This window comes from Salmo salar, chromosome 05, assembly GCF_965601325.2.
Source record: "Salmo salar chromosome 05, fSalSal1, whole genome shotgun sequence".
Classification (NCBI taxonomy): Eukaryota; Metazoa; Chordata; class Actinopteri; order Salmoniformes; family Salmonidae; genus Salmo; species Salmo salar.
Window position 1 is genome coordinate 48,303,603 of NC_138295.1, and position 260,251 is coordinate 48,563,853.

The 260,251-nt window shown below is 42.7% G+C and overlaps 1 protein-coding gene across 5 annotated transcripts; it reads left to right on the forward strand.

Moving 5' to 3' along the window:
- Positions 1–1,395: 1,395 nt before the first annotated feature.
- Positions 1,396–243,399, forward strand: LOC106604982 (receptor-type tyrosine-protein phosphatase U). 5 transcript variants are annotated; one of them, XM_082975231.1, is made up of 23 exons: positions 1,396–1,829; positions 74,879–75,010; positions 96,982–97,253; positions 114,025–114,106; positions 128,772–128,887; positions 145,577–145,630; positions 146,779–146,953; positions 162,325–162,618; positions 166,238–166,555; positions 172,750–172,859; positions 174,714–174,915; positions 180,161–180,263; positions 180,948–181,221; positions 199,040–199,076; positions 210,737–210,872; positions 214,202–214,359; positions 222,919–223,106; positions 225,234–225,351; positions 236,590–236,666; positions 240,569–240,586; positions 241,302–241,338; positions 242,104–242,201; positions 242,840–243,399. In XM_082975231.1, exons 1-23 carry the CDS (start codon positions 1,760–1,762, stop codon positions 243,029–243,031), a joined length of 3,261 nt encoding a protein of 1,086 aa, XP_082831357.1. In that variant the 5' UTR covers positions 1,396–1,759; the 3' UTR covers positions 243,032–243,399. The 5 variants fall into 5 exon arrangements, with proteins under 5 accessions (XP_082831357.1, XP_082831355.1, XP_082831358.1 ...); XM_082975229.1 differs by having other exon boundaries at positions 1,397–1,829; positions 210,734–210,872; positions 242,840–243,397; XM_082975230.1 differs by having other exon boundaries at positions 1,398–1,829; positions 74,882–75,010; positions 210,734–210,872; positions 242,840–243,394.
- The last annotated feature ends 16,852 nt before the right edge of the window (positions 243,400–260,251 follow it).

The window sequence follows — 260,251 nt, forward strand, 5'->3', positions numbered from 1 at the left end:
TCCAACACTTTGTTTTTGCATTATTTAAATCAAATTGAACATGTTTCATTATTTATTTGAGGCGAAATAGATTTTATTGATGTATTACATTAAGTTAAAATAAGTGTTCATTCAGTATTGTTGTAATTGTCATTATTACAAATAAATAAACAAAAAAAATCTGCCGATTAATCGGAATCGTCGTTTTTGGGGCCCCAATAATCGGTATCGGCGTTGAAAAATCATAATTGGTCGACCTCTAGTAAATGACCAGTAAGAGTGACAGACCAAGCGTCCTAATTTAAGTGTCCTTAACCTGTGTTGAAGGATTAGCTAAGGACTAAAATGCCTGATGGAACATGTAACAATGATTTTCAGTAAACAGACCAGACAAGAGAAAATACTTAAATTAGAGACTTTAACAGATCAGTAACATGCAGGAATCTTCTTCTTCAGAACAACACATTGGGAGAATCTCAATTGCATACTTCTCGCTCTCCTCTTTCCTCGCCTCTCCTTCTCAAAACATATTGGAAGAGAAAGCCCCTCCCCTCTGACCTTCTTCTCCAATGGATTTTGAGAAGGAGGCAAGGACAGAGGACGTGAGGAGTATGCAATTGAGATTCTCCCATAAACTAATGTATTTGTATTTATTATGGATCCCCATTAGCTGATCTGTTAGTCTCTAATTTGTATTTTCTCGTCTCTTCCTGGGGTCCAGCAAAATGAAGGCGGTTATATTCAAATAAAAACGTTACATTACATTTCACAATACAGTGTGCCCTCTAATACCATATATCTACAACAAAAAAATCCATGTGTACGTGTGTGTATGTGCGTCTATCTGTGCCTGTGTCTCTTCACAGTCCCCACTGTTCCATAAGGTGTATTTTTACTTGTGTGCATCCTTTATGGAGTAGAGATATGCACCTCTGAACAAGTCACACATACCCATAGCCTACACAGTACAATGTCATAGAGACTGAGCTATACAGAGTACATTTACATTGATAGATGGATTAACATTTGGATATCTATGTCCCTTCCACTACCCCAGTTATGACATAGCAGCCAGCCAAAGTGGTCGGCTCCGCACAAGGTACTCCTATTCATGTCTCAAAAGGTAGCTGGTCTTTTGTCGTCACTCAACCTGTGAAGCTGTCAGAATAATTAATCTGTTTCCCATTCTGCAGATAGACTGACAGACTGTGTCCATTGCTGCAGATCTGCTCATCTCACCTTTGATCATAAAGCCACCAGTGAATCCATTGTTGAAGCTACTTTGAGTCACTGGTCACAGTGGATCTGGTGTGACATCTTTTGGGAGATCATCAGGTGGATGACCTCAGCACCCAGAACCAATCAGTTACTCCATTTTGATGGAGACTAGGCTGTTGCAAGATACTAGGTGGATGTATGTGAATGCTTGGCGAGGCACACACACGGAGAGTGAGAGACATGTAGCGAGTTCAGTCTTAACTCAGAAAAACCTTTAGACGCCAGAATAGTTGCAAGATGGTGCCACTTGGAGGCGTCCGTCGCATATTTTTAATCACACACATATCGAGACAGAACGTGTGCTTGGCGGAAGAGTGAAAATGTTCTGTACTGTTTATCCTGGCGTCAGTTAGCACGTCTTCCACTACTGCTGCTGTCTCGCAACTACGTTTCAGAAAGAATTAGGGAATCGATAGGCTGGAGTCCACAATTAGCACATCGGTCCTCGCGGAGTCACTGAAATTATTTCTGCATCTATTCCAAACTGGACTAAAACAGCACAATGAACAACTGCGCATTTCTACTGATCCTGGCCGTTCAAATCTACGCCGAAGGCATAGAGGGACCAACAGGTAAAGAGCCCATTTCTTCCTGTTTTCAAGTCACTGCGCACTTGGGAAGCGATGCATCCAGTGTGGAGAGTTTTAAATCGATGTATTGATCCTGAAAAGGGTCCTGTGAAAGGTGTCGCAGTATGTTTTCCGCAGTTAACTTTATTCATAGGCGACTGAAGGCTATTCAATGGAAGGCTCGATTTATTGGATAATGAAGAGGGTTTACTGATAATCGTCAAGATGCGAGATGAGGGGCTTTTCATAAGAAGAACTTTTATGAAAATGTGTTTCATTAGATTGCTTCGAATCTGAGAATAGTGCTTGTTTTGTGGCTTACTGTTTTAAGACTTGACCCTCAGCTTAACAGATCAGAATCCACCTCACATTCCCGCTTTTTGTTATAGCTTTACCATATTTAAAGAAACGGGTAGTCTAGGGTATGTTATTAGTATATTCGCCTAATCCTTTATAGCCAATATTTCCCCCTTGGAAGTAGGCTATTCAAACAGTGCGTCGGCTACCCTGTCATGATAACCTATTCGTATTTTTTGCTACTCTAATTCTAGATGAACATTTCTGGACATTAAATTCCCGAAATTGCATTCCAACCTGTAAATGTGGATACAGATTCACCGATGTTTTGTGTTGAGTTCCATTTTAAAGCCTCATATCTAATTGAAATATGCAGACTGCTGAGGGAAATCACGCTTTGATTGAGAACATGTGCTGACCAGCTGGCAAGTGTCTACACTGTCATTTTCAACCTCTCCCTGACCCAGTCTGTAATACCTACATGTTTCAAGCAGACCACCATAGGCTATGTGCCCAAGAACGCCAAGATAACTGTCTAAATGACTATCACCTCATAGCATCAAATCTGTAGCCATGAAAGGCTAGTAATGGCTCACATAAACACCATCATCCCAAACACCCTGGACCCATTCCAATTTGCATACAGCCTCCACAGATGACGCAATCTCTATTACACTGCCCTCTCCCACCTGGAGAAACACCTACGCTATATATACAAAAGTATGTGGACATCCAATCAAATGAGTGGATTCGGCTATTGCTGACGTGTATAAAATCGAGCACACAGCCATGCAATCTCCATAGTCGACATCCAAGATGCCGTGTCAGACGTCTTTGTCTTGTCCCGTGTATATATCTTTTTTCTTTGCATATATTTTTCTTAACCTCAACTTCAACATACTCTCCTGAAATCCGCCTCACCCAATGTAGTATGGATCTGCTATTTTCTTTACTTTAGAACCAGAACCCCCCCAACAGTAGCTAGCCAGCTAACTAGCTACTAGCTAGTAGTCAGCTATCCACTGCTAGTGGTCATCAGTTAACCTTTAGCCCGGACAGCTCTTGCCAGTCTGCACAGCGCAATTCAAACCAGAGCAAATCGGACTTATTTTTCTCCATATCTCCGGATTCCTACAGCAAGCTCTGAACCGTTTCACCTGGATCATCGCAGCTAGCTATCTGCTATCCGAGTGGCCACTCCTGGCTAACATCTCTGTCACGAAGCAAGCACCAGTTAACCTGGAGCTAGCCTATGCTAGGCCCATCTCCCTGCTAGCTGAAGAGGTCCATCAGCCACTCCTCGGGCTACAATACCTATTTTGCCAATTGGCCTATACCCCTTTTACTGCCGATTATGGAGCCCCGCCGATCCATCACGACTGGACTACCAACGTAATCTGCCCAAGGGTCTTTTTCAACAGGCTCCTCCATCGCGACATCCCCTGAATGCCCATCTGCTAGCCTGCTTGCCGCAGCCCGCTAGCTGTCTAGAGCATATCGGACTGTTAACTGAAGAGGCCCGTCAATATAGCTATTTTGCCAATTGGCCTGGACTAGAGGTCGACCGATTAATCGGAATGGCCAATTAATTAGGGCCAATTTCAAGTTTTCATAACAATCAATCTTAATAACATAATCACTAGTTAACTACACATGGTTGATGATATTCCTAGTTTATCTAGGGTGTCCTGCATTGCATATAATCGATGCGGTGCCTGTTAATTTCTCATTGAATCACAGCCTACTTCGACAAACGGGTGATAATTTAACAAGTGCATTTGCGAAAAAAGCACTGTCGTTGCACCAATGTACCTAACCATAAACATCAATGCCTTCTCTTTAAAATCAATACACAAGTATATATTTTTAAACCTGCATATTTAGTTAATATCGCCTGCTAACATGAATTCCTTATAACCAGGGAAATTGTGTCACTTCTCTTGCATTCCGTGCAAGCAGTCAGGGTATATGCAGCAGTTTGGGCCGCCTGGCTCATTGCGCACTGTGTGAAGTCCATTTATTCCTAACAGGCCGTAATTAATTATGACATAACATTGAAGGTTGTATAATGTAACAGCAATATTTAGACTTAGGGATGCCATCCGTTAGATAAAATACGGAACGGTTCCGTATTTCACTGAAAGAATAAACGTTTTGTTTTCGAAATGATAATTTCCGGATTCGACCATTTTAATGACCAAAGGCTCGTATTTCTGTGTGTTATTATGTTATAATTAAGTTTATGATTTGATAGAGCAGTCTGACTGAGCGATGGTAGGCACCAGCAGGCTCGTAAGCATTCATTCAAACAGCACTTTCGTGCATTTGCCAGCAGCTCTCCGTAATGCTTCAAGCATTGTGCTGTTTATGACTTCAAGCCTATCAACTCCCGAGATTAGGCTGGTGTAACCGATGTGAAATGGCTAGCTAGTTAGCGGGATGCGCGCTAATAGCGTTTCAAACGTCACTCGCTCTGAGACTTGGAGTAGTTGTTCCCCTTGCTCTGCATGGGTAACGCTGCTTCGAGGGTGGCTGTTGTCGATGTGTTCCTGGTTCAAGCCCAGGTAGGAGCGATGAGAGGGACGGAAGCTATACTGTTACTGGCAATACTAAAGTGCCTATAAGAACATCCAATAGTCAAAGGTATATGAAATACAAATTTGTATAGAGAGAAATAGTCCTATAATTCCTATAATAACTACAACCTAAAACTTCTTACCTGGGAATATTGAAGACTCATGTTAAAAGGAACCACCAGCTTTCATATGTTCTGAGCAAGGAACTTAAATGTTAGCTTTTTTACATGGCACATATTGCAGTTTTACTTTCTTCTCCAACACTTTGTTTTTGCATTATTTAAACCAAATGGAACATGTTTCATTATTTATTTGAGGCGAAATTGATTTTATTGATGTATTATTATATTAAGTTCAAATAAGTGTTCATTCAGTATTGTTGTAATTGTCATTATTACAAAAAAGAAAGAAAAAGAAATCGTCCGATTAATCGCTATCGGCTTTTTGTTGTTCCTCCAATAATCGGTATCTGAAAAATCATAATCGGTCGACCTCTAGCCTGGAGCCTTTTACTACACAGAGCCCTGCTGATCCATCACGACTGGTCTGCCGACGTAACTGCACGAGGGGGCTACAACAGATTTCTTCCATCGCAACGTCCCTCTAAGGCCCTTTTGCTAGCCTCGGCCCGCTAGCTGTCTGAATGGCCGTGTCTTCAGCCCGCCTAGCTACTCATTGGACCTCTATGATCACTCGGCTACGCATGCCTCTCCCTAATGTCAATACGCCTTGTCCATTGCTGTTTTGGTTAGTGCCTTATTTCACTGTAGAGCCTTTAGCCCTGCTCAATATTCCTTAGCTAACCTTTTAGTTCCACCTCCCACACATGCGGTGACCTCACCTGGTTTAAATGATGTTTCTTGAGACATTATCTCTCATTGTCACTCAATGCATAGGTTTACCGCCACTGTATTCATATCCTACCATACCTTTCTTTGTCTGTCCATTATGCCTTGAATCTATTCTACCGTGCCCAGAAACCTGCTCTTTTTACTCTCTGTTCCAAACGTACTAGACGACCAGTTCTTATAGCCTTTAGCTCCACTCCCATTACCCAGGCACTCTGGAAAAGCCTTAGCTTCATGCATGTTAACATTAGAAGCCTCCTCCCTAAGTCTTTTTTTAATTCACTGCTTTAGCACACTACGCCAACCCAGATGTCCTAGCCGTGTCGGAATCCTGGCTTAGGAAGACCACGAAAAACCCTGAAATTTCCATCCATAACTATAACATTTTCCGACAAGATAGAACTGCCAAAGGGGGCAGAGTTAGCCTGCAGAGTTCTGTCTTACTATCCAGGTCTGTGCCCAAACAATTTGAGCTTCTACTTATAAAAATCCACCTTTCCAGAAACAAGTCTCTCACCATTGCCACTTGCTATAGACCACCTTCTGTCTCTAGCTGTGCCCTGGACACCATATGTGAATTGACTACCCCCCCCCCCCCCCCCGTCTATCTTCAGAGCTCGTGCTGTTAGGTGACCTAAATGCTTAACCTGTTAGGGCTAGGGGGCAGCATTTGCACGTCTGGATAAAAAAAATGTACCCGATTTAATCTGGTTACTAATCCTACCCAGTAACTAGAATATGCATATACTTATTATATATGGATAGAAAACACTCTAAAGTTTCTAAAACTGTTTGAATGGTGTCTGTGAGTATAACAGAACTCATTTGGCAGGCAAAACCCTGAGACATTTTCTGACAGGAAGTGGATACCTGATGTGTTGTATTGACTTTAAACCTATCCCGTTGAAAAACACAGGGGCTGAGGAATATTTTGGCACTTCCTATTGCTTCCACTAGATGTCACCAGCCTTTACAAAGTGTTTTGAGTCTTCTGGAGGGAGATCTGACCGAACAAGAGCCATGGAACGATGATGTCCCATTAGACACCTGGCGCGCGAGTTCATGTTGGGTACCCTCGTTCCAATACGTTATAAAAGAGTATGCATTCGTCCACCTTGAATATTATTCATGTTCTGGTTAAAAAAGGCCCTAATGATTTATGCTATACAACGTTTGACATGTTTGAACGAACGGAAATATATTTTTTCCCCTCGTTCATGACGAGAAGTCCGGCTGGCTTAGATCATGTGCTAACAAGACGGAGATTTTTGGACATAAATGATGAGCTTTTTTGAACAAAACTACATTCGTTATGGACCTGTGATACCTGGAAGTGACATCTGATGAAGAGAATCAAAGGTAATGGATTATTTACATAGTATTTTCGATTTTAGATCTCCCCAACATGACGTCTAGTCTGTATCGCAACGCGTATTTTTCTGGGCGCAGTGCTCAGATTATTGCAAAGTGTGATTTCCCAGTAAGGTTATTTTTAAATCTGGCAAGTTGATTGCGTTCAAGAGATGTAAATCTATAATTCTTTAAATGACAATATATTATTTTACCAATGTTTTCTAATTTTAATTATTTAATTTGTGACGCTGACTTGACTGCCGGTTATTGGAGGGAAACGATTTCCTCAACATCAATGCCATAGTAAAACGCTGTTTTTGGATATAAATATGAACTTGATAGAACTAAAAATGCATGCATTGTCTAACATAATGTCCTAGGAGTGTCATCTGATGGAGATTGTAAAAGGTTAGTGCATCATTTTAGCTGGTTTTATGGTTTTGGTGACCCTGTCTTTGACTTGACAAAACATTACACACAACTCTTGTAAATGTACTGTCCTAACATACTCTAAATTTATGCTTTCGCCGTAAAACCTTTTTGAAATCGTAAAACGTGGTTAGATTAAGGAGATGTTTATCTTTCAAATGGTGTAAAATAGTTGTATTTTTGAAAAATTTGAATTTTGACATTTATTTGGATTCCAATTTGACGCTCTTGAAATGCACCTGCTGTTGATGGAGTGCACCACGGGTGGCACGCTAGCGTCCCACCTAGCCCATAGAGGTTAAGACCTTGAGCGCGGCTGAGGTGCACCCATGACCAGCTCGGAAACCAGATTGCATAGCGGAGAAGGTACGGTGGGATTCGAAATGGTCAGTGATCTGTTTGCCAACTTGGCTTTCGAAGACCTTAAAGGTAGGATAGATATAGGTCTGTAGCAGTTTGGGTCTAGAGTGTCTCCCCCTTTAAAGAGGGGGATGATCGCGGCAGCTTTCCAATCTTTGGAGATCTCAGATGATACGAAAGAGAGGTTGAACAGGCTAGTAATAGGGGTTGCAACAATTTCGGTGGATCATTTTAGAAAGAGAGGGTCCAGATTGTCTAGCCCGGCTGATTTGTAAGGGTCCAGATTTTGCAGCTCTTTCAGAACATCTGCTACCTGGATTTGGGTGAAGGAGAAATGGGGGAGGCTTGGGCAAGTTGCCGGGGGGGCGGGGTGCAGGGCTGTTGACCGTGGTAGGGGTAGCCAGGTGGAAAGCATGGCCAGCTGTATAAAAATGCTTATTGAAATTTATCGGTGGTGACAATGCTTCCTAGCCTCAGTGCAGTGGGCAGCTGGGAGGAGGTGCTCTTATTCTCCATGGACTTTACAGTGTCCCAGAACTTCTTGGAGTTTGTGTTACAGGATGCAATTTTCTGTTTGAAAAAGCTAGCCTTTGCTTTCCTAACTTCCCTGAAAAGTTGCATATCGCGAGGGCTATTCGATGCTAATGCAGTACGCCACAGGATGTTTTTGTGCTGGTCAAGGGCAGTCAGGTCTGGAGTGAACCAAGGGCTATATCTTTTCCTGGTTCTATTTTTTTTTAATGGGGCATGCTTATTTAAGATGGTAAGGAAAGCACTTTTAAAGAATAACCAGGCATCCTCTACTGACGGAATGAGTTTAATATCCTTCCAGGATAACCAGGCCAGGTCAATTAGAAAGGCTTGCTCGCTGAAGTGTTTTAGGGAGCACTTGCCAGTGATGAGGGGTGGTCGTTTGACCGCAGACCCATTACGGACGCAGGCAATGAGGCAGTGATCGCTGAGATCCTGGTTGAAGACAGCAAAGGTATTTGGAGGGCAGGTTGGTTAGGATGATATCTATGAGGTTGCCCGTGTTAACGGATTTGGGGTTGTACCTGGTAGGTTCATTGATAATTTGTGTGAGATTGAGGGCATCAAGCTTAGATTGTAGGATGGCCAGGGTGTTAAACGATATCATAACCGCCATCGAGAAAAGACACTACTGTGCAGCTGTATTCATCGACCTGGCCAAGGCTTGCGACTCTGTCAATCACCACATTCTTATCGGCAGACTCAACAGCCTTGGTTTCTCAAATGACTGCCTCGCCTGGTTCACTAACTACTTCTCTGATAGAGTTCAGTGTGTCAAATCGGAGGGCCTGTTGTCCGGACCTCTGGCAGTCTCTATGGGGGTGCCACAGGGTTCAATTCTTGGGCCGACTCTCTTCTCTGTATACATCAATGATGTCGATCTTGCTGCTGGTGATTCTCATATCCACCTCCTTCACTCATGCTGCCAAACATACCCTCGTAAAACTGACCATCCTACCGATCCTTGACTTCGGCGATGTCATTTACAAAATAGCCTCCAACGCTCTCTACTGAGCAAATTGGATGCAGTCTATCACCAAAGCCCCATATACTACTGGCCCTCGCTTAATTTTTGTTGCCAAACCCACTGTCTCCAGGTCATCTATAAGTCTATGCTAGGTAAAGCTCTGCTTTATCTCAGCTCACTGATCACCATAGCAGAACCCACCTGTAGCACGCGCTCCAGCAGGTATATTTCACTGGTCACCCCCAAAGCCAATTCCTCCTTTGGCTGCCTTTCCTTCCAGTTCTCTGCTGCCAATGACTGGAACTAACTGCAAAAATCATTGAAGCTGGAGACTCATATCTATCTCCCTCACTAACTTTAAGCACCAGCTGTCAGAGCAGCCCACAGATCACTGCACCTGTACATATCCCATCTGTAAATTAGCCCATCCAACTACCTCATCCCCATACTGTTATTTTATTTATTTTGCTCCTTTGCACCCCAGTATGTCTACTTGCACATTCATCTTCTGCACATCTATCACTCCAGTGTTTAAATGCTATATTGTAATTACGATGCCACTATGGCCTATTTATTGCCTTACCTCCCTTAATCTACCTAATTTGCACACACTGTATATAGACTTTTTCTATTGTGTTATTGACTGTAAGTTTTATTCAATGTGTAACTCTGTGTTGTTGTTTATGTCTCACTGCTTTGCTTTGTCATTGCCAGGTCGCAGTTGTAAATGAGAACTTGCTCTCAACTAGCCTACCTGGTTAAATAAAGGTGTGAAAAAAAATCAAACATTGGCAGTAGATGGCCTTACTGACTAGCTCAGTGACTTTCAATGTGGCACCGTCATAGGATTCCACCTTTCCAACAAGTCAGTTAGTACAATTTTTGCATTACTAGAACTGCCCCGGTCAACTGTAAGTGCTGTTATTGTGAAGTGGAAACATCTAGAAGCTTCAACAGCTCAGCCGTGAAGTGGTAGGCCACACAAGCTCACAGAACGGGACCGCTTACGTGCATAGTGGGTAAAAACTGTCTATCCTCGGTTGCAACACTCACTACCAAGTTCCAAATTGCCTCTGGAAGCTGTTGGGGTTCGTTTCCTTGTTCCTTGTCAATCATTGTCTCATTGGTGAAATTAGCATTATGACAATATCTTTAACTAAATCATTCAAAAACCTTTTATCTCCTACACTCCCCTGCAAAGTTCTGTCTCAGTCACACATTTCTCAGAGGGGTCTCTTTATAAGAGACAGAATTTAGAAAACAACTGTGGAACAATACTAAACCTCTATAATGAATATATATATATATATTGTTAATCTGTAGTCTAGGACCCTATAAATGTAAGGAGGGAGGGGTCTTATAACCCCTCCCCTTCTATTAATACAACATAAGCATAATCAATTATTATAATACATCAAACATTTGGTACAGCCCCGATCATGACCCCTAGGTGAAACCCTTTCAAAGCAATGTCAGCACAAGAAACAAACCTTATCAAAATATATAGGCCTATGGGCTAGGCTGCATGAGGTGTGCGACTATGATTAGAAAAGGTCAGAAAAAAAGGCATTGTTTCTTGCCTTACACTGGACATCATTCACAAGTGATAATATACACTGCTCAAAAAAATAAAGGGAACACTTAAACAACACAATGTAACTCCAAGTCAATCACACTTCTGTGAAATCAAACTGTCCACTTAGGAAGCAACACTGATTGACAATACATTTCACATGCTGTTGTGCAAATGGAATAGACAACAGTTGGAGATTATAGGCAATTAGCAAGACACCCCCAATAAAGGAGTGGTTCTGCAGGTGGTGACCACAGACCACTTCTCAGTTCCTATGCTTCCTGGCTGATGTTTTGGTCACTTTTGAATGCTGGCGGTGCTTTCACTCTAGTGGTAGCATGAGACGGAGTCTACAACCCACACAAGTGGCTCAGGTAGTGCAGCTCATCCAGGATGGCACATCAATGCGAGCTGTGGCAAGAAGGTTTGCTGTGTCTGTCAGCGTAGTGTCCAGAGCATGGAGGCGCTACCAGGAGACAGGCCAGTACATCAGGAGACGTGGAGGAGGCCGTAGGAGGGCAACAACCCAGCAGCAGGACCGCTACCTCCACCTTTGTGCAAGGAGGAGCAGGAGGAGCACTGCCAGAGCCCTGCAAAATGACCTCCAGCAGGCCACAAATGTGCATGTGTCTGTTTCTGACAGTTTGAGCAGACTCCATGAGGGTGGTATGAGGGCCCGACGTCCACAGGTGGGGGTTGTGCTTACAGCATTTTAAAGACAAGACTCTCGTTAATCTAACCACACTGTCCGATTTCAAAAAGGCTTTACAGCGAAAGCAAAACATTACATTATGTCAGCAGAGTACCCAGCCAGAAATAATCAGACACCCATTTTTCAAGCTAGCATATAATGTCACAAAAAAACAAAACCACAGCTAAATGCAGCACTAACCTTTGATGATCTTCGTCAGATGACAACCCTAGGACATTATGTTATACAATGCATGCATGTTTTGTTCAATCAAGTTCATATTTATATCAAAAACCAGCTTTTTTACATTAGCATGTGACGTTCAGAACTAGCATACCCCCCGCAAACATCCGGTGAATTGACTAAATTACTCACGATAAACGTTCACAAAAAACATAACAATTATTTTAAGAATTATAGATACAGAACTCCTCTATGCACTCGATATGTCCGATTTTAAAATAGCTTTTCGGTGAAAGCACATTTTGCAATATTCTCAGTAGATAGCCCAGCCATCACGGCTAGCCATTTAGACACCGACCAAGTTTAGCCCTGACCAAACTCCGATTTACTATTACAAAAGTTTGATTACCTTTGTTGTCTTCGTCAGAATGCACTCCCAGGACTGCTACTTCAATAACAAATGTTGGTTTGGTCCAAAATAATCCATCGTTATATCCAAATAGCGGCGTTTTGTTCGTGCGTTCAAGACACTATCCGAAGTGTAAATAAGGGTGACGAGCATGGCGCAATTCGTGACAAAAGATTTCTAAATATTCCATTACCGTACTTCAAAGCATGTCAACCGCTGTTTAAAATCAATTTTTATGCCATTTTTCTCGTAAAAAAGCGATAATATTCCGACCGGGAATCTGCGTTTAGGTAAACAGAGGAAAGAAAACAAAGCATTCTGTCGACGCGGGCACGCGCCTGAGTCTCACAGTACTGTAACCAGCCACTACCCAAACGCGCTACTTTGTTTCAACCAGAGCCTGCAAAGCCACGATTCAGCTTTTTGCCGCCTTCTGAGAACCCATGGGAGCCGTTGGAAGTGTCACGTCACAGCAGAGATCCTCTGTAATGGATAGAGATGGCAAAGAAGGCCAAGAAATGGTCAGACAGGGTACTTCCTGTACAGCATCTTCTCAGGTTTTGGCCTGCCAAATGAGTTCTGTTATACTCACAGACACCATTCAAACAGTTTTAGAAACTTCGGAGTGTTTTCTATCCAAAGGAAATAATTATATGCATATTCTAGTTTCTGAGCAGGAGTAATAATCAGATTAAATTGGGTATGTTTTTTTATCCGGCTGTGAAAATACTGCCCCCTATCCATAACAGGTTAACCTGTTGGGGATAGGGGGCAGTATTTGCACGGCCGGATAAAAAAACGTACCCGATTTAAACTGGTTACTACTCTTGCCCAGTAACTAGAATATGCATATAATTGTTTGATTTGGATAGAAAACACCCTAAAGTTTCTAAAACTGTTTGAATGGTGTCTGTGAGTATAACAGAACTCATATGGCAGTCAAAACCCTGAGACAAATCCTGACAGGAAACTGAAATCTGATGTGTGGATATCACTTCAAACATTTGCCATTGAAACACACAGGGGCTTGTGAATCATTTAGCTTCCACTAGAAGTATGTTTAGCTTCCACTTCCTATGGCTTCCACTAGATGTCCCCAGTCTTTACAAAGTGGTTTGATTCTCCTACTATCAAAATTGACTGAAAGAGAGGATGTTTATCTTGGTCACAGGGGATGGGCCATTACCATTGTGACGTCGGCGCCCATGGGTACTCTCCCTTTTCGAAACGTTTTGAAAGACAATGCAACCGTCCCAATGGAATATTATTGAAGCCCTGGTTGAAAAAGCCCCTAAAGATTTATGTTATACAACGTTTGACATGTTTGAACGAACTTAAATATATATTTTTTGCTCATTCCTGACGACAAGTCAGACGCACACGGTACATTTTCACTAGCCTTCGGAGCGCGCTAACACTATTGGGACATAAATTATTAACTTTTTTGAACAAAACTACCTTTGTTATGGACCTGGGATTCCTAGAAGTGCCTTCTGATAAAGATAATCAAAGGTAAGGGATTATTTACAATAGTATTTTTGATGGTTGATCGTTCCAAGATGGCTCCAACATTTATAGCCTAGACTTTTTTTCTGGGCATACCACGTCGTTTATTGTAAAGTGTGATTTCCCAGTAAAGTTATTTTTAAATCTGGCAAAGAGATGGCATTCAAGACATGTTAATCTATAAGTCTTTGAATGACAATATTACATTTTAACAATGTTTTCGAATAGTAATTTTGTAAATTGTAGCGCTGATTCATCGGAAGCATTTGAGGGAAAAGATTTTCTGAACGTCATGCGCCGATGTAAAATGCTGTTTTTATATATAAATATGAACTTTATCGAACAAAAAATGCATGTGTTGTGTAACATGATGTCCTAGGAGTGTCATCTGATGAAGGTTGTCAAAGGTTAGTGCTGCATTTAGCTGTGTTTTGGGTATTTGTGATGCATGCTAGTTGCTTTGAAAATGGCAGTGTGATTATTTCTGGCTGGGTACTCTGCTGACATAATCTAATGTTTTGCTTTTGCTGTAAAGCCTTTTTGAAATCGGACAACGTGGTTCGATTCAGGAGAGGTGTATCTATAAAACGGTGTAAAATAATCATATGTTTGAGAAATTGAAGTTATAGCATTTGAGGTTTTGCATTTAGCGCGATGCGATTCCACTGGCTGTTGCAAGCGAAAGTCTATATACAGTGTGTGCAAATGGCGTGAGGAGGTAAGGCAATAAATAGGCCATAGTAGCGAAGTAATTACAATTTAGCAAATTAACACTGGAGTGATAGATGAGGAGATGGTGATGTGCAAGTAGATATACTGGTGTTCAAAAGAGCAGAAAAGTAAATAAAAACAATATGGGGATGAGGTAGGTAGATTGGGTGGGCTATTTACAGATGGGCTATGTACAGCTGCAGCGATTGGTTAGCTGCTCAGATAGCTGATGTTTAAAGTTAGTGAGGGAAATATAAGTCTTTTTTTGCAATTCGTTCCAGTCATTGGCAGCAGAGAACTGGAAGGAAAGGCAGCCAAAGTAGGTGTTGGCTTTGGGGACGACCAGTGAGATATACCTGCTGGAGCGCCTGCTCCGGGTGGATGTTGTTATCATGGCCAGTGAGCTGAGATAAGGAGGAGCTTTACCTAGCATAGACTTATAGATGACCTGGAGCCAGTGGGTCTGGCGACGAATATGTAGCGAGGGCCAGCCGACTAGAGCATACAGGTTGCAGTGGTGGGTGGTATAAGGGGCTTTGGGGACAAAACGGATGGCACTGTGATAGACTGCGGAAGGAGTGTTTTATGACATTGAAGCTCGTCTCGAGGTTAGTTAACCTGTTGGGGCTAGGGGGCAGTATTTGCACGGCCGGATAAAAAACGTACCCGATTTAAACTGGTTACTACTCTTGCCCAGAAACGAGAATATGCATATAATTAGTAGATGTTGATAGTAAACACTCAACGTTTCTAAAACTGTTTGAATGGTGTCTGTGAGTATAACAGAACTCATATGGCAGGCCAAAACCTGAGAAGATTCCATACAGAAAGTGCCCAGTCTGACAATTTGTTGTCCTTCAGTTGCATCTCTATCGAAAATACAGCATCTGTGCTGTAACGTGACATTTTCTAAGGCTTCCATTGGCTCTCAGAAGGCGCCAGAAAGTGTAATGGGGTGTCTGCTGTCTCTGGGCGAAGAACAGCAGGATAATTTGTGAGTGGTCAGCCTGGGAACAGTGACACTGGAGATGCGCGTTCATGAGAATTCTCAATATTTTTCTTTCAGCCTTTGAATGAATACAACGTCGCCCGGTTGGAATATTATCGCTATTTTACGAGAAAAATTGCATAGAAATTGATTTTAAACAGCGTTTGACATGCTTCGAAGTATGGTAATGGAATATTTTGATTTTTTTTGTCACGAAATGCGCTCGGATAGTGACCTGAACGCACAAACAAAATGGAGGTATTTGGATATAACTATGGATTATTTGGAACCAAAACAACATTTCTTGTTGAAGTAGAAGTCCTGGGAGTGCATTCTGATGAAGAACAGCAAAGGTAATCCACTTTTTCTAATAGTAATTCTGAGTTTGGTGAGGGCCAAACTTGGTGGGTGTCAAATTAGCTAGCCGTGATGGCCGGGCTATGTACTCAGAATATTGCAAAATGTGCTTTCGCCGAAAAGCTATTTCAAAATCTGACACCGCGATTGCATAAAGGAGTTCTGTAGCAATAATTCTTAAAATAATTGTTATGTATTTTGTGAACGTTAATCGTGAGTAATTTAGTAAATTCACCGGAAGTTCGCGGTGGGTATGCTAGTTCTGAACATCACATGCTAATGTCAAAAAGCTGGTTTTTGATATAAATATGAACTTGATTGAACAAAACATGCATGTATTGTATAACATAATGTCCTAGGAGTGTCATCTGATGAAGATCATCAAAGGTTAGTGCTGCATTTAGCTGTGGTTTTGGTTTTTGTGACATTATATGCTAGCTTGAAAAATGGGTGTCTGATTATTTCTGGCTGGGTACTCTGCTGACATAATGTTTTCCTTTCGCTGTAAAGCCTTTTTGAAATTGGACAGTGTGGTTAGATAAAGGAGAGTCTTGTCTTTAAAATGGTGTAAAATAGTCATATGTTTGAAAAATTGACTTTTTCGGATTTTCGAGGACTTTGTATTTCGCGCCACGCCCATCATTGGATATTGGAGCAGGTGTTCTGCTAGCGAAACGTCTAGATGTAAGAGGTTATTAAGGAGAGGCATGCTTAGCCGAGTGATCATAAGGGTCCCGTGAGATTCAGACAGCTAGCAGGGCCATAGGCAGCAAGCTGGCAGAAGTTGGAGGGAGGTCTGTTTTTAGCCACCTCGTGCGTTTCCGTCTGTAGATTAGTGGGGTTCCGTGTGGTAGGAGGGACCAGTCCAATTGGCAAAATAGTTATAGTTATAGTGGCCCAAGAATATTGTCCGATAGACCTATTCAGATAGCAGCCGATAAGACGGCTAACGATTCGCAGGCCACAGATGGGCGTTCAGGTTACGTCGCGATGGAGGGGCCAGTTGGATAACTCCCTCGGGCAGATAACGTCGGTAGTCCAGTCGTGAAGGCCCGATGGGGCTCCGCATCGGCAGTAAAACAGGTCTGGATAGGTGATTGTAGCCCAGGAGTGGCTGATGGAACTCTTCAGCTGGCTAGTTCCGGAATAATTGATGTTAGCTCCGGGAACGACGTTAGCAAATAGTCACTCGGGTAGCAGCTAGCTAGCTGCAAGATCCAGGTGTAAATGTCCAGAGCCTTCGGTAGAAATCCGGGGATATGGAGAGAAAATAGGTCCGGTATGCTAAGGTCTGAGTCGCGCTGTACAAAACTGGCGATACCTTTTCGAGTTAAGGGATAGCTGATGACCGCCAACCGTGGCTAGCTGAACTCCAACGTTAGCCAGTGAACTGGCCACCTCTGGCTAGCTTCTGTTGAGGATTTCAGATTTTAGGTAAATAATACATTTTTTATTTTTTATTGGTGAGGCGGGTTGCAGGAGAGTGTTTTCAGGTTGAGTTTTTAGAAGAAAAAGATATGCGAAGAAAAGCTATATATATATATATATATATGGGACAAGACGAAGGACATAGACGTCTGACTGCTACGCCATCTTGGTATGATATGTGGCAGGGATTGCAGACTATAAAGGGAAGCACAGACACGAGCTGCCCAGTGATACGAGCCTACCAGACGAGCTAAGTTACTTCTATGGTTGTTTCTGGGCAAGTAACACTGAAACATATATGATCACGCTCTCCGCAGCCGATGTGTGTAAGACCTTTAAATAGGTCAACATTCACAAGGCTGCAGGGCCAGACGGATTACCAGGACGTGTACTCCGAGCATGCGTTGACCAACTGGCAAGTGTCTTCACTGACATTTTCAACCTGTCCCTGACTGAGTCTGTAATACCTACGTTTCCAGCTGACCACCATAGTCACTGTGCCCAACACTAAGGTAACCTGCCTAAATCACAACCGAGCCGTAGCACTCACGTCTGTAGCCATGAAGTGCTGTGAAAGTCTGGTCATGGCTCACATCAACACCATTATCCCAGAAACCCTAGACCCACTCCGATTTGCATACCGCCCCAACAGATCCACATATGATGCAATCTCTATTGCACTCCACACTGCCCTTTCCCACCTGAACAAAAGGAACACCTACCTGAGAATGCTATTCATTGACTTCAGCTCAGCGTTCAACACCATAGTGGCCTCAGTAAGCTAAGGACCCAGGGACTAAACACCTCCCTCTGCAACTGGATCCTGGACTTCCTAACGGGCTGCCCCCAGGTGGTAAGGGTAGGTAACAACACATCTGCCACGCAGATCTTCAACACGGGGGCCCTCAGGGGTGCGTGCTCAGTCCCATTGTGTACTCCCTGTTCACTCATGACTGCATGGCCAGGCACGACTCCACCACTATCATTAAATTTGCCAATGACACAACAATGGTAGGCCTGATCACCGACAACGATAAGCCAGCCTATAGCAACGGTCCCCAACCATATTCGCTACCAGGCCGCACGGAAAGGATAAATGTATTTTTCTTTTTAAATAATCGGTAAAATAAAATAATTATATCCAATTATAGTCTATTTGTGCAGTAATTACACAACTTGGTGGGGTCTGTTGGTCTTTTGTTCACCACTCTAATATCTCTGTCACGCCCACAACAGTTTACAGATTTTGAACTTGAGTAATGCTATCAGCTGATCTAAGAAGGGCTATAGAAATACATTTGATTTGATTAATGCGCGTGCCGCGAGTTCATCACGTCTGCGTGAGCTGAGTTGCCAACCAACTTTGTACTAGCTAGCTACGTTAGCTGACATGAATAAAAACAAACAAACATCGCTGGCGAGCTTCTTCGGGAAGGGATAAGGGAGATGAAAGGCCCAACGACGATGTTGATAATGGAGAGCCCGAGACTGCAAAAAAAAGTACACTTTTTTCAATAGATAGTCCTACCTAAAATATTGCTTCATTGCGACAAGTGACTCGCACGCTCAAAGCCCCCTGTGCGTATTATGTGGAGATCGCTTGCCACAGTGTTTGAGTTACGACAGCTGCTGCAGAGATTTCGTTCAGAAAAAAGTCACCACTGACAGCACATTTCAATGATGAGGAATGGGTCGCAAAACTCGCTTTCCTGTGCGACATATTGAACCAGCTCAACGAACTCAATCTGTCACTTCAGGGGAGAATGATAACTGCCTTTAATTTGGCAGATAAAGTGGCTGCATTGAAATCCAAACTGGAACTGTGGGGACGGCGAGTGGACAAGGGCATATTTGACATGTTCCAAACATTAGCAGGGATTTTGGGAGAGACTGAGACTGGGCCGTCTTTCTCCCAGCTGGTGCGTGATCACCTAGCTCCGAGTGTTACTTCCCTACCGCCAAAGACCCACGAAGTGGGAAGGAATGGGTCCGCGACCCATTTGTGAATGTCTCAGGTGAATTGTCCATGTCCGTGCAGGAAGAAGATCAACTCCTTGAGGTTGCAAATGACGGTGGCCTTAAAAGTATGTTTGAGAACTTAATCTCTGCCAACCTTCGCTATTAAAATCAAGGCTGAATATCCTGAGATAGCCACACAAGCACTGAAAACGTATGACATCTACCTTTGACATCTACCTTTGTCATACCCAACTGCATTCATGTTAGCAAAAGCCTAACCTGGTAGGGACCTGGTTAGCCCTTTGCTAACATGAATGCAGTTGGGTATGACAAAGGTAGAAGTCTTTCTGTGTAGTATGATGCCTTAGAAAAGCATGTTTTAGGGATTAAATGAATACTCTGAAATAATCACAGACAAGGCACTCTGATGTCTATGAAAAGTACTACTTTAGGCAACTCATTAAAATAGGGTTAGTTGTAGATCGTGGAGAACTCAATAAAATTATGGGACTATATGCATACATATTGAAAGTGTGCTGCTTATTATACTACAATTATTGACAAGAAAATCAACAAACTCAGCAAAAAAAGAAACGTCCTCACTGTCAACTGCGTTTATTTTCAGCAAACTTAACATGTGTAAATATTTGTATGAACATAAGATTCAACAACTGAGAACAGAAATGGAATAATGTGTACCTGAACAAAGTGGGGGTCAAATTCCAAAGTAACAGTCAGTATCTGGTGTGGCCACCAGCTGCATTAAGTACTGCAGTGCATCTCCTCCTCAATGACTGCACCAGATTTTCCAGTTATTGCTGTGAGATGTTACCCCACTCTTCCACCAATGCACCTGCAAGTTCCCGGACATTTCTGGGGGGAATGGCCCTAGCCCTCACCCTCCGATCCAACAGGTCCCAGACGTACTCAGTAAGATTGAGATCCGGGCTCTTCCCTGGCCATGGCAGAACACTGACATTCCTGTCTTGCAGGAAATCACGCACAGAACGAGCAGTATGGCTGGTGGCACTGTCATGCTGGAGGGTCATGTCAGGATGAGCCTGCAGGAAGGGTACCACATGAGGGAAGAGGATGTCTTCCCTGTAACGCACAGCGTTGAGATTGCCTGCAATGACAACAAGCTCAGTCCGATGATGCTGTGACACACCGCCCCAGACCGTGACGGACCCTCCACTTCCAAATTAATCCCGCTCCAGACTACAGGCCTCGGTGTAACGCTCATTCCTTCGACGATAAGCGCGAATCCGACAATCACCCCTGGTGAGACAAAACCGCGACTCGTCAGTGAAGAGCACTTTTTGCCAGTCCTGTCTGGTCCAGCGACGGTGGGTTTGTGCCCATAGGCGACGTTGTTGCCGGTGATGTCTGGTGAGGACCTGCCTTACAACAGGCCTACAAGCCCTCAGTCCAGCCTCTCTCAGCCTATTGCGTACAGTCTGAGCACTGATGGAGGGAATGTGCGTTCCTAGTGTAACTCGGGCAGTTGTACGGACATTGTGTCTCACAGTACGGACATTGCAATTTATTGCCCTGGCCACATCTGCAGTCCTCATGCCTCCTTGCAGCATGCATAAGGCACGTTCACACAGATGAGCAGGGACCCTGGGCATCTTTCTTTTGGTGTTTTTCAGAGTCAGTAGAAAGGCCTCTTTAGTGTACTAAGTTTTCATAACTGTGACCTTAATTGCCTACTGTCTGTAAGCTGTTAGTGTCTTAACCTCTCTAGGGGGTGTGGGACGCTACCGTCCCACCTGGCCAACCTCCAGTGAAATTGCAGAGCGCCAAATTCAAAAACAGAAATACTCAATATAAAAATTCATAAAACATACAGCTGTTATACATGGGTTTAAAGATTACCTTCTTGTTAATCCAACCACGGTGTCAGATTTCAAAAAGGCTTCACGGCGAAAGCATACCATGCGATTATCTGAGAACAGCGCCCAGCAGACAAATCATTACAAACAGTTACCAGCCAAGTAGAGGAGTTACACAAGTCAGAAAAAGCAATTAAATTAATCACTTACCTTTGATCTTCATATGGTTGCACTCACAAGACTCCCATTTACAAAAACCTCTGTTTTGTTCGCGCGTTTTGTTAATCCACAGGCTCAAAGGCCGTCACAACAGGCAGACGAAAAATCCGAAAAGTATCAGTAAAGTTCGTAGAAACATGTCAAACTATGTTTATAATCAATCCTCATGTTGTTTCTAGTCATAATAATCAATACTTCAACCGGACAAATGCTTTGTCAATATAAAAGGAAAACAAGAAAGGTGCACTCTCGGTCTTGCGCATGAAAAACCTCTGGGATACTGCAGTGTCCACTCATTCAGAGTGGTCTTACTCCCTTATTTTTCAGAATACAAGCCTGAAACAATTTCTAAAGACTGTTGACATCTAGTGGAAGCCATAGGAAGTGCAATTTGAGTCCTAAGTCAATGGAATCTGTATAGGCAGTCTATGGAAAACTACAAACATTAGAAAATCCCACTTCCTGGATGGATTTTTCTCAGGTTTCCGCATGCCATATCAGTTCTGTTATACTCACAGACATTATTCATATGCATATCCTAGCTTCTGGGCCTGAGTAACAGGCAGTTTACTTTGGGCACGCTTTTCATCTGGAGGTGAAAATAGTGCCCCCTACCCTAATGAAGTTAACGACCGTTCCACAGGTGCATGTTCATTAATTGTTTATTGTTCATTGAACAAGCATGTGAAACAGTGTTTAAACCCTTTATAATGAAGATCTGTGTAGTTATTTGGATTTTTACGAATTATCTTTGAAAGACAGGGTTCTGAAAAAGGGACGTTTAGTTTTTTGCTGAGTTTAGTTATTTGATACATTCCACCATCTGCTTCACATCCAAAATAATACCAGTGGTGGAAAAACTAAATTGTCATACTTCAGTAAAAATAAAGATACCATAATAGAAAATGACTCAAGTAAAAGTGAAAGTCAACCAGTAAAATACTACTTCAGTAAAAGTATCTGGTTTTAAATATACTTAAGTATCAAAAGTAAATGTAATTGCTAAAATGTACTTAAGTATCAGAAGTAAAAGAATAAATAGTTTCAAATTCCTTACACTTAGCGAGCCAGACGGCCCAATCTCCTTTTTTATTTATTTATGGATAGCCAGGGACACACTCCAACACCCAGACATAATTTACAAATAAAGCATTTGTGTTTGGTGAGTCCGACAGATCAGAGGCAGTAGGTATGATAAGGGATGTTGTCTTGATAAAATATAACTAGTACTTTTGGTGTCAGGGAAAATGTATTGAGTAAAAAGTACATTATTTTCTTTAGGAATGTAGTGAAGTAAAATTAGTAAAAATGTGTTAAGTACAGGTATTAAAAAAAAACTACTTACTTAGTACTATACACCAATGAGGAAAGATCCCTCATCTGAAATACACAAGATCTGTGTTTCTCTCCCTGAAGCAGCAAAAAGAGATGGATGCTTCTAGTGCTACTACTTCTCACCCCTACCTAGAGGGAAGGGACTCTCTCGCATGTGTTTATTTTTAGCTTATTGGCTTATTTTGTAAAACTTTTATACTGCAGTTTTTTTCCTTTATAAGTCATCGAATATATTCTGATTCTTGACCGTGATCAGCGCAGTGGCTCACCCTCATGTATGTACAGCTCAGTAAAGTCATAGAAAGGTCAAAGACCAGTTTTGCAAGATCATGCTATGACATTGTCTAGGCTATAGAGCTGCCCTTTAACATTCTGTACTGAGATACCACCACAGTGAAATATGAAATCGACACACTCATGAGACAAAACAGCTACTTCAGGCCTTTCTGTGTGATGGATGCAGGCTTCACATGGATCCCTGGTCTCTCTGGGGGCTGGTTAGGTCAGGCCCTGTGGGCAGTGCTAAACACATACAGTGTCCTCTATGAGATCCCATCTCCACATTTTAAGGCATTGGGTGCAATGGCAAGATTTGAGATGTGTGGAGTGAGCTTGGCCCAAGATCTGTTAATACTGTATAGCCAACTCATATGGTTATTTGGCATGACAATGACCATAGGAATCGGCAAGACCGCACAAACCGATCTGGGACCAGGCTAGTGTAGAGTGGCTCTTGTATTGCTTTGTGTAGTGGCTCACAGGTATTGTCTGTGAGTCCCTGGTAGTTCATTACATTTGAAGCTGCACTACTAAGTGGACAACTCCTTAGAATACTGTCTTTCATGTCAGCCCTCCTGAGATTCAGCCTGTACCTCAGTCATCACCCCCTCATTTCCCCTTCACATGCCCTGTCACAGCTGTTAGCATGTATTCTTCTGTAAATCCCACTAACTCTCACTCCCTCTACATCTCTCACTATCCCTCTCACTCCCTCTCCTTTATATGAGGTGGTGAGGACTGGGGACTGTGCAGGGGATGGAGGGGTGTCGCCCAGTGTGACAGCCGGCGGTGGCAGGTGATGGGTAATTCATGGCTGGTTCAGTGGCTCCAGGTGCCAGCTGGGAGTAACCTCTCTCAACCTCCTACTGGTTGAGGACGGGGAATGGGAAAGTGGCGAATTCAAGGCAATGTGTAACTTGTAGTGTGCTAGATTTGCCAACATATGACTGAGAAAACATGCTAGAAACTTTAGAAATGGATCTGTTTCAATGGCTTTTTTTTAAATGGAGCATCTCATGATATTGGGTTGCAACCCCCAACCTCAGCACATACCTTATTGTGGCTGGTTATATACACTATACTGTAAGTACAAATGGACCACGTATGGGTTGAATTGAGATGCTTAATATAAATAAAGAGTGGAAAAGGGCATTAAATAAGTAAAGGGAGTGTGAGAACAGAGAGAGCACGAGCAGCTTTATTCACATCCAGTTGTTGAAGGGAGACGGAATAAAGGAAGGTCTGTCGATTTCACTAATGCAGGCTGTCAGATGCAGCTTATTGGCTTCATCTTGAGCCCCTCTCTCCTGCCAAAATCCTCCTAACTTCGGCATCACTCTATCATTCAGAGTAGCCTAGCGGCAGGTAACCTAGTGGTTAAGAGTGTTGGGCCAGTAACTGAAAGGTCGCTGATTTCAAACCCCGAGCCGGCAAGGTGAAAAAATCTGCTCTTAAGCAAGGCAGTTAACACCCAACAACAACTGTTACCCAGGTGCTGATGACCTTGATTAAGGCAGCCCCCTACACCTCTCTGATTCAGAGGGGTTGGGTTAAATGCGGAAGACACATTTTGGTTGAATGAATTCAGTTGTGCAATTGACCAGGTGTCCTTTCTGCCCTTGGCTGACACATGTAACAACCTGCTTTTTAGTTTGGTTTTCGAATTGGGTATAGGTAGTGTGAAAATATTGGTCCTTGGTGTGTTCATAAATGTTCATATGACACATTACGAAGTGTCGATTTCTTTTCACAATGTCGTAGTCTTGCCTGAAGCACAGGAGGATTTCAGACCATATCTCTGTCCGAACTTTAACTTTGTGATCCGCTCATTAGTGACACCAGTCAAGAAGGAAAGGGTCTAACTGGGAGCATCTGGTGTCCTGTATCTATCCATCAGCAGTAATGTACAGATGTAGGCAGCAATAACGCACACACTTAATGATGGCCTTTCATAAGACACTATGCCATTCATGCCTCCAGCAAGCTCATGATCAATAGCAGAAGGTGCCCACATGGCATGCCCCAATGGCCCACTCTCTCTATATTTCTCTCATGTCTCTGTCTGGACAGAAGCCAGGTCCTTGATGTAGGCTGGTGGAACTGAGGCAGTATAGTGTTAGTGTCTCACATTAGCACAAAGCACCTAAGAATGCAGGAACACCGCTGTCCTGCGGCCCACAGGGTGCTGTTGACAAAGGGATGGATCCACAAGGACAAACGGAAGATTGTGTGTTTGATATTATTTTAATTATTTTAATTTTCAGTCATTTGTAGGCAGAATCATTCCTACCTGAGTGTATGGAAATATTTGGGGAACTCCGTGGGACAATGTGAGCATGTGAATCATTATGAGAAATGTTTGGGTTAGCCTTTGGTTGGCTTATTTGAATAATATGTGACTAATTTGCACACAAACAAAATTGCATACCACATTTGCCTACAGAAACACTAGGCCCAAAGTAAGCAGCACAGGAGGCTGCTGAGGGGATAATTGCTGGAATGGAGCAAATGGAATGGCATGTAACACATGGACACCATCTATTTGATACCATTCCACTTATTCCGCTCCATATTCCATTACCACGAGCCCCTCCTCCTCAATTAAGGTTCCACCAACCTCCTGTGGTAACTAATTTGTAAGTCGCTCTGGATAAGAGCGTCTGCTAAATGACGTAAATGTAAATGTAGTCTCTGTAGTCTGTCTGAAAGGGTGGTTATTTGTCTCAGATCACAGTGTGACAATAGCCTGCCTTTTTCCTTTAAGGAAAAAGTAGAGAAAAGCCCTGTGTCTTTCCCTTTGCCTTTTTGGTCAGAGGGCACAATTAACAATCAGATTAGGTAGGCGGATCACAGGGGAGAGGTGAGAAAGCATTAGAGGGAGAATGGTGGTTAATATGGGTCTTTGTGTGCTTTGGTACAGTATCATGTGACACTGACACAGCTGACAATGGAAGCCTGTTGATGCTGCTGAGTTCTGCATGGAGGCTTTCTTATAATAGGCTTTAGGCTTTACCTCAAAGCTGTTCACACACAGTCAGAGAGTACCTCTCTCTCACTCAGTCTCTCATTTTCTCAAATTGTCATTCGTTTTCACCTAAATTAAGTATGGTAATATTTTTGCTGTATTCCTCCTTGAGGTATTTTAGCAGTGCCCAAAAGTGTTTGGCACACACAGACGCGCGTACCTACCCACCCACCCACCCACGCACGTACGTACACACACACACCACCCATAGCGCACACACAGTTTTTGAGATATTTTGGGGGAATGTAATGTTCTCATTTGTTAACTTCTCTAGGGCCGGCGGGACGAAATCGTCCCACCTACGTAACAGCCAGTGGAATCCTGTGGCGCGTTATTCAAATACCTTAGAAATGCTATTACTTCAATTTCTCAAACATATGACTATTTTACACCATTTTAAAGACAAGACTCTCGTTAATCTAACCACACTGTCCGATTTCAAAAAGGCTTTACAACGAAAGCAAAACATTAGATTATGTCAGCAGAGTACCCAGCCAGAAATAATCAGACACCCATTTTTCAAGCTAGCATATAATGTCACAAAAACCCAGAAGACAGCTAAATGCAGCACTAACCTTTGATGATCTTCATCAGATGACACACCTAGGACATTATGTTATACAATACATGCATGTTTTGTTCAATCAAGTTCATATTTATATCAAAAAACAGCTTTTTACATTAGCATGTGACGTTCAGAACTAGCAGCATCTAACTTCCGGTGAATTTACTAAATTACTCACGATAAACGTTCACAAAAAGCATAAATTATTTTAAGAATTATAGATACAGAACTCCTCTATGCACTCGATATGTCCGATTTTTAAAATAGCTTTTCGGTGAAAGCACATTTTGCAATATTCTAAGTAGATAGCCCGGCATCACAGGGCTAGCTATTTAGACACCCAGCAAGTTTAGCACTCACCAAAGTCAGATTTACTATAAGAAAAATGTTATTACCTTTGGTGTTCTTCGTCATAATGCACTCCCAGGACTTCTACTTCAATAACAAATGTTGGTTTGGTCCCAAATAATCCATTGTTATATCCAAATAGCGGCGTTTTGTTCGTGCGTTCAAGACACTATCCGAAAGGGTAAAGAAGGGTGACGAGCATGGCGCATTTCATGACAAAACATTTCTAAATATTCCATTACCGTACTTCGAAGCATGTCAACCGCTGTTTAAAATCCATTTTTATGCTATTTTTCTCGTAAAAAAGCGATAATATTCCGACCGGGAATCTGCATTTAGGTAAACAGACGAAAGAAAATAAAGCATGGGGTCGACTCGGGCACGCGCCTAAGCCCATTGTCCTCTGATTGGCCACTTGCCAAAAGCGATAATGTGTTTCAGCCAGAGGCTGCCTCGATATCATTCAGCTTTTTCCCGGGCTCTGAGAGCCTATGGGAGCCGTAGGAAGTGTCACGTTACAGCAAAGATCCTCAGTCTTCAATAAAAAGAGCCAAGATGAACAACAACTTGTCAGACAGGCCACTTCCTGTTCAGAATCCTCTCAGGTTTTTGCCTGCCATATGAGTTCTGTTATACTCACAGACACCATTCAAACAGTTTTAGAAACTTTAGGGTGTTTTCTATCCAAAGCCAATAATTATATGCATATTCTAGTAACTGGGCAGGAGTAGTAACCAGATTAAATCGGGTACGTTTTTTTATCCGGCCGTGTAAATACTGCCCCCTACCCCCAACAGGTTAAAGTGAATGAGCTGAAGGCTCATGAATTTAACCTCTATGGGCTAGGTGGGACGCAAGCGTCCCACCCGTGGTGCACTCCATCAACAGCAGGTGCATTTCAAGAGCGGCAAATTTGAATCCAAATATATGTCAAAATTCAAATTTTTCAAACATACAACTATTTTACACCCTTTGAAAGATAAACATCTCTTTAATCTAACCACGTTTTACGATTTCAAAAGGTTTTACGGCGAAAGCATAAATTTAGAGTATGTTAGGACAGTACATTTACAAGAGTTGTGTGTAATGTTTTGTCAATTCAAAGACAGGGTCACCAAAACCATAAAACCAGCTAAAATGATGCACTAACCTTTTACAATCTCCATCAGATGACACTCCTAGGACATTATGTTAGACAATGCATGCATTTTTAGTTCTATCAAGTTCATATTTATATCCAAAAACAGCGTTTTACTATGGCATTGATGTTGAGGAAATCGTTTCCCTCCAATAACCGGCAGTCAAGTCAGCACCACAAATTAAATAATAAAAATTAGAAAACATTGGTAAAATATTATATTGTCATTTAAAGAATTATAGATTTACATCTCTTGAACGCAATCAACTTGCCAGATTTAAAAATAACCTTACTGGGAAATCACACTTTGCAATAATCTGAGCACTGCGCCCAGAAAAATACGCGTTGCGATACAGACTAGCCGTCATGTTGGGGAGATCTAAAATCGAAAATACTATGTAAATAATCCATTACCTTTGATTCTCTTCATCAGATGTCACTTCCAGGTATCACAGGTCCATAACGAATGTAGTTTTGTTCAAAAAAGCTTATCATTTATGTCCAAAAATCTCTGTCTTGTTAGCACATGATCTAAGCCCGCCGGACTTCACTTCATGAACGAGGGGAAAAAATATATTTACGTTCGTTCAAACATGTCAAACGTTGTATAGCATAAATCATTAGGGCCTTTTTTAACCAGAACATGAATAATATTCAAGGTGGACGAATGCATTCTCTTTTATAACGTATTGGAACGAGGGTACCCAACATGAACTCGCGCGCCAGGTGTCTAATGGGCCATCATCGTTCCATGGCTCTTGTTCGGTCAGATCTCCCTCCAGAAGACTCAAAACACTTTGTAAAGGCTGGTGACATCTAGTGGAAGCAATAGGAAGTGCCAAAATATTCCTCAGCCCCTGTGTTTTTCAATGGCATAGGTTTAAAGGTAATACAACACATCAGGTATCCACTTCCTGTCAGAAAATGTCTCAGGGTTTTGCCTGCCAAATGAGTTCTGTTATACTCACAGACACCATTCAAACAGTTTTAGAAACTTTAGGCTGTTTTCTATCCATATATAATAAGTATATGCATATTCTAGTTACTGGGTAGGATTAGTAACCAGATTAAATCGGGTACATTTTTTATCCAGCCGTGCAAATACTGCCCCCTAGCCCTAACAGGTTAAAGCATGATACCCATGGGGCTTCCTCTGGGGAAAGGAAAATCTCTCTCTGTGTGTGTGTGTGTGTGTGTGTGTGTGTGTGTGTGTGTGTGTGTGTGTGTTCTTAACTGACTTGCCTGTGTCATGGAAATATTGAATCAAATATTTCTCAGATATAAAGTATTCAAAAGTAACAGAAGCCGAGCAATTCCGGTGAACAACTGCCTTCTCTTGTTATAGACCTCAGGCTGTATAGGTTTTCACTTTCAAATAACATACATGGTCGTTCCCCTCTATGTACATTTTAGTAATTTATCAGATGCTCTTATCCAGAGCAACTTACAGTAGTGAATGCGTACATTTCATTTTTTTTTTTTTTTTTCTGTGCTGGCCCCCCGTGGGAATCGAACCCACAACCCTGGCGTTGCAAACACCATGCTCTACCAACTGAGCTACAGGGAAGGCCGTAGATCATTAAGGATGTAGATCATTAACACCCCTTGGCCTCTTGCCACCATTATCTTTCTGTATCAATTCTTGGTTGTTTACAGATTCTATTGGTGGCGTATCCATAGCAATGATACAAAAAAGAAGACACACACATAATGCAGTTGTCTGTCCAATGATACTCATTGGACTACACAATGGCTCTCCCCAAGCCTGTAATGGCACAGACATACATATACAATACAATCACATGCCTTAAAGCTAGTCACAGGACCAGGCAATGACTTCCCTCAGGCCTACAACAGCACAGGCATACATTTTCTGCTTACGTTCTGTTTTTACATGTCTAGTGATTAACTCCATGTTGACCCAGCTCTATTCATTCACCTATGCTCAGCCCCCATTCTGCTTACACATGTCTATTAATTAACCCTATGTTGATTCTGCTCACTACTTCTGGGAGAACAGTCCAGATACTGGAAAATCTCCATGATGTCATGAATCTTCTCCTACACCTAATTAAATTATAAAATAAAAAAATTACTGAATCACAGCATTGTGTAACATTGACCTTAGAGGAGGAAGGATAGAGAGAGAATGAAAGAACAAAACAACTTTCAGAGAGAGAGAGGTGGCGCTTGTTTTCCATGACTGATCTGTTAAATCCCCTAACTAACCATGTTCCTTCAGAGGACCTGTACAGTGTGGTGCCCTGACAGTCACCTCTAAGGTAATTGTGCCATAACAGAACACAACACCATTCAGACAGGAATGTGTTTTTGTGGCTGTCTGGCTAACTTTGCTTTATTCACTGTACAGGAAAAAGGAAAATGTCCTTCCAGACGATTTAATTCCTTCCCCCTGAGCCGAAACGGAATAGGGAGTCTGACTCTGAGTTGATGAGAAGGTGGGTTTGGAGGGTGGTGGTAGTGGGTGGGGGAAGGAAGGGGAGGGGAAGCATGAATGGTCGGCTTAGGCTGTCATTACACTGCAGGGGCAGGATTAACTGGGGCAAGTTTTTCCTCAATGACGGGCGCTCCCTGGCCTCACTCCATTGTCTACACTATCAGTGTGGTATTTAGAGTGGTGATTTCCTGTGGGGCTAGCTAGTTCCTGTGGGGCTAGCTAGGCCCATTCAGTAGTGAGTCCTCGGGATTTAGCCCAGTCCAGTGAGCCCCAATTGCGCCAGAGGTTCTGCTGCTGAAGGATTTAAGATGGGTTCTGTCTGGGGGCTTTGGACCTGACACACAAACTGGAGGGATATTCTGAAGCCATTCTTTTCAGTTATTTTGTGATACATGTCTGGGTCTGACTCTGTCTCTGTGCATGGATGTCTGAGTATGTGTCGGTAAAGAATGAGTTAGTGTGAAGAAGTGTGTGTGTGTGAGGAAGATTCTCACACACACTGATAGTCGCGTGCTGTCTAGGGATTTGTCATGGGGTTGCGCGGCAGGAAGCCTGTCTTAGTTCCTACAGTGCTGTTGAACTGATGAAATACAGGAGCCCAGCGATACATTATTTCTCTTGGTCCTTTATCCCCACATTTTGTCTATCCCCCTCCATCTCTCTCGCTCTTTCTCTCTATTTCTTTCTCTGCCTCTTGCGCTCTCTCTCCTGTCTGTCTGTGGGTCATATGCCCCAGTGTTTCGGGGAAGGGGTAGAAGGTGTATTTTCCCTAAGGCTACAGGGTAAAAACACACGATGAGTTTGAAAGGCCCACGACAAAGTCATAACTCCACTCCCTTAGGCTATGGGAGATGGTGACTTCATTAGCCAGCTCTAGCATCACATTAACTTGATTACACTAACTGAGTTTAGATGGCGACATTAGTACTGAGGATGCAGCTCACACCTGGAGCTATTGTTTTGTGTGTGTATACTGTGTGTGTGTTCGTCTAGCAGTGCTTGAGGGAGGTCTGACACCTGGGACTTTGGCGTCTCTGTACTCCGTTAGGTTTTATGATCTACAACATAATGAGCAGGTATCAGTCTGGGAACACTCTATAATTACATTGAGGCTGATGGGAGTAATACTCCTGACGCACGCACGCACGCACACACACTCTTACTTGCTTATGGTTTTCCATCAATGTTGACTTTGCCCCCTATTTGTGTTTGTTGTGGGGGGGGGGTTTGTTTGTGCCATTGCATGTGGCTGTGCAGGCCAATTTGAGACCCACAGGTTTGCCACATGAGGGACAGGCGAGTTCTATACCACAGAGGGGTGCCCCTGTTGCACACTGATGCCGTTGCGCTCACAGTTCAATTCTCCTCTCTGAGATTGTGTCCTTGAGGTGTGTAACACCCAGGTGGCAGGTGGAATGGCGGTTGTTGTTGCCAGGCACTCCATGTTTACAGGCTGGATCTCACACCGCTTCAGCAGGGTCATGCTGTGGTCCTTTTAAGCATTTATTTTGTGTGTGAATTGCCACCACTGGGATGCAGGATGGATAACCGCGGCATCTGCCAGCTCCTCATAAAGCCGGGATGGGAGTGGGGAGTAGGATGGGAAGTGGTACGACGACCAGGCTGAGGAGTAGAAAAGGTCTTATTGTGACATGTGCAGGATACACTGCAATGTCTCAATTTGCTTACTCTTTCTCCAGCTGGGACATATATATATATATATATATATATATATATATATATTCCTCAATAAGCTGACAGTTTCCAAATTGAAAATTTGCCCGGTCAATAGTATCCCGGAACTGTGCAAAATAGATGCAGCTCCTAGATGGGATGATATGTTCACTGTGGGCTCTGAAGGTGGTAGCCGCCAAACTGGAAAAAGTCAGTTTCCCTGTATGGTGGAAAGTGGTAGATGCAATTTTGGAAAAAGTCTTAAAATCAACACATATAAAATAGGTTGGTGAGGAATCAGCTAAAAGTCTATCACTCCACACAGTTTGAATCACACAGGTTGTAGGACCACAACAGTTATAGGCAGCAAGCCAGAACCCAACCACAGACTAGAAACCAGCCAGCACTAGGACCCACAATAAACTCTACCGAGGCACAAAACTTGTCACCATAAAAACAGCAAGGAGCGGTGACCTACGCAATGCAATTAAATGCTGGGGCCCATTAAAACAGAAATGTAACAAAGGTTGTGTTACCAGTATGATAGCCAGGAGAGAAGCACCTTGGAGGGGATGGAAGGAGGGAGGCAAGCGCTACACTGGGCAGCGGGAGAGTAAAAAATAGTAAATCAAATTTTATTTGTCACATGTGCCGAATACAGCACCTGTAGACCTTACTGTGAAAATCTTACTTGCAAGCCCTTAATTAACCAACAATGCAGTTAAAGAAATAGAGTTAAATATTTTCTTACTAAATAAACTAAAGTACAAAATTAAATGTAAAAGTAACACAATAAAATGACAATAATGAGGCTATATACAGGGGGTACTGGTTCCCGAGTCAATGTGTGGGGGTACAGGTTAGTCGAGGTAATTTGTACATGTAGGTAGGGGTAAAGTGACTGTGCATGAATAATAAACAGCGAGTAGCAGCAGTGTACAAAAAGGAGGGCCATTTGATTGATTAGTTGTTCAGCAGTCTTATGGCTTGGGGGTAGAAGCTGTTAAGGAGCCTTTTGGACCGAGACTTGGCGTACCGGTACAGCTTGCTGAGAGGTAGCAGAGAGAACAGTCTATGACTTTGGTGACTGGATTCTTTAACAATTTTTTGGGCCTTCTTCTGACACCGCCTAGTATATAGGTCCTGGATGGCAGGAAGCTTGGCCCCAGTGATGTACTGGGCTGTACGCACTACCCTCTGTAGCACCATATGGTCGGATGCCGAGCAGTTGCCATACCAGGCGGTGATGCAACCGATCAGGATGCTTTCAATGGTGCAGCTGTATAACTTTTTGAGGATCTGGGGACCCATGCCAAATTCTCCTGAGGGTCCTCTTCACGACTTTTTTGGTGTGTTTGGACCATGATAGTTTGTTGATGATGTGGACACCAAGGAACTTGAAACTCTCGACCCGCTCCGCTATTGCCCCGTCGATCTGAATGGGGTGTGTTCAGCCATCCTTTTCCTGTAGTCCACGATCATCTCCTTTTGTCTTGCTCATTTTGAGGGAGAGGTTGTTGTCCTGGCACCACACGGCCAGGTCTCAGCCTATAGGGAGGTCAGTCTCATCGTTGTCTGTGATCAGGCCTATCACCGTTGTGTCGTCAGCAAAATTAATGATGGTTTTGGAGTTGTGCTTGGCCACGTAGTCGTGGGTGAACTATGAGTACAGGAGGGGACCAAGCACACACCCCTGATGGGCCCCCGTGTTGAGGATCAGCATAGCAGATGTGTTGTTGCCTACCCTTACCACCTGGGGGCGGTCCGTCAGGACCTTAGCTTAGTGATGAGCTTTGTGGGCACTATGGTGTTGAACGCTGAGCTGTAGTCAATGAACAGCATTATCACATAGGTGTTCCTTTTGTTCAGGTGGTGTGGAGTATGGAGAAGTTTGGAGTACGATTGAGATTGTGTCATCTGTTGGGGCGGTATGCAGATTGGAGTGGGTCTAGTTTCCGGGATGATAGTGTTGATGTGAGCTATGACCAGCCTTTCACAGCACTTCATGGCTACCGACGTGAGTGCTACGGGGCGGTAGTCATTTAGGCAGGTTACCTTCGCTTTCTTGGACACAGGGACTATGGTGGTCTGCTTGAAACATGTAGGTATTACAGACTAAGTCGGGAGAGGTTGAAAATGTCAGTGAAGGCAAACATCCAAGGTACAATGTCAGATAATACCCCGTGCAGGCCCCAGTGCAGAGTAGGGTGCCCAGGTGTATCCAAGTAGGCCTCAAAAGTTTCAGCAGACCTGTCTTCTTAAAAAAACTATATGTAATATTGTATTGCCCAATGTTTTCACAGCCAGATGAAACACAGCTAAATGTAGACAAAAATCCACGAAAAGCTGTTCAGCTTCTAACACTGATCAGAGAAAAAAAAACATGCTTGCCGCCATCTTAAAAAATGGATGTGACCTGAAACTAGCTAGTGGAATGTTTTCTTGGGGTGCTCTAAGTTACTATTATATGCATTTCTGGCATTGAGAAATACACTACATGACCAAACCCTTGCTGGCCAAGGTGCCCTGCTCGAGCAACATGACCAAGCCCTGAAAACCCTTCGGGAGCACGTCAAGGAGTTTTCACGGAGCCTTTCTGACCTGTAGGACCGAACCTTCACCCAGAGCTCGCAACCAGACCCTAGTCCTTCTCCTCCGCCCGTGAGCCATTTGTTCCGGCCCCCGAGCTTTACGATGGAAACCTCAGAGCTTGCAGGAGAGCATTTTCAGTACAATGTTCACTAGTATTTGAGCAACAGCCCTACTCTTATGCTAACGAACGTGCCAAAATTTCCAGCCCTTTCCTGGGCCACAGCGGTGTGGGAGAGACAGTCTCCCATCTGCTCCTCCTACTCCATCTTTACGGAGGAGATGAAGAGTGTCTTCGACCACCCTGTCAGCGGTAAGGATGCCGCTAAACATCTCTTGTCCCTCCATCAAGGCTCCCTTAGTGTCGCTGAAATGGCGATCGAGTTTTGCACCCTCGCTGCCGAGAGCGGTTGGAATGGGTTCACCTGCTCCACCCCGCGTAACACCTAGCCCGAACCATGAAAAACATCCCCCAGACTCTTATTCCTCTTCCACCAAACTTTACAGTTGGTACTATGCATTCAGGCAGGTAGCGTTCTCCTGGCATCCGCCAGATTCATCTGTCGGACTGCCAGATGGTGAAGCGTGATTTGTCACTCCAGAGAACGTGTTTCCAATGCTCCAGAGTCCAATGGCGGTGAGCTTTACACCACTCTAGCTGACGCTTGGCATTGTGCATGGTGAACTTACGCTTCGATCACACCGTCAGCGTCATTGTTTGTTGGTACACCATAATTGCATTCATTTCCAGTGAAATGCTGTGTTTGCCTTGCTGCATTGTGTTGCAGAGGCAGTTGCAGTGCGTTCGGTGTGGTGCATACGTTGTATTTATCGAACGTATGCGTCAACCTGTATGCGTAGGTGGCTTGACAGAAATGGTAGCAGAAAGTGAATGTTGAACTTTTGTTGCATACATATCCAGATGATGCTGCATACTATTTTGCTCAAGGATGCTCTTGGTGTGATCGAAGCGTTAGGCTTGTGTGCGGCTACCTGGCCATGGAAACCCATTTCATGAAGCTCCCGACGAACAGTTCTTGTGCTGACTTTGCTCCCAGAGGCAGTTTGGAACTCTGTAGTGAATATTGCAACCGAGGATAGATGATTTTTACGCGCTTCAGCACTTGGCGGTCCCGTTCTGTGAGCTTTTGTGGCGTACCACTTTGTGGTTGAGCCGTTGTTGCTCCTAGACATTTCCACTTCACAATAACAGCACTTACAGTTGACCGGGGCAGCTCTAGCAGGGCAGAAATTTCATAAACTGACTTGTTGGAAAGGTGGCATCCTATGACGGTGCCACATTGGCCTTATTGAAGAGTTAAGTGACTTTCAATCTTCTGCAAATGTTTGACTATGGAATTACATGGCTGTGTGCTCAATTTTATACACCTGTCAGAAACGTGTGGCTGAAATACCCGAATCCACTAGGGAAGGGGTGTCCACATACTTTTGGATATATAGAGTATGTTCTACACTGCCTTTTAAATGAATCACTGTTGAAGCTTTTCTGAATAGCCAGGCCTCTTATCCTGAAATGCATGATAATGGGGACAGTCTCCTCTTACCTTTTGAAAGCCAATGTGTGTGCATGTGCTTTTTCCTATTGTATGTGTATATAATCAGACCCTGGTAGCAGGATACTTTGATCCAGCCTTTTCACAACCAGACTGAGACGAGTGCTGGAAGCCGCCGTCGGTCTGCCAATGAAGAAATATCTCTGAACTATAAATGTTCCACACACACAGGTGCACACACACATCCACCTGCCCGTCAGCCCACTCATGCAGCCCAGTCAAAGTGGGACAAGGGAGGTGAGAGGAAAGGAGGAGATATATGGACATGAGAGGAGAGAAACAAGGGAAGAACACATTGGATATTCTTTCTGTCCTTCAGAGTGCAGCGGTGGTGTTGTCATCAAACCTCCAGCTGACAGGCTTGATTTAAAGGAGTCCTGGGGAGACTAACTGGGATGAAGGACCTACAGGAAATGAAAAAGACCTGGGCTCCAACTCTTATCTCTGGCTTTTAATGAGAAACAACATGATACTGTCCTAATGAAAACTACAGTAAGTTGCCCCGGCAACGTTCGTTTGAAGAGTTATTGTGGCGTGCGTATGTTATTCACCCTCTCCCTGGGTGGAGTGGAGCTCGTATTACTATTGTAATTCCTCTCAGGCTATGGCCAAGGAAAGATGGGTATTTATTTTTTGTTTTTCAGACTGTTCTTTAACATTCTTTCATGGCCCTGCATAGTAAAGTCTCAGAAATATATTGTTGTATCTATTATTTTTTGTTTAGGGTTTTCATAAAGCACAATATCACTTGTGTAATAAAGACAGTGCCAGACAGATTGATATCATCTCAAAGACCGATCATTCCTGGCAGTGTGTGTCCGTTTATGTATATTAAGCCTGAAATAAACTACAGAAGTAAGACTGGGCAGAGCTGGGCTAGTCCCCAAGCAAGGCCACACAGTGGTAGTGTGTGATTGAAGAGCTTTGTGACAGTGTATTGTTTATGCCTCAGTGCACTGTATGTGGGGGTGAAAGAGTGTGTGCGTGTGGGAGAGAGACAGAGAGTAAATCGAGCCTGCCTATGCACAATAACCAGATGTATTTTTGTTGAGTTTGCATAATTCATGTTTTGTTTAAACAGTACTGTTTCCACACACACAGCAACAGTGCTGTTCACAAACAAATAATAATGTCCAGGGAATACGTGTTGAAATCTTCCCAATTGTATTCATCATTGCCAAAATTAAGCTCTCAGACACATTCATTACTCTTGTGGATATGTTTTTAAACTAAACATAATGTAAAGCCCAAAGCACAAATTACTTTCTCTTACAGATGTGTTGTGTCTTTGGCATCATTAAAGTGAAGACTGTTATTTTATCAAATCAATTCTCTGTAATTATTATTACGTGATTAAACTAATCATGTAAATGTAATTAACTAGGAAGTCGAGCCACCAAGGAAAATCTTCAGATTACAAAGTTATAATTTTCCTAATATAACACTTCAGATATTTTAATACCTGATCAATTAGTCTTCTAATTAATGAATTATTCTTTACCTCACGTTAGTCTCATTCCAAACATCGTACATTGTTGGTTATCTGCACAAACCCAGCCTTTACTATGAATCATCAATTGTCTTAATCATTTATTTACTAACTAACTAAATAATCACAGAAATGCATAAACTAACAAACAGTAGAAATGGTTACAAGGAAATGATAGGGGAGGTTCCCTAGTGGGCTAAGCCGATATGACGGCTTGGCGGACAAAGGGAAGTGGGTGTGGACTGAGAAGGGTGGGAAAGACAAAAATGAGTCACTACACAGTTGATAATTATATTAATTGAAATGCTATTCCTTTGCACATGAACGCTCACTCATTCGGGAATAATTGCAATCAATATATATTTACGCTCAGTGTGTCATCGTGATCTCTATTGGAATCGTCTGTCTTTCTGTTGGAAAGTTCATCCAAGCGTCTCTCTGCTTCCTTGGAGTCTTTCGTGGTTAGAATAGATACTTCAGAGTACCATTCAGAACTGTTCTTATATAGAATAGATGTTTTGGCGGTTGTCGGTCTTCGCATGTCAGGTTGACATAATTTCTAGCTGCAGACTAGTAATTAGTATGGAAGATTTGCTCATATTCTGTCGGGATCTATAGTTTAACCTGTGTAGCCAATGCTCCACGTGGTGTGGTTAGGAATTCAAAAACCACTACAACCTTAGCTTATACTGAGGTTTTTGTTGTCTCTACTCAACTTTGCCCCCTCAGCTGACCGAGGTACGCGTGGTCTAAAGAGGATTTCTTCAGGTGGGGGTTTTATTCGGAACAGTAGAAAAGGGCTGTCCCATGAGCCAGATCATGTCTGTGCTCATGGGGGCGGGCCAATGACTTAGTTATACTTTAAAGGGAATACAATTCTCTCACATTAACGGTTTAAAAATCACGTTACATAATTTCACAAATAGTTTAATCTTTACTCATTCATTTTATACAATAATTAGATGCAAACCTCATAACGGAGGCTCCTGTATAAACAGATTTAAGGTAATATGGCTATATTGTCTTTCATGAGGTCACAAACATGAAACAAAACGGACCGACCGTTTACACATTCTCCAAATCATGGATATTGTTCTGTGATAGAGAGAACAAAGGAACTTCTTCTACATGTCTCTTTCTGCATGGCCAGGAGGAGAGAGTCTCCTCCAGGAATTTACGACCTGAGATAACAGAACCTGGGTGTAGGAGGGAGAGAGGGGGAAGCCACTCGCTATACCCAAAGAGGGCCACGTCATGACAGACGCTAACAAACATTTATGCAACTTACCATTTACTCTTGGGAAGAGTTTAAAACCTCTTACATCTAGACGTTCTGCTAGTGGAACACCGCTCCAATATCCAATGATAGGGCGTGGCGCGAAATACAAACTCCTCGAAAATCCGAAAACTTCAATTTTTCAAACATATGACTATTTTACACCATTTTAAAGACAAGACTCTCCTTTATCTAACCACACTGTCCGATTTCAAAAAGGCTTTACAACGAAAACAAAACATTAGATTATGTCAGGAGAGTACCCAGCCAGAAATAATCAGACACCCATTTTTCAAGCTAGCATATAATGTCACAAAAACCAAAACCACAGCTAAATGCAGCACTAACCTTTGATGATCTTCATCAGATGACACTCCTAGGACATTGTTATACAATACATGCATGTTTTGTTCAATCAAGTTCATGTTTATATCAAAAACCAGCTTTTTACATTAGCATGTGACGTTCAGAACTAGCATTCCCACCGAACACTTCAGGTGAATTTACTAAATTACTCACGATAAACATTCACAAAAAACATAACAATTATTTTAAGAATTATAGATACAGAACATATGAAAGCTGGTGGTTCAATATTCCCAGTTAAGACATTTTAGGTTTTAGTTATTATAGGAATTATGATGCGTTGACTATTTCTCTCATTTGTATTTCATATACCTTTGAATATTGAATGTTCTAGTAGGCACTTTAGTATTGCCAGCCTAATCTCAGGAGTTGATAGGCTTGAAGTCATGAACAGCGCTGTGAAGCAAGCATTGCTAAGATCTGCTGGCAAACGCAGTAAAGTTTGAATGAATGCTTACGAGCCTGCTGCCTCCTACCACTGCCCAGTCAGACTGCTCTATCAAATCATAGACTTAATTATAATATAATAAACACAGAAATACGAGCCATTGGTCATTAATATGGTCAAATCCGGAAACTATAATTTCGAAAAGAAAACGTTTATTATTTCAGTGAAATACGGAACCATTCCGTATTTTATCGAACGGGCGGCAACCCTAAGTCTAAATATTGTTGTTATATTACACAACCTTCAATGTTATGTCATAATTCTGTAAAATTATTTTAAATTAGTTTGCAACGAGCCAAGCGGCCCAAACTGTTGCATATACCCTGACTCTGCGGACAATGAATGCAAGAGAAGTTACACAATTTCCCTAGTTAATATTGCAATATCAGATCTCTCATCTCCAGCTCTACTACTCTGTCTCCTCCTGCCCTTGACCTTCTACCAAATCCACCACAGCCTCTCTCCTACTTTCTTGAAGTCACCCAGGAAGCTCCTGAGTGGTGCAGTGGTCTAAGGCACTGCATCTCAGTGTTAGAGGTATCACTACAGACCCTGGTTCGATTCCAGACTGTATCACAACCGGCCGTGATTGGGAGTCCCATAGGGCAGGGGCGAAAATCTGATATCAACTTTGGAGGGGACAATTACATTACATTTTCTCAAGAGCAATTCCTGAGGGGGACACCAAAAGTAGTGCTGTAACACATAGCCTACGTTTAATATGGTAAATGTATATTGAGGAACCAAAGAAATAAGGTGTTTGCCGTACTCCTAACTACCGGTACCCAAAACTACACAACTAATCACAACAGCAAAACCATTGCCTTTAACCTCTTACATCTAGACGTTCCGCTAGCGGAACACCTGCTCCAATATCCAATGATAGGCGTGGCGCGAATGACAAATTCCTCAAAAATACAAAAACGTCCATTTTTCAAACATATGACTATTTCACAGCATTTTAAAGACAAGACTCTCCTTTATCTAACAACACTGTCCGATTTCAAAAAGGCTTTACAGCGAAAGCAAAACATTAGATTATGTCAGCAGAGTACCAAGCCAGAAATAATCAGACACCCATTTTTCAAGCCAGCATATAATGTCACCAAAACCCAGAAGACAGCTAAATGCAGCACTCACCTTTGATGATCTTCATCAGATGACAACCCTAGGACATTATGTTATACAATACATGCATGTTTTGTTCAATCAAGTTCATATTTATATCAAAAACCAGCTTTTTACATTAGCATGTGACGTTCAGAACTAGCAAACTTCCGGGGAATTCGCTAACATTTTACTAAATTACTCACGATAAACGTTCACAAAAAGCATAACAATTATTTTAAGAATTATAGATACAGAACTCCTCTATGCACTCGATATGTCCGATTTTAAAATAGCTTTTCGGTGAAAGCACATTTTGCAATATTCTAAGTACATAGCCCAGCCATCACGGGCTAGCTATTTAGACACCCGGCAAGTTTAGCACTCACCAATATCAGATTTACTATTATAAAAGTTTGATTACCTTTTGTTGTCTTCATCAGAATGCACTCCCAGGACTGCCACTTCAAAAACAAATGTTGGTTTGGTCCAAAATAATCCATCGTTATATCCGAATAGCGGCGTTTTGTTCGTGCGTCCCAGACACTATCCGAAATGGTAAATAAGGGTCACACGCATGGCGCAATTCGTGACAAAAAAATTCTAAATATTCCATTACCGTACTTCGAAGCATGTCAACCGCTGTTTAAAATCAATTTTTATGCCATTTTTCTCGTGGAAAAGCGATAATATTCCGACCGCGAATCTCCTTTTCGGCAAACAGAGGAAAAAATCACAAAGACGGGGGCGGCCAGGTCACGCGCCTAAGCCCACAGTCCCTTGATCGGCCACTTGAGAAAGGCGATAATGTGTTTCAGCCTGGGGCTGGGATGACGACATTCAGGTTTTTCCCGGGCTCTGAGCGCCCATGGACGACGTAGGAAGTGTCACGTTAGAGCAGAGATCCTTTGTAAAAGATAGAGATGGCAAAGAAGTTCCAGAAATGGTCAGACAGGCCACTTCCTGTAAAGGAATCTCTCAGGTTTTGACCTGCCATTTGAGTTCTGTTATACTCACAGACACCATTCAAACAGTTTTAGAAACTTTAGGGTGTTTTCTATCCATATATAATAAGTATATGCATATTCTAGTTACTGGGTAGGATTAGTAACCAGATTAAATCGGGTACGTTTTTTATCCAGCCGTGAAAATACTGCCCCCTAGCCATAAGAGGTTAACAAATCTTAGTTCAGTCACCAGTTTAAGTTGAGAGTGGGGGTATCCATGGCATTTTCCAATTATGTTCCTATTTTACAAGTAAAAAAAATTGAGAACCTTTCATAATGTTGCCAAACAAAGACTCAACAAACTTACCTGAGACTCCCTGTCTCTGCCAGTCTGTCCCTGCATATCTGTCCCCAACTCTGCTGTCTGTGTGCCATCTTTTGCCTGCTCTGCCTAATGACATCATTGTGAAACATTTCCATTAGAATTTCATTTCTTTCTTATGAACATTTTATCAACTAGTCTTTGAGATATTAGGCTACTAGGGTTCTTACTTTGCGTTTTGGTGTACTGAGAAATACTCTGATGTCCGTCTTTTTTCTGCCATTTTTCTGCCATTTTTCTACCTGGTTGGCTACACACACACAGTATGTAGGTTATTTACAGTAGGAGATGGGCTTCTATCATCTTATCTTCTATCATTCTATATGGGCTTCGATCTAAAAGGTGGCTAGCAAATGTGAAACGGATTGCAGTGACAAGAGTTGACAGCTGTATGAGTTCACCATTTACACAACATATGCTGCAACCTTTTGTAATTTTAATCGTTTGTTTCATATTGGCTGGCTTCTAACAATAGCTGAATTTGCAAAGCTAGCAAGCACCAATTCAGTGGTGTTTGCTATAATCTTTGCTACCCGGGTTAAATAAAGATGAAATCAAATATATAAATAAAAGTTCCCTTGCGACAATTTAGCTTTTGCAACGAGACCATTAAATATATTGTACCCTGGTGTGGCCGGGGTAGGCCGTCATTACATTGAATTTGTTCTTAACTTCTTACATCTAGACGTTCCGCTAGCGGAACACTGCTCCAATATCCAAAGGGCGTGGTGCGAAATACAAACTCCTCGAAAATCCGAAAACTTCAATTTTTCAAACACATGACTATTTTACACAATTTTAAAGACAAGACTCTCCTTTATCTAACCACACTGTCCGATTTCAAAAAGGCTTTACAACGAAAGCAAAACATTAGATTATGTCAGCAGAGTACCCAGCCAGAAATAATCAGACACCCATTTTTCAAGCTAGCATATAATGTCACAAAAACCAAAACCACAGCTAAATGCAGCACTAACCTTTGATGATCTTCATCAGATGACACATTAGACGTGCTTTTTTTTCTATCAACCCATAAGGGCCTGCTGCTGCACCGCTCTTCCCTCCTCCTCTTCTCCCTCTCCCTCGTTTTCTACTGAATCTCTCTCTGTTCTGTTCTGCCAGCAACCTGCTCTTTCTAAATATGTGTGGAGCACCAAGTCTATTGGGGTTTGCTTAGTAAGGGGATGCCACAGGCTGAAGGTGTGAAGTACCTGTAGTTGTGATGTGAATGGGGTTAAGACACAAGTGAGGAATGGAATCGGAGCTGGTATGAGCTTGTAGGTTTAAAGACATTCCAATTGGAATTGGGGTATTGGACATGCTCAAGTTTATACTACTTGTGGCAGACCAGGGGGTTTGGTCAAAACGTTTACACAGATCAGACACGGACTGAGTAGGATTATCTCAGTTTCAAAGGTGTTTATTTGAATAACAAACCAAAAGAAAAGGTCTCCTCCATGAGACCTACTCTGGGATACCGTCTTTTGGGCTCAGGGTCTTGCTGTATCCTGTGGGGAACAAAAACTGAGCTCCCTCCTTTTATCTCCTGAACTGTCCCCAACTATACGGGAGTAACCTTTCTTCCCCCAGTCCCTTCTCCCGTGTGCTGCCCTTCTGGCAGCTTTATGGGACTCGTCCAGCTGGTGAGCAATCAGCCCTTGATTACTCACCAACCACAATCAGCCCCAATTAGTACTGGCCGGAGAGACCGTCGAGACCTGGCATGTCCCGCAGAGGGAGCCATCGCCTCGTGATGTGGACTCCGTCTGTCACCAGGCCTCAACGAGTCTTCCCCTTGTGGCTGACCTGCTGTACACCACATACTGTATTCATCAATAATGATTTTGTACACACAGTCGTTTAGGTAGGAATTTAAGACTACTACCTAGTCACACTTCAGCGTCAGTCCAAGTCTGTGTGGTATGATGCCAGTACTACCACAGAGGACTGTGAGCCATACCACCAGTCCTAGTCACACACACCCATCCACCTGTCACAACAGGCCTGTCTGGTGCCCAGTCAAACCCGTCTGGGACTGGGGGACGTGACTGACTCTGACAGGGGGACCCATCACTGTGAGGGCACGCTGTGGCCCCGAACCTGACATTTGATTGACAGGCTGGAAACGCTTGAAGACGGTGTGAGCGCTGTAAAAAGGCAGTAAAAGACAATGCCACACCAGAGGGGTGTATGTGACCACCATGCTTTATTTATGGATCTCTCAACCTCGGTGGAGTTTTGCTTTAAGCCTTCTTTACTGCTGAAGATCCATCCCTGCCAATGGGACTTGGTTGTGATTCATCACGTCTTCTCTTTCATGCTGAGAGGAATGGCCCGACCGACCATTCACTCTACATTTACAAAGAAAAAGGGAAAAGTCTCATGATTCGTATTGTTGCCCAGGTGAGCAAGTAAACGGTGCATCTTGCTCTCGAAAGGAACAACATCACCTGTATTATTGGTTGTGAAAAAATGACCTCACCTCATGGTCCCATTCTCATTTTAATCCTTTTCCCTTGGACTTGTATTCATGTTTATAGGCAATGCCATCCCTAGAATAACCTGGATAACTGAAGTACATTCTCCCCCTCACGATCTACCTGTATCTTCCTAGCTAATTAGCCTTTAGAGATGACTCATCTCTTGTTTACCCAATTAGGAGACTGGTTTTAGACTATTACCTTTCCAGACTCCTATTTGGCTGTCTCAGATGACTGACGTGGACTCTACTTTGTGGGGAGCGGTGGGGAGTGGTGACTCTGGGAGCAGGTGGGCGGGTTTGTTTACCCCTCTATCACAGGCAGGGTTTATGTAATTGCAGGGGCCTGATCCCCCTGTTAAGTCCCCTGCTCGGTGCTTCTCTGCACAGCTGGGCCCAGACACAGCGCTAATTACCAACCATAATGGGTAGGAAGAGAAAGAGTTACACAAACCAACCTTGAGTAGAGCGTGTGAAATGGGTGTACAGTCATGGCCAAAAGTTGAGAATGACACAAATATTAATTTACACAGTTTTCTGCTTCAGTGTCTTTAGATATTTTTCTCAGATGTTACTATGGAATACTGAAGTATAATTACAAGCATTTCATAAGTGTCAAAGGCTTTTATTGACAATTACATGAAGTTGAGCAAGAGTCAATATTTGCAGTGTTGACCCTTCTTTTTCAAGACCTCTGCAATCCGCCCTGGCATGCTGTCAATTAACTTCTGGGCCACATCCTGACTGATGGCAGCCCATTCTTGCATAATCAATGCTTGGAGTTTGTCAGAATTTATGGGTTTTTGTTTGTCCACCTGCCTCTTGAGGATTAACCACAAGTTCTCACTGGGATTAAGGTCTGGGGAGTTTCCTGGCCATGGACCCAAAATATCGATGTTTTGTTCCCCGAGCCACTTAGTTATCACTTTTGCCTTATGGCAAGGTGCTCCGTCATGCTGGAAAAGGCATTGTTCATCACCAAACGGTTCCTGGATGGTTGGGAGAAGTTGCTCTCGGTGGATGTGTTGGTACCATTCTTTATTCATGGCTGTGTTCTTAGACAAAATTGTGATTGAGCCCACTCCCTTGGCTGAGAAGCAACACCACACATGAATGGGCTCAGGATGCTTTACTGTTGGCATGACACAGGACTGATGGTAGTGCTCACCCTGTCTTCTCCGGACAAGCTTTTTTCCGGATGCCCCAAACAATAGGAAAGAGATTCATCAGAGAACATGACTTTACCCCAGTCCTCAGCAGTCCAATCCCTGTACCTTTTGCAGAATATCAGTCTGTCACTGATGTTTTTCCTGAAGAGAAGTGGCTTCTTTGCTGCCCTTCTTGATACCAGGCCATCCTCCAAAAGTCTTCACCTCACTGTGGAATCACACTAAAAATTAAAGTGGAAAACCACACTACAGGCTGATCCAACTTTGATGTAATGTCCTTAAAACAAGTCAAAATGAGGCTCAGTAGTGTGTGTGGCCTCCACGTGCCTGTATGACCTCCCTACAACGCCTGGGCATGCTCCTGATGAGGTGGCGGATGGTCTCCTGAGGGATCTCCTCCCAGACCTGGACTAAAGCATCTGCCAACTCCTGGACAGTCTGTGGTGCAACGTGGCGTTGGTGGATGGAGCGAGACATGATGTCCCAGATGTGCTCAATTGGATTCAGGTCTGGGGAACGGGCGGGCCAGTCCATAGCATCAATGCCTTCCTCTTGCAGGAACTGCTGACACACTCCAGCCACATGAGGTCTAGCATTGTCTTGCATTAGGAGGAACCCAGGGCCAACCGCACCAGCATATGGTCTCACAAGGTGTCTGAGGATCTCATCTCGGTACCTAATGGCAGTCAGGCTACCTCTGGCGAGCACATGGAGGGCTGTGCGGCCCCCCAAAGAAATGCCACCGACAAACCGGTCATGCTGGAGGATGTTGCAGGCAGCAGAACGTTCTCCACGGCGTCTCCAGACTCTGTCACGTCTGTCACGTGCTCAGTGTGAACCTGCTTTCATCTGTGAAGAGCACAGGGCGCCAGTGGCGAATTTGCCAATCTTGGTGTTCTCTGGCAAATGCCAAACGTCCTGCACGGTGTTGGGCTGTAAGCACAACCCCCACCTGTGGACGTCGGGCCCTCATACCACCCTCATGGAGTCTGTTTCTGACCTTTTGAGCAGACACATGCACATTTGTGGCCTGCTGGAGGTCATTTTGCAGGGCTCTGGCAGTGCTCCTCCTTGCACAAAGGCGGAGGTAGCGGTCCTGCTGCTGGGTTGTTGCCCTCCTACGGCCTCCTCCACATCTCCTGATGTACTGGCCTGTCTCCTGGTAGCGCCTCCATGCTCTGGACACTACGCTGACAGACACAGCAAACCTTCTTGCCACAGCTCGCATTGATGTGCCATCCTGGATGAGCTGCACTACCTGAGCCACTTGTGTGGGTTGTAAACTCCGTCTCATGCTACCTCTAAAGTGAAAGCACCGCCAGCATTCAAAAGTGACCAAAACATCAGCCAGGGAACATAGGAACTGAGAAGTGGTCTGTGGTTACCACCTGCAGAACCACTCCTTTATTGGGGGTGTCTTGCTAATTGCCTATAATTTCCACCTGTTGTCTATTCCATTTGCACAACAGCATGTGAAATTTATTGTCAATCAGTGTTGCTTCCTAAGTGGACAGTTTGATTTCACAGAAGTGTGATTGACTTGGAGTTACATTGTGTTGTTTAAGTGTTCCCTTTATTTTTTTGAGCAGTGTGTATATATATATATATATATATATATATATAAATTAGCCGATTTAATCGGCATCAGCTTTTTTTGGTCCTCTACTCATCATAATCTACTGACCTCTACTGTATACACATGGCTCATTTTTCCAGAGCACCTCCTGATGAATAATGCAATGCAGGAAAATAATTTTCTGATCTGGGTTCAGCTCAGCTACTTGATCTTGTATCCTTTTTGAAAAGGCCAATGTATTTTCCTGTCAAGTTTGGGCACCTACTAGTGGTCAAACTGAATAACTTCTCAAAACTCAGTCCCAGCTTTGCCACACACTCATTAACCTGTTAGGGCTAGGGGGCAGTATTGACACGGCCGGATAAAAAACGTACCCGATTTAATCTGGTTACTACTCCTGCCCAGTAACTAGAATATGCATATAATTATTGGCTTTGGATAGAAAACACCCTAAAGTTTCTAAAACTGTTTGAATGGTGTCTGTGAGTATAACAGAACTCATATGGCAGGCCAAAACCTGAGAAGATTCCATGCAGGAAGTGGCCTGTCTGACAAGTTGTGTTTCATCTTGGCTCTTTTTATTGAAGACTGAGGATCTTTGCTATAACGTGACACTTCCTACGGCTCCCATAGGCTCTCAGAGCCCGGGAAAAAGCTGAACGATATCGAGGCAGCCACTGGCTGAAACACACTATCGCGTTTGGCAAGTGGCCGATCAGAGTACTATGGGCTTAGGCGCGTGCCCGAGTCGACCCCATGCTTTATTTTCTTTCGTCTGTTTACCTAAACGCAGATTCCTGGTCGGAATATTATCGCTTTTTTATGAGAAAAATGGCATAAATTGATTTTAAACAGCGGTTGACATGCTTCGGAGTACGGTAATGGAATATTTAGATTTTTTTTGTCACGAATTGCGCCATGCTCGTCACCCTTATTTACCCTTTCGGATAGTGTCTTGAACGCACAAACAAAACGCCGCTATTTGGATATAACAATGGATTATTTGGGACCAAACCAACATTTGTTATTGAAGTAGAAGTCCTGGGAGTGCATTCTGACGAAGACAGCAAAGGTAATAACATTTTTCTTATAGTAAATCTGACTTTGGTGAGTCCTAAACTTGCTGGGTGTCTAAATAGCTAGCCCTGTGATGCCGGGCTATCTACTGAGAATATTGCAAAATGTCCTTTCACCGAAAAGCTATTTTAAAATCGGACATATCGAGTGCATAGAGGAGTTCTGTATCTATAATTCTTTAAATAATTGTTAGGCTTTTTGTGAATGTTTATCGTGAGTAATTTAGTAAATTCACCGGCAGTGTTCGGTGGGAATGCTAGTCACATGCTAGTCACATACTAATGTAAAAAGCTGGTTTTTGATATAAATATGAACTTGATTGAACAAAACATGCATGTATTGTATAACATAATGTCCTAGGGTTGTCATCTGATGAAGATCATCAAAGGTTAGTGCTGCATTTAGCTGTGGTTTGGGTTTATGTGACATTATATGCTAGCTTGAAAAATGGGTGTCTGATTATTTCTGGCTGGGTACTCTCCTGACATAATCTAATGTTTTGCTTTCGTTGTAAAGCCTTTTTGAAATCGGACAGTGTGGTTAGATTAACGAGAGTCTTGTCTTTAAAATGGTGTAAAATAGTCATATGTTTGAGAAATTGAAGTAATAGCATTTCTAAGGTATTTGAATAACGCGCCACGGGATTCAACTGGCTGTTACGTAGGTGGGACGAAATCGTCCCACTGGCCCTAGAGAAGTTAATGCTTTCGCCGTAAAGCCTTTTTGAAATCGGACATCAGTGCTCTAACTCCCCCTTGTACTGGTCTGGAGCAATGAAGTGGTGCAGGGTACCATTCTAAACCACAAATGACCTCTAAGTACCACAGCATAATAGCTAAACTTTTACTGGTGCAGCTACGGAAAATACAGATGATCTCTCTCGGTAGATAGTGTGGTCTACAGCTTATCATGAGATACTCTACCTCAAGCGAGCGAAACCTCGAGACTTCCGTAGATATCGTGCACCAGCTGTTGTTTACATGAATGCATAGGCCCCCGCCCCGTGTCTTACAAGAGGCTGCTGTTCTGTCCTGCCGATGGAGTGTATAACCCGCCAGCTGTATGTTCTTAATATCGTTGTTCAGCAACGACTCGGTGAATCATAAGATATTACAGTTTTTAATGTCCCGTTGGTAGGATAAACGTGCTTTCAGTTCATCCCATTTATTTTCCAGCGATTGAACGTTAGCTAGCAGGACGGAAGGCAAGGGCAGATTAGCAACTCATCCCCTGATCCTCACAAGGCACCATGATCTCTTTCTGTGAAATCTGCATTTCTTTCTCCAGCGAGTAATGGAGATCTGGGCCTGGTCGGGTGTCTGTATTATATCCCTCCCGTCCGACTCATTGATGAAGAACTCTTCGTCCAGTTTGAAGTGAGCAATCGCAGTTCTGATGTCCAGAGGTTACGAACAACGCGAACAAAATACCATGGTTGGTTAAGAGCCGATAAGAAGGCAGCCCTCCCCTCCGGCTCCATTTTTCCAATCTCTACTGAGTGGAGCTCAATGAATACAGATTATGATTTTTCTGTGTATTTCTGTTCAAGGTACTTTCGACCTAAACTACACAGCCTTCCTAAACTAAATCTATTAGTTTTAAGTAGCGTCACTATAAAAAGGTCAGACTGGAACAAACGACTACGTTGATTTTGCAGTACAAAATCGAAAACGGTTGCAGCTAGAGTGAAAACTTTCACAAGGTTATTTATTTGCATTTGATAGTACTTACATTTCAGTTATATTTGTGGGAGCAGTTTGAATAGTCAAACTTTAAATGATAGGCCTATATGCTTGTATTATTGATGCACGATATATCGGTAAACATATCGGAATCGGCCAATTTTAGCTAAAAATGCCAACATCGGTATCGGGCCGATGTCTAGTTTAACGCCCCGATGTGCAAAACCGATGATAAAGCTGACGTGCATTCCTTATAACTTAATGACGCCACGTAAACTTTTGCGCTTACATGCAACACAGCATTCCTGAACTAGCCCACAATGTTTGCTGTGTGAATCGAGCAGTCATTTGAAAGAATAACACGTTTTCAGCAAGACAACTCAAAGGTGAAATCCATTAAAGCCAAGATAATGGAATTCATTGCCCTTGACAATCAACCATTCTCTGTCGCGGGTGATGTTGGCTTTCGCCGGCTGGTCGAGCACCGGTACAAAGTGCGCTGTTTTTTTAGATGTTGCCCTACTGGAGTCGCCTATTGAAATTGAACTTCAGTTCATGAAAATAAATAGATAGTCAGCAACTAACCCTGTTGCCCAAAGCTAACGTTATAAGCAGCCAGCTAGCTTCATCTGGCTAGTGAAAACCTGGTGTGCCGGGTTATAATAAGCATTTTCCTACGGCTGGCCATGCTTTCAACCTGGCTAACTCTACCTTGGCCAACTGCCCGGCACCCCCCACAGCAACTTGCCCAAGCCTCCCCCATTTCTCCTTCACCCAAATCCAGATAGCTGATGTTCTGAAAGAGCTGCAAAATCTGGACCCCTACAAATCAGCCGGGCTAGACAATCTGGACCCTCTCTTTCTAAAATTATCTGCTGAAATTGTTGCAACCCCTATTACTAGCCTGTTCAACCTCTCTTTTGTATCATCTGAGATTCCCAAAGATTGGAAAGCTGCCATGATCATCCCCCTCTTCAAAGGGGGAGACACTCGACCCAAACTGCTACTGTCACGATCGTCGTTGTAATGAGTAGACCAAGGCGCAGCGTGCGTAGAGTTCCACATGTTTTAATAAATGAAACTCACCAAAACAAATACAGAAGCAATGGTGTGCTCACAGGCACAACACAAAAACAAGATCCCACAACTCAAGGAGGGAAAAAGGGCTGCCTAAGTATGGTTCCCAATCAGAGACAACGATGGACAGCTGCCTCTGATTGGAAACCACACTCAGCCAAAACAAAGAAATAGAAAAACTAGATTGCCCACCCCACATCACACCCGACCTAACCAAAATAGAGGAAAATAAACATCTCTAAGGTCAGGGCGTGACAGCTACAGACCTATATCTATCCTACCCTGCCTTTCTAAGGTCTTCGAAAGCCAAGTTAACAAACAGATCACCGAACATTTTGAATCCCACCGTACCTTCTCCGCTTTGCAATCTGGTTTCAGAGTTGGTCATGGGTGCACCTCAGCCATGCTCAAGGTCCTAAACGATAGCATAACCTCCATCGATAAGAGACATTACTGTGCAGCCGTATTCATCGACCTGTCCAAGGCTTTCGACTCTGTCAATCACCACATTCTTATCGGCAGACTCAACAGCCTTGGTTTCTCAAATTACTGCCTCGCCTGGTTCACCAACTACTGTGTCAAATCGGAGGGCCTGTTGTCTGGACCTCTGGCAGTCTCTATGGGGTGCAACAGGGTTCAATTCTCGGGCCGACTCTCTTCTGTGTATACATCAATGATGTCGCTCTTGCTGCTGGTGATTCTCTGATCCACCTGTACGCAGACGACACCATTCTGTATTCTTCTGGCCCTTCTTTGGACACTGTGTTAACTAACCTCCAGACGAGCTTCAATGCCATACAACTTTCCTGCCATTGCCTCCAACTGCTCTTAAATGCAAGTAAATCTAAATGCATGCTCTTCAACCGATCGCTGCCTGCACCTGCACGCCTGTCCAGCATCACTACTCTGGATGGTTCTGACTTAGAATATGTGGACAACTACAAATACCTAGGTGTCTGGTTAGACTGAAAACTCTCCTTCCAGACTCACATTAAGCATCTCCAATCCAAAATTAAATCTAGAATCGGCTTCCTGTATCGCAACAAAGCCTCCTTCACTCATGCTGCCAAACATACCTTCATAAAACTGACCATCCTACCGATCCTTGACTTCGGCGATGTCATTTACAAAATAGCCTTCAACACTCTACTCAACAAATTGTATGCAGTCTATCACAGTGCCATCTGTTTTGTCACCAAAGCCCCATATACTACCCACCATTGCGACCTGTACGCTCTCGTTGGCTGGCCCTCGCTTCATACTCGTCGCCAAACCCACTGGCTCCAGGTCATCTACAAGTCTGCTAGGTAAAGCCCCGCCTTATCTCAGCTCACTGGTCACCATAGCAGCACCCACCCGCAGCACGTGCTCCAGCAGTTATATCTCACTAGACACCCCCAAAGCCAATTCCTCCTTTGGCCACCTTTCCTTCCAGTTCTCTGCTGCCAATGACTGGAACGAACTGCAAAAATCACTGAAGCTGGAGACTCATAGCTCCCTCACTAGCTTTAAGCACCAGCTGTCAGAGCAGCTCACAGATCACCACCTGTACATATCCCATCTGTACTCATCCCAATACTGTATTTATTTGTTTTTCTTGCTCCTTTGCACCCCAGTATCTCTACTTGCACATTCATCTTCTGCACTTCAATCACTTCAGTGTTTAATTGGTATATTGTAATTACTTCACCACCATGGCCTATTTATTGCCTTACCTCCCTTATCTTACCTCATTTGCACATACTGTATATAGACTTTTTCTACTGTATTTTTGACTGTATGTTTATTTATTCCATGTGTAACTCTGTGTTGTATGTGTCGCACTACTTTGCTTTATTCTTGGCCAGGTCACAGTTGTAAATGAGAACTTTGTTCTCAGCTGCCTACCTGGTTAAATAAAGCTGAAATAAAAAAATATAAAAAGAAATATGTTGTGAAGCTAGCCACAATAAGGATTAGGCACAATAGTGGAATTTGCGGTTTGCCTTTGAAATAAAAGTATGTAATTGACCGTAATTCAAATAGAAGATTTATGCCATACTTTTATTTTGAAGGCAAACCGCAAATTCCACTATTGTGCCTAATCCTTATTGTGGCTAGTTTCACATAGATGGGTCCGACCACCATTTAATCAAATAAGAACTGTCTTATAAATTAGGGTTATTTTAGATGACACCTAGCTCTATTGTTAGCTAGCTAGCTATAGCTACTGAATCAGATGTTTTATTTGACACGTCAGTGCATATTTCTTGACACGCAAAGACCCAAACAGCGTTCCATAGAAATCCTGGTTGAGAATGAAACGACTGAACAAATGAACAATAAAACAGCACAGCAAGGAAGTGAAGAAATAGATTTTGATTATGTTTTAATGGTAATGGTAATGGGGACATCCCTAAATGCCAACAAAATAACTTTTGGTGGTGTGTGTGTGTGTGTGTGTGTGTGTGTGTGTGTGTGTGTGTGTGTGTAACCTTTATTTAGCTAGGCAAGTCAGTTAAGAACAAATTCTTATTTACAATGACAACCCGGATGACGCTGGGCCAATTGTGCGCCGCACTATGGGACTCCCAATCACGGCCGGATGTGATACAGCCTGGATTCGAAGCAGGGAAAATATCGGATATCGATATCGACCAAAAATGTCATATCGGTGCATCACTAGCTTGTATGCTTGATTTGTTTTGAGGTTATTACTGAATGTAGAAACACATCAGAAGAGCTCATGGGGGATGCTTGAGCTTTTTACCCAGCAGTGCATTTGGGGACATATCAGATCAGTACCAATACTTCCTATAGTTTTCTGTGTGTCTCAGGTGGAGTGCCTGCTTTTAGGTCAGTTGGGATCACTGCACACTGCTGAGTTATATTATTCACCAACAGGAAATTGTGTCCTCAATGTTTTATGTATTTTAATAAATCCAGTCCATCCACAAGCAATTCAAAAAGTTTCCCTTTTACAAGGTAAACACTGATGTAGTGTGTCTTACTGTATTTCACCTCAGCTTTTAGGAAAATAATACTCCAACTGTCAAATCAGCTTTATCTATGAATGAATCTGTATACGTGACACCAACTTCTTGTGACTCTAAGGCTGTCCTAATAAGCTGTCTATTCCATGGTTGCAATGACACCGAGTGGCAGTCTTGGTAGTTTACTCCTGCAAATGTATCCTTAAATATTAGTTTTGAGTGGGGTTTTTTTGTGCATTGTTTTTATCAACTTGTAGTTTTTTGATAGCTAATCAAGTATTGAACACAGATATCTAGTTATTTTTATCAACAAGGTTAAGTTAGTTAACATTTTTGACAACTTCTCTAATCAACTAGCTAATTGTTTGGATAAAAAAAATCTTCATAGAGCCTCAACTCCTGGAGAAGTTTTGAAAGGATTAATAAAATCAAATGAAAGTGTATTTATCACGTGCGCCGAATACAACAGGTTCACCTTACAGTGAAATGCTTACTGACAGGCCTTAACCAACAGTGCAATTTTTAAGTAAAAAAATAGGTATTAGGTGAACAATAGATAAGTAAGGAAATAAAAAACAACAGTAAAAAGACAGTGAATAATAACAGTAGCGAGGCTATATACAGGCACTGGTTAGTCGGGCTAATTGAGGTAGTATGTACATGTAGGTATGGTTAAAGTGACTATGCATATATGATAAACGGAGACTAGCAGCAGTGTAAAGGGGGGAGGGGGGGGCACAATGCAAATAGTCCGGGTAGCCATTTACCTGTTCAGGAGTCTTATGGCTTGGGGGTAAAAGCTGTTGAGAAGCCTTTTGATCCTAGACTTGGCGCTCCGCCAAATCTTTTCAGTTTCCTGAGGGGGAATAGGCTTTATTGTGCTCTCTTTACGACTGTCTTGGTGTGTTTGGAGCATTCTAGTTTGTTGGTGATGTGGACACCAAGGAACTTGAAGCTCTCGACCTGCTCCACTATAACCCTGTTGATGAGAATGGGGACGTGCTCGGTCCTCCTTTTCCTGTAGTCCACACTCATCTCCTTAGTCTTGGTTACGTTGAGGGATAGGTTGTTATTCTGGCACCACCTGGCCAGGTCTCTGACCTCCTCCCTATAGGCTGTCTCGTCATTGTCGGTGATCAGGCCTATCACTGTTGTGTCGTCTGCAAACTTAGTGATGGTGTTGGAGTCGTACCTGGCCATGCAGTCGTGGGTGAACAGGGAGTACAGGAGGGGACTGAGCATGCACCCATGAGGGGCTCCAGTGTTCAGGATCAGTGTGGCAGATGTGTTGCTACCTACCCTCACCAGCTGGGGCGGCCCGTCAGAAAGTCCAGGATCCAGTTGCAGAGGGAGGTGTTTAGTCCCAGGATCCTTAGCTTAGTGATGAGATTTGAGGGTAATATGGTGTTGAACGCTGAGCTGTACTCAATGAATAGCATTCTCACGTAGGTGTTCCTTCTGTCCTGGTGGGAAAGGGCAGTGTGGAGTGCAATAGAGATTGCATCATCTGTGGATCTGTTGGGGCGGTATGCAAATTGGAGTGGGTCTAGGGTTTCTGGGATAATGGTGTTGATGTGAGCCATTACCAGCCTTTCAAAGCGCTTCATGGCTATGGACATGAGTACTACGGGTCTGTAGTCATTTAGGCAGGTTACCTTAGTGTTCTTTGGCACAGGGACTATGGTGGTCTGCTTGAAACATGTTGGTATTAGACTCAATCAGGGACATGTTGAAAATGTCAGTGAAGACACCTGCCAGTTGGTCAGCACATGCCCGGAGCATACGTCCTGGCAATTCGTCTGCCCCGCGGCCTTGTGAATGTTGGCATGTTTAAAGATCTTAATCACATCGGCTATGGGGAGCGTGATCACACAGTCGCCCGGAACAGCTGATGCTCTCATGCATGCCTCAGTGTTGCTTGCCCCGAAGCAAGCATAGAAGTGATTTCGCTTGTCTTGTAGGCTTGTGTCACTGTGCAGCTCGCGGCTGTGCTTCCCTTTGTAGTCTGTAATAGTTTGCAAGCCCTGCCACATAAGATGAGCGTCGGCGCCGGTGTAGTACGATTCAGTCTTAGGCCTGTATTAGCACTTTGACTGTTTGATGGTTTGTCGGAGGGCATATCAGGGTTTCTTATAAGCTTCCGGGTTAGAGTCCTGCACTTTGAAAGCGGCAGCTCTACCCTTTAGCTCAGTGCGAATACTGCCTGTAATATATGGCTTACGGTTGGGGTTTGTACTAGCGGTCGACCGATTATGATTTTTCAACGCCGATACCGATTATTGGAGGGCCAAAGCCGATACCGATTAATCGGACGTTTTTTATATATATTTGTAATAATGACAATTACAACAATACTGAATGAACAATGAACACTTATTTTAACTTCATATAATACATAAATAAAATCTATTTAGTCTCAAATAAATAATGAAACATGCTCAATTTGGTTTAAATAATGCAAAAACACAGTGTTGGAGAAGAAAGTAAAAGTGCAATATGTGCCATGTAAAAAAGCTAACGTTTAAGTTCCTTGCTCAGAACATGAGAACATATGAAAGCTGGTGGTTCAATATTCCCAGTTAAGACATTTTAGGTTTTAGTTATTATAGGAATTATGATGCGTTGAATATTTCTCTCATTTGTATTTCATATACCTTTGAATATTGAATGTTCTAGTAGGCACTTTAGTATTGCCAGCCTAATCTCAGGAGTTGATAGGCTTGAAGTCATGAACAGCGCTGTGAAGCAAGCATTGCTAAGAGCTGCTGGCAAACACAGTAAAGTTTGAATGAATGCTTACGAGCCTGCTGCCGCCTACCAGTGCCCAGTCAGACTGCTCTATCAAATCATAGACTTAATTATAATATAATAAACACAGAAATACGAGCCGTTGGTCATTAATATGGTCAAATCCGGAAAGGATAATTTCGAAAAGAAAACGTTTATTATTTCAGTGAAATACAGAACCATTCCGTATTTTATCGAACGGGTGGCAACCCTAACTCTAAATATTGTTGTTATATTACACAACCTTCAATGTTAAGTCATAATTCTGTAAAATTATTTTAAATTAGTTTGCAACGAGCCAAGCGGCCCAAACTGTTGCATATACCCTGACTCTGCGGACAATGAATGCAAGAGAAGTTACACAATTTCCCTAGTTAATATTGCCTGCTAACATTAATTTCTTTTAACTAAATATGCAGGTTTAAAAAAATATACTTCTGTGTATTGATTTTAAGAAAGGCATTGATGTTTATGGTTAGGTACGTTCGTGCAACGATTGTGTTTTTTCCGCCAATGTGCTTTTGTTAAATCATCCCCCGTTTGGCGAAGTCGGCTATGATTTGATGATAAATTAACAGGCATTCATTATATGCAACGCAGGACAAGCTAGTAATATCATCATCCATGTGTAGTTAACTAGTGATTATGTGAAGATTGATTGTTTTTTATAAAATAAGTTTAATGCCAGCTAGCAACTTACTTTGGCTCCTTGCTGCACTCGCGTAACAGGTGGTCAGCCTGCCACGCAGTTTCCTCGTGGAATGCAATGTAACCGGCCATACCGATTGTTATGAAAACGGTCGACGTTCTACTCCAACTTCATCAATAAAAATCCTGGAAACTCAAAGCGCCAGTTTTACACAATAAACCATTTTTTTAAACCCCAGTTCCAGTCCCCCATCTAGACAACGAAAGAGCAGTGTAACAGCTTCATTTGAGTTTTTCGAAGGTCAGCAATATCAGATCTCTCATCTCCAGCTCTACTACTCTGTCTCCTCCCGCCCTTGACCTTCTACCAAATCCACCACAGCCTCTCTCCTACTTTCTTGAAGTCACCCAGGAAGCTCCTGAGTGGAGCAGCGGTCTAAGGCACTGAATCTCAGTGTTAGAGGTATCACTACAGACCCTGGTTCGATTCCAGACTGTATCACAACCGGCCGTGATTGGGAGTCCCATAGGGCGGCGCACAATTGGCCCAGCGTTGTCCGGGTTAAGGTTTGGCCGGGGTAGGCCGTCATTACATTGAATTTGTTCTTAACTTCTTACATCTAGACGTTCCGCTAGCGGAACACTGCTCCAATATCCAAAGGGCGTGGCGCGAAATACAAACTCCTCGAAAATCCGAAAACTTAAATTTTTCAAACATATGACTATTTTACACCATTTTAAAGACAAGACTCTCTAACCACACTGTCCGATTTCAAAAAGGCTTTACAACAAAAGCAAAACATTAGATTATGTCAGCAGAGTACCCAGCCAGAAATAATCAGACACCCATTTTTCAAGCTAGCATATGTCACAAAAAACAAAACCACAGCTAAATGCAGCACTAACCTTTGAGGATCTTCATCAGATGACACTCCTAGGACATTATGTTATTCAATACATGCATGTTTTGTTCAATCAAGTTCATATTTATATCAAAAAACAGCTTTTTACATTAGCATGTGACGTTCAGAACTAGCATTCCCACCGAACACTTCCGGTGAATTTACTAAATTACTCACGATAAACGTTCACAAAAAACATAACAATTATTTTAAGAATTATATGCAATCGCGGTGTCCGATTTTAAAATAGCTTTTCGGTGAAAGCACATTTTGCAATATTCTGAGTAGATAGCCCGCCATCACAGGCTAGCTATTTTGACACCCACCAAGTTTGGTACTCACCAAACTCAGATATACTATAAGAAAAATTGGATTACCTTTGCTGTTCTTCGTCAGAATGCACTCCCAGGACTTCTACTTCAACAACAAATGTTGGTTTGGTTCCAAATAATCCATAGTTATATCCAAATAGCGGCGTTTTGTTCGTGCGTTCAAGACACTATCCGAAGGGTAACGCGCCGGCGCGTATCGTGACAAAAAAATTCAAAATATTCCATTACCGTACTTCGAAGCATGTCAAACGCTGTTTAAAATAAATTTTTATGCGATTTTTCTCGTAAAATAGCGATAATATTCCAACCGGGAGTCGTTGTTTTCGTTCAAAGACTGAAAATGTAAAATGGACTCTTCACGTGCATGCGCACGCCCGTCTCATTGTTCTCAGATTGACCACTATCCAAATGCGCTACTGTTTTTCAGCCTGGGACTGCAAAGTCATCATTCAACGTTCTGGCGCTTTCTGAGAGCCTATGGGAGCCTTAGAACGTGTTATGTTACAGCAGAGATCCTCTGTTTTCAATAAAGAGGCTAAAGAAGGCCAAGAAATGGTCAGAGAGGGCACTTCCTGTTTGGAATCTTCTCAGGTTTTGGCCTGCCAAATGAGTTCTGTTATACTCACAGACACCATTCAAACAGGTTTAGAAACTTTAGGGTGTTTTCTATCCAAATCAAACAAGTATATGCATATTCTAGTTTCTGGGCAGGAGTAATAAACAGATTAAATCGGGTACGTTTTTTATCCGGCTGTGAAAATACTGCCCCCTATCCATAACAGGTTAACTGACTTGCCTAGTTAAATAACTCTCTGATATCCCAGATTTCTAACCATTCCCTCCAATCTGACAGTGTCCCACCTGCTTTTAAGACTGCTGTCATCAGCCCCCTTCTGAAGAAGCCCACCCTGGACCCAGAAGTGCTGGACAATTACAGGCAAATATCCAATCTCCCCATCCTCTCCAAGGTGTTGGAAAAAGTGGTTGCTGTACAGCTCCATCTCAATCTTGTTGGGGCAGCAGGTAGCCTAGTGGTTAGAGCATTGGACTAGTAACCGAAAGGTTGCAAGATCGAATCCCCGAGCTGACAAGGAAAAAACTGTCGTTCTGCCCCTGAACCGGGCAGTTCCTAGGCCGTCATTGAAAATAAGAATTTGTTCTTAACTGACTTGCGTAGTTAAATAAGATAAATATATATAAAATAAATTAGAACGACCTATTTGAGAAGTTCCAGTCAGGTTTCTGGCCGGCCAACAGCACTGAAACGGACCTACTCGGGGTCATCAATGACCTGCTGATGGCAGATGATGCAGGCTGCCCCTGTCTCCTGATCCTAGACTTGAGCACAGCATGCTACTTGAACGCTTCCGGGACACCATTTGACTGCTTGAACGCCTCCAGGACACCATTGGACTGTCTGAACCAACCAGCCCTGAGGTGGTTCCACTCCTACCTCTCAGACAGGATGGATTATATATTCATCTCGCTTCAGGAAGCTAGGCGCACGTCACTACTTCACAGGAGAGGCATTTTTATGTTTTTTATTTTTATTGATCAAAATACGATTTTGACAGAAATACCTTCTGGAACATGTGACCTTTCATGTACCTTAATAACAAACTCATGCGATCTGTAAATACGGATAAAATTGTTAAATTATGAGCTTAGTTGGTTTAGCCACGGAAAAAGTCAGGAACCTTCCTGCTAGCCATGCTTGTCTGAGATGGACTGGACATGCCGAGAGATGAGTTTGGATTGTTCTGCCATGTAGCATGCTTCTGTCTATAACATGAGCTGTTCAGTTTGTGTAGATAATCCTTCCTACCGTGTTTTAAAAAGAATATATAGTAGCCATGGAGAACTGCAAAAATGTTGCAACTGCTCTCAACAACATTGCTGAATTTAGCTAATGATATCGACAAAGAAAAGTTGTGGTGGACTACTTTCTGGAGGACGATCATGCCTGCTGACTCTCTCTGAAATAAATCAGACGATGAGGAAATCCCTGACTTGGGTAAAATCATTTTCTTTGAACCATTTTCCGATATTATACATTTTCGAATTTCGTCAGAAAGTTGGTTCCTCCGACCTATTGATGTGGCTGGCTTCCAGGTTAAGCAAGCAGTGTGTCAAGAAGCAGTGCGGCTTGGCAGGGTCGTGTTTCGGAGGACGCATGACTCTTGACCTGCGCCTCTTCCGAGTCCGTATGTGAGTTGCATCGAGGGGACAAGACTGTAACTACCAATTGCATATCACGAAATCTCGGAGAAAAAGTTAGCCAGGTGTGTCTGGGGGTGATTATGGCCATCTATTGTATTGAACATGTGAACTACACTACCTTACTCTCTCTCTGTTTAGCACATGGCCTCATGTGAATCCTTAAAGAGATGGGTTGGCTAAGGCTTAAGAGGGTGTGAATGATGCTGAATGGGTGTAGACAAAGAAGAGCTCTCCACTAGATGTACCAGAAGATTTAACCTGTTAGGGATCTTATCCCGGTATAGGGATTCATTGTCAAGAGACCATGGCGGGAAATTCAAAACTGCAAGAATCTAATAATTTCAATTTCTCAAACAATCAACTATTTTCTCAAAAGTGGGGTTACAAGTTTATCAACTTTCTCATTGTTCATCAACTACAGTGTATGATATACCATTTTCTAGCTCTGTACTTTCATCCAATGTAAAAAAAACCAAACACAATTTCAAATTTTGCATCATAAGACTGAAAAGAGGTGGTCGGTTGAATATTATATTTTATGTGCAAAAATATTCAAGTCCATTTTTTTATTTGCAGTGTAAGATATACCAGTTTACTCTTACTGGTGGCCATAAAATATAAATTATCTGAAAGGCATGCCCCTAATAGGCCACGCCTCCTTTAAATAACCTAAGGATTGCTGGTTCAGCTCAACTGACAGTTAAAAAAACAACTAACGGTCAAATAAACTCATGTTTGGGTAATACAAACAAACCAAAATGTTGGGTTATTCACACAACCCAACTAGCTGGGTCAAAATAACCCAGCGTGATTTCTGTCCAATATTTACCCAGTGTTGGGTTACCAAATAACCCAAATTGGACTGTTTTTAACCAAGCATTTTTTTGAGTGCATGGAATCTCATTCCACTGCTATGCTGATGACACCCAGCTGTATATAAAAACTGCCCAAATTCCTTCTGACGAATGTGCGTTGAGGAGATAAGGGCATGGATGAAGCAAAACTTCCTTCGACTGAACAGCAACAGAGAGGCCCTACTTGTTGGCACCCCCCACCAGGTCCAGCACTCACCAATAACGCAGCTCACCATTGTAGGACAGAACATTCCTCAGTTTCCAATCTGGGTGTAAAACGTGATTCCTCCCTGACCTTTTGATAGCCACATCAAACAACTGTGTAAAGCGTCATTCTATCACAGCTAGAAAATTGCCAAACTCTCTCCCACCCTCACTCAGTCTGATGCAGCGAGGCTCATCCATGCCTTTATCTCCTTAAGGCTGCGCTACTGCAATGCACTCTTCATCGGGTTCCTTGGCAGGAGTCTCCAGAAGCTCCAATACATCCAGAATAGCGCTGCCAGGATCCTGATGAAGAAACACAATCACATCACTCCCATCATGTCATCGCCACACTCCCCGTCTCATTCCGGATTTCATTCAAAACCCTCCTGCTGACTTTCCACTGTATTCATGGCAATGCCCCTTCTTATCTCAAAGACCTGCTCTCCCTCCATAACCCCACACGAACCCTCAGGTCAAGCGATAGCCTGCTCCTTCACGTCCCCAGGACCAAGCTCCTTGGGGGATCGGGCTTTCAGCTCGACCACCTCCACCTCTGGAATGCCCTCCCGGACCCCCTGAAGGTACCACAGACTCTGGGTTCCTTTAAAACGGGCCTAAAGACTTTTCTCTTTAGGAAGGCTTTCTGTTGGTAGCTGTGCTGCTTGGTGTGCTTGTCCCTTGTAGCGTCAGCTGTGTTCTTTGTGTCAGTTTCCCTTTCCATTTTTTATTTTTTATTTTATGCACTTTGAGATTATTCTGTATAATGAAAAGTGCTTTACAAATGTAATTTATGATTATTGTAAGCCAGATAGAAGTAATGCTACAGTAGATGTAGTGACCAGTATGATACATTGGATTTTCTAGGTGTCAGTTCAGTCTGGTTTTCCAAATATGTTCTCCTCAAATGTGTTTGAGTATCTCAAAAGGCTGCTTTTTCTTGAGGTTAATCTACTGGTGATGTGCTGTAAAACTTTAAATGACACATGGTTTAGTTTTGCTGGCATTTGCCATGGACCCAAGGCACTTACAAAGAAACAAATGATCAGATGGAAAGGGGGTTTGAAAAGTAAATTAAATACCAAAAGTGACACAGGCACTTGTGGTATTTACTTTTCAAACCCCCTTTCCAATGTCAACACGGAAGTGTTCAGAGCTGTATGAAAGACCACTAACTTATCCTTAAACAAAGTGGATTTACTCTGTGTCACTGTTCTCCCCTTGGCGTGTGAGTGTGAGAAAGGAGTGCAAAGTAAGAGAGATTGTGAAAGAGAAACATACACGTACAGTACTCTATACTGACCCCACCAGTTTGTAGTCTAGCGAGAATAAATGCAAGGGGTAGATATTCTGTTATATACCCCTATTACTTGTCTTCTGTCATGTTGCTTAAGTGATTCGAGTGCCACTGCTATGACACAGGCAGGCTTGGTGGTGTGTCCAGTAAGTTTTATGATGCTCTATTCAACTTCTTCTAGTCTTTCCCTCACTGTTGATGTCATCTCTTGCAAACAACATTAGCGGACCACTGACCACCTGCAGATGGGCAAAATCAAAAGAGGACAGAGCTAGGGCTACAATGGGTGTTGGACATGCCACAGTGTTCTCAACCTTGTGTCCCTGCTCTTAGTATTCTAAGAGTCGCTCCGCTCCAGTTATATTTCTCTCTGGCTCCCAGGAACAGCTGCCAGACATACATTTTAGCCAGGCATTGAGAGGCCTTCCTCCTGGGGTCCTTCCCTTCCCAGCATGAGTCTCAGCCTCAGGTCCTAATATGCAGTCTCCTGTCACTGTAGGTGCCAAACACCTTCCTCTGCATATAAATTAGAAAATTAGCTTTTCAAATAGCCTTTGCAGGTGTCTGATATCGTTCTCCACTCCAAAGAAAACTAGAGCATAAAAATACAGTATGTGACAAAAAAAGGAAGCAGGTGTTGGAGCTCATGCAAGTCAACACCCATCTCATCTTGCTAATTACACTGATTTGTTTTATGCTCCTTAAGATTGACTTTGCTGTCAGGATCCACTTATAACTCTGTTCTTATTTCCTCTGGATCTAGAGAGATGCAAAGTGTCTCCTTCTCAAATTGGAAATTGACGGCATGCAGGGATGATGAGGAGAGGCAGCATAGCAATTGGAGCCTCTGGAGAAAAAAACAACCCTCCACATCAACTAAAAATAGACTTACTTGAAAAGGATGGGGAGGAAATGGGATACTTAAAAGTAACTCATCAGTGGTGTTAACTGACATTTCCTCTACCCTCCCCCCACTTACCTCCCTTCTTCCCTCCCTCCATTCCCCCCTTACAAGAAGAAGAAGGTGGAATATTTGATGCGCTCCTCATTTCAAGTCCACATATTGAGAGGAGAAACCAAGCTTCCTGAATGTTTTTTTTTCACCCCGTTTCCGTTTTATCTATCATGATAATAGAAGAAACAACTGCTATTAACCCAATGTGTTTTGGACTTCTAACCCCTTTAAAGACAGTGTGTTTGAGCTACAGGGTTCTACCATATACCAACCATTAGTCCATGTGATTAATGGGGGCTGAGCTAGAGTGATGTTTGTAAGACAAGGGTGGACAATAACGTCTGAAGGGTTTGAGCTTCAAACTATTAAAAGCTATGTTTTGTTCTATGACGCTCACAATCTACACGAGTCATTCAAAGTCAAATCAAATCAAATTGGCCACATACACGTGTTTAGCAGAAGTTATTGCGGGTGTAGCTAAATGCTTGTGTTTCTAGCTCCAACAGTGCAGTAATATCTAACAAGTAATATCTAACAATTTCACAACATACAGTTGAAGTCGGAAGTTTACATACACCATAGCCAAATACATTTAAACTCAGTTTTTCACAATTCCTGACATTTAATCCTAGTAAAAATTCCCTGTCTTAGGCCAGTTAGGATCACCACTTTATTTTCAGAATGTGAAATGTCAGAATAATAGTTGAGAGAATGATTTATTTCAGCTTTTATTTCTTTCATCCCATTCCCAGTGTGTCAGAAGCTTACATACACTCAATTAGTATTTGGTAGCATTGTCCTTAAATTGTTTAATTTGGGTCAACCGTTTCAGGTAGCCTTCCACAAGCTTCCCACAATAAGTTGGGTGAATTTTGGCCCCTTCCTCCTGACAGAGCTGGTGTAGCTGAGTCAGGTTTGTAATCCCCCATGCTCGCACACACTTTTTCAGTTCTGCCCAAATATTTTCTATAGGATTGAGGTCAGGGCTTTGTGATGGCCACTCGAATACCTTGACTTTGTTGTCCTTAAGCCATTTTGCCACAACTTTGGAAGTACGCTTGGGGTCATTTGGAAGACCCATTTGGGGTTGTGTTCTTCGTCTTGCAAGCCTCCCATTTTTTCCTCCAAACATAACGATGGTCATTATAGCCAAACAGTTATATTTTTGTTTCATCAGACCAAAGGACATTTCTCCAAAAAGTGTGATCTTTGTCCCCATGTGCAGTTGCAAACCGTAGTCTGGGTTTTTTATGGCGGTTTTGGAGCAGTGGCTTCTTCCTTGCTGAGCAGCCTTTCAGGTTATGTCGATATAGGACTTGTTTTACTGTAGATAAAGATACTTTTGGACCTGTTTCCTCCAGCATCTTCACAAGGTCCTTTGCTGTTCTGGGATTGATTTGCACTCTTCGCACCAAAGTACGCTCATCTCTAGGAGACAGAAAGCGTCTCCTTCCTGAGCGGCATGACGGCTGCATGGTCTCATGGTGTTTATACTTGCGTACTATTGTTTGTACAGATCAACGTGATACCTTTAGGCATTTGGAAATTGCTCCCAAGGAGGAACCAGACTTGTGTAAGTCTACAATTTTATTTTCTGAGGTCTTGGCTGATTTCTTTTGATTTTCCCATGATGTCAAGCAAAGAGGCACTGCGTTTGAAGGTAGGCCTTGAAATACATCCACAGGTACACCTCCAATTGACTCAAAGATGTAAATTAGCCTATCAGAAGCTTCTAAAACCATGACATCATTTTCTGGAATTTTCCAAGCTGTTTAAAGGCACAGTCAATTTAGTGTATGTAAACTTTTTGACCCACTGGAATTGTGATACAGTGAATTCTAAGTGAAATAATCTGTCTGTAAACAATTGTTGGAAAAATGACTTGTGTAATGCACAAAGCAGATGTCCTAACAGACTTGCCAAAACTATAGTTTGTTAACAAGAAATTTGTGGAGTGGTTAAAAAATGTGTTTTAATGACTCCAACCTAAGTGTATGTAAACTTCCAACTTCAACTGTATACCCAATACACACATCTAAGTAATGGAATGTAATTAAGAATATATAAATATATGGACAAGCAATGTCATAGTGGCATAGACTAAGATACAGTTCAATAGAATAGAATACAGTGTATATATACGTATGAGATGAGTAATGCACATATGAGATGAGAAATGCAATATATTTAAACATTATTAAAGTGACTAGTGTTCCATGTATTAAAGTGGCCAGTGATTTCAAGTCTATGTGCTAGAGTAACCTCTAAGTAATGGCTATTTAACAGTCTGATGGCCTTGAGATGGAAGCTGATTTTCAGTCTCTCGGTCCCAGCTTTGATGCAACTGTACTGACCTCGCCTTCTGGATGATAGCAGGGTGAACAGACAGTGGCTTGCGTGGTTGTTGTACTTTATGAGATTTTTGGCCTTCCTGTGATATCGGGAGCTGTAGGTGTCCTGGAGGGCAGATAGTTTTGATGCATTGGGCAGACTTCTGGAGAGCCCTGTGGTTGAGGGTGGTGCAGTTTCCGTACCAAGCGGTGATACAGCACAATGGGATACTTTCAACTGTAAAAGTTTGAGGATTTTAGGTGCCAAGCCAAATTTCTTCAGCCTCCTGAGGTTGAAGAGGTGCTGTTGCACCTTCTTCACCACACTGTCTGTGTGGGTGGACCATTTCAGTTTGTCAGTGATGTGTATGCCGAAGAAAGCTTCAAGTTCCCTCTGCTGTTTCCTGAAGTCCACGATCATCTCCTTTGTTTTGTTGACGTTGAGTGAGAGTTTATTTTCCTGGCACCACACACTCTCAGAGCCCTCACCTCGTCCCTGTAGGCTGTCTTGTCATTGTTGGTAATCAAGCGTGCTAATGTTGTGTCGTCTGCAAACTTGATGATTGAGTTGGAGTTGCACTTGGCCATGCAGTCATGGGTGAACAAGAAGTACAGGAGGGGGCTGTGTACGCCCTCTTTTGGGGCCCCAGTGTTTAGGATCAGCAAAGTGGAGGTGTTGTTTCCTACCTCCACCACCTGGGGGCGGCCCGTCAGCAAGTCCATGACCCAGTTGCACAGGGCGGTGTTCAGACCCAGGGCCTCGAGCTTGATGATGAGCTTGGAGGGTACTATGGTGTTGAATGCTGAGCTATAGTTAATGAACAGCATTCTTACATAGGTATTCCTCTTCTCCAGATGGGATAGGGCAGTGTGATGGCGATTGCATCGTCTGTGGATCTAATCAAATCAAATATATTTATATAGCCCTTCTTACATCAGCTGATATCTCAAAGTGCTGTACAGAAACCCAGCCTAAAACCCCAAACAGCAAGCAATGCAGGTGTAGAAGCATGGTGGCTAGGAAAAACTCCCTAGAAAGGCCAAAACCTAGGAAGAAACCTAGAGAGGAACCAGGCTATGAGGGGTGGCCAGTCCTCTTCTGGCTGTGCCGGGTGGAGATTATAACAGCACATGGCCAAGATGTTCAAATGTTCATAAATGACCAGCATGGTCAAATAATAATAATCATAGTAGTTGTCGAGGGTGCAACAAGTCAGCAACTCAAGAGTAAGTGTCAGTTGGCTTTTTCATATCTAATGGGGCGATAAGCAAATTGGAGTGGGTCTAAGGTGACAGGTAAGGTAGAGGTAATATGATCTTTGACTAGTCTCTCAAAGTACTTCATGATGACAGAAGTGAGTGCTACGGGGCGATAGTCATTTAGTTCAATTACCTTTCCTTTCTTGGGTACAGGAACAATGGTGGCCATCTTGAAGCATGTGGGGACTGCAGACTGGAATAGGGAGAGATTGAATATGTCCGTAAACACACCAGCTAGCTGGTCTACGCATGCTCTGATGACGCGGCTAGGGATGCCGTCTGGGCCAGCAGCCTTGCGAGGGTTAACACTCACGTCGGCCACGGAGAAGGAGAGCCCACTATCCTTGGTAGCGAGCCGCGTCAGTGAAAGCGGACAAAGAAGGGGTTCTTCTAAGACTAATATGATCTTCTATGAAGAAGAACCCCTTCTAACGAAATCCTATAATACTGTAATAAGCTCACATAGTTGTCACAAACTCTGAACTCCGCACAATTGTTACTGACTAGTTGGAGATTCATTTTTCAGTAAGCAAACCATTTCTGTACTTACAGCATTTATATAAATACATTTTTATTAGGTTTTTGCTTTGGCGGAACCATATTCTTTTATTGATATTTGCAACTGTTTATGTCTAATTGTTTTGCATTCTTCTTGTAGCCCTGGTTGTCCTGAAAAGAAAATGGTAAACACTTCATTGTGAGGTTAAATATAATGGCTGTCATACGTATGAGTGTATCAAACCTTTAGGGACTGAGGATGATTGGAGTTGTCTTTAAACTGTTAAATGTTTTATTTAATGTAAAAGCAAATGGCCTCAGAGACCTCACAGCAGCACCTGAGGTCACCTAACCACATTAGCTTTCAATATGACTATACACTAAGTGTACCAAACAGTAAGAACACTTTCCTAATATTGAGTTGTACCCCCCAGCCTAAATTCGTTGGGGCATGACGAAAGTTATCCACCGGGATGCTTTCCCATGTTGAGTCCAATGAGTCCCACAGTTGGCTGGATGTCCTTTTGAACCATTCTTGATACACACGTGAAACTGTTGAGTGTGAAAAACACAGCAGCATAGCAGTTCTTGACATACTCAAACTGGTGCACATACTACCATACCCTGTTCAAAGGTACTTTAATCTTTTGTTTTGCCCATTCACGATCTGAATGGCACACGTACACAATCAATGTCTCAATCGTCTCAAGGCTTAAAAATCCTTCTTTATTCTGTCTCCCCCTTCATCTACACTGATTTGAAGTGGATTTAACAAGTGACAGAAAATAATTGATCATAGCTTTCACCTGGATTCACCTGGTCAGTCTGTGTCATGGAAAGACCAGGTGTTCCTAATGTATTGTACACTCAGTGTATACTATTCAACTCAGTGACAAAGAATGAGTGCAGTGGAGCAGCCTGTTGAAAGAATTCCCCATCCTACTTATGAGGTTAGACTGAAATTATTAATGCCCGGGGAGCCATATACATTATTTAATGATGTATGCAGTGGGGATGAATGTGTAAATAGCTAAATAATATGGACACTCTATTTTATGTAAGACGCAAGGAGATTATTTTATTTGTTTTTTAAATCAGGGAGAGCTCCTATACTGAGAATAAATACACCTGTCAATGGGTGATGCACGGGGACCGCACTCTCTGCAATGCAAATTAGACCAGCAACCTTGCCAACCACTATCCTCCTGTAACTGCCTCTGGTGTTACACAATAGACAATATCTGGATCCAGCTATATGGACCCCATATAGTGTTAAGATGTATGCATGGGTAAGTGTCCCTATCCACGTAACAGTGAAGAAGGTATGAGAGGTAAAATAGGTATTTTGACCTCATTGAGACTTAAAAGTTATATAAAAATAAATGAGTAGGGACAGTGTTTTTTCCTGACCAGGAAGGACTGGGAAAATAACTCTCCACAGGTCTCTCAGATGTGTGCTCAGGTTTTAATCGTGTGGACAGCTAGGTAGCATATCCTCATTTAATTTGTTTCCGAGGTGGCTTGGTGACACCAGCATTTATTTTAATCGGTGGGGATTCATTACCTGTAGCACCTGTGAACTAGTTATAACAGAGGGCGTGTGCTGAGAGATGAGAGGAGCATGAAGGCTGAGCAAAAGTTTGTGAATTGGTTAAAGTTGCATATGAATTTTGGTTGGGCTTTGTGTGCGGATTTGTGTGTGTATATGTGTGTGTAATTGGGTGGTGGTGGTGTTGATGTTAGGATCTGCTTTGGCACTTGGTTTGTTTTATATAACATAAGCAGCATTTTCTCCAAGACTCTATCCAAGTGGAAGTGTCTGTCCCCTTAAATGAGCGAAGACACGCTACACGCTGAATACAGCATATGTAAATAGAGAGGATAATCAGAGATTCACTAACAATGCTCACTGTGCATAGCAAACACCTCATTATGTGGTAAAGCAGGGGTGCCACAAAACAGATGAGCAAAGACATATGAAATCTAATTTGTGTAGCTACGTATGACATCGAGAATAGACTGATCCAGGGAGACAGACAGCCCAATCCCTGATTTGAATGCACATGTCACAGGGGGGCATCAGCATGCTTCATTTATAGCTCCAGTAAGGAATAATATACTGGCAGCATTTGGATGTGTCAGGTCCCATATCTTTGGCTGTTCTATTAGAAATAGATCCCTGTGCAGGACAATTAACCTCTGGCCCTTGCCATGTGGATCCCTTCAGTAACGGCTTAGCATGGGCCACAAATCAGCTCCCCGGGGTGTAGAAGAGGAGAAACCTAGCCCAACTCAACATTCATTACTCTCTGGCTGGGCTGCTACTACTCTCTGCTACCAATCACAATGCTATAGAGTTTCCAGTTCTAGCATATTATCACCGAAATGTAAGGGAAATGTAATGGAGGTTGGAGGAGGTGAGCAAGGCTGACTCCTGTGCGTTTGTGCTCCACTGAATAAATCGTCTGGCAGACTTTCAGCACGTAAGCTTAATATGGAATTCCTTAAGTCCACAGTACGTCTCCTATCTCTTCTTACAGGCTTGGAATGAACCATCTAGTTAGTAGACCAAACCTAGTTTTTTTTTATGATTGCCTATAACATTTGAACTTCCAGACAACAAAATTGCCAATGATCTGTAATGGTTTTGGTGTCCTCTTGTTCATCAGCTGTAAAATTGCATTGAAGCTGACTTCAGTCTGTGCGTCTGCTGCTTAATGGCAAAACGGTCACATTTGAACCATTTGCTTAATGGTGGATTAGAGTCCAAAATGAGCGTCAATAAAGCAGTGGACCAGCAGGGTGACCTTGAGGGTCTGGTTCTGGTCATCCCCATAATTAGCCCCGATGCGTCTCTAGGCTCTCACTGTCGCGCTCCAACTCTGGCTGGGGGAATCGGTGGCCCACTTCTAGCCTGTAATTTTCACAACACTGGGCTAATGTGTGAGATGGCAACAGATGTTGCGAGAGGAGACGGAAGCAAAGTATGCCCAAGGGCCTTAAAAGCCCTGGCTATTAAATATAATTTGGAAATATTAGCTTTTTGGCATGTGGAATGTAGCATGTTGTGACATATTACAGTAAAATAATAATCACAGTCCCCTGGTTGCCATCCCTCTCTCCCTCCCCAACTCTATTACTGTGTGTGTTTATGTGGCTGTGCTTAGGGGATGTGCGCTGTAGTTTGTGTTTTATGGGAAGGGGAATTCTTTACGTCATTGCCTTTGCCAGGATTTGTGTATTTATGTGTGTTGCAAGGTTTGTTTTTATTTCTATTATTTTTTTAATTTTTTTATTGCGTTTAGTTTCGGTTCGTTTTCCGATCCATTTTACTCATTTTTATTTAGCTAAAGTTTTATAAAAACATTTATTTAGTTTTCATATTATTTAGTTTTGGTGTGTGGGACAGAAAGTAGCCTATGCATGGGAGGCTAGGAGCCATTTATGTATTTGATAGTTTTTGTGTTTTGGGGGATGTCATTTCTTGCCACTGTGGGGTAGTAATGCATAAGGTGATGGGTCAGGTCATAGGTTAGGTAAGGTTTAAAAGTAGACTCAGCAAGATGACGTAGATGCACATTGTAAACAGTAGTAGTGGGTCAATATCCGCAACAACCAGGTGCGTTGGAGCGCAAGGATACACTCTTCCATTGTTGTGGTCCCGTAGCGTGCACGTTGTAGCAACGTGAAGTGCACCCCATGCTCATGCGCAGATACTTCTGTGTGAGAGAAAAGTCTTGCATCATGCTCATCTTATTGGGCAATTTTAAGCAGATTATTTTTGCCATTCAAAGTGTGTCGCATTCTGAGGATGAAAATTGTCTGTTTTGCACCTACATGCCAACTGCATGAACTTTACAACAATCCTGTGATCAAAGGTCATGAAGTATTGACTGCAGTCAATTGCAAGTTTGTGCAGTTGCTCTTCCCCAACCTCTTCCTGCAGCCATCACCTACATTGTGGGAGGCTCGATTGTCAACCAATCATTAGGGTGTTTTTGTTTGACTCATGAGAACGTGATCAAAGACATGACTGAAACAGGAACCAATCAGCTGCGATTTACAATGCCTCCGCAAAGTATTCAGACCCCTTGTCTTTTTTCACATTTTGTTACATTACACCTTTATTCAAAAATGGATTCAATAGTTTTTTTCCCTCATCAATCTACGCACAATACCCCACAATGACAAAGCCAAAACAGGTTTAGTCATTTTTGCTAATTCATTAAAATAAAAAAACTGAAATCTAATTTACATAAGTATTCAGACTCTTTTCTCAGTACTTTGTTGAAGCATCTTTGACAGCGATTACAGCATTAAGTCTTCATGAGTGATGCTACAAGCTTGGCACACCTGCATTTGGAGAGTTTCTCCGATTTGTTCTCTGCAGATCCTCTCAAGCTCTGTCAGGTTGGATGGGGAGCGTTGCTGCACAGGTATTTTCAGGTCTCTCCAGAGATGTTCGATTGGGTTCATGTCTGCACTCTGGTTGGGCCACTCAAGGACATTCAGAGACTTGTTCCAAAGCCACGCCTGCATTGTCTTGGCTGTGTGCTTAGGGTCATTGTCCTTTTGCAAGGATAACCTGCGCCCCAGTCTGAGATCCTGTGCGCTCTGGAGAAGGTTTTCATCAAGGATCTCTCTCTATACTTTTCTCCGTTCATCTTTCCTCCAGATGTGACGCTTGGTATTCAGACCACAGAGTTCAATCTTGGTTTCATCAGACCAGAGAATCTTGTTTACCTTTTGGCAAACTCCAAGCGGGTTGTCATGTGCTTTTTACTGAGGTGTGGCTTCCGTCTGGCTCTACCATAAAGGCCTGATTGGTGGAGTGCTGCAGAGATGGTTGTCCTTCTGGAATGTTCTCCCATCTCCACAGTGGAACTCTACAGCTATGTCGAGTGGGTATCTTGTTCTTGGTCACCTCCCTGACCAAGGCCCTTCTCCCCAGTTTTCTCAGCAGCCAGCTCTAGGAAGAGTCTTGGTGGTTCCAAACTTCTTCCATTTAAGAATGATAGAGGGCACTGTGTTCTTGGGGACCTTCAATGCTGCAGACATGTTTTGATAACCTTCCCCAGATCTGTGCCTCGACACGATCCTGTCTCGAACCTCTACGGACAATTTCTTTAACCTCATAGCTTGGTTTTTGCTCTGACATGCACTGTCAACAGTGGCACCTTATATAGACAGGTGGGTGTCTTTCCAAATCATGTCTAGTCAATTGAATTTACCACAGGTGAACTCCAATCAATTTGTAGAAACATCTCAAGGATGATCAGTGGAAACAGGATGCACCTGAGCTCAATTTATACTCATAGCGAAGGGTCTGAATACTTATGTAAAAAATATATTTGTTTTATTTGTATAAATTTACAAACATTTCTAAACCTGTTTTCTCTTTGCCATCATGGAATATTGTTTGTAGATTGCTGTGGATAATTATGATTTTAATCAATTTTAGAATAAGGCTGTAACATAACAAAATTGAATACTTTCCGAAGGCACTGTATATGTACAGTTGATGTATATACAAATACATTTGATATTCATACATTATAAACAATGGCAACACTGCCATGTTGATCTGAGCCTTGCTGTTGGAAAATCACATTAGTGTCTGACTTTCAGTAGATGCACCTACCCCGACTTGTCGTCTACAATCAGTTGCTTTAGCCTTACCACTCAAGCCTGCCCAACCAATATCTGCGGTGCTGTTCGTGGCAACGTCATCTCGCCGAGTCTACCTTGAAATTATAAAGCCAATCTCAATGTGACCTGCCATATTCAGAAGCTTGAAAACCCCATTACCAAAAAAAAGCTGAACATAATTCATGCTTGTTTTTATTTTAATACTTTTTTTGAGTCAAAGATAATGGTTTCAATATAGTTAGTTTTTCAAACAGGTTTGTTAATTATTTTATTTAAGTTTACTAAATTGTATTTTCATGATCAGTGTTCAGTTTGTTTACTGAGTGAGAGTGTCAGAGGGGCTGGAGTGGAGTACAGATTGCATTGCGGCTGGCTACTATTAATTGATGTCTGGGTGGAGTGGGAAATGGATGCCGGTTGGTTGTCTGGCATCTGTCCCATCTCAGTAATAGAAAGACGATCAGAGGGGATATCGTGGTGAAATATAGCCCAAATGAGCCCCTACACAACAACACTGGAATAATAACTACTGATAGTGGAACATTTCTGAAGTGAAGGCAGGTGTTGTTGGGGATTGATGGTGGGTTCTCACCTACTGCAACAATCCCTTTATTCTCTATAGAGCTTCATGTTATCATAAGTGAAATACAAATAAGATGCAATTACTGATTTATGGTGGCCATGGCTGAAATGTGTGTCCGTCTTGGGCAAAATCTATGATTCCTTTCAATCCCAGGAAATCTAATTAAATGTGATTATGTGCAGTCCATAAAATATAATCCTTTAATCCCTTGATATTGAATGAAATTTACTTCATCATGTGTGACCTCCCACTTAATGTCATCTCCTTCTCTCTCTCCTCAGCAGCAGGCTGCACCTTTGACGAGGATTCTGAGCCCAGTCTGTGTGACTTCACCCAAGGGGAGGAGGATGACTTTGACTGGCAGCTCTTCAGGACACACAACTCACCCTACGCCTCTTTTGACCTCCTGCGTGGTGAGTTCCTGCTCTTATTATGCTTCAGAGTATTGAAGTATTCTCAGGTGCTAACCTGGTATCCACTATGGTATCCACTATGGTATCCAATGCAAGTATCACTTTCACTTTGTGGATGGGGTATCTGTATCAGCAAGTATAAGAAACAAGGACTGGGGGGTGAGACTTCTCGAGTCTTAATGTTTGATGTTATCCTCCCTGGATTACAATCCTTAGATTGTCAATGTGCTAGCCAACAACATTGCCTTTCTAAGCAGCCAGTGCCTGCTCTTCTTAGGTGCATGTATGTTCAAAGGAGATGCTGAAGCTGTCCAGAAGCTGTGGGTGTTTTGGAAACACTCAAGTGTGGATGCCTGCCTAGGATTATTAATGGGATTCAGCGTGCATGGGTGTGGCGTCGAGCGGCGTCGGCCTCATCAGGAATGTGTGGCAGTATGCAAATCAACCATGAAATGTCCAGCATGTCTTTAATCAAGCAGTCATATCCCGCAGTGGTGTCTATTCCCCCACTAACCCGTGGGATAACTCTTATGTTAACCAGGTTCACAGGGCAGGGGCTGACAGAAATGTACAGTTTCATGTGTCTCTGCTGGATGCTTCCATGTGGAGAATGGAACTGCATGCATACTTTATAAAATGCACCGATCATCCGACCCCCACATTAACAAACACCTTGGGGGAACAGACAGAAAGAGAGGGGGGAGCTTACAGCATTTACAGCAGTGCTATTGATGCTTATGGACAAGGTTGCACCTCTTCAAGCCGACTGCCTGAGAGGAGTGATTAGACCACTGACCTTTGTCTCAGTCTCAGTCAATCAATCAGTCAACCAATGATGTCTCACTGTGTGAGAGGTGTGGCAGGAACATTGTGCAATGTGTAGAGAATAGTATGGAGTATTTTTTTATTTTTTTTTATTTTTTTATTTTTTTTTATGAAAATGAAAAAATGTTAGAGATGCTAAATAAACTTGAAAGAAACCCCCCCAAGACACCATAATTACATAATAGAATAGGACAAATGGTTGGCTGATACAAAAATGGATATTATGAAAGATAACATAAGCTGTACTGAGAGACAGACAACACAATGATAGACTCACTACAATCAAGCAAATGGAATAATAGGACATTTATTAATAATTTGAGATTTATATTTTAACAGCAAATCATTCAGGGCCTTAAACACCTCACACATTTGGTGGAGGAGACTACAATCACACATAGCAGCCTTTTGAAGAAGGTCAAAAAAATCCTAAAGGGAGATGAAGTGAAGGCACTTTTTTTTTAGCAAAATGCAGGGGATGCTGATTTTCATGAAATCACTTCATACCACCAAGCAACACACACATTACATTCATAACTTTATAAATCCAATGATCCCAAACTGTTAAACTGCCTATCTCTGTGCCCTAGGAGGAAGTCCACTGTGAGCAGCTCACCCTGTGTTGTGGTCTATTTAAAGAATCATAAAGAACATGAGCACATCTACTGCTGCTAAGCTTCCCAGTAAAGCAATGAAAGCAAGTAAGCATCCCAGAAGAAAAGTGCTCAAAATAGCCCATGTTAACCTCTATGGGCTAGGTGGGACGCTAGCGTGCCACCCGTGGTGCACTCCATCAACAGCAGGTGCATTTCAAGAGCGGCAAATTTGAATCCAAATAAATGTCAAAATTCAAATTTTTCAAACATACAACTATTTTACACCCTTTGAAAGATAAACATCTCCTTAATCTAACCACGTTTTACGATTTCAAAAAGGTTTTACGGCGAAAGCATAAATTTAGAGTATGTTAGGACAGTACATTTACAAGAGTTGTGTGTAATGTTTTGTCAAGTCAAAGACAGGGTCACCAAAACCATAAAACCAGCTAAAATGATGCACTAACCTTTTACAATCTCCATCAGATGACACTCCTAGGACATTATGTTAGACAATGCATGCATTTTTAGTTCTATCAAGTTCATATTTATATCCAAAAACAGCGTTTTACTATGGCATTGATGTTGAGGAAATCGTTTCCCTCCAATAACCGGCAGTCAAGTCAGCGTCACAAATTAAATAATTAAAATTAGAAAACATTGGTAAAATATTATATTGTCATTTAAAGAATTATAGATTTACATCTCTTGAACGCAATCAACTTGCCAGATTTAAAAATAACCTTACTGGGAAATCACACTTTGCAATAATCTGAGCACTGCGCCCAGAAAAATACGCGTTGCGATACAGACTAGACGTCATGTTGGGGAGATCTAAAATCGAAAATACTATGTAAATAATCCATTACCTTTGATTCTCTTCATCAGATGTCACTTCCAGGTATCACAGGTCCATAACGAATGTAGTTTTGTTCAAAAAAGCTCATCATTTATGTCCAAAAATCTCCGTCTTGTTAGCACATGATCTAAGCCAGCCGGACTTCTCGTCATGAACGAGGGGAAAAAATATATTTTTATATATTTACGTTCGTTCAAACATGTCAAACGTTGTATAGCATAAATCATTAGGGCCTTTTTTAACCAGAACATGAATAATATTCAAGGTGGACGAATGCATACTCTTTTATAACGTATTGGAACGAGGGTACCCAACATGAACTCGCGCGCCAGGTGTCTAATGGGACATCATCGTTCCATGGCTCTTGTTCGGTCAGATCTCCCTCCAGAAGACTCAAAACACTTTGTAAAGGCTGGTGACATCTAGTGGAAGCAATAGGAAGTGCCAAAATATTCCTCAGCCCCTGTGTTTTTCAATGGGATAGGTTTAAAGTCAATACAACACATCAGGTATCCACTTCCTGTCAGAAAATGTCTCAGGGTTTTGCCTGCCAAATGAGTTCTGTTATACTCACAGACACCATTCAAACAGTTTTAGAAACTTTAGAGTGTTTTCTATCCATATATAATAAGTATATGCATATTCTAGTTACTGGGTAGGATTAGTAACCAGATTAAATCGGGTACATTTTTTTTATCCAGACGTGCAAATGCTGCCCCCTAGCCCTAACAGGTTAACATATGCATCTTAAGAAACAAGGGTCATGAAATCAATAATTTGCTAGTAACATATGTAATTTATATTCTGACTATCTCTGAAACTCACTTAGATAATACATTTGATGATACAGTGGTAGCAATACAAGGTTATAATATAACATTTACAGAAAAGATAGAAATTCCAATGGTGGAGGTGTTGCTGTTTATATTCAGAACCACATTCCTGTAAAGATTAGAGAGGATCTCATGTCAAATACTGTTAGTAATATGGCTACAGGTTCATCATCACCTTTGATGATACAGTGGTAGCAATATATGATTATAAAATTTACCGAAAATACAGACATGCCAACGGAGGCGGTGTTGTGGTCTATATAAAGAACCACATTCCTGTAAAGCTTAGAGACAATGTAATGTTAAATACTGGCTACAGGTTCATCTGCCTCACCTAAAGCCCATTCTTGTGGGAAGCTGCTATAGACCACCAAGTGCTAATAGTCAGTATCTGGATAACGTGTGAAATGCTTGATAATGTATGTGATATCAACAGAGGTATATTTTCTGGGTGAGTTAAAAATATTGACTGGCTTTCATCAAGCTGCCCACTCAAGAAAAAGCTTCAAACTGTAACCAGTGCCTGCAACCTGGTTCAGGTTATCAGTCTGACCTACCAGGGTAGTTACAAACAGCACAGGAATGAGAGTTCATAAGAGGGCATACAAGAAGTTTTGTAGTTATTGATGTAATGAATATCTGTTGGTCCGTGTTGTGTAATGAGGAGCAAACAGACACTGCACTTGACACATTTATGAAATTGCTTATTCCAGTTGCTAATAAGCATGCACCCATTAAGAAAATGACTGTAAAAACCGTTAAATGCCCATGGATTGATGAGGAATTGAAAAATTGTATGGACGAGAAGGATGAGGCAAAAGGAATGGCAAATAAGACAGGCTGCACAACCTATTGCCAATTGAGAAATCATGTGACTAAACTGAATTAAAAAGAAAAAGAAACTACACTATGAAACTATCAGGTTTCGGGTATGACCCAGATGCAGACAGTGTCAAAGTAACAAATGTTTATTTCTAGTACAGAGGCAGGCAAACGACAGGTCAAGGGCAGGCAGAGGTCAGTTATCCAGAAAAGGTGCAACAGGTCCGGAACGGCAGGCAGTCTCAGGGTCAGGGCAGGCAGAAAGGTCAATAATCCAGAGAGGTGTGGCAAGGTAAAGATCGGCAGGCAGGGTCAGGGCAGGCAGAAAGGTCAAAACTGGGAAAGACAAGAAAACAGTAACAAGAACAGACAGGAGCAAGGGGACAAACGCTGGTAGGTTTCACGAAACAAAACTAACTGACAACAGACAAACAGAGAACACGTATAAATACACTGGGGATATTGGGGAAGATGGGCAACACCTGGAGGGGATGGAGACAAGCTCAAAGACACGTGAAACAGATCAGGGTGTGACTGAAACAAAGATAAATGAAATAAAGAATGATAGTATAAAGCTTTGGAGCACCTTAAATGAAATTCAGTGAAAAATGGCAAACTCAGCTCCATCATTCATTGAATCAGATGGCTCATTCATCACAAAAACAACTGATATTGCCAACTACTTTAATGATTTGTTCATTGCCAAGATTAGCAAATTTAGGCATGACATGCCAGCAACAAATGCTGACACTACACATCCAAGTATATCTGACCAAATTCTTAAAGGCAAGCATTGTAATTTTAAATTCTGTAAAGTTAGTGTTGAAGAGGTGAAAAAATTGTTGTTCATCAACAATGACAAGCCACCGGGGTCTGACAAATTGGATGGAAAATTACTGAGGACGATATTGCCACTCATATTTTATATTTAAGCCTACTAGAATGTGTGTGCCCCCAGTCTTGGAGGGAAGAAAAAGTAATTCCGCTACCTAAGTATAGTAAATCCCCCTTTAATGGCTCACATAGCTGACCAATCAGCCTGTTACCAACCCTTAGTAAACTTCTGGAACAAACTTTCAGCATCGATATAGAGATGGACATTCGACAAGCACAGCACTTACACAAATGACTGATGATTGGCTGAGAAAAATTTGATGAGAAAAAGATTGACTGTTTTGTTAGACTTCAGTGCAACTTTTGATATTATCAATCAAAGTCTACTGCTGGAAAAACGTATTTTTATTTTATTTTTTATTTCACCTTTATTTAACCAGGTAGGCTAGTTGAGAACAAGTTCTCATTTGCAACTGCGACCTGGCCAAGATAAAGCATAGCAGTTAGACACATACAACACAGAGTTACACATGGAATGAACAAAACATACAGTCAATAATACAGTAGAAAAAAAGAAAACAAAAAGTCTATATGCAGTGAGTGCAAATTAGGTAAAATAAGGGAATTAAGGCAATAAATAGGCCATGGTGGCAAAGTAATTACAATATGGCAATTAAACACTGGAATGGTAGATGTGCAAAAGATGGATGTGCAAGTAGAGATACTGGGGTGCAAAAGGAGCAGAATAAATAAATCTATACAGTATGAGGTAGATAGATGGGCTGTATACAGATGGGCTATGAACAGGTGCAGTGATCTGTGAGCTGCTCTGACAGCTGGTGCTTAAAGCTAGTGAGGGAGATGGGGAATCTCCAGCTTCAGAGATTTTTGCAGTTCGTTCCAGTCATTGGCAGCAGAGAACTGGAAGGAAAGGCGACCAAAGGAGGAATTGGCTTTGGGGGTGACCAGTGAGATATACCTGCTGGAGCGCGTGCTACGAGTGGGTGCTGCTATGGTGACCAGCGAGCTGAGATAAGGTGGGGCTTTACCTAGCAGAGACTTGTAGATAACCTGTAGCCAGTGGGTTTGGCGACGAGTATGAAGTGAGGGCCAGCCAACGAGAGCGTATAGGTCACAATGGTGGGTAGTGTATGGGGCTTTGGCGACAAAACGGATAGCACTGTGATAGACTGCATCCAGTTTGTTGAGTAGAGTGTTGGAGGCTATTTTATAGATGACATCGCCGAAGTCGAGGATCGGTAGGATGGTCAGTTTTACGAGGGTGTGTTTGGCAGCATGAGTGAAGAATGCTTTGTTGCGAAATTGGAAGCTGATTCTAAATTTAATTTTGGATTGGAGATGCTTATTATGAGTCTGGAAGGAGAGTTTACAGTCTAGCCAGACACCCAGGTATTTGTAGTTATCCACGTATTCTAAGTCAGAGCCGTCCAGAGTAGTGATGCTGGATGGGCGTGCAGGTGCGGGCAATGATCGGTTGAAGAGCATGCATTTAGTTTTATTTGCGTTTAACCTGTTGGGGGTAGGGGGCAGTATTGACACGGCCGGATAAAAAACGTACCCGATTTAATCTGGTTACTACTCCTGCCCAGTAACTAGAATATGCATATAATTATTGGCTTTGGATAGAAAACACCCTAAAGTTTCTAAAACTGTTTGAATGGTGTCTGTGAGTATAACAGAACTCATTTGGCAGGCAAAAATGTGAGAAGGTTTCATTCAGGAAGTGGCCTGTCTGACAAGGTGTCGTTCTTCTTGTCTCTGTTTATTGAAGAGTGAGGATCTTAGCTGTCCCGTGACACTTCCTATGGCTGCCATAGGGTCTCAGAAGGCGGTAAAAAGCTGAATCGTGGCTTTGCAGGCTCTGGCTGAAAAAAAGTAGCGCGTTTGGGTAGTGGCTGGTTACAGTACTGTGAGACTCGGGCTCGTGCCCGCGTCGACCGAAAGCTTTGTTTACTTTCCTCTGTTTAGCTAAATGGACATTCCCGGTCGGAATATTATCGCTTTTTTACGAGAAAAATGGCATAAAAATGGATTTTAAACAGCGGTTGACATGCTTCGAAGTACGGTAATGGAATATTTAGATTTTTTTTGTCACGAATTGCGCCATGCGCACGACCCTGATTTACCATTTCAGATAGTGTCTGGGACGCACAAACAAAACGCCGCTATTCGGATATAACGATGGATTATTTTGGACCAAACCAACATTTGTTATTGAAGTAGCAGTCCTGGGAGTGCATTCTGACGAAGACAACAAAAGGTAATCAAACTTTTATAATAGTAAACCTGATATTGGTGAGTGCTAAACTTGCCGGGTGTCTAAATAGCTAGCCCGTGATGCCTGGGCTATGTACTTAGAATATTGCAAAATGTGCTTTCACCAAAAAGCTATTTTAAAATCGGACATATCGAGTGCATAGAGGAGTTCTGTATCTATAATTCTTAAAATAATTGTTCTGCTTTTTGTGAACGTTTATCGTGAGTAATTTAGTAAATTCACCGGAGGTGCTAGTTCTGAACGTCACATGCTAATGTAAAATGCTGTTTTTTGATATAAATATGAACTTGATTGAACAAAACATGCATGTATTGTATAACATAATGTCCTAGGGTTGTCATCTGATGAAGATCATCAAAGGTTAGTGCTGCATTTAGCTGTCTTCTGGGTTTTTGTGACATTATATGCTAGCTTGAAAAATGGGTGTCTGATTATTTCTGGCTTGGTACTCTGATGACATAATCTAATGTTTTGCTTTCGTTGTAAAGCCTTTTTGAAATCGGACAGTGTGGTTAGATTAACGAGAGTCTTGTCTTTAAATAGCTGTAAAATAGTCATATGTTTGAGAAATTGAAGTAATAGCATTTCAAACGTTTTGAAAATCGCGCCACAGGATTCAACTGGCTGTTACGTAGGTGGGACGAATTCGTCCCGCCTAGCCCAGAGAGGTTAACTATGTTTAATTATTACGTGATTAAATGAATCATTAGCAATCTTGGGGCACCATGGAACATTTTTGTTTAATAAGTTACCTTTTCCTGAATTAACTCAAGAATATATCGTTATCATATTAGTCATCCATGAATTATTATTACCTCATATAAGTCTCATTCTGAACATCGTTGACTTCAAAACTGCACGAACCCTAGTCTAAATAATGATTCAGCGATACACAAATTGGATTAACTATTTACTAACTACCTAAATAATCACACAGAAATACATAAACACAGACAATATAGGTTGAATTGATTACCTAAAGTCCCGAGTGGACTAACCCGATATGACGGCTTGTTACACGATTAAAGGGGTGGGGGAAAAAAAGAGCAGGAGAAGGTGTAAGGGTCCTGTGTGTATCTGGTGTAGAGAGTCAGGCGCAGGACAGCAGATATGAGTCATCAACGTACTTTACTCAAAAATACAAATTTACAAAGTAACATCACGAGAACACAAAGACGGACCGAATTACAATAAACAATCACTCACAAACACAACATGGGGAACAGAGGGTTAAATAATAAACAAGTGATTGATTGAGTGAAGCCAGGTGTGTAAGACAAAGACAGAACAAATGGAAAATGAAAAGTGGATCGGCGGACCGCCAAACGCCGCCCGAGCAAGGAGAGGGACCGACTTTGGCGGAAGTCGTGACAGTTGAATTCCTTTGTTCTCCTTCTATCGTACATACAGTTGAAATAATACTTTGCACATGAACGACCGCTCATTCAAAAATAATTACAATGTATATATTTACGCTTAGACGTCTTTGTCTGTCTCTCTCTGTTGAAATCGACCCGGTCCAGTTCGACAGAAGTCTCTGATTTGTCAGAGACTTTTTCTGATTTGTCTCAGAAGTCTCTGATTTGTCCATCAGAGGTCACAATGTCCCTAGTTGTGGTAGTAGTCTTTCTTTGTTCTGGAAGTGTCTGTTAGAATGGATACATTAGACGTACCACACTGTGTTGAGAGGGAAATGTTCCTCTTTTCTCGTCTTCGGTCGAGTTTCCTAGACTGGATCCTTCAAATGTTACACACGCGGTTGTCCTTGGAGATCTTCATCGTGACTTTGGTCAAAGTTCTAGACTACTTTATATTACAGCTGCAGACTGTGAATGTCTAGTCTTCACTCTTTGATATTTTGAGGGTCTTACCATTTGTTACGTATTCAGCTGCACATATTCTAGTCTGGTAGAGTCTAACCATTCGTCACCCATGTAGCCACCGCTCCACACTGTCTGGTCTCAATGGTTGATTATTCAGGGTACAGCTAGAACCACTTTACACACCGGAATAAACCCGGCATGTTTTGATCTAATGTACATTTTGTTAGCACTCCTTTTATGCTCTCAACTTGGAGGACAGTTCCATCACGTTGCCACAATATCTGTGCTCACGTGGCCATGGTTACTGACTTGGCAAAAGTCTATATGAAAACAATTCTCATTTAGAAGTCTAAAATAACATTTAATCTTCTCACAAATAGTTTCATATGTAACCATATAAATTCCACAACATGTAGATGTAAATCTGATAACTGGGACGTATACATTTGTAGAGTTACTGTTATTTAGTTATATGGTCCTTAACCTCTCTCGGGGAGGCGGGACGCTGGCGGTTCACAATATTCAACAGCCAGTGAAAAATCAGAGCGCCAAATTCAAAACCACAAAATGTCATAATTCAAAGTTCTCAAACATAGGACTATTTTACACCATTTTATAGATACACTTCTCCTGAATCGAACAATGTTGTCCAATTTCAAAAAGGAAAAATAGAGACATAATAGAAAAGTAATAAGACATAATAATAATAATAATAATAATCGACCTTGTGACACTGTTCTCCCAATTCTGAAGTCTCTGTGCTGCTCAGAGGCCATATGCTCTGCCAGTCTGACACCTCTGGAGAAGAAGGGTCCTTGGGGGAGGAAAGACAGAGAGAGAGGGAAGAGAGGAGAGAGGTAGGTGAGCGTGGTATATAACAGAATGCAGTGTGGGATTATAGAAATAAACAGAGAGAGATAGATAGATAGAGTTTTTAGTTGACTGTGTTTTGTATATTAATGTGTATTCTTTTGTGTGTATTGTATAAATGTATATTTGTTTGTCTGTGTGCAGGGCTCATTTGTAAAATAGACTTTAGTCTCAATATGACTTCCCTAAAAAAAAATATATATATTATGAAAACACCAGCACGGAGAATGATTGTCAGACTAAAAACCTTTTGTCATTGGGAAATATCATGGCTATGAGGGGAACATTTTTTAAAGAACAGAAAATGTGAATGCCTTTACTGAGTTGTGTGTTTCTGTCAGACTAAAAACCTCTTGTCATTGGGAAATATCACGGCTATGAGGGGATTTTTTTTAAAATAAAATAAAATGTAAATGCCTTTACTGAGTTGTGTGTTTCTAATAGGAGAGAGGCTAGGAGAGAGAATATGCTTGATGGATGAGGGTTTAGCTATAGAGAAAAGCAATGGTTGAGATAGACAGAGCGAGGGAGTGCGAATGAGATCGGGTCACACTCCGCAGGTCAGGCTCTGGAACGAAAGGCCTGTCAGTCCCCCCTTGACCTGATGCTGCTCAATGGAGAAGACTCCCATACACCCAGCCCAGATGTTTTTCACCTCCAATCTCATCTCGGCCATTTCAATGCCTGTGTCTGCATGTGTGTGCGCGTGTGTGTGTGTATGTGTTTTGGATGTGTTTGCTTTATGACTACATTTAAGACCTGAACAGTAAGTGTGGTATTGTAGTAAAACATATTTTACCTGAGATTTCCACAAAAAATATCATAAATAAGATTCCTGGTGGGCTAGCATGAAGACCTAATTAGCTACCATACTATTTGGTTATGCCTGGAACAGGGGGGAAAAAGGAGAGTAATGGAGGAAGCTTTGCTTTGTGAGACCTACTGTATATTCACAAATATTCATGATAGCACTGACTAGATCTATTAATCTCTCTATTTCACTCTCATCTGACACATCAATTGTCTTCCCGATTATTTGTTGAAGATGAAGGTTAAAGAATACGCATAATGAATCTCTTTAGTACTTTTGCCTTTTGCTCAACTTCTGAAATTATTATTATTAATTATGTTTTTGCTTTGGAAGTGGTTTTGTAATGAGATGCATTATAAGCCTTTCAGACTATGACCATGTTTTCTTACAGAGAGCTACTGTAGCATTAATCTTATTTGATTGTTGTTGTTAGTGTTTCCCTTGTGTGTTTAGAAAGTATATTCAGATTATGTTATTATGTATCTAAGGCAAGAAGTAAGGCCAAGAAACAATAATAGTAAACACAATAATAGCTTAATACATTTCTTTGGTAATAATATTTTCCTGACTCATTTAGCATACGGGCATACTTATGATTAGCTACAACCTAGTCCTCTAAGAGTTGATTTTGCACTTTTGGGACTATTGCATTGGTTTCATTGTAACAGCGGACGTTTCTGAAATGATTTGATATGGCAAGCCTAAGTTCAGGAGTAAAAATCTGCTTAACAAGTCACGTAATAAGTTGAATGAACTCACTCTGTGTGCAATAATAGCATTTAATATATTTTTTTATGACTACCTCAGCTCTGTACCCCACACATACAATTATCTATAAGGTCCCTCAGTCGAGCAGTGAATTTCAAACACAGATTCAACCACAAACACCAGGGAGGTTTTCCAATGCAAAGAAGCGCACCTATTGACATTGAATATCCCTTTGAGCGTGGTGAAGTTTTTAATTATACTTAATTACAAAGATATAGGCTCCCTTCCTAAATCAGTTTCCGGAGAGGAATGTGATAGGAGAAAACTCAGGATTGATCAACAACATTGCAGTTAGTCTTCAATACTAACCTAAATGACAGTGAAACGAAGGAAGCCTGTATAGAACAAAAAATATTCCAAAGCATGCATCCTGTTAGCAACAAGGCACTAAAGTAATACTGTAAAAAATGTAGTACCACTTTTCATATTTTCAAACATGGTGGTGGTTGCAGCATGTTATGGGTACTTCATCGGCAAGGAAGAGAGTTGTTTAGGATAAAAAGATACAGAATATAGCTAAGCACAGGTAAAATCCTAGTGGAAAACCTGGTTCAGTCTGCTTTCTAACAGACACTGGGAGACAAATTCACCTTTCAGCAGGACAATAACTTAAAGGCCAACTATACACTGGAGTTGCTTACCAAGACGACAATGAATGTTCTTGAGTGACCTAGTTACAGTTTTGACTTAAATCGTCTTGAAAATCTATGTCAAGACTGGCTGTCTAGCAATGATCAACAAACAACTTGACAGAGCTTGAATTCTTTTTTCAAAAATAATGTGCAAATATTGTACAATCCAGTTGTGCAAAGCTCTTAGAGACTCATCCACAGCTGTAAGCGCTGCCAAAGATGATTCTAACATGTATTGACTCAGGGGTGTGAATACTTATGTAAAAGAGAAATTTCTGCATTTCAATTTCAATAAATGTGTAAAGATTTATAAAATCATGTTCACACTGTTGTTCTGAGGAATTGTGTGTAGATGAGTGATATATATGTGTTTTAATACATACAGTTGAAGTCGGAAGTTGACATACACCTTAGCCAAATACATTTAAACTCTTAGATCAGTTAGGATCACCACTTTATTTTAAGAATGTGAAATGTCAGAATAATAGTAGAGAGAATGATTTATTTCAGCTTGTATTTCTTTCATCACATTCACAGTGGATCAGAAGTTTGCATACACTCAATTAGTATTTGGTAGCATTGCCTTTAAATGGTTTAACTTGGGTCAAACGTTTCAGGTAGCCTTCCACAAGCTTCCCACAATAAGTTGGGTGAATTTTGGCCCATTCCTCCTGACAGAGCTGGTTTAACTGAGTCAGGTTTGTAAGCTCCCATGCTCGCACACACTTTTTCAGTTCTGCCCAAATATTTTCTATAGGATTGAGGTCAGGGCTTTGTGATGGCCACTCCAATACCTTGACTTTGTTGTCCTTAAGCCATTTTGCCACAACTTTGGAACTATGCTTGGAGTCATTAAAACTCATTTTTCAACCACCAAAAATGTCTTAACAAACTATTGTTTTGGCAAGTCGGTTAGGACATCTACTTTGTGCATGACACAAGTCATTTTTCCAACAATTGTTTACAGACAGATTATTTCACTTTTAATTCACTGTATCACAATTCCAGTGGGTCAGAAGTTCACATTAAGTTGACTGTGCCTTTAAACAGCTTGGTAAAATTCCAGAAAATGATGTTATGGCTTTAGAAGCTTCTGATCGGCTAATTGACATCATTTGAGTCAATTGGAGGTGTACCTGTGGATGTATTTCAAGGCCTACCTTCAAACTCAGTGCCTCTTTGCTTGATGTCATGAGAAAATCAAAAGAAATCAGCCAATACCTCAGAAAAAAATTGTAGTCTTCCACAAGTCTGGTTCATCCTTAGGAGCAGTTTCCAAATGCCTGAAGGTACCACGTTCATCTGCACAAACAATAGTACGCAAGTATAAACACCATGGGACCACGCAGCCATCATACCGCACAGGAAGGAGACGCATTCTGTCTCCTAGAGATGAACATACCTTGGTGCGAAAAGTGCAAATCAATCCCAGAACAACAGAAAAGGATCTTGTGAAGGTGCTGGAGGAAACGGGTACAAAAGTATCTATATCCACAGTAAAACGAGTCCTTTATCGACATAACCTGAAAGGCAGCTCAGCAAGGAAGAAGCCACTGCTCCAAAACTGCCATAAAAAAGCCACACTTTGGTTTGCAACTGCACATGGGGTCAAAGATCGTACTTCTTGGAGAAATGTCCTCTGGTCTGATGAAACAAAAATATAACTGTTTTGCCCTCGTTATGTTTGGAGGAAAAAGGGTGAGGCTTGCAAGCCGAATACCACCATCCCAACTGTGAAGCACGGGGGTGGCAACATCATGTTGTGGGGGTGCTTTGCTGCAGGAGGGACTGGTGCACTTCACAAAATAGATGGCATCATGAGGGATGAAAATTATGTGGATATATTGAAGCAAGATCGCAAGACATCAGTCAGGATTTTAAAGTTTGGTTGCAAATGGGTCTTCCAAATGGACAATGACCCCAAGCATGCTTCCAAAGTTGTGGCAATGGGAATGTGATGAAAGAAATAAAAGCTGAAATAAATCATTCTCTCTACTATTATTCTGTCATTTCACATTCTTAAAATAAAGTGGTGATCCTAACTGAACTAAGACAGGATCGTTTTTACTAGGATTAAATGTCAGGAATTGTGAAAAACTGAGTTTAAATGTATTTGGCTAACGTGTATCTAAACTTCTGACTTCAACTGTATATAAAGTGTAATATTGGGATGCAAACTCAAAATTGAATAAATGTCACCTCTATATCTAACATGGTACAGGTGTGCATAGCAATGTGTGATGTGTATACTTTTGTTTCAATGTAGATTTGTTTAAGACTGCCAAGAGTCACTCTGTTTGAATCTGATTTATCCCACTGCAGTAAAAGGTTGTTAAGAGTCTGAGGCAAAAGCATCTATTGATCCAAATGTTTTCAGAACTCTCTATTGCTCCCATTTCTTGATATGTTTACAAGTGCCTCTCTTCCACCCTTGATGTCAGGGAGAAACAAAGCCTTGTTGTTGGGATCAAATAGAGGCTTCAGAGAATTCAAATGGGAGGAAAAATGAAAAGGAGAAGTGTCTTTGCCCTTCCGTTTCCCTTGCTCTGAGATTTCCCCTGTATTTATATGTATTTTTTCAATGGGAGCATCTCTCTGCATTTTTTTTTCACCACTGCTTTTACATCAATCCACTGTCTTTCGTTCCCCTCTTAACCTTCTTAACCTCTCTCATTTGCTCTATTCATAGTTTCTCATACTTCTCGTTATCTTAGTGTGGTATTCTCTCCTACTACTACCCACCAGGGATCTCCCTCCATCCTTGTCATTGTGGCATGCCTAGCATCCCCCAGTACAGCCTGTGACCAGGGTCTGGGTCCTGCAGTGCTCCATATGAGTTATGATGTACTGGATCAGTCCTAATCTTGTTATGTATGTTCCTACGCCCTTGGGAGGATCAGCAGGGGATGAATGTGACTTTATCAGATTTTACAGGCTTTTGAATCATAATTCATAAAAAGTCATAATGCATTATATATCTCTGTGTCTGAGTGTGTTACTGTGGGTGCATGTATGTATGTGTGTGTGTGTGTGTGGGTGCACGTGGGTGTGTGCATCCATGGGTGTGTGTGTACTGGATATTCAGGCGGTGGAGGAGTTATTGTATATGCCTGGGTGTGGCTGTGAGTCACATGAAGATGATAAAAGAATGCATGAACAGTAGATCAGTAGATCTCAGGAGAGTTCTTTCTTCAACAAGGACAACATTTACTCCTGGCGAACATAATACAGTTCAGAAGATCATACATACACATAAACAAGCATGCATTCAGATTTTGCTTATTGGTCCAGTATGCCTATTTCTTCCGTCAGTTGATGAGACAGTATGCTTTGGGGGGATGGGAGTTCTGTTATTTGTAACATATTGCCAGGTGTGGAGCTAACACTAGTTATTCAAGCAGTAAATATATATATTTTTAACCACTTACCATTCTCTCTATTTAATTTTTCTTTTTTTTATGTAACTCGTCGCTGTTAATGTTATTCAGTGAAGATTGTTTTAAAGTATGAACATTATAGGTCAACAGTTCACTGCTTAAATTAAGGTAGGACAAACGTCATCACCTGCAAACTGGAGGAAACTTCTACACCTGCATTACTTGCTGTTTGGGGTTTTAGGCTGGGTTTCTGTACAACACCTTGAGATATCTGCTGATGTAAGAAGGGCTTTGTAAATACATTTGATTTGAAACTTTGTTGAAGCTAACATCAATTCTAAAAAGTTTTTGTTAGTCAATGTGTATGTCTAGCGAGTAAATATTTACATATTATTTTACAAGGAGAAAATGACTCTCAGCATGAATGTTAATGAATGTAAATTCTAGCGTTGGTTGGTTAGCTCAAATTATTTTGTACTGCCACAGCAATTTACACAATATGGCAATACATAATGTCACTCTAAGTAATATTCCACATAACATGTATAACTCACCTGTCATAATAGCAGCATAATATCTGTCACATATACTATATAGTCCAGTTATGGACTAACTAAATGTTGCTATAGCATTGCAGTTGACATACAGTATTGAGGCAGAATGTCAAGTCCTTCATCCTTTTAAGCTTCCATCTTGAGGCTCCAAGTTGGCAACAAAGATATGAAGTCAAGCATTAAACCAGGCAAGCTATTACAGAAACCTAAAAACCTATAATCCTCTCTTGTGAATTAATGAATAGGCTACTATCAGGTGTCAAGCTCATATTAAAGGTGACAGAGAAAGTGTATAATCATAGAGTTGATAAGGGTTGACGGGTTTGGCTTTTCAGAAAAGTCAGATGACTGTTGTTTCATGAGAGGCGGAGGTTTCACCTTAATCATCATGTGCTGTGTTTAAAGGAGAGCCTGTTGAGGTTGTGTTGACCCCAGCTCTTTGCTGGAATAATGAGTTTGTGGAATAATGAGTTTGTAACAGGAGTTCCAAGTAACGTGTTGCTTCTAAAGAAGTTCTTCACACCGTGCGCTAGGATTTCAAAGTAAATGGATGGAGCTCAAGGTTAAAGTTGAACAGCATGTCCATCACTGCAGCATTCAAGTTATTTAAAGTTGTCATATTTCACAGTCCACCAGGGTCAATCCTTAGACCTTTGCAACATCTTGAAGCGAGGTCAGTACTTGTTGTATGTCCGTGTCGATCAACCTTTCTGAACGAGCTGCACATGTTTTCAGGGCTTTAAATCAATGAGAATCAAGGAACATTGTGCCTCAGTTGAGATAGTGGACTGCACATTCCTCCCTTCCATCATTACTTCTCCATTCTCTCAATCTTGCTGTGATTGTTTCTTGTCCTTGTAGTCCTGCCACCAAGCTGTGCATTCACTTTCATGTCCCCACTGAAACAGACGGGCACAGTGGAGAGTGTCAGGCAAAGCGCCATGGCTGAGAGATGGACTCGCCCACCACCTCCCAAAATATCTCACCACAGTGAGAGATGACACAGCAACAAATTGGCCAAAGGTGCACCTTCCATCTTCCAACTCATATGTTTCGAGACTCCTTTGAGGAGGATTTAATAAAGGTGACAGCATCCGGGACAATAGTGCCATTAGTTAACTGTTTGTTGAGAGTTTGAGTGAGCCTGTTATAGTGGTGTCGAAAGGTGATTGTTTTTTTTTGCTGAATAAAATTCATGTTGAACTGAATTTCAGTGTATCAAATACATTTTTTTTTTTAGCATATTTGATACCTCCAACTCTCTCATTGCATATTCAACACCTCCCCATCGTCAAGGGAGGGTCAAAAGCATCCATATAAAATGGAGAACAATACATGTGTCCCTACATATCATTAACTTGCAGAGACAACAGAAACATGTTAAAAGCATGTGTATAAAACTAAGAGCACACACAATTTCCCTTCACAGAGTCTGTGAGGAGAACATTGCCTGCTCATTCGCTCTTACTTTTACGAGTCCCTCGAGTACCTCTGCGTGCAGAAACCGGGAATGACTCTGAAAGATCTAATTCAGCAAAGCGCCTTGAGAGTACAGAGATCTCAACCCCAGGAGCACAGACACAAATCAGGGGCAAATCAGGGGCAAATCAGTAGGCTGGAGAGGAGGAGATTTTGGTTGTACAAGACCCCTCTCGGGCCTTTAGATATGTGGCCACACCACCCCTCTCTACCCCTTTAACATAGGGGGCCAAGGGGCGTCCAGATCTGTTGCTTCTTATAATAGATAATTTGTGGAACCTAAACCAAGCGAAGTTACTCCCATCTATATGTCAAGAAGTAACTGGACTGTGTTTCTTTTTCTTTTGTAGTGTAGTGGAATAATGTAGTATAGTATCACTTCATCAGGTTTTGTAATACACTTCATATTCACTGAGTTACTGGAGAGGGGTTACAAAATATGTCTCTCTTTGTGGGGCATATTTCAGCTGTAAGGTACGAGGAGGTGTTGCATGTGTCTGAGAGTCACGTGTGTAATTCGACCTCCAGCCCTATCCTCTCTTCCCTCGCTGCCCTCCCTCCCTTTTTCTTTCCCCTCTCCCATACTCTCTCTGTCTTTCTCCCTCCCACCATCCATCGCAACGCGGGATGCCTGGATACAGCCCTTAGCCGTGGTATATTGGCCATATACCACAAACCCCTGAGGTGCCTTACTGCTATTATAAACTGGTTACCAACGTAATTAGAGCAGTAAAAATACATGTTTTGTCATACCTGTAGTATATGGTCTGAAATACCACGTCTGTCAGCCAATCAGCATTCAGGGCTCGAACCAGTTAATTTATAAATATGAATAATATGCATGTAAATCTCTCATGGCCCAAAGTGGAGGAGAGATTGACTTGTTTTTGTAAGAAGTGTTGACATCCTGAATGCAGAAGGTGTCTGTTTAAACTACTAGCACACAACTCTGACACCCATGCATACCCCACAAGAACAGACTATGGGTGGTGCACAGTACTAGTGTGCTGACAGTGTGATTTTGATGTCAGCACATTCAACTATGTAAAGAAAAAAGTATTTAATAACATTATTTCATTCATTCAGATCTAGGATGTGTTATTTTTGTGTTCCCTTTATTTTTTTGAGCAGTATATATATAAATAACACATCCTAGATCTGAATGAATGAAATAATGTTATTAAATACTTTTTTCTTTACATAGTTGAATGTGCTGACATCAAAATCACACAAAAATAATCAATGGAAATCCAATTTATCAACCCATGGAGGTCTGGATTTGGATTCACACTCAAAATTAATGTGGAAAACCACACTACAGGCTGATCCAACTTTGATGTAATGTCCTTAAAACAAGTCAAAATGAGGCTCAGTAGTGTGTGTGGCCTCCACGTGCCTATATGACCTCCCTACTACGCCTGGACATGCTCCTGATGAGGTGGCGGATGGTCTCCTGAGGGATCTCCTCCCAGACATGGACTAAAGCATCCGCCAACTCCTGGACAGTCTGTGGTGCAACGTGGCGTTGGTGGATGGAGCGAGACATGATGTCCCAGATGTGCTCAATTGGATTCAGGTCTGGGGAACGGGCGGGCCAGTCCATAGCATCAATGCCTTCCTCTTGCAGGAACTGCTGACACACTCCAGCCACATGAGGTCTAGCATTGTCTTGTATTAGGAGGAACCCAGGGCCAACCGCACCAGCATATGGTCTCACAAGGGGTCTGAGGATCTCATCTCGGTACCTAATGGCAGTCAGGCTACCTCTGGCGAGCACATGGAGGGCTGTGCGCCCCCCCCCCAAAGAAATGCCACCCCACACCATGACTGACCCACCGCCAAACCGGTCATGCTGGAGGATGTTGCAGGCAGCAGAACGTTCTCCACGGCGTCTCCAGACTCTGTCACGTCTGTCACGTGCTCAGTGTGAACCAGCTTTCATCTGTGAAGAGCACAGGGCGCCAGTGGTGAATTTGCCAATCTTGGTGTTCTCTGGCAAATGCCAAACGTCCTGCACGGTGTTGGGCTGTAAGCACAACCCCCACCTGTGGACGTCGGGACCTCATACCACCCTCATGGAGTCTTTTTCTGACCGTTTGAGCAGACACATGCACATTTGTGGCCTGCTGGAGGTCATTTTGCAGGGCTCTGGCAGTGCTCCTCCTGCTCCTCCTTGCACAAAGGTGGCGGTAGCGGTCCTGCTGCTGGGTTGTTGCCCTCCTACGGCCTCCTCCACGTCTCCTGATGTACTGGCCTGTCTCCTGGTAGCGCCTCCATACTCTGGACACTACGCTGACAGACACAGCAAACCTTCTTGCCACAGCTCGCATTGATGTGCCATCCTGGATGAGCTGCACTACCTGAGCCACTTGTGTGGGTTGTAGACTCCGTCTCATGCTACCACTAGAGTGAAAGCACCGCCAGCATTCAAAAGTGACCAAAACATCAGCCAGGAAGCATAGGAACTGAGAAGTGGTCTGTGGTCACCACCTGCAGAACCACTCCTTTATTGGGGGTGTCTTGCTAATTGCCTATAATTTCCACCTATTGTCTTTTCCATTTGCTCAACAGCATGTGAAATTTATTGTATATCAGTGTTGCTTCCTAAGTGGACAGTTTGATTTCACAGAAGTGTGATTGACTTGGAGTTACATTGTGTTGTTTAAGTGTTCCCTTTATTTTTTTGAGCAGTGTATATATATCAAAATACATGTTCTGGAACAGCCGAGTCTGTGAAGAGACACACACACCTGCACAGACACACATACACATAATAAGTCATGAACTCTGCGCACACACACACATGGATTGTGTTTAATTGTAGATACCAGTCATTTAGGCAGATTACCTTATTGTTCTTGGGCACAGGCACTATGGTGGTCTCCTTAAACATGTTGGTATTACAGACTTGGACAGGGAGAGGTTGAAAATGTCAGTGAAGACACTTGCTAGTTGGTCAGCGCATGCTCGCAGTACACATCTTGGTAATCCATCTGGCCCTGTTGCCTTGTGAATGTTGACCTGTTTAAAGGTCTTTCTCACATCAGCTGCGGAGAGCGTGATCACACAGTCTTCCAGAACAGCTGGAGCTTTCATGCATGTTTCAGTGTTATTTGTCTCGAAGCGAGTATAGATGTTGTTTAGCTCGTCTGGTAGGCTCGTGTCACTGGGCAGCTCTTGGCTGTGCTTCCCTTTGTAGTCTTTAATGGTTTGCAAGCTTTGCCACATCCGACGAGCGGATGTTGCCTGCAATCCATGGCTTCTGGTTAGGGTATGTACGGTCACTGTGGGGACGACATCATCGATGCACTGACTGCTGTGGTGTACTCCTCAATGCTATTGGAGGAATCCCGGAACATATTCCAGTCTGTGCTAGCAAAACAGTCCTGTAGCTTAGCATCTGTTTCATCTGACCACTTTTTTATTTATCTAGTCACTGGTGCTTCCTGCTTTAACTTTTGCTTGTTAGCAGGAATGGAATTATGGTCAGATTTGCCAAATGGAGGGCGAGGGAGAACTTTGTATGCGTCTCTGTGTGTGGAGTAAAGGTGGTCCAGAGTTTTCTTTCCCCTCTGGTTGCACATTTAACTGGTGAGCTCCACTTCATTTAGAATTCTGGGACAACAAGTTATGACAGAAGAGAAGCTGCTAGTATCTAACTATAGTTGACAAACAAATGGCCTACCAAATGTCGGAAATTATCATATGGTTTACCAAATGTCATCAGCCATAATATGGCTTACCAAATGTTAGAAATGATAAGCAGAAAGTTTTCTAAATTAGGGGTGAAAGTAGCCAGTAGGCTTTATGGTCCAGTACGGAGTATCAGCAAAATAAATTATTATGTAATTATGGTGGATCGAACTGCGCAGGTAGCCTACTTTTTTTAAAGTGATTTGTTTGACAATCAGATGAAAACATGATGACACAACACCCGTTATATCTGAAATTTAGCCTGCAAAAACAACAGTATATTGGATAAGATGTTTACATGCCACAGTATCCTGTCTAAGATCAGCATATGTCAGGCATCTTATCCAGGTTTCTCATAACCGTGATACAAGCTTTTTCAGGTTATTGCAAACAGGATATGATGTTTATATGTGTCAACTCAAAAACAAAAATGTTGACTATCCAGAATAATAATGAGATATTGGTGGGCATGTAAATGTTGTCTGTAAGGCTAGCATCTGAAGAGAAGTTACTCTCTTAGGAGGGATATGTCATTGAGATCTTTAGTGCTTCTATTCTATCCTCAGCAGAAATGTGAATGATTCCTTTCTAAAATGGGTTGAAAAATGCACTTCTACTCTAGTTACGTTATTTGGCCGAAATGAATGATACAGTACTTGTAAACACATTCAGAATAACTTACATGGCTTACAATTACATTTCAGAACACTGTATCATAACCCAAAGGGAACTTGAAGGATGAGTCAGGTTAATCAGTTCATGTACCCCCCAATGGCGAAACACAAATGCAAAAACAGACATTTTGCTCAACGCTGAGGTTGGGGTCATGGCATTACATTATGCATTATCTCTGACCCTCGTGTGACATTACCCTTGTTTCTCTCTCATCCCTCCAGGTTCATATTTGCTGGTGAACTCTTCCCAGCATGCTGCAGGGCATCGCGCCCAGCTCCTGCTGCAGACGCTGAGTGAAAACGACACACACTGCGTCCAGTTCAGCTACTTCCTGTACAGCCGCGATGGCCACAGTCCAGGGGCACTGCGGGCGTACGTTCGGGTCAACGGCGGCCCGCTGGGTAGCCCAGTATGGAACACGTCGGGGTCCCACGGACGACAGTGGCACCAAGTGGAGCTGGCTGTCAGCACCTTCTGGCCCAATGAGTACCAGGTAAATCCCTCCCTGTGGCATCACTTCACTGCTACTTTCAGTCGTTACACAGCATGCTTCAATTTTCCCACTGCGTCAGCTATACATAATAGTGGCTAGAATCGAACAGGCTCATTCTGATCCCATTTACTTAATGTATCATGTTAATGTAGTCCGTATAAGGTTTTATTTAAGGCCTAGTGAAGGTGTTAGATATTAACACAAATATACAGCATAAGGGTAACCAGCCAATAGCTGAGCCTGATCATCCAGGACTGTGTGTGTTAACTTTACTGTTCTCCAACAGTGAGATACTGTACGCCACAGGGAGACCTTGTTAATCACATGCAAAGCTAGCTCATTTTAATTATCATTGCTCCCTTGGTAAATGTAGGCTAGGTTAGCACTAAAAGGGCCTAAGTGGTTTCTATGTGGCCAGGCTTGTTACAGTTTAACCTACTGAGACGGTCACTGCTAACTGTACATCAGCAGTTGGAATACACTACACAACTTCACTCCCTCAGTGGCAAGTCATTATCCACTCAGAAGCAAATTTACTGGCAGCCACTGTTGGTACCTGTGCGCTTTCTATTGGCCTTCCGATGGCGCGACCGGGCCATCAATTACATTTATATTTTCTGAAAACTCTGGGGCGCTGTCAAAAAGCAATTAAGTTGAGAAGTGTGCATTTTTTTGAGAACCTTCAAACCCTTCGACTTAATTAACTTCCATACTGTTCTGCAGGATCTGACCTTCAAGTGTAAATAATAGCTTTGTACAAACAGGAGCCAAAGGTAGGATGACACTGTGGAATTATCACTACATGCCCTGACAATGAGGGGTATTTAAACTTGACACACACAACACAACACACACACACAACACACAAAGTTGTCAACACGTGTGGGTGGGCAGAGGGCCATGGGAAAAGTCACCTCGATAATGTCTGACATACATACAGCATTGACGTGCTCGCTCTTTCTCTCAACTTAATATTTGCTCGAGAGTCATCTCAGTAAATATATCCCTACATGAGAGAATTACAAGCTCTCCCCAAACAATGGCATTGCCAAACACACCACACTCAGACCAGCTCTCACATCAATGCTCTCTTTAGCAGAACAATTCATCAACTCAGTCTAACCACCATTAATGTGGCCATGGCAGTTTCCTATAGCAGAAAAACTAGGGATAAACGGCATTCCTCTGACTTATTTTTGATGTGTCTTCCTTTGGCTTGCTTTACAACACTCCTCTTCCTTCTAATTCTAACTCGGTGTCCTCCTTCTCTCTACCCTCTGTCTTGGTACATGCTGCTTCACAGATTCATAAGCAGCCCAGTGATGGCTCATGTGCGAGTCAGCATTACACCAGGGCTACCGAGGAGAGGCATCACTTAGAAGAAAGAAGGAATAATGGGCAGATGAGGAGGAGTAGATGAGTCTGAAGACTGGTTGCAGCAACACACTTGACCGTTCTTGGAAAATACAACCTGTTAAGAAACTGTTTAAACTGTAGGTTTCGATTATCCATCTCAAAATGAAGATACTGTGATGTTATTTATCCAGAATAATCAATCTTCTAGTTTTTGGCAGATTTTTGAAACCTTTTGGCCTATCGGGAAATTAATGAACTGATCGGTTCATGTACTGTATATCTGACCATGGCTAGTATAGTGTAGCAGCAGTGAATAAATAAATCGCAAATTATCTGTCTAATACGGTGTTTCCGCTTTTGAGTCCCTTCTCTGCAAAAATAATGATGTCCCCTTTCTGCAGTTACATAAAGAGTCATGCCGATGAAAACGGATAAATAAACAACAAACAATGCTGGAGAGAGTCAAGCGGAGTGGAGTTGAACATGACTCGATCTGACCCGGCACGCCTCTACATCTCTCTCTCTGTATTCACCAAGGAGCTCTTAGCTGCAACCCGTGTGACTTTAAATATTAAAGGACTTAAGTTACAGAAGCCATGCAGCAAGCTTAATGGAATCTCTTTGGATTTGAAGTGATAGGTCATCAGATTTGCTCTATCGCCAGAGAGTCAGGGTCTACTATTGAAGGATGGAGAGAATAAGGTTCCTCTGTCATGCCCATCATGCTAGTAAACCCAATGCTCAGTAAATTGACCGTATTATAAACCTATGAAGTCTTAAAATATAACTTCCTTTATTATTTCAAGGCATTCCTGGATGTACTTTCCCTTCGATAATGCTATCACACTGTAGTTGATTAAAAAAATGAATATTTGAAAAGAATGGCTTAAAGACAAAAAAAATATTCACAGTAACTTTATTACAATTACATATTCTCAGGGCCTGTTGATTTAATCATAATCCTTGAACGTAGGAGGATAGAGAGTTGTTTTATAGCACACATTCTCAATGTTTATGTCTGTAACATAAAACATTTTCTAAAGAGTGGAATGCAATTTTACATTCTCTGTAAATCAACAGAGCCAACTAGAGTAGATTAACATACTCAAAAGCCACATAAATTCTCTCATAATTTTTCAGCCTAGTAATCTATCTGCAATACGATTCCCTCCCCGCTTTCCTTTTCCTTGTTCACGACTTTGAAGGCTTCATGTTTCTATCTAGTGTATGTCTGGCCATTTGTATTGTTGCCTAACCTGAGACAACAACACAGCGTTGGTTGTGATAAGATTAAGCTTCGATATTCATATCACTCTGGTGACAGGTGCTACGCTACTTCACTTTCTCTTATTGCTGTTGTGTCCCCTAACATCAAGAGAGAGTTGAGTGGGGCAAGTGGAAAATGGAAGAGAGAGTGAGATCACTTTAGAATATGTTTGATTTGAAATCTTTCCCGTCTGCCGTGCTCAGCCATATATTTCTCCCTCTTATTGGTGGAGGTGTCTGCGATAGCTGGAACTATGTTATCAAATATTAAAGATGTTATCGAGCCCGCCAAGTCTGCCAACTAGATCTGGATCTGTGCTCTCCCCCATCTTCTTCCATCTCTTCACTATTTTTCCTTTCTCTCCCCTGGTTTGTTTTCTCTCACTGTGTTCCTCCTCGATTTATTTTTCAGTGTGACAAATACTGTCTCAAGTTGCAGACCTTTTCTGACAGCATGGTCTCATAGACTAGAAGTAACATAGTAAATGTAAATCTGGAACTCTGAAATTAGTATGATATGTGCCTCGTTTCAGGAAAATAGGCGTATGTCACGTGTCACTACTTCACAGGAGAGCCATTTGAGAGTAAACTTATTTTTTTTAATCTAAATGCTTTTTTGGCAGAAATGCCTTCTGGAACATGTGAACCTTTATGTGCCTTAATAACAAACATTTATGCCATCTGTTAATACGAATACAATTGTTAAATTACGAGCCTAGTTGGTTTAACCATGGAAAAAGACAAGAACCTTCCCTCTAGCCAGCCATCCCGTCCAGGGGCCACTCGGAATGGAGCCGGAGGGGATGGCTGCCGTTTTATGGGCTCTTAACCAACCGTGCTATTTTGTTAGTTTTTTTCGCATTGTTTGTAACTTATTTTGTACATAATGTTGCTGCTACTGTCTCTTATGACCGAAAAGAGCTTCTGGACGATTACTGACCTTGAACTGGACAAATAATTTTTCTTTAATGAGTCAGACAAAAGGGATTTACTCCAGACACCCGAACAGGCCCTCATCCCCGTCATTTGCAAGAGAAAGAGGCATCGCAGATGGAGATCGGAGTGCCTTGTGAGGATCCGGCGACAAGTGGCTAATCTGCCTTTGCCGTCGGTACTATTGGCCAACGTACAATCGCTGGATAATAAGGTGGATGAACTACAAGCACGTATATCCTACCAACGGGACATTAAAACTGTAATATCTTATGTTTCATCGAGTCATGGCTGAACGACGACATTATCAGGTATGAAGGTAAGACCCAGATGTAGACCACATCGAATAAACAATAGTTTTAATGATCCAATAGGGGCAGGCAATAGACAGGTCAAGGCAGGCAGGTGTCAGGAAACCAGAGGTGAGGCAACGGTACCGGACGGCAGGCAGGCTCAGGGTAAGCAGAGGTCAAAAATCCAGCGGCAGGTGTCGTGGAAATATTGAATCAAATATTTCTCAGATACCGGAGCTTGTGAATTCAAATAGACTTTATTACAAACAGTAAAAAAGCCGAGCAATTCCATGGAAGAACTGACTCTCCAATCTAAGTACTTGGCTTTTATACAGTCTTACCCTTACATAACATCGACACTCCACTTTATGAATCTTGTTGTGTTGCTTAGTTTCCATTCTCTTATTGGCTCAGACATTGGGGCATAGATTCTATTGGTGGCGTAACATGCACACTCCTTCTGGTGCCTATAACTGATTAGCTAATGTTCCTGTCCAAAGGTCTTCACAAGTTCAGGCCAATGTTGCCTATGTATGATTAACCCATGTGCATGTCCAGTAGCCTTCACAAGATCAGATATTGCCCAGACCAGTCACGTCTTGTTGGTCTACCTTGCCTCATCCACACGGATTCTGCTTACGTACTGTTTTTTACATGTCTAATATTTACACTTATATCGATTCTTCTTTCTACTTCAAAGAGAACAGTATAGGTACTGAAAATCACCAGATGACTGGAAATGCTCTAACAGAGGCAAAGGTACAGGTCAGTGGCAGGGTCAGGCAGAGTGGTCAAGCAGGCGGGCTCGGAGTCAGGACAAGCAAGGGTTAAAACCAGGAGGGCGAGAAAAGAGAGACTGGGGAAAAGCAGGAGCTGAGACGAACAAGACGAACTGGCACAGACAGAAAACACAGGTATACTGTAAATACACATGAGATAATGGGGAAGATGGGTGACACCTAGAGGGGTGTGGAGACAATCACAAAGACAGATGAAACAGATCAGGGTGTGACAGACATGAATAACATGTTAGACACTGTATCAGCAGGATAGAACAGCAGCCTATATTTTATTTTATTTCACCTTTATTTAACCAGGTAAGGTAGTTGAGAACAAGTTCTCATTTACAACTGCGACCTGGCCAAGATAAAGCAAAGCAGTGCGACAGAAACAACAACACAGAATTACATGGAATAAACAAGCATACAGTCAATAACACAATAGCAAAAAAATTAAGTATATATACAGTGTATGCAAATGGCATGAGGAGGTAAGACAAGGGGTGGCGATCTATGTATATATATAAACAACAGCTGGTGTTTGATTTCTAAGGAAGTATTGAGGTTTTGCTCGCCAGAGGTAGAGTATCTCATGATATCTACCTAGAGAGTTTTCATCTGTATTTTTTGCAGCTGTCTATTTACCACCATAAACCGATGCTGGCACTACGACCGCACTCAATGAGCTGTAAATGGCCATAAGGAAAACGCTCATCCAGAGGCGGTGCTCCTAGTGGCCGGGGACATTAATGCAGGGAAACTTGAATCTGTTTTACCTCATTTCTACCAGCATGTTAAATGTGCAAGCAGAGGGAACACAACTCTAGACCACCTTCACTCCACACACAGAGACGTGTTCAAAGCTCTCCCTCGTCCTCCATTTGGCAAATCTGACCATAATTCTGTCCTCCTGATTTCTGCCTACAAGCTAAAATCAAAGCAGGAAGCAACAGTGACTTGGTCAATAATAAAGTGGTCAGATGAAACAGATGCTAAGCTACAGGACTGTTTTGCTAGCACAGACTGGAATATGTTGCCGGGATTCTTCCGATGGCATTGAGGAGTACACCACATCAGTCACTGGCTTCATCAATATGTGCATTGATGACGTTGTCCCCACAGTGACTATATGTACATACACCAACCAGAAGCCATGGATTACAGGCCACATCCGCACTGAGCTAAAGGGTGGCGATGCCGCTTTCAAGGAGCGGGACTTATCAGAAATCCCGCTATGCCCTCCGATGAACCATCAAACAGAGAAAGCGTCAATACAGGACTAAGATCGAATTCTACTACACCGGCTCCGATGCTCAACGGATGTGGCAGGGCTTGCAAACTATTATAGACTACAAAGGGAAGCACAGCCGAGAGCTGCCCAGTGACATGAGCCTACCAGACGGACTAAATTACTTCAATGCTTGCTTCAAAGCAAGTAACACTGAAACATGCATGAGAGCATCAGCTGTTCTGGACGACTGTGTGATCACACTCTCCGCAGCCGATGTGAGTAAGACCTTTAAACAGGTCAACATTCACAAGGCCGCAGGGCCAGACAGATTACCAGGACGTGTACACCGGGCATGTGCTGACCAACTGGCAAGTGTCTTCACTGACATTTTCAACCTCTCCCTGTCCAAGTCTGTAATACCAACATGTTTCAAGCAGACCACCTTAGTCCCTGTGCCCAAGAACACTAAGGTAACCTGCCTAAATCACTACCGACCCGTAGAACTCACATCTGTAGCCATGAAGTGCTTTGAAAGGCAGGTCATGGCTCACATCAACACCATTGTCCCAGAAACCCTAGACCCACTCTAATTTGCATACCACCCCAACAGATCCACAGATGATGCAATCTCTATTGCACTCAACACTGCCCTTTCACACCTGGACAAAAGGAACACCTAGAGTCGCAAGAAGAAATATGTGAGCCCTTTGGAAATACCTGGATTTCTGCATAAATTGGTCATAAAAAATTGTATCTGAACTTCATCTAGGTCACAACAATAGTCAAACACATTCTGCTTAAACTAATAACACACAAGCAATTGTAGGTTTTCATGTCTTTATTGAACACACCGTATAAACCTTCACAGTGCAGGGTGGAAAAAGTATGTGAACCCTTGGATTTAATAACTGGTTGATCCTCCTTTGGCAGCAATAACCTCAATCAAACGATTTCTGTAGTTGTGGAGCAGACCTGCACAACGGTCAGGAGGAATTTTGGACCATTCCTCTTTACATAACTGTTTCAGTTCAGCAATATTATTGGGATGTCTGGTGTGAACTGCTCTCTTGAGGTCATGCCACAGCATCTCAATCAGGTTGAGGTCAGGACTCTTTCTCCAGAAGTTGTATTTTCATCTGTTGAAGCCATTCTGTTGTTGATTTACTAATGTGTTTTGGTTCATTGTCCTGTTGCATCACTCAACTTCTGTTGAGCTTCAATTGGCGGACAGATAGCCTAACATTCTCCTGCAAAAATGTTTTGATAAACTTGGGAATTCATTTTTCCGTCGATGATAGCAAGCTGTCCAGGCCCTGAGGCAGCAAAGCAGCCCCAAACCATGATGCTCCCTCCACCATAGTTTACAGTTGGAATGAGGTTTTGATGCTGGTGTGCTGTGGCTTTTTTTCTCTACACATAGTGTTGTGTGTTCCTTCCAAACAATTTACCTGTCCACAGAATATTTTGCCAGTAGCGCTGTGGAACATCCAGGTGCACTTTTGAAAACTTCAGACGTGCAGCAATGTTTTTTTGGACAGCAGTGGCTTCTTCCGTGGTGTCCTCCCATGAGCACCATTCTTGTTTAGTGTATTTACGTATTGTAAGTATTATGTGATTAAATGAATCATGTAACAATTTACTCAGTAGTAACCTGGGGTACCACGGGTAAAGTTTGTTTTATGAGTTACCATTTCCCAAATTAACTCAAGAAAAGATCAGAATATCTCAATATCATAGCAGTCAATCATGAATTAGTATTACCTCATATTAGTCTCATTCTGAATATAACCTGTTAAATCTGCTCAAACCCTAGTCTACATGATGATTCAGCGATACATAAATTGGCTTAATTATTTATTTACTAACTAAATAGTCACATAGAATTACATAAACACACACACAGGATAGATTATACATTGATTACTACATAATGCAATGAAAAGTCCCTAGTGGACTAACCCCATGTGACGGCTGGTTACACAATGAAGGGGTGGGGAAAGAAAGAGCGGGAGAAGGAGAGACAAATTAATTCAACTATTGTACATACAGTTGAATAATACGCTCATTGTAAATGTGATATTTAGCTGTAGGCCGTGCATGTCTAGTCTTCTTCTTCTCTGTTGAGTTTCAAAGGGTCTTACCATTTTCTGGTCAGGTAAAGTCTAACCATTTTACACGTGTAGCCACAGCTCCACGCTTTCTGGAGCCAGTAAGTCTGGCTTACTGTCCGTATACCGGTCTTTAGTTTTAAACCATTACTCAGCCATGTAGCCACCACTCCACGATGTCTGGTTTAATGTAAATATTGTTAGGAGTCCTTTTATAAACACTCTGGGGGAAAAAGGGGTGTTCCATCCTTTTGGTATAATGTCTGTGCTCACGTTGGCGTGGTTACTGACTGGGTAAAACTTTACATGAAAAACAATTCTCATTTAGAATGCTAAAATCACATTTAATCTTCTCACAAATTGTTTCATATTTAATCATATAAGTTCACAACATTTAGATGTAACTCTGACATATATATTGTGAAATCTCTTGAAGTTACAATGTTTCCATTATAACATCTTTAATGATATCCCAGAACAATTAGGCTGCTGCTACTCTCTGTTATTATCCATGCATAGTCACTTTAATAAATCTACCTACATGTACATATTACCTCAATTACCTCGACTAACCGGTGCCCCCACACATTGACTCTGTACCAGCACCCCCTGTATATAGCCTCACTATTGTTATTTTACTGCTGCTCTTCAATTTTGGTTATTTTTATTTATGTTTTTTGTATTTTTCTTAAAACTGCATTGTTGGTTAAGGGCTTGTACGTAAGCATTTCACTGTTATAATTGGCGTATGTGAAATACAATTAATTTGATAATTTGATTTGATTGGCAGAGATAATGGATGGGCTGGACATGTCGAGAGATTAGTTCGGATTGGTCTGCAATGTAGCACGCTTCTGTCTAATGCATGAGCGGGTCAGTATTTGTTTCTAATGCAGCTTTTTTAAAGATATCAAGGTGTTGCTCTCCACTTTCTGGAGGACAGAGTTTTGAAATCAGTGGAAGGCCAGCTGGAATTAGAGTATGGAAGCTTAGGAGATGGAGAAAATTCTGGCCTTAGATCGCAAATATGCAGAGGGAGTTGAAAAGTGAACACAAAGGAGGCTGTATAAAATACATGTCTCCAGATTACATCTTCAAACTAAGGGCAACCATGGCATCTGTGACAGAGAGAGAGAAGCGTCCTTCCAAGTAAGATAGTCTAGCTAGCTACATTTCAGATATTACACGTTTCTAATTTTGTTAGAAAGATGTTTTGATTTCAAGTTAAAGCATACTGTTAGGTAGCTAGCTAACATTCGCTGGCTGGCTCGCTAGCTAACGTTACGTGTATGATCTGTGAAGTAATATTATTCACATTTCAGAGCCATTTGCATTGCTAGTTATAGCCTAAGGTTAGCTAGCTAACATTGAACCTGGTTGGTTAGCTACCTGCAGATTCATGCAGAGTAGTAACATTATGAGTTGGGGTTATGGTTTGTTGTTTAGCTAGCTAGCAACATGTCTAAGCAAAATACTCCACTATGCAAGTAACCATTTCAATAGAATGTTCATGATGTCACTGCGACACTGTCGATAGACGTAGCTGGTAAATGTTGCCAGCAGCACAGTTACAGTCAACTACTCAGTCCTTAATGATTACAAGCATACCTATAACATGATACTGCCACCACTATGCTTGAAAATATGGAGAGTGGTACTCAGTAATGTGTTGTATTGGATTTGCTCCAAACACAACACTTTGTAGTCAGGACAAAAATGTAATTGCTAAGCCGCAGTATTACTTTAGTGCATTGTTGCAAACATGATGCATGTATTGGAATATTTGTATTCTGTACATGTATCCTTCTTTTCACTCTATCAATTAGGAGAGTATTGTGGAGTAACTACAATGCTGTTGATCCATCCTCAGTTTTCTCCTATCACAGCCATTAAACTCTGTAATTATTTTAAAGTCACCATTGGCCTCATGATGTAATCCCTGAGCGTTTTCCTTTCTCTCCGGCAACTGAGTTAGGAAGGACACCTGTATATTTGTAATGACTGGGTGTACTAATTCACCATCCAAATTGTAATTAATAACTTCACCATGCTCAAAGGGATATGTAATGTCTGCTTTTTTACCCATCTACCAATAAGTGCCCTTTTTTGCGAGGCATTGGAAAACCTCCCTGGTCTTTGTGGTTGAATCTGTGTTTGAAATTCACTGCTCGACTGAGGGACAAAAAATATACAGTAATTGTATGTGTGGGGTACAGAGATGAGGTACATGTAGTCATTTAAAAATAATGTTAAACACTATTGCACACCTAGTGAGTCCATGCAACTTACATTGCATTTAGAATGTATTCAGACCCCTTGAATTTTTTCACATTTTGTTACTTTACAGCCTTGTTCTAAAATGGATTAAATAAAAAATGTTCCTCATCAATCTGCACACAATACCCCACAATGACGAAGTGAAAACAGGTTTTTAGACATTTGTGCAAATGTATTAAAAATTAAAAACAGATACCTTATTTACGTAAGTATTCAGACCCTTTGCTATGAGACTCGAAATTCAATAAAATGTATTTCAATCAATCAAATGTATTTATAAAGCCCTTCTTACATCAGCTAATGTCACAAAGTGCTGTACAGAAACCCAGCCTAAAACCCCAAACAGCAAGCAATGCAGGTGTAGAAGCACGGTGGCTAGGAAAAACTCCCTAGAAAGCCCAGAACCTAGGAAGAAGAGATTATAACAGAACATGGCCAAGATATTCAAATGTTCATAGATGACTAGCAGGGTCAAATAATAATAATCACAGTGGTTGTCGATGTTGCAACAGGTCAGCACCTCAGGAGTAAATGTCAGTTGGCTTTTCATAGCCAATCATTCAGAGTATCTCTACCGCTCCTGCTGTCTCTAGAGAGTTGAAAACTGCAGGTCTGGGACGGGTAGCACATCCAGTGAACAGGTCAGGGTTCCATAGCCGCAGGCAGAACAGTTGAAACTGGGGCTGCAGCACAGCCAGGTGGACTGGGGACAGCAAGGAGTCATCACGCCAGTAGTCCTGATGCATAGTCCTAGGGCTGAGAGAGAGAGAGAGAGAGAGAGGAGAGAGAGAGAGAGAGAGAGAGAGAGAGAGAGAGAGAGAGAGAGAGAGAGAGAGAGAGAGAGAGAGAGAGAGAGAATATACTTACATTTACACAGGACACCGGATAAGACAGGAGAAATACTCCAGATATATCAGACTGACCCTAGCCCCCCACACATAAACTACTGTAGCATAAATACTGGAGGCTGAGACAGGAGGGGTCGGGAGACACTGTGGCCCCGTCCGACGACAGTGCCAAACAGGCAGGATATAACCCCACCCACTTTGCCAAAGCACAGCCCCCACACCACTAGAGGGATATCGAAATTGAACTCAGGTGCATCCTGTTTTCATTGGTCATCCTTGAGATGTTTCTACATCTTGATTGGAGTCCACCTGCAGTAAATTCAATTGATTGGACATGATTGGGAAAGGCACATACCTGTCTATATAAGGTCACACATTTGACATTGTATGTCAGAGAAAAAACGAGACAGGATTATGTTGAAGCACAGATCTGGGGAAGGGTACCAAAAAATGTCAGCAGCATTGAACGTCCCCAAGAACACAGTGGCCTCTTTCATTCTTAAATGGAAGAAGTTTGGAACCACCAAGACTTCCTAGAGGTTGCCACCTGGCCAAACTGAGTAATCGGGGGAGAAGGGCCTTGGTCAGGGAGGTGACTAAGTAGCCAATGGTTACTCTGACAGAGCTCCAGAGTTCCTCTTTGGAGATGGTTGTCCTTCTGGAAGGTTCTCCCATCTCCGCAGCACTCCACCAATCAGGCTTTTATGGTAGTGGCCAGACTGAAGCCACTCCGCTTGGAGTTTGCCAAAAGCCACCTAAAGCCACCTAAAGGACTCTCAGACCATGAGAATCAAGATTCTCTGGTCTGATGAAACTAAGATTGAACTCTTTGGCCAGCGTCACGTCTGGAGGAAACCTGGCATCAACCCTACGGTGATGCATTGTGGTGGCAACATCATACATCATGCTGTGCGGATGTTTTTCAGCAGCAGCAAAAGAAAGATGCCCAGGGTCCCTGCTCATCTGCGTGAACGTGCCTTATGCATGCTGCAAGGAGGCATGAGGACTGCAGATGTGGCCAGGGCAATGTCCGTACTGTGAGACGCCTAAGACAGCACTACAGGGAGACAGGACGGACAGCTGATCATCCTCGCAGTCGCAGAACACGTGTAACAACACCTGCACAGGATCGGTACATCCGAACATCACACCTGCGGGACAGGTATGGGATGGCAACAACAACTGCCTGCGTTACATCAGGAACGCACAAACCCTCCATCAGTGCTCAGACTGTCCGCAATAGGCTGAGAGAGGCTGGACTGAGGGCTTGTAGGCCTGTTGTAAGGCAGGTCCTCACCAGACATCCCCGGCAACAACGTCGCCAATGGGCACAAACCCACCGTCGCTGGACCAGATAGGACTGGCATAAAGTGCTCTTCACTGACGAGTCACAGTTTTGTCTCACCGGGGGTGATGGTCGGATTTGTGTTTATCGTCGAAGGAATGAGCGTTACACTGAGGCCTGTACTCTGGAGTGGGATTGATTTGGAGGTGGAGGGTCCGTCATGGTCTGAGGCGGTGTGTCACAGCATCATCGGACTGAGCTTGTTGTCATTGCAGGCAATCTCAACGCTGTGCGTTACAGGGAAGACATCCTCCTCCATCATGTGGTACCCTTCCTGCAGGCTCATCCTGACATGACCCTCCGGCATGACAATGCCACCAGCCATACTGCTCGTTCTGTGTGTGATTTCCTGCAAGACAGGAATGTCAGTGTTCTGCCATGGCCAGCAAAGAGCCCGGATCTCAATCCCATGGAGCACGTTTGGGATCTGTTGGATCAGAGGTGAGGGCTAGGGCAATTCCCCCCAGAAATGTCCGGTAACTTGCTGGTTCCTTGGTGGAAGAGTGGGGTAACATCTCAGAGCAAGAACTGGCAAAGCTGGTGCAGTCCACGAGGAGGAGATGCACTGCAGTACTTAATGCAGCTGGTGGCTACACCAGATACTGACTGTTACCTTTGATTTTGACCTCCACTTTGTTCAGGGACACATTATTCCATTTCTGTTAGTCACAAGTCTGTGGAACTTGTTCAGTTTATGTCTGTTGTTGAATCTGTCTAATACTGTAACTCAACTATAGTTTATTGCATATTGCTAAATCATCTTTATGGAGTTACATTTTCAGTTTAATAGACTAATAGCATAGTCTTATCAACTGCCAGACCTCCTCTGCCATCTCACCAGTCGTTATCACCGGCAGCTCTATGTTGAAAAGCATCTCGGTTCTCGGGGCAAAAAACTTGTGCTCTCCTGGGGCTCAGATCCAGGACATTACTAAGCTACTTCCTACATGCACATTACAACCAGCAAAGGTAGTTCAAGTTACTTTATGTATGCCAAACTGAATAAAGGTTTCTGTCCGGCTGTTATTGTACCGGCACCCCCTGTATATAGCCTCATTATTGATATTTATTTTAATCATTTTTTAAACTTTAGATTATTTATTAAATATTTTCTAAATTCTATTGTCTTAAAACTGCATTGTTGGATAAGGGCTTGTAAGTAAGCATTTCACAGTTCGGTCTACACCTGTTGTATTCGGCGCATGTTACAAATACAATTTGATTTGATTTGATTCTTGTCTGATATCTTTATTTGTAAACTTATACAGGGCTCTCTTGTAAAATAGTTGTTTCTCATTTTGACTCCCTGTATAAGTACTCACACATTACAATGGAGTGGCCCGGTCATTTTGACAAGCAATAAGTCAGGGCTGCACTTCGATCATATTTGTGGGCAGGTTGCCCTCGATGCTGGGAAAACAAACCTCGCCCCCGTGTCTAATAACCGTCTCACTATTACTGGGGGCGGTGATTTGATATTGATTGGATTTCACTGGAGCCCACAGGCCTCCACCTTATTGTTCCACAGGATGGGTACGGAAGCCACCTGTCCCCAGAGATACATGGCCCTTTCCTTGCTATACTATTTGCTGTTATAGCTTTAGAGCTGCCTGTGTCTAGAATGCTGAATGGGGCCCTGTGTCAGGCAGCACATTGTGCTTCCTGATAAAGCCATTATTTCCCCAAGACCTCAGGGGCTTGTAGAGAACTATATAACTTATCCATCTATTCCTCTTTTCCTGTCTCTCTCACTCTCTCTCTCACTTAAATTACAATTGCTTTATTGACATGATGTCACAATGTACATATTGCCAAAACATACTTTGAAATGAAGTGATTCATTTACAATATTAATATCATTAAAATAATAATAATAATCAGGATTGTCAACAGGACAATCAGAAACAACAATAATTAAGGGTAAAAATAACCATACAATGGACAATAACAATGGCATAGAGGACATGTGCAGATTGGCTGGTCTGTCAGACACTGTCTCTCATCTTATGACATGCAGCAATTTAGTGCACTGCCAACCCACAGATCTCTACTTCCTCCCTCAACAGGATGGGTAGCCTATTCTCATAAGAGATGTCTTTGAATCCTTGAATAATGGTTTCAAATTTGGGGAAATTACACTCATTGTTTTATATTTTTTACATTTTGTCAGGAAATGCAGCTCTGTCTCGAGTTCTGTTGTGGTGCAGTGATGGCATAGCCTCTACAGTGTCTACCCTTTTTCAATGGTAATGCTGTGCTCACTGAGCCTGCACTTTGGTCAAGGCTTTTCTAAGGTTTTGATCAGTAACCATGGTCAAATAGTTTGCCATGGTGTGCTGTCAATTTAGGGTCATGGCATTATGTTTTGTACATGTGTTTGTGTTTCCCGATAGGTAATTTAGTTTTGTTTTGACGATATTGTCATTTTGATTTATTCTGATTGATTGGATATTCTGATCCTGTGGTGTTAGTAGACAGGTCTTTAAACTTAGGATCAGCTGGATGAGGTGACTATTTTCTTTACTCAGCAGGGCTTGGTAAACTTAATATTTTATTATTAGTGGATATTGGCCTAATTCTCCCCTGATACATTGTTTGTAGTTTTCCTCTGGAAATCTGAGTAATATTACAGAACTCTCTGCATGCAGGGTTTCAATGGGGTGTTTTTCCCGTTGAGTGACATCTTCTTTTGCAAGTGGGACCCCACTCCTCGCTGCAATAAAGTGCAATTGGTTCAATGACATATTCAATTAATTTGAGACACATTTTCAAAGGTGTTTCAATTTGAATTTGTTTTTGTTTTTTAATGATGTAGAATGCCCTGCGTGCTTTCTCAGTTCATTCACCGCCTCATTTACTGTAGGTGTCCAGTTGAGCTTATTTTTAAACCTAAGTAATTGTAGTGTGTACAGTACTCTGTATATTTTGTACCATTTGATGACTTTGGCCTAATTTGGATCTTCTCTGGAAAATCATTATTTTGGGGTTTACTGCCAGGGTCCAGATCTGGCAATACTGCTCTAGCAGGTCTAGGCTCTGCTGTAGACCATGTGCTGTGGGTGAGAGCAACTTTTGAATTGTGGAGACTAATACCAGGTGCTTTTTCTAGAATAGTCGTCAATTCATTCATGTAAATATTGAAAAGTGCAAGGCTGAGATTTGCAACCATGGCAAAGGCCCCACCCCTGGTTAAATAATGATGTCCTTTTCTTGACAATTTTGATGCCACACGTATTATTGATTTAATTATGTCATATGTTTTACCCCCTATACCACTTTCAATAACTTTGTAGAACAGTCCTGTATGCCAAATAAAATAAAATGCTTTTTGGAAGCATAAATGTTGGTCTTATTTTGGTGGACATATTTATCTATCAGGGTTAGCAGGGTGTAAATATGATCAATCGTGTGATGTTTTGATATAAGTCTAAATTGGATTTTATTCAAGACGTGCTTATTAAGGAAGTTTAGAAATCTTACATGTACACTGAGTATACAAAACATTAAGGACACCTGCTCTTTCCATGACATAGACAGGTGAATCTAGGTGAAAGCAATGATCCCTTGTTATGACAAAGGTTAAAGATGGACGTTTAAGCCTTGAGACAATTGAGACATGGATTGTGTGCCATTCAGATTGTGAATAAGCAAGAGAAAAGTTTTAAGTGCCTTTTCTAATGGGGTATGGTAGTAGGTTCCAGGTGCACCGGTTTGTGTCAAGAACTGCAGCTCTGCTGGGTTTTTCACACTCAACAGTTTCCCGTGTGTATCAAGAATGGTCCACCACCCAAAGGACATCCATCCAACTTGACACAACTGTGGGAAGCATTGGAGTCAACATGGTCCAGCATCCCTGTGGAATGCTTTCGACACCTTTTAGAGTCCATGCCCTGACTAATTGAGGCTGTTCTGAAGGAAAGGGTGAGAGAGCAACTTCAGTTTTAGGAAGGTGTTCCTATTGTTTTGAATACTCAGTGTATAATACTACAGAAAACCAGGTTACTGTTTACACAAATGCCTCTGTAATTGTTAGTGTCAAATTTGTATCCATTCTTAAAGATTTGGGTCCTTGGTCCTCTCTCTTTTTTCCCTGACCTATCTTGCGGGTCAGTAACTGTGCAATACATTGTCTAGAGCTTTGTGATAATAATTAAGACCTCTGCCTCAGAAGGAGGACAGTTTGAATTGATGCAAATGCCTCTTAGATTTTTTGAAATGCTTCAAAATGAATGCCAAAGCTTCATTCAATTGTATAAAGGATAACAGCAATCAAATTTGTTTCAATATTTACCCCTCCATGGTATCTCACTAATTTGTTTTAATTCTACTTCCCAGGTCCTGATCGAATCAACTGTTTCCAGGGAGCGGCAAGGCTACATCGCCATTGATGACATCATGCTCCTGACCTATCCCTGTTGTGAGTACCATCACCAATGTATAAGAGGAGGGAGGTGGTTGGGGATTAAGTAACAGTATAAAATAGAAAATGTGGAGACATACTGTATAGAGAGTGAAATGTAGAGAGTTAGTTCCATTTGATAAAGAGGAAGAGAACGCTAATGGAAGCTTGACCTTTTCATTGGTTGATTGCAATGTGGGTCCAGGTTCGATGTGAAAGACATTTGCCCAAAACACTCACCCCATACACTTGCCTCTTCAGCTCCAGCCACTGTGATTTAGTCTCAAGAGCACTCATAATGTGCCCATAATGTGCCCACTCAAGGTTAGAGATGGAAAAATAGAAAACTGATTTATCCCACAAAGTAAATGTACCCTCTAAGTATGCAGAACTTAGGGTTCTAAACTGTTCTTTAGCTCTTCTCTCCTCTGTATTATATACTGTATTATATATAGTGATTATTGATGTGTATTGTTGTGTTTGTATTTTTTGTAAAATATAGTGCTCATCTGTGAAAGAGCATGACTCTCAGCATGACTACCTGTCAAAATAAATATTAAATAAAGTGTTATCCATTAGTTGCCATGGACTTGCAATTTTTTTAATCAATTTTCTAGAATGAAAGGGCAAAATGTGTCTTTTGCAAAAGCTGTTCCTCTAGGACAGGTATTCCCAAATTGCCAAATAAAAATGTGATTCACATATAAAATAAAAATTTGACATGTATTTTTTATTTAAAAAAAATTATAATCTTCACATTTTCAAACAGTCCATTTATAATTTCCAAACAGTCCATTTACTTAATCCCCAACCACCTCCCTACATTTGGGTGAGGTTTTTTTCTCGCCTGAGTAGCCTCGTTTCACTGCCAAAAATATAATTTAACCATCTAGTGTTCAGCGAAATAACAACACAATGTCAAATACAGGTAGCCTTGTAAAATAATGAACATCCAATCACATTAACTATTACTCTCTCGCTGGAATTCCAATAACAGTCCGTATGTAGCCAAACGTAGCTGCTGCTCATTCCGTTTGCTCGAAAATGGTAAATGGTTAAAAAAGTAAGGCCCACGTCCATAGAGACACATACCAGCTCTACTGGTAGAACTGTTACTGTCGACGACAGGTGTTCTGCTTCCACGAGCACATCCAATGCTAGCGTCAGTAATTCTACGTTTGTTGTTAGCCCAGCTAGCATGGACACTGACAGTTGTGAATCTGATGCAGCCGAAGAGCTACTGCCCCCTTACCCGGGAAAGCACCGAACAACAGACAGGGATGTTGGACCATCGAAGAGGCGCAAATATGATAAGAACTACATTGATTTGGGGTTCACTTATATTGGGAGTATTGCCTTTCCTCAGCCACAGTGTGTTATATGTCCAAAAATACTATCTCACAACTCAATGAAACCTTCACTCTTATGTAGACATTTAGAAACAAAACATGCCAATTAGAAAAATAAGCCACGTGAGTTTTTTGAGCGAGAATTAAGACAACTTTAGAGTAGTAAGACATGTATAAAAGCAACAGATACCATTCATAAAAAATGTCTAGAAGCGTCTTATATGGTGAGCTACCGAGTAGCTAGGACAGGCAAGCCCCATACTATTGTGGAGGACTTAATTCTTCCTGCTGCCGCGGATATGGCTGGGACAAGGCTTGGGGAAAAGGCCCAAAAAACTATACAGACAAACCTTCATCAAACAACACTGTTTCATGACACATCAGTGACATGGCAGGATATGTTTTGAAACAATTACTGCTTCGCATACAAGTGAATTCTATGCGTTACAGCTGGATGAGTCAACAGATGTGGCGGGCCGGGCACAGCTCCTGGTATATGTCCGTTACGTTTGTGGGGGTCAATTAAGGAAGACGTCCTCTTCTGCGAACCACTGGAAACCAGCACAACAGGAGAGGATATTTTTTAAGTACTGAACAGCTTTGTGACATCAAATGGAATTTGATGCAAAAGCCATGATAGGGAGACATAGTGGAGTGGTAACGCGCGTGCAAGCAGTTGCTCCCGACGCCATTTTGGTACACTGCAGCATCCACCGAGAGGCTCTTGCTGCCAAGGGAATGTCTGACAGCTTGAAAGACGTTTTGGACACTACAGTCAAAATGGTTAACTTTGTTAAAGCAAGGCCCCTGAACTCACGTGTATTTTCTGCACTCTGGTATGATATGGGCAACGACCACGTAACGCTTTTACAACATACAGAAGTGCGCTGGTTATCAAGGGGCAAAGTATTGCCACGTTTCTTTGAATTGAGAGACAAGCTTAAAGTTTTCTTTACTGACCATAATTTTCACTTGTCTCACCGCTTGTATGATGACGAGTTTCTCACACGACTGGCCTATCTGGGTGACGTTTTTTCTCGTCTGAATGATCTGAATCTAGGATTACAGGGACTCTCCGCAACTATATTCAATGTGCGGGACAAAATTCAGGCTATGATTAAGAAGTTGGAACTCTTCTCTGTCTGCATTAACAAGTGTAACAGTACTCTTCTTGTGTTGTATAGAATCAATCATCGACACGAACTCCAACTTGTAGCATCAGTCATGGAGATTTATTCGGATAGAAACAGCACAAAATTGCACGTCATACAATGCACAGCTCACCATCCAACTCTGCACTCACGCACACTGATTTGGTGCTTGTTCACTGGGATGATTCTAACTGAAACATCCTCCCTCATAAGCAAGCCACACAAACCAGACAATAACATACCACGTTGAGTAGGTGAAGGCAAGACAATACTAAAACCAAAAATCCATTGGTTTAATAATAAAGTGGCAAGGGGAATCACCAGTATAACCCTGTTACACTCCCCCCTACCGAATTCCACTTGCAAACAAAAATAATACAAATACAAAACTGCACTGCGCAAACATACCAGGTACAGAGACAGACAACATATGTACAGAATAATCCAGAGATAAAAAGTATATATATTTTTAGACTACCTAATAGAAAAAACTAAAAAAACGAATAAAAGATGTGAATACCATTGACCCTCTATTCACATATGAACCTTCAAGAGCTAACTGTCTGCTGATTCATAATCTCAATCACTCTTGACACTGGTTTAAATTGTCTTCCTGCCCTTGACCCAATACTACCCAGAGTACCTTCAAACTGCATAAGGAGTGACATCATTGTGTACTGTTGCAATAGTGGGTCCTTCAACACAGTCAGTGTGTAACTGATCAGGTAAGGAATGGTCCGAGTTTGGTAGGTCAGTACGGATATTGTAAGCAGACTGGTCAATTAGCTCACTCACTACACTGTTACGGTCTTGGTCAGATTCTTGAAGACTCTCTGATCGAGGCAGACCTTCCAGCTGCAGTACATCTTCCACAAAATCCAAAGGTGGAATATCCTGAGCATCCAAGGATCGCACATCACCCTCCAGGCTTGTGTAACCTGTTCCTTCAAAAGGCAACTCCGACACCCACACTTTTGTTCTGTACTCAGCATCATCATCCACTGCAGTGTCCATGGCAGGTGAGACCACAAGGCCGTCATTCATGTCCTCAGACTCTGTTAATCCAGACATGTCTGTTCCATCATCAACGTCAGCATGAGGAAGAAAGTTGACTGGCATTATCAGGTTGCGATGTACCTTCTCCTGTCCAGTGGAGCTGTTCTGAATCTTTAAAGTGTGACTGTCAGCATTCAATCCAGTGACAAGGTAGATAGTATCTTCCCAACGGTCAGCGAGCTTCCGCTTTCCGCGCTCCACCTTGTTAGCCAACAACACTCTATCACCAATCTCCACTGGTGCTCCTCTGACTATTCTGTCATACAGGTTAACCTGTTGTGGTATAGGGGGCAGTATTTTCACGGCCGGATAAAAAACGTACCCGATTTAGTATGGTTACTACTCCTGCCCAGAAACTAGAATATGCATATAATTAGTAGATTTGGATAGAAAACACTCTAAAGTTTCTAAAACTGTTTGAATGGTGTCTGTGAGTATAACAGAACTCAAATGGCAGGCCAAAACCTGAGAAGATTCCAAACAGGAAGTGCCCTGTCTGACAATTTGTTGTCCTTCTGTTGCATCTCTATCGACATTACAGCATCTGTGCTGTAACGTGACACTTTCTAAGGCTTCCATTGGCTCTCTAAAGCTGCCAGAAAGTGGAATGGGGTGTCTGCTGTCTCTGGGCAAAGTACAGCAGCAGAGTTTGTAAGTGGTCAGCCTGGGGACAGTGAGACTGAGATGCGCGTTCACGCGACTTCTCCATGTTTTTCTTTCTCTCTGAATGAATACAACGTTGCCCAGTTGGAATATTATCGCTATTTTACGAGAAAAGTAGCATAAAACATTATTTTAAACAGCGTTTGACATGCTTATAAGTATGGTAATGGAATATTTTGAAATTTTTTGTCACGAAATGCACTTGTGCGTTACCCTTCGGATAGTGACCTGAATGCACGAACAAAACGGCGGTATTTGGATATAACTATGGATTATTTGGAACCAAAACAACATTTGTTGTTGAAGTAGAAGTCCTGGGAGTGCATTCTGACGAAGAACAGCAAAGGTAATCCAATTTTTCTAATAGTAATTCTGAGTTTAGGTTGTACCAAACTTGGTGGGTGTCAAATTAGCTAGCCGTGATGGCCGAGCTATGTACTCAGAATATTGCAAAATGTGCTTTCGCCGAAAAGCTATTTTAAAATCGGACATAGTGATTGCATAAAGGACTTCTGTATCTATAATTCTTAAAATAATTGTTATGTATTTTGTCAATGTTTATCGTGAGTAATTTAATAAATTCACCGGAAGTTTTCGGTGGGTATGCTAGTTGCTTGGAAATGGCTGTGTGGTTTTTTGTGTCTATGTAATGTTTTGCTTTCGCTGTAAAGCCTTTTGGAAATCGGACAACGTGGTTCGATTCAGGAGAAGTGTATCTATAAAATGGTGTAAAATAGTCCTATGTTTGAGAACTTTGAATTATGACATTTTGTGGTTTTAAATTTGGCGCTCTGATTTGTCACTGGCTGTTGAATAGTGTGGGACGATTTCGTCCCACCTCCCCTAGAGAGGTTAACATGCCTCTTCAACTGCTTCACTGCAGATGCTTGTGCTCTATTCATGGATTCTTTCAGATGTCTCCTCAAGGACTGAACAAACTGGTCATAGTCGACAACTTCTGGGTTCTCTATGACAGATCCAAAGACTATGTCAATAGGCAGTCTTGGCGTCCTCCCAAACATTAGCAGGAAAGGGGCAAAGCCTGTGGTCTCGTGGATTGTACAATTGTACGCAAACGTGAGGGAATTCAGCGCCTGAGGCCATCTGTACTTTGCTCTCGTCGGCAGGGCCCAGAACATGTTTCCCAACGTCCTATTCATCCTATCGCAGGACCTTTCCTCATCGGATGGTACAGCATGGTGTGAGACTTCTGAACACCTGAAACACTCAACAGTTCAGCTATTGAGCGCTCTCAAAGGTGGCTCCCTGATCTGAGTGTATATGGCGAGGCATCCCGTAGACACAGAAATAGTTATTCCACAACTGATGAGCTACAGACTTAGCAGACTATTTTGGACACGGGAAGGCATGAGCCAATTTATTCAAGTGCTCAGTAACAACGAGCACATCCAGGGACTTGTTTGAAGAATCTTTTGCAGAACAAAAGTCTATGCACACTAGTTCAAGAGGCTCAGTTGTTATTATGCTCTCAAGAGAAGCTCTTGCTTCCGGATCAGGAGTTTTGCTCACGACGCATCTCCTGCAGCACTTCACATGTTCCTTTACCTCCCTCTCCAGGCCTTGCCAGAAGAACCTCTGTCTTGTCAGGTAGACTGTTCTCTGTTGGCCCTGGTGGCCAGCTTCATCATGGACAACCTTCAACACCATTGCTTTCATGGAGGCTTGAACCATTTACAGATACGTTTCCCTCTTTGTAACCATATTCTTCGAAACACGATACACTACACCCATCTTCAAGGTACTGTAGGGACTCCACCAGCTGTGCTTAGAGCTGCGGCCTTGGGGCACTGAGAGTGTGCGTTGCCAGCTGCATGGCAGAGGTGACTGGCCCTGCAGTGAAAGTAAGTATCGTGTCCTGCATCCCCACACACTTCACATGGCCCATTAGACCTCAATTAGCTCCTGTCCCAACTTCTGGGAAGACACAAAACCTCAACACTCTCGTGGGCTCGCTCTCTCCGGATGGTCTTCTCCCCCTCTCCACAAAGAAGATCACTCTGCTCATCATGTTGTCATCACGCTGCTTACTCATCAGTAGGTTGTGTGGCAGAACATTGACATCGGTCGATGTTCTGCCAATGCAGAAGCATTGGCAACAGCAGTGCATGTGAGCCTACCTCACCCACCCAGCACCTGTGTGAATGAAGAACAGCTGCAACTTCATTTCTTGATAAAGCACCAGATGGGGGGGTCAACAGTAGCCTGGCAGCTAATGACCACCTCGTTGGAGTCAGAGGCTTTGTCAAAGGGGTGGTTGGACCAGCAAAACACTCCTTGCACTCTGTCTGTTTGCACAGCGTTAGCTTCAGCTAGTAAGGTCTCGTACGGGACACTTGTCAGGCGATGGAGTGCACTGGGTTGTACGAAGGCCTCTCTGCTCAAAGCATCTGCAACATGTTTTAGTCCAGGGGTGTACTTGATGTCAAACTCGTACAGTGCAAGCTTGGCAACCCCATCTCTGTTCACAAGCATCGAGCTTTGCTTTGGTCAGGATGTGTGTCAAGGGATTATTAGCTGTCCATACCGTGAACTGCTGCCCCCGTAACCAGTGGTGGAACTTGTCACAGAAAGCCCATTTCAATGCAAAGAACTCGAGCCTGTGCACAGGATACCTCGACTGCTCATAACTGAGGGGCTTGCTTGCAAAGGCTATAGGTCTCGCTGTAGCTCCCCATTCCTGAACCTGGTACAGCACCTAAGCCGTTGCTGAACGTGTCCACCGAGAGTAGAAAGGGTTTGTCGAAGTTGGGGTGGGCCAACAAAACCTGGTCCAGTAAGGCTTGCTTTAGCTGGAATAAGGCCTGTCTGCATTCTGCTGTCCAGTCGGCAGCCATCAACTTCCTGGCAGCCATCAACTTCCTTGCTTCTTTTTCCAGAATGAAGCCTTGTGTCCAGTTGTCAAGCCAAAGAGAGGCTTTGCGATGGTCGAGCAACCTTCAATGAACTGCTGGTAATACACCACCACACCCAAGAAATTACATCAATTTCTTCTGCGATGGAATGTCAGGGCTGTAAAGCTGCTGCAGCTCAGATACTCCCAAAGGCCTCGTCTTCAACCCACCACAAACAACCAAAACTACCTCTGTAGGAATCAATTATGGACTTTTCAACACTCCTGCATGCAACAGTTCAGGTAAGACCCTAGAGCTCAAGGTACAAGCCATGGACCCACTGTCAAGCATAGTTCTCACTTCCACTTCTCCTCCTATTAACACCTTGGCATAGAATAAATCATTATACGAGAAAAGTCTCTGTGTGTTCTGCATTATGATACTTTTCTCAGTCTCCATTTCATCACAAACACTTTTATATACAGACTCCAAATCAACAGCTCTCACTGATGGGGACTCTACAAAAGGCTCTCCCTTTCTACATGCAAGCCTACTAGTTTTCCGGCAGCTGAGCAGTGATTACTGTAGGGACTCCACCAGCTGTGCTTAGAGCTGCGGCCTTGGGGCACTGAGAGTGTGCTTGCCAGCTGCATGGCAGAGGTGACTGGCCCTGCAGTGAAAGTAAGTATCGTGTCCTGCATCCCCACACACTTTACATGGCCCATTAGACCTCAATTAGCTCCTATTCCCTTTTTGGAACTGACAGTTAGACTGTTGTGGCCTCTGCTCCAGCACACGCTTAAGCATTGCAAGGATACGTTCCAATGGCTCAGCTGAGCCCTGAGTAGCCTGGGCTGAGGAAGGCAATGCATTAGGTGATTCCATGTGGGGCCTCACAGCAGGCATGTTGAGTGGCATGACAGCACCAACTTCCTGCTTCATTGTTGTGATGGCTGAGGTCACCTTAGAAAAGTGAGAGTACCTCCGCTCCCTCCTGTATTCATCCAACCTCTCATGGACATCTGCAGCGGTCCACTGCTGTAATGGCTTGCACTTTTCAGCATTAGGGCAATGTCTGATGAACATGACTGTGAGCTCACGAGATGGGTCTTCAACACTTTTCTTCTGTCTTCTTAGACAATCTTCAGCAACCTCCATAGCCTTGTTTAGTCTGAGTCAGTAGTTGAATGGTTGTTCATCAGTCAGAGATAATGTGGCATAAAAGTCAGTGAGGGGCATACTTGAAAAAGCAGTGTCACTAAAATGTTGTTTCAGTATGTCAAAGATGGGACTTGGGCCTTTAAATAAATCAACAGAGAGATTGCGGCGTATGCCCACTTTAACAACATCGCGGGCCCTTCCCATAAGCCTACCCATAACCTCATCTGCTTGGTCCATCACAGATACGCCCCTCTTACGCATGTAAACCATGACCATATCCTCCCACTCATGCACTGTGCACTTTCAGAGCCATCCCCCCTAAAGTACACCTGCTCCCTGATTTCAGACTTCAATACCAGGTTCAGGCCCGACACATCCATACCCCTAGAGCTGTGTGCATTCCCCATAACATTCGCCCAAATCAAAAGTAACAGTAAATATCTGGTGTATGCATTACGTACTGCAGTGCATCTCCTCATGGACTGCACCAGATTTTCCAGTTGTTGCTGTGAGATGTTAACCCATTCTTCTACCAAGGCACCTGCAAGTTCCCGGACATTTCTGGGTGGAATGGTCCTAGGCCTCACCCTCCGATCCAAAAGGTCCCAGACATGCTCAATGGGATTGAGATCCGGGCTCTTTGCTGGCCATGGCAGAACACTGAGATTTCTGTCTTGCAGTAAATCACGCACAGAACGAGCAGTATGGGTGGTGGCATTGTCATGCTGGAGGGTCATGTCAGGATGAGCCTGCAGGAAGGGTACCACATGAGGGAGGAGGATGTCTTCCCTGTAACGCACAGCGTTGAGATTGCCTGCAATGACAACAAGCTCAGTCCGATGATGCTGTGACACACCGCCTCAGACCATGACGGACCCTCCACCTTCAAATCGATCCCGCTCCAAAGTAAAGGCCTCGGTGTAATGCTCATTTATTCGACAGTAAACGCAAATCCGACCATCCCCCCTGGTGAGACCAAACCACAACCCGTCAGCGAAGAGCACTTTTTGCCAGTCCTGTCTGGTCCAGCGACGGTGGGTTTGTGCCCATAGGCGACGTCGTTGCCGGTGATGTCTGGTGAGGACCTGCCTTACAAACAGGCCTACAAGCCCTCAGTCCAGCCTCTCTCAGCCTATTGCAGACAGTCTGAGCACCGATGGAGGGATTGTGCATTCCTGGTGTAACTCGGGCAGTTGTTGTTGCCATCCTGTACCTGTCCCGCAGGTGTGGTGTTCGGATGTACCTATCCTGTGCAGGTGTTGTTACACGTGGTCTGCCACTGTGAGGACGATCAGTTGTCCATCCTGTCTCCCTGTAACGCAGTCTTCGGCGTCTTACTGTATGGACATTGCAATTTATTGCCCTGGCCACATCTGCAGTCCTCATGCCTCCTTGCAGCATGCCTAAGACACTTTCACGCAGATGAGCAGGGACCCTGGGCATCTTTCTTGTGGTGTTTTTCAGAGTCAGTAGAAAGGCCTCTAGTGTCCTAAGTTTTCGTAACTGTGACCAAAATTGCCTACCATCTATAAGCTGTTAGTGTCTTACCGACCGTTCCACACGTGCATGTTCATTAATTGTTCATGGTTCGCCATAAACAGCACCAGCAACGTCTTATTTGATTCTCGAACGACAAGCACGGTGAAGTTCTGAGATGGAAATCCAGCGAAGGATGATCCGATCCAGGAGAACGGTCGTGGCACTACTATAACAGTACTCTTCTTGCGTTGTGTGCAATCAATCATCGACACAAACTCCAACTTGTGGCACTAGTCATGGAGATTTATTCTGACAGAAACAGCACAAAATTGCATGTCATGCAATGCACGGCTCACCATCCAACTCTGCACGCTGGTTTGGTGCTTGTTCACTGGGACGATTCTAACTAATACATCCTCCCTCGTACGCAAGCCACGCAATCCAGCCAAGATGAGTAGGTGAAGGCAAGACAAACTAAAACCAAAAATCCATTGGCTTAACAATAAAGTGGCAAGGGATTCCCCCAATATAACCCTGTTACACAAGGACAACACACAGGTCCATCATCTTTCCATTATTGTATGATTTTTTGTGTGCAAATTAACTCAAGCTTACAGACAACGTCAAATATGATATAGCGAAGCACCTGAGTGAGTTGCAATTACGCTGGTACTTTCCCGAAAAGGATGACACAAACAACTGGATTCGTTATCCCTTTCATGCCCTGCCTCTAGTCCAATATCTGAACAAGAGAGCCTCATCGAAATTGCAGCAAGCGGTTCTGTGAAAATTGATTTTAATCAGAAGCCACTGCCAGATTTCTGGATTGGGCTGCGCTCAGTATCCTGCCTTGGCAAATCTCACTGTTAAGGCACTGATGCCCTTTGCAACCACATACTTATGTGAGAGTGTATTCTCAGCCCTCACTAGCATGAAAACTAAATACAGGCACAGTCTGTGTGTGGAAAATGATTTAAGACAAAAACTCTCCAATACAACCCAACATTGCAGAGTTATCTGTATCCTTTCAAGCACACCCTTCTCGTTAACCTCTATGGGCTAGGTGGGACGCAAGCGTCCCACCTGTGGTGCACTCCATCAACAGCAGGTGCATTTCAAGAGCGGCAAATTTGAATCCAAATAAATGTCAAAATTCACATTTTTCAAACATACAACTATTTTACACCCTTTGAAAGATAAACATCTCCTTAATCTAACCACGTTTTACGATTTCAAAAAGGTTTTACGGCGAAAGCATAAATTTAGAGTATGTTAGGACAGTACATTTACAAGAGTTGTGTGTAATGTTTTGTCAATTCAAAGACAGGGTCACCAAAACCATAAAACCAGCTAAAATGATGCACTAACCTTTTACAATCTCCATCAGATGACACTCCTAGGACATTATGTTAGACAATGCATGCATTTTTAGTTCTATCAAGTTCATATTTATATCCAAAAACAGCGTTTTACTATGGCATTGATGTTGAGGAAATCGTTTCCCTCCAATAACCGGCAGTCAAGTCAGCACCACAAATTAAATAATTAAAATTAGAAAACATTGGTAAAATATTATATTGTCATTTAAAGAATTATAGATTTACATCTCTTGAATGCAATCAACTTGCCAGATTTAAAAATAACCTTACTGGGAAATCACACTTTGCAATAATCTGAGCACTGCGCCCAGAAAAATACGCGTTGCGATACAGACTAGCCGTCATGTTGGGGAGATCTAAAATCGAAAATACTATGTAAATAATCCATTACCTTTGATTCTCTTCATCAGATGTCACTTCCAGGTATCACAGGTCCATAACGAATGTAGTTTTGTTCAAAAAAGCTCATCATTTATGTCCAAAAATCTCCGTCTTGTTAGCACATGATCTAAGCCCGCCGGACTTCACTTCATGAACGACGGGAAAAAATATATTTACGTTCGTTCAAACATGTCAAACGTTGTATAGCATAAATCATTAGGGCCTTTTTTAACCAGAACATGAATAATATTCAAGGTGGACGAATGCATTCTCTTTTATAACGTATTGGAACGAGGGTACCCAACATGAACTCGCGCGCCAGGTGTCTAATGGGCCATAATCGTTCCATGGCTCTTGTTCGGTCAGATCTCCCTCCAGAAGACTCAAAACACTTTGTAAAGGCTGGTGACATCTAGTGGAAGCAATAGGAAGTGCCAAAATATTCCTCAGCCCCTGTGTTTTTCAATGGCATAGGTTTAAAGGTAATACAACACATCAGGTATCCACTTCCTGTCAGAAAATGTCTCAGGGTTTTGCCTGCCAAATGAGTTCTGTTATACTCACAGACACCATTCAAACAGTTTTAGAAACTTTAGAGTGTTTTCTATCCATATATAATAAGTATATGCATATTCTAGTTACTGGGTAGGATTAGTAACCAGATTAAATCGGGTACATTTTTTTATCCAGCCGTGCAAATACTGCCCCCTAGCCCCAACAGGTTAACCTGTGGTGAGTTATTCACCATTTTCGATGAACAAATAAGGTTTTATATGTGAGATGGTTAAAAAAGAGAAAAATGATTAATTATTATTATATTATTTGTGCCCTGTTCGTATAAGAACTCTTTGTCATTTCCCACAAGCTTGGTTGTGACAAAAACTCACACTCATTCTTATGTTTAAGAAATGTACCGTGTAGTGTGTGTGTGTGGCGAGGTTACACTTGGTCTGCGGTTGTGATGCCGGTTGGATGTACTGCCAAACTCTCTACGTTGGAGACGGCTTATGGTACAGAAACATTCAATTATCTAGCAACAGCTCTGTTGGACATTCCTGCAGTCAGCATGCCAAATGTAAATTCCCTCAAAACTTGAGACATCTGTGGCATTGTGTTGTGTGACAAAACTGCACATTTTAGAGTGGCCTTTTATTGTCCCCAGCACAAGGTGCACCTGTGTAATGATCATGCTGTTTAATCAGCTTCTTGATATGTCACACCTGTCAGGTGGATGGATTATCCTGGCAAGGGAAATGCTCACTAAATGTAAACTTTTTGTGCATATGGAACATTTCTGTGATCTTTCATTTTAGTAAATTAAAACTGTATCCATCACTTTACATGTTGCGTTTATATTTTTGTACAGTAGAGTTTCTACTGTATGGTTTTATAGACACCACATGCCATGGAGACAGGAAGGGATTTCAATCAGAGATGCTGATTATGTCCATGCCTAGCCACCCAGTGATTCCCTGCATTTCCCATGGAGAGCAGATGGTATTTTCTACACCCCCTCAGTGCTACCATTAAATGATTAAGACTGTCATCAGGACCTGGGCACAGTACTGTCTACGGTGGCACACGGCCAGCCTGCACCATTTGTCACAGGGAAAGGAGACAAAAGTGAAATGGAAAAAGGTATAAGGAAGGAATATGAAGGAGAAACAAAGAAGAAAAGCCACCAAGCTCCTTCCTTCTTGCAGATTCTGGTTGAAACTGCTAAGCACGCTTGACTTTCTGTTGTAGTCTCCATAGTCCTAGTCTTTGACTCTGAAACCAGTGTTGCAGTCAAATGAAATATTTATCATGGTAAAGAGTCCCCGGTATGTGATCTGACACATTTATACTACCAAGTTCTTTGGTCAACAGAAGGACCTGTTTTTTTTTATGACATTAGTTTTTGTGTTTGTTTATGCTGGCTCTTAGCTATGATCAATTATGAATTAACCTTAGACGGGGTAGTCGTCCATGGGAAACATGACCACCTGTGGACTACAAATGCAAGAGGCATCTTCACCTCTCCCCCCTGCCTATTTACACAAAGTAGATCAACAAATTCTCTCTCTCTGCCAGAAAGCAACAGTGTAATGGAACACTGAACATGGAAGAGCAGGACTTGAAACATTCGCCTCTCTCATTTTGATTTCACTACTACTCCACCTCTACAGTAACGTCTCCTGATTGACAGGTTGGGTTGTCCTCCATCTTGTGGCCTGTGCTGGAGGCTCTAACCCAGTGGTTAGGCTCTGTAGAGAGCTGTGGAGGAGTAGGAGAGCTCCAGTGTTAATCACAGTGTAGCGGGTGGGATTGCTGCTGCAGCACCCACACTCTGACTCACTGCGGAGCTCGTCCTTATTAGAAGAGTGCTGTTTGTTCTTCATCAGCAACAATGTTCTTGAGCCTGATTTCTGAGTTATCTGGGGTCTGGGGATCTGGCTGAAGGATGTTCACCTAACTTCCATTGACGCACGTGTTATGATGTATCGCCACAGTAAAAGGTTGTTGAGAATAGTAGCCGCCAGCAATTCATTTCTAAGTTGTGTATTGGATGACTTCTCTTTATGGGTTTATTGTAGGACAATAAGGGAGAGAACAAGCAATATGTCAATGAGTCCTTCTCCAACCAGCGGTGAGATCCTTCATGGGAGAAAATTTGTCTCTGATTCTTATCTAATTAAACATAAAAGTTTAAATTACGTTGTTGTATAATGTGAAAAGCTGCCGAAGGTGACATTTCATACTTTCACAGTCACACACATCTCACACTGGTAATGAAGCTGGAACAAAGTCTTATTTATAAAAAGTTACTGCAGCTCTTTAGAAATCATGAAATGTAGTATTTTATTTTTTATTTAACTGGGCAAGTCAGTTAAGACAAATTCTTATTTTACAATGACAGCCTACCCCGGCCAAACTCTCCCCTAACCAGGACGATGCTGGGCCAATTGTGCGCCACCCTATGGGACTCCTGATCACAGCCGGTTGTGATACAGCCCGGGATAGAACCAGGGTCTGTAGTGATGCCTCTAGCACTGAAATGCAGTGCCTTAGACCGCTGCTCCACTCGGGACCCCTAGTATAGCTGCAACGCCCTCAAAATGAAGGACATTGGCGTTTTGCCACACATAACTTTGGGTGGCTGGCATTGTGATTGGCTGTCTGTCATGGCACAGCAGTCCTTTGATCTCTACTCTCTCGTTCTGTTCCTATAGATAAGGCGCCCCACTTCTCCCGGCTGGGGGATGAGGAGGTCAACGCTGGGCAGAATGCCACCTTCCAGTGTGTGGCATCGGGCCGGGCATCGGAAGCTGAGAAGTTCCTCCTGGAGGTCAGTGGGGATTTGGGGGCACACCTGTAGTATTTATTTTCTTTAAAATACTTTTGAGAGTTTGATTGAGCCTGTCTGGAGTGCCGGGTAGGTGGGCTTGCACTTTTGCGTTCATTTTCAACTATTAAATTGGTTCCATTGAGCCAGGCAAGCTTAATCAAGCGCAGCTGAAGTATTTCAAAGAAACCAAATATTATTTGAATGCAGGTCTCTTTGGGAATACCAGCACTTTTGATTTCAACTTGAAGTGTATTTGTGGTCATGCCATTAAAGAGGGAAACTTGAAACGATGGGTGAGTGTCTTTGAATTACAGTTGAAGTCGGAAGTTTACATACACTTCGGTTGGAGTCATTAAAACTCGTTTTTCAACCACTCCACAAATTTCTTGTTAACAGATTATAGTTTTGGCAAGTCGGTTAGGACATCTACTTTGTGCATGATACAAGTAATTTTTCCAAAAATTGTTTACAGACAGATTACTTCACTTATAATTCACTGTATCACAATTCCAGTGGATCAGAAGTTTACATACACTAAGTTGACTGTGCCTTTAAACAGCTTGGAAAATTCCAGAAAATTATGTCATGGCTTTAGAAGCTTCTGATCGGCTAATTGACATAATTTGAGTCAATTGGAGGTGTACCTGTGAATGTATTTCAAGGCCTACCTTCGAACTCAGTGCCTCTTTGCTTGACATCATGAGAAAATCAAAAGAAATCAGCCAAGACCACTGAATTTGTTTTATTGACATCCACAAGTCTGGTTCATCCTTGGGAAAAATGTACAAATGCCTGAAGGTACCACGTTCATCTGTACAAACAATAGTATGCAACTATAAACACCATGGGACATGCAGCCATCATACCGCTCAGGAAGGAGAGCATTCTGTCTCCTAGAGATGAACATACTTTGGTGTGAAAAGTGCAAATCAATCCCAGAATAACAGCAAATGACCTTGTGAAGATGCTGGAGGAAACAGTCACAAAAGTATCTTTATCCACAGTAAAATGAGTCCTATATCGACATTTACATTTGACATTTTAGTCATTTAGCAGACGCTCTTATTCAGAGCGACTTACAGTAGTGAATGCATACATTTCATACATTTTTTTCTTTTTTTGTACTGGTCCCCCGTGAGACATAACCTGAAAGGCAGCTCAGCAAGGGAGAAGCCACTGCTCCAAAACTGGCATAAAAAATGAAGGACTATGGTTTGCAACTGCACATGATGGGGACAAAGATCGTACTTTTTGGAGAAATGTCCTCTGAACTGTTTGGCCATAATGACCATCATTATGTTTGGAGGAAAAAACGGGGAGACTTGAAAGCCGAAGAACTTCATCCCAACCGTGAAGCATGGGGGTGGCAGCATCATGTTGTGGGGGTACTTTGCTGCAGGAGGGACTGGTGCACTTCACAAAATAGATGGTATCATGAGGGAGGAAAATTATGTGGATATATTGAAGCAACATCTCAAACATCAGTCAGGAAGTTAAAGATTGGACGCAAATGGGTCTTCCAAATGGACAATGACCCCAAGCATACTTCCAAAGTTGTGGCAAAATGTCTTAACCTGTTGGGGCTCGGGGGCAGTATTGAGACATTTTGAAAAAAATATGTGGCCATTTTTAACTGCCTCCTACACCAACTCAGAAGCTAGGATATGCATATTATTAACACATTCGGATAGAAAACACTCTGAATTTTCTAAAACAGTTTGAATGGTGTCTGTAAGTATAACAAAACTCATATTGCAGGCAAAAACCTGTGAAAAATAGATCCCAAAAAAATGTGAATTTTGTGACTGTACTATTTAGTGTCATTGTTTTATAGATACCATAGTGAGAAAGGATTCATTTCGCAACACCTACGGCTTCCACTAGATGTCAACGATCTTTATAAAGTTGTTTGAAGCGTCTATGATAAACAGAGAGCAAATTAGAATCCAAGGAAGTTGACATGTCATCACTAAAATTTTTTGCGCCTGCGCATAAATCTGAGAAACGTGAGTTTGTCATCATTTTTTATCTAGACATAGGATAGGTTGTGTGAAAAGATTACTGATGTTTAACGTTAAAAATGGACCAAAAGATTAATGCTAAACAACATTTGACATGTTTGAACGAACATAAATAGATTATTTACTAGGTTTTTTTAGCTTTTCGGCGTGATTTTACCAGCCCCCCACCACGTTTTGTGGGAGCATAATGAACGCTAAGTACTTGGTGTTATTTGGACATAAATTATGAACTTTGTCAAAAGAAACCACATTTGTTCCGGACCTGGGATGCCTTCCGGACCTGGGATGCCTGCCTTCTGATGGAGATAATCAAAGGTAAGGGGATATTTACAATGTTATTATCGATTTTAGATGATGCTAACTGTATAGCATAGCCTGTTGTTCTTAGCATAGCACCCCGTTTATTGCAAAATGTGATTTCCCAGTAAAGTTATTTTGAGATCTGGCCATTCGGTAGCAATTACGAGATGATAATATATTATTCTTTGAATGACAATATTATAATTTACCAATGTTTTCGAATAGTAATTTTGTTATGTTCACCGGAAGCATTTCAGAGAAGAAAAAAATCTGAATTTCACGCTACTGTAAAATGCTGTTTTTGGATATAAATATGAACTTGATGGAACAAAAAATGCATGTATTGTATAACATAATGTCCTAGGAGTGTCATCTGATGGAGATTGACAAAAGTTAGTGCATAATTCAAGCTGGTTTCTGCTTTTGGTGACGCCTGACCTTGAATTGAAAATGGATGTTTGTACTTTTGTGGCTATGTACTGTCCTAACATAATCTAACTTTATGCTTTTGCCGTAAAGCCTCTTTGAAAATCGAACAATGTGGTTAGATTAAGGAGATGTTTATCATTTAAATTGTGTAAAATAGTTGATTGTTTGAGAAATTGAAATTATTAGATTTTTGATGTTTTGAATTTCCAGCCTTGTTAGCAATCCCGGCTCGGGGTTCATTGCTAACCTGTAGCCCCAACAGGTTTTAAGGACAACAAAGTCAAGGTATTGGAGTGGCCATCACAAAGCCCTGACCTCAATCAGTTACACCAGCTCTGTCAGGAGGAATGGGCCAAAATTCACTCAACTTATTGTGGGAAGCTTGTGAAAAGCTAACCGAAATGTTTGACTGTCACGACTCCTACCGTAGGTAGCTCCCCCTCCTGTTCGGGTGGCGCTCGGCGGTCGTCGTCGCCGGCCTACTAGCTGCCACTGATTTCCTTTTCCCCCTTTTTGTTGATTGTGTGCACCTGTTTTTGGTTTGGGCTGATTAGCTGGGCTATTTTAGCCAGGAGGCCCGCCTGCTCTGTGTGCGGGATTGTTTGGTACTGTATTGCTTGTGTATGCATGCTCATTTGTATTTTTGAAGTGCGAGTGCGTATGTTGCGCCGACCTGTTTTTGTCCCATGTGTTTGGGCACGTTGGTTTTGGTGTGCGCTCTAGTTCGCTGTTGGGGTGGCTTGTGTTTTGCCGTTGTGTGTTAAATAAATGAACACTACCCTGCATTCTCTGCCTCCTGCTCCTGACTCTGCACCCACTACGCCCTAGCGTTACAGAATCCCGCACCAATATCCTGAATGGAGTCAGCAGGAGCAGCTGCCAACCCCCTACCCTCGATGGAGGAACGTGTTCTCCATCACACATCAGTTCTCCATCGGATCGGCGATGGATCAGATGATGGAGAGGATGGACCGTTGGGAGAGGAGTGGATTTATGGCTGATTTAAGATGAAATATTACTTTATTTGGCACTTAATAGGGTCATTTTGTTTTACGTGAAATTGTTTTTTATGAAGTTAAACATGTGCATTTTATGACCGAATGTAAAAATTAAGTGAAATCAACGGGGTTTTTTTCTCCAAGTTCCTCTCCCCACCTCCGGCTCCTCCGACTAATCCGCCTCCTTCCCCCCCTTCATCCGGCTCCGGCGCGCTTCGTCGTCCGCTCCCGAGGGAGTATGATGGAGCGGCGGCTGGGTGCCAGGGATTTCTGCTCCAGCTTGAGCTGTACCTGGCCACCGTGAGACCTACTCCCTCGGGGGAGGAGAGTGTGAGTGCCCTCGTTTCCTGCCTGAAGGGCCGAGCTCTGGAGTGGGCCAATGCAGTCTGGAACAGTCCTGACTCGGCGAGGGATCACTACCCAGAGTTCACCCGCCGCTTTAGGGCTGTATTCGATCACCCTCCAGAGGGAAGAGCGGCGGGTGAGCGGCTATTCCACCTCAGGCAGGAGACGAGGAACGCGCAGGACTTCGCGCTGGAGTTCCGAACTTGGCTGCTGGGGCGGGGTGGAACGATAGGACCCTGATAGACCATTACCGGTGTAGACTCCGGGAGGACGTCCGCAGGGAGCTAGCGTGTCGAGACAACACTCTCTCTCTCGACGAGCTCATCGACATGTCGATTCGACTGGACAATCTGCTGGCTGCCCGCGGGCGTTCTGAAAGGGTCCTGTCTGTTCCACCTCAGTGCACTCCCGCCCCTATTCCTATGGAATTGGGGGGGGCTGTGCTGAGGGGTACCGGAGGAGGTGGCTCCTCCTGCACCAGCTGTGGTCGGAGAGGACACACGGCCGACCGGTGCTGGAGGAGTAGGTCTGGGAGTCGAGAGGGCAGGCAGAACACTTCTCGGTCACCCCAGGTGAGTCAGCATCAAACTCACCCAGAACCCCCTGTCGGTCACATGTTCATTGAAATGGTTTTTTCTGTTTTTTTTCCCTCTTCCCAGCATAGGGCGCTAGTCGATTCAGGCGCAGCTGGGAACTTTATGGATCGCGGACTCGCCATTAAGCTGGGTATTCCGCTAGTGCCGATAGATCCCCACTTCCCCGTGCACTCCCTAGATAGCCGGCCATTAGGGTCAGGGTTGGTCAGGGAGGCCACGGTTCCACTGGACATGGTAACGCAGGGGAATCATAAGGAACGGATTAGTCTCTTCCTTATCGACTCACCTGGGTTTCCGGTGGTGCTGGGGGTTCCCTGGCTGGCTAGTCACAATCCCCGGTTTTCGTGGAGACAGGGGGTTCTCCAGGGGTGGTCAGAGGAGTGTTCAGGAAGGTGTATAGGAGTTTCCATCGGTGCCACGTCGGTGGAGAGTCCAGACCAGGTTTCCACTGTGCGCATCCCCCCTGAATACGCCGATTTGGCGATCGCTTTCTGTAAGAAGAGGGTGACCAAATTACCACCTCATCGACAGGGGGATTGTGCGATAGATCTCCAGGTAAACGCTGTACTTCCCAAGAGTCATGTGTACCCTTTGTCACAGGAGGAGACGTTGGCTATGGAGACATATGTCAGGGAATCTCTGGGACAGGGGTACATTCGGCCCTTCATTTCACCCGCCTCCTCGAGTTTCTTTTTTGTGAAGAAAAAGGAGGGAGGTCTGCGTCCGTGCATTGATTACAGAGGTCTAAATTCTATTACGGTGGGGTTTAGTTACCGCTACCTCTGATCGCTACGGCGGTGGAATAATTTCACGGCGCAAGGTTCTTCACAAAACTGGACCTCAGGAGCGCGTATAACCTGGTGCGTATCAAGAAGGGAGACGAGTGGAAAACCGCATTTAGTACCACATCAGGCCATTATGAGTACCTCGTCATGCCGTATGGGTTAACCTCTCTGGGCTAGGCGGGACGAATTCGTCCCACCTACGTAACAGCCACTTGCAGCCTGTGGCGCGATTTTCAAAACCTTAAAAATCCTATTACTTCAATTTCTCAAACATATGACTATTTTACAGCTATTTAAAGACAAGACTCTCGTTAATCTAACCACACTGTCCGATTTCAAAAAGGCTTTACAATGAAAGCAAAACATTAGATTATGTCAGCAGAGTACCAAGCCAGAAATAATCAGACACCCATTTTTCAAGCCAGCATATAATGTCACCAAAACCCAGAAGACAGCTAAATGCAGCACTCACCTTTGATGATCTTCATCAGATGACAACCCTAGGACATTATGTTATACAATACATGCATGTTTTGTTCAATCAAGTTCATATTTATATCAAAAACCAGCTTTTTACATTAGCATGTGACGTTCAGAACTAGCATACCCCCCGCAAACTTCCGGGGAATTCGCTAACATTTTACTAAATTACTCACAATAAACGTTCACAAAAAGCATAACAATTATTTTAAGAATTATAGATACAGACCTCCTCTATGCACTCGATATGTCCGATTTTAAAATAGCTTTTTGGTGAAAGCACATTTTGCAATATTCTAAGTACATAGCCCAGGCATCACGGGCTCGCTATTTAGACACCCGGCAAGTTTAGCACTCACCATAATCATATTTACTATTATAAAAGTTTGATTACCTTTTATTGTCTTCGTCAGAATGCACTCCCAGGACGTCTACTTCAATAACAAATGTTGGTTTGGTCCAAAATAATCCATCGTTATATCCGAATAGCGGCGTTTTGTTCGTGCGTTCCAGACACTATCCGAAATGGTAAAGAAGTGTCGCGCGCATGGCGCAATTCGTGACAATAAAATTCGAAATATTCCATTACCGTACTTCGAAGCATGTCAACCGCTGTTTAAAATCCATTTTTACGCCATTTTTCTCGTAGAAAAGCGATAATATTCCGACAGGGAATCTCCTTTTCGGCAAACAGAGGAAAAAATCACAAAGGCGGGGGCGGTCGGGTCACGCGCATAAGCCCAGAGTCCCTTGATCGGCCACTTGAGAAAGGCGATAATGTGTTTCAGCCTGGGGCTGGAATGACGACATTCTGTTTTTTCCCGGGCTCTGAGAGCCTATGGAAGACGTGGGAAGTGTCACGTTAGAGCAGAGATCCTTAGTAAAAGATAGAGATGGAAAAGAAGTTCAAGAAATGGTCAGACAGGCCACTTCCTGTAAAGGAATCTCTCAGGTTTTGACCTGCCATTTGAGTTCTGTTATACTCACAGACACCATTCAAACAGTTTTAGAAACTTTAGGGTGTTTTCTATCCATATGTAATAAGTATATGCATATTCTAGTTACTGGGTAGGAGTGGTAACCAGATTAAATCGGGTATGTTTTTTATCCAGCCGTGTCAATACTGCCCCCTAGCCCTAACAGGTTAAAGAATGCTCCAGCCGTCTTTCAATCCTTTGTAGACGAGATTCTCAGGGACCTGCACGGACAGGGCGTGACTGTCTATATCGATGATATTCTGGTATATTCCGCCACCCGCGCTGCGCATGTGTTTTTGGTGCGCAAGGTCTTTGGGAGACTGCTGGAGCATGACCTATACGTCAAGGCTGAGAAGTGTGTGTTCTCCAAACGAGCCGTCTCCTTCCTGGGTTATCGCATTTCCACCACGGGGGTGGTGATGGAGTGTGACCGCGTTAAGGCCGTGCGTAATTGGCCGACTCCAACCAACATGAAGGAGGTGCAGCGGTTCTTAGGGTTTGCCAATTACTACCGGAGGTTTATCCGGGGTTTTGGCCAGGTAGCGGCTCCCATTACCTCACTGCTGAAGGGGGGGACGGTGCGTTTGCTTTGGTCGACTGAGGCGGACAGAGCCTTCAAGACGTTGAAGGCGCTGTTCACCGATGCACCCGTGTTGGCGCACCCGGACCCCTCTCTAGCCTTCATAGTGGAGGTGGACGCATCCGAGGCTGGGGTGGGTGCCGTGCTGTCACAGCGCTCGGGTACACCACCTCAACTCCGCCCCTGCGCTTTCTTTTCGAAGAAGCTCGGTCCGGCGGAGCGTAACTATGATGTGGTGGACCGGGAGTTGTTAGCGGTGGTAAAAGCCCTGAGGGTGTGGAGACACTGGCTTGAGGGGGCTAAGCACCCCTTTCTCATCTGGACCGACCATCGGAACCTGGAGTATATCCGGGCAGCTAGGAGACTGAATCCGCGTCAGGCAAGGTGGGCCATGTTCTTCACCCGGTTCAGGTTTACTATTTCCTACAGACCGGGCTCCCTGAACATGAAGGCCGACGCACTGTCCCGTCTCTATGACACAGAGGACCGGCCCATCGATCCAACTCCCATCATTCCGGCATCTAGGCTGGTGGCACCGGTGGTATGGGAGGTGGACTCGGACATCGAGCGGGCGTTAAGGGTGGAACCTGCACCTTCACAGTGTCCCACGGGTCGCTTGTACGTGCCGCTTGGTGTTCGGGATCAATTGATTCGGTGGGCCCACACTCTACCCTCTTCGGGTCATCCAGGTGTGGCGAGGACAGTGCGGGGTTTCAGGGGGAAGTACTGGTGGCCCACCTTGGCTAAGGACGTTAGGGTCTACGTCTCTTCCTGTTCGGTATGCGCCCAGAGTAGGGCTCCTAGGCACCTTCCGAGAGGGAAGTTACAGCCCCTCCCTGTTCCACAACGGCCATGGTCGCACCAGTCAGTGGACTTCCTGACCGATCTCCCCCCGTCTCAGGGGAACACTACGGTCCTGGTTGTTGTGGATCGATTTTCAAAGTCCTGCCGTCTCCTCCTGTTGCCCGGTCTCCCTACGGCCCTACAGACTGCGGGGCCCTATTTACCCACGTCTTCCGGCACTACGGGGTGCCGGAGGACATAGTCTCTGATCGAGGGTACCAGTTCACGTCCAGGGTATGGAAGGCGTTTATGGAACGTCTGGGGGTCTCGGTCAGCTTGACCTCCGGTTATCACCCTGAGAGTAATGGGCAGGCGGAGAGGGTGAACCAGGAGGTGGGCAGATTTCTGCAGTCGTATTGCCAGGGGAGTGGGCTAGGTACATCCCATGGGCAGAGTTGGCCCAGAACTCACTCCGCCACTCCTCTACTAACCTATCACCCTTCCAGTGTGTTTTGGGTTACCAACCGGTCCTGGCACCATGGCACCAGAGTCAGACCGAGGCTCCTGCGGTGGAGGAGTGGGTGCAGCGCTCCAAGGAGACCTGGAGAGCCGTCCAGGAATCCCTGAAACAAGCCAGTGGACGGCAGAAGAGGAGCGCTGACCGCCACCGCAGTGAAGCCCCCGTGTTCGTACCGGGGGACAGGGTCTGGCTCTCGACCCGGAACCTGCCCCTCCGCTTGCCCTGCCGGAAGCTGGGGCCGCAGTGTGTAGGGCCCTTCAAAGTCCTGAGGAGGATAAACGAGGTGTGTTATAGGTTACAACTTCCTTCCTATTACCGTATTAACCCCTCGTTTCATGTGTCTCTCCTCAGGCCGGTGGTAGCTGGTCCCCTGCAGGAAGGTGAGGTGCCGGAGGTCCCTCCACCCCCTCTGGACATCAGGGGGTCCCCGGCATACACCATACGGTCCATTCTGGACTCGAGACGCCGGGTGAGGGGCCTGCAGTACCTCGTGGACTGCCCGGAGGAGAGGTGCTGGGTACCGGTGGGGGACGTCTTGGACCCATCCCTATTGAGCGATTTCCATCGCCTCCACCCGGATCGCCCTGCGCCTCGCCCTCCGGGTCGACCTCGAGGCCAGTGTCGGCGAGCTGCGGGAGCCGCGCGTCGGGGGGGGGGGGGGGGGGGGGGGTACTGTCACGACTCCTACCGTAGGTAGCTCCCCCTCCTGTTCGGGTGGCGGTCGTCGTCGCCGGCCTACTAGCTGCCACTGATTTCCTTTTCCCCCTTTTTGTTGATTGTGTGCACCTGTTTTTGGTTTGGGCTGATTAGCTGGGCTATTTTAGCCAGGAGGCCCGCCTGCTCTGTGTGCGGGATTGTTTGGTACTGTATTGCAGTGTCTTAGACCACTGTACCACTCGGGAGCCCCACACGTCAAGTTATCCAAACAAACAGAGAATGGGCCTAGCTCATCCCACTTGCTTCCCGGAGGACCCCGGGCCTACGTGTTCTCTGAGACTGATTCTGTTTACTCACCAGCTGTTTTTCAATTAAAAATATTGAGAGAGAGGAATGTGTTGATAGGCAAGCCTGCTATTTCACACACTGGGAAAGGCCTTGGCCTAAACGTTAGCTTATTGTTAGGCTCAAGGTTGCCTGTTGTTGAGACTATAGGCTTGAAGGATAATGGAATACAACAATGTGAGAAATGCCTTGAAGGGTTCAGTGGGATACCTCCTTTCATTCAACAACATCTCTACTGCAGCTTTCTTTCCCAGCACCAGTAATCTCTTTTGTTTTTGTTATTTTTTCTCATGTGCTCGCTCTACATTTGTCATGCCCACTCCTTCTCTGTGATATATTCTGGCTTTGAAGAGCACTGGTGTCAGAGTCATTTTCTCTGTTTCGTTTCCTTTTGCTCTGTACCAAAACATGAAAGCTTACACCCTGCTATTCATCTGCAAGACTACACATTAGAGTGACTAAAGGGTGAAACATTAAGCCCATCAGGCATGCACTTATAGCTATTCATGTGGATTTAAATGTATTGGCTCCATAGTGTTTTGTAGGACTGTGTGAGTGCTGGGTGGTGATAACACCCTATATTGCTACAGTATGGACACAAAAGAGGACTGACTACCGGCGCCTGCACTGAATTAACTAATGGCCCTCATAACCAACATTGCTCTCATAGTCATTATTAACTTGACAAGATTTCATTTGTTTGTATTAAAGGATACCTGATTGTTGTTGTACATGTTTAAATCAGAGGGATGACACCTGCCATTTTAATTGCATGCTGCTGGACAATCATCCTTTTTAATCACTCAATTTAAATGGCCTGGATAGCAATAATTGAAACATATTTAGTTATTATGTTGTTAGCTGAGTGTCATGGCTCTACCAAGGGAACAATAGTCTTACTATGCAGACTGCCTCAAATATTGCACTCCATTTAGCTGGTTTAAGAAGATGGAGCATACACAAATGTTGTGGATGTTGTTTCAAAGCCTAACACAAAGAAATGGACAGCACTTTTAAGGTTGTGGATTAATTCAAAACACCCATATGCATAATAGACCTTATGCGTACGCATAGGCCTATATACACTGAGTATACCAATCATTAGGAACATGGGCATGAATTCTACAAGGTGTCGAAAGCATTCCACAGGAATGCTGGATCATGTTGACTCCAATGTTTCCCACAGTTGTGTCAAGTTGGCTGGATGTCCTTTGGGTGGTGGACCATTCTTGATACACACAGGAAACTGTTGAGCTTGAAAGCCCAGCAGCATTGCAGTTCTTGACACAAACCAGTGAGCCTGGCACCTACTGACATACCCTGTTCAAAGGCACTTAAATCTAACCCTGTTCAAAGGCACATTCACCCTCTGAATAGCACACATACACAATCAATGTCTCAATTGTCTCAAGGCTTAAAAATCTTTCTTTAACCTGTCTCCTTCCCTTCATATATACTGATTGAATTGGATTATTATTATTATTATTATCTATAGGGGATCATAGCTTTCACCTGGATTCACCTGGTCAGTATATGTCATGAAACGATCAATATTTTATAGACTTAGTGTATGAGCCCAATCCCCCCCCAAAAAAGCCTGAATTAAAATAATGATTGTGCCATTATACAATACATCGCCTAATAGCCTATTGCATATTACACATGGCAGAAAAACACAATTGGTCTAGCCTATACACCAAAATTAAACAAATTCTAGTAATCACCTTTGAGTGTGAACTGTATTATTATGCATACTGGATGGACTGGTTAACTTATGCTACGCTCCAAACGTTCTATCCATGAGTCTGGGAGAGAATATAATGTAGGCCAAGGCGATGCTGTTGGTTCATTGATTGTGCAGGGGGGCTTACAAAGTTAACCTACAATTATAGTGAATTTATATTTGATTTTGAATAGCCTAGTATTAGGGCATTTTTTATATTTTTTATAATTAATAAGCTGACACATTACCTTTAGCTACAGAATATCGCACCACTGTGCATTTCCATCTCCTCTCTCCTTTCTAGAGTGGTCAGAGAGAGGTGCTGTCAAGAATGTAATAAAATATGTCTTGTTGTGAAAACATGTTACTATCGATGTTCCCGACCAGATTTCACTTGGTTACCCAAATCAAGCACTGTCTAGTTGCAGGAACAGGGTTGGAGAGCCCATGGCATACAGAGTTTGGGTGGAATATCACCTGTTGCGTAGAAAGGCTGCATGCTCATCAATCGGTGCATGGAGTGAAATATGTGTTATTAAACTGAACAAAAATATAAATGCAACAATTTCAAAGATTTTACTGAGCTACAGTTCATATAAGGAAATCTGTCAATTGAAATAAATTCATTAGACCCTAATCTCTGGATTTCACATGACTGGGAATACAGATATGAATCTGTTGGTCACAGATACCTTAAAAAAGGTAGGGGTGTAGATCAGAAAACCAGTCAGTATCTTTAATGACCACTGTTTGCCTCATGAGGCACAACACATCTCCTTCGCATAGAGTTGATCAGGCGGTTGATTGTGACCTGTGGAATGTTGTCCCACTCCTGTTCAATGGCTGTGCGAAGTTGTTCGATAATGGTGGGAACTAGAACACGCTGTCGTACATGTCGATCCAGAGCATACCCAAACATGCTCAATGGGTGACATGGCTGGTGAGTATGCAGGCCATGGAAGAACTGGAACATTTTCAGTTTCCAGGAAATGCGTACAGGGTGCCGTGTATTATCATGCTGAAACATGAGGTGATGGCGGTGGATGAATGGCACGACAATGGGACTAAGGATCTCATCACGGTATCTCTGTGCATTCAAATTGCCATAGATAAGATAAAATTGTGTTCGTTGTCCATGGCTTATGTCCGTTGTCCATAGCTTAACCCCATCGCCACCATGGGGTACTCTGTTCACAATGTTGACATCAGCAAACTGCTCTACCATACACGCTGTCTGCCATATGCCCGGTACAGTTGAATCCGTGAAGAGCACACTTCTCGATTAGTCGATTACGACGCCGAACAGCAGTCAGGTCAAGATCCTGAGGGCGATGAGCATGCAAATGAGCTTCCCTGAGACGGTTTCTGACAGTTTGTGTAGAAATTCGGATGTGGATGTCCTGAGCTGGCGTGGTTACACGTGGTCTGTCTTTGTGAGGCTAGTTGGACTTACTGCCAAATTCTCTCAAACGACAATGGTAGAGAAATCAATGTTCAATTCTTTGGCAACAGCTCTGGTGGACATTCCTGCTGTCAGCATGACAACTGCACGTTCCATCAAAACTTGAGACATCTCTGGCATTGTGTTGTGTGACAAAACTGTCGGAACTAGAAGCATAAGCATTTCGCTACACTCGCATTAACATCTGCAAACCATGTGTATGTGACCAATAAAATTTGATTTGAAATGAAAACCACATTTTAGAGTGCCTTTTATTGTCCCCAACCCAAGGTCCACCTGTGTAATGATCATACTGTTTAATCAGCTTTTCGAATTTTACATATTAGTAAAGACGAGATTAAATTGAGAATAGTCTGATGGGTGAAAATATGATCACTTGATGAGAGAACAGCATGGACATGAATGAGCAGCCTTAGGCAAGGAACAGATCACAATAGCCTATAGTCGCATCATGCAGCCCATATACTCTATGTTTTGATTTCTAAAACATTCTAAGGTTTGTATCATTCGCAACTAAATCTGCCAAATAACTCTAAATCTAGCATATAGAACCTGATTCAAATTATCACTTTTACAGTGAGGGAAAAAAGTATTTGATCCCCTGCTGATTTTGGACATTTGCCCACTGACAAAGAAATGATCAGTCTATAATTTTAATGGTAGGTTTATTTGAACAGTGAGAGACAGAATAACAACAAAAAAATCCAGAAAAACACGTGAAAAATGTTATAAATTGATTTGCATTTTAATCAGGGAAATAAGTATTTGACCCCCTCTCAATCAGAAAGATTTCTGGCTCCCAGGTGTCTTTTATACAGGTAACGAGCTGAGATTAGGAGCACACACTTAAAGGGAGTGCTCCTAATCTCATTTTATTACCTGTATAAAAGACACCTGTCCACAGAAGCAATCAATCAATCAGATTCCAAACTCTCCACCATGGCCAAGACCAAAGAGCTCTCCAAGGATGTCAGGGACAAGATTGCAGACCTACACAAGGATGAAATGGGCTACAAGACCATCGCCAAGCAGCTTGGTGAGAAGGTGACAACAGTTGGTGCGATTATTCACAAATGGAAGAAACACAAAAGAACTGTCAATCTCCCTCGGCCTTGGGCTCCATGCAAAATCTCACCTCGTGGAGTTGCAATGATCATGAGAACGGTGAGGAATCAGCCCAGAACTACATGGTAGGATCTTGTCAATGATCTCAAGGCAGCTGGGACCATAGTCACCAAGAAAACAATTGCCGAGAAGGACCGAAATCCTGCAGCGCCTGCAAGGGCATTGAAAATGGGTCGGGGATGGGTATTCCAGCATGACAATGACCCAAAACACACGGCCAAGTCAACAAAGGAGTGGCTCAAGAAGAAGCACATTAAGGTCCTGGAGTGGCCTAGCCAGTCTCCAGACCTTAATCTCATAGAAAATCTGTGGAGGGAGCTGAAGGTTCGAGTTGCCAAACGTCAGCCTTGAAACCTTAATGACTTGGAGAAGATCTGCAAAGAGGAGTGGGACAAAATCCCCCCTGAGACGTGTGCAAACCTGGTGGCCAACTACAAGAAACGTCTGACTTCTGTGATTGCCAACAAGGATTTTGCCACCAAGGTCTAAGTCATGTTTTACAGAAGGGTCAAATACTTATTTCCCTCATTAAAATGCAAATCATTTTATAACATTTTTGACATGCGTTTTTCTGGATTTTTTTGTTATTCTGTCTCTCACTGTTCAAGTAAACCTACCATTAAAATTATAGACTGATCATTTCTTTGTCCGTGGGCAAATGTACAAAATCAGCAGGGGATCAAATACTCTTTTCCCTCACTGACAGCTCAACATAGCCACTTCATATGCTCACTCGCTCCGAAATGGGAATTATATCCTTCTTACTATGAAATCATATAATACAAAATGATCTTGTCTGCTAAATTAACTAGCCTACCTGTGGCATGGTGCAAAAATATATTTTCCTCATATCATGTTTCTTTAGAGCTGCCTAAAATAAATAATGGATTTATTGTGATAGTGTATATTAAATTGATTTATTAGACTTTTTAAAATGTAGACGTTCCAAAGGCGCACATCAGTAGCTTGTATGCTGCTTGTATGCGTAGAGGCTTTGAGATACAGTTATTTACATGAAAATAACCGGCTGAAAAAATGTCATGACTGCGACAGCGCTACCCTTGCGCTGCAAAGGCCGTGGCTTTTGTGGAGCAATAGGTACTGATGGTTTGTGGGTGGCAGTTGTTAATGTGTTCAGAGGGTCCCTGGTTCGAGCCCAGGTTGGGGCAAGGAGAGGGACGGAAGCATTACTGTTACATTGGATCACTCAGTTGGGCTCTGCCCAGCTGCTGGGGTGGCTATGGAGAAGGAGGTTGTCAAAGGGGGGTGAGTGTAACCGGTGTGAAATGGCTAGTTAGTTAGTTAGTGGTGTGTGCTAGTAGTGTTTCAATTGATGACATCACTTGCTCTGAGACCTTGAAGTAGTTGTTTCCTTTGCTCTGCAAAGGCTGTGGCTTTTGTGGAACGATACAGTGGTTCATCCTTTAAAAGTTGCAACGTACAATTCTATGGCACATTATTTAAGAGTCAGCCATCATAACCATTAAATCTAGTTTGTGCTAGTTTGACCACCAGAGGGCATCTTTGAGAAACATTTGATAGCCTTCAATAGTGGCTGTACTTGAGAGTTTAAAACCTTTTTTTGTAAGAACATTGTATATGGAACTGATTTTAAGAAATGTTGCTTAATTAATTTGATTAATATTATGGTGTTTCTATTCCAAGAAAAACTACAAACCTCCTGGAAAATATGTCGCTGTACAACATGATGGTCGGGAGTAGGATACAGTACTGGGCTATTTAGCTAAAGAATCCCCGTGTCATGCGGGCACGTGGGAGACTGGGGTTCGATTCCGCGATTCCGTTATGCTGTCCGTAAATAAGAATTCGTAACTGACTTGCCTAGTTAAATAAAGGTTACACTAAGAGCATAACATTATTCACCCTAATTGTATAATTGTAGTCTAGCCAACACCCAAATGGAGATTCAGTGAAAATAGAAATCTCATTGATTTATCAAGACCAGTCCCCATGCTTGTCTCAAAGCAGTGCGAAATGGTGCTAAAATAGTTGTAGGCAATTGCTTCTAACTTCAATATGCTCTTTAAATAAATAAGACCTACACCACTTTTAACAACACATTACTCAACACTAGTGAGACTCATGTTGCCTACGGTAGGCCTACAGTATATTGAAAAATATTTATTTCAATGACGTGACCGCCAATAATTACATATGGGTCTCCCGGTGGCGGCCGACATGGGTATTGAACCTGCATCTGTAGCATCTCATTTTGCACTGTGATGCAGCATCTTAGATCGCTGCACCAATCAGGAGGGCTATTATAATACTGTAAATGGTGTCCAGGTCAGGATAACCAAAACATTTCTTTATTAAAGACTATTAGAAAGAATGTTGGTACTTATTTATTTTCATCCAAAGCCATAAATGAGTCCCTCAGCTTTATGTAAGTGCCGGGCTATATGACTTTGCCATCAACTTGATAATATATACCAATATTTTGGAGGTTATTTTGTTTTCAAAAAACGAAAGTGAGCTATTGTAATCTGAATAAAGGCCAAAATAATATTTGTAAAGGCCAAAACATGTATTTCTGTTTTAGAGGGAGAGAAACGCTGGGCCAATTGTGCACCGCCCTATGGGACTCCCAATCACGGTAAGAAGTGATACATAATAATAATAATAATAATCATTTTTGTTGAATTATTGGTTTTGTCTTTTCTGGTGGATTAAACTGAAATTGCAACTGATCACGGCCGGTTGTGATACAGTCAACCTAACTAAGAAATACATTTGACGATAGAATTCTCCCCCTACCCTCCTTCTAGGCAAGCCTATAGTCCAGCTACCTGCTAATAGCCATAATGGTGCTGTACAATGTGACCTTGTGTGTTTGAAGGAGTATTTTCCAGTAAGCAACAATTTGTTTACCTTCATTAGTCAACTTAGTTCCAAAAATTCTGTAATTCAGTTATATTTATTCCCATAGTAATTCATTATGGATACATAACTAAATAAACATCTGCATTTTGAAAGAGTATTTTTTAATCATAATTTTATTAACGAAACCATAAAGATGCTGATGAAGAAATACAATACTGTACAGTATATGCTTTATCCAACATTTTGCGGTTGCATGAGGTCGCCCACACAAAGCTTTATGTAGGTGCCGAGGCTATATGACTGTGCAATCAACTTGATTATTTAGCAGACATCACCTGTTGATATTCAGCCAACATACATATTTTAAGAATATCATGGAATATAATTGAACATTTTCGTTTCTCCATGCTTGTCTCAGAGGTGGTGGAGTTCCAGAGCTCACAGGTGTCCCTGGCATGGTTTGTGACTTGGATTGTGAGATCTCATTCCTCGCCCTATTCAACGCGTCATTTTTCGACTCTCCGCCAATGCCGTCTGGCTCTGGACCAATGCATCAGCTGTCGCCCATATCTCTGCCCTCAGATGATGTTTTTCTTTCTGCTGGTCTGTCTTCAATGACTCGATCTCGGTCTTCAAAGTTTGAATCTGATCCATGTGCACCTTCTTCAGAATGGTACCATCGATTACAGTGGCCTACGATAGAAACAGTAGATCAATTAATAATTAAAAGTGACTCCAACACGCAAACACTGCACACACATTTTAAGAATCTAGCAAATCTAACTGCTTTCTTGGCAACCATGCGTTTTTTTTGGTGCGGCCCGTTTTCCAGCCCTTTGTCCACTGATCTCCACGGATGGTTGTCGGCATGTGTTTTTGTGTGCTTGTTTATATTTGACCCATCCTGTTTTCTCTCTCCAGAGGCACAGTGGGGACGTGACCTCTACAGCCTTGGTCAAGCACCTGAGTCACCGGCGCTTTGTGGCGTCATTACATGTGGACAGTGTGCAGTGCAACAACCAGGACCTGTACCGATGTGTCACCCAGTCCTCCAGGGGCTCTGGGGTCTCCAACTTCGCTGAACTCATCGTCAAAGGTAAATGCACCCACCGTCAGTCAGTGGGACGAGGCTAGGATCTCTCAATATGCTGTATTGTAGGTCTATGAACCAAGGGTGAACTGAATAAAAGTGTTTTAGTCATGTTACTTTGTGTTAGCAAAAGCAGTAAAATGAACATTAATGAATCATTAATCAATTTACACGTCAAACACACTTGTCAGCTGTGGCATAATTTAATCAACACATTGAAGTGCTTGATTGATATTATCATATAGACCAGGTATTCCCAAACAGCGGTACGTGCAATGCCGTCGGGGGTAGCCTCGTTTCACTGCCAAAAATAAAATTAAATCTAATTTTTCAGCGAAATAACAACACAATGTCAAATACAGGTAGCCTAGTCAAATAATTTACGTCAAATCACATCAACCATTACTCCATCGCGGGAATTCCATTTACGATCCGTGTGTAGCCAAACGTAGCTGCTGCTCATTCCGTTTACTTGAAATTGGATTAAGAAAAAGTAAGGCCCATAGATACGCACACCAGCTCTACTTGTAGTACTGCTACTACAGGCAGTACTACTCCTGCACCTGTCGATGACACAAGTTGTTCTGCTTCCACGAGCACATCCATTGCTAGCATCAGTAATTCTACATTCGTTGTTAGCGCAGCTAGCATGGACACTGACAGTTGTGAATCTGATGCAGCTGAAGAGCTACTGCCCCCTTACCCGGGAAAGCACCAAACAACAGACAGGGATGTTGGACCATCGAAGAGGCGCAAATATGATACATTGATTTGGGGTTCACTTATATTGGGAGTATTGCCTTTCCTCAGCCACAGTGTTATTTGTGCAAAAATACTATCTCACAACTCAATGAAACCTTCACTTTTACACAGACATTTAGAAACAAAACATGCCAATTCGAAAAAATAAGCCATGGGAATTTTTGGAGCGAGAATTAAGACGACTTTAGAGTAGTAAGACATGTATAAAAGCAACAGATACCATTCATAAAAATGTCTAGAAGTGTCTTATATGGTGAGCTACTGAGTGGCTAGGACAGGCAAGCCTCATACTATTGTGGAGGACTTAATTATTCCTGCTGCGACGGATATGGCTCGGACAATGCTTGGGGAAAAGGCCAAAAGAATGATACAGACAATGCCTTCATCAAACAACACTGTTTCACGATGCATCAGTGACATGTCAGGAGATGTTTTGAAACAATTACTGCTTCACATACAAGCCAGTGAATACTATGCGTTACAGCTGGATGAGTCAACAGACGTGGTGGGCCTGGCACAGCTCCTGGTATATGTCCGTTATGTTTATGGGGGGTCAATTAAGAAAGACATCCTCTTCTGGAAACCAAAGCAACAGGAGATATATTTTTTAAGTACTGGACAGCTTTGTGACATCAAATGGATTTTGGTGGTCAAGATGTGTTGGTATGTGTACTGATGGCGCAAAAGCCATGACAGGGAGACATAGTGGAGTGGTACCGCACGTGCAAGCAGTTGCTCCTGATGGCATTTGGGTACACTGCAGCATCCCCCGAGAAGCTCTTGCTGCCAAGGGAATGCCTGACAGCTTGAAAGACGTTTTGGACACTACATTGAAAATGGTTAACCTCTATGGGCTAGGTGGGACGCAAGCGTCCCACCCGTGGTGCACTCCATCAACAGCAGGTGCATTTCAAGAGCGGCAAATTTGAATCCAAATAAATGTCAAAATTCAAATTTTTCAAACATACAACTATTTTACACCCTTTGAAAGATAAACATCTCCTTAATCTAACCACGTTTTACGATTTCAAAAAGGTTTTACGGCGAAAGCATAAATTTAGAGTATGTTAGGACAGTACATTTACAAGAGTTGTGTGTAATGTTTTGTCAATTCAAAGACAGGGTCACCAAAACCATAAAACCAGCTAAAATGATGCACTAACCTTTTACAATCTCCATCAGATGACACTCCTAGGACATTATGTTAGACAATGCATGCATTTTTAGTTCTATCAAGTTCATATTTATATCCAAAAACAGCGTTTTACTATGGCATTGATGTTGAGGAAATCGTTTCCCTCCAATAACCGGCAGTCAAGTCAGCACCACAAATTAAATAATTAAAATTAGAAAACATTGGTAAAATATTATATTGTCATTTAAAGAATTAGAGATTTACATCTCTTGAATGCAATCAACTTGCCAGATTTAAAAATAACCTTACTGGGAAATCACACTTTGCAATAATCTGAGCACTGCGCCCAGAAAAATACGCGTTGCGATACAGACTAGCCGTCATGTTGGGGAGATCTAAAATCGAAAATACTATGTAAATAATCCATTACCTTTGATTCTCTTCATCAGATGTCACTTCCAGGTATCACAGGTCCATAACGAATGTAGTTTTGTTCAAAAAAGCTCATCATTTATGTCCAAAAATCTCCGTCTTGTTAGCACATGATCTAAGCCCGCCGGACTTCACTTCATGAACGAGGGGAAAAAATATATTTACGTTCGTTCAAACATGTCAAACGTTGTATAGCATAAATCATTAGGGCCTTTTTTAACCAGAACATGAATAATATTCAAGGTGGACGAATGCATTCTCTTTTATAACGTATTGGAACGAGGGTACCCAACATGAACTCGCGCGCCAGGTGTCTAATGGGCCATAATCGTTCCATGGCTCTTGTTCGGTCAGATCTCCCTCCAGAAGACTCAAAACACTTTGTAAAGGCTGGTGACATCTAGTGGAAGCAATAGGAAGTGCCAAAATATTCCTCAGCCCCTGTGTTTTTCAATGGCATAGGTTTAAAGGTAATACAACACATCAGGTATCCACTTCCTGTCAGAAAATGTCTCAGGGTTTTGCCTGCCAAATGAGTTCTGTTATACTCACAGACACCATTCAAACAGTTTTAGAAAATTTAGGGTGTTTTCTATCCATATATAATAAGTATATGCATATTCTAGTTACTGGGTAGGATTAGTAACCAGATTAAATCGGGTACATTTTTTTATCCAGCCGTGCAAATTCTGCCCCCTAGCCCCAACAGGTTAACTTTGTTAAAGCAAGGCCCCTGAACTCACGTGTATAGTGACTTGCGAAAGTATTCACCCCCCTTGGCATTTTTCCTAGATGGGATGATATCCTCGGGGTGATGAGAGGTGTTGGGTTTGCGCCAGACATAGCGTTTATCTTGATTGCCATAAAGCTCAATTTTAGTCTCATCTGACCAGATTACCTTCTTCCATATGTTTGGGGAGTCTCCCACATGCCTTTTGGTGAACACTTTAAGCAATGGCTTTTTTTCTGGCCACTCTTCTGTAAAGCCCAGCTTGGTCGAGTGTACGGCTTAAAGTGGTCCTATGGACTGATACTCCAATCTCCGCTGTGGAGTTTTGCAGCTCCTTCAGGGTTATCTTTGGTCTCTTTGTTGCCTCTCTGATTAATGCCCTCCTTGCCTGGTCCGTGAGTTTTGGTGGTTTGTTGTGGTGCCATATTCTTTCAATTTTTTTATAATGGATTTAATGGTGCTCCGTCGGATGTTCAAAGTTTCTGATATTTTTTTATAACCCAACCCTGATTTGTACTTCTCCACAACTTTGTCCCTGACCTGTTTGGAGAGCTCATTGGTCTTCATGGTGCCACTTGCTTGGTGGTGCCCCTTGCTTAGTGGTTTTGCAGACTCTGGGGCCTTTCAGAACAGGTACTGAGATCATGTGACCGATCATGTGACACTTAGATTGAACACAGGTGGACTTTATTTAACTAATTATGTGACTTCTGAAGGTAATTGGTTGCAGCAGATCTTATTTAGGGGCTTCATAGCACCACTTGTATCTATTGATTTTTTGGTTGTTGAATTTTTAAGTAAATACTTTTTTTTCATTTCATTTCACCAATTTGGACTATTTTGTGTATGTTAATTACATGAATTACAAATAAAAATCAACTTAAATTACAGGTTGTAATGCAACAAAATAGGTCAAATGTCAAGGGGGATGAATACTTGTGCAAGGCTGTATTTGCTGCACTATGCAATGATATGGGCAGCGACCATGTAACACTTTTACAACATACAGAAGTGCGCTGGTTATCAAGAGACAAGGTATTGACACATTTAAAAAAAAATGAGAGACGAGCTTACTGACCATCATTTTCACTTGGCTCACCGCTTGCATGATGACAATGTTTTTTCTCGCCTGAATGATCTGAATCTAGGATTACAAGGACTCTCCGCAACTATATTCAATGTGCGGTATAAAATTGAGGTTATGATTAAGAAGTTGGAGCTCTTTTCTGTCTGCATGTGTATTTAATGGAAAGGGGATACCTGCCTTCAACTGAAATGTGTCTTCCACATTTTACCCAACCTCTGAATCAGAGAGGTGTGGTGGGCTGCCTTAATCAACATCCACGTCTTTGGCACCCGGGGAACAGTGGGTTAACTGCCTTGCTCAGGGGTGGAACGACAGATTTTTACTTTGTCAGCTCGGGGATTCAATCCAGCAACTTTCCGGTTACTGGCCCAACACTCTAACCACTAGGCTACCTGCCACCATGTGTATATTGTCTTTATTTATGTTTGCCTGATGTATGTGCTTGTTTTTGTATTGTGCAGGGCTCATTTGTAAAAGTGACTTTAGTCTCAATATGACTTCCCTATTGAAATAAAGGTAAATAATAATGTTCCAGGCTGATCAGTATAGCAGTGTTGGAGAGCTGATCTATTGGTCTCCAATGTTGATCCATCATCTCTGCCCCCTCATATCATGTCCTGCAGATGGCCCAACCTCAGTCCCATTACTCACTCTAACCCTAGAGCCTGACACTGCTCTGACAGCGCTTTGATGACACGGCTGAATATGGCTGAATAGGAGGGTTTGATGCCACGCTAGGCCCCAATCCCTAAACCAGAGGAAGGAGATGGAGAGGGAAATAAGGACATGGAGAAATCCTATTCTACTCATCTCCTCTCGTCATTTATATCCTTTGCGTCATCACTTCTTAAAACAGGCCTTGAAAGTAGGGAGAGGTGGTAGACGGAGGGAAAGAGAGAGAGAGTAAGAAATAAGAGAGGAGGGGGAGAGAGTGAGTAAAGGCAGGTTTGTGAAGTAGCACCAATCTAATCCATCGATAGATGTGACAGCACGTATTACGTTGAGTTTAGTGATGCGGACCGTTTGGTGGATGACAGCACAGCCTCTAGCCAGAGCAGAACTAAGCTCACACAGTATCTGCCAGTAAACAACAGCCTCAATCAATTCACAGACTATCTCCAAGTAATGTGCTCAGTTCTGTAGAAAACTGTACAAAGAATTTTCAGCTCTGGAATTGTTAGTAGCATTATAGTAGTGACATGGTTGTTGCCGTAGCTTTTTTAAATTCAGAATATGTGGGTTATTTTTGGCATGGTGTGTTCTGTCCTGACTTCTGATAACTGATGCATAGCCGTTCTGTAATGGGGCCATAACTCATAGCTGCTCGCTCAGTTACTGCTTCTCTGAGTTGTATTTCACAGGGACTGCAGTGTGAGCCCCTTAACAAGGCTTTTATAAACACCCCTGCCCCACTGCCCCCGCTAACAAGAGGGTAATCAGCCTTTTAATTAGCTTGATCAACTAATTTCAGATCACACAAGCGCTCCCCATTCGGCCCATAGATTGCAGGCACAAAGTAATCATGTCAAATGCAAATAGGCCCAAATAGGCCCAGTGTTCAGTCCCTGCAATGTAGAACACATTTTGTTGTGTTTCACCCCTGAGGTGTTTTTGGCTAACATTTATCATATCAGTTATCATGTTTCGATAAAAAACTAATTTTCAGGGATCTCGAAAAATATTCATAATTGAGTAAATTCATAAGTACATTTAAAGCTACATTAACAAACCTCCAGCTGATACAGTCAGCTGGGTTTGTGTTCCTAAACACAAAATGGTGCTGAAAACAGAAATGCAACAGTAATGAATATTGCCAGTTATAGAATCCTTGGGAAAGTACAGTAAGGGAGTATTGTTGATGTGAGATGAGGTGAATTTACATCAATATATAGTATTATAGCCTGTCTCCCTGTGCTTCCAGAGGCTTGTGAGGCTTGCATGATTGCCTGCAGTGTGTACGAGTTCTGTGGAAGCATCCATGGGATGAGGCAGGAATAGAGACGACAGCCCTCTGAGAGGACAGTCATAATAGACACCGGCGCCTCTGCAGGAATCAGGGATTAGTCACAGCCACAGACCTAACTCTGATCTTTCTGTCACTCTTAGTCCTCGTTTTTCTGCATTCCCATCTTCCCCTCACACAGTCGACTTACTGTATAATTGCTCAGTGGCTCTGAGAGTCTGCTGTAAGTGTCATTTGGACAGTGGCCTCTGAAATGATTTCTGCTTTGGAAATGATGTTGGGTCTCTTCTTTCATCTTAGTGACTTCCTCTGTGAAGTGCTTGCATTAATTACGGTGCCAGCGGAGGCACACATCGCTCAATTAACCTGTTGAGGACAGACAACAGTCAATGGCATCGCACGGCGCAAAATATAAAGCCAACTAAAATACCACAATTCAATTTTCTCAAACAATCAACTATTTTACACCATTTTAAAGATAAGACTCTCGTTAATCTAACCACATTGTCCGATTTCAAAAAGGCTTTACAGCGAAAGCAAAACATTAGATTATGTTAGGAGAGTACATAGACACAAATAATCACACAGCCATTTTCCAAGCAAGCATATATGTCACATAAACCCAAACCACAGCTAAATGCAGCACTAACCTTTGATGATCTTCATCAGATGACACTCCTAGGACATTATGTTATACAATACATGCATGTTTTGGTCAATCAAGTTGAAATTTATATTAAAAAAACAGCTTTTTACATTAGCATGTGATGTTCAGAACTAGCATACCCACCGAAAACTTCCGGTGAATTTATTAAATTACTCATGATAAACGTTCACAAAAAACATAACAATTATTTTAAGAATTATAGATACAGAACTCCTTTATGCAATCGCTATGTCCGATTTTAAAATAGCTTTTCGGTGAAAGCACATTTTGCAATATTCTGAGTACATAAATCGGCCATCACAGGCTAGCTAATTTGACACCCACCAAGTTTGGGGCTCACTAAACTCAGAATTACTATAAGAAAAGTTGGATTACCTTTGCTGTTCTTCGTAAGAATGCACTCCCAGGACTTCTACTTCAACAACAAATGTTGTTTTGGTTCCAAATAATCCATAGTTATATCCAAATACCTCCGTTTTGTTCGTGCGTTCAGGTCACTATCCGAAGGGTGACGCGCGAGCGCATTTCGTGACAAAAAATTTAAAAATATTCCATTACCGTACTTCGAAGCATGTCAAACGCTGTTTAAAATCAATTTTATGCTATTTTTCTCGTAAAATAGCGATAATATTCCAACCGGGCAACGTTGTATCCATTCGAAGGCTGAAAGAAAAAAATTGAGAATTCTCATGAACGCGCATCTCCAGTCTCACTGTCCCTAGGCTGACCACTCACAAACAGAGCTGCTGTACTTTGCCCAGAGACAGCAGACACCCCATTCCACTTTCTGGCGGCTTTAGAGAGCCAATGGAAGCCTTAGAAAGTGTCACGTTACAGCACAGATGCTGTAATGTCGATAGAGATGCAACAGAAGGACAACAAATTGTCAGACAGGGCACTTCCTGTTTGGAATCTTCTCAGGTTTTGGCCTGCCATTTGAGTTCTGTTATACTCACAGACACCATTCAAACAGTTTTAGAAACTTTAGAGTGTTTTCTATCCAAATCTACTAATTATATGCATATTCTAGTTTCTGGGCAGGAGTAGTAGCCAGATTAAATCGGTACGTTTTTTTATCCGGCCGTGAAAATACTGCCCCCTATCCCAAAGAAGTTAAGAGAGCTTGTATTCTGAGATCATACATATTCCTCAGACCATATGTACAGCTGTTTTTTTCACTCACGGTTATCTGTTATGTTCATGTATGGCTAGTTAATGTGCTATTAATAGGTGGGTCCAATCTGCTATTTGAACCCTTGATCTGCTAAAAATGTTCAGACATTGGGGGGGCTCAAACCGATCCAACACGACTGAAGTGCCGAAGTAACCGCCCGAGCGGGCTACAACAGACTCTTCCATCGCGACGTCCCCCTAAGGCCCTCCTGCTAGCCTGCTATCCCCGGCCCGCTAGCTATCTGAATCGCCGTGTCTCCAGCTCGCCTAGCTACCCACTGGTCCCTATGATCACTCAGCTACGCATACCTCTTTATAATGTCAATATGCCTTGTCCATTTCTGTTTTGGTTAGTGATTATTGTCTTATTTCACTGTAGAGCCTCCAGCCCTGCTCAATATGCCTTAGCTAGCCCTTTTGTTTCACCTCCCACACATGCAGTGACCTCACCTAGTCTAAATGATGTCTCTAGAGACAAAACCTCTCTCATCAGCACTCAATGCCTAGATTTACCTCCACTGTATTCACATCCTACCATACCTTTGTCTGTACATTATGCCTTGAATCTATTCTTCCATGCCCAGAAACCTGCTCCTTTTACTCTCTGTTCCGAACGCACTGGACGACCAGTTCTTATAGCCTTTATCCGTACCCTTATCCTACTCCACATCTGTTCCTCTGGTGATGTAAAGGTTAATACAGGCCCTGCAGCGCCTAGCTCCACTTCCATTCCCCAGGCGCTCTCATTTGTTGACTTCTGTAGCCATAAAAGCCCTGGTTTCATGCATGTTAACATTAGAAGCCTCCTCCCTAAGTTTGTTTTATTCACTGCTTTAGAACACTCTGCCAACCCGGATATCCTAGCAATGTCTAAATCCTGGTTTAGGAAGACCACAAGAAAACCTGAAATTTCCATCCCTAACTATAACATTTGCCAACAAGATAGAACTGCCAAAGGGGGCGGAGTCTACTGCAGAGATAAATGCAGAGTTCTGTCATACTATCCAGGTCTGTGCCCAAACAATTTGAGCTTCTGCTTCTGAAAATCCACCTTTCCAGAAACAAGTCTTTCGCCGCTTCTTATAGACCACTTTCTGCCCCCAGCTGTGCCTTGGACACCATATGTGAATTGATTGCCCCAGGTCAATCTTCAGAGCTCATACTGTTAGGTGACCTAAACTGGGACATGCTTAACACCCCGGCCGTCCTACAATCTAAGCTGGATGCCCTCAATCTCACACAAATTATCAATGAACCTACCAGGTACAACCCCAAATCCGTAAAAACGGGCACCCTCATAGATATCATCCTGACCAACCTGCCCCCTTAAATACACCTCTGCTGTCTTCAACCAGGATCTCAGCGATCACTGTCTCATTGCCTGCGTCCATAATGGGTCTGCGGTCAAACGACCACCCCTCATCACTGTAAAACGCTCCCTAAAACACTTCAGTGAGCAGGCCTTTCTAACCTGTTAGGGCTAGGGGGCAGTATTGACACGGCCGGATAAAAAACGTACCCGATTTAATCTGGTTACTACTCCTGCCCAGTAACTAGAATATGCATATAATTATTGGCTTTGGATAGAAAACACCCTAAAGTTTCTAAAACTGTTTGAATGGTGTCTGTGAGTATAACAGAACTCATATGGCAGGCAAAACCTGAGAAGATTCCTTACAGGAAGTGCCCTCTCTGACAAGATCTTGTTCTTCTTGTCTCTGTTTATTGAAGACTGAGGATCTTTGCTGTAACGTGACACTTCCTACGGCTCCCATAGGCTCTCAGAGCCCGGAAAAATGCTGAATGATATCGAGGCATCCCCAGGCTGAAACACATTATCGCGTTTGGATAGTGGCCGGTCAGAGTACTCTGAGACTCACGCTCGTGCACGAGGGAACAAGATGTTTTTATTTTCTCTCTCTTTGTACGTATACACGCTTTCCCGGTCGGAATATTATCGCTTTTTTACGAGAAAAATAGCATAAAAATTGATTTTAAACAGCGGTTGACATGCTTCGAAGTACGGTAATGGAATATTTAGAATTTTTTTGTCACGAAATGCGCCGTGCTCGTCACCCTTATTTACCCTTTCGGATAGTGTCTTGAACGCACGAACAAAACGCCGCTATTTGGATATAACAATGGATTATTTGGGACCAAACCAACATTTGTTATTGAAGTAGAAGTCCTGGGAGTGCATTCTGACGAAGAACAGCAAAGGTAATAACATTTTTCTTATAGTAAATCTGACTTTGGTGAGTGCTAAACTAGCTGGGTGTCTAAATAGCTAGCCCTGTGATGCCGGGCTATCTACTTAGAATATTGCAAAATGTGCTTTCACCGAAAAGCTATTTTAAAATCGGACATATCGAGTGCATAGAGGAGTACTGTATCTATAATTCTTAAAATAATTATGTTTTTTGTGAACGTTTATCGTGAGTAATTTAGTAAATTCACCGGAAGTGTTCGGTGGGAATGCTAGTCACATGCTAGTCACATGCTAATGTAAAAAGCTGGTTTTTGATATAAATATGAACTTGATTGAACAAAACATGCATGTATTGTATAACATAATGTCCTAAGATTGTCATCTGATGAAGATCATCAAATGTTAGTGCTGCATTTAGCGGTGGTTTGGGTTTATGTGACATTATATGCTAGCTTGAAAAATGGGTGTCTGATTATTTATGGCTGGGTACTCTGCTGACATAATCTAATGTTTTGCTTTCGTTGTAAAGCCTTTTTGAAATCGGACAGTGTGGTTAGATTAACGAGAGTCTTGTCTTTAAAATGGTGTAAAATAGTCATATGTTTGAGAAATTGAAGTAATAGCATTTCTAAGGTATTTGAATATCGCGCCACGGGATTCCACTGGCTGTTGACTAGGGTGGGACGCAAACGTCCCACCTAGCCCAGAGAGGCTAATCAACCTGGCCCGGGTATCCTGGAAGGATATTGACCTCATCCCGTCAGGAGAGGATGCCTGGTTATTCTTTAAAAGTGCTTTCCTCACCATCTTAAATAAGCATACCCCGTTCAAAAAATGTAGAACCAGGAACAGAAATAGCCCTTGGTTCACTCCAGACCTGACTGCCCTTGACCTGCAAAAAAACATCTTGTGGTATACTGCATTAGCATCGAATAGCCCCCCGCGATATGCAACTTTCAGGGAAGTTAGGAACCAATATACACAGGCAGTTAGGAAACCAAAGCTTTTAAAAGCAGAAATCTGCATCCTGTAGCTCAAAATCCCAAAAGTTCTGGGACAATGTAAAGTCCTTGGAGAATAAGAGCATCTCCTCCCAGCTGCCCACTGCACTGAGGCTAGGAAACACTGTCACCACCAATAAATACACGATAATTGAGAATTTCAATAAGAAGTTTTCTACGGCTGGCCATGCTTTCCACCTGGCTACCCCTACCCCGGTCAACAGCACTGCACCCCACAGAGCAACTTGCCCAAGCCTCCCCCATTTCTCCTTCACCCAAATCCAGATAGCTGATGTTCTGAAAGAGTTGCAAAATCTGGACTCCTACAAATCAGCTGGGCTAGACAATCTGGACCCGCTCTTTCTAAAATTATCCACCGCAATTGTTGCAACCCCTATTAATAGCCTGTTCAACCTCTCTTTCGTATCGTCTGAGATCCCCAAAGATTGGAAAGCTGCCGCGGTCATCCCCCTCTTCAAAGGGGAGACACTCTAGACCCAAGCTGTTACAGACCTATATCTATCCTACCCTGCCTTTCTAAGGTCTTCGAAAGCCAAGTCAACAAACAGATCACCGACCATTTCAAATCCCACCGTACCTTCTCCACTGCAATCTGGTTTCCGAGCTGGTCATGGGTGCACATCAGCCACGCTCATGGTCCTAAACGATATCATAACCGCCATTGATAAAAGACAATACTGTGCAGCCGTATTCATCGACCTGGCCAAGGCTTTCGACTCTGTCAATCACCACATTCTTATCGGCAGACTTAACAGCCTTGGTTTCTCAAATGACTGCCTCGCCTGGTTCACCAACTACTTCTCAGACAGAGTTCAGTGTGTCAAATCGGAGGGTCTCTATAGGGGTGCCACAGGGTTCAATTCTCGGGCCGACTCTTTTCTCTGTATACATCAATGATTTCACTTTTGCTGCTGGTGATACTCTGATCCACCTCTACGCAGACGACACCATTCTGTATACTTCTGGCCCTTCTTTGGACACTGTTAACTAACCTCCTCACGGGCTTCAATGCCATACAACTCTCCTTCCGTGGCCTCCAACTGCTCTTAAATGCAAGTAAAACTAAATGAATGCTCTTCAACCGATCGCTGCCCGCCCCTGCAAATACCTACAGTGAGGGAAAAAAGTATTGATCCCCTGCTGATTTTGTACGTTTGCCCATTGACAAAGAAATGATCAATCTATAATTTTAATGGTGGGTCTATTTGAACAGTGAGAGACAGAATAACAACAAAAAAAATCCAGAAAAACACATAAAAAATGTTATAAATTGATTTGCATATTAATGAGGGAAATAAGTATTTTACCCCCTCTCAATCAGAAAGATTTCTGGCTCCCAGGTGTGATCCTAATCTCAGTTTGTTACCTGTATAAAAGACACCTGTCCACAGAAGCAATCAATCAATCAGATTCCAAACTCTCCACCATGGCCAAGACCAAAGAGCTCTCCAAGGATGTCAGGGACAAGATTGTAGACCTACACAAGGCTGGAATGGGCTACAAGACCATCGCCAAGCAGCTTGGTGAGAAGGTGACAACATCAGCCCAGAACTACACGGGAGGATCTTGTCAATGATCTCAAGGCAGCTAGGACCATAGTCAAAAATAAAACAATTGGTAACACACTACGCCGTGAAGGACTGAAATCCTGCAGTGCCCGCGAGGTCCCCCTGCTCAAGAAAGCACATATACATGCCCGTCTGAAGTTTGCCAATGAACATCTGAATGATTCAGAGGACAACTGGGTGAAAGTGTTGTGGTCAGATGAGACCAAAATGGAGCTCTTTGGCATCAACTCAACTCGCCGTGTTTGGAGGAGGAGGAATGCTGCCTATGACCTCAAGAACACCATCCCCACCGTCAAACATGGAGGTGGAAACATTATGCTTTGGGGGTGTTTTTCTGCTAAGGGGACAGGACAAGTTCACCGCACCAAAGGGACGATGGACGGGGCCATGTACCGTCAAATCTTGGGTGAGAGCCTCCTTCCCTCAGCTAGGGCATTGAAAATGGGTCGGGGATGGGTAATCCAGCATGACAATGACCCAAAACACACAGCCAAGGCAACAAAGGAGTGGTTCAAGAAGAAGCACATTAAGGTCCTGGAGTGGCCTAGCCAGTCTCCAGACCTTAATCTCATAGAAAATCTGTGGAGGGAGCTGAAGGTTCGAGTTGCCAAACGTCAGCCTCGAAACCTTAATGACTTGGAGAAGATCTGCAAAGAGGAGTTGGACAAAATCCCTCCTGACATGTGTGCAAACCTGGTGGCCAACTACAAGAAACATCTGACCTCTATGATTGCCAACAAGGATTTTGCCACCAAGTACTAAGTCATGTTTTACAAAGGGGTCAAACACTCATTTCCCTCATTAAAATGCAAATCAATTTATAACATTTTTGACATGCGTTTTTCAGGATTCTTTTGTTAATATTCTGTCTCTCACTGTTCAAATAAACCTACCATTAAAATGATAGATCATTTCTTTGTCAGTGGGCAAATGTACAAAATCAGCAGGGGATCAAATACTTTTTTCTCTCACTGTAGGTGTCTGGTTAGAATGTAAACTCTCCTTCCAGACTCACTTTAAGCATCTCCAATCCAAAATTAAATCTAGAATTGGCTTCCTATTTCGCAACAATGCATCCTTCACTCATGGTGCCAAACATACCCTCGTAAAACTGACTATCCTGCCGATCCTTGACTTCGGCGATGTCATTTACAAAATATCCTCCAACACTCTACTCAGCAAATTGATGCAGTCTATCACGGTGCCATCCGCTTTGTCACCAAAGCCACATATACTACCCACCACTGTGACCTGTACGCTCCTGTTGGCTGGCCCTCGCTTCATATTCGTCGCCAAACCCACTGGCTCCAGGTCATCTACAAGTCTTTGCTAGGTAAAGCCCCGCCTTATCTCAGCTCACTGGTCACCTTAGCAGCGCGCGCTCCAGCAGGTAGTTTTCACTGGTCACCCCCAAAGCCAATTCCTCTTTTGGCCGCTTTTCCTTCCAGTTCTCTGCTGCCAATGACTGGAACAAATTGCAAAAATCACTGAGGCTGGAGACTCATATCTCCCTCACTAACTTTAAGAATCAGCTGTCAGAGCAGCTCACAGAACATTGCACCTGTACATAGCCCATCTGTAAATAGCCCATCCAACTACCTCATCCCCATATTGTCATTTATTTTTTTGCTCCTTTGCACCCCAGTATCTCTACTTGCACATTCACCTTCTGCACATCTATCACTCCAGTGTTTAATTGCTAAATTGTAATTACTTTGCCACTATGGCCTATTTATTGCCTTACCTCCCTAATCTTACTTCATTTGCACACACTGTATATCGATTTTTTTCTACTGTGTTATTGACTGTACGTTTGTTTATTCCATGTGTAACTTTGTGTTCTTGTTTGTGTCACACTGCTTTGCTTTATCTTGGCCAGGTCACAGTTGTAAATGAGAACTTGTTCTCAAGTGGCCTACCTTGTTAAATAAAGTTGTAAAAAAAAAATATATATATATATATATATATATATATATATATATATATATATATATATATATATATATATATATATATGTGTAAAAAAACCCTGAAGGTTATGGATGTAGTAAAAGGAAGCCTATTTAGAGTAAAAGGATGAAAAAGCTGATAAGCATGTTGTAATAAGACTGATTAGCAATAGTATATAGTACTTTTAAGTACAGTGGAATGCAGTTCCAACCACTTCCGACCAACATAGTCCTCAAATGTCACATAGTGTCACGCTCTGACCTGAGAGAGACGTTTTTCTCTGTTTCGTTAGGTCAGGGTGTGATATGGGGTGGGCATTCTATGTATTTTATTTCTATGTTTTGGCCGGGTATGGTTTCCAATCAGAGGCAGCTGTCTATCGTTGTCTCTGATTGGGAGACATACTTAGGCAGCCTTTTCCCACCTGCTTTTTGTGGGTAGTTGTGTTCTGTTTTGTATTATGTGACCTGACAGAACTGTTGGCTTTCGTTTTGTTTCTTTTGTTAAAGTGTTTCGTATTATTAAATAATTATCATGAACACTCACCACGCTGCGCTTTGGTCCCCTCTTTTCGACAGCCGTAACACATAGTGGATGGAGGAAATACAGCTACTGTGTATAGAAGCAATAATAACATTAAAATAAACTCACAGCCTCCTACCCTGTCTTTTTCCCACAGTTCCCCCCTCCCCTATCGCGCCCCCACAGCTGCTGCGAGCGGGCTCCACATATCTGATTATCCAGCTCAACACCAACTCCATCCTGGGAGATGGCCCTATTATCAGGAAGGAGATTGAGTACCGGGCCAGCCAATCACCTTGGTCCGAGGTCCATGGGGTCAACATGGTCACCTACAAGCTGTGGCACCTGGACCCAGACACGGAGTATCACATAAGTGTGTTGCTGACCCGGCCCGGAGAGGGCGGCACCGGACCACCTGGACCACCCCTCGTCAGCAGGACTAAGTGTGCAGGTGAGGGTCTGGGCGGTGTGACAAGGTCTAGATAAGCTTGTACAGTATGTGACATTCTCATAGTTGGCAGTGTTTGGTAACAGAATATTTTGGTAATACATGTTATTAACCACTTGCAAATCCTTGATAAAATCTTACCATACCATATCATAATTTTAAAGCCACATACTTTTTTAAATGATTTGCAATTTTTATTGTAAGATCATTCTAGTTTTCTTGGTCTTGGTATGTTTCTAGTCTTGATAAATAGAGGGAAATGTGTCACTCTACAAGCCGTTTGCTTCCTTTGTGGACTTTACCTCCGAAACGCTCCTCATATTTTTGGGTAATTTTAGACCGAATATTTCTTCAGACTATTCAAAGTACAGATGCCCAACAGCTAGACACTCAGACTTTATTCAATCTCAGAGTAAGTGCTGCTTCATTATATTGTTGAATTTGAAAAGTGGAATAACAGACCATGGACTGTGGCGATAATGTGGCAAAATTGTATTCCAGACTGAAACCCCTCTGTGAGATTGAGAGGTGGTCTTTGTAAAAATATAATTTGTTCTGGAAGAAAACAACTAACACGCACATACACACACACGCACGGACACTCAACCACAAAATTCATGCCTATTTCCTGTGGGCATTTGTCCCATGTCTTCTACAGTCATCAGTCTTTAATATGCACAACGATAACTTCCCACCACAAACCATCTCTCACACCCCCCTCCCTGTTCTACCAACCATAGCCACCATGTCCTCTCTCTGATGACACATTAAGCACACTCACTCCCTTTTCCCAATAGCCACAGACAGTAAAATAGAGAGAGCCCAGAGCCAGCTCTTACTCAAAAACACAGAAAATAATATAAAATGAGAGGAAGTAGAGATACACAAGGAAAATGTTTTTATATTTTCAAAGAGATAGACAGGGAAAGAGGAGAGGGAATGTTATAGTTGTGACGTGAGAGAGGATGCACACACTGTTCTAATGTAAATGTATTTTAGTGGCACCATTGTATCCTGTCTGTCATGTTTTTTTCCTCCAGATAATTTGCATACCAATGGTGACTCCAAATAACTGTCTCAGATATCAAAGCCTGACCTCTTGCCCTGTAATTTCCCAAGCTGTTGTTTTCACAACATAAGGGTTAGGTTGTTGTGTCTACTTATGTGTTCTGTTGGTGGCATGATCCTGATTCACACACCTTCACATACTCCCCATCCATCACCAGGTCCACCCTCCATGAGTCTCTAATCACCACCATGACACCCTTGCGTTCCTTTGACCCCTGTCCCCCAGACCATCTGGTCCAGAACCCACACTGACCCCACATTTCATCATTGCCTTATGATCCTCCTCACCTTTGTTGGGCTGCTTAGGTCTAAGCATAAGGACAAATATGGTCTTGTCACAGTGGGGATCTCTGGGAGTGTGCTAGTTACCAGAGTGAACAGATGGGAGGCTTGGACCCTCTGGGTGTTATTCTGACTAAAGTAAATTTCTTCTCCAAAAAAAAGTGTTGTCATGGACTGGGTATGTTCTGCTGTTCCGTGTGAACAATGCCTCTCTTCCTGGCTTGCTCTGACCTATATAGTGGAGCCTAGACGTCCTCCTGTGAGTACTGTAAAACTAATGGCCGTGAATATGAACATGGTCTCCGCCCGCCTCTGATGGCCAGCCAGGTGTGCTTGATGAGCCATCACTGTGATTATCAGCAGGGCTGCATTATCGTAGCTAAAAGCCCTCAAGTAAATCACAGAGGAGACAAGTTATTTCCAAACCACATTAATAGGCTTCCACCTGCTTCTGGGTCACTGAGCCTTCTGGAGAGCCCCCTGCCACCAAACCTCTCTGCCGAGCGAGGGGCTTCATGCCGGTGCCCGACTAAAATTAGGAACATTACAGAGAGTGCTCATGCCTTTCACAGCTCGTCTTCCTTGCCCATTATGGCAGCCTCTCTGTCAGTGACTGCATCTTGCTTCATTCCTCCTTCATCACCCATCTCCCCTGTGGTTAAGTCTCCACAGACTCCCTCCACAGCTTAGCACCAACCCAGGCCAAGGACAACCCTGTCCACAGTTAATCCCATGGATCAGTATTAGTGGGGGTAATAAACCAGAAGCTCTCCCCTTCCTTTCCTCTCATTTCTATACTGTGAGGAATAAGCATGTCGCTCTGGGCCATGTTGGGGATACTGCAACCCCTCTCCGAAGGCTGCCAGGGATTGTGCGTTGCACACAGTCGAGTGTGGCATGCAGGCAAATTGACTGGGCAAGGGGAAGGGTGTTGGCACAAAAGTCAAATTTGATGAAAATCCACAATGGTCACACTGTGTCCTCTTCTGTGTTTTTTATTTTCATCAGTTCGTCAGTTTAAAGCCCCTCTTTATTTGGCTTTGAGACTGTGCAGACTATCAATTACACCATAACGACAATCCTCAATCAAATTGAACAATTGTTCAAACATTTTCTGCCGCGTCTAATGTACCACTACTTGATTACCCAGCCCACATATATTTTTCTGCTGTCACAAACTGATGTTCAGAACAATGCAGTGGTCATGCATCCTTCTAGACCGAAATGCAAAAAAAAAAATTTGGAAAGTAAACTGGTGACTGTGGAAAGGCTTAAGTATAGATTGCCAGTGTCATGAAATTCTGCTTCAGTGAGAAAGATAATAAATAGGAAGGGATAAATGGATAAACTTCAGGGAGAGATATAAGGGATAAAAAGATAAATATCCGCAAGGAAGAGATTACCTTTTGAGTGGTGAGTTAGAGTGTGTGTGCATGTGCCTGTTTGTGCTCGTATGTGTCCTTGCATATTTAGAGAGAGCACCTTTCAAATCCATCTCCTTTGATTACTGCCTTTGTTCCTTTAAGCTTCCCCTCGCTTATCGATGCATTAGCTCCATTGTTTTAGTTCTCAGCACAAATAGCTGCAGTAAGAGAAGAATCCCTTTGAGTGTGATAGTCAGTGCAGGAATGAAGACGTTGGCTGGTATAACCTTACTCTTCTCACTGCTGAGCCCTCCGCTCCATATCTCCTCTGTCACTCTCACTCTCCTCCGCCATTAGTCATGAATCCCTATTAACAGAACAAAGAAATACAATACATTATGTGGAATACTGTTTGACAAAAAGGCATCAATAATGGGCTGTGACAAATGCCTCCATTGGTAGTGTGTTGCCTGAGATTGTCCTTGGCTCACCCCTGTAGCCTGTATCTCTTACTGCAACACTGACTGGCTTGTGCTTGAAGGCACAGAGGCTTCTCAGTACCTCTGTATCCCTCTATCTGTCTCTGCTGAGGGAGGAATAGAAAGACAAGGCTTTCATTCTCTCTGCTTGAGTCAAAGGAAACAGGGTTGACCCCAAACCCAGCAGTGACCAGAAGTAACTGGGTGACTGCTAAAAACAAGCAGCCTATCCAAAATGACCCAGCAATAAAGATAACTGGTGCATTTCGTAATTTACACTGTTTAAACCGTTTTTATTTAAGCTTTATTTAACCAGGTTAGTCTCTTGAGATAAAAACATGTTTTCAAAAGAAGACCTGGACCTAGTTGATAACATTGCCTTCTCTCTCTTCCTTTCCCTCCCTTCCTCCTGCATTCCCTCTCTGTTAGAACCCACACGGGCCTTGCAAAGTCTCACAGCCTCAGAGATCCAGTCCAGGCAGCTGACCCTGCAGTGGGAGACGCTGGCCTACAACTTGACCCGCTGCCACACCTACTCTGTGTCCCTGTGCTACCGCTATGCCACCTCAGGGGGCGGCAGTGGGCACAACACAACTGTGCGCGAGTGCCTGGCGGTTGAGCACAATGCCTCACGCTTCACCCTGCGCGACCTGCCGGCCTACCACTCCATCCAGGTCCGTTTGGCGCTCGCCAACCCTGAGGGCAAGAAGGAGGGGCGGGAGGTCACCTTCCAGACTGAAGAGGACAGTAAGTGATGGGAGAATGTTGGAGACATATACTGTACGTAGCAGCTCATACAGGGTACATATTCATAGAAACCAGAATAACATGGGAGAATGTTTGAGACATAAAAAGGAACTGATACGTACAGGGCACATATTCATAGGAAGTAGAATGATAGGAACCGTCTTGTGTTAGAGTGCCCTAATTGGCTGCTTTCCAACCTCCTCACATGACTGTCTACCTTCTCAATCCCTGCTTCCCAGAGACCTGTAAGAAACATTTAGCTGTTTTAGTGACAGACTGTTCAGGGATCACTTTGGTGTCTGTCTAGGTTGTGGTGAAACGTCTGTGAGACCAAAATAACCGAAAGTACCTAGGGAGTCATCCAAAACCTTTCTCCGGAGGGTATTATCTCTGCTCTATAATGCCATTCAAATGGGAAAAAATTCTAGCTGTCTATACAGTTTGTGTATACAGTTGGGATTGATAACACTGGGTCAGTCAACATCAGTAGCTACACTTTGATTGAAGGGATTCATAACTATCATGGTTCGTCTCCTGTCCCATGCAGTTGTGTCTCAGTAGACTAGAATAAAAGCATTGTGACCATCTCCAAGAGGCTGCATCAGCATACCAAAGGATCTGTCTCATTTCTCAAATGAAAATGAAGCCAGAGAGAATGGATTTTCCCCCATATCTCTCAATATATTCCTTTTGAGCCAAGGCAGCCAACAGCCTCTGTGCATAGCAGATGCCTGGCTGAAGGACAGATATATTTTTCCATTAAAAAGAAACTAAACGAACGCACTGTTTTCACACCAAAGGGAGAAAGAAAAAAAGTGTGTGAGAGAGCGAATGAGAACGAGAGAAAAAGAGAGGGAGAGAGACTAATGGGGATTGTGGTCTGGAATAGAAAACCACAGTGCACAGAGGCTACTATAAAAACAGTTAGCATTGTTTTTATAGGGGTGTGTCTAGGCCAGGCTTCCCCTGGTGTCCAGGCCAGACAGAGTTTTAACAGCATTCAGCATTTATACTAAGGAATGTCATCACTGGCCATCAGCTGAGGATGCATTTAATCACCACTATTTCACTGAGGTATTTTGATATTTTGAAGGCATTCGACTCATGGTACAATAAAAATGCCCTGTCCACTATAGTACAACAATTATATTTGTATGTATTATGGATTCCATTAGCTGCTGCCAAAGCAGCAGCTACACTTCCTGGGGTCCAGCAAAATTAAGGCAGTTTATACAATTTTAAAACATTACAATACATTCACAGATTTCACAACACAATGTATGCCCTCAGGCCCCTACTCCACCATTACCACATATCTACAGTACTAAATCCATGTAGTGTATGCATGTGTCTGTGCCAATGTTTGTGTTGCTTCAGTCCCCGCTGTTCCATAAGGTGTTTTTTTAATCTGTTTTTTAAATGTAATTTTACTGCTTGCATCAGTGACTTGATGGGGATAGTTCCATTTAGTCATGGCTCTATGTAGTGATGAAGTCAATCTCTCCTCCACTTTCAGCCAGGAGAGATTGACATCTCTAATATTAGCTCTCTGTGTACATCCAAGGGCCAGCCGTGCTGCCCTGTTCTGAGCCAATTGCAATTTTCCTAAGTCCTTTTGTGGCACCTGACCACACGACTGAACAGTAGTCAAGGTGCGACAAAACTAGGGCCTGTAGGACCTGCCTTGTTGATAGTGTTGTTAACCTGTTAGGGCTAGGGGGCAGCATTTGCACGTCTGGATAAAAAAAATGTACCCGATTTAATCTGGTTACTAATCCTACCCAGTAACTAGAATATGCATATACTTATTATATATGGATAGAAAACACTCTAAAGTTTCTAAAACTGTTTGAATGGTGTCTGTGAGTATAACAGAACTCATTTGGCAGGCAAAACCCTGAGACATTTTCTGACAGGAAGTGGATACCTGATGTGTTGTATTACCTTTAAACCTATCCCATTGAAAAACACAGGGGCTGAGGAATATTTTGGCACTTCCTATTGCTTCCACTAGATGTCACCAGCCTTTACAAAGTGTTTTGAGTCTTCTGGAGGGAGATCTGACCGAACAAGAGCCATGGAACGATGATGTCCCATTAGACACCTGGCGCGCGAGTTCATGTTGGGTACCCTCGTTCCAATACGTTATAAAAGAGTATGCATTCGTCCACCTTGAATATTATTCATGTTCTGGTTAAAAAAGGCCCTAATGATTTATGCTATACAACGTTTGACATGTTTGAACGAACGTAAATATATTTTTTCCCCTCGTTCATGACGAGAAGTCCGGCTGGCTTAGATCATGTGCTAACAAGACGGAGATTTTTGGACATAAATGATGAGCTTTTTTGAACAAAACTACATTCGTTATGGACCTGTGATACCTGGAAGTGACATCTGATGAAGAGAATCAAAGGTAATGGATTATTTACATAGTATTCTCGATTTTAGATCTCCCCAACATGACGTCTAGTCTGTATCGCAACGCGTATTTTTCTGGGCGCAGTGCTCAGATTATTGCAAAGTGTGATTTCCCAGTAAGGTTATTTTTAAATCTGGCAAGTTGATTGCGTTCAAGAGATGTAAATCTATAATTCTTTAAATGACAATATAATATTTTACCAATGTTTTCTAATTTTAATTATTTAATTTGTGACGCTGACTTGACTGCCGGTTATTGGAGGGAAACGATTTCCTCAACATCAATGCCATAGTAAAACGCTGTTTTTGGATATAAATATGAACTTGATAGAACTAAAAATGCATGCATTGTCTAACATAATGTCCTAGGAGTGTCATCTGATGGAGATTGTAAAAGGTTAGTGCATCATTTTAGCTGGTTTTATGGTTTTGGTGACCCTGTCTTTGACTTGATAAAACATTACACACAACTCTTGTAAATGTACTGTCCTAACATACTCTAAATTTATGCTTTCGCCGTAAAACCTTTTTGAAATCGTAAAACGTGGTTAGAGTAAGGAGATGTTTATCTTTCAAAGGGTGTAAAATAGTTGTATGTTTGAAAAATTTGAATTTTGACATTTATTTGGATTCAAATTTGCCGCTCTTGAAATGCACCTGCTGTTGATGGAGTGCACCACGGGTGGCACGCTAGCGTCCCACCTAGCCCATAGAGGTTAAGAATGCAGAGCATCGTTTTATTATAGACAGACTTCTCCCCATCTTAGCTACAACTGCATCAATATGTTTTGACCATGACAGTTCTTGTGTTGTGTGTTGTTTACTTGTGTTACTCCAAGCAGTTTAGTCATCTCAACTTGCTCAATTTCCACAATATGCATTACACGGTTTAGTTGAGGTTTAGGGTTTAGTGAGTGTTTTGTTCCAAATTATGTGCTTTTAGTTTTATAAATATTTAGGGCTAACTTATTCCTTGCCACCCACTCTGAAACTAACTGCAGCTCTTTGTTGAGTGTTGCAGTCATTTCAGTTGCTGTAGTAGCTGACGTGTATAGTGTTGAGTCATCCACGTACATAGAAACTCTGGCTTTACTCAGTCAGTGGCATGTCTTTAGTAAAGATTGAAAAAAGTAAGGGGCCTAGACAGCTGCCCTGGGGAATTCCTGATTCTACCTGGATTATGTTGGAGAGGCTTCCATTAATGAACACCCTTTGTGTTCTGTTAGACAGATAACTATTTATCCACATTATAGCCGAGGGTGTAAAGCCATAACACAAGTTTTCCAGCAGCAGACTATGATCAATAATGTCAAAAGCTGCACTGAAGTCTAACAAGACAGCCCCCACAATAATTGTATCTTCAATTTCTCTCAGCCAATCATCAGTCATTTGTGTAAGTGCTGTGCTTGTTGAGTGTCCTTCCCTATAAGCATGCTGAAATTCTGTTGTCAAACTGTAAAATTGCATTGCATCTGGTCAAACACCATTTTTTTCCAGAAGTTTACTAAGGGTTGGTAACAGGCTATTTGAGCCAGTAAAGGGGCTTTACTATTCTTGGGTAGTGGAATGACTTTAGCTTCCCTCCAAGCCTGAGGGCACACGCTCTCTAGTAGGCTTACATTGAAGATGTGGCAAGTAGGAGTGGCATTATCGTCTGCTATTATCCTCAGTAATTTTGTTGATAGACAACAATTATTTTTTCACCTATTCCACACTGACTTTACGGAATTCGTAAATTTCATGATTTGGTCCAATATACTTGGATGTGTAGTGTCAGCGTTTGTTGCTAGCGTGTCATCCCTAAGTTTGCTTATCTTGCCAATGAAAAAGTAATTAATGTAGTTTGCAATATCAGTGGGCTTTTTTCATGAATGAGCCATCTGATTCAATGAATGAAGGAGCCGACTTGGCTTTTTTTCCCCAAAAAATGTCATTTAAGGTGCCCCAAAGCTTTTTACTATTATTCTTTATATCATTTCTTTGTTTCATAGTGTAGTTTATTTTTATTTTTATTAAGTTTAGTGATTGATTTCTCAATTTGCAGTATGTTTGCCAATCAGTTGGGCTGCCAGACTTAATTACCATACCTTTTGCCTCATCACTTTCAACCATACAATTCTTCAATTCCTCATCAATCCAAGGGGATTTAACAGTTTTTACAGTCATTTTCCTAATGGTTGCATGCTTATTAGTAACTTGAATAAGTAGTTTCATAAATGTGTCAAGTGCAGTGTCTGGTTGCTCCTCATTACACACCACAGACCAGCAAATATTCTTTACATCATCAACATATGAATCACTACAAAACTTGTTATATGACCTCTTATACACTATATTAGGCCAAGACTTTGGAAATGTGCTTTTCCTAGATATGGCTATTATATTTTGATAATTTCATCCTATGGATTTGGATACTGCTTTAAAGCAAATATCTGCAGCTTAGTAAAAATGTGATCAATACATGTTGTTGATTTAATTCCTGTGCTGTTTGTAACTACAGAATATGAATGTCATCAGTTTACAAGCAAGTTATTGACTTCATGGACCTTGTTTCTTAGGCTACATATGTTAAAATGGGCTATTTTTATAACCTTTCTGGGTTGCTTGATTGTTTTTAATGCTTTACTGGGAAGCTTAGAGGTAGACTTACTCATGTTATGTACATTGGAGCTGAGGTCTTCCTAGTATTGCACACCGCCACAGTGCTAAAAGTGTAACTCTGGTTTATAGGCTCATGATTACTGCTTACAATAGCTGTAGGATGAACAGATGTATTCAGTACAATTAGGGGTACAGACATTAAATTACTTACATTGTGTTTGCCAATGCCCCTAAGATCATGTACATTTGATGCAGCGTTGTGACGACTCATTGTCACAATGGTAGGGATTAACTGAGCTGGTCTTGGATCATTTACCAGTCATTGTTTCAATGCAACCTTGAAATGTGTGGACAGAGTCCAGGAGCCAAGATGATTTGGATGGATGCCATCATTCCTGAAGAGTATCTTCTGTTTCCAGAAGGTGTCAAAGTTATCAATAAAAGTGACTCCAGCAGAGCTACAGTAGTCTTCATGTCACTGTCAGACTCAGTACTCAAAGAAATTTCTTTTGGGGTCTCTATTGTAACAGCTGTCTTCAAAAATGGACCAAGGCGCAGCGGGAATGTGGATACTCATAGTTTTAATATAAACACAAGTAAAGCATCCACAGGGAAAACAATAAATGATACTCACGAAAACAGGAACAGTTTTGCAGGCACACAACACGCAGTGCAAAAACAACTACCCACAACCCCAAAGAAAAACACACACACCTATATAGGACTCCCAATCAAAGGCAACTCAACACACCTGCCTTCAATTGGGAGTCCTAATCACCAACACAACATTTAACACACAAAAAACCTGCCACGTCCTGACCAAAACTAATACAATACCTCCCTCTGCTGGTCAGGACGTGACATCTATATTATGTAATATGAACCTGATCAGTCTGATTGATTGTAAGTACTTGATTTTTACTATAGTGATTACTCTACTTCAGTGGTTTTATATCCATCAATCATCTCCTATTCTCTTTGCTTGTACACTCTCTGACTCTGACACAAAATATAGTCCTTAATGTCCTACATGATGCAGAATTCTCAGTTCTAAGGCTAACATTGTAAGAGAAACTCAGTGACATTGAACACTGAATATGATATTGACATTATGAGATACTTGCCATGATTTTACTGCTTCAATTTCCTGACCTGTTGCTTGTTTCCCATAGTTCCCGGTGGCATCACCCCTGAATCGCTGACCTTCACTCCCCTGGAAGACATGATCTTCCTCAAGTGGGAGGAGCCAGTGGAACCCAATGGTCTCATCACCCAATATGAGGTAAGGATGCTTCCCACTCTGTTCAATGCCCTCCAATCATCTTCCTCTAAACATCTCCTCCCAAAATTCTCAGGTTCACCCTCCTGACCATCATATCCTATTAGAGTTTGTAGTGATTGATTGGTGTAGTTTAGGTCAGCAAGAGCAGTGTCACAGGCATTGATTAGCACAGGTAAGTTCTAGGAGAGAAATGTCACAGAACTTTTCAAACAGAGAGTTAGAAACAAGGACAGAACAATAGCTATATTTTACAGGTGGCTGTTAATTGACGTAAAAGACACAACACAGCTGTTTGACGTTAAGAATACAGGCAGAAGCTACAGCACATATCAGCCTCTCTATATGTGTGGTTGTGTATGGCATTTTTTTACAGGCTCATAGTCCATCCCCAGAGCGCTCTCTGTTTCTCTCCACTCATCTAACAGTACATCTAGAGCTAGCAAATAGTCTGGCACATTGTCACCAAGAGGAAAAATATTTATCAGCATATACTGTAGCACTGCCAGTCATCATCATGTTTTTCACCCTCATTTATTAGCACTAATTTATTCATGCTAATTTTGGAGTAGGTCGCAGATGAAAACAGACAATTGGTAACGTTAGTCTCGCTTTCACCCTTTTGTCTTCACCTATGGTAGGGGCTCATTACAGTATTACCTATACCAGCCTCAAGCCTTCACCCAGCCCTCTCTCTTTCAATGTCATCTCAAGGAGGATATTATTAAATGGGATTTGTGGTTTGACATATAAAGTGGATGGATTTTCTCCCTGTAGCATCCTGATTTCTCTGAGCTGACAAAGAGAGCTTTTAGACAGAGCCACAGAAGGAATCCTCTTCATTTCTCTCCCATTAAAGCTTTGACCAGTCTCCCTGAGCCCATCGAGCACCACGACTCCAGCCTCACAAGCCCCTCCTTGGTCCTCTTTGCTCTTTCTGAAGGCTATTATCGGCTTTTACGTTGGCTTTTTTATGAGGAACACATAGGTCTCTGTGTGTACTGTGTACAGTCATTGGCTGTCTTCACAGTTTCCACGCCTGCATGGGCATATCGTGCTCTTAAAATAATCTGCATAGTCTGGTTCAATAGTTTGGTTCAAGTCAGTGGGAAGCAAGTCATGTCTGTGTTATTTAACATTCCCAGTTTTTACATTACTCTCTGACCCCACATGGGTGGAATCCCATAAGATAGTTTGACTGGGTGGGGAAAAAATTGCTTCCAACAGCATCAATATTTCACACAGAACACATTTCCACATTAGCATGAATGTCCTTCAGGCTTGACCATTATGAATTGATGAGCAAGCCAGACAAAATCATTAACATCTTGTTATTGTGCAACCCGCAGGTTGGGAAATCTGTAAACAGACAAAACAATAACGGTTTGATAATGATTCCACTTTCATGAAAAAATAACAGCATTACACTGGACTGGATCACATATGCTGCTGCTACTATTTCTGTCACTTTATTTCTAGTTATATGTACATGTCTACCTCAATTACCTTGTACCCCTGCACATCGACTCAGTATATAGCCAAGTTATATACTATTATAACTTTTATTATTGGATGTTTTACTTTTATATTATTTCTCTATTTTCTTACTCTCTGCATTGTACACACCTGTTGTTTACTAAGCACGTGATTAATACAATTTGATTTGAAAAGCAAAATTACCAATCAGTACATTGACTTAGAGCAGCAGCACAATTTTCAAAGTCAGATGTGAATCCTCAGAGAAAATCAGTTGAACAAAAGTTAAAAGGTAGTTGCTCCACAAAGTAAATAACTCATGCTCTCAGTAATAATTGCTATATGAATCATTCTGGTGTCTTTTTTAAAATCTGTCCACAGATCAGCTATCAGAGCATTGAGTCGTCTGACCCAGGCATCAACGTGCCAGGACCTAGGAGAACAGTGTCGAAGCTGAGGAACGAGACCTATCACATGTTCTCCAACCTTCACCCTGGCACCACATATCTGATTTCTGTCCGTGCCCGCACAACCAAGGGCTTCGGCCAGACCGCCCTAACTGAGATCACCACCAACATTTCTGGTGAGTGTCAATGTGTGTGTACAACTGCAGGTGTATGTGTTCACACTTGAATGTTTGTCTATCCAGTTGCATTTGTATTTATTGAGGATCCCTGGGGTCCAGCAACATTAAGGCAGTGCCTAACCTTTATTTAACTAGGCAAGTCAGTTAAGAACAAATTCTTTTTTACAATGACGTCCTACTGGGGAACAGTGGGTTAACTGCCTTGTTCAGAACGACAGATTTTTATCTTGTCAGCTCGGGGATTCTGTCTAGCAAACTTTCAGTTACTGGCCCAATGCTCTAACCACTAGGCTACCTGCCGCCACATTTACAGTGCATTCGGAAAGTATTCAGACCCCTTCCCATTTTCCACATTTTGTTACGTTACAGCCTTATTCTAAAATGAATAAAATAAATGTTTTCCTCATCAATCTACAGACAATACCCCACAATGACAATCGAAACAGGTTTTTAGAAATGTTTGCAAATGTATTAAAAATAAAAAACAGACAAGCTTGACTTTTTTTTGCAATTATTTCTGAGAGCATGTTTTATTTACTTTGTGGAGAAACTACCTTTTAACTTTTGTTCAATTGATTTTCTCTGAGGATTCACATCTGACTTTGAAAATTGTGCTGCTGCTGTAAGTCAATGTACTGATTGGCAATTTTGCTTTTCAAATGAAATTGTATTAATCACGTGCTTAGTAAACAACAGGTGTATGCAGACCCTTTGCAATGAGACAACATTTTTTGTTCAGATGCATCATGTTTCCATTGATCAGAGATGTTTCTACAACTTGATGGGAATCCACCTGTGGTAAATGAAATTGATTGGACATAATTTGGAAAGGCACACACCTGTCTATATAAGTTCCCACAGTCAACAACTGCATGTCAGAGCAAAAACCAAGCCATGAGGTCGAAGGAATTGTCCATAGAGCTCCGAGACAGGATTGTGACGAGGCACAGATCTGGGGTAGGGTACCAAAACATTTCTGCAGCATTGAACGTCCCCAAGAAGACAGTGGCCTCCATCATTCTTAAATGGAAGAAGTTTGTAACCACCCAGACTCTTCCTAGAGCTGGCCACCTGGCCAAACTGAGCAATTGGGGGAGAAGGGCCTTGCTTAGGGAGGTGACGAAGAACCCGATAGTCACTCTGACAGAGCTCCAGAGTTCCTCTGTGGAAATGGGAGAACCTTCCAGAAGAGCAACCATCTCTGCAGCACTCCACCAATCAGGCCTTTATGGTAGAGTGGCCAGACAGAAGGCACTCCTCAGTAAAAGGCACATGACAGCCCGCTTGGCGTTTGCCAAAAGGCACCTAAAGGACTCTCAGACCATGAGAAACAATTAACTGGTCTGATGAAACCAATATTGAACTCTTTGGCCTGAATACTAAATGTCACATCTGGAGGAAACCTGGCAACGTCCCTAAGGTGAAGCATGGTCATGGCAGCCTTATGCTGTGGGGATGTTTTTCAGCGGCAGGGACTGGGAGACTAGTCAGGATCGAGGGAAAGATGAATGGAGCAAAGTACAGATGAAAACCTGCTCCAGAGCGCTGAGGACCTCAGACTGGGGCAAAGGTTCACCTTCCAACAGAACAACGACTCTAAGCACACAACCAACACACTGCAGGAGTGGCTTCGGGACAGGTCTCTGAATGTCCTTGAGTGGCCAGACTTGAACCTGATCAAACATTTCAGGAGAGACCTGAAAGTAGCTGTGCCCACAACTCTCCCCATCCAACCTGACAGAGCTTGAGGGTCTGCAGATAAGAATGGGAGAAACTCCCCAAATACAGGTGTGCCAAGCTTGTAGCGTCCTACCCAAGAAGAATTGAGGCTGTAATCGCTGCCATATCTGCAAACATTTCTTAAAACCTATTTTTGCTTTTTCATTTTGGGGTATTGTGTAGATTAATGAGGGGAAAAAACTATTGAATCCAATTTAGAATAAGGCTGTAACATAACAAAATTATTAAAATGGCAAGTGGTCTGAATACTTCTGAATACACTGTATCTACAATACAAAATCCATGTGTACATGTGTGTCCATGTGTGTGCCATATCAAACTTTGTACCTAGCTTTGATCAAAGTTGAACATCAACTGTCTGAAGGAGATAACAGGAGTCTGTAAATATACTATATATATATAAAAGGATGTCGACACCCCTTGAAATTTGTGGGTTTGGCTATTTCAGCTACACCAGTTGCTGACAGGCATATAAAATCGAGCACACAGGCATAGACAAACATTGGTAGTAGAATCGCCTTACTGAAGAGCTCAGTGACTTTCAATGTGGCACTGTCATGGGATGCCAACTTCCCAACGAGTCAGTTTGTCAAATTTCTGCCCTGCTAGAGCTGCCCATGTCAACTGTAAGTGCTGTATTGTGAAGGGGAAATGTCTAGGCGCAACAACGGCTCAACCGCGAAGTGGTAGACCACACAAGCTCACAGAACGGCACTGCCGAGAAATGAGGCGTGTAGCGCTTAAAAATCATCTGTCCTTGGCTGCAACACTCACAACTGAGTTCCAAACTACCTCTGGAAGCAACATCAGCACAAGAACTGTTCGTCAGGAGCTTCATGAAATGGGTTTCCATGGCCGAGCAGCCATGGAAGCCGAAGATCGCCATGTGCAATGCCAAACATCGGCTGGAGTGGTGTAAAGCATGCCGCTATTGGACTCTGGAGCAGTGGGAACGCGTACTCTGGAGTGATGAATCATGCTTCACCATTTGTATTTGTATTTATTATGGATCACCATTAGCTGTTGCTAAGGCAGTAGCTACTCTTCCTGGGGTCCGGCAAAATTAAGGCAGTTATACAATTTTAAAAACATTACAATACATTCATAACAGAATTCAGAACACACCATCTGGCATTCCGACGGACAAATCTGGGTTTGGCAGATGCCAGGAGACCGCTACCTGCCCGAATGCATATTGCCAATGGTCTGGGGCTGTTTTTCATGGTTCTGGCTCCTTAGTTACAGTGAAGGGAAATCTTAACACTACAGCATACTGTACAATGACATTCTAGACAATTCTGTGCTTCCAACTTTGTGGCAGCAGTTTGAGGAAGGTCCTTTCCTGGTTCAGCATGACAATGCCCCGTGCACAAAGCGAGGTCCATACAGAAATGGTTTGTTGAGATTGGTGTGGAAGAACTTGACTGGCCTGCACAGAGCCCTGACCTCAACCCCATCAAACACCTTTGGGAAGAATAGGAACGCCGACTGCCAGCCAGGCCTAATCACCCAACATCAGTATCCGACCTCACTGATGCTCAAGGCTGAATGGAAGCAAGTCCCCGCAGCAATGTTCCAACATCTATTGGAACGTTTTCCCAGAAGAGTGGAGGCTGTTAAAGCAGCAAAAGGGGGACCAACTACACATTAATGCCCATGATTTTGGGATGAGATGTTCGACGAGCAGGTTTCGACATACTTTTGGTCATGTAGTGTATGTCTGAAGGGTGTTACAGCAATATGTTAATTGATATTGCACATGGCTGTAATCACAACTCCTCTGGGTCTCAAGTGAATGTTGTGAGATAGACTAATTCATTCCTTTGTATCCATTAGAGGAAAAGATACCAATGTCATGTCCTCTTCTATATGGTGTATGTCTCCCATCAATTTCATATATTCCCAATACTGCAGTCTCTCTATCTCACTGAAGACTGTCTGTGCTTGCGCAGTTGTGTAGCTAGCTATAGTAGGTTTCACTCACTCTGTGCTATTATCAGGGTCTGAAATTTGACTTTCAACCTCAGTTGCTTTATCCTCTTGCAGTGGCAAAACAACTCCTCCAAGAATATAAGTACTACCACTCCCATCCTCTCAAAAGGATTGACACGCTTTCATTGCACACAACAAAGCACAAACAGCAGAGAGGAAACAATGGTTGTTATGTGTAAGGATAGATGCAGTGCTATCTTCATGGGACCATGCAGCATCTCCCAGCTGAGAGAGAGACAGACTCTGAGCTTATTACTGGAGAAGGAAATCCATCCCTGGTGTTCCATTCACTTTTAATGATGCATGTTTCCCTGTGTAAAAAGGCAGGAGTAAAAAACCTCAGAGGAAACCTCAATGCACCTCTCTCTTTCTCTCAGTGGGTGTATGAGTGTGTCTCCATGCAAAGGAGAGTACTAAGAGTTCTTTAATTATAGATTTACAGCTCAATCACTCTTTGGTGGCTGTACGTCAGACAGGGACCTGCTGGTACGTGGCCATAAAGAGTCCAAAAAGCCATTATGTGTCATCCTCCCCCTCCATACCCCCTCGAATGGCCTACAGTGCAGAACAGCAGAACATTCACTTGTACTGAACATCTCTCATTGCTACATTGACAACTAGCTTACAGCGCTTATAACGAACTCCACATAATGTACGTGCACCCCTACTAAGACAGCCACAGAGCCTGCCTTCTACAGTCTTCCAGAGTGAACTACCACAGAGCACACACTGAACTGTACCAACCCTCAAGTTAATTTTTACTTTAGCTCCATTGAGCTTACTCCAATAAACCCCCTCAAAACCTATTCCCAACCGATCAACACCTTACTGACATCAAACAACTCACACTCTTTGTAACACGCTAGAGCTTTTGTTACGTGTGAATAAAATAAACACTTATTAAACACCTCACCTTAGTGAAGGGGAGGAAAGGTAAACTATTACGGAGAAATTAATGATGTACTGAACATGTACATGACATACCATTTCTCCGTAATAGTTTACCTTTCCTCCCCTTCACTAATTGACTAGGGATATTAAAGACATGCCGTGCAGGAGGCATCTCCTGGGAGAAACGCAGCTTGGACAAATCCCTTTAAATGAGAAGCTCCTACTATTTGTCCTCCACTTCCAGGACTTTTAATTGCACTCGGTATCCAAGACAACCAGAACATATGGAAATTCGGGAGGGACAATTCTGTGGGAACAGTGACTCACAAGATTTGATGGGGCTGCAGACCTTTTATGAGAGAATAGGGAAGAGGCTGTATGTTTATTAGATAGGATGTGTGGATAGACACAGTTCAGCTGGTTTTAAAGGGGATTGATGAAGGATGTGTCTGTGTGCATGTCTGCGTGTGTGAGTGTGTGGCGTGAGACTATGTGTGTGTGAGCATGTGTATAAGTGTGTTTGTGTATGTGCGTATGTATATTATCTTGTTTATCACAAGGTCAGTCTAATTGCAATATAATATAATTTTGTCTGTACTCCTGTGCTCTGTCTCCTCAGCTCCAATGTTTGACTATGGAGACATGCTGTCCCCTCTGAGTGAAACAGAGAGCACGATCACTGTGTTGCTTCGCCCCGCCCTGGGCAGGGGATCACCCATCAGGTGAGAACACAACAGCAACAGACACACACAGACATGTACATAAATATATGCATTTGCATTGGTTGCCCCCCCCAACCCTCCAACTCCTCTTTTTACGCTGCTGCTACTCTCTGTTTATCATATATACATAGTCACTTTAACTATACATTCATGTACATACTACCTCGATTGGGCCAACCAACCAGTGCTCCCGCACATTGGCTAACCGGGCTATCTGCATTGTGTCCTGCCACCCACCACCCGTCAACCCCTCTTTTACGCTACTGCTACTCTCCATCATATATGCATAGTCACTTTAACCATATCTACATGTACATACTACCTCAATCAGCCTGACTAACCGGTGTCTGTATGTAGCCTCGCTACTTTTATAGCCTCGCTACTGTATATAGCCTGTCTTTTTACTGTTGTTTTATTTCTTTACTTACCTATTGTTCACATAATACCTTTTTTGCACTATTGGTTAGAGCCTGTAAGTAAGCATTTCACTATAAGGTCTTCACCTGTTTTATTCGGCACACTTGACAAATAAACTTTGATTTGATATATGATTTATAGACATTTTGATGTCACATTTACAGCACATACATATTATTTGCCAATGCCCCTATATGACCAAACTTAATGAGAAACATTTTACAATAATGTATACCAACATCTTGTATTGTGCTCTCTCTCCACCAGTACGTACCAGATTGTGGTAAAGGAGGAGAGTGGCTGGAAGGTGAAGAGGGAACTGGGGGTTCAGGACTGTTACCCTCTGCCCATATCCCATGGGGAGGCCCAGGCCAGAGGGACCCCCCACTACTACACGGCCGAGCTGCTTCCCAGCAGCCTGCCTGAAGCCAGCCCCTTCACCGTGGGGGACAACCACACCTACAATGGCTACTGGAACACCCCGCTGGACCCCCGCAAGAGCTACCTCGTCTACTTCCAGGCCATGAGCAACTTCAGAGGGGTGAGTACAGGACTTGAAGAAGGCTGTGGCTGATTTATAGATCAACCCCAAGCCCCTAGGTGATCTGAGAGTATGGGTAGGTAAGCAATAGGTCATTATCACAATACGGTTTAGAGCATTCGATTTGGCTGCTGGGAGACCCCCAGCTCGTTTAAAACCATTGACAACTACCTGCGGTTTTCAAGGGATTTTTAAATAAATGTTATAACTATTTGGTTTTAACACCATCACTTCTTGAAGAGCATAGTCAGAACTATACATTTCCGATTATTCCACATTTAGCTCTATGATCAGAGTTATACAACAAGTAACTCATGCTTTTGATGATCAGTAAACATCAATTGATCATGTACTGTATTCAGATACGTGAGGGTGGCCTATCCATTTGGCATATAGCTAGCTAGCTAAGCAACTTGTCATTTAGCTTGCTTCATCAGAGATTAGGATTTTGGAAAGTGCTTGTCATGGGCAAATCACTTTTCAGAAAATGTAAGAGACACAGCGTGGCTAATCTCAGTGCGACGGCTCCCGGTGAGAGCAGTAGTCCAATGGAGATGTTATGTTAAAACAAAAAAATGCCCAATGCCATCATGCACTGATTAAGAAACACTTCAATACTTATTATTAGAGTGTGGCAGAACAAAGCAAATCTGGGAACAAATGCAAGATATTGGAGAATCTATTCAAGTCAGCCATACCTAGAATAATGGGAAGTTATTGACTTTATATATATATATATATATATATATATTAAATGTGATGTAATTTACAATGTATGCTAATAATAATAATAAAGCCTAATAATATAATTGAAAAGCACAAAAAAAAGAACAAAACAAGAAATGATGCAAACACCTGGTTGTATGTCATGAAAGAGAAAAGAAGCAGAGAAATATGGTTTAACAACTGATGTTGTTTAAAAAATGTATGGTTTTCTGTCGGACTGCTGTCATCACCACTATAGATGGCAAGCAAATCAAACAATATTTGTATATAGCCATCTAGTTTATCCCCTGAAAGTTAGTTTGTTAACTAGCCATATTGAAGTGATCTGTTCTGAGCTAGCGAACCAATTTGATGTGGTCCATCAATAAATATACAGTTGAAGTCCGAAGTTTACATACACCTTAGCCAAATACATTTAAACTCAGTTTTTCACAATTCCTGACATTTAATCCTAGTTAACATTCCCTGTCTTAGGTCAGTTAGGATCACCAATTTATTTGAAGAATGTGAAATGTCAGAATAATAGTATTGAGAATGATTTATTTCAGCTTTTAATTCTTTCATCACATTCCCTGTGGGTCAGAAGTTTACATACAATACATTCAATTAGTATTTGGTAGCATTGTCTTTAAATTGTTTAACTTGGGTCAAACGTTTTGGGTAGCCTTCCACAAACTTCCCACAATAAGTTGGGTGAATTTTGGCCCATTCGTCCTGACAGAGCTGGTGTAACTGAGTCAGGTTTGTAGGCCTCCTTGCTCACACACACTTTTTCAGTTCTGCCCACAAACTTTCTATAGTATTGAGGTCAGGGCTTTGTAATGGCCACTCTAATACCTTGACTTTGTTGTCCTTAAGCCATTTTGCCACAACTTTGGAAGTATGCTTGGGGTCATTGTCCATTTGGAAGACCCATTTGCAACCAAGCTTTAACTTCCTGACTGATGTCTTGAGATGTTGCTTCAATATATGCACATAATATTCCTCCCTCATGATGCCATCTATTTTGTGAAGTGGACCATCCCTCCTGCAGCAAAGCACCCCCACAACATGATGCTGCCACCCCCGTGCTTCACGGTTGGGATGGTGTTCTTCGGCTTGCAAGCCTCCCCCTTTTTCCTCCAAACATAACGATGGTCATTATGGCCAAACAGTTCTATTTTTGTTTCATCAGACCAGAAGACATATCTCCAAAAAGTATGATCTTTGTCCCCATGTACAGTTGCAAACCGTAGTCTGTCTTTTTTATGGCGGTTTTGGAGCAGTGCCTTCTTCCTTGTTGAGCGGCCTTTCAGGTTATGTCGATAAAGGACTCGTTTTACTGTGGATATAGATACTTTTGTACCTGTTTCCTCCATTATCATCACAAGGTCCTTTGCTGTTGTTCTGGGATGATTTGCACTTTTCACACCGAAATACGTTAATCTCTAGGAGACAGAACGCTCTCCTTCCTGAGCGGTATGATGGCTGCGTTGTCCCATGGTGTTTATACTTACGTACTATTGCTTGTACTAACGAACGTGGTACCTTCAGGCATTTGGAAATTGCTCCCAAGGATGAACCAGACTTGTGGAGGTCTACAATTTTTTTCTGAGGTCTTGGCTGGTTTATTTTGATTTTCCCATGACGTCAAGCCAAGAGGCACTGAGTTTGAAGGTAGGCCTTGAAATACATCCACAGGTACACCTCCAATTGACTCAAATTATGTCAATTAGCCTATCAGAAACTTCAAAAGCCATGACATCATTTTCTGGAATTTCCCAAGCTGTTTAAATGCACAGTCAACTTAGTGTATGTAAACTTCTGACCCACTGGAATTGTGATACAGTGAATTAAAAGTGAAATAATCTGTCTGTAAATAATAGTTGGAAAGATTACTTGTGTCATGCACAAAGTAGATGTCCTATCCGACTTGCCAAAACAATAGTTTGTTAACAAGAAGTTTGTGGAGTGGTTGAAAAACGAGGTTAATGACTCCAACCAAAGTGTATGTAAACTTTCGACTTCAACTGTAGGTATTCCTCTAGTCTAGATGGGATAAGGCAGTGTGCAGTGCGATGGCGATTGCATCGTCTGTTGGTCTATTGGGGCAGTAAGCAAATTGAAGTGGGTCTAGTGTGTCAGGTAAGGTAGAGGTGATTTGATCCTTGACTAGTCTCTCAAAGCACTTCATGATGACAGAAGTGAGTGCTACAGGGCGATAGTCATTTAGTTTCATTACCTTTGCTTTCTTGGGTACAGGAAAAAAGGTGGACATCTTGAAGCATGTGGGGACAGTAGACTTGGATAGGGAGAGATTGAATATATCCGTAAACACTCCAGCCAGCTGGTTTGCGAATGCTCTGTGGATGCGGCTAGGGTTGCCTTCTGGGCCGGCAGCCTTTCGAGGTTTAACACTTTTAAATGTCTTACTCACGTCGGCCACGGAGAAGGAGAGCTCACGGTCCTTGGTAGCGGGCCGTGTCGGCGGCACTGTGTTATCCTCAAAGCGGGCAAAGAAGGTGTTTAGCTTGTCCAGAAGCAAGAGGTATGTACAGTTGAGGTCGGAAGTTTAATGACTCCAAACTACGTGTATGTAAACTTGCGACTTCAACTTTAGCCTATCATGGCTGTCTGCAGCAATCGTGATTAAACACTCTTAAAAACAATGTTGAAAAGGGTATAATGTTAGCTAACTTCACTATGTTGGTTGGAGAAAAAGTACACTAGGTCTACTTACCACTATGTTTAGCCAACTGTGTAAAGTTTCTACCAGTAGCTTGCAAACTAAACATTCTAATATCAGCTAACAGTACATCGGAAAATGCACCCTTCTGCTGCTTGACAGGCAGAACCCACAAAGGATGGGAAATTAACCTAAACCAATCATAGTTGTCTGTTAAAGCTTACATTTGTTTTATATCACTCATATATCCAATTAATGGTGGCCAATATTGAGAGATATCGTGAGGCTACCCTCACATATCTGAAAAAATATGATCAATTGATGTTTACTGATCATTACTGATTGTTTTTCATGAAATAATTTGAAATGTGGAGTTCTGACTATGCTTGTCAAGAGGTGATGATGTTACAACTAAATAGTTAACATTTATTTAAAAATCCCTTGAAAATGGCACACAGTTGTCAACGGTTTAAGAGGAGCTGGGGGTCTCCTTGCCCCCAGCAGGCAAATCGAACGCTCTGCACCTTATTGAGACGTTTTTTTGATAACGACTTATATGATAATTGCTTCAGTTGCTAATTGGCTTGGTAGAAATTTTGGCCAATTACTTACCAATCCACAGGGCAATTTGGAATTCAATATGTAACGCCAAATACGTGTTAGTTTATGAAAATGTAGTATTTGTCTAACTTCCATTGTCCTCCACAAGACTGGCTGAATACAATGCCTTGACTTTTTCAACATTTTTGTTACGTTACAGCCTTATTCTAAAATGGATTAAATAAAACAAAATACTCAGCAATCTACACACAATACCCCATAATGACAAAGTGTAAACAGGTTTTTAGAAATGTTTGAAAATGTATTAAACGGAAGTAATCCCATCCTTTGCTATGAGACTCGAAATTGAGCTCAGGTACATCCTGTTTCAATTGAACATCCTTGAGATGTTTCTACAACTTGATTGGAGTCCACCTGTGGTAAATTCAATTGATTGGACATGATTTGAAAAGGCACACACCTGTCTATATAAGGTCCCAGAGTTGACAGTGCATGTCAGAGCAAAAACCAAGCCATGAGGTCAAAGGAGTTGTCCTAGAGCTCCGAGGCAGGATTGTGTCGAGGCACACATCTCTAGAAGGGTACCAAAACATTTCTGCAGCATTAAAGGTCCCCAAGAATGGCCTCCATCATTCTTAAATGGAAAAAGTTTGGAACCCCCAACATTATTCCTAGAGCTGGCCGCCCCCAGCCAAACTGAGCCAATGGTCACTCTGACAGAGCTCCAGAGTTCCTCTGAAAAGATAACCATCTCTGCAGCACTCCACCAATTAGGCTTTTATGGTAGAGTGGCCAGACTGAAGCCACTCCTCAGTAAAAGGCACATGACAGCCCATTTGGAGTTTGCCAAACGGCACCTAAAGACTCTGGCCATGAGAAACCACATTCTCTGGTCTGATGAAACCATGATTGAACTCTTTTGCTTGTATGCCAAGCGTCACGTCTGGAGGAAACCTGGCACAATCCCTACAGCGAAGCATGGTGGTGGCAGCATCATGCTGTGGGAATGTTTTTCAGCGGCAGGGACTGGGAGACTAGTCAGGATCGAGGCAAAGATGAACGGAGCAAAGTACAGAGAGATCCTTGATGAAAACCTGCTCCAGAGCACTCAGGACCTCAGACTGGGGTGAAGGTTCACCTTCCAACAGGACGATGACCCTAAGCTCACAGCGAAGACAATGCAGGAGTGGCTTCGGGACTTGAACCTGATCTAAAATCTCTGGAGAGACCTGAAAATAGCTGTGCAGCAACGCTCGCCATCCAAACCTGACAGAGCTTGACAGGATCTGCAGAGAGGAATGGGAGAAACTCCCCAAATACAGGTATCAAATCTTAAGCTTGTAGCATTATACCCAAGAAGTCTCAAGGCCGTAATCACTGCCAAAGGTCCTTCAACAAAGTACTGAGTAAAGGGTCTAAATACTTCTGTAAATAATATTTGTTTCTCTTTTCATCCCTCTGCTACTGGCCTTACCCTCCTCATCCCTAGCCTTATTCTCCATTCCCTCTCTCCTCATCCCTCCATTCTTCTCCTCTATCTACTCCTTTTCCTCTCTGTTATTCCAAATCAGTGGAGACTCATTAAACCCTGTGACTAATAGGATCCTCTATAGAGGAAGATCCTGATCCAGCAGGGCTTTATTCCAGACCACATCCTCTGTTCCTGTTCTCTCGCTCCACTGCTCCTCTCCTGCCCAAATAAAGCTGCAGCAGTCCCAATCATACACCAAGGAAGCCCCATTATCAGTCCAAACTGCCATTACAGGATCACCCCGCTACCTGGCACTGACAATTACTTAGGGATAATTGGACACAGGTGCAGATGATTAGAGATAGAAATGTTCTGTTTCAATATTCAGAGAGCTTTTCTTTGCAAATCTAAATCTGGGAGAGCATTCGGAGCAACCTCTTGTGGATCATCAGTAAGGTAATGGATTCCTACATGACTTTGCATCATTGCTCTTTTTGATACCTCTGGTTAGCTTGGTATGGTAGGTTACCGTTGTTATTGTAGAGTCTTTTAGGCGGAAGTCTGATAAATGGGTGTATTCTAGTTTTGGGCCCATCAGCAAAGCAGCTCACCCCCCTTTTCCTCCAGTGGTGGTGGCTTTTTCCGGCCCTGTGGAGAAATTCTAGGGGCAGTGCAGCGTGAGCAGTTCACACAACCGGGTTAATAAGCGGCAGGATTAGACTGAAGCTTTTGACTTTACCAACGTATGGGATTAGGGCTTTGTTTTGACTCTCGGGGGCTCTAGGGGACCCTAGGGGGCTCTGCCAGCCAAGGCCATTCAGGCACCAAGGGTATACAGTAGTTACAGTCAGTCAGGCGGTCCCTATACCAATTCCAAGGCTCTCCCAATGGTCACAGAAAATCTACACTCCCTTCATGCCAGATCACCTTATTGGGCTTATATACCCTTCATACAGAGGAAAGGGGGTAGAGAGTTCATGTACACTTTTAGAAGTCAAGGAGCCTGGAAGAAGCTTTTGGGGTTCTAAAAATTGTCACACAGGGGAACCTTTCACATGGGAACGTATTCTAATATAATATTAACATTGCTGATTACATATAGAGCCATGACAGTCATCCGAATGCAATTACCTCTTTATTCTGTTGGGGATAGGGGGCAGTATTGAGAATTTAAAAAAAAAATATGTGCCCATTTTTAACTGCCTCCTACACCAACTCAGAAGCTAGGATATGCATATTATTAACAGAGTTGGGTAGAAAACACTCTGAATTTTCTAAAACTGTTTGAATGGTGTCTGTAAGTATAACAAAACTCATTTGGCAGGCAAAATTACAACCAGGAAATGAGAATTGTGTGGCTGTACTATTTTTCGAGTCATTGCTAATAGATCACACAGTGACAAAGGATTCATTTCGCACTTCCTACGGCTTCCACTAGATGTCAACGATCTTTATAAAGTTGTTTGAAGCGTCTATGATGAACAGAGACCAGATGACAAGGAAGAGAAGTTGACGTCCCTGGGATGTCGTCACTTCATTATTGCCCGCACCTGCGCATTCATGTGAGTTCATGTGAGGCGAGACATTTTTCAAAAACGTTTTTCAAGACACAGGAGAGGTCGGGTTGAAACATTACTGATGTTTCACATTAAAAATGGTCCTAAAGATTGATGCTAAACAACGTTTGACATGTTTGAACGAACGTAAATAGATTATTTTTTTTACTTTTCGTCGTGACTTCCCTCCCCCCCCGCCCTACTTTTGAGTAGCCTACCGAAGCGCTAACGACATGGAAAAACTTGGAGTTATTTGGACATAAATTATGAACTTTGTCGAAAGAAACCACATTTGTTGTGGACCTGGGATTCTGGAAGTGCCAATGGATGAAGATAATCAAAGGTAAGGGATTATTGACAATGGTATTATTGATATTAGATGGTGCTAACCTGTATATCCTAGCCTATTGTTCTTAGCACAGCACCTCGTTTATTGCAAAGTGTGATTTCCCAGTAAAGTTATTTTGAAATCTGGCAATGCAGTAGCATTTACGAAATGTTAAACTATAATTCTTTGAATGACAATATTATAATTCACCAATGTTTTCGAATAGTAATTTTGTAAATTGTAACGTTGATTCACCGGAAGCATTTGAGGGGAAAAAAATTCTGAATTTCACCGCTACTGTAAAATGCTGTTTTTGGATATAAATATGAACTTGATGGAACAAAAAATGCATGTATTGTATAACATAATGTCCTAGGAGTGTCATCTGAGGAAGATTGTCAAAGGTTAGTGCATAATTTTAGCTGGTTATCTGCTTTTGGTGACGCCTGTCTTTGAATTGACAAAACATTACACACAGCTATTTTCAATGTACTCTCCTAACATAACCTAACTTTATGCTTTCGCCGTAAAGCCTCTTTGAAATCGGACAATGTGGTTGGATTGCGGAGATGTTTATCTTTCAAATGGTGAAAAATAGTTGATTGTTTGCGAAATTGAAATGATTAGATTCTTGCAGTTTTGAATTTCCTGCCATGGTCTCTTGACAATAAATCCCAATACCGGGATAAGATCCCCAACAGGTTATATAGTAAAAAAGTGGTAACTATTCCAACATTGGGGTTTGCATAGGCTCTTAAGGAACTCATACACATCTGTAATCCTCATTGAAGCTACAAAACTGTCGTGTTCAACCTTAACAAATGATGACAATACAACAGAACAGATTAACAGGAATGACATTTGCTCTCACGGGTGGCCAACAATAACTATCTGAAACTATCCTCAAAAAGTTATATAGCTTCCCTGTTCTGAGCCAACTGCAATTTTCCTAAATCCCTCTTTGTGGCACCTGACACACTACTGAACAGTAGTCAAAGTGCGACAAAACTAGGGCCTATAGGACTTGCCTTATTGATAGTGTTGTTAAGAAGGCAGAGCAGTGCTTTATTATGGACATACTTCTCCCTCTCAGCCTATCAGTAATTTGTGTAAGTGCTGTGCTTGTTGAATGTCCTTCCCTATAAGTGTGCTTAAAGTCTGTCAATTTGTTTACTGTAAAATAGCATTGTATCTGTTCAAACACAAGTTTACTAAGTGTTGGTAACAGGCTGATTGGTCCGCTATTTGAGCCAGTAAAGGGGGCTTTACTACTCTTAGGTAGCGGAATGACTTATGCTTCCTTCCAGCTCTCAGGTCACACACTTTCTAGTAGGCTTATTATCCTCAGTCATTTTCCATCCAGATTGTCAGACCCCGGTGGCTTGTCAATAATTTTTTCACCTCTTCCACACTCAGTGCTTGTCTTTCATAATTCATCAAGTCAGATATACTTGGATATGTTGTGTCAGCGTTCGTTGCTGGCACGTCATGCCTAAGTTTGCTTATCTTGCCAACAAAAGTCAAGTAGTTGTCAATATCAGTGTGTTTTTTGATGAATTAACTATCTGATTCAATGAATGATGGAGCACCCAAAATGTCAAGCTTTTTACTATGAGTCTTTTATATAAATTTTGTTGTTTCATAGTATAGTTTTTTTGGTTATTTTTTGTTTGTTTAGTCACATGCTATCTTCATTTGCAGTACGTTTGCCAATCGATTGGGCTGTCAGACTTATTTGCCATACCTTTTGCCTCATCCCTCTCAACCATCCATTTGAGGGGATTTAACAGTTTTTACAGTCATTTTCTTAATGGGTGAATGGTTATTAGTAATTGGAATTAGCAATGTCAAGTGCAGCGTCTGGTTGCTCCTCATTACACACCACAGACCAGCAAATATTATTTACATCATCAACATAAGAATCACTACAAAACTTGTTATATGACCTCTTATACACTATATTAGGCCCAGCCTTTGGAACTTTGGTTTTCCTAGATATGGCTATTATATTGTGAAAACTACAGTGGTTTTTCTTTTAAAGGTTTTGAGCTTATGCCGCAACCGTTTGTGGTAGATGGTGGCAGATTGCTCGTTCTGTCATTGCACTACACTATCACAAGGGGGAGTTAGAATGCTGATCTATCGGTAGTCTAAACTGTGGCACAAATTTACTATCTTTTCGTAAATTAATGGAGGTGTTTTCAATCCGAGAGTCTGTCTTCTCTGGCACTAGAGTCCGGCATCAGGCAACTACAATAAAAATGCTTCCGGTGGTCATGGAGTTGAGAGAGACTTTGGTAAATACAATGGGGGAATTACACTTGTGGACTAACAATTATCGAAAAATAGGCATGGTGGGCTTTCTAAATAACAAACTGGATTTATTTACTAGTGTGACAGTGATCGCCCCTCAATATAAAGTGAGTTTCTGAAACACGGAGTCCTTCAATTATTTGTGACATTGTGGTTACAATGAAGAATAAAATAAATAAAATAAATCCTATTCATAATGAATAATCAGATGCCTGTTGCAAGATTTATTTAGTTTTACTTACTATATTATGTATTGGATCACAATTTTTTTTAACTTTTACGTTAACATGTAGTTTACCAATAAAATGGACTGATGGTGATGTGGACATAATCAGAATACATATCCTGAAAGAAAGGAATCTCACTCCAATACATTTTTATAGAAAGTTAGCAAAAATTGTTAAGATCTTGCTACCATGGAAAGGAAAATACCTGTCTATTTGTGGAAAAATCACCCTGATTAACTCTTTAGTCATATCACTGTTTACCTATTTGCTTATGGTTTTGCCTACACCTAGCAACCTGTTTAAATTGTATGAGCAAAAATATTCATTTTTTTGGGGAATCGCAAGCCAGACAAAATTAAAAGGGCCTATTTATATAATGAATATGAAAGCATTAGACCTCTCACTAAAGGCGTCAGTCATACTTAATTCCGAACTGGTTCTCCAGCAAATTAGTAAGAATTTATTTATTTTATTTTACTGTTATTTTACCAGGTAAGTTGACTGAGAACACATTCTCATTTACAGCAACGACCTGGGGAATAGTTACAGTGTAGAGGAAGGGGATGAATGAGCCAATTGTAAGCTGGGGATGATTAGGTGACCGTGATTTTGAGGGACAACTTGAGAATTTAGCCAGGACACCGGGGTTAACACCCCTACTCTTACGATAAGTGCCATGGGATCTTTAGTGACCACAGAGAGTTAGGACACCCATTTAACGTCCAATGCGAAAGACAGCACCCTACACAGGGCAGTGTCCCCAATCACTGCCCTGGGACATTGGGATAATTTTTTTGACCTGAGAAAAGAGTGCCTCCTACTGGCCCTCCAAAACCACTTCCATGTCTCACCCAATGTTCAAGAATGTCCTTTTTTTCCTTTTTTCAGATTACAACCGCTCACATTCGGTTATTTGAAAATGAAAAAATGTTCAATTTAAATTATTATACACAATTCTTGCAACCAATTGAATGTGATATATATATATATATATATATATATATATATATATATATATATATATATATATATATATATATATATATATATATATATATATATATATATATATACACAAATAAATGTGGGATACAACCTTCCCAGCTCTGCAGATCTTTTTTAAGCTAGAAACCGCCTCATAATGAGTTCCGAGAGCCGATCTGTTATTCAACTAGTATTATTATTAACCCTGCATTATAATTGTATAAAAGCCCCTTAGATATTAATTTAGAATCCTCTAAATGTAATTAGATCTACAGGGATATTTTATTGATCTGCAAGTATTTTAATTTAGAAACTGCCTCTTAATGAGTTCCGAGAGCCATGTCATACCAATTATTATTGGATTATTCACTATGGCAATCACTTGTTAGTATAACATTGAAAAGGATGTGTGTTTGTATTTAAAAAAAAATATCTAATTCAATAATATATTTGTACCACCGTAGAAACATGTTTTCAAACACTTGTTTTTCACAAGTGTAGCAGGTTGTGAACTCTGCAAACAACGTTTCTATGATGGGCTGTTAGCAGGACAATAGACTCTTAATACTCCCATTTATTTACAAAAGGATAGTCTAAGAGCTCGGCTAGGTGTGAAAAGAAATCCCTCCAACTTGCAATGTATTAAGTACTCTAAAGTTTTACATTTCTAACTCCAAACCTCATGCAACCGCAAAATGTTGGGTAAAGCATATAATGTACAGTATTTGTTCATCAACATCTTTATGCTTTCATTAATAAAATAATTGTAAAAATACTCTTCAAAATGTGGCACTCTTTCAAAACTACTTTACATTAAAAATACATTTTAGTTCCTCCACGACCAGGGGTAAACCCTTGCTGAGATGATCAATGTATTTGTTGCAATGTTGTATCGTCAGTTTCTCAGGCCAAAACATCTTGATGGCCTTCACCAGCTCATCTTTGCTTGTAGGCTTGGCAGAGTTACGGATTCATGTTTTCACTTGATGCCAAACAAGTTTGATTGGGTTTAAATCAGGAGACCTAAATGAAGAGATTAAACAAATATTTGTAGATATACTGTAGGCCTACCGTAGGCGATGAGAGTCTCACTATTGTTGAGAAATGTTGCTGTTAAAGTGTTGTAGGTCTATTTACTCTGCAGGCGTCTTGACCCAGTTTATGCCCTTATTTGCAATACAAACCCGGGCGGCAGTGTGTTTTGGGTCATTGTCTGCATTTGGAGGGAAAAAAATGACATTAGCCTAGCAGCCAACATTAGGTAAATTAATAGAAATATATACTCAGCAAAAAGTTTCTGGGGGGAATGGCCCTAGCCCTCACCCTCAGATCCAACAGGTCCCAGACGTGCTCAATGGGATTGAGAACCGGGCTCTTCACTGGCCATAGCAGAACACTGACATTCCTGTCTTGCAGGAAATCACGCACAGAATGAGCAGTATGGCTGGTGGCATTGTCATGTTGGAGGGTCATGTCAGGATGAGCCTACAGGAAGGGTACCACATGAGGGAGGATGATGTCTTCCCTGTAACGCACAGAGGATGTCTTCCCTGACAACAAGCTCAGTCCGATGATGCTGTGACACACCGCCCCAGACCTCCTCCAAATCGATCCTGCTCCAGAGTACAGGCATCGGTGTAATGCTCATTCCTTCGACGATAAACGCGAATCCGACCATCACCCCTAGTGAGACAAAACCGCAACTCGTCAGTAAAGATGACTTATGCCAGTCCTGTCTGGTCCAGCGACGGTGGGTTTGTGCCCATAGGCAACGTTGTTGCCGGTGATGTCTGTGAAGTTACTTTGTCAAGCCACACAACTTAGGGGAATCTGTGTACTAGATGTCACTTTTGTTAAGATCTTGCTACCATGGAAAGGAATTTGCGGAAAGGCCTATTGCAGTCTAAGCACTGATGGGATTATGCATTCCTGGTGTAACTCGGGCAGTTGTTGTTGCCATCCTGTACCTGTCATCCAGGTGTTGTTACACGTGGTCTGCCACTGCGAGGACGATCAGCTGTCCATCCTGTCTCCCTGTAGCGCTGTCTTAGGTGTCTCACAATATGGACATTGCAATTGATTGCCCTGGCCACATCTGCAGTCCTCATGCCACCTTGCAGCATGCCTAATGCATGTCCACGCAGATGAGCAGGGACCCTGGGCATCTTTTTTTTTCATTTTTTTTTCAGAGTCAGTAGAAAGGTGTCGCGGTCTTCTAGCGACGCTTCGGAGGCATGCACACCACCCGAGTATATTACTCGCTAATGCCCATTCCCTATTTAACAAAGATGACGACATCGGAGCAAGAGTTGCTTTCCAAAGAGATATCCGACATTGTAACATACTCTGTTTCACGGAAACATGGCTAGTTTGGGATATGCTGTCGGAGTCTGTACAGCCAACGGGAATTTCAGTGCATCATGCCGACAGGAGTAAACATCTCTCCGGTAAGAAGAAAGGCGGGGGTGTATGTTTCATGATTAATGACTCATGGTGTAATCGTAACAACATACTGGAACTCAAGTCCTTTTTTTCACTTGACCTAGAATTCCTCACAATCAAATGCCGACCGGTTATTGTCACAACCGTGTATATCAGACAGTCCTCAAGGAACTTCACTGGACTTCATGCAAACTGGAAACCATATATCCTGAGGCTGCATTTATTGTAGCTGGGGATTTTAACAAAGATAATTTGAGAACAAGGCTACCTAAATTCTATCAGCATATCGAATGCAGTACATGAGCAAGTAACACGCTCGACCATTGCTACTCTAACTTCCGCAATGCATACAATGCCCTCCCCCGCCCTCCTTTTGGCAAATCTGACCATGATTCCATCTTGTTGCTCCCTTCCTATAGGCAGAAACTAAAACAGGAAGCGCCCGTGCTTAGGTCTATCCAACGCTGGTCTGACCAATCAGATTCCACGCTTCAAAGATTGTTTCAATCACGTGGACTGGGATATGTTCCGGGTAGCCTCAGAGAATAACATTGAAGTATACGCTGACTCGGTGAGCGAGTTTATAAGGAAGTGTATAGGAGATGTTGTGCCCACTGTGACTATTAAAACCTTCCCTAAACAGAAACCGTGGATGGATGGCAGCATTCGCACTAATCTGAAAGCACGTTTCACCGCATTTAATCATGGCGTGGCGACTGGGAATATGGCTGAATACAAACAGTGTAGTTATTCCCTCTGTAAGGCAATCAAACAAGCAAAGTGTCAGTATAGAGACATAGTGGAGCCGCAATTCAACTGCTCAAACACGAGACATATGTGGCAGGGTCTACAGACAATCATAGATTACAAACAGAAAACCAGCCCCGACGCAGACATCGACGTCTTGCTTCCAGACAAACTTAACTCCTTTGCCTGCTGTGGGCTCTCCTTCACTGTGGCTGACGTGAGTAAAACATTTAAACGTGTTAACCCTCACAAGGCTGCCAGCCCAGACGGCATCCCTAGCTGCGTCCTGAGAGCATGCGCAGACAAGCTGGCTGTGTTTACGGACATATTCAGTCAATCCCTATCCCAGTCTGTTGTCCCTACATGCTTCAAGATGGCCACCATTGTTCCTGTTCCCAAGAAAGCAAAGGTAACTGAACTAAATGACTATCACCCCGTAGCACTCACTTCATCATGAAGCATCATGAAGTGCTTTGAGAGACTAGTCAAGGATCATATCACCTCCACTCTACCTGTCACCCTAGACCCACTTCAATTTGCTTACCGCCCCAATAGGTCCAGAGATGATGCAATCGCCATAACACTGCACACTGCCCTATCCCATCTGGACAAGAGGAATACCTATGTAAGAATGTTGTTAATTGACTACAGCTCAGCATTCAACACCATAGTACCCTCAACTCATCATTAAGCTCAAGACCCTGGGTCTCGACCCCGCCCTGTGCAATTGGGTCCTGGACTTCCTGACGGGCCACCCCCAGGTGGTGAAGGTAGGAAACATCTCCACTCTGCTGATCCTCAACACCCACAAGGGTGCGTTCTCAGCCCCCTCCTATACACCCTGTTCACCCACGAATGTGTGGCCATGCACACCTCCAACTCAATCATCAAGTTTGCAGATGACACAACAGTGGTAGGCTTTATTACCAACAACAACGAGACAGCCTACAGGGAGGAGGTGAGGGCTCTCGGAGTGTGGTGTCAGGAAAATAATCTTTCACTCAATGTCAGCAAAACAAAAGAGATGATCGTGGACTTCAGGAAACGGCACAGGGAGCACCCCACTATCCACATCAACAGGAAAGCAGTGGATAAGGTGGAAAGTTTTAAGTTCCTCGGTGTACATATCACCGACAAACTGAAATGGTCCACCCACACAGACAGTGTTGTGAAGAAAGCACAACAGCACATCTTCAACCTCAGAAGGCTGAAAAAATGTGGCTTGTCATCGAAAACCCTTACTAACTTTTACAGGTGCTCAATTGAGAGCATCCTGTCGGGCTGTATCACTACCTGGTACGGCAACTGCACTGCCCCAAAACCACATGGCTCTCCAGAGGGTGGTGCGGTCTGCACAACGTATCACCGGGGGCAAACTACCTGCCCTCCAGGACACCTACAACACCTGATGTCACAGGAAGGCAAAAAAGATCATCAAGGACAATAACCACCCGAGCCACTGCCTGTTCACCCCGCCTCCATCCAGAAGGCGAGGTCAGTACCGGTGCATCAAACTGGGACCGAGAGATAGAAAAACAGTTATTCTATCTCAAGGCCATCCAGATTGTTAAACAGCCATCACTAGCACAGAAAGGCGGCTGCCTACTTACAGACTTGATATCATTGGCCACTTTAATAAATGGAACACTAGTCACTTTAATAACGGCACTTTAAGAATGTTTACATATCTCGCATTACTCATCTCATGTGTATACTGTATCCTACGCTATCTATTCTATACTATCTATTGCGTCTTAGCCGCTCTGTCAATGCTCATCCATGTTTTTTATATTTATATATTATTATACCATTCCTTTACTAGATTGTGTGTATTAGGTTTTTGTTGTGGAATTGGTGATATTACCTGTCATATCTAGAAGCATAAGCATTTCGCTACACTCGCAATAACATCTGCTAACCATGTGTATGTGATCAATAAAATTCCTAATTCCTATTCCTAATTTGTTCCTTAAGTTTCTGTGTTTAGTTAATTACATCTCAGCATCACAAACGTTTTATTTTGGTCTGAATAAGCTTTGTTAAGGATCAACATTACGGCTATAAGTGGCCTTTATAAACATTGGCAGAGACGTTTAAAAAGTGAAAGAGACTAACAGTATTTGGCATTTACTCATGCTAATGAGCTGGAGGTTTACTGTCAAGCCTCTGTGCAATTGCTTTCATTGATGCATGTAAAGAGGTACTTGAAAGATGGTGCATTCTGCCTGGCTCTTTGAAGACCATAGCATGGGCAGCATTTCAGTCACAACACCCAGTGCGTCTCCTAATGGCACACTCACACAGGCTAACCTGCGTGTACTGTAGTAATGATGGCTGCCAACCCCTCTGGCATGACTGACACAGTTTGTGTGGGCGGCAGGGCATCAGTGTCCCCTATGTGGGCTATCTGTTTCTGCTCTCCAGATCACCAATTAACTCCACTCTTCTGCCTTCCACACCCAGACTGACGACATGCCAGTATGGATGATTTGAGCTGGAATATATCACCCCTACTTTCTGCATTACACATTTTTCTGTCAAATGTAGTAAACCAAGTCTGCTCAGTCTTATTCCCCATCACCCGGAATGGTTTGAAAGTCTTAAAAATGTATTTGATTGGAGTTTGCTGACAGATCTGCTTTTGGAAAGCCAGGCTGGGCATGGTCGCTTTCATGAATTTGATTGAGTGGAAGGATGCGGGTTTAAGTCCTGCGACAGTAACTCTACAATCAGGGATCAGTCATCGTCCTGTCACTATCACACAAGCCTAAGTATTTATATGCGGGACACGTTCGATTGGAGAACCATCTAATGAGTGAACATGTAGTTCATCTGAAACGTTCTTACGAGAGTTTAAAACAACATTTATTTAGTTTTGCCTGTATTAAGCACAAGTGTAAATCAGCATTGGATTCCTGCATAGATTCCTGCAAATTATTGCCTTGATGCAGTGAGGAATTGCCCCTGTATTTTTATGGGCTGGTTTCTGTCTGTCTTGATAGTCTTCTAAGAGCCCATTGTATTTGAATGTCCAAAGCATCCTGCAATTGCATTTACTGATACTTAAAAAGAGAGCTGAAAGTGTGTGAATGTTTTAGTCAGTTTGTGTGTGTGTGTGTGTATCTTAAATATGCCTCCCTACGTGTCTGTACTTTTTAGGAAAAGTAGATTTGCATAATTGTCCCATAAGGCCTGAATTAGCGTATGTAAATCTTAATTTGATAATGCATCTCCTCGTTGAGGTGGCAAGACGAAATTGGATTACGGTCTTCATTTTCATTAGTGTTGTTTGACAAAGGTCCTTTTCATAACACCAAGATGCCATCAGCTGAAATTTGAAGGAAATTAATTCATTTTAATAGCGGCATATTGGTCCAGGGCCATCTTCTCAATTCAGTTAATTTCCCTTTCATCAAATCTTCATTTCTCTCTTTAAACACTTCACCTCAACTCTTGCCTTTCATATTGATTGACATTCACTGGTCATATATCTTTATAAGTGACTATCAATTTAGCTGATTGAATGCCTCCTCAGAGCCCCATGAGTGGAATACTATTTTGAGTGTCTTTCAATCCAATATGCTGGTCCCTAAAGATGTAAGAAAATCCAACAGTGAATGTTTGTCTAATTTTCATCTGTTGAAGATAATTTGCTTTGATTTTTATTGTCAAAATACAATTTTCATTATCGTTCAGCCAAAATAATGTATAATGCTAGGTTCATCGTTTCTGCATTCTACAGGATGCAAAGCATTGGCAATGTTCCCATCTCTGATCTCTGTATTCTCTTTTTTTCAGGAAAGCAGAATAAACTGCATCCGAATAGCCCGCAAAGGTAATTCAACATGAATATTTTCATTGAACAAAACCTTTTATGGATCTCCCCGAGTCTCTGAAGTCCTGTAGGCTTTACTGTAGCATGTTGACCTTACACTCTAAATGCAACTCCAAAGATGAAAAGATGTTGGGTTCAGGTCCGAACACTAGTCTTTGTGCTGGTATTCCAGATATGTACAGTAGATGGAGTTTAGCATGTGGGAGAAGCAGGGGGATTTCTCTGAAGAGCCATGTTGTTCAGTGATGAGGCAGACTCCTGTGAGCTTTCCTATCCTTGCCTTCAGAGAAAAGGACAACAAGCAGGGAGAGATTAGAGGTCAGGCTTTCATCATGCTTGTTTGGGGGGGCACAACCATATCAAAGGCAGTTCCACTGTTCCCATCAGACAGCTACACTACTCGGAGGGGGAGGGAAACATCTGAGGGCTTTTGACCCGTCTGCTCAAGAAGGGCCCTTCACATCAAAAACAAACATTTAACTACCTGAGCCCATCAATATGAGCAATGTTTCTCGCCCCTTCCTCCCTCCCACTATCTATCACCCTGCCAAAGAAACTCAAAGGAACATGAAAAGGGCATAGAAGTTGAGTCCTGATGGCACGACAGGCTCTCCCCCACTACTGTTGTGCGCTGTCGGATCGTGGTGAATAATAGTAATGTATTTATAGTTATCATAGTGCTGCAACAGTAAGCTAGTCTTGCTAGTAAATTGACTGGGCAAGGTGTACTTTTCGGTGAAGGCGTCTTTTTTGTGACTGAGTAATGAAAGAAACCAGGCTCTTTTGAAGCATGAAGCCAAAAGGCAAGGCAAGCCATTTTAGCTCTGCGTCTCACTTCATCTGCTCCACAGACACCAAGTTGGGCTTTGATTAATTACGTCTCGACACATTGATGAACATTAAACAGTATGTGCCTCTTGCCTCTGGCACATACTGTGGGGGGGGGGGGGGGGGGAGAGAGAGACAGAGAGAGAAAAAACATAAAGGGCCTTGATGAGAACCCTATGAAAACGTATTTGAACATTCAGCCACATTGTATTTTAATCAGCCTTTTAACATCCTTCTTGAAAAACAAGAAATAATATGGTGTCCGACAGGGTTAAGTAAGAAGACCAGCTTTAGAAACTACAACTGATGTAACTAAATTGACAAATAGGATTCCTCAGTGCCACGCCCTGATCTGTTTCACCTGTCCTTGTGCTTGTCTCCACCCTCCTCCAGGTGTCGCCCATCTTCCCCACTAATCCCCTGTCTGTTCGTCTTGTTTGTCAAGTCAATCCGCGTTTTGTCTCAGCTCCTGCTTTTCCCCAGTTTCTCTTTTCCTCGCTCTCCTGGTTTTGACCATTGCCTGTCCTGACTCTGAGTCCGCCTGCCTGACCACTCTGCCTGCCCTTGACCCTGAGCCTGCCTGCCGTCCTGTGCCTTTGCCCCTACTCTGGATTTCCGACCTCTTCCTGACCTGTGATTTGCCTGCCCCTGTTGCTGGAATAAACATTGTTACTTCAACACAGTTTGCATTTGCGTCTTACCTGAAACGTGATAGTACAAACTGGCCATGAGTGACCCAGCAGACTTGGACCAGCTCCGCAACGCCATCTCCTCCCAAGGAGCTATCATTAGTTGACACAAGGAGTTGCTTTGCGGTCTGATGGAAGGGTTCCAGGACGTGGCTGAACGTCACAACCTAGCATTGGACCCATTGCGGGAGCAATTCCGTGAGTTGCCTACCAGGCAGCCTACCATGACGGTAACCTCCAAGCCCCTCAGTAACCCAGCTGGTAGCAGCGCCATCACCCTGGTTTCCCGGGAACCCCGCTTACCTACCCCAGAGCGCTACGATAGAGATTCCAGAACCTGCTGGCCTTTCTCTCCCAGTGCTCCCTCGTTTTCGAGCTGCATCCTTCTTCGTTCCCCTCGGACCTCTCGAAGATAGCGTACATTATTACGCTGAGGTCCGGGAGGGCACTCGCCTGGGCCACGGCGGTGTGGGAGCAACAATCCGCTGTCTGCCTCTGGCTGGAAGAATTCGTGGCGGAGGTGAGAAGTTTTTGAGGCTCTGGTGTGCGGGAGTGAGACTGCCCGGAAGTTACTCCAGCTTCGGCAGGACACCCTCAATGTGGCACACTATGCAGTAGAGTTCCGCACACTAGCAGCGGAGGGTACCTGGAACCCGGAAGCTCTGTTCGACACATTCCTGCACAGATTATCAGAGGAGGTAAAGGATGAGCTGGCAGCCCGAGAACTACCGATGGATCTCGACTCACTCATCGCTTTAACCATCAGGATCGATGGTCAGCTTCGGGAACGTAGGCGGGAGAAGAGGTCTGATTGCAGTCCCAATCGTTCACTCAGGGATCCCACTTTGCATCTGATGAACTCCGGAAGTCCCCGTCGTCTACATCCCTGAGAGGATCTGAGCTTACCCGAGTCCCTCCAAGAGCCTCCAGAGACTGACGATTCACCTCTTACATTTTACATTTTTAGTCATTTAGCAGACGCTCTTATCCAGAGCGACTTACAGTAGAGTGCATACATTTTTAAATACTGCCGAACCGATGCAGCTCGGCAGGGCTAGGGTGTCTCCAGCCGAACGCGTACGCACACTTGAGACCCAGAGTTGTCTGTATTGCGGTACTGCTGGTCATTTTGTGTCTACCTGTACCTTCAAGAGACCTAGCTTATTGTTTTGAAGTGAGTACACTGGTGGGTCTGAATTTTTTTTTGTCTCCCCTTGCTCGCCCCCCTTTCTGTGCCATCCTGCGGTGGGGCGACCAGTCTAAGTCTCTCCAGGTACTCATCGACTCGGTGGCCAATGTGAGTCTCATGGACATTACCCTGGCGTCCGAACTGGGCATCCCCACTCAACCCCTCCCCATTCCCATGGGTGTTAGAGCACTGGACAGGCACTCTGTAGGCCAGGTCACCCACCAGACCACCCCCGTCAACCCTACGAGTGTTGGGAACCACAGCGAGACAATCCAATTCCTGCTGGTTGAGTCTCTGCAGGTTCCTGTGGTATTGGGATTCTCTTGGCTCCAGCGACACAATCCCTCCATTGACTGGCTACTGGTGCCATCGTGGGCTGGAGCCTGTCCTGCCACACTCATTGACTGAAGTCAGCTCTGCCTGCCCCGGGAAGTCTTCCTGGGGGCTTGGAAATTGTCATGGACCTCTCCGCCAGCGTACCAGGACCTCCAGGAGGGGTTCAGTAAGGCCCGGGCCACTTCGCTTCCACAGCACTGACCGGTATCTAAGAAGGTCAAGCCTGAGGCCCTGGCACGCCACTATAGTGCCGCGACTACACCCCCAGAAGCCAAGACCTTTTCCACCCGGTCCAAGATCATTAGCCCCTCTGCTGTTTGTCCTCGGTTGCCCTGTACACTCCATATTTTTCCTACCTTTTCTGTGTCTAGAGTTAACCATGTCTGACTGCCCCTTGTCTCCTATTTCCAGGCCCACCCTTCTCCCCTGTCTCATTGATGGCCGACCTGCGTACATGGTGAGACATTTCGGGGCAGGGGATTCCAGTACCTGGTTGACTGGGAGGGTTATGGCACAGAGGAGAGGTGCTGGGTTTCCGCTAGGGAAGGCCTGGGTCCAGGCCTTATCTCTGTGTTCCAGCACCGGCATGCTGCTCAACCAGATATGCGCCCTGGTAGCGTCCCTGGGGGGTACTGTCACACCCTGATCTGTTTCACCTGTCCTTGTGCTTTTATCCACCCCCCTCCAGTTGTCGCCCATCTTCCCCACTTATCCCCTGGGTATTTATACCTGTGTTTTCTGTCTCTTTGTGCCAGTTTGTCTTGTTTGTCAAGTCAACCAGTATTTTGTCTCAGCTCCTGCTTTTCCCCAGTCTCTCTTTTCCTCGCTCTCCTGGTTTTGACCATTGCCTGTCCTGACTCCACCTGCCTGACGGCTCTGCCTGCCTCTGAGCCTGCCTGCTGTCCTGTGCCTTTGCCACTACTCTGGATTATCAACCCCTGCCTGCATTGACCTGTCATTTGCCTGCCCCTGTTGTTGTAATGAACATTGTTACTTCAACACAGTCTGCATTTGGGTCTTAACTGAAACATGATACCCAGATTATTAACAATTTCAACGTACAGCACATCAGTGGTTAGTCATTTTTTGATCTATGTGATCCCTCTAACGTTAAACATGATTGCTGCTGCATCACTGCATTTTACTGGTTGTGAAAAATTAATTTGAATCAGCCTTTGATCAGCAAAGTGGAGACAAATTATTTGGGTTTAGTTAACAAAGCTGGAGATTATCTATCAACTTCCAGGTGACAGTTTAACCTCCCTGGGCAAGGTGGGACGCTTAGTCAACAGCCAGTGGAATCGCATGGCGCGAAATACAAATACCTCATAAATGCTATAACTTCAATTTCTCAAACATATGACTATTTTACACCATTTTAAAGACAAGACTCTCGTTAATCTAACCACATTGTCCGATTTCAAAAAGGCTTTACAGCGAAAACAAAACATTAGATTATGTCAGGAGAGTACCCTGCCAAAAATAATCACACAGCCATTTTCAAAGCAAGCATATATGTCACAAAAAACCAAAACCACAGCTAAATGCAGCACTAACCTTTGATGATCTTCATCAGATGACACTCCTAGGACATTATGTTGTTTTGTTCAATCAAGTTTATATTCATATCAAAAACCAGCTTTTTACATTAGCATGTGATGTTCAGAACTAGCATACCCACCGCAAACTTCCGGTGAATTTACTAAATTACTCACGATTAACGTTCCCAAAATACATAACAATTACTTTAAGAACTATAGATACAGAACTCCTTTATGCAATCGCGGTGTCAGATTTTAAAATAGCTTTTCGGTGAAAGCACATTTTGCAATATTCTGAGTACATAGCCCGGCCATCACAGCTAGCTAATTTGACACCCACCAAGTTTGGCCCTCACCAAACTCAGATTTACTATAAGAAAAATTGGATTAACTTTGCTGTTCTTCGTCAGAATGCACTCCCAGGACTTCTACTTCAACAACAAATGTTGTTTTGGTTCCAAATAATCCATAGTTATATCCAAATACCGCCGTTTTGTTCAGGTAACTATCCGAAGGGTGATGCGCGAGCGCATTTCGTGACAAAAAAATTCAAAATATTCCATTACCGTACTTCGAAGCATGTCAGACGCTGTTTAAAATCAATTTTTATGCAATTTTTCTCGTAAAATAGCGATAATATTCCAACCGGGCGACGTTGTATTCATTCAAAGGCTGAAAGAAAAACATGGAGAATTCTCATGAATGCGCATCTCCAGTGTCACTGTCCCCAGCCTGACCAGTAACAAACAGAGCTGCTGTACTTCGCCCAGAGACTGCAGACACCTCATTCCACTTTCTGGTGCCTTCTGAGAGCCAATGGAAGCCTTAGAAAATGTCACGTTACAGCAGAGATGCTGTATTTTCGATAGAGATGCAACAGAAGGATAACAAATTGTCAGACAGGGCACTTCCTGTATGGAATCTTCTCAGGTTTTGGCCTGCCATATGAGTTCTGTTATACTCACAGACACCATTAAAACAGTTTTAGAAACTGTAGAGTGTTTTCTATCCAAATCTACTAATTATATGCATTTTCTCATTTCTGGGCAAGAGTAGTAACCAGTTTAAAATGGGTACGTTTTTTTTATCCGGCCGTGCAAGTACTGCCCCCTAGCCCCAACTGGTTAAATCACAATCTCTTGGCAGCTCCCATGACAACAATAGACTTCTATTTCTTCTCTAAGTGCCAATGTCCACTCTCATCTAGCCGGCAGGTGTATGGATTAATGTGGAAAAAATTTAATGTTTGGCTTAATAGAAATTCCCAGACTAAATGTGGCAAGATGATCCTCTGTCCAGGGTGTCAGTAAAATAAATCAATTTCTTTTCACCCGCAGCCATGTTATTAGATTGAAAAATATAGGCCTACTCCTGTATTTCACATGATGAATTGAAGTTATACATGCCTTCTCCCTCTCTCTTTGTTGGTAGGAACAAAGTCTTTAATTCATTTTCTATCAACTACAGTGTCTTCAGAAAGTACTCGCACCCCTTGACCTTTTACACATTTTGTGTTACAGCCTGAATTTAAAATTGATTAAATTAAGCTTGTTTTGTTACTGGCCTAACCACAATACCCCATAATGTCAGTGGAATTATGTTTTTTGATTTTTTTTTTAACAAATGAATTAAAAATGAAAAGTGAATATGTATGCAACACCTTTCTTATGGCAAACGTACAGTGGGGGGAAAAAAGTATTTGATCCCCTGCTGATTTTGTACGTTTGCCCACTTACAATGAAATGATCAGTCTATAATTTTAATGGTAGTGAGAGACAGAATAACAACAAAAAAATCCTGAAAAACGCATGTCAAAAATGTTATAAAATGAGTTGCATTTTAATGAGGGAAATAAGTATTTGACCCCTCTGCAAAACATGACTTAGTACTTGATGGCAAAACCCTTGTTGGCAATCACAGAGGTCAGACGTTTCTTGTAGTTGGTCACCAGGTTTGCACACATCTCAGGAGGGATTTTCTACCACTCCTCTTTTCAGATCTTCTCCAAGTCATTAAGGTTTCGAGGCTGACGTTTGGCAACTCAAACCTTCAGCTCCCTCCACAAATTTTCTATGGGATTAAGGTCTGGAGACTGGCTAGGCCACTCCAGGACCTTAATGTGCTTCTTCTTGAGCCACTCCTTTGTTGCCTTGGCCGTGTGTTTTGGAATACCCATTCACAACCCTTTTTCAATGCCCTGGCTGAGGGAAAGATGTTCTCACCCAAGATTTAACGGTACATGGCCCCGTCCATCGTCCCTTTGATGCGGTGAAGTTGTCCTGTCCCCTTAGCAGAAAAACACCCCCAAAGCATAATGTTTCCACCTCCATGTTTGACGGTGGAGATGGTGTTCTTGGGGTCATAGGCAGCATTCCTCCTCCTCCAAACACGGCGAGTTGAGTTGATGCCAAAGAGCTCCATTTTGGTCTCATCTGACCACAACACTTTCACCAGTTGTCCTCTGAATCATTCAGATGTTCATTGGCAAACTTCAGACGGGCATGTATATGTATTCTTGAGCAGGGGGAGCTTGCGGGCGCTGCAGGATTTCAGTCCTTCACGGCATTGTGTGTTACCAATTGTTTTCTTGGTGACAATGGTCCCAGCTGCCTTGAGACCATTGACAAGATCCTCCCGTGTAGTTCTGGGCTGATTCCTCACCGTTCTCATGATCATTGCAACCCCACGAGGTGAGATCTTACATGGAGCCCCAGGCCGGGGGTTATTGACAGTTCTTTTGTGTTTCTTCCATTTGCGAATAATCGCACCAAATGTTGTCACCTTCTCACCAAGCTGCTTGGCGATGGTCTTGTAGCCCATTCCAGCCTTGTGTAGGTCTACAATCTTGTCCCTTAGATCCTTGGAGAGATCTTTAGTCTTGGCCATAGTGGAGAGTTTGGAATCTGATTGATTGATTGCTTCTGTGGACAGGTGTCTTTTATACAGGTAACAAGCTGCATTTAGGAGCACTCCCTTTAAGAGTGTGCTCCTAATCTCAGCTCGTTACCTGTATAAAAGACACCTGGGAGCCAGAAATCTTTCTGATTGAGAGGGGGTCATTAAAGTCATTAAAGTAAAAAAAAAATGTGCAAAGCAATTCACTTTTTGTCCTTGAATTCAAAGTGTTATATTTGGGTAAAAATACATTACTGAGTTCCACTCTCCATATTTTCAAGTGTCATCATGTTATGGTACGATTGTAATCGTTAAGGACTGGGGAGTATTTCAGGATAAAGCAATGAACTTAATGGAGCTAAGCGCATGCAAAATCCTAGAGGAAAACCTGGATCGGTCTGTTTCCAACCAGACACTGGGAGATGAATTCACCTTTCAACAGGACAATAACCTAAAACACAAGGCCATATCTACACTGGGGTTGCTTACCAAGAAGACAGTGAATGTTCCTGAATGGCCGTTTTTAATTCAATCTATGGCAAGACCTGAAAATGGTTGTCTAGCAATGACCAACAACCAATTTGACAGAGCTTGAAGAATTTTGAAAAGAATAATGGGCAAATCTTGCACAATACTTGTGTACAGAACTTCAAGGATTAACAATCAACGGGGCTGTAGTGGAGCGGGTCAAGAGTTTCAAGTTCCTTGGTGTCCACATCACCAACAAACTATCATGGTCCAAACACGCCAAGATAGTCGTGAAGAGGGCGCAACAAAACCTTTTCCCCCTCAGGAGACTGAAAAGACTTGGCATGGGTCCCCAGATCCTCAAAAAGTTCTACAGCTGCACTATCGGGCGCGTCCTGACTGGTTGCATCACCGCCTGGTATGGCAACTGCTCGGCATCTGACCATAAGGCGCTACAGAGGGCAGTGCGTATGGCCCAGTACATCACTGGGGTGGAAGTATTGCTTCCTGCAACAAAACCTATATAATAGGCGGTGTCAGAGGAAAGCCCATAAAATTGTCAGAGACTCCAGTCACCATAGACTCTTTTCTCTGCTACCATATGGAAAGCAGTACCAGAGCGCCTAGTCTAGGACCAAAAGGCTCCTTAACAGCTTCTACCCCTAAGCCATAAGACTGCTGAACAATTCATCAAAGGGCAACCGGACTATTACATTGACTATTACTATTACATTGACCCCACCTTCCCTGTATATATCCTTGTTATTGTTATGTTATTGTGTTACTTTTTATACATTTTTACTTTTAGTTTATTTGTTAAATATTTTCTTAACTCTTCTTGAAATGCACTGTTGGTTAAGGGCTTGTAAGTAAGCATTTCACGGTAAGGTCTACACTTGTATTTTGCATATGTGACAAATAAAGTTTGATTTCATTTGACAATCCAGGTGTGGAAAACTCTTAAACTTACCCAGAAAGACTCACAGCTGTAACTGCTGCCAAAAGTGACTCGACAGAATATTGACTTAGGGGTGTGAATACTTATGTAAATTCAATATTTATGTATTTGATTTTCAATACATTTACGCACATTTCTAAAAACATGTTTTCACTTTGTCATTATGGGGTATTGTGTGTAGTTGGCTGAGAAAAACAAATATATTTAATACATTTTGAATTCAGGCTGTAACATAACAAAAAGTGCAAAGAAAAAGACGAAAAAAAAAGAAATGTATGCATTCACTACTGTAAGTCGCTCTGGATAAGAGCGTCTGCTAAATTACTAAAATGTAAAATGTAAATAACAAAATGTGGCTTAAGTCAAAGTGTATAAATATTTTCTGAAGGGAGGCTGGCTGAATTAGTTGTACCTGTCACCCTTGCATGTCAAGCATACTTGTGATACACAAAAAGATGACCTGTGATACTCATGTAAGGAACCCCAAGGCTGTATCCACTCTGTCAGAGGATTTATAAGGCTCAGAGTCCATTAGGCTATGTGATCTGTACACCAATGACATCTATGGTAATTATCTGAGTAAATGTGATAGACTGTAAAAACATTAGTGTCAGAGTACATACAAGGCTGCTAAAACTTTGGGGCTATCCCTTAGTATTGATCAAATGCAACGAGTCATATACAGTATTTGGTGATCTTTCATAAGAAAAACTCTGGGCACCAACCACAAACTTTTCCAAATTTTACTGTAAGAATTCTCCCCCATAGGGATGAGGTCGATGAAATGCCCCTGTGCCTGGTTGCAAAAGGAGAGGGCTAAAACATGCCTTCTTTTCCCTTTCCTCTTGCCTCTGCCCCAGATCTCATTCTGCTCTTGTGAGCCTCTTCATTCCAACCGCTAGCTAGCTATCTAGACCTCTTTCCTTAGGCCAGCTCTGACTTTCTCCTCCACTAAAGAATGGCTGTGCTGTTCCTAAAGGCACAGTAGGGCTGGTTGCAGGGCTGGTTGCAGGGCTGGTTGCAGGGCTGGTTGCAGGGCTGGTTGCAGGGCTGGTTGCAGGGCTGGTTGGGCTGTAAGGAGAGGCTGACACTACACAGAGAAAGTAGATCAGCGGGTTCCTGCTACAAGACAAAAAAAGCTTCTTGCTTCTCCTCCCATTTCCACAAGTGTAGAGCTTTGTGCCAGTGAGATGTGTAACTTTCTATTATAATAATGGCCTTTACTGTATCTTACAGACACTGGGGCACCTTGAAATTATACTGGGGAAAGGGGAATACCTAGTCAGTTCCACAACTGAATGTATTCAACTGAAATGTCTTTCGCATTTAACCCAACCCCTCTGAATCAGAGAAGTGCAGGGGGCTGCCTTAATCGACATCATTGGTACCCAAAGAGCAGTTGTTAACTGCCTTGCTCAAGGCCAGAATGGCAGATTTTTTCACCTTGCCAGTTAGGGGATTTGAACTAGCAACCTTTCAGTTACGGGACCAACGCTCTTAACAGCTAGGCTACCTGCCACCCATACTCTACTGTACTCGTGTGTATTTAAATAAACCACACTATCGCCTTGGATTTAGATTAGTATTGTCTTGGATTTCTTCCACCAAAAAATGCTTTTGTTTTGATGTGGCATTAAACATTCTGTGGTTGTACAGAATGTCTTTGTCTTCAAGCAAAGTCACATTCATTAAGGCACACAATTGAAAACGAAAAGGTCTAGGTAGGCCCTCTCTATGTCAGCTTGTGTTCTTCTGTTTGGTGCCCGTTGAACACGACCCAGGTACTCAGTGTGGCAAGTTTGTGAAGACCCTCCACAAAACATTCCCCCAGTCCTAGACAATTTTTATCCCTAGCCTCATACAGTATATCTCAACCCTCCTTTCCTGTGTATCACTCAAAGACACAAAGGGCTCTTATTGTCAAAGAAGACGCAAACCTTTCCCCATGGCTATTAAAAGAGCAGAGAAATATCCAGTATGATTCACCTATTGAAAAGCTCTCACATGACAGTGGTCTGTTTGTCTCCCATGCAATTATTTTGTCTAATGAACACAATGTGTCTATATTAGCAGGAGCTATTGATGTGGGCACCACACACCCTTTGTAAATGTTTTTATCGTACATTCTGGTAGCCGACAGAGTTTCAATATGTAACATTTGTCCCTTGAAACATACTGCCATATAAATAAATTAAACCGTGCATATGAATGGACAGATGTGGCGGTGAAAAGTCAGTCTGTTCTGGAACATTCTATCTTTTCTCAGCAGTCAGGATGGTTAGTGTAAGTCCAGCCATTGTGATATTACGAGTCAGGATTTGACAGTGATGACTGTTGTGTATGATAAGCATTGATTTGCATTTTAAGCCTGTACATTTCTTCCTATTTCTGTCTCCCTTTTTCTGTCCCCCTCTTTGTAACATTTTATTTAGCTAGGCAAGTCAGTTAAGAACAAATTCTTATTTACAATGACGCCTAGGAAGAGCCTTGTTCAGGGGCAGAACAACAGATTTTTACCTTGTCAGCTCGGGGATTCAATCTAGCAACCTTTTGGTTGCTGGCCCAACACTCTAACCACTAGGCTAGCTGCCACCCCTCTTTCAACCCTCTCTGTCTGTATCTCTCCTTCCTTCTGTTTCTCTCGCTCTCTTGCTCTCTTGCTCTCCACCCCCCTCTCTGTCCCACCTCCTTTCTCTCTCCCTTCATCACTCCCCATCTCTGCCTCCTCCCCTCCCTTCATCCCCCTCTCTCAGCAGCCTGTAAGGACCACCGGCGGGCTCTGGAGGTGTCCCAACACTCAGCGGAGATGGGGCTGATCCTGGGGGTGTGTGCTGGGGGCCTGGTGGTGCTCATCCTGCTCCTGGGGGTCATCATCATCATCATCAGGAAGGGGTGAGTCACTGGCCCACATTTGTATACCACTTCTCGGTCCTCACTCAGTTAGCCAAATAGTTAACTTTCCTCCGAGGCACATGATTACCACACAGGGTGGTAAATAAGTTGTTTCCTAACTGACAATTCTCTGGACCACACAAACCATGCTTGTGTATCTGTAGAATGTTGATGCTATTTTTTAGATTCTACTCTCGAGACTTCCCTAGAACACGTATTTGCCTTTCCAAAGGGCCAGGTTGTTTTGAAGAGAGTACATGTGACAGGGAGGCAGAGAGAGAGAGGAGTACACCCTTATGGTGTATCAGAGGGACCACACCGCTCTCATCTGCAGGGCTCGTTTGAGTGTGAAATATTTAACTAAATACAAATACAATTAAATTACTCACTTACTGTAATTACGCATGCCGGGCAGAAGGTGACCCATAAATGAGACGATAATTGGGAGTGAAAAGGTGTGCTTTAGGAGATGATTAGACTAGCCGCTAGCTCCCAAAGGTCTCACCTCCCCGCAGATGGTGACAACGAGAGGGTCGCCCCACACACCTTTATGGCAGCATTTGACCCAGACGTTACACCCTACTCATATACTCCCTTTCACAGGAGTGCCTTGACACTGCCCTGAGGGGAGTGTCTGTGTTTTGCCCGCTTTTTAATGGCCCACTCTATGATATTTAAATACTTTTTTTTGTAATTATTGGGACAGTGAAGTTTTTTTCTTCTTTTGGCTGTATACTTGACAAGTTTGGATTTGAAATCAAACAATTTGAAGGCATTTTCATCCATATCGGGTGAACCGTGTAGGAATTACAGCAGTTTTTGTACATAGTCCCCCCATTTTGGGGGAGCAAAAGAATTCAGACAAATTCACTTGTATTAAAGTATATGTGTCTTAAAGTAGTAAAAAATAAGTATTTGCATTTTCAAATTCATAGTATGCAATGAGTACATGAAGCTTGTGACTCTACAAATTTGTTGGATGCATTTGCTGTTTGTTTTGGTTGTGTTTCAGATGATTTTGTGCCCAATAGAAATGAATGGTAAACAATTTGTCACTTTTATTGTAAATAAGAATAGAATATGAATGGTAAACAATTTCTAAACACTTCTACATGAATGTGGATGCTACCATGATTACGGATAATCCTAAATTAATGTGAATCCATGATGAGTGAGAAAGTTACACATGCACAAATATCATACCCCCAAGACATGCTAACCTCTCACCATTACAATAACAGGGGAGGTTAGCATTTTTTTAGTTCCAACCCCATCATAACTCAGTCTGGTCTATGCTTATTCAGAAATAGGTGGACATTTCTCAATTACGTAAAGAGGGTTGTTGAGAGTTTCCAGTCCACCTGAACAGGCATTATACATTTAATTTATTTTCATTTAACCTTTTTTAACCAGGTTAGTCTCATTGAGATAAACGATTGTTCATAGAGACCTGGCCAATATAGCAGCACATTCATTTTCATACAAAGACACATTTACAAATAAAACACAAAGCACTACAGTTAAAAAAACATACATTTACACATTGAGGAGGTATGATGTAGGGAGAACTCAGTTCATATCGTTTCCAGTCTGTTAAAGCATCAGTTAACCCCCAACAACTGCTCCCCAGGCACTGATGATGTCGATTAAGACAGACCCTGCACCTCTCTGATTCAGAGGGGTTGGGTTAAATGCGGAATACATATTTTGGTTAAATGCATTTTGTTGTGCAACTGACTAGGTAACCCCCTTTCCCTATATGTAGCCTATTAAAATACACTATATATACAAAAGTATGTGGACACCCCTTCAAATTTGTGGATTTGTCTATTTCAGCCATACCTGATGCTGACAGGTGTATAATATTGAGCACATAGCCATACAATCTCCATAGACAAAAATTAGCTGTGGAATGGCCGTACTGAAGAGCTCAGTGACTTTCAATGTGGCACCGTCATAGGATGCCACCTTTCCAACAATCAGTTTGTCAAATGTCTGCCCTGCTAGAGCTGCCCTGGTCAACTGTATGTTCTGTTATTATGAAGTGGAAACGTGTAGGAGCAACAATGGCTCAGCCGCGAAATTGTAGGCGACACAAGCTCACAGAACAGGACCGACCGAGTGCTGAAGCGCATAGACATTGTCTGTCCTCAGTTGCAACACTCACTACAGAGTTACAAACAGCCTCTGGAAGCAACTTCAGCACAATAACTTAGTTGGGAGCTTCATGTAATGGGTTTCCATGGCCGAGCAGTAAGCCTAAGAGCACCATGCTCAATGCCAAGCATTGGCTGGAGTGGTGTAGAGCTCGCCGCCATTGGACTCTGGAGCAGTGGAAAAGCGTTCTCTGGAGTGATGATTCATGCTTCACCATCAGGCAGTCCAACGGACGATTCTGGGTGCCAGGAGAATGCTACCTGCCTGAATGCATAGTGCCAACTGTAAACTTTGGTGGAGGAGGAAGGCCCCTTAGTTCCAGTGAGGGGGAATCTTAATGCTAAAGCATACAATGACATTCTAGACGATTCTGTGCTTCCAACTTTGTGGCAACAGTTTGGGGAAAGCCCTTTCTTGTTTTAGCATGACATGCACAAAGTGAGGTCCATACAGAAAAGGTTTGACGAGATCGGTGTGGAAGAACTTGACTGGCCTGCACAGAGCCCTAACCTCAAGCTCATCTAACACCTTTGAGATGAACTGGAACACAGACTGCGTGCCAGGCCTAATCACCCAACATCAGTGCCCGACCTCAATAATGCTCTTGTTGCTGAATGGAAGCTAGTGGAAAGCCTTCCCAGAAGAGTGGAAGCTGTTATAGCAGCACATTGGGGACCAACTCCATATTAATGCCCATGATTTTGGAATGAGATGTTCGACAAGCAGGTGTCCACATACTTTTGGTTATGTTGTGTAACTAGGCCTATGAAAAATATGTCAAATTTTTTAATGAAGTCAAGTCTCAAGTCATATGACTCGAGTCCACACCTATGGCATGCACCACACTGGAGAAGAAAGCAGCTTACTCCACTAAGCCAGCATGAAGTTAGCTTTTAGCGGCATGATTGCTACATTTGCTCTGACAGGAAGCAACATGGTTTACCCGTTAAAGGGGAAAACAGTGACATATTCAATTAGAGGCTGGTCTAGCTGCTTTGGCTGTGGTTTGGTCCTGCCACCCTCCTACCTTTCCATTGTTTTGCCAATCGATCATTCACATGCTTGTGCTCTCTGTCTGCCAATGAAGAGTTTCAGTGGCCAAATAAAACTGTTGCTCTCTCTATCCCCCTCTCTCTCTCCCTCTCCCTCTCTCTCTCTCTCTGTGTTTGTAGGAAGCCAGTGAACATAAATAAGACACCCATAACGTACCGTCAGGAGAAGAGTCACATGGGTTCGATGGAGCACAGTTTCACTGACCAGAGTACCCTGCAGGAGGATGAGCGTGTGGCCCTCTCTGCAGCACGCATGGCACACACCTGCAGCATGCGCGGTAAGACACACATACACAGGAATAAGCACACACACCTGCAGTATGTGCTTTCAAATGAAAGAAGACACCAGCAATCAAGCTATGATTAATTCCTGGAACACCTGAGGACTAAAATATTCACTCACATAATCACTTAGGACAAGCTTTTCCCAAAATGTTCATCAAAAGCTCCCACAATATTGTGTGTGAACTTTATACCTCCCACAACTTCCATTTAGTCTTAGAAAAGCGTCATATACCTCAGAAGCAGCTATGCTCCCTGCAGCAGATCCACAGTCTAATAAGATAACAAGAAAAAATTTATTGCAAACAGAAGTAAAGTGAAACACCTTCAGGCAAGAAAATGATTTGTGATTCTAGTTGTCTTCCTTTTCATCTCGATATCTTGAAATATTAAGGTGCATAACAGAGAAGGTAGGAAAAATCATATTGTTCCTTAAAGTTTCCTTAACTGCGACTGTAGTATTCAGGAATATATATATTTTTGTCATTTTTGTCAGACAGCCATAAACAAATGCCATTTCGATCACGTCATTAAACAGTTTTAGTTGAAAATGAAATATCATACAATTAATTTATATCACATTAATTTATACATTTGTTCATTAATTTGTATTTAATCTTATTTTAAGAGATTTTATGTTTTCCTAATGTTAATAATTCAACACAATGCTTGAATGTTTTTATCATGAAAAATGAGATGAGACCTTTTTGTGAGATTATGATAACAACCATATATGATTACCCTATCTAAAACAAATCAATCAATCAATCAAATTATACATAATATTCTCAATTACCTAAAAAATATGGGTGGGGTGGAAATGACATCTATGTAAAAAAAAAAAAAATATGAAAACAATATTTTATTACAAACAGTTTGAACAACAACCATTGTTAAACATTTAATTCATTTAAGACAAAGTAAGATTCCAAAAGTAGCCGATGGGCAGAGCTCAAGGAAGGAGGCCAGTGTTTTTGCGAGATGGGCCCAGATTGCAGGGGGGTCATCCGCATAGAAGAGCTCAATGAGCAAAGTGAAACTGTATAATTTGTGGTATGTCCATCACGGGTGTGGAGGGTCACCTGCTTGTGAGAATCACAAAAGTGAACTGCCTGAATTTCACTGGTGTATTTACACAGGTAGTTCTCTGCAAAGTCAATATGCACGATGATCTCTCCGCAGATTCTCTTTTAATTCTATCAGTTTGGAGTATTGATGTCGAATGTTGTACACGTGTTTCCCCAACTTCTCTTTCAGTCCTTTGGAAAAGTCCTCCAGTAGAATCAGCAGTGTGCCACACACCTTTTCTTTTGCTGTCAAATGGACAGTGAACTTCTCCATGTTTCCCTCTCTTGTTTTTCCTTCTCTCTCTTCAGCTTTGTTTTTTCACTCAAACCACCATGTCTGCTCACTAGCATCAAAATCAGATGTTTTAAGCTCTTTTGCTTGGCAAATGGAGCACTCTGTGTACATGCACTCTTTCTTCAGGTTCTCACAGCACAAAGACTCAAGGTTCTCAATGTTGCTGCAGCTGATCCCTTTGTGATGCTGTAGTTTTACTGCCACGAACTGGAGGTTGGCGTGGGTTTTGCAGAGGCATGTGTCCCTATCCTGGACTGTTGGCTTGACAACCCAAAAAGGACGTATTCTGCAGAATTCATAGTAGGACATTTTAATCTCTGAATTATCCCTCTTAAAATTCTGATAAAGGTTCTGAATTGTGCCATTCAAGAAGCGCTTCTGCTTTTTCTTCTTGTTCCTTGTTAGTGTGTCCTTTTTCTCTGTTGTTGCTCTACTGTTGTCATCACGTTTGTAATTATGTTACACTTTTTTTCCCTTGAGTATTGAAGACTTGTTGGCCTGTTTTCATTTGCTCTTTGACCAGGCCATACTTTCTCAGGATGTTGCCTCTGAGCATTTTTTAAGCTTGTCCTTGGCACTGCACATTTTTTTATACTTTTGCTTTAACTCTGCAATGATGGCATTTTGAAACAATAAAATCCTTCGGAGTTTCTTTCATTTGCTGTTTTGTCTTTGTCTTTGGGGAATCTTGTCACTCCATTTTCTTCATCAGTTGATCATCCATTATTTTGTATTTCTCAGCTTTCCGTAAAGTTTTATCAAGTTTGACATTTGTCATTTGTATATTTTTGAGCGACCTCTTCCAAACTTTTTCCTTCCAGCAAGTATTCGACTTCTCATTCCTGTTGCAGATGATAAGGAAGGGGTTTCAGGGCATGCATCAGGGGCAGGTAAGTTAGAGGCAGGTAAGTTAGGGGCAGGTAAGTTAGGGGCAGGTATGTTGGCCTCATGTTCTGGTTGCAAGTCATCTGGTGACTGAGGTGGTGTTGCCTGATAGGTAGGTCTCCAGTGCAACTGTTTTCTTTAAAGTCTGTCTTCTATTCCGTTAGTTGCATTTCCATTGCCTTCTCTTGCTTCTTTGTTTTTGCTTTGTAAGCTCAGAGATAGATTTCACTTCTCTCTTCTCTTTTTTCTTCCAGTATTTCTCCCTTTCTATTTGCAGAAGCAGATGTATTTTTATTTTGTTTCTATGTCTGTGACCTCTATGCTGTTTTATGTGGCATATTTTAAAAGCAAAGTTAAGTTTTTCGAGATTAAATTAATTTAAAGCATGATTAAATAAGCCTAAAATACATTTAAAAGTACAAAGTAATAATATAATATATTTTTGTCATTTCCGCTACGTTCGGTCATTTTCACAACAGTTAAGTTTGTGATGGAAATGACTGTCATAGAAATGACACAAGTTTTTGGAGAAAAATGATTGGTTAGCATGTTTTGGCTTGTATTGCAGCTGGCATATTATTTACACTAAATACATAAAAAAGAAAAATTAATAAAATTCTACCACAAATTAAAGAAATTATAACCTGTTTGGAAATGACTGACAATAAAAATGTTCACTACACAAGCAATATTTACCTAGATTTAGCTTCAACTTCTGGACATCATATCTGGAACAACTGTCCGCTGCAGCAATGTGCTTCAGTGTCGCAATACGTTTCCATGGTAACTAAGTTAACATTCTCTTGCAAAAACGTTATTAATGAGGAATTTGCCCACTGTGGTGGAAATGACACCACTACCAAAGGACAGGTAGTGGGGCAGGTGAGAGACTGGTTAGCAGAGCTCAACAACAACAAAAAATCCCCATAAATATTGACATAGATTTTATTTTACCTGGAGTTCCAGGTCTCCGGCAGCCTCTGGAACTGCCGGTCTGCAGCCAACAAGGCTGAGTTCATCTCAGCCTATGCTACCCTCCAGTCCCTAGACTTCCTGGCGCTGACGGAAACATGGATTACCACAGATAACACTGCTACTCCTACTGCTCTCTCTTCGTCTGCCCACGTGTTCTCGCATACCCCTAGAGCATCGAGCCAGCGGGGTGGTGGCACTGGAATCCTCATCTCTCCCAAGTGGACATTCTCTCTTTCTCCCCTGACCCATCTGTCTATCTCCTCATTTGAATTCCATGCTGTCACAGTTACCAGCCCTTTCAAGCTTAACATCCTTATCATTTATCGCCCTCCAGGTTCCCTTGGAGAGTTCATCAATGAGCTTGACGCCTTGATAAGTTCCTTTCCTGAGGATGGCTCACCTCTCACAGTTCTGGGTGACTTTAACCTCCCCACGTCTACCTTTGACTCATTCCTCTCTGCCTCCTTCTTTCCACTCCTCTCCTCTTTTGACCTCACCCTCTCACCTTCCCCCCCTACTCACAAGGCAGGCAATACGCTTGACCTCATCTTTACTAGATGCTGTTCTTCCACTAATCTCATTGCAACTCCCCTCCAAATCTCCGACCACTACCTTGTATCCTTTTCCCTCTTGCTCTCATCCAACACTTCTCACTCTGCCCCTACTCGGATGGTATTGCGCCGTCCCAACCTTCGCTCTCTCTCTCCCGCTACTCTCTCCTCTTCCATCCTATCATCTCTTCCCTCTGCTCAAACCTTCTCCAACCTATCTCCTGATTCTGCCTCCTCAACCCTCCTCTCCTCCCTTTCTGCATCCTTTGATTTTCTCTGTCCCCTATCCTCCAGGCCGGCTCGGTCCTCCCCTCCTGCTCCGTGGCTCGACGACTCACTACGAGCTCACAGAACAAGGCTCCGGGCAGCCGAGCGGAAATGGAGGAAAACTCGCCTCCCTGCGGACCTGGCATCCTTTCACTCACTCCTCTCTACATTCTCCTCTTCTGTCTCTGCTGCTAAAGCCACTTTCTACCACTCTAAATTCCAAGCATCTGCCTCTAACCCTAGGAAGCTCTTTGCTACCTTCTCCTCCCTCCTGAATCCTCCTCCCCCTCCCCCCCCCCCTCCTCCCTCTCTGCGGATGACTTCGTCAACCATTTTGAAAAGAAGGTTGACGATATCCGATCCTCGTTTGCTAAGTCAAACGACACCGCTGGTCCTGCTCACACTGCCCTACCCTGTGCTTTGACCTCTTTCTCCCCTCTCTCTCCAGATGAAATCTCGCGTCTTGTGACGGCCGGCCGCCCAACAACCTGCCCACTTGACCCTATCCCCTCCTCTCTTCTCCAGACCATTTCCGGAGACCTTCTCCCCTTCCTCACCTCGCTCATCAACTCATCCTTGACCGCTGGCTACGTCCCTTCCGTCTTCAAGAGAGCGAGAGTTGCACCCCTTCTGAAAAAACCTACACTCGATCCCTCCGATGTCAACAACTACAGACCAGTATCCCTTCTTTCTTTTCTCTCCAAAACTCTTGAACGTGCCGTCCTTGGCCAGCTCTCCTGCTATCTCTCTCAGAATGACCTTCTTGATCCTAATCAGTCAGGTTTCAAGACTGGGCATTCAACTGAGACTGCTCTTCTCTGTGTCACGGAGGCTCTCCGCACTGCTAAAGCTAACTCTCTCTCCTCTGCTCTCATCCTTCTAGACCTATCTGCTGCCTTTGATACTGTGAACCATCAGATCCTCCTCTCCACCCTCTCCGAGTTGGGCATCTCCGGCGCGGCCCACGCTTGGATTGCGTCCTACCTGACAGGTCGCTCCTACCAGGTGGCGTGGCGAGAATCTGTCTCCGCACCATGCGCTCTCACCACTGGTGTCCCCCAGGGCTCTGTTCTAGGCCCTCTCCTATTCTCGCTATACACCAAGTCACTTGGCTCTGTCATATCCTCACATGGTCTCTCCTATCATTGCTATGCAGACGACACACAATTAATCTTCTCCTTTCCCCCTTCTGATAACCAGGCGGCGAATCGCATCTCTGCATGTCTGTCAGACATATCAGTGTGGATGACGGATCACCAGCTCAAGCTGAACCTCGGCAAGACAGAGCTGCTCTTCCTCCCGGGGAAGGACTGCCCGTTCCATGATCTCGCCATCACGGTTGACAACTCCCTTGTGTCCTCCTCCCAGAGTGCTAAGAACCTTGGCGTGATCCTGGACAACACCCTGTCGTTCTCCACTAACATCAAGGCGGTGACCCGATCCTGTAGGTTCATGCTCTACAACATTCGCAGAGTACGACCCTGCCTCACACAGGAAGCGGCGCAGGTCCTAATCCAGGCACTTGTCATCTCCCGTCTGGATTACTGCAACTCGCTGTTGGCTGGGCTCCCTGCCTGTGCCATTAAACCCCTACAACTCATCCAGAACGCCGCAGCCCGTCTGGTGTTCAACCTTCCCAAGTTCTCTCACGTCACCCCGCTCCTCCGCTCTCTCCACTGGCTTCCAGTTGAAGCTCGCATCCGCTACAAGACCATGGTGATTGCCTACGGAGCTGTGAAGGGAACGGCACCTCCATACCTTCAGGCTCTGATCAGGCCCTACACCCAAACAAGGGCACTGCGTTCATCCACCACTGGCCTGCTGGCCCCCCTACCTCTGAGGAAGCACAGTTCCCGCTCAGCCCAGTCAAAACTGTTCGCTGCTCTGGCACCCCAATGGTGGAACAAGCTCCCTCACGACGCCAGGACAGCGGAGTCAATCACCACCTTCCGGAGACACCTGAAACCCCACCTCTTTAAGGAATACCTAGGATAGGATAAAGTAATCCTTCTAACCCCCCCCCCCCTTAAAAGATTTAGATGCACTATTGTAAAGTGGTTGTTCCACTGGATATCATAAGGTGAATGCACCATTTTGTAAGTCGCTCTGGATAAGAGCGTCTGCTAAATGACTTAAATGTAATGTAAATGTAATTTTATTGACTATTTCTCTAGGAGATAACATTATATAATGTGCAATTATTGTTTTCTAATAGAAAAACATACTAGAAGCTCAAAGGTTTGGGTCAGGGACAAGGACAAAACAGTGAAATTGAGGTATAAAATGCATCTGAAAAGTAGCTATAATACTTGACAGAGAGGTGTTAAAGAAATCTGGGGTGATTGTAGTATGAACTTAATGTATAAATATTTTTTATAAAAGCCCCCAAATGTACCCTGAGGACATAGAAGTGATCGTAGTTGCAGAATCACCCAGCTACTCTGTAAGCTAGCTTGACGTACTAGAAAGTAATATAAACAAGTTGAGAAAAAAGTAACTCCAAGAAATGTGGTTTATTACTTTCTGAGGTAATTTGGTTATCCTGTCTTGATTGTAGAGGTTCTATTTTGCTATCTTACAAAATTAAAGCGATCTCTTTGAGTTTAGTCAGTGAATCAGGCCGTCTCCATGGTAACCAGATACTCTTACTGCTGTACATGCCTTCAAACTAAGGAAATATTTGAGGGGCTCTATGCAACACCCTTAAAAAATTCCCTTAGGTAAGGGGAAATTATCCCTTAAGGTAAACCCTTAAGGGAAACACTTTAGATGTTTTATACAACCAGGCCCTGATACACTTAATAGTTAATCAAAGAGAGATTAGATGGTGTCATCTCAATCAAATATTACTACCCAAACAAACATGGTTAGGAGGAGGGCATACTATAATAAAATGATGTTGGGTCTGTAACTTATCACCCTGCCCATGGAGAAAAGCACCCTAGCTAATTATAACACACAAAGTAAGAAAAACAAATAAGTGCATAATTCTAGCATTGCCTAAAATTATTAATTAGATACTAATGAGATAGACCTCTATAAGCAATATAACAGTGGAGATGTACAAATTATGGCAATGGCATATATGATGATAAGCGGTTAAGAGGCAAGCCGTAATTTTTATTAAGACATGAGCGAGCTGAGACGGATGTAGCCTATATGCCGCCTATTTGTTCATCATTTTTTAAATTTACAGAGCGACATAAACATGGGCCTTTCTTACAGTATTCTCCTTGTACATCAAGTCAGAACCATATAATAAATAACGTGGGCACATAAGCAGACAATGAAAGCTCTTACAATATTCAATCATTACATTTCTCTAAAACAGGCTATAGGCTACATGTGCACTACCAAGTCCGAACAGTAGACTACACAATTTAATGCATGCTATAATTCTGACAAGCACGTACCTATTCTCCTCCTTTTGTTGGTTGTGAAGTTCATCTCTATGTGGTGTGTAGTTGAGCCACAACGTTTGATTTCCCCAGCAATCTGAGTTCAACAGCGTTGTCTACTGTATATGTTATGCACAATTCTCATGTTTTGAAACCCTTTCAGACAGATGTTTTAAATCCTTAAACCCAGACTTGGACCACACACCCTCTCCACTGAATAACAGGCAGGGGATGCGAAATAGTGATTGCTCTGAGATGCTTGCATTTAGCCACGGCTTCCTTCCAAACCACTCATTGTTGAATTTGCGATTTCAGACTTGTTGTGTAATGTTTATGTCCAATGGCCGATGAGCACCAATACATTTTATCTCTGATTTCTCTTTATATGCAAAGTATTGAAAAGGATTTGCCAGTAGATTGTCGACTTGATTCATGGTGACGACTGCTAGCTTGCTAGCTAAGATTTTGAAAGTATGAAAAATGTTGAACGTATCAGTCCAATCAAAGGTACTGTAGATATAATGTCATGTCATTCTATCTGTGGCCAATGACCTTGAGCCTTCTTGGATGGCACTTGTAACCCAAGGGGCTAAAATGTTTGAGCGCTAACAGACTTGGGGGTGACGTGCTGCCCCATGAGTGATAGAAAACTTAGCCAATCATGACAGAAAACTGAGCCAATCAGGCGCAACACTCTGTATTTTCTGCTGGCTTGCCCCACCACCACAGAAAGCACTGAGCTAGGCTGAAACACCTGCATTTTGGAGCTGCCTTACTCAAGAAAGCAAAAAAGAGACCATGTTTATTTGCGGCTTTATTAACTCAATGACATTTGTTTTACATTGTTTGCAATCTGATATGTGACGTGTATTAATGCCAAAATAACAAGCAAAACAGGAAAAAAATGTACCCCCCAAAAAATGTACCTAAAAATGTGGGGCTCAAAACCCTGAATGACGGGTCACCACTGAGCCTATGGAATATTGACTGGCATTGACATCAACAGGAATTTCATATGAAAAATCAAGTTGCAAACAAATTACTCAATTTCAGATACCACCTTTTGTGTATAACTCTATGCCTAATGGTGCCCCCTTCCTTTGTCCTTCTCTCACAGGTGAGCAGTGTAGCTCAGTGAACGAGTCCAGTAGTCTTCTGGGGGGTTCGTCGCGACGCCAGTGTGGGCGTAAGGGCTCACCCTACCACACCGGTCAACTCCACCCTGCTGTGCGCGTGGCCGACCTTCTCCAGCACATCAACCAGATGAAAACTGCAGAGGGGTACGGCTTCAAACAGGAGTACGAGGTAGGAAGTATAGGTACAGAGGCATGGTTGTGGCTGATGTGTGTTTGGGTGGTATAAGGGTGTATTGCTGGGGAAGGTGTGAGAAAATACAAGTTTGTAGTCATGTCATCATACAGTATTTAGGGGTTTAAAATGTAGAATAAGTCATAATTTAGAAGTCAAAATTGTAGACAGGAGATTATGCATTAAGTAGATTGTGTGAAGTTATCACTCACATCCCAGTTCTTACAGATTGCAAAAATGTATGATCAGGGTTAAAAGACACTTCTTGGACCAAGTTCACTGTGAGACAATTAATAAATCATCATTATCTGGAGCTCAAATTTGTCAGAGTGGCTGTAGCTGATTAAGCCCCCCAATCCCCAGGGGTTCTCCAGACCAGGAGGCCATTTGTTCCCCAGCCCAGTGACCGTCAATTGTCTCAGCATCGGGGGCTCGGTGGCTCCCAACCCCTGGCTGACCTCCAGTACCACACTGAAAAAAGATCCTTAGTACTCTGGTTGGAGGAGAATTCTCAACAGAGGTTTTTGGGCTTGTATAGGATGTCACCAAGTTGAAAGTATTCTTAAGTGGTGCACGGCACAACGAGGGGGACATTTTGTGAAATCATCGCCTACAATTAAGGAGAGAAGCCTTGGGGGACTTATAGGCTCTGTTCAAAACTTCTTTATGCATCAGGGAGTGTGTGTTAAGGAGAGTCTCCCTCGGTTCCATTATCTCCCGAGGGCTCCCAAGTGGCGCAAACCCTGGTTTGATTCCGGGCTATCACAACCAGCCATGATCAGGAGTCCCATAGGGCGGTGCACAATTGGCCCAGCATCGTCCGGGTTAGGGGAGGGTTTAGCCTGGGTAGGCCATCATTGTAAATAAGAATTTGTTCTTAACTGACTTGCCTAGTTAAATAAAGGGAAAATAATTTAATATCTCTCGACATTCAGACTGTGGAACTGAGTCTGTACTTTACCATAGGTAGAGAGGGAAATGTTATGTTTAGGGAGAAGGCAGAACAAAACCCACTTATTATTCCAGTACCTCTGTAAAGGCTGATTTCCATGGCTGTCTGTCTGTGTCGGGCCACATTTTGGAGGGCACACAGCCCTGAAACATTTTTCTCCTCGGTGGGATACTTCTCCATGATTAGGAAAAAGGAAAATAGTCAAAACCGGTGGGATGGTTGACACAGTAATATTGCACTGGGGGAGAAAAAAGACAGCGATAATTTGTAAACACTGCAGCAAAATTATTCATAACACAGTTATGTAATGGCTCAGACTGTTCTTTACTGTGTCTCGTCTTGTCTTTCATCCGAGTTTTACTCTTCATTTTTTTGTGTGATCCTCAAAACCAATTAACCCCTCCCTCCCTCCCTCCCTCCCTGCACCCTCCACCCCGATCAATGGGCCTCACTCTCCAAGTCTATATTGGGGAAAAGTGGGGGGGTTGGTGTAATCCCAGGCAGGGTTTGGGTGGTTACTCTCTCTGTGGGGAGCAGCAGGGTTGTATTCCCCTGCTCAGCATGCAGGCTTGGATTCACCCACAGTCCCCCCCTGGTGGCTGAACAACCACAGGGGTGTGTGTGGGGGGGAACTTGGCCCCACACACTAGGGGAGAGGAGTAGTTTGGCTGATGAGAACATAAGAGAGCTGGATCCTGCTGCTGGGGTTGCCCTGGAGTCAGGACTGTCATGGGATGGCGATAGTGGGGCATGTTGATGAGAGGACAGGAGCGTGTTGGAACAGAGTTCTGCATGGGACCATGACTAGGCAGGACGTATGGAATTCACTAGCGTGCTCTCTCTGTGTGTGAACATGAAGCTAAGGCTCTTCCACATGTTCTGCATGATCAGTTAATGTGAACAGGTAGCTACTTGTCATATGATGCTTTTGAGCTCCCTTTCAGCTCTAATGGTCTTTGAATAGCACTACACCGTCATGATGTATGCATTGGCTCACTACTTGAAAGATATTGCTCCAATTATACTATTTCCCCCTTACATCACTCAAACACAACAGACAACTGCAGATATAATGGTTTAGAAGAGACGCATTGTAAATATGTTTGACTCGATAGGGGAAGGGTGGTATTGGTGATAGTATCATTAACATGTACTTCCCTACCCCTCCACAGAGCTTCTTTGATGGCTGGGACTGCACCAAAAAGAAGGACAAAACTAAAGGGAGGCATGACACGTTGATGGGATGTAAGTCATCATGGACATGCCAGCCCTCTTGGGACGAATGCACTGGTAAGCAATATTGTCAATCACAAATATGTGTTATATTCTTTTACATGAAAATATTGATATGTAGGATCTTTTGGCCAGGTCTTCCATGTAAAATGGATATTTTTACCTCCGTGGAAGAACCTGAGGTAAAAATACAGTTGAAGTCGGAAGTTTACATACACTTAGGTTGGAGTCTTTAAAACTCGTTTTTCAACCACTCCACAAATTTCTTGTTAACAAACTATAGTTTTGGCAAGTCGGTTAGGACATCTACTTTGTGCATGACACAAGTAATTATTCCAACAATTGTTTATTTATTATTTCACTTAAAATTCACCGTATCACAATTCCAGTGGGTCAGAAGTTTACCAGTCGGTCAGAAGTTTAGCTGACTGTGCCTTTAAACAGCTTGGAAAATTCCAGAAAATGATGTCATGGCTTTAGAAGCTTCTGATAGGCTAATTTATGTAATTTGAGTCAATTGGAGGTGTACCTGTGGATGTATTTCAAGGCCTACTTTCAAACTCAGTGCCTCTTTGCTTGACATCATGGGAAAATCAAAAGAAATCAGCCAAGACCTCAGAAAAAACATTGTAGGCCTCCACAAGTCTGGTTCATCCAATTTCCAAATGCCAAACGAAGGTACCACGTTCATCTGTACAAACAATAGTACGCAAGTATAAACACCATGGGACCATGCAGCTGTCATACCGCTCAGGAAGGAAATGTGTTCTGTCTCCTAGAAATGAACATACTTTGGTGCGAAAAGTGCAAATCAATTCCAGAACAACAGCAAATGACCTTGTGAAGATGCTTTTGGAAACAGGTACAAAGATATCTATATCCACAGTAAAACGAGTCCTATATCGACATAACATGAAAGGCCTCTTAGCAAGGAAGAAGCCACTGCTCCAAAACAGCCATAAAAAAGCAATATACATATACAGTTGAAGTCGGAAGTTTACATACACCTTAACAAAATACATTTTGACCCCAATCAACTTTGGAAGTATGCTTGGGGTCATTGTCCATTTGGAAGACCCATTTGCGACCAAGCTTCAACTTCCTGACTGATGTCTTGATATTTTGCTTCAATATATCCACATAATTTTCGTTCCTAATGATGCCATCTATTTGGTGAAGTGCACCAGTCCCTCCTGCAGCAAAGCACTCCAACAACATGATGCTGCCACCCCCGTGCTTAATGGCTGGGATGGTGTTATTCGGCTTGCAAGCCTCCCCATTTTCCTCTAAACATAATGATGGTCATTATGGCCAAACAGTTCTAATTTTTTTTCATCAGACCAGAGGACACTTTTTCTCCAAAATGTTCGATCTTTGTCCCCATGTGCAGTTGCAAACTGTAGTCTGGCTTTTTATGGCTGTTTTAGAGCAGGCAATGAGTGAGTTGAGATCCGTCGGTAGTTCCTGGGCTGCTAGCTCGTCCTTCACTTCCTCTGATAATCCGTGCAGGAACGTGTCTAACAGCGATTCCGGGTTCCAGGCACTCTCAGCTGCCAATGTGCCGAAATCCACCGTATTGTCTGCATAGTCTTGTCGAAGCTGGAGTAACTTCCGGGCAGGCCTCTCTCCCGGACAATAGAGAATTGAAAACCTTCTTCACCTCCGACACAAACTCCTCCAGACTGATGCATACGGTGGACTGTTGTTCCCACACAGCCTTAGCCCAGGCTAGAGCCCTCCCGGACAGCAGCGTGATGAGGTACGCTATCTTCGAGCGGTTCGAGGGGAAGGAGGAGGGCTGCAGCTTGATGACAAGAGAACACTGCGCGAGAAATGCCCGACAGGTTCCCGACTCTCCAGCGAAGCATTCCGGGGTAGGTAAGCGGGGTTCTCGGGAAACCGGGGTGGCCGGGGAGGCCACGCTGCTAACAGCTGGGTGACTGAGGGGCTGGGAGGTTACCATCGTGGTAAGCTGCCTGACATACAACCCGCGGAATTGCTCCAGCAATGTGTTCAACTCGTGGTCATGGCGTTCGGCCAAGGTCTGGAACCCTTCCGTAAGACCATGAAGCAACTCCTTGTGCCTTCCAATGGTGGCTCTTTGGGAGGAGACAGCGTTGGGGAGCTGGTCCGAGTCTGCTGGGTCCATCATGGGCAGTTTCGTACTGTCAAGGCTCAGGAGAAGACCCAGATGCAGACAGTTTCAAAGTAACAAAAGTTTATTACAAAACAGGGGAGGCAGGCAAACAACAGGTCAAGGGCAGGCAGAGATCAGCAATCCAGAGCAGAGTCCAAAAGGTACAGAACGGCAGGCAGGGTCAGGGCAGGCAGAGGTCAGTATTCAAGGGTTGTGTGACAAGGTACAGAACGGCAGGCAGGCTCAGTGTCAGGGCAGACAGAATGGTCAAAACCAGGACAACTAGAGAAAGACAGGAGTACGGGGAAAAACGATGGTAGGCTTGATGAAACAAAATGAACTGGCAACAGACAAACAGAGAGCACAGGTATAAATACACTGGAGATAATATGGAAGATGGGCGACACCTGGAGGGGTGTGACAAAAATCCATAGATTATGGCCTAATTTATTTATTTCAATTGACTGATTTCCTTAGTGCTGGTCGAATGTTGAAATGAGCTGAAATAAAATATGGCAAAACCTTTTTCCATACGCACAAATAGCTTATTTTTCTCAAATGTTGTGCACAAATTTGTTTACATCCCTATTAGTGAGGTGTGACATATCAAGTGTCTGATTAAACAGCATGATCATTACATAGGTGCACCATGTGCTGGGGACAATAAAAGGCCACTCTAAAATGTGCAGTTTTGTCATACAACACAATGCCACAGATGTCTCAAGTTTTGAGGGAGCGTGCAATTGGCATGCTGACTGCAGGAATATCCACCAGAGCTGTTGCCAGAGAATTGAATGTTCATTTCTCTACTGTTAGCCGCCTCCAACTTCTTTTTAGAGAATTTGGCAGTAGGTCCAACTGGCCTCACAACCTCAGAGCATGTGTAACCATGCCAGCCCAGGTCCTCCACATCCTGCTTCTTCACTTGCGGGACTGTCTGAGACCAGCCACCCGGATGAAACTGCGTTTGCACAACCAAAGAATTTCTGCACAAATGGTCAGAAACCTTCTCAGGGAAGCTCATCTGCGTGTTTTGTCCTCACCAGGGTCTTGACCTGACTGCAGTTTGGCGTTGTAAGCGACTTCAGTGGGCAAATGCTCACCTTCGATGGCCACTGGCACGCTGGAGAAGTGAGTTCTTCCCAGATGAGTCCTGGTTTCAACTCTACTGGGAAGATGGCAGAAAGCGTGTGCCTCATGGAGGTGGTGGGGTTAGGGTATGGGCATGCATAAACAGATGTCCTAATCGACTTGCCAAAACTATAGTTTGTTAACTTCTTGCGGTTTAGTGGGATGCTAGCTTCACATTTCGAAAACTCCCGGTGGAATTGCAGAGCTCCAAATTCAAATTAAATTACTATAAATATTAAACTTTCATGAAATCACAAGTGCAATACATAAAAATAAAGCTTAACTTGTTGTTAATCCAGCCGCCGTGCCAGATTTCAAAAAGGCTTTACGGCGAAAGCAAACCATGCGATTATCTGAGGACAGCACCCAGCAGACAAATGCATAACAAATCATTTTCAACCAGGGAGTTGCGACACGAAAGTCAGAAATAGCGATATAATGTACACCTTACCTTTGAAGATCTTCTTCTGTTGCCACTCCAAAAGGTCCCAGTTACATTACAAATGGTCCTTTTGTTCGATAAAGTCCTTCTTTACATCAATAAAAACTCAGTTTAACTGCCGCGCTTCAGTCAATAATCCACTCGGTGTCCCTCCTTTAACTTCTTTGGGATAGGGGGCGGTATTTTGACGTCCGGATGAAAAGCATGCCCAAAGTAAACTGCCTGCTACTCAGGCCCAGAAGCTAGGATATGCATATAATTGGTAGATTTGGATAGAAACACTCTAAAGTTTCTAAAACTGTTAAAATAATGTCTGTGAGTATAACAAAACTGAAATGACAGGCGAAACCCCGAGGACAAACCATCCCCCCCACAAAAAAATGTCATCCTACCACTGATTTCAATGGCTGGCACTTTTATAATAGGGCGAAATCGTGCCCGATTGCAGTTCCTAGGGCTTCCACTAGATGTCAACAGTCTTTAGAAAGAGTTTCAGGCTGGTTTTTGGAAAAACTAGCCAGAAATTGTAGTTTTTCTAGGTGGCTCCCATTTTGGCTCTAGTGTTTCCAAGCATGTGAATGAGACCGCGTTCAATGGTGTTTTTCTCCGGTAAAGACAATAACGATTCTCCGTCTTAAATTTTATCGTTTATTTGCGTATTAGGGTACCTAAGGTTTGATTATAAACATTGATTGACTTGTTTAGATAAGTTTATTTGTAACGTTTGGGATTCATGTTGTATGCATTTTAACCTCTCTAGGGTAGGTGGCACCAAATCGTCCCACCTACGTAACAGCCAGTGTGATCCCGTGGCGCGTTATTCAAAAACCTCAAAAATGCAAAAACTTCAATTTTTCAAACATATGACTATTTTACATCATTTTAAAGACAAGACTCTCGTTAATCTAACCACACTGTCCGATTTCAAAAAGGCTTTACAACGAAAGCAAAACATTAGATTATGTCAGCAGAGTACCCAGCCAGAAATAATCAGACACCCATTTTTCAAGCTAGCATGTCACATAAACCCAAACCACAGCTAAATGCAGCACTAACCTTTGATGATCTTCATCAGATGACAACCCTAGGACATTATGTTATACAATACATGCATGTTTTGTTCAATCAAGTTCATATTTATATCAAAAACCAGCTTTTTACATTAGCATGTGACTAGCATGTGACTAGCATTCCCACCAAACACTGCCGGTGAATTTACTAAATTACTCACGATAAACGTTCACAAAAAGCATAACAATTATTTTAAGAATTATAGATACAGAACTCCTCTATGCACTCGATATGTCCGATTTTAAAATAGCTTTTCGGTGTAAGCACATTTTGCAATATTCTCAGTAGATAGCCCGGCATCACAGGGCTAGCTATTTAGACACCCAGCAAGTTTAGCACTCACCGAAGTCAGATTTACTATAAGAAAAATGTTATTACCTTTGCTGTCTTCGTCAGAATGCACTCCCAGGACTTCTACAACAATAACAAATGTTGGTTTGGTTAAAACTAATCCATAGTTATATCCTACCAGCGGCGTTTTGTTCGTGCGTTCAAGACACTATCCGAAAGGGTAAATAAGGGTGACGAGCATGGTGCAATTCGTGACAAAAAATTTCTAAATATTCCATTACCGTACTTCGAAGCATGTCAACCGCTGTTTAAAATCAATTTTTATATCATTTTTCTCATAAAAAAGCGATAATATTCCGACCGGGAATCTGCGTTTAGGTAAACAGACGAAAGAAAATAAAGCATTCGGTCGACTCGGGCACGCGCCTAAGCCCATAGTACTCTGATCGGCCACTTGCCAAAAGCGATAATGTGTTTCAGCCAGAGGCTGCCTCGATATCGTTCAGCTTTTTCCCGGGCTCTGAGAGCCTATGTGAGCCGTAGGAAGTGTCACGTTAGAGCAAAGATCCTCAGTCTTCAATAAACAGAGCCAAGATGAAACACAACTTGTCAGACAGGCCACTTCCTGCATGGAATCTTCTCAGGTTTTGGCCTGCCATTTCAGTTCTGTTATACTCACAGACACCATTCAAGCAGTTTTAGAAACTTTAGGGTGTTTTCTATCCAAAGCCAATAATTATATGCATATTCTAGTTACTGGGCAGGAGTAGTAACCAGATTAAATCGGGTACGTTTTTTATCCGGCCGTGTCAATACTGCCCCCTAGCCCTAACAGGTTAATGTGAGTCTGGAAGGAGAGTTTACAGTCTAACCAGACACCTAGGTAATTGTCCACATATTCTAAGTCAGAACCATCCATAGTAATGATGCTGGACGGGCGGGCAGGTGAGGGCAGCGATCGGTTGAAGAGCATGCATTTAGTTTTACTTGCATTTAAGAGCATTTAAGAGAGTTGGAGGCCACGGAAGGAGAGTTGTATGGCATTGAAGCTCATCTGGAGGTTAGTAAACACAGTGTCCAAAGTAGGGCCAGAAGTATTAGAATGGTGTCGTCTGCGTAGAGGTGGATCAGAGAATCACCAGCAGCAAGAGCGACATCATTGATGTCTACAGAGAAAAGAGTCGGCCCGAGAATTGAACCCTGTGGCACCCCCATAGAGACTGCCAGAGGTCCGGACAACAGGCCCTCCAATTTGACACACTGAACTCTGTCTGAGAAGTAGTTGGTGAACCAGGTAAGGCAGTAATTTGGGAACCCAAGGCTGTTGAGTCTGCCGATAAGAATGTGGTGATTGACAGAGTCGAAAGTCTTGGCCAGGTCGATGAAAACAGCTGCACAGTATTGTCTCTTATCGATGGCGGTTATGATATCGTTTAGGACCTTGAGCGTGGCTGAGGTACACCCATGACCAGCTCAGAAACCAGATTGCATAGCGGAGAAGGTACGGTGGGATTTGAAATGGTCGGTGATCCGTTTGTTACCTTGGCTTTCGAAGACCTTAGAAAGGCAGGGTAGGATAGATATAGGTCTGTAGCAGTTTGGGTCTAGAGTATCTCACACTTTGAAGAGTGGGATGACCGCGGCAGCTTTCTAATCTTTGGGGATCTCAGACGATACAAAAGAGGTTGAACAGGCTAGTAATAGGGCATACAATAGGGCTTACAACAATTTCGGTAGATAATTTTAGAAAGAGAGGGTCCAAATTTATGTTTGAAAAAGCTAGCCTTTGCTTTACTAACTGCCTGTGTATATTGGTTCTAACTTCCTTGAAAAGTTGCATATCGTGGGGGGTATTTGATGCTAATGCCATATGCCACAGGTTGTTTTTGTGCTGGTCAAGGGCAGTCAGGTCTGGAGTGAACCACGGGCTGTATCTGTTCCTGGTTCTACATTTTTTTGAATGGGGCATGCTTATTTCAGATTGTGAGGTAAACCCTTTTAAAGAATAACCAGGCTCCTTCTACTGACGGAATGAGGTCAATATCCTTCCAGGATACCTGGGCCAGGTTGATTAGAAAGGCCTGCTCACTGAAGTTTTTTAGGGAGCGTTTGAAAGTGATTAGGGGAGGTCGTTTGACCACAGACCCATTGCGGACGCAAGCAATGAGGCAGTGATCACTGAGATCCTGGTTGAAGACAGCAGAGGTGTATTTGGAGGGCAGGTTGGTTAGGATGATACCTGTGTTTATGGATTTGTGGTTGTACCTGGGGTAGGTTCATTGATAACTTGTGTGAGATTGAGGGCATCAAGCTTAGATTGTAGGATGGCCGGGGTGTTAAGCATGTCCCAGTTTAGGTCACCTAACAGCTCTGAAGATAGATTGGGGGCAATCAATTCACATATGTTGTCCAGGGCACAGCTGGGGGCAGAAGGTAGTCTATAGCAAGTGGCAACGGTGAGAGACTTGTTTCTGGAAAGGTGGATTTTGAAAAGTAGAAGCTCAAATTGTTTGGGCACAGACCTGATGCTCCAGATACTCAACTAGCCTAAAGAAGGCCAGTTGTATTGCTTCTTTAAAACTTCTTGTTGACAGGGGGCAGTATTCAGAAATTCAGATGAATAACGTGCCCAAATTAAACTGCCTGTTACTCGGGCCCAGAAGGTAGGATATGCATGTTATTAGTAGATTTGAATAGAAAACACTCTGAAGTTTCTAAAACAGTTTGAATGATGTCTGCGAGTATAACAGAACTCATATGGCAGGCAAAAACCTGAGAAAAAAATCCAACCAGGAAGTGGCTTGTAGTTTTTCTATCTAATCCTTATTCAAACTACAGTGTCTGTGGGGTCATTTTGCACTTCCTAAGGCTTCCACTAGATGTCAACAGTCTTTAGAACCGTTTTTAATGATTCTACTGTTACTGGGCAGAGAATAGGAACTGACTCAAGCCTGGGACCAACGAGTTGTTTACTGCGCAGGCACGCCCTTCCTTCTTTTTCCTCTGTAATGAATACGCTATTGTCCGGTTGAAATATTATCGAAGATTTATGTTAAAAAGACCCTAAGGATGGATTGTAAACATCGTTTGACATGTTTCTACAAACGGTAATGGAACCATTTGACTTTTTGTCTCTGGTTTTGCGCTCGCGCATTATGCCTTTGGATTAGTGATCTGAACACGCGAACAAAACGGAGGTATTTGGGCATAAATATGGAGTTTATCGAACAAAACGAACATTTCTTGTGGAAGTGGGAGTCCTGAGAGTGCATTCCGATGAAGATCAGCAAAGGTAAGTGAAGATTTATAATACTTATTCTGAGTTTAGTTGACTCCAGAACTTGGCGGGTAACTGTATAATTTGCTTTGATGGCTGAGCTCTGTACTCAGAATATTGAAAAATGTGCTTTCGCCGTAAAGCTATTTTAAAATCTGACACAGCAGTTGCATTAAGGAGAAGTGTATCTATAATTCTTTCAATAACTGTTGTAAATTTTATCAACGTTTATGATGAGTATTTTTGTAAATTGATGTGCTCATTCACCGGGGGTTTTGGAGGGAATACATTTTCTGAACATCATGCGCCAATGTAAAAATGGGGTTTATGGATATAAATATGAACTTTATCGAACAAAACATACATGTATTGTGTAACATTGAGACCTGGGAGTGTCATCTGATGAAGATCATCAAAGGTTAGTGATTCATTTTAGCTGTATTTCTGGTTTTTGTGACGCCTCTCCTTTCTTGGAAAATGGCTGTGTGGTTTTTCTTGTTTAGGCGCTGTCCTAACATAATCTAATGTTATGCTTTCGCCGTAAAGCCTTTTTGAAATCAGACAATGTGGTTGGATTAACGAGAAGATTATCTTTAAAATGGGATATAATAGTTGTATGTTTGATAAATTTGAATTATGAGATTATGTTTGATAAATTTGAATTATGAGATTTTTGTTGTTTTGAATTTGCCTCCCTGCTATTTCACTGGCTGTTGAATAGTGTGTCCCGCTAGCGTCCCACATGTCCCAGAGAGGTTAAGCATCTCCAATCCAAAATTAAATCTAGAATGGGCTTCCTATTTCGCAACAAAGCCTCCTTCACTCTTGCTGCCAAACATACCCTCATAAAACTGACTATCCTGCCGATCCTTGACTTTGGTGATGTCATTTACAATATAGCCTCCAACACTCTACTCAGCAAGTTGGATGCAGTCTATCACAGTGCCATCCGTTTTGTCACCAAAGCCCCATATACTACCCACCACTGCGACCTGTATGCTCTCGTTGGCTGGCCCTCGCTTCATATTTGTCACCAAACCCACTGGCTCCAGGTCATCTATAAGTCTTTGCTAGGTAAAGCCCCGCCTTATCTCAGCTCACTGGTCACCATAGCAGCACCCACCCGTAGCACGCTCCAGCAGGTATATTTCACTGGTTACCACCAAAGCCAATTCCTCGTTTGGCCGCTTTTCCTTCCAGTTCTCTGCTGCCAATGACTGGAACGAATTGCAAAAATCACTGAAGCTGGAGACCCATATCTCCCTCACTAACTTTAAGCACCAGCTGTCAGAGCAGCTCACAGATCACTGCACCTGTACATAGCCCATCTGTAAATAGCCCCATACTGGGTTTTTTTCTCCTTTGCACCCCAGTATCTCTACTTGCACATTCATCTTCTGCACATCTACCACTCCAGTGTTTAATTGCTAAATTATATATTTTTTCACCATTATGGCCTATTTATTGCCTTACCTCCCTTACCTAATTTGCACACACTGTATATATACTTTTTTTCTCTTGTGTTATTGACTATATATTTGTTTATTCCATGTGTAACTCTGTGGTGTTGTTTGTGTCGCACTGCTTTGCTTTATCTTGGCCAGGTCACAGTTGTAAATGAGAACTTGTTCTCAACCAGCCTACCTGGTTAAATAAAGTTGAAATAAAAAAAATAAAAAATATCCATTTGGGTTCAATTACAGGCTCAAAATGGCCAGAAACAAAGATCCTATTCTTGTTCTGAGAAATGAAGGCTATTCCATGCGAGAAATTGCCAATAAACTGAAGATCTCGTACAACGCTGTGTACTACTCCCTTCACTGAACAGCGCAAACTGGCTCTAACCAGAATAGAAAGAGGAGTGAGAGGCCCCAGTGCACAACTGAGCAAGAGGACAAGTACATTAGATTGTCTAGTTTGAGAAACAGACGCCTCACTAGTCCTCACCTGGCAGCTTCATTAAATAGTACGCGCAAAACACCAGTCTCAACGTCAACAGTGAAGAGGCGACTCCGGGATGCTGGCTTTCTAGGCAGAGTTGCAAAGAAAAAGCCATATCTCAGACTGGCCAATAAAAATAAAAGATTTAAATGGGCAAAAGAACATAGACACTGGACAGAGGAGTCGCCTCTTCACTGTTGATGTTGCTTACTGTTGATGTTGAGACTGGTGTTTTGCGGGTACTATTTAATGAAGCTGCCAGTTGAGGACTTGTGAGGCGTCTGTTTCTCAAATTAGACACTCTAATGTACTTGTCCTCTGAAATGAAGGTGGGAGAAGTGTTATAGTGTGGACACTATATACATAATCACATTAAATATGAATTGTACTTACTTGCAGTATAGTATGATTGCTATTCATGTGTGCATGGTTATTATTGACTGTAACTTTTCCCCTTGGAAGATGTCATCACCCTGAGTCAGATCTGTACAATGCGACTGTTTGGCTGTATTTATGCCGTTTGTACATTTACATGTAACCTTTATTTAACTAGGCAAGTCAGTGAAGAACAAATTCTTATTTACAATGACGGCCTACCCCGGCCAAACCCAGATGACGCTGGGCCAATTGTGCGCAGCCCTATGGGACTCCCTATCATGGCCCGAATGTGATACAGCCTGGATGTGAACCACGGACTGTAGTGACGCCTCTTGCACTGAGATGCAGTGGCTTAGACCACCGCGCCACCTGGGAGCCAGGTGTTCATGGCTGTACACATTTTATTTCTTAGGTTGAAAGTAAAGAAAAGTGATATTGAAATGCGTGTAGGCATTCCTTGTCAAGTTACTACAATAAATGTGTTATTCTATGTACTTATTTTTTTATAATGTAAAAATGTTTAAAAAAAATGTATGGATGTGTTATTTAATTGAGTTGTATGTGGTGTGGATGTAATGTAATTGGAAACATGGCTGATATGTGATTCTCCCATTGTGTCCATTCCAGACAACCGCCACAGAGTCAAGCTCCACCCACTCTTTGGAGACCCCAACTCCGACTACATCAACGCCAAGTACATAGACGTAAGTCTCAGTTCACCTTCCTTTCTGCTCAGAATCCTGTCCAATCACAGTGTTATACTGGGAAACACATCAAGTCATTACTTATCCCTTTTTGAAAAACCACAGTCCATTTCACGGTATTTTGTGTCGCCCTAAGCAATCCGGTTCCCCAGATTTACCTGTGAGAGGTTATTCCTATTCCTGGAAACACCAGGCTAACCCCCCAACCCACCCAACCCCCATCCAATCACAAACCTTCCTCTTGGCATCCGGCCAGATGCCATGTATGTTTGGTGACTACCTCTACAACCCCTTATCCAACGCTATTAATAGACAATACATTCATTTTATAATACCAAGTCCTGGCGGTAAAGCCCTTTGTAAAATCCCCCAATCCCTCTGAATTGAATAGACTGGATTGATGTTGTTCAAACCCTGGATGGACGGGGAGCAGCTCTGAGACATGATCTCTTTGGCTGCTCACCTTCACTTCATTATAATTCTTGTTTCCATCTGCATCAACTAGAATGTGTTTCCCGTAGAGCAACATGCATCATCAATTTGTTGGACTGTACAGTCATGAATGCTCATTATTATTCCATCATAAGAGAAACTTGTCTAAAACGCATTGTCGGAAAGGTGAAAGCACTCCTTTTACATCGTTAAGCCGGGAGAGATATAGAGAGAGGGGACTTGTGGAGGAGAAATGCTTTTAGGGGACTTCATTAGCATAGAGAGGGCACTTGAGAGGGAACTAAAATGGGTCTGTCCTATTTTGACTCCTGCCATTGTGAGGGCGCCAATTAGAGTGTCAGGGCACAGGGAGACCAGGCATCATTAGAGACATGCCACTGAATGCTTGGGTGCTGCCCGCTGTAGGGCCAAGTTGGCCCCTGACAAGGCTAGCCCTGGCACTGAATGATAAATGTCTTCCCTGTGGCTCAGTTGGTAGAGCATGGTGTTTGCAACGCCAGGGTTGTGGGTTCGATTCCCACGGGGGGCCAGTACAAAAATAAAATAAAAACATTTAAATGCATGAAATGTATGCAACTGTAAGTCGCTCTGGATAAGAGCGTCTGCTAAATGACTAAAATGTCAAATGTAAAAAAAATTATAAATACGTTGCCACAGGGGAGTACTACTATTTCACCAGAGGTTACATGGAAAAGTTTATCCTCTCTCTGAAATGTGTTTTCTGTTTGTTAAAGCAGAGGTTGAAGAAGTGCAAGCTCTCAGATAGTTTTTCTCTTTAGCATTTGATTTGATCTCTTTGTCACTCATTGCCTGGCTGTGTGCCTGTATGTGTGGCTGTGTGTGTGTGGGTATACAGTATTGTGCTGTATGTACAGTGCCTTGCGAAAGTATTCGGCCCCCTTGAACTTTTCGACCTTTTGCCACATTTCAGGCTTCAAATATAAAGATATAAAACTGTAATTTTTTTGTGAAGAATCAACAACAAGTGGGACACAATCATGAAGTGGAACGAAATTTATTGGATATTTCAAACTTGTTTAACAAATAAAAAACAGAAAAATTGGGCATGCAAAATTATTCAGCCCCCTTAAGTTAATACTTTGTAGCGCCATCTTTTGCTGCGATTACACCTGTAAGTCGCTTGGGGTATGTCTATCAGTTTTGCACATCGAGAGACTGAAATTTTTGCCCATTCCTCCTTGCAAAACAGCTCGAGCTCAGTGAGGTTGGATGGAGAGCGTTTGTGAACAGCAGTTTTCAGTTCTTTCCACAGATTCTCGATTGGATTCAGGTCTGGACTTTGACTTGGCCATTCTAACACCTGGATATGTTTATTTGTGAACCATTCCATTGTAGATTTTGCTTTATGTTTTGGATCATTGTCTTGTTGGAAGACAAATCTCCGTCCCAGTCTCAGGTCTTTTGCAGACTCCATCAGGTTTTCTTCCAGAATGGTCCTGTATTTGGCTCCATCCATCTTCCCATCAATTTTAACCATCTTCCCTGCTCCTGCTGAAGAAAGGCAGGCCCAAACCATGATGCTGCCACCACCATGTTTGACAGTGGGGATGATGTGTTCAGGGTGATGAGCTGTGTTGCTTTTACGCCAAACATAACGTTTTGCATTGTTGCCAAAAAGTTTGATTTTGGTTTCATCTGACCAGAGCACCTTCTTCCACATGTTTGGTGTGTCTCCCAGGTGGCTAGTGGCAAACTTTAAACGACACTTTTTATGGATATCTTTAAGAAATGGCTTTCTTCTTGCCACTCTTCCATAAAGGCCAGATTTGTGCAGTATACGACTGATTGTTGTCCTATGGACAGAGTCTCCCACCTCAGCTGTAGATCTCTGCAGTTCATCCAGAGTGATCATGGGCCTCTTGGCTGCATCTCTGATCAGTCTTCTCCTTGTATGTGCTGAAAGTTTAGAGGGACGGCCGGGTCTTTGTAGATTTGCAGTGGTCTGATACTCCTTCCATTTCAATATTATCGCTTGCAGAGTGCTCCTTGGGATGTTTAAAGCTTGGGAAATCTTTTTGTATCCAAATCCGGCTTTAAACTTCTCCACAACAGTATCTCGGACCTGCCTGGTGTGTTCCTTGTTCTTCATGATGCTCTCTGCGCTTTAAACGGACCTCTGAGACTATCACAGAGCAGGTGCATTTATACGGAGACTTGATTACACACAGGTGGATTCTATTTATCATCATTAGTCATTTAGGTCAACATTGGATCATTCAGAGATCCTCACTGAACTTCTGGAGAGAGTTTGCTGCACTGAAAGTAAAGGGGCTGAATAATTTTGCACAGACAATTTTCCAGTTTTTTATTGGTTAAAAAAGTTTGAAATATCCAATAAATTTCGTTCCACTTCATAATTGTGTCCCACTTGTTGTTGATTCTTCACAAAAAAATACAGTTTTATATCTTTATGTTTGAAGCCTGAAATGTGGCAAAAGGTTGAAAACTTCAAGGGGGCCGAATACTTTCGCAAGGCACTGTATATGCATGCTTGGCAGCTGCCTGTGTTTGTCATGTGTTGTAGTACATACAGTGCAGTATTTTCCATCACCACACTCAGCAAGTGAACCCTGCTGAATGCTATATGACAGCCTCTAATTTGTTAAATAGGGAGACAGTCCAAATCAATACACACACATGGCAGCACGTGCATGAACGAGTGCACGCACGCTCACACACTGTCTCATACACACATACTGTATGTAAACAAGCACACCTCTCTATACAGGTTCTCCTCCTGTCTGCAACTTTATTTCCTTAGATTTCTCAATCTTCTTTCATTAACTTCTTGCGGATCAAATCCCTTTAGCGGGATCGATTTGACAACAGCCAGTGAAAGTGCAGGGCGCCAAATTCGAAACAACAAAAATCTCATAATTAAAATTCCTCAAACATACAAGTATTATACACCATTTTAAAGATAAGATTCTCGTTAATCCAATCACAGTGTCCGATTTCAAAAAGGCTTCACAGCGAAAGCACACCAAACGATTATGTTAGGTCAGCACCTAGTCACAAAAAAACATACAGCCATTTTCCAGCCAAAGAGAGGAGTCACAAAAACCAGAAATGGAGAGGAAATGAACTTCATGATCTTCATCAGATGGCACTCATAGAACTTGATGTTACACAATACATGTATGTTTTGTTCGATAAAGTTCATATTTATATCCAAAAATCTCAGTTTACATTGGCGTGTTATGTTCAGTAATGTTTTGCCTCCAAAACCTCCGGTGATTTTGCAGAGCCACATCAATTTACAGAAATACTTATCAAAAACTTTGATAAAATATACAAGTGTTATGCACAGAATTAAAGATACACTTCTCCTTAATGCAACCACTGTGTCAGATTTAGTTAACTAGCTTCTATCTCTTCTCTCTTTTTTTCTACTGCCTTCCCCACCTTCTCGACTTTGGACCCTGTAGATTCGGATTAACAGGGAAGTAAGTACTTCACTGCTCTTTCTATTGTCTGCCATCCCTTTCTTTTCCCTCTTTCCCATGCAGTACATCCCTCTTTCAAAATTCAAACCCTTCAGTCTAGTGTTTGGGAGCCTGCATTCAGAGTTGGCACAAAGCAAGCTGCTCCAAGGTGTCACAATGTTCAGATTGCAGCAGTGTAAAGAAATTATGAGGGTTGCCATCTCTTTTCCTTTTATCTGCCATTGAATCTTAGATGTTTGTCTCTTTCTACCTGAGCCATGTCCAAGCTTCAAGCCAGTAGCTCATCATGCAGTAGAATAAACAGAGCACCATTGCACTCTGGCAATACCGTTGAAAGAGGTATTGTGAATAGGTACCCTTTTCCTGACCATACCTAAATCAAAGTTAACCGCTAAGTAAAGAGGAATGCACGTTTGAAGGAGCTCCCATATCTGCAGAAGACGAGACTGTCTTGTGGCCCATTGTTTGTGTGACCTGTAAGCATATAGAGCTGTGTCATTGTCACTATACCCACTGGCATGCCTTGTCATCTCCAGCATGTGACAAGTGTCCCTATGTAGTTATATTACTTGTGCTTGCATGAGGTCAAATCTCAGGAGGTTACGGTTACCACTATGACCGGTTGAGGTGGTGCGTGGATGCCGTGGACATGCTGAAAGCACTGTCTGAGGCACAGATGGCTTACTTAGCATGTCATCCCTGTTCTCTTTTTCAGGGCTACCATCGAGCCAACCACTTCATAGCCACTCAGGGTGAGTATCCCGCCATGTCTGGAGTTGGCTGCTTGTGTGTGTGTTTTTGTGTGTTAAATTGAGGTTGACCAACCTACCCAATGAACTTCCACGTAGGGCCTAGCAACAGTGACACAGACAGACCTCAAGTGTCTCTCCATCCAATCAAAAGGTGACTGCATGTGTGACCCGCCAACCCTCTGCATTACATGGGGTGGGTGATACATGGAGAGAGGGAGAGAGGGGGAGAGGGAGATCTGTAGTCTCTCTCTATCATCCACAACTGTGATCTCTTACTAAGCAGCAGTTTGGGTGCACAAACTGTGTGTGTATACATCAGTTTCCTTTTTTTGTGTGTGCATGCTTTTCCATAGGTGCATGTTTGGATGTGTAGATACTCTCTGAGAAAGTGTGATTGAGTGAGCTATTCTTAGTGTCTTCCTCGGGGCCATATGATCTGTTTTCTGTTTCACCTGTCACTTCTCATACTGAGCCACAGTTTGCTGGCACAGACCAATGAAAACAGCTATGAAGCACAGTACATACAGCACAACTTTAATTACAGTAGGGCATGTGACCTGACCAGGAAAAACTATTTCGTCCTACTTATAACCTAGCTGCATGTACCTTGACCCTGTGTCCAAGAAAAGTGACTTAGTACAGTAGTATCAGGTCACGTGGTCAGGAAACAATCCTGGCCCTAGTCATATTGATAATTTTGTATTTACAGCAAACTGTTTTTGACTGAGATGGTTGATGTGATGGTTTTACCTCTCTGTCCCACAGGGCCCAAACAGGAGACAGTGTATGACTTCTGGAGGATGGTGTGGCAGGAGAACTGCTTCAGCATCGTCATGATCACTAAACTGGTAGAGATAGGCAGGGTGAGTCTCACACTCACACTTCTCTCCTCATACACACATCTCACACAGTGCAAAGGGGGACACAATAACATTTTCTCTGGACAGTATTCAGGTCCCTGCTATTTGCTCAGACAGACATAATTGTTAGAGTAATTGAAACACCAGATGAATGTAAATGCTATAGTAAGGGTCCCATTATTTTCTTCTGAAGTCATAAACATAGACATAGTGGTTAGGATGACAAAATGTTTCTATCAATATCAGTACATCAACTTTGCTGTTCCCTTTTAGCAACTGTACTCCATAATCGATGTGTTAGCGCTGGATGGTTCGTCAGCTGAATCAAAAGAACATCTAACCTAAATAAAAAATTACAAAATCCTTTGCCTTAATGGAAAACATTAGTGGTGGACCAGTTTTAGATATTATGTTCCCCATCATTAAAGACTATTACCTCCTCTATCTATGGAAGATTTTGTTGGAGCTGAATTTAAGTATAATTGTTCTGTGTCTTCTTCCTTACATTTATTTTATGCTGAGCAGTAGGTAACATAATTCTCCAACAAATAACACTGCTTGGTCAAACACATGTCAAACACATTTCTGTGACTATCATTGTATGCATATTTGATCAAATGTTATTTGTCTCTGTTGACCAGGTGAAATGCTGTAAATACTGGCCTGATGACAGTGAGATGTATGGAGACATCAAGATTACACTGCTGAAGCTGGAAACACTTTTGGAGTACACAGTTCGTACTTATGCCTTGGAGAGGGTATGTCCAACCATTCTGTTACGTCCTGACCCTAGTAAGATGTCATTTTCTATGGTAGAGTTGGTCAGGGCGTGACAGGGGGTGTTTTGGGTTGTTCTATGTTTTCTATGTTTTAGTTTTTCTATTTCTATGTTGGGATTGTTTGGGTTGATCTCTAATTGGAGGCAGCTGATCCTCGTTGCCTCTGATTGGAGATCATATTTAAGTAGGGGTTTTCCTGGGTTTTGTGGGTAGTTGTTTTCTGTTTAGTGTATGTCACCTGACGGAACTGTTGTCGGTCGTTTTGTTGTTTTGTTAAAGTGTATTCATAAAAAAAAAAAATATGAGCACTTCACACGCCGCACCTTGGTCTCCTTTAGACGACCCGCGTTACAGAACTACCCACTATGATTGGATCAAGCGGCGTGCCCGGGCAGAAATGGACATCTGGTCACATCAGGAGTGGATTGAGACGATTGACTGGACTTGGGGCCAGGTAATATCGGAGCCTACCTTGGAAGAACGAGAGGCAGCCCCCTCTCGCACACGGGTAGTTTGGCTGGGCCAGGACTGGGATTTGAGACAATTCCCCGTGCTTTTTTTACACGGGTAGTTTGGCTGGGCCAGGACTGGGACCTGAGCCAATTCCCCGTGCTTTTTGTGGTGAGCATGTGCCTGCCTCTCGCACTCTCTCTCCAGTGCGCCTCCATAGCACAGTACATCCTGTGCCCGCTCCTTGCGCTCTCCCTCCAGCGTGCCTCCAGAATCCAGTACGTCTTGTGCCTGTTCTTTGCACTCTCCCTCCAGTGCGCATCCATAACCCAGTACGGCTGGTGCCTGCTTTGAGCACTCGGTCCTCAGTGCGTCTCCCCAGTCCGGTGAGACCGGTTCCTGCTTCTCGTACAAAGCCCCCAGTGATAATCGATGGTCCGACGCCTGTAGAGATGATCCATGGCACTAAGCCTCTAGTGATGATGCATGGCCCGGAGCCTGTAGGGATATTCCATGGCACGAACCTTGTAGGAATAATCCATGGCACCTGTAGAGATAATCCATGGTAAGAAGTCTCCAGTGATGATCCTTGGCGCGGAACATGTAGAGATGATCCATGGCATGGAGCCAGCAGCAACGGTCACTAGTCCGGAACCTATTATGACGCCTCCCAGTCCGGAGCCTCCAGCGACGCTTTTCCGTCCGGAGGCTCCAGTGACACTCCTCAGGTCGGAGCCTCCAGCGAGACCTCCAGCGACGCTGCCCAGTCCGGAGCCTCCAGCGATGCTCCCCAGTCCGGAGCCTCCAGCTACGCTCCCCAGCTATTTCCCAAGTATATTTCCCTCATTCTTTTCATATTTGGGTTTCTTATGGCTTCACTGCTCAAATATACCCTGATGGCATTGTTTCTTCATTCAGCGTTTCCAGGCAGTATTCTATAATAGAGAGTCTGATGTTTATCAGTCCAATTGAACAGAACCAGCAGTCAATCTGTCTCAATTATGAGGTGCTTCTGTTGTGAATGCATCCTATTCAGAGAACATGGCTCCACAGAGGCCTCTTTGACTCCTCTTTGTGATAAAGGCACTTGGCGGACATATAGCAGCATGTCTCTGACTAAAGAGAGGTGATAGTAGTAAATAATACTCTGGCTCTATGGTTCGTTCCTCTCCTTTGTTACTGAGTTGGCCCCTGTACCAGTCTCCTTCCTAATACTCATAAACATTGCAGAGACAGCAGCAGTTGGTATACACTGATTTGAGTAGACATTGTCTTACTGCCTGACGATGCATAAATACGATGTAGAGAGATTAGAATAAACAACAGCTCCTGATGTACAGACCGATCTGACTCAGAGACGATGACCATCGAGGGCCCTCTGATTAAATATGCCTGCAGTGAGAGGATTTAATAACTCAAGCTACTTAACCCCCCCCCCCCCCCCCACACCGCTGAGGCATTGCTGCTTCTACAATGACAGAGCCTGAGCTTGAAGGGTTTGTTGCTCTCAGTAGACCATCCTGTCAATCAACGCCAGGGTCTCTCCATGGAGCGGCTCAGAGCAACTCTGCGGAGTGACAGTGGCACAAACACAGCATTATCGTTTCACTGTTGCCGCCACTCTCCGTGGGAGCACCACTGTACTTCACTTATCAAGCAGAGATTTTAGGAGAATTTGACAGTTTGTTTTCACTGCGCCTGGTCTTCTGAGTACATTTTTTTGGGGTCTCTCTCTCTCTTCAAATATTTTCTTTACTTTTTCAACTCGGCTCAGAGGAGGAAATTGCAGTGATGCGTCTGTCGCCTAGCTCCCCATTGAGCACAAGCCTCCTCAGGCACAGAGTAACAGAGTAAAGCCTTGCGCTGGCTGTCAGATTGCAGCTGTAGTTAACATGTCACATCCATGGTGGAGAGTTAACACATAGGGATTCCAGTTCCACTGGACCATGTAGTCCATGCTTCACTGTAGCTGTGCCGTACTGTAGATGTACTTAACAATAGTGTCCGTTTGTTGCTGGATCTGTGCTGGATATCTTGACATTTAGAAAAAAAGAAAATCTGAAATGTTTTGAGTCAATACGTATTCAACCCCTTTGTTATGGCAAGCCGAAACACGTTCTGAATATAACATTTATTTGAACAAGTTACATAATAAGTTGCATGGACTCACTCTGTGTGCAATAATTGTGTTTAACAGGATTTTGAATGACTACCTCATCTCTGTACCCCACACATACAATTATCTGTAAGGTCTCTCAGTCGAGCAGTGAAACACAGATTCAACCGCAAAGACCAGGGAGATTTTCCAATGCCTTGCAAAGAAGGGCACCTATTGGTAGATGGGTGTACAAAAAACAGACATTAAATATCCCTTTGAGCATGGTGAAGTTATTAATTACACTTTGGATGGTGTATCAATACAACCAGTCACTACAAGATACAGGCGTCTTTCCTAATTCAGTTGCTGGAGAGGAGGAAAACATTTCACCATGATGCCAATTGTTATTTTAATAGAGTTTAATAGCTCTGATAGGAGAAAACTTAGGATGTATCAACAACATTGTAGTTACTCCACAGTACTAACCTAATTGACAAAGTGAAAAGAAGGAAGTCTGTACAGAATAAAATTATTTGAAAACATGCATCCTGTTTGCAACAAGGCACTAAAGTAATATTGCTAAACATGTGACAAAGCAATTAACATTTTGTCCTGAAATCAAAATGTTCTGTTTGGGTCAAATACAACACATTACTGAGTACCACTCTTCAAATGTTCAAGCATATTGGTAGCTGCAGCATGTTATGGGTATGCTTGTAATCGTTAAGGACGGGAGTTTCTCAGAATAAAAAATAAACGGAATGGAGCTAAGCACAGGCAAAATCCTAAGGAAAAACCTGTTTCAGTCTGCTTTCAACCAGACATTTCAGCAGGACAATTTCAGTAGGACAATATCTCTTCACAACTAGCTACGTGATTATTGCAGCTCAATGGGTATAACTTTTGTTGACAATTTCGATACGCTTTGGAAACAAAACACATTTTATGAAGAGGATGACATCCACCCAAATCATTGGGTTCCTGGATCTTTTCACAGCATTATGAAGCTGCGTTGAGACAATGACTTGTCAATGACCCAAGCCCAGCTAAGTTAATCCCTACCATTGTGACGCTGAGTTGTCATAAGGCTTCAGGAAATGGACATTATACCAGGGGCGTTGGTAGACACAATGTAAGTAACCTAATTTATGTCCCTCTAACTGCCCTGAATGCCTCTGCTGATCCTACAGCTATTGTATGCAGTAATCATGTGCCTATGAACCAGATTTATATTGTTAGCACTGAGGCGGTGTGCCCTAGTAGGAAGTCCACTGTGTGCAGCTCACTCTGCACCACCATGGCCTTTTTTGCCTTTACCCCCCTTATCTCACCTCATTTGCTTACATTGTATATAGACTTATTTTTCTACTGTATTATTGACTGTATGTTTGTTTTACTCCATGTGTAACTCTGTGTTTTTGTATGTGTCGAACTGCTTTGCATTATCTTGGCCAGGTTGCAATTGTAAATGAGAACTTGTTCTCAACTTGCCTACCTGGTTAAATAAAGGTGAAATAAATAAAATAAACACACAGTTGAAGTCGGATGTTTACCTACACCTTAGCCAAATATATTTAAAGTCAGTTTTTCACAATTCCTGACATTTAATCCTAGTAAAAATTCCCTGTTTTAGGTCAGTTAGGATCACCACTTGTGAGTCAGTTAGGATCACCAGAATGTGAAATGTCAGAATAATAGTACAGAGAATGATTTATTTCAGCTTCTATTTCTTTCATCACATTCCCAGTGGGTCAGAAGTTCACAAACACTCAATTAGAATTTGGTAGCATTGCCTTTAAATTGTTTAATTTGGGTCAAACGTTTTGGGTAGCCTTCCACAAGCTTCCCACAATAAGTTGGGTGAATTTTGGCCCATTCCTCCTGACAGAGCTGGTGTAACTGAGTCAGGTTTGTAGGCCTCCTTGCTCGCACACACTTTTTCAGTTCTGCCCACACATTTTCTATAGGATTGAGGTCAGGGCTTTGTGATGGCCACTCCAATACCTTGACTTTGTTGTCCTTAAGCCATTTTGCCACAACTTTGGAAGTATGCCTGGGGTCATTGTCCATTGGAAGACCCATTTGCAACCAAGCTTTAACTTCCTGACTGATGTCTTGAGCTGTTGCTTCAATATATCCACGTAATTTTTGTTCCTCATGAAGCCATCTAATTTGTGAAGTGCACCAGTTCCTCCTGCAGCAAAGCACCCCCACAACATGATGCTGCCACCCCCAGTGCTTCACGGTTGGGATGGTGTTCTTCGGCTTGAAAGCCTCCCCCTTTTTCCTCAAACATAACGATGGTCATTATGGCCAAACAGTTCTACTTTTGTTTCATCAGACCAGAGGACATTTCTCCAAAAAGTACGATCTTTGTCCCCATGTGCAGTTGCAAACCGTAGTCTGGCTTTTTTGTGGCGGTTTTGGAGTAGTTTATACTTGCGTACTATTGTTTGTACAGATGAACGTGGTACCTTCAGGCGTTTGAAAATTGCTCCCAGGGATGAACCAGACTTGTGGAGGTCTACAATTTTCTTTCTGAGGTCTTGGCTGATTTCTTTTGATTTTCCCATGATGTCAAGCAAAGAGGCAATGAGGTAGGCCTTGAAATACATGTACACCTCCAATTGACTCAAATGATGTCAAATAGCCTATCAGAAGCTTCTAAAGCCATGACATCATTTTCTGGAATTTTCCAAGCTGTTTAAAGGCACAGTCGACTTAGTGCATGTAAACTTCTGACCCACTGGAATTGTGATACAGTGAGTTACAAGTGAAATAATCTGTCTGTAAACAATTGTTGTAAAAATGACTTGTGTCATGCACAAAGTATATGTCCTAAATGACTTGCCAAAACTATAGTTTATTAACAAGAAATTTGTGGAGTGGTTGAAAAACAAGTTTTAATGACTCCAACCAGTGTATGTAAACTTCCGACTTCAACTGTAAATAACATTAGCATATCTATTTCTGCTAAGCTTCCCAGTAAAACTTTGAAAATTGCTCAAAATAGCCCACGTTAACATATGTAGATTAAGAAACAAGGTTCATGAAATCAATAATTTTTTAGAATATGATTGTCATCTGTTACTATCTCTGAAACTCACTTAGATAATGCCTTTGATGATACAGTGGTAGCAATACAGTGTTATAACATTTAAGGAAAAGACAGAAATGCCAGTGGTGGAGGTGTTGCTGTTTATATTCAGAACCACATTCCTGTAAACATTAGAGAGGATCTCATGTTAAATACTGTTGAATTAATATGGCAACAGGTTCAACTGCCTCACCTAAAACCCATTCTTGTGGGAAGCTGCTATAGACCACCAAGTGCTAACAGTCAGTATCTGGATAACATGTGTGAAATGCTTGACAATGTATGTGATTCAGAGTGGTATATTTTCTGGGTGATTTAAATATTGACTGGCTTTCATCAAGCTGACCACTCAAGAAAAAGCTTCAATCTGTAACCAGTGCCTGTAACCTGGTTCAGGTTATCCGTCAATCTACCCGGGTAGTTACAAACAGCACAGGAATTAAATCATCAACATGTATTGATCACGTCTTTACTAATGCTGCAGAAATTTGGTTTAACCTCTATGGGCTAGGTGGGATGCAAGCGTCCCACCCGTGGTGCACTCCATCAACAGCAAGTGCATTTCAAGAGCGGCAAATTTGAATCCAAATAAATGTCAAAATTCACATTTTTCAAACATACAACTATTTTACACCCTTTGAAAGATAAACATCTCCTTAATCTAACCACGTTTTAAGATTTCAAAAAGGTTTTACGGCGAAAGCATAAATTTAGAGTATGTTAGGACAGTACATTTACAAGAGTTGTGTGTAATGTTGTTCTAATTCAAAGACAGGCGTCACCAAAACCATAAAATCAGCTAAAATTATGCATAAAATCGAAAATACTATGTAAATAATCCATTACCTTTGATTCTCTTCATCAGATGTCACTTCCAGGTATCACAGGTCCATAACGAATGTAGTTTTGTTCAAAAAAGCTCATCATTTATGTCCAAAAATCTCCTTCTTGTTAGCACATGATCTAAGCCCGCCGGACTTCACTTCATGAATGAGGGGAAAAAATATATTTACGTTCGTTCAAACATGTCAAACGTTGTATAGCATAAATCATTAGGGCCTTTTTTAACCAGAACATGAATAATATTCAAGGTGGACGAATGCATTCTCTTTTATAATGTATTGGAACGAGGGTACCCAACATGAACTCGCGCGCCAGGTGTCTAATGGGCCATCATCGTTCCATGGCTCTTGTTCGGTCAGATCTCCCTCCAGAAGACTCAAAACACTTTGTAAAGGCTGGTGACATCTAGTGGAAGCAATAGGAAGTGCCAAAATATTCCTCAGCCCCTGTGTTTTTCAATGGCATAGGTTTAAAGGTAATACAACACATCAGGTATCCACTTCCTGTCAGAATCTGTCTCAGGGTTTTGCCTGCCAAATGAGTTCTGTTATACTCACAGACACCATTCAAACAGTTTTAGAAACTTTAGGGTGTTTTCTATCCATATATAATAAGTATATGCATATTCTAGTTACTGGGTAGGATTAGTAACCAGATTAAATCGGGTACATTTTTTTATCCAGCCGTGCAAATACTGCCCCCTAGCCCTAACAGGTTAACCCTTCCTCCTAGGCTGAGTCTCCTCCTACACATCTGTACAAACATTGTGTCTTTAATGCTAGGTAGGCCACTAAGTGATACGGGCCAAAAACTTTTATTTCTCCCTTAACCTGTTAGGGCTAGGGGGCAGTGTTGACACAGCTGGATAAAAAACGTACCCGATTTAATCTGGTTACTACTCCTGCCCAGTAACTAGAATATGCATATAATTATTGGCTTTGGATAGAAAACACCCTAAAGTTTCTAAAACTGTTTGAATGGTGTCTGTGAGTATAACAGAACTCATATGGCAGGCCAAAACCTGAGAAGATTCCATGCAGGAAGTGGCCTGTCTGACAATTTCTTGCCCTTCTTGACTATCTCTATCCATTACAGAGGATCTCTGCTGTTACGTGACACTTCCTACGGCTCCCATGGGCTCTCAGAAGGCGGCAAAAAGTTGAATCGTGGCTTTGCAGGCTCTGGTTGAAAAAAAGTAGCGCGTTTGGGTAGTGGCTGGTTACAGTACTGTGAGACTCAGGCGCGTGCCCGAGTCGACCTCATGCTTTGTTTTCTTTTGTCTGTTTACCTAAACTCAGATTCCCGGTCGGAATATTATCGCTTTTTTACGAGAAAAATGGCATAAAAATGGATTTTAAACAGCGGTTGACATGCTTTGAAGTACGGTAATGGAATATTTAGACATTTTTGGTCACGAATTGCGCCATGCTCGTGACCCTTATTTACACTTCGGATAGTGTCTTGAACGCACAAACAAAACGCCGCTATTTGGATATAACAATGGATTGTTTTGGACCAAACCAACATTTGTTATTGAAGTAGCAGTCCTGGGAGTGCATTCTGACGAAGAACATCAAAGGTAATCAAACTTTTGTAATAGTAAATCGGAGTTTGGTCAGGGCTAAACTTGGTGGGTGTCTAAAAAGCTAGCCGTGATGGCTGGGCTATGTACTCAGAATATTGCAAAATGTGCTTTCACCAAAAAGCTATTTTAAAATCGGACACCTCGATTGCACAAAGGAGTTCTGTATCTATAATTCTTAAAATAATTGTTATGCTTTTTGTGAACGTTTATCGTGAGTAATTTAGTAAATTCACCGGAGGTTTGCGGGGGGTATGCTAGTTCTGAACGTCACATGCTAATGTAAAAAGCTGGTTTTTGATATAAATATGAACTTGATTGAACAAAACATGCATGTATTGTATAACATAATGTCCTAGGGTTGTCATCTGATGAAGATCATCAAAGGTGAGTGCTGCATTTAGCTGTCTTCTGGGTTTTGGTGACATTATATGCTGGCTTGAAAAATGGGTGTCTGATTATTTCTGGCTGGGTAGTCTGCTGACATAATCTAATGTTTTGCTTTCGTTGTAAAGCCTTTTTGAAATCGGACAGTGTGGTTAGATTAACGAGAGTCTTGTCTTTAAATAGCTGTAAAATAGTCATATGTTTGAGAAATTGAAGTAATAGGATTTTTAAGGATTTTTTTACGCAAGCGTCCCACCTAGCCCATAGAGGTTAAAGTAGCTCCCAGACCCAACCCATCTGCATGTCTTACAGTGGACTCTAGTCTTTCTCTATCTCTCTCTTTAGCTCCGCTTCCTCTGTCATGGCGTCTTCAAGCTCACCCATTATGCAGCTGGACCTCACGTTCCGTAAGAACTATGCACCTATTGAGGAGAGACATGACGATCTTTACCACTGCAGGTGCTGTAAGGAGTACTGTGTGTAGATCAGACCAACGATGTCCCAACCCCCTCTGCCTGGTGTATCTTGATGTACACTCAATCTCCAGTATTCAGCCCGTGCCCTCGGTTATCTCCTGCTCCTCATGTGCTGAGGATATACACACTGCAACGCATTGGTCATTTCCTGACAACATAGACTCCCACCTTATGGCAAGATCACTAATTTGTGGCATTTGAATAACAGCCCCCGTTTCCCATCGGCCTCCCAGTTACCAGCTGTAAAGCCATGTGGCATGAGTCCTCATAAAATGATATCCCAACAATGCTACTAAAGTAACCCCTGCTTCTACTAACATGGCCCATGACTATAGCCTCCATCACATACTGTCCCTACAGCGACTGCTGTGAGAATAACAACTGTATGTAATCTGTCAAGTGTTTGCCGGCTGTTAGAAATTGGGAAAGAGATTAATGAGTTGGAAGAATCACCAACCTAACAAAACTGAGTCACAGGTTTCATGTTGTGCTTCTACACCTGCATTGCTTGCTATTTGAGGTTTTAGGCTGGGTTTCTGTACAGCAGTTTGAGATATCAGCTGATGTAAGAAGGGCTTTATAAATAAGTTTACCATAGTGTCTGAAATGCCACCACAATCTCCTCTACTCTCACCATGATCTGGGTATGTGTAATGTTCAATTTAACTTCATAATAGTCCCTATATTGTGCACTCTCCTATGAGCTATCTCCTGTAACAATATACATAGTCTCTGGGAATGATACCTCTCTATCACCACAACCTTAATTTATGAGCCCCCACAGATCTCCACCGCAGTCACATTCCATACCACTAAACAACACTATTTAAACATTCTGTCTCTAACACAGGCCTTGTGTACTTCACCTCCTGCTACAGATACATTTGCACATATCATTCCATCTAACCCGTAACACAATAGTCACTACTCCTAATGCACTTCTACAGTTATAAACATACCAAACATTCTCAAATCAATTAGTCAATATACATCAGTCCCTCCTCTGGAACAATTATCAGTCTTATGTTCCACGAAACCAAAAAACATATTGACTTGAAAAGGAAAGAGAAAAAAAGTATGTTTAATAACTTCACACCACCCTTGATGCGACTATCCGTTGATGTGTCCATCCGTTACATTCTATACCCATGTGATGCTGGTCTCTATGCCCTCTCCTGCATTTTCATCCTTGGATTTTATCGCAAAGCACAGACTATGAGCCTTGTATGCAATTAATTGTACCGTGTCATCCAGCAATCTCTGTATTGATGCGATTTAACATTACAATTCTGATGACATGGTAAAACAAAAGAGAACAAAAAAAACCTTAATGGTTGACCCAAGCTATCATCCAGTGAGTTCTCTAACAACCGCCCTGTCGGAGGATACTTAAAGATAAGGTTTCTAGAGACTCCCTAGGTCTAATACATTTTAGCAGTGACCCCACCCCTCACCGTTTGAAAGCAACTCTCTCTCGCTGTATCCGAATCATTACTACAACATTTTATAAATTATCCAACCCAAATTCAGAATGACAGTCCTTTTTCATGGCCCTTGATAATGTCCGATTTCACTATCCAAATAGGTACATCCATTTTTCCCACGTACACGAGTCTCTCACCTGAGCCGTTATCTCTCTCCACGCTCACTCCACATGTGCGGTCTCAGCCTTCCTGCCGCCCGTACCCAGGTTTTGCTCGGACTCAGATTGGAGTGTTTAAAATTCACTGTCACATTGAACGCCTTTGTCGCTCTTTCTTCAGCTGGTTAGGGAGGGTTTTGAGGTTCACACACACTGTTTGTGGTCAAATTATTCATACCATGCATTAAGACACCACCTGACATGATAACCTCAAGAGAGGACAGGTCAGAATAACAGTTTAGTTCAATTAATTTCTGTTTCAGGAAATCCAGACAAGCATTGACTATATGACAAGTTATTACATTCCCAATTTCTTAATAACATTATCTCTACGTCAAATGTCAAAGAGCATAACAACATACTGTTACTGTTAAACCATTTTCAAAATTTGTTCATACTCCCGTATTTTACTGGCAACCTCTGGGAAGAGTTACCAGATCAGGAAGTTAGCACTCTAACTCATCGGGGAATTCCAACATTTCATAAGGCCCAATCTGGTGAAATTTGTATCGAAACAAAGACAAAAATGAAATCAGCAATACACATATCACAATCCATTTGGAGTAACTGTCATCCCTTATTAACATATATTTTTCCTTTTATATGCAGACTGAACAAAGTACATTTGTATATTTACCCAATGTCATGACGTTGCCCTCTCTCTGGGAACAGGGAGCACAGTTGACCCCCTCCCCCTTGCACCATCCCCCTATCTACCTCTCCCTACCCAGGCCCTGTCAAGGCGGTCATAAATTCCAAAGGAAATGTCCGGCCTAACAGGCCCAGTTGAGACAGAGGGGTTTCATAGAGAGACAAGGAAATTCTTCCAACTCACAGAATTGGGGAACCGAACGACATTTATGTTCTGGAGAAGGTATAAAAGATCGGTAAAATATCCACCTACGAACTGGTCCGCTTGTTACAATTGTGTGATACTCAGAAGAGACAATATAACCATATTACCATAAAACTGTTTATATAATAGCCTCAGCTATGGGACTTGCATCTAAATGGTTGTATAAAATGTATTAATAAGGATAAAGCTATTTGGAATACATTGAGATGCTATGTATTGATGTTAATGTGATAGAATGTATTTCTGTTCAAAGCTTAAATCAGTCATCGGCACGCCCCCCAGGGACACAGACAGGACCAGGCGTCATGTGACAAGCCTGTTCTATGTTCACGTAAAAACCCCCACCCTGATTTTCTTTCATCAGACCAGCTTACCTCAGAAGAGAGAGCCAAGGTTTGACCATCCAATTCCTCTACTGAAAGTTAACTATACCACGTGGTTAAACTTTTAGACTATCGAGACCGACAGAATAATAACAAGTCTTTGATATTAATTAATAGTCTGCAGCTAGAAATTATATCATTGAACGCGAAGACCGACGAAACATCCATTCTATCACGACATTAATGAATGTCGCTTTGAAAGATCCATTCTAACCGAGAGAGAGAGAGAACAGGACAAAAACTCTCCAACAAGGATCCCGACGACACACTGAGCGTAAATATATATTGATTGCAATTGTTCCCGAATGAGTGAGCGTTCATGTGCAAAGGATTAGCATATCAATTGTTAATATTTATCAACTCTGTAGTGTCTTCTCAGCTGCCCTTTCTGACCCTTTGTTTAACAGGCCACCATGCCTGTTTAGCCCACTAGGGCACATTACTCTACCAATTCTTTGTGACGATAATTACTGTTTGTATGCTTTCTGTGAATTACTTAGTTTAGTAAATAAATGATTTTAAGACAATTGATGTATGGATGACTTTAGTAAAGGCTGGATTCGCGCAGATACAACAATTTACGACGTTTGGAATGAGACTGGACGCGAGGTAAAATACACCATTTAAACCAGAAGATAATCGGCCTATACTATAATATATCATGTTATAATATAGGAAAGTTATATTAGGAAAATTATAACTTTGTAATCTGAATAATTTCCTTGGTGCCCCGATCTCCTAGTTAATTACAATTAAACGATTAACCTCACTGGGCTAGGTGGGACGCTTGCGTCCCACCTACTCAACAGCCAGTGTAATCCCGTGGCGCGATATTCAAATACCTTAGAAATGCTATTACTTCAATTTCTCAAACATATGACTATTTTACACCATTTTAAAGACAAGACTCTCGTTAATCTAACCACACTGTCCGATTTCAAAAAGGCTTTACAACGAAAGCAAAACATTAGATTATGTCAGCAGAGTACCCAGCCAGAAATAATCAGACACCCATTTTTCAAGCTAGCATATAATGTCACATAAACCCAAACCACAGCTAAATGTAGCACTAACCTTTGATGATCTTCATCAGATGACAACCCTAGGACATTATGTTATACAATACATGCATGTTTTCTTCAATCAAGTTCATATTTATATCAAAAACCAGCTTTTTACATTAGCATGTGACTAGCATGTGACTAGCATTCCCACCGAACACTGCCGGTGAATTTACTAAATTACTCACGATAAACGTTCACAAAAAACATACATTATTTAAAGAATTATAGATACAGAACTCCTCTATGCACTCGCTATGTCCGATTTTAAAATAGCTTTTCGGTGAAAGCACATTTTGCAATATTCTCAGTAGATAGCCCGGCATCACAGGGCTAGCATTTTAGACACCCAGCAAGTTTAGCACTCACCAAAGTCAGATTTACTATAAGAACATTTTTATTACCTTTGCTGTTCTTCGTCAGAATGCACTCCCAGGACTTCTACTTCAATAATAAATGTTGGTTTGGTCCCAAATAATCCATTGTTATATCCAAATAGCGCCGTTTTGTTCGTGCGTTCAAGACACTATCCGAAAGGGTAAATAAGGGTGACGAGCACGGCGCATTTCGTGACCAAAAAATTCTAAATATTCCATTACCGTACTTCGAAGCATGTCAACCGCTGTTTAAAATCAGTTTTTATGCAATTTTTCTCATAAAAAAGCGATAATATTCCGACCGGGAATCTGCGTTTAGGTAAACAGACGAAAGAAAATAAAGCATGGGGTCGACTCGGGCATGCGCCTAAGCCCATAGTGCTCTGATCGGCCACTTGCCAAACGCGATAAAGTGTTTCAGCCAGAGGCTGCCTCGATATCGTTCAGCTTTTTCCCGGGCTCTGAGAGCCTATGGGAGCCGTAGGAAGTGTCACGTTATAGCAACGATCCTCAGTCTTCAATAAAAAGAGCCAAGATGAAACACAACTTGTCAGACAGGCCACTTCCTGCATGGAATCTTCTCAGGTTTTGGCCTGCCATTTGAGTTCTGTTATACTCACAGACACCATTCAAGCAGTTTTAGAAACTTTAGGGTGTTTTCTATCCAAAGCCAATAATTATATGCATAGTCTAGTTACTGGGCAGGAGTAGTAACCAGATTAAATCGGGTACGTTTTTTTATCCGGCCGTGTCAATACTGCCCCCTAGCCCTAACAGGTTAACTTGTTTGTATAGCTAGCTAACTAACTAACAAAGAAATATATGTACTGTCAATCAAAACGTAGTGCCCAAGTCTTTGCATTTGCAAAGAATCTCTCCTCACATTAACCCTCAGCACTTTGACACGCGAGTCTAGGTATTTATATGCTGATCTCATGCCTCAACAAGCTTCTGATTGGTCAGAGTCAATATTCCTGGCCACCATTGACGTGGCAGATGTGTAAAGCAAATTCGTGTAAGAGAAACATCCACACGAGCTCAGCCATCCATCCACATAAAGAGATGCATGTGCAATTATTTCACAGCATGACGTCACAATCAGAACACAATCAGAACGACTGGGAACTATTTCATGCTGGGAAGATTTTTACATGACACAGGGCAGTAGTCATTGTTGCATGAAGACTTAGACTTCTTGGCAACAGGAATGAGGGTGGTCATTAGAACATGTGGATTACAGACTAGAACAAGGAGAGGTAGAAAATTACAATGAATATGCCTGCCAGTTCTGAGTACGCGTCAGGGAATACCATCGGACCCTGCGGCCTTGCGGGGATTGACATGATTAAAGACCTTACTCACGTCGGCCTCGGAATGCGAGATCACCCAGTCCTCTGGGTCGGTGATGGCCCTCACACCCGGCACACTTTTACTGTTTTAACCTCTATGGGACCGGCGGGACGAATTCGTCCCACCTACGTAACAGCCACTGCCAGCCTGTGGCGCGATTTTCAAAATCTTCAAAATCCTATTACTTCAATTTCTCAAACATATGACTATTTTACAGCCATTTAAAGATAAGACTCTCGTTAATCTAACCACACTGTCCGATTTCAAAAAGGCTTTACAACGAATGCAAAACATTAGATTATGTCAGCAGAGTACCAAGCCAGAAATAATCAGACACCCATTTTTCAAGCCAGCATATAATGTCACCAAAACCCAGAAGACAGCTAAATGCAGCACTCACCTTTGATGATCTTCATCAGATGACAACCCTAGGACATTATGTTATACAATACATGCATGTTTTGTTCAATCAAGTTCATATTTATATCAAAAACCAGCTTTTTACATTAGCATGTGACGTTCAGAACTAGCATACCCCCCGCAAACTTACGGGGAATTCGCTAACATTTTACTAAATTACTCACGATAAACGTTCACAAAAAGCATAACAATTATTTTAAGAATTATAGATACAGACCTCCTCTATGCACTCGATATGTCCGATTTTAAAATAGCTTTTTGGTGAAAGCACATTTTGCAATATTCTAAGTACATAGCCCAGGCATCACGGGCTCGCTATTTAGACACCCGGCAAGTTTAGCACTCACCATAATCATATTTACTATTATAAAAATGTCATTACCTTTTGTTGTCTTCGTCAGAATGCACACCCAGGACGTCTACTTCAATAACAAATGTTGGTTTGGTCCAAAATAATCCATCGTTATATCCGAATAGCGGCGTTTTGTTCGTGCGTTCCAGACACTATCCGAAATAGTAAAGAAGTGTCGCGCGCTTGGCGCAATTCCTGACAATAAAATTCAAAGTATTCCATTGCCGTACGTCGAAGCATGTCAACCGCTGTTTAAAATCAATTTTTACGTCATTTTTCTCGTAGAAAAGCGATAATATTCCGACAGGGAATCTCCTTTTCGGCAAACAGAGGAAAAAATCCCAAAGGCGGGGGCGGTCGGGGTCACGCGCATAAGCTAGTGTCTCTTGATGGGCCACTTGAGAAAGGCGATAATGTGTTTCAGCCTGGGGCTGGAATGACGACATTCTCTTTTTTCCCGGGCTCTGAGAGCCTATGGAAGACGTGGGAAGTGTCACGTTAGAGCAGAGATCCTTAGTAAATGATAGAGATGGCAAAGAAGTTCCAGAAATGGTCAGACAGGCCACTTCCTGTAAAGGAATCTCTCAGGTTTTGACCTGCCATTTGAGTTCTGTTATACTCACAGACACCATTCAAACAGTTTTAGAAAATTTAGGGTGTTTTCTATCCATATGTAATAAGTATATGCATATTCTAGTTACTGAGTAGGAGTGGTAACCAGATTAAATCGGGTATGTTTTTTATCCAGCCGTGTCAATGCTGCCCCCTAGCCCTAACAGGTTAATGTGTTTTTCGTTATACACTCCATATGAATTATGCCACTTTCATTTTCAGTAATGATTCATTACTTATTACTTAGGCGGGGGGAAAAATGGGCATGGGTGTCACGACTTCCGCCGAAGTTGGTCCCTCTCCTTGTTCGGGCTGTGTTCGACGGTCGACATCACTGATCCATTTTCCATTGGTTTTGTCTTGTCTTCCTTCACACCTGGTTCCAATCCCATCAATTACATGTTGTGTATTTAACCCTCTGTTTCCCCTGATGTCCTTGTCGGAGATTGTTTATTGTATGTGTACATCTGTACTGGTGTGTGTCGTTATGTTACCCATTGATTTTTATTATTATGTTTTCCCGTGGGTTTTTGTAATAAACTGCACCGTTGGAAACAGTTATTTTTCTCCTGCGTCTGACTTCTCTGCCGCAGTTAAACACCCTTACAGAAGCTCCGACCTCAACTACGGAGTCAGCAGGAAACGGTACCCGTTTCCTGCTGGAGTGGAGTGGAGGAGCACGTCCAGGAGCATGCAGCAATACTACACCATCTTGGAACCACCATGGACCGCGTTGTCCAGACAATGGACTGCTGGGAGAGACAGGGAGTTCTTCCAGCGCCTCCACCAGTACAACCGTGGTGCTCCCCTGAGCGCCCCTTTCCCGCCTGAACCCAGTGGGATTCGTCTCTCCTTGCCCCAGGAGTACGACGGGAGGGCTGCGAACTGCCAGGGGTTCCTGTTACAATTAGAACTCTACCTGGCCACCGTCCACCCGGCTCAATCGAGAGAGTGTCTGCCCTCGTCTCGTGCCTCACCAGGAAAGCCCTGGAGTGGGCCAATGCTGTTTGGAGAGAGGGAGATGCGGCGTTGGACCAGTATGAGGAGTTCACCCACCGCTTCCGGGCAGTCTTCGACCACCCGCCCGAGGTTAGAGCGGTGGGTGAGCGCCTCTACCATCTGTGGCAGGAGATGAGGAGCGTCCAGGAGTTCGCCCTGGAGTTTAGGACCCTGTCTGCCGGCGCGGGATGGAACAACAGGGCCCTGATCGACCATTACCGCTGCAGTCTGCGCAAGGATGTCCGTCGGGAGCTGGCTTGCAGAGACACCACCCTCACGTTCAACTAGC

Bases quoted from the DNA above. Each gene is read 5' to 3' on its own strand.
- LOC106604982 (XM_082975229.1), top strand. From the start codon at position 1,760: ATGAACAACTGCGCATTTCTACTGATCCTGGCCGTTCAAATCTACGCC. The intron at 114,107-128,771 runs GTGAGTACCATC...CTGTTCCTATAG, and splicing joins GCTCCTGACCTATCCCTGTT to ATAAGGCGCCCCACTTCTCC. The intron at 225,352-236,589 runs GTAAGCAATATT...TGTCCATTCCAG, and splicing joins CTCTTGGGACGAATGCACTG to ACAACCGCCACAGAGTCAAG.